This window comes from Musa acuminata, chromosome BXJ1-4 (assembly GCF_036884655.1).
Source record: "Musa acuminata AAA Group cultivar baxijiao chromosome BXJ1-4, Cavendish_Baxijiao_AAA, whole genome shotgun sequence".
NCBI classification, from domain to species: Eukaryota; Viridiplantae; Streptophyta; class Magnoliopsida; order Zingiberales; family Musaceae; genus Musa; species Musa acuminata.
In genome coordinates, this window is record NC_088330.1 from 9,312,510 (window position 1) to 9,560,886 (window position 248,377).

At 38.8% G+C, this 248,377-nt stretch overlaps 30 protein-coding genes, 1 long non-coding RNA gene and 1 other non-coding gene across 42 annotated transcripts; 18 read left to right on the forward strand and 14 right to left on the reverse strand.

Moving 5' to 3' along the window:
* The first annotated feature begins 10,141 nt into the window (after window positions 1-10,141).
* On the forward strand, window positions 10,142-13,732 carry LOC103981219 (uncharacterized). 4 transcript variants are annotated; one of them, XM_018824927.2, is made up of 4 exons: window positions 10,142-10,430; window positions 10,991-11,770; window positions 12,687-12,747; window positions 12,811-13,732. In XM_018824927.2, exons 1-4 carry the CDS (start codon window positions 10,251-10,253, stop codon window positions 13,044-13,046), a joined length of 1,257 nt encoding a protein of 418 aa, XP_018680472.1. In that variant the 5' UTR covers window positions 10,142-10,250; the 3' UTR covers window positions 13,047-13,732. The 4 variants fall into 4 exon arrangements, with proteins under 4 accessions (XP_018680472.1, XP_018680473.1, XP_018680474.1 ...); XM_018824928.2 differs by having other exon boundaries at window positions 10,143-10,430; window positions 12,816-13,000; XM_018824929.2 differs by having other exon boundaries at window positions 10,143-10,430; window positions 12,700-12,747; window positions 12,811-12,950.
* A 119-nt stretch (window positions 13,733-13,851) lies between these two features.
* On the reverse strand, window positions 13,852-17,269 carry LOC103981221 (uncharacterized). Its single transcript, XM_009397870.3, has 5 exons — window positions 16,897-17,269; window positions 16,267-16,456; window positions 15,887-16,093; window positions 14,327-14,521; window positions 13,852-14,233 (listed from the first exon to the last, which is right to left on the reverse strand). The coding sequence occupies exons 1-5, from the start codon at window positions 17,154-17,156 to the stop codon at window positions 14,099-14,101; spliced, it is 987 nt and encodes a 328-aa protein (XP_009396145.2). The 5' UTR covers window positions 17,157-17,269; the 3' UTR covers window positions 13,852-14,098.
* A 3,431-nt stretch (window positions 17,270-20,700) lies between these two features.
* Window positions 20,701-28,387, forward strand: LOC103981222 (uncharacterized). The gene is made up of 9 exons (XM_009397871.3): window positions 20,701-21,129; window positions 21,698-21,743; window positions 21,888-21,954; window positions 22,085-22,130; window positions 22,218-22,316; window positions 26,321-26,389; window positions 26,487-26,838; window positions 26,945-27,102; window positions 27,333-28,387. Exons 1-9 carry the CDS (start codon window positions 20,767-20,769, stop codon window positions 28,191-28,193), a joined length of 2,061 nt encoding a protein of 686 aa, XP_009396146.3. The 5' UTR covers window positions 20,701-20,766; the 3' UTR covers window positions 28,194-28,387.
* Window positions 28,388-29,155: 768 nt separating this feature from the next.
* On the forward strand, window positions 29,156-36,280 carry LOC103981673 (probable serine/threonine-protein kinase PIX13). Its single transcript, XM_009398414.3, has 6 exons — window positions 29,156-29,461; window positions 29,731-30,080; window positions 30,308-30,443; window positions 30,682-30,824; window positions 30,910-31,033; window positions 35,738-36,280. The coding sequence occupies exons 1-6, from the start codon at window positions 29,410-29,412 to the stop codon at window positions 36,121-36,123; spliced, it is 1,191 nt and encodes a 396-aa protein (XP_009396689.2). The 5' UTR covers window positions 29,156-29,409; the 3' UTR covers window positions 36,124-36,280.
* Window positions 36,281-37,954: 1,674 nt separating this feature from the next.
* LOC135646246 (protein indeterminate-domain 5, chloroplastic-like) lies at window positions 37,955-41,417 on the reverse strand. The gene is made up of 3 exons (XM_065165590.1): window positions 40,630-41,417; window positions 40,096-40,492; window positions 37,955-39,221 (listed from the first exon to the last, which is right to left on the reverse strand). The coding sequence occupies exons 1-3, from the start codon at window positions 40,778-40,780 to the stop codon at window positions 38,114-38,116; spliced, it is 1,656 nt and encodes a 551-aa protein (XP_065021662.1). The 5' UTR covers window positions 40,781-41,417; the 3' UTR covers window positions 37,955-38,113.
* A 7,708-nt stretch (window positions 41,418-49,125) lies between these two features.
* LOC135672407 (lignin-forming anionic peroxidase-like) lies at window positions 49,126-50,762 on the reverse strand. The gene is made up of 4 exons (XM_065180887.1): window positions 50,440-50,762; window positions 50,157-50,348; window positions 49,841-50,009; window positions 49,126-49,705 (listed from the first exon to the last, which is right to left on the reverse strand). The coding sequence occupies exons 1-4, from the start codon at window positions 50,653-50,655 to the stop codon at window positions 49,317-49,319; spliced, it is 966 nt and encodes a 321-aa protein (XP_065036959.1). The 5' UTR covers window positions 50,656-50,762; the 3' UTR covers window positions 49,126-49,316.
* A 2,057-nt stretch (window positions 50,763-52,819) lies between these two features.
* On the forward strand, window positions 52,820-54,374 carry LOC135672408 (lignin-forming anionic peroxidase-like). Its single transcript, XM_065180888.1, has 4 exons — window positions 52,820-53,121; window positions 53,213-53,404; window positions 53,552-53,720; window positions 53,808-54,374. Exons 1-4 carry the CDS (start codon window positions 52,906-52,908, stop codon window positions 54,194-54,196), a joined length of 966 nt encoding a protein of 321 aa, XP_065036960.1. The 5' UTR covers window positions 52,820-52,905; the 3' UTR covers window positions 54,197-54,374.
* Window positions 54,375-55,311: 937 nt separating this feature from the next.
* Window positions 55,312-58,268, forward strand: LOC135646253 (large ribosomal RNA subunit accumulation protein YCED homolog 1, chloroplastic-like). The gene is made up of 2 exons (XM_065165599.1): window positions 55,312-55,955; window positions 57,650-58,268. The coding sequence occupies exons 1-2, from the start codon at window positions 55,417-55,419 to the stop codon at window positions 58,062-58,064; spliced, it is 954 nt and encodes a 317-aa protein (XP_065021671.1). The 5' UTR covers window positions 55,312-55,416; the 3' UTR covers window positions 58,065-58,268.
* Window positions 58,269-58,600: 332 nt separating this feature from the next.
* Window positions 58,601-62,681, reverse strand: LOC103981225 (putative 4-hydroxy-4-methyl-2-oxoglutarate aldolase 2). The gene is made up of 2 exons (XM_009397875.3): window positions 62,553-62,681; window positions 58,601-59,380 (listed from the first exon to the last, which is right to left on the reverse strand). Exon 2 carries the CDS (start codon window positions 59,374-59,376, stop codon window positions 58,870-58,872), a length of 507 nt encoding a protein of 168 aa, XP_009396150.1. The 5' UTR covers window positions 59,377-59,380; window positions 62,553-62,681; the 3' UTR covers window positions 58,601-58,869.
* Window positions 62,682-63,586: 905 nt separating this feature from the next.
* On the reverse strand, window positions 63,587-67,027 carry LOC135646260 (uncharacterized). Of its 2 annotated transcripts, none has more exons than XM_065165617.1 (5): window positions 66,892-67,027; window positions 65,003-65,104; window positions 64,783-64,876; window positions 64,165-64,342; window positions 63,587-63,945 (listed from the first exon to the last, which is right to left on the reverse strand). In XM_065165617.1, the coding sequence occupies exons 2-5, from the start codon at window positions 65,087-65,089 to the stop codon at window positions 63,867-63,869; spliced, it is 438 nt and encodes a 145-aa protein (XP_065021689.1). In that variant the 5' UTR covers window positions 65,090-65,104; window positions 66,892-67,027; the 3' UTR covers window positions 63,587-63,866. The 2 variants fall into 2 exon arrangements, with proteins under 2 accessions (XP_065021689.1, XP_065021697.1); XM_065165625.1 differs by having other exon boundaries at window positions 63,715-63,945; window positions 64,165-64,339.
* Window positions 67,028-68,698: 1,671 nt separating this feature from the next.
* On the forward strand, window positions 68,699-71,783 carry LOC103981227 (protein BRICK 1). The gene is made up of 2 exons (XM_009397877.3): window positions 68,699-68,971; window positions 71,397-71,783. Exons 1-2 carry the CDS (start codon window positions 68,839-68,841, stop codon window positions 71,516-71,518), a joined length of 255 nt encoding a protein of 84 aa, XP_009396152.1. The 5' UTR covers window positions 68,699-68,838; the 3' UTR covers window positions 71,519-71,783.
* Window positions 71,784-77,477: 5,694 nt separating this feature from the next.
* LOC135646282 (vacuolar protein sorting-associated protein 41 homolog) lies at window positions 77,478-80,044 on the reverse strand. The gene is made up of 2 exons (XM_065165634.1): window positions 79,636-80,044; window positions 77,478-77,616 (listed from the first exon to the last, which is right to left on the reverse strand). The coding sequence occupies exons 1-2, from the start codon at window positions 79,858-79,860 to the stop codon at window positions 77,497-77,499; spliced, it is 345 nt and encodes a 114-aa protein (XP_065021706.1). The 5' UTR covers window positions 79,861-80,044; the 3' UTR covers window positions 77,478-77,496.
* An 8,368-nt stretch (window positions 80,045-88,412) lies between these two features.
* Window positions 88,413-99,398, reverse strand: LOC135583261 (ENHANCER OF AG-4 protein 2-like). Of its 2 annotated transcripts, none has more exons than XM_065165635.1 (12): window positions 98,917-99,398; window positions 98,364-98,440; window positions 94,518-96,614; window positions 93,911-94,424; window positions 93,725-93,833; window positions 93,075-93,187; window positions 92,818-93,005; window positions 89,800-90,379; window positions 89,196-89,724; window positions 88,981-89,076; window positions 88,792-88,891; window positions 88,413-88,671 (listed from the first exon to the last, which is right to left on the reverse strand). In XM_065165635.1, the coding sequence occupies exons 1-11, from the start codon at window positions 99,025-99,027 to the stop codon at window positions 88,821-88,823; spliced, it is 4,485 nt and encodes a 1,494-aa protein (XP_065021707.1). In that variant the 5' UTR covers window positions 99,028-99,398; the 3' UTR covers window positions 88,413-88,671; window positions 88,792-88,820. The 2 variants fall into 2 exon arrangements, with proteins under 2 accessions (XP_065021707.1, XP_065021708.1); XM_065165636.1 differs by having other exon boundaries at window positions 88,413-88,691.
* Window positions 99,399-100,357: 959 nt separating this feature from the next.
* LOC103981230 (pentatricopeptide repeat-containing protein At5g66520-like) lies at window positions 100,358-102,717 on the forward strand. The gene has a single exon (XM_009397883.3). The coding sequence runs from the start codon at window positions 100,481-100,483 to the stop codon at window positions 102,074-102,076; it is 1,596 nt and encodes a 531-aa protein (XP_009396158.2). The 5' UTR covers window positions 100,358-100,480; the 3' UTR covers window positions 102,077-102,717.
* Window positions 102,718-104,666: 1,949 nt separating this feature from the next.
* LOC135646324 (uncharacterized) lies at window positions 104,667-115,776 on the forward strand. The gene is made up of 15 exons (XM_065165637.1): window positions 104,667-104,909; window positions 105,357-106,019; window positions 106,106-106,418; window positions 108,251-108,397; window positions 108,487-108,575; window positions 108,657-108,749; window positions 110,295-110,421; window positions 111,170-111,234; window positions 111,307-111,478; window positions 111,785-111,982; window positions 112,096-112,143; window positions 112,225-112,371; window positions 113,177-113,259; window positions 115,280-115,395; window positions 115,479-115,776. The coding sequence occupies exons 2-15, from the start codon at window positions 105,418-105,420 to the stop codon at window positions 115,559-115,561; spliced, it is 2,283 nt and encodes a 760-aa protein (XP_065021709.1). The 5' UTR covers window positions 104,667-104,909; window positions 105,357-105,417; the 3' UTR covers window positions 115,562-115,776.
* On the reverse strand, window positions 115,603-116,587 carry LOC103981674 (agamous-like MADS-box protein AGL61). The gene has a single exon (XM_009398416.3). It carries the CDS (start codon window positions 116,585-116,587, stop codon window positions 116,129-116,131), a length of 459 nt encoding a protein of 152 aa, XP_009396691.2. The 3' UTR covers window positions 115,603-116,128.
* Window positions 116,588-126,973: 10,386 nt separating this feature from the next.
* LOC135646340 (uncharacterized) lies at window positions 126,974-135,058 on the forward strand. 2 transcript variants are annotated; one of them, XM_065165638.1, is made up of 12 exons: window positions 126,974-127,317; window positions 128,193-128,461; window positions 128,538-128,612; window positions 128,715-128,773; window positions 128,859-128,994; window positions 129,155-129,251; window positions 129,396-129,462; window positions 131,026-131,124; window positions 132,123-132,212; window positions 132,982-133,136; window positions 133,622-133,723; window positions 134,690-135,058. In XM_065165638.1, the coding sequence occupies exons 2-12, from the start codon at window positions 128,209-128,211 to the stop codon at window positions 134,781-134,783; spliced, it is 1,227 nt and encodes a 408-aa protein (XP_065021710.1). In that variant the 5' UTR covers window positions 126,974-127,317; window positions 128,193-128,208; the 3' UTR covers window positions 134,784-135,058. The 2 variants fall into 2 exon arrangements, with proteins under 2 accessions (XP_065021710.1, XP_065021711.1); XM_065165639.1 differs by lacking the exon at window positions 126,974-127,317 and adding an exon at window positions 127,521-127,851.
* Window positions 135,059-135,503: 445 nt separating this feature from the next.
* On the reverse strand, window positions 135,504-150,825 carry LOC135646366 (uncharacterized). The gene is made up of 7 exons (XM_065165641.1): window positions 150,750-150,825; window positions 150,492-150,664; window positions 142,874-143,026; window positions 136,295-136,427; window positions 136,104-136,218; window positions 135,954-136,016; window positions 135,504-135,759 (listed from the first exon to the last, which is right to left on the reverse strand). Exons 2-6 carry the CDS (start codon window positions 150,647-150,649, stop codon window positions 135,958-135,960), a joined length of 618 nt encoding a protein of 205 aa, XP_065021713.1. The 5' UTR covers window positions 150,650-150,664; window positions 150,750-150,825; the 3' UTR covers window positions 135,504-135,759; window positions 135,954-135,957.
* A 1,205-nt stretch (window positions 150,826-152,030) lies between these two features.
* LOC103981234 (uncharacterized) lies at window positions 152,031-164,701 on the reverse strand. The gene is made up of 14 exons (XM_009397887.3): window positions 164,471-164,701; window positions 164,331-164,369; window positions 164,151-164,258; window positions 163,278-163,361; window positions 163,048-163,166; window positions 162,539-162,640; window positions 161,308-161,427; window positions 161,148-161,213; window positions 157,526-157,592; window positions 155,957-156,010; window positions 153,591-153,680; window positions 152,859-152,894; window positions 152,547-152,760; window positions 152,031-152,467 (listed from the first exon to the last, which is right to left on the reverse strand). The coding sequence occupies exons 1-13, from the start codon at window positions 164,558-164,560 to the stop codon at window positions 152,668-152,670; spliced, it is 1,068 nt and encodes a 355-aa protein (XP_009396162.3). The 5' UTR covers window positions 164,561-164,701; the 3' UTR covers window positions 152,031-152,467; window positions 152,547-152,667.
* A 2,693-nt stretch (window positions 164,702-167,394) lies between these two features.
* Window positions 167,395-171,290, forward strand: LOC135646397 (luminal-binding protein 2-like). The gene is made up of 8 exons (XM_065165642.1): window positions 167,395-167,547; window positions 168,325-168,592; window positions 168,682-168,896; window positions 168,979-169,221; window positions 169,568-170,047; window positions 170,137-170,291; window positions 170,375-170,457; window positions 170,547-171,290. Exons 1-8 carry the CDS (start codon window positions 167,490-167,492, stop codon window positions 171,043-171,045), a joined length of 2,001 nt encoding a protein of 666 aa, XP_065021714.1. The 5' UTR covers window positions 167,395-167,489; the 3' UTR covers window positions 171,046-171,290.
* A 793-nt stretch (window positions 171,291-172,083) lies between these two features.
* TRNAP-UGG (transfer RNA proline (anticodon UGG)) lies at window positions 172,084-172,155 on the forward strand. Its single transcript has one exon. It is a non-coding gene; the product is annotated as a tRNA-Pro (tRNA).
* Window positions 172,156-176,102: 3,947 nt separating this feature from the next.
* On the reverse strand, window positions 176,103-177,943 carry LOC135672409 (WD repeat-containing protein RUP2-like). Its single transcript, XM_065180890.1, has one exon. The coding sequence runs from the start codon at window positions 177,560-177,562 to the stop codon at window positions 176,324-176,326; it is 1,239 nt and encodes a 412-aa protein (XP_065036962.1). The 5' UTR covers window positions 177,563-177,943; the 3' UTR covers window positions 176,103-176,323.
* A 6,441-nt stretch (window positions 177,944-184,384) lies between these two features.
* On the forward strand, window positions 184,385-186,115 carry LOC135672062 (transcription factor LAF1-like). Its single transcript, XM_065180515.1, has 3 exons — window positions 184,385-184,520; window positions 184,972-185,101; window positions 185,701-186,115. Exons 1-3 carry the CDS (start codon window positions 184,385-184,387, stop codon window positions 186,113-186,115), a joined length of 681 nt encoding a protein of 226 aa, XP_065036587.1.
* A 2,717-nt stretch (window positions 186,116-188,832) lies between these two features.
* Window positions 188,833-191,950, forward strand: LOC103981238 (uncharacterized). Its single transcript, XM_009397890.3, has 5 exons — window positions 188,833-189,134; window positions 190,180-190,772; window positions 190,867-191,059; window positions 191,174-191,449; window positions 191,523-191,950. The coding sequence occupies exons 1-5, from the start codon at window positions 188,949-188,951 to the stop codon at window positions 191,865-191,867; spliced, it is 1,593 nt and encodes a 530-aa protein (XP_009396165.2). The 5' UTR covers window positions 188,833-188,948; the 3' UTR covers window positions 191,868-191,950.
* Window positions 191,951-192,470: 520 nt separating this feature from the next.
* Window positions 192,471-194,242, forward strand: LOC135646444 (tubulin beta-1 chain). The gene is made up of 3 exons (XM_065165644.1): window positions 192,471-192,924; window positions 193,009-193,278; window positions 193,377-194,242. Exons 1-3 carry the CDS (start codon window positions 192,531-192,533, stop codon window positions 194,051-194,053), a joined length of 1,341 nt encoding a protein of 446 aa, XP_065021716.1. The 5' UTR covers window positions 192,471-192,530; the 3' UTR covers window positions 194,054-194,242.
* Window positions 194,243-195,064: 822 nt separating this feature from the next.
* LOC135646492 (uncharacterized) lies at window positions 195,065-198,129 on the reverse strand. The gene is made up of 3 exons (XM_065165646.1): window positions 197,999-198,129; window positions 197,803-197,864; window positions 195,065-195,437 (listed from the first exon to the last, which is right to left on the reverse strand). Exons 1-3 carry the CDS (start codon window positions 198,054-198,056, stop codon window positions 195,309-195,311), a joined length of 249 nt encoding a protein of 82 aa, XP_065021718.1. The 5' UTR covers window positions 198,057-198,129; the 3' UTR covers window positions 195,065-195,308.
* Window positions 198,130-200,764: 2,635 nt separating this feature from the next.
* LOC103981676 (uncharacterized) lies at window positions 200,765-202,871 on the reverse strand. The gene is made up of 3 exons (XM_009398418.3): window positions 202,349-202,871; window positions 201,841-202,255; window positions 200,765-201,640 (listed from the first exon to the last, which is right to left on the reverse strand). Exons 1-3 carry the CDS (start codon window positions 202,467-202,469, stop codon window positions 201,544-201,546), a joined length of 633 nt encoding a protein of 210 aa, XP_009396693.2. The 5' UTR covers window positions 202,470-202,871; the 3' UTR covers window positions 200,765-201,543.
* Window positions 202,872-207,352: 4,481 nt separating this feature from the next.
* On the forward strand, window positions 207,353-217,946 carry LOC135646428 (signal peptide peptidase-like 4). The gene is made up of 14 exons (XM_065165643.1): window positions 207,353-207,559; window positions 208,063-208,221; window positions 208,325-208,436; window positions 208,716-208,835; window positions 209,424-209,575; window positions 209,685-209,867; window positions 210,501-210,535; window positions 212,222-212,378; window positions 212,843-212,896; window positions 215,043-215,135; window positions 215,228-215,370; window positions 216,297-216,367; window positions 217,174-217,257; window positions 217,464-217,946. Exons 1-14 carry the CDS (start codon window positions 207,428-207,430, stop codon window positions 217,562-217,564), a joined length of 1,596 nt encoding a protein of 531 aa, XP_065021715.1. The 5' UTR covers window positions 207,353-207,427; the 3' UTR covers window positions 217,565-217,946.
* Window positions 217,947-218,528: 582 nt separating this feature from the next.
* On the reverse strand, window positions 218,529-219,871 carry LOC135646460 (probable xyloglucan endotransglucosylase/hydrolase protein 32). Its single transcript, XM_065165645.1, has 4 exons — window positions 219,670-219,871; window positions 219,494-219,594; window positions 219,202-219,419; window positions 218,529-219,127 (listed from the first exon to the last, which is right to left on the reverse strand). The coding sequence occupies exons 1-4, from the start codon at window positions 219,869-219,871 to the stop codon at window positions 218,764-218,766; spliced, it is 885 nt and encodes a 294-aa protein (XP_065021717.1). The 3' UTR covers window positions 218,529-218,763.
* On the forward strand, window positions 218,967-220,308 carry LOC135646508 (uncharacterized). The gene is made up of 2 exons (XR_010499260.1): window positions 218,967-219,107; window positions 219,225-220,308. It is a non-coding gene; the product is annotated as an uncharacterized LOC135646508 (long non-coding RNA).
* Window positions 220,309-221,756: 1,448 nt separating this feature from the next.
* Window positions 221,757-222,350, forward strand: LOC103981243 (polcalcin Phl p 7-like). Its single transcript, XM_009397897.3, has one exon. The coding sequence runs from the start codon at window positions 221,820-221,822 to the stop codon at window positions 222,159-222,161; it is 342 nt and encodes a 113-aa protein (XP_009396172.1). The 5' UTR covers window positions 221,757-221,819; the 3' UTR covers window positions 222,162-222,350.
* A 917-nt stretch (window positions 222,351-223,267) lies between these two features.
* On the forward strand, window positions 223,268-234,064 carry LOC103981244 (uncharacterized). 5 transcript variants are annotated; one of them, XM_065165649.1, is made up of 8 exons: window positions 223,268-223,946; window positions 224,410-227,244; window positions 229,979-230,032; window positions 230,361-230,697; window positions 230,794-230,889; window positions 232,822-233,059; window positions 233,156-233,368; window positions 233,450-234,064. In XM_065165649.1, exons 1-4 carry the CDS (start codon window positions 223,395-223,397, stop codon window positions 230,631-230,633), a joined length of 3,714 nt encoding a protein of 1,237 aa, XP_065021721.1. In that variant the 5' UTR covers window positions 223,268-223,394; the 3' UTR covers window positions 230,634-230,697; window positions 230,794-230,889; window positions 232,822-233,059; window positions 233,156-233,368; window positions 233,450-234,064. The 5 variants fall into 5 exon arrangements, with proteins under 5 accessions (XP_065021721.1, XP_065021720.1, XP_065021722.1 ...); XM_065165648.1 differs by having other exon boundaries at window positions 232,942-233,059; XM_065165650.1 differs by having other exon boundaries at window positions 232,963-233,059.
* The last annotated feature ends 14,313 nt before the right edge of the window (window positions 234,065-248,377 follow it).

Sequence of the window (248,377 nt, forward strand, 5' to 3'; positions counted from 1 at the left end):
TCCCTCTCATTAAGTTTGAATTAATAGATATCATGCCGACTCATAATAAATTATTAATATAATGACATATATAATTTAAGTTTAAAAATGGATGAAAGTCAATTTCAACCCCTATGGTTTTGGTCATAGATCACTTAAGTACTTATTGTTTACTCGTATCTAAAATAACCTATATATTTTAAAAAATATATCATATAAGCTCCTCTTGTCAAGTTTGAGTTAATAGATATTAGAGTATATTTAGGTGGTTTGTTACCTCATAATAAATCATTAATATAATAATATATATAATTTAAATTTAAAAAAGGGTTAATGTCCACCTTGTCGAGGAAGAAGAAGTGATAGAGACCATAACAATGGATGAAGGTGAAAAAGCAGAGGTATGAGAGGCCGGAGGTGAAGGTGAGGGAGAGCTAAACCACCACGTTATAGGCACAATGGGTGGGGTAGGAGTGCAAGAGAAGACAAAGTGAGAGGTGATGGAGACGAAGACGCCTAGGAGAAGGAAGAGAGACTAAGAGATCATTACGTATCTAGCGTTAGACTCGTTGACACATATTTAACCTAAAGTATGACTAGAAGCTCCCGAGTTTATCATCAGTATAGGAAAGACTGTATGCGTACGATGCCCTACTAAGCAATAACAACTAGTTGCTACTATTGGTGGTCACTGCCATAATGACGTCTCATTCTATCATTGATGGTGGTCTTAGTTTTTTTTTAAACTTAAATTATATTATCATTATATTAATAGTTTATTATAAGTCAATATACCACATAAACAAACTTTAACATCATTTAACTTATACTTGATGAGAGAGACTTATATATTATATTTTTTATAATATAGGGTTATTTTAGATATGAATAAATCATAAGGCTTAAGTGGTCTATGGCCAAAATTACAAGGGTCAAAATTGATATTAACCTTTTTTCTAAACTTAAATTATATGTATCATTATATTAATGCTTTATTATGAGTCAGCATGTTACGTAAATAAACTCTAATGATTATTAATTTAGATTTGATGAAAGTGACTTATATGTTATATTTTTAAAAATAAAAAAATTATTTTATGTACGAGTAAATCATAATGACTTAAGTAGTCTATAACCAAAACCATACGAGCTAAAATGGATAATTTTTTTTTTATCCTTAAAATTTTGATATAATATATATATCATGTTTTTTTCATATTATATTTTACAATATGAGTTGGGCAGTAATAAAAGGTTAAATGTCATCATTACAAGATTGGATGGGAGAGTCCAGCCAATTCATGAATGTAAATTCTGGTTGCTCGATTTGTTAGGGGTCAAGAACTGATGAAAGTTTAGCACCTAAGCTTATAACAAGCTTTGGTATCAATGATAATGTAATTTAATGAGATTTTCTATAAAACTTTATTGGAAAATAGATCGATAATGTACTAGCTCAATATTACAAAATTGTCAAATAATATTCTATCATAGAAAGGTCAACTAAATGTTAGGATCGTGTCGGCACTAAGAGGGGGGAGTGAATTATTGCAGCAGATAAAAGTGTCGGTTTAAAAATCTTTATACGTTAAAAAGAAAACCGATCTCGGAAGATAGTTTGAAAGCATATTTGTTCGTAAGGGTAGTGAAAGCTAAGTAAGGAGGAAGTGAAGCAATTTACAAAGTAAATAAATGATAATAATAGAAATGCAAACTAGAATTTATAGTGGTTCGATCGTTGTGACATACATCCACTTTCGATTCCTCCTCCGTCGAGGTCACTAGCGTCCACTAATGGTCTTCCTTCAATAGGCGAAGACCAACCACCTCTTTACAGTGCTTTCTCCTTTTCACGGGTTTAGGAGATAATCCTTACAAGCCTCACACCTCTCTTGAATGATCACAACACTAGAAAGAGAGGAGAAATCGAAAATTATACTTTTACAATACTTTTAACACCCTAAGATTTTAAGAAATTATTTAAACTTTCGTGCTCTTTCATACAAAAAAGGGTAGGATATTTATAGGCATCAATAGCTTCAGAATTGGAGCCAAAAAATATCACATCCTCGGATTTCGAGGTACTAGCGGTACCACCGCCATTATTGGGCAGTACCACCATCTGTAGACTGACACTAAGTGGTACGACCGCCTGACAGAGCTTAGAGACCGAACTCTGGTGGTACCACCACTTGACAAGGACGATACCACCACTTGGCAGTATTAACTATCAATGTTACCACCGCATGACAGTATTAACTGTCGACGGTACCACCGCCCAAACCACCTGGGAGACTGAGTCACCAAGTGGTGCCACCACCAACCGTGACTTCATGTACTGAATGAGCTGTTTAACTGGCCCAATTCAGCTCTGTTAAGGGCCCAGTTGGCCCCTAACTGAGTTAGTTAGATTACCTCACAATTCTAACTAAACTTAAGGTTTAACTATAATAATTAAGATATTTAAACAAGCAATCTCTATCTGGTATGTCAATTGTTCTTTCGACGATCTTCTAGTGAACTTCCAGCGAACTCCTGATGAACTCTCAGCGAACTCCCGACAAACTCTCGGCGAGCTCCTAACGAACTCTTGGCGAGCTTCCGGCAAACTTCAGGCACATCGTTCGATTCTTCGACGTATCATCTGATCTTTGACTTCGGCCCAACATCTGCTTTATGACTTACTGCTATCGTAGTTAATCATGCACACTTATCTCAACATATAGATTAGATCAAATAATTTACTAATTGATTTTATCATTAAAATTCAAGATTTAACAATCTTCCCCTTTTTGATGATGACGAAGTTAACCTTAACTCCCCTTATCTATATAATATACTTGAGAAAAGATATTCTTGAATTCAAGGCCTTTAAATTCAAGCATCAAATCGATAAGTTATATTCATTTAAACTTATCAACATGCACATCATGATACTTATCATGATTTACCAATTTAAAATACGGTACCACGTATTTATAAAAAAAAATGATATTATGACATCCATTTTCAAGTTTAATGATGATAGGCAATCATCATTTTCAAGTATGATATGAATTTCAAATATGAAATTTAGCAAGATAACAATTCTTGATAAAAAATAATAATTCATCATTCTGAGATATGATATCGATTGTAAATAGTAAGTTAAGCTCTTGATACCATATCATAATGATAGACAATTATTTCATGAAACATTTCAAGTATCTACAATGCATATGAAATACATTTTGATATGTTTCAAGTATTTGCGATGTGTTGTGACGTATTTGACGATTCCAATTATATTTCAAGCATTCGTAAAACATTCAAGCATTTACGATAAGATATATTTTATACATTTATCTCAAACATTTATAATGATAATTTGTCATCAATTTACCACATTTTTTCCCCTTTGTCATCAACAAAAAGGAGAACCATTCAACAATACAAATGTGATAAATAAAATTAAGTAAGTTTCACACCAATTTATCTAAGCCATAAAGGAAGATAAGCAAAAACTTTGCATGATAACCTTTTTGGATAAACTAATATTTTTACTCATGGGTTCTTTGGTTCTTCTTTAGATGTACAAGTTTCTTTCTTCCTTTGTCACAAAAATAAGAAGAAGAGGAAGAAAGGTAAGGAAAGAATCCATTAAGAACCAAATTTAGGAAATGATTTGAACCAAGTCAAATTCAAGACAATAAATGAGTTTCATTAAATCATTCTTCAATTTTAACAAAAAGAAGGGATTCATGAAAAGGATCAAGATATCTATGTAAAATTAAATCGTCATTCTTGCAAGTAATCATCACACACTAAAATTCATCTTTCAAAGATCAAGATATCTATGTGAATTCATAAAATTCATCTTTTATGAGAAGAGTAAGAAAGAATTCATGGGAATGGAGCATCATATAAAAAAGAAGTTTACGAATAAAACTTCATAAATCAAATCAAATTCTCATTAAAAATTCACAAGAGTGAAATCCGTGAGAGATGCATTTGTCAATGAATTCTATGAGTGAAGTGATTAAGTGTCTCAAAAATCATTAAGTGATGGAATAAGGGTATGAAATAAATTTGATACTAAGTAAATTGATATTTCGGATTTCATGAATGCTTTTTTTTTTTAAATCGAGAAAGTTCAAAAAAGATATACAACAAACTCATGCATTCAGACAATTTAACATCCCTAACTCTCTTCTAATAAAATTAAATTATTCTTCATTTAAAAAGAAAATCAAGAAATTTGAAGAATGTATCAAGGAATTTATGCATTCGAAGATTTATCAAGTCTAATTCTCAAAATGATTAAATCATCATCAAGAAGTGCATCATAATATTGAAAAGCACATGACGTCAAAGGTTACGTCATAGAATGTAAAAGTATAGTATATCAAGGAGTACAACTCATTATAGTACTTTTTAGTTCTCTACTCTCTTTTATCAGTAAAAGGAAATATATAATCTATTCAGGTGGTGGTAAATCAAAATGCTTAAACAAAGTATTCAGTTGCCGACGAATTTGCTACGTCTCAGTTAAGATTTGATCTTGATGTAGTTCAATTCAATCCAGCTGAGTCACTATTGGATTGGTAGATGAGGAGGGTGCTTGCTCTGTTGAAGGTGTTGCCTCAAGGGGACTGGTAGGAGGAGAATGACTTTTCCTATAAATAGGTGTTTCTGGTTCTGGTTCAAGTGGAAAAAATTTAGTTCTCATATGTAATCTAGTCTGAATTCCATTTCTTACTATACATCTTAATCTCCTTAATAGGTTTCCATTGATGACATTGAATCGATCTAGTTTTAAGGTTCATTCATCAGATGGAATAACCATGTTATGTGCACACATTAGTCTAGTGATTAAACTACCATAAAGAAGTATCATATCTTTTGTTGATAGTTCAATCCTGTTTTGTTTTATCATATATCCAAAACAGTTATTGTGTCCTCTCATAATCCAATATATTATTTCTAATTCTATTTGACTAATTTCATCGTGATGGTGTTGTTTTGGAAGTAGGATACTTATCACTATGTAATGTAGCACTTTTGTGCTAAAGGGTAGCAAATGTTCATAACTTTTTTGAACAATAGAAAGATTTGGGTTACAAAAGATAGTTCCTAATGCCTCAGAATACATAACCCTAACTGATTCTTCAACCCATAGCCCTCTAAAGTAACAACCTCTTCTTTTCTCAGGAATTCTTATAAGATTACAAATTATACTATCTGTGATAGGTATGTGATGCCCTAAGAGATAAGTGGACACCCTATCATTTTCATCTACTTATAAGTTGTTATAAAATAACCAAATAAGTCAAGGATAAATGAGTTCACTTATTTGGAGGATTGAAAAGACATCTAAATCGGTAAACCATTGAATTGATTCTAAATTATCTAATCCTTCTAAATCTACATATTTTCCCTTATAAACACTTCTATATTCAAAGGTTGAGAATTTAAGAGCATATTGGGGGGAATCAAAGAATGTGGAGTCATAGGTTTCATTTACTCTCCTCTTACCTTTGTCCCTTAAGGATCTTCCGAACTATACATATTATTAATGAGAAAATTGTAAGAAGCAAGATCTAAATATTGAGAGAAAGGTTTTTGAGGATTACCCTTGTAGTGATCTCTTGAAAGATTGAGATTGATCTTTACATTCGCAAGAGATGAGGGTTTTCTTGAGTTTCTAGAGGAAGAACAAGGAGAATGAGAGGTGGAGAAGGGTTTTGAGGTGTGGGAAGAGATCTAAGAAGGCTTGGGGGCGGTTCTACCATCGGCCCTAAAAGCCCTTTTATAGGGCAGAGCTACTGGTGGTGCCACCGCCTATAACCAGTGCTTACTTACGGTGCCACCGCTGGTGCACTATTTTTCACAATTTATTTGTTTTTCTTTGTCTAGCATCATTGCTTTTCTTTTGAGATATAATAGGTAAGAATTCTTGTCTTCTCTTTTAAGCAAGATCATAGTCATTTTGTAGTACGAGCGCTTATTCGCATAAATTTCGTATCAAGTCAAAATGAAGTTCGATTTTCGTAAATGGGAGGAAGACCTTTTATTAAAATTATCAATTCATAAAAGACCAAACATACTAATGTTCCAAGAATCAGATTTCCCTTTTTGCAATGAGAAGAAATAATAGTAGAAAAAGAAGACTCAATTTTTAAATGTCGAGAAATCCAAAAATTAGGAAAATGTAAGAAAGGAACTCATGGAAGAATTCACAAGTTTAAAATATTGAGAGATCAAGATCAAATGTTTATTAGGATTTCAAATAATTATTGCATCATTAAATCATCAAACATGATTAGAATATAAAATATCTTTCCTTTATTATTTTGGCTAGAGAGCTTTATGGAATATTTTGGATCTTGGTCATAAGCCTCAATCATCCATTATCAAGATATTATTTTTGCTCCTAACTTGTTATGGTAGACACTTCTACAAAAAAATGATGATTTTTAGGTACTCATTTGATCTTGGGTGCCTCAAAAATCGATCTACTCAACTTATCATATTGCATTGAGTCATTTGAGGTTCCTTTCAGAACCTAAATCAAATTGTGTGGACTATATCTCTTAAACAGATATTTATAAGTAATATATCCGAGTTTATAACAAAAGATATATTTGATGTGGGGTGATACAAGCAAATAGGGTATTTAACAAAGGTGGTTGGATTTTGGTGAGAACTACTCACAAATCCAATTTCGCCTCTTCTATGAACGTGACTCTTATTGGCAAGGATTATGTTCAAGGACTTGCAAAAAATTTTAAAAAATTTTAAATTTCTCTAAGGTTTCATGTAGTTGTAAATTTTCCTTTTTAAGCGTTTCTAATCATCATATTTTGTGCAAGGAGCTAAACTATCATCATGTTCAATTTTTAATCTATCAAAATCATGAACAAGAGAAGCATGCTCCTTTTTTTAATAGTTTATACTTTTTACTAACTAATTTACATTCATCAAATAATTCATGAAAAATATTTAAAAACTTATCGAAAGATAAATTTACATCTAATGAACTGCTTACCTCATCTCCGATAGCCATTGGTATATAGTGAGCAACTTGCTCTTTGTTGGTTGGCTCCTCTTCTTCGAATGCACTTGAGTTATTCTAAGTTTCTTTAAGCGCTTTCTTCTTCTTTGGTTGCTTCTTCTTTAGTTAAAGATATTCACTTTTGAAATGTCCCAACTTCTTGCATTCGTAGCATATAACTTGTTCTTTCTTGGGTTCGATTATATTTTTTATATCATTTTTAAATTTATTTTTTTTATGAATTTTTTGAATATTCTTGTCAAGAGTGTCAAATCATCATCATAGTCCTCATCACTTGAATTTTCTTTCAAATGATCTTCATGAGTTCTTAGTGTCATATCCTTTTGAAAGGTAGTTCTCAATCTCTTCATGAGCGTTGCAAGTCATCTCATAGGTCATTAGTGACTCAATAAGTTCTTCAAGAGGGAAGTTATTCAAATCTTTTGCTTCTTGAATAGCAGTTACTTTAGGATCCCAACTCTTTAGAAGAGTTCTTAGTATCTTGTTAACAAGTTCAACATTAGAAAAACTTTTACCAAAGGCTTTTAGACCATTGACGACATCCGTAAATCGGGTGTACATGTCTTCAATGGTCTCACTTGGTTTCATACAGAACAATTCATAACTATGAACCAAAAGATTAATTTTTGACTCCTTAACCCTATTTATACCTTCGTGTGTGATTTCAAGTGTATGTCAAATGTTATAAGTCATTTCGTAAATAGAAACTCGATTGACTTTGTTTTTATCCAAAGACAAAACAAAGCATTCATAGCTTTGGCGTTCAAAGAGAAAGTCTTCTTCTCCAAGTCATTCCATTCGCTCGTTGGAAGATAAGATATTTGAAATCCGTTTTCAATGATATTCCATAACTCGAAATCCATAGAAATTAAGAAGATCTTCATCCTAGTTTTCCAATACGTGTAATTCGTCCCATTGATCATGAGAAGACGAGTGATAGAATGCCCTCTTGATTGCCAACAAAAACCATCTCTCTTGGGTTTTAAACCAAATCAAGAGTAACCGAGCTTTGATACCAATTGTTAGGATCGAGTCGACACTAAGAGGTGAGGTGAATTAGTGTAGTGGATAAAAGTATCGATTTAAAAATCTTCGTACGTTAAAAAGAAAACTGATCTCGGAAGATAGCTTGAAAGTGTGTTTGTTCGTAAGGGTAGTGAAAGTCAAGTAAGGAGGAAGTGAAGCAATTTGCAAAGTAAGTAAATGACAATAATAGAAATGCAAATCAGAATTTATAGTGGTTCGATCGTTGTGACAAACATCCACTTTTGATTCCTCTTCAATCGAGGTCACCGACGTCCATTAATGGTCTTTCTTCAATACGCGAAGACCAACCACCTCTTTACAGCACTTTCTCCTTTTCATGGGTTTAGGAGATAACCCTTATAAGTCTCACATCTCTTTTGAATGATCATAATATTAAAAAGGGAGGAGGAGGACTTTTTACACTTTTACAACACTTTTAAAACCCTAAGATTTCAAGAAATTGTTCCTACTTTCGTGTCCTTTCATGCAGAAAATGATGGGATATTTATAGCTCGAATGGCTTCAAAATTGGAGCCAAAAAGTGTCACATCTTCGGATGTTGGGGTACTGGTTGTACCATCGCCTGCAAACTGACACTGAGTGGTACCACCGCTTGACAGAGCTCGGAGATCGAGCTTTGGCGGTACCACCGCCTGACAGAACTTGGAGACGGAGCTCTGGAGGTACCACTGCCTAGCAGCATTAACTTCCAGCGATACCATTGCCCAGACTACTTGGGAGATTGAGTCACCAAGCGATGCCACCGTCGACCGTGACTTCAGGTGCTGAATGAGTTGTTCAACAGGCCCAATTTAGCCATGTTAAGGGCCCAATTCGCCCTTAACTGAGTTAATGAGATTACCCCCAATCATAACTCAACTTAAGGTCTAACTATGATAATTAAGACATTTAAACATGTAATCTCTGTCCGACATGTCGATTGTTCTTTTGGCAATCTTCTTACGAACTTCTCGATGAACTTCCGACGAACTTTCAACGAACTCCCGACGAACTCTCAACGAACTCCCGATGAACTCTCAACGAGCTCCCAATGAACTCTCGGCGAGCTTCCGACAAACTTCTGGCACAACGTCTGATCTTTGACTCCGGTCCAACATATGCTTTATGTAATACCGCTATCGTAGTTAATCTTACACACTTGTCTCAATATATAGATTATATCAAATAATTTATCAATTATTTTCACCATAGATTCAACCCTAAATAGTTATTAATGTTGGGAGTCCCACTGACATGTTAGATTGATTGGATACATAATATTATAGTAATTATAAACGTGATGAGACATTAATGTGATGTTGGATCATCCTCATAACGTTATGCAGGAAAAGTTCATAAATCATGTGTTTATTGTATTAATTTCTTAAATATTATTTATCTGTATATATTTAAACACAGTAAAGTTATGTCTTTACCCACTAAATTTAACTTCTCTTAATGTATGCAATTAATGAGGTCGATCGGAATCCGTTACAACTACTTTTATAACAGATATCGTCTCAAACAATCTTAACCCTTCGCCTCGTTGCTTCCGTCATCATCCACCGTTCCTTTGAGATCAAGAAGAGAGAACGGACGGTGAGAAATCAATCTCATCTATTCTGCCGCCTTAAACCGCTCTCATCAACGGGCGAGCTCGGGGCGGCTCCTCATTTGAAATAAAAGAGCGACCGCTTCTTCTTCCTTGAGCTCCGTTTCTACCCGCCCACCTACCTTTCGTTTCTCGGAGAACGAGCGTGGGGCCCGGAAAAACGGTTTGTTGGCCCACCAACAGGTTTCGGTGAATGAAGGGGTAGACGGCTGTCGATGTGCATAATTTTTCTTTCGTGAAAGGAAGTAATGCTTCTTGCACTCTTGCTTTCATACCCATTGACGCACCTTAACTTTATATGGCTTGGAGATGGGCCTCTTGTGTTATTAACCAGAGACTTTTGGGATAGGCATGTGGGTAGGCGTCAATCTTATGTCTCTGTAACCTTTGTAAGGTGCACAATGAGAGCTAAAATTAAGGGTTACTTCCATTTCCCAGAGGTGCACTAAAAAAGAGCTGTCTTTCTCTCTCCATTTCATGTGGTGGTGATCCTTTCAATCAAAATAAAGTTCAGCAGAAGGTGGGAGAGGCAGGAAAGGGATCGAAACAGAGGGAGAGGGGCGGAAGAGAGGGTGAGGAATGTCGTGCTCGCCGTCTTCGGGGTCGGGGGAAGACGAGGGCGTCGACGCCTACCGGAAGGGCGGCTACCACGCGGTTAGGGTCGGTGACGCCTTCGCCGGTGGCCGCTACGTCGCCCAGCGGAAGCTCGGATGGGGTCACTTCTCTACCGTCTGGCTCGCCTACGACACCCTTTCTTCCGTATGTTCCGTGCTCCTCCTCTTCCTCCTCCTCCTCCTCCTCCTGTTCCGAAGAGAGAAATAACAAGAAACAGGAACGTATTTGGATTTTTTTTATTCTTATTTCAATCGCCACTGTTTTTGGTTGTGATTTGGCGGTCATTTCTCGGCTGGAATTCATTTGGTATTTCAAAATGATGCGTTTTCGGTTCCAAAAGTCCCTCCTTTGCATGTGCTTGTGAATCGATCGTTTTCTTTGGGAAATGATGACGACACAATGTCGTCTATTGTTGGATTGCGACTGCGCCATTGGATTCATCGATATCAAAGGAGGCCGTGCCTTTTGCCTTTTGACAATCATGTCAGCAGTTTTCATCATTGCTTCATCGTCTGTCACAATTAGCTTCTATGATCATATTCTCATATATTGATGATTGTTGTAGAGATATTTACTCAGTTTCTTCTGCTTGATTTTACTCTTCCTGACAATTTCTCCATCCCATTTCGATTGCTTTGAGGTAATCCATTTTCTGTTGACCCCTCGTGCAAACTTACTTCGGAATTTATGTTTTGTCTTGGTAGAAATTTGTTGCCCTCAAGATTCAAAAAAGCGCGAAAGAGTATACTCAAGCTGCGCTTCATGAGACGGAGCTTCTCTCAGCGATTGCAGACGGAGACCCTTCCAATTCCAAGTGTGTTGTGCGACTACTGGACCACTTTATGCATGCTGGCCCCAATGGGCAGCACTATTGTTTAGTGGTTGAATCCCTTGGAGATAGCTTGCTTCGGTTGATTCGTTACAACCGTAACAAAGGGATTGGTCTGAACAGAGTCAAGACTATATGTAGATCGATATTGGTGGGTCTCGATTACTTGCACAGGGAGCTTGGTATCATTCACACGGATTTGAAGCCAGAAAATGTGCTTCTTGTGTCCACAATCAATCCTGCTAAGGACCCTGTGAGGTCCAAGTTCACTCCAATTCTTGAGCGGCCTGAAGGGTGCCCAAATGGTGGATATCCATTCAGTATGAACCAGAAGAAGCTGAAGATTATGACAAGAAGGGCATTGGTGAAGATTTCTAAGAGAAGAATGTCAATGGGAGGCTATGTAGAGATGGAGAGAAGCTTGGATGGGATTGATCTGAGGTGCAAGGTGGTGGATTTTGGGAATGCTTGTTTGTTTGATAACCAAATTTCAGATGATATTCAGACAAGGCAGTACAGAGCTCCTGAGGTTATTATTGGGTTGGGATACTCCTTTTCGGTTGATATGTGGTCCTTTGCTTGTATAGCCTTTGAGCTTGCAACTGGTGACCTGCTCTTTGCTCCTAAGAATAGCCCAGAATTCACCGAAGATGAGGTACTTTTTCTCCCTCCCAACATCTCCTCATAAGATATCGGATATATTAATTTCTTGCAGGTTAAAGAAGCATTTCAATTATTGTTACTTGATAATCTGTGTTAAAATGCCAACTATCATGATCCATAAGCTGCTTTCTGGAGTATGAATTCTTATACATATTGTAGTTTTCAAATGGCTACAGCAGTACACAATTATTATCAGATTTTAAATCACAATATCATAGTTATGCATGAGAAACCTGTTAGGGGCATTTATTCATGGAGAAGAAACGAGGACAAGTTTTCTTGGACGAAGTTGCCATAAAATGGTTCAAATGGACGTAACCTTGGCTAAAGATGGATGATCATCATTATACTTGATAATCTGTCTTTTTTTTTTTCATTTTAGTTTAGATAAATTGTTTTGTGCCAAAACAATGTGCTGCTTTGAATTGCGAGTTCAGTAGCTTCACATGATAAGTTCTGCAGGCATATGGGTACATCCATGCCTATTCTAGTTCCATTTACTGTGCAAGGATTTTCAAAAAAGATAATGTCTTGATTCTTTTCTGAAGTTTGGTATCACATGTAAAGCTTAAATTTTCATGCTCATGTTTAAGCAACTTTGCTTGGATATGTACTTGTCCAGACGTCCATTTCCACAGCAAGTGGAAATAGAGAAGCATGTAGGGCAGGAAAATAAGGGAAATGTAGCTGTTAGAATATGGAATATTAAAGATATGTTCATTGAAGCATCAGAAACAAATCCGACATCTGATCCCATCATTACATGTAACATCTAAAATTTACTATCGAAATCCTGTTCCTGAGTGGCCAACTCACAACATATATTTAACATGTTACATGACATGCCTGAAAGAGTCCAGTTAGCATGGTATCTAAGGCAAATATCTGGACTGTGGAATGACTTCCAGTCCTTGATTTCAGGATCACTTGGCTCTGATGATGGAACTTCTTGGAAGGATGCCCCGACAGGTGACTCCATTTTGTTTGTTGACTTCCCTGTTTATATGACACTAATGTTTTTGCCTTTGTTAGTGAAGATTGCTACTGCAGGATCTCGATCAAAGGACCTCTTTGACAGATATGGAGACCTGAAGAGGATTCGTAGGTTGAAATTTTTGCGCCTGGATCGCCTTCTGGTTGACAAGTACAAGTTTTCAGAAACTGATGCCAACTCCTTCATGGAGTTCCTTTGCCCACTTCTCGATTTTGATCCAGAGAAGAGGCCTACAGCAGCTCAGTGCCTGCAACATCCATGGCTCAATGAATGAGGAGATTTATAAGAGCCTAAAGCTGCTCGAGTATGAAATAATTTGAAGAGGTGATAAATTTAACGCAACCACCACCAGCTAACAAGTGAAGTTTCAGCATTTTCACTGACCCGACTTAATTGTACCACATGAGGTCTGAAGGAAACTACTCAAACTCGGTCATCTGGTTGTATTCATGAATACCTTCGACTATATTATGACTTTTGGTAGAGGTTTTTTTCCCTAATGTTATCGTCTTCCAAAAGAGAAAACGTGAAGTAGCTTCTGATAATGCCCGAGTCATTTTTCGCCGTATATTTACATTGTGTCTCAAACTGTGTTAAGTCCCAAAGCATTCCTTTGTTTGATTAAAACAGAGCAGTTCTTGGCTAAGGGCACATTAACACTGAAGCAGGAAATGCTGGCCAAAAATCTAAACCAACATAAGCTATGAATCAATGTTTTAAGGTTACTTCTGCTCGAGTCAGCTGAATTGTTGCATGTGTGATGGACAAGGTATTAATAATGATGCCCATCGACCTAAATGGAATTCAAGGTGGAGTCAAGGTGGAGTCGAGTTCAAGAAAGGCGAAGACAGGTGAACGATATGATCATGCAGGCAGGCCGATCTGGAGAAAGCTCGTGCACATTTACACGATTAAATCATTACCACTAATTTGCTTCATTCTTCGTTCCCATCTGTGATCCCACATGAACTCAATGAACTCAATAGTTCCAACAATAAACAATAGAATTGAGGAAGTATTGTGAAGAACTTTTGACAATAAATTGTTGATTCAAAAGACACATCAAAATCATCCGCATCTAAAAGCTCTCTGAAGTTTGATTATTTATGCCATTCTATAATGTGCAAGACAAAAGTTCAGAGACAGACATAAGCTCTCTCCTCTGGAATCATGTTTGAGATGACTAGTTGTGTAACCCAGTAAACATTCACAAACTTCGCATCTGAGTGCTAAGAGGCTCTGTACCAGATTTAAGATGAGCATGTAAACTATTACAACTTCTGCTGTGTGTACACCAATTTAAGAGGACAGTTTTGCCTTCATCATCTACTGCATCTTTTCGATATTGTACGATACAGCATGATCCTTCCACACACCTTTCTCCAAGTACTTCTCATAGAATCTCACATTACCATCTGTTTTGACAGACAATGCAGTGGTGCTTCGCGTTCCAAATTGCCGCTGTTTAGCAATAAACAGATTTAGTTTCAAATGGTCGATTTTGAATAATCATAGACATGAAGGAAAACAAGAGTAGAACGATCAGGTACCCACCTGTTTTGTCTCGAACTGAACAAAGATGGAGCTCAACTTGAATTCATATTCGGTATCACAGCCAGTGTTTGGCAACCTATCTCTATCAGCCCTTGCATTGTCACTCATCAGTTTATCAACCATCTCCTTTTCAGGGATTTCTTCCTCATCATACTTGACAAGTAGATCTCTAAATCTCATGCCTAATCTTTGTGCCTGGAAGAGATTAAACAACGTGAGCAATAGTAAGGTCCTTGACGTAAAAAATCAATAAAGTAAGCATTGATACAATTTATCTATTTCAAAAAAAAGGGAAAAAAAAAATGAACTGAAGCAAAGATGCAATATCCATGCTATTGCAAGAATGAAGGATTTGCTTCTGATATTAGGGACTGCTCTCAGATGAAGAAACACTTGCATAAGAGATGGATGTCAGTAAAAGATACTGAAACAGCCTAATTCCCAGAATAGTGTTCTAGTGTTCTAGTGTTCTTCATCACCTTGTTTCGGTTGCCACCAAGGCAGTAACTTTGCTTGTTAGTTCACTACCACAATTGCTATTCTGGTTAGCTTTAAATAGATAAATTTATGTACCTTTTTGACATATGATCTACATCCTACATAGAAAAACTGCACATTCTTTTCAGAAACAGCACCATATATCTACTACCAGATTCTAATTGAAGTGTCTATACGGCACAATATCATACATTCTGTCCCAGTATTGCAATGGCACTCCCAAATACAAAAAGTTATACATAGAGGGAAATGATGAGCATGTTCCAAAAGAATATTACAAATAGTATTTTTGAAAGTTGGTTGGACAGATTACTGAAGTGGAAAAGGAAATGCTTGTTTTCCGCAGCCTTATTACATGAACCTCAAGGTTCCTTGATCAGTAAAGATCCTCACCTAATAATATCTAAAAGTTCGGGAAAAAAAAAACCACAATTAATTAGTGTAGCCTTATTTTAGGTAATCACTACAAGGTTTTGAGCAGGAATTGAAGTACTTGACTAGTAAGCTGTATATAACAAAAAAAGAAAAAACAAAAGCTGTACATATAATATGTTAAATTGTATTTGGTTCATTCCCATCACAGCAAATATTTCTTAATGGAAATAGGAATATTTGTATTTTTAATATTTAGTTGCAGTTAAAAAAAAGAAAACCTATTTGTTAATCAATCTTGATTTAACCCAGGAAGAACAAGAAAATAACATATTATAATCAAGTTGAGTCCACCACTTTAATTACAAGAATTACTCTAATTTTTCTGACATAGAATGAATAGCACAAAAAAGATGGAATTAGTGATCCTGTTTCACATTCAAGAAAAGCATACAAGAAGAAGAAGTTAATGAAAAGCATATCCACAGAGATGATGCAAAACTTGTAAGGAGAATTTATAACCATCAAGAGTTAGCATGGCTCATGTATTCAATTCTTCTTCTTTATAATTAACACAAACCAACACAAAAAATTCAATCAGAAAAAATTTTAATTTGCAGAAAGCAGATATAATGGCATTTTGTTGGGACAATCAGAAAAGAAGTCACCAAATTTAAATTGGTTTCTTACCTTATACCACGGAGTGTCTAATTTTGCATTAGAGAGCACATGAAGGCCTGGAGAAACCACTTGAATGGAAATAGGCTCTTCCTTAGGCCTATTTGAGATATACACCATGAGTTTGGATGGAATGTCAGCTAATATTAGATTAAACCCATTGTAGTCTCCTGCTTCCATGACAAGCTCCTCTGCAAATTCCAAGGGGCTTTTCCAGCTCTGTGATCGAAGATCAAATGCCAGAAGAATATTTCAGAGGTTGCATGAACAGAAGAAAATTACAAAAGGATAAAAAAGAAAGGAAGAAGAAGATGATCTGTACATGGCAAAAGTTCAGTAACAAGGATAGATTCCAAATGAAGACAGCCATGGCGTCAAGACAGAGGTATTACCTGCAAGAACCTGACAGGCAAGTCTCCCCTGGTCCTTGCACAAGGCAGGTGGTCAGGCTCCAAGACATTGGTTAAGAAGGCCAGCCTCCCATCCTTGGTGCACCCCAGCCATGTCCCCCCTGCAAGCACATCCCTCCCTCCCAGTATCTTCCGATGGCCCTCCCCCCACCATGCCACTGGCTTTGTAGGCCTGCCATCCATGTCAATCCAACAACAAAGCAACCTCTCAATCTTTGAATACCATGAACAACAACAAGAAAGCCGAACTAAAGTAGTTGTTTCTCATGAATCCAAAGCATTACTCTCTTGCTTATGTGCCCTTTCGCCATTATGAACTATGAAGAAACTGAAAAAGTCTCTTTCAGCATACACGCAGCAAAAGAACAAGGAAAACAAAATAAGAACAAAGACCTGGAGGTCTCAATTTGCGAAGCTTAAGAAGGCAGATTCACACTAAAGGACGCAAGATTCATGTTAGAATGTGAGGGAGAAGGGGGTCTATGAACCTTCCTATCTAACAACTCCAACACAAAGTTGGCATACTGATCTCCTAAGAATAACATCAAGTTATTCTGGACACAGAAGAAAAATCTGAGAGAAAAGAAGACCCAGAAAAGAATCATAACATACCTATCATGATACTCGTCTCTGTTGAGCAAAAGGACGAGCGGGTAGAGAGGGTGCGCCTGCCATATCCATGCAGCTATACACATACTGCTCGATTTCCTCACTTCTCTCTTCTCGAACTCCCGTCTGCCGTACTCCTTATTCCTCTCCTCTCTTCGGAACACTCTCCTCTTCGTTATATACTCCCCCCCCCCACCCCACCTCCTCACACGCCAAAGGCCAAACCAAAGCAAGCCCACAGCAACCACTCCGAATGAATTCATCCTCAGGTCTTTGGTCAACTCCAATAAGTATAGCAGAACCCGTGGGCAGCTTCCGCAGCTGCTGGGAAAATGTTTGGATCACAAGATAGGTAAGGGAAGGCGGCATCATCCGACATCATAGCTCAGAGGATTCCGAGGAAAACCGGCGACAGAGACGGCAGACGATCTATTTATGGAAGCGTTTCTATTGCACGGCAAGTTCTCGTGTGATGACTCAGCAGCAGCATCATCATCATCAGTTGAACATATCCTGAAGCCAAAACTATATAGAAGTCACAAATATAAATTATACAGATATTTAGAATAATAATATATGTGTTTAATTTTGGAGGTGCAAATATGATATTTTATTTTTTAAAAAGATAAATTATCAAAAATTTTATCAGATAAACTAATAATAAACACCTTTATATTTTAAAATTTTATTATTCTCTAAATAAAATATTTTAGAATAATCTCATAATTTTAATTGGGGTTTGAGAAAACTTGTATTCAACTTTAGATATGATAATGCATAATACATAATAAATAAAATATTTTAGAATAATTTCATAATACAGGTTTGAGAAGATTTGTATTCGATACCTTCGATTAGTAGCATCATTCACTGGATCTTTCGATCTGATAGTTGACTTTTTTTTCCATTTGATAAAGATTCCTTCGTTATAAAATTTAATTTTTTTTATACTTATTAAGCTTAAAGTGACATTGTAATGTAAATTATGGAATTTATCCTTTTTTATATTAAAAGGACTAAAATTCACGTTTAGGTATGTGTTGAAGTCAATATGTCCATGAATATCTATCTACAAGACTAGAAAAAAGGATGTCGACGGTTGACCAACTACTCTTTTAATGTTTTAAGTCAGAGTTATGATAGGTGCAGTAGTAAGGTGTTCACGAAGGTTCTCCCATTCACTCCCTCTTAGAAGTCATCTTAAGAGGGGTTTCCTTTTGACATGAGTGTTAGGCTAATATAGTTTGTCATCATCTTGGTGGCCATGAAGGTATGGGCTTAATGTTATCGTTATCCTATGACGTGCAAAGGAGCTATGGTGTTGGTTGAGGTAGTGATGTCACTCATTACGAGGGAGCTAAAGTTGGATCCATATTGGCATCTGACTATTGCTATATATTCTTTCCTATTTAACACTAGAGGAATGTTTATTCGATAATTGATTATACCTCTATATTTTTGTTCATTCTTAAAAGAGCACCAATTAGATATGTGTAATCAAGTAATTTGAACACTAATAGAGAATATTTTGATAATCAATCTTATTCTTTTGTTTAGTCGTCATACAAATGCTGATATGAAAAGACAAGGGTCCAATCATCTCTCGTATGTGTTGATACGGTCGATCGACCCCATGGACAAAGTCCACGACGGGTCATTTGGTCGACTTGGTCGAACCAATCTATGGGGGATCGATTCGGTCGACCCCCTTCTTAGTCAACCTCCACGGGCAAAATGCTAGAGAAAAGACATTACAATTATTATATGCCCGTCGCCTCTATTGACGAAATATTCGAGGGAGAATATTACGGTCGTTACAAGCCCGTCGCCCCCAACGATGAAATGTTTGAGGGAAGACATTATGATCACTACAAGCCTATTGTCCCTCGTTGATGGAGTGTTAGTGGGAAGACATTATGATCGTTACAAGTGGTCATTTTGATTGAATAGGTAAAAAAGTTGACCCTCGATACTAGTCTAGGGGATTGAATCTTTATGCAACTAATCCTCTCACATTATAAAACTATCCTAAAGCTAACTTGAGCGAGTTATGTCGGGAAACTCCCCCGACATCAACCTTTGTGTATGGACTCGTTGGCAGGCCAAAACCCACCTTGATCCACTCTTGGGCCCCCCTCAAATGCTTAGATTTCGTTCCATAAATCATCTCGGTGCCACCTCATTTGCTCCAAGGTTTGATCGATCGTCTTGGAAAACCATCCTATGGATTTTCAAACGTCCTGTGCCTTCAGATTTGGACCGAACCGAGCTGACTCACAATCGACGATAAGATTCTCTAAAAAACACGTTTGCGACCAACTTCTTCTTGACTAGCCAAGTCTCTCTTGGACTTGAAATAATAATAATAATAATAATAATAATAATAATAATTTATAAGATAACTCTTAAACTATAGAGAGTATAATATATAAGTGTTACGTAATAAAGATAGACCAGTCGATAAATATCTTCAAATTTATCCGAGTCACTTTAGTGCTAAAATAAAATTGAAATCAAATTCATATGAAAATTAATTCCGTATAAATATAAACCGTAAAATGAATAGCCATTCCCCAACGTCTATCACATAACAATCATAAAGGCATGGATGGCTTAGTTGCATCTGTTCAACGTATCAACTCAGCCAAAATGAGATGATTGATATTATTATGCCTTCTTAGCCGTCTCATATATCATATCGGCCGATAGATGCCGCAATGCATATCCTTTTCATTTCAACCATCCACACCTAAACATACTTTACTTTGTTCCTATGGCATTTGCATCCGACACTTGTTTGCAGAAGTCGTCAGCCTTCTTTTGACCTTAGAAAAAGAGATTTAGTTGATGATGAGCAAACGTATTTCCAAAAAAAAAAAAAAAACACAGATAAAGAATAGTTTAAACAATACAAAATGTAATTGACAACTTTATTACAGAAAACACATTGGGATACAAATTGTACAAATAATAATACTAAGAAATATTTTATTTATATTTCAAAAATAGTAGTTCGGAAGAATATTCTACCTATAATTTAAAATATTCTCTCGATTAACCCATTGTAAAAGATTATCTAAGCATAGTAATTAAGATAGGTTTAATCAAAATGATTGTACCAAAAAATCAAACCGATGCTAATCAAGCGAGCATTTGAGCTCTTTCTAACCGTACTAGAGTATGGTTGATCCAAGTATCATCCATGTGATCCACGTCACCAAGAAAAGATAAGAATAAATAAAAAGGTAAACTCGCGCCATATAAATTTTATTAAAAATAATTTAGAATGTATTATTATAATAAAAAGTTGTATAGGGATTTAACTCATGCCTACACTTAATCTTTTTAAGTGTACTATTATGTTATATTTTGAGTGAGTTTGTTCACCCTCAAATCACCATTGTAATTATATGACAGTAAGAAAGCTCATAATTTTGCAATGTTCTCACGTATCTAACATGAAATTTGACTCACTACTAATTTTTTATTTAACTTTTTTTTTAATATTTACTTGATTTAATATATGATTTAATTTTATAGTCGTTAATTAATATTTTTTTAATCATCTTTGAAGGGTAGTATCGGTTTTAGATGTAGGCCCAAGGCCCACAGGCCACGGCCCATATAGCCCAATATAAGCCCATTGATATCATAGCCATTACCCAACGCGCGCACACGTCACTCACGCAGCCGTCACGTCGCTGCAGTAAATATGGGCACCGCCCGTCACGTGCGGCGTACTTGGAAAAGAAACAGAAAAAAAGAAATTAAAAAAAAGGAAAAAAAAAGACACGCAAAGATAGAAGAGAGAGAAAAAAAAAGACGACGAGAGAGAGAGAGAGAAGGGGGCGGGCGGTGGGGGCGTGTGGTGAGATGGGCAACAGCAAGCCGCCGGTGGCGACGAAGGGGAGGAAGAAGAAGAAGGGGCGCCCCTCCCTGCTGGATCTCCAGCGCCGCAGCCTCCGCCTCCAGCGCCTCGAGCAGCAGGAAGAGGATCCGCAGCGCAACCCTAGCCCACCCGACGACGATCCCCGCCGGCAGGCCCGGCCGAAGTCGAACACGGCGGCCGAGGACGACGATGACGAGGACGATCGGTCCGGCAGCCGGAGGCGGGAGAAGAAGCTCCGCCTCGTTCTGCGTCTCCCCAACAACCCCTCCGCCGATTCAGCCCCCTCCGGCTCCGAATCCGATGGACGTAGGGCGGAAAAGGTCGGCTCCGTCGGAATCGACGCCCAGGTAATTTGGTCCCCTTCTGTTTCCCCTCTTCCCCGTCCCTTTCTTGCTCTTTCGCGAAGGCGTTGCTCAGATCTGCGGGGATTTAGTCGTTCTGGAATTTAGCGGATTCGGCAAGGTCTCTAAATTTGGTGGAAATCTAGTGCGGCTTTGGCTTTGCTTTGGCTTTGGCCACGGATCGGGAATCCGTCCGTGCTTCTCGGGTGGGACGGGATGTGGTTTTCTTTAAGGGCTCGTTGGACTTCGTTCTGTTCCTGGATTGGCTTTTCCGTTTATTCCTTTCGGTTTACTCTTCGTCGATTCCATTTCGAGGGTGCGAAAGTTTTGCGATTTGACTAGGTCAACCTTCCCCTCATCATGTGCTTCTGGAAACACGGAAAGCAAGTCGGAGCTTTGTTTGTCTGATTTCCTTTTAATTTCCTTTCCATTCCCAGCATTAATCCGTGGATCTTCTCTGACCTTTATTTCTTCGTCTACCAGTCGGTCTTTTGTGTTGTTACCAAGAAGATGATGTTGTTTCTTTTTCCTTCTTTTGACTGATATGGCGTAGTGTTTTTCCCCCTCGTTACAGACAGAAAGACAGAATCCTGCCTCGAAAGCGACGGATCTTCCACAAGGTTTGGTGCTCCACTCCTGCGTTTATTTCGAGAAAATAGTAAAAGATAAGAGGGGGATAAAAGAACAAGATTTTGTCTTTCGTTTATCTCGGTGAATCTTGGTGATGCTTGTTTATTTATGTGCTGCGCTGTTGCTGCCATCAGATTCCGGGCCCACTACACCATTGCCGGACAAAAAGTTGTTGGTTTTCATCCTCGATAGGCTGCAGAAGTGAGTGCTGTGCTTTCTTTATTTGAAACTCACCTGCGGCTGCCCTTTTCCCTGTTTTGGGTTTTGGCCAATGTGTACAGATTGCCATTTGTTGAGTCTCCTTTCATTAGTTTTATTGGTTTGCTATCAGGAAAGATACATATGGCGTCTTTGCCGAGCCGGTCGATCCTGAGGAGGTGCATTTCATTTCGAGTCCCATTATCTTCTTCCTTGGACACTGACGTTGCATGGAATCTTATGTTCTGCTGTGTTGATGTGTTTAGCTTCCAGACTACCATGATATTATTGAGCATCCAATGGATTTTGCAACCATCAGAAAGAAGCTTTCGAGTGGATCTTATGCGAATCTGGAACAGTTTGAGGTCAGTTAAGAATGTCAATGGCAAAACGGAGTCTTGTTTTTTTGGTGACCATGCTTAAATTTAACTGAAAAATGCTGAATCCTGTTTCTTTCTTTTGTACTATTCTCTAACCTTTTGTTCTAGTATGCATTTGATAGGAAGTCCATACTTCCACTTTCTTCTTGATTTTCTTGCTGATTTGGTGTAGTTTTTAAGCATAGCATTGTCACCACTTGTCCATGTTATCATTGTAGGTGATTCATTATTTGATTCACGTTGCAGAATTTAGTTTGCTCCTTTACTGTTGAGACATTGGCATTCATGCTCAATATGATGGATCTGGTGTTTCATTTGAATGACAAAAAGCATATGAAGCTTTTTTTTGTGCTTTAAATAGAGGTTAATTGCTAATGTTACCTCCGATGAAATAAGTTTCCCAGAAAACTAAAGTTTAACTATGGTGCTTCCTTTGCAAGTCATTTCTGTAATATCTGCTTTCATATAGCTTCAATTGGTGCAAGTCAAACATCATTCTCTACCTTTTGTAGCTGTTTATGTTTATTATTTTGATTTTTTTTTTGTATACCTACTCAATCCCTTTTTCCTTTTGCTTTCTCCTCTTACTTTGATAAACAAGTCAATCTATGAAAGAATGTTCTTTTTCATCTATGCTTCCATAAAATCTATGAGCAAATGGGCTGATTTTATGGCACTGTGCATCTATTGTATATATGATCTTGCTGGCTTACGTACATATTTCATTAGTAAGTTGATAAGAATATAAGTCCAATTTTAGTTTTGTCTTTGAAAATTTTTTTTTTCTATAATTTTCTTCTACTCTGCTTATTGGTTCATACGCAGAAAATTTAGTCTAATGCAAATTGGTTATCTAGTACCTACATTGAAGTCATTTGGAATTTCTATGTACTCGGGATCAAAAAGTTTGGCATAATTTTATAACTTTTATTTAGATAATAAGCTTCTGTAATATCATTCTCTCCTAGAGGAAACTTTATTCCCTCCATAAAAAAGTTGTTTGGTAGGAGCTTATTATCTAATTAATTTGCCACCAAAACTGATTGAAGATCTATATTGATTCTAGGATGTTCATTTGCTCCTCTACTGTCATGCAAGTTCAAGAAGACATACAAATACCCTCATGGATTTATTGGTGCTGCACCTTTTTTGTCTTTAGTTGATTCAAACCCAAGAGGGAAGCTAATTATGATGCCAGTATGTTCATCCGACCCACTGGAGGAATGCATGGCACAAACTACCTTTTGAATGTTGTTAAGGCTTTCTTATCCTCGATCTTTCTCCTATGTGGACAAAGGAAATATGAAGATCAATATTGACAGATGAGTTCAATTAGGGGGTCTTCTCTCACAATGTGACTGATCCTATTGGGTCTTATGTATTTTCTCAAGAGGCGGTGATGCTAGCCCTTCCTGTCCCCTAGAGGTCAAGTGTTCATCAGTTGCAAATAGTCTCAAATGCACATCACCAGTTTGATGCCGCCTCAACCATTACTTAAGACGACTAATAACAAGCCTTCTACCATTATATAAGACGATTAACAACAATCCAACCTATAGACCCTTCATCATAACCCTTATAGGCCCATGGGATGGTCAACCTGGTGGTACTTGAGAAGACATCCATCTTAACAATTTTCCACAGGATAAGCTCCCTTCAATTTGTATGTTGCAACTCTTAAACAACCCTTGTGGAGGTTGAGGTTAGGGACTGTTCTTTACTCAATTGAACAACAAGATGATAAACTATTCTACCAAATTGCGGCAAGAAATTTATAATGGATTTTATCATCAAATCATTGTTATTATCCTTGCAAGGCCACAATAGTTCAGATTCAACTTTAACGTTTCTAGAAATATCTTTACATGGCTTCAGAAGAATCCCCAATCATCGTTGAAAATTTCAGATCAACTAAAGATCAAGCTGAGCCATAACTCATCAAATTCTTTACTACTGATTATTGATTTCTCATCTAGGGGCAAAAGAGAGACTAGGAGGGGACAATTGTGGTGATGCGAATTTTTGGAAACCAAAAGGAAGGGGGAGTTTGATGCACTCATTCTCAGTTGTAGGATTGTCTTGCATGGCAAAAAGACCCTATATCAACAATTTTTGGGTTGGCCAAGGGGGAGCCATGGCTGACCAATCTAGGATCCCAACTGCCTCCATGCAGGGGCTTGACCAGCATTTGGGCTTGCCCATTGGAGTTGTGCTGCCAAGGGAGCCCTTGCAATGCTACATTAGGCTGTAGCAGATGCAGACTTTTGTGGACACATGTTCCAGCTTTACAAAAGTTTGATTGGTTTTCATGATCATCTGATGGAACATTTTGACCAACTCATAGATGGATTATAATTTAGGCTATAATACTTCAACTTGACATTATCTAGATGAATCACTCTTAAATTCATCCAAGAACTAGCTTGGAAGATCTCTTGATCAATCTGGAATAAAGACAAACATGCTAGGACTGGTTAAGATTTTGGCCCCCTTCTTGGAGTCTAAGAGGAGGAGACCAGCCTATGCCACCCCGAATGGGAAGTGTAGCAGCCCCACTGTGTGATATAAAACATATTCCATGTTTTCTTGGGGATGGGAGGCTAGTCCTTGGTGTATCCCCCCATATTTTGTGATGTCCGGCCATTCCCTTGGTGCTCAAGATGAAGGTCAGCCAATGGGGAGGATAGCAATGCAACCAAGTGATATTCAAGATATTCTATATTTTCTTGAGTCGTCGTTAGTTTAGAATGATCTTCAATTTTTAGTTGTTTATTTACATTACAACTGTAAACTCCCTTGAGGAGTGTCATAATGATAATTTAAAATGAATACCTTCTATAGTTTCTCTGTTTATTATTTAATATATAGAAATTAAAACCATATGAATTCCTTGAGCAGAGAATTTGCTCCTTTATTTTCATTATTTAATATAAAACTTTTATTCTAGCCTGGGGAGGATCAACATACACAATCTCATTCTAGTGACTCGAATCCTGATTGTCCAGATCTCACCACTGTATAAGTCTCACTCTTAGATTCACCCTTTTATATCAAACTAATTATTAAGACAACATATTTGATTCTGATGATTATAATCATTGAATACTGGTAAATACTGGTCTGTATCGACCTGTATCGACGAGCTTTGAGCCCTTGATGTTAATCAAACTATTGTATTTTTTTAGTCACCGGATTCTATTGGAATGCTATACATATCCCCATTGTCAAAGACTCAAAATTGTACTTGGTGTGTTCTCTTTTAATCAACCAGCTTCTGATTGTCTTTTATATACTTTTTTGTTATCGATTTACAGGGTTTATTCTATAGCACCAATTTATCAAGATTGACCTTTGTTTATTTCTTATCTATGGGCATATAGTAATTTGAATTTCTTGAATCTAGTATGTGACCAAACTTTACAAATAAAACTATTTATTTTTATGTTCATATATGGTTTGGTTCTACAGTGACTATTTATGGCCACAATTTTCATGACCTGCTGCGTTGCTGACTTCCATATGTGTTTAGGGCTAGTTAAATTTTCTGTATGTGCACGTTACATGGTTATTCACGTAAAGTTGTTTCTTATCTGATTTGTTTGGAGCATTTATGAGAATGAACAATGGATGGTAAATTGATGTTAAATCTTGCAATGGTGACCTGTTGCAGCTGGTCATTCGATCGAGGTTTATGCCAAATTGAGGCACAAGCTTAATAACAACCGAAATGCATTCTTGCAATTTTTTTTAAAGTTAGAATCCAAACAGGACAGTTTTTGCTGAGATAAAGGTTGCCATTTTGTATCTGCTTCAATGTTACCAGTTTGTATTTATCTTTGACTCTTGAGCTTCTTTTGCTTAGTGATATTGTTAATATGTGTAGTCTATGTTTCTCTCTTCTTGTGCTTTCTTCAGTACTACATGAGTTGAAATTTGTTTACCATTAAACTGAAGAAATTTCTAACTTAATGCTTATATGTAATTTGCAGAAAGATGTCTTCTTAATCAGTTCAAACGCAATGCAGTACAATGCACCAGATACAATCTACTACCGCCAGGTTTCTGCTTCAGCCCTATCATTGTATTCTACATTAAATTTCGGAGATGATAAGTCAGGTTTTAATGTCTGATGTTGATTGGTGTTTCTCTGTACAGGCACGATCCATACAAGAGCTTGCAAAAAAGAACTTCGAGAACTTAAGACAAGAAAGTGATGATAACGAACCAGAACCTAAGCCAGTAAGGAGAGGCAGGCCACCATATAAGAATGTTCTAAAGAAAGCTGGTAGGCCTCCTGCTGACCATGCTGGTTCCAATTTCCCTTCAAATGTGACACTTGCTAATGCTGGAGATAATAGCCATTGGAACTTCTCACATGATTTGCAACGAAAAGGATTAGATAAAGCCAGCTCGTCTGAGCTACCTACAAAACCTTATGGTCTTCACAGTATTGAAGCCAATAATTTGACTGGCGAGCACAAGTCTGAAAAAAATGAGGAAAATTCAGGTTTGGTTTACCAATTATATAATCAGGCACCTTCCAATGAACAAAAATATAAAATGATCGTTTTATTGGCAAAATTTAGAATTTTTTCTTTCTGGGTCTCATGCAGGTTCTGCAGTTAAGGGTGTCTTGATGAAAAATCCTAGGAAGTCTTTGATTATAAATGAAAATCGGCGCATCACATACAGCCATCCCCAGGTGTTCGGTTCCACAAGTGAGTCATCATTGTTAACAACATTTGATGGAGAGAGAAGGCAACTGGTTCCGGTAAGTATCAAGTTATGTACCTTTATGTAAGTCTTGTCTACATTTGTACCTTCCAGGGGTCCAATGATATTATCCCATTTGCATGTCTCGCCTTGTACCTTTTCATTGTCCATATTTTCCTTTACTTGTTTCAATGTTTTTCTAACTTATTTTAAGATAGTTAATGTTATTCAAGAGCCTGTCATTAAACGGAATTTCCAAACAGTTGTTGATGGTTCCAATGTAACCAGGTTGGCCTTTATGTGGAGCATGCTTATGCCAGGAGCTTGGCACGTTTTGCTGCAAAGCTTGGCCCCATCGGCTGGGAAATTGCTGCTAAACGAATTGAAGCTGTCCTTTCTCCTGGAACGAAATTTGGCCGTGGATGGGTTGGAGATAATGAAACACCACAACAGTCTCAGCCACCCCTACTAACTATATCTCCTTCCCATATTTCTCAACCAGAAAACATTTCAACCACTACAGCTGTATCAGCATCTGAACATCCCCCAAACAGCATGTTTGTTGAAGTTCGTGCCAACACAAATCCACCAGCTGCATCATCTGCTCTCCCAAGTAGATCAGTAGGTCTGGCAGAGGGCGCTGCAAGAAACCATGAAAGTGCGTTCAAGCCAGAGAATGCTGTTGGTGGCCATCTTAATTGGCAAAAGACTACATTCCAACTTGAACAAGCTGCAGCCACACAACCCACCATGAATGGTTTTAACACCCCATTGGGGTTAAATCGTCTCTCTCAAGTCGGCAAGGTTGTTGCAACATTTGCCTCAACAGAGAGCACAAGTTCAGAATCGGTGAGAACGCATTCTCGAGCACCGGACATGGTTCTAAGAAACAGTAGTCAAACAACCACGAGCCCTTTCAGGATGGACAAGCTGAATTCGAATGCTGATCCAAGTGCATCTTCAAGTTCAGGCAACCACTTGCCTGATTCTGGCCATGATCCGCACGGCACATGGAGGAGGGGATTGTCGCCGAATCCGAAGTTGGGTTCTGTACCTCCTGATCTAAATGTTGGTTTCCGGTCACCAGGGTCGCCTGTTTCTGGCGTTCTATTAGATTCACAGAATCCAAATCTATCATTGCAACTATGAGATTGTAACCCCCTTATCAATCTGGTAGAGTACACAAGCAGCGGCTACGCCTCTTGGTTTTAGAAGTAGCGCCCGAGTGATGCAGGTTCTCTTAAGAAATTACTGAAAGCAGCATTGTGTCGTTGTAAAAGTGAAAGGGCGGTTGTACAGATTAATTGTAATTGAAATTAATTCTCCACATGACGTTTAATCCTTGTTTGGTATCAGAGTGCTGATCCAAGGAGGTGTTCAGCTATAATTTACCTGCAAATACATATGCACTGCAAGAGATTTTACAGTGGATACTTTATGCCAAGGAATGCACAGGAGTTGCCGCTTATCTCAATGCGTGGGCATGGATGCCGAAGCGAAGCAAGCTTAATCCGATTCTTTCACCTTGTTTCTTGTTATTATTTCCTTGAGATATTAAGTTATATGCTATCATCATTCTTCTGGAATTTGTTTGTAGTATTTAGAAAAAGAAGAAGAGGAAAATTTACGTCTGCTGTTTGGTTAGCAAAGACGTTTTAAGTATATCTTGAGTTCATGGATTGTAGAGGAGAAGCTTCTTTGCAAGCAGATGGATGAATGAAGACTTCCCACTCCCTTCATACTAAGCTTCTTCAAGCTTAGACCGAGTGCGACGGAGTTGGGACGATGTCGTTTGAAGCTTAATCATGAAGCCACCGTATACCATATGTCATGTGGGCCCGTCGCTGATTAAAGACAGCGATGGTTTCGGATTCACAGAATCCACTTGCACCATGTGACGACGGCATGCGGATATGAACGCTGTTGCATGGAGTCGATCTGGTGAGCCAGGTTTCAGCAAGTCAACCTCTTCCCAAAGCACGTGCATGACTTGCGTACGCAAACCGCATGCCACGGAATCAGAGCTCGAGCTCCAATCCGAGTGTTACGTGAATGAACGATTGGAGATGCCCCATTTGTCATACCGCCAACCATATCAGGCGATTCCTCACCAAAATTACAATTTCGATGGATTATGGATGTTGAATTCCACAGCTTATATGGTGTTTAATTCCACAACCAGCGCAGGATTGACTTTATGAAGACCGGTGACTGCTGATGAGAGACAGAGAGTGTGTATGTGTGTGTGGAACAGGTCAAGATTCCCCTTTCTGCTTCTTGTCGACTTGCTGCCATTATCTTTGCCTTGTGTTCCGTTCATTCTCTCTTCGGAGGGAGAGCGGACAAGAGCAAGAAGGAATTGGATATGGGGAATTGCTCTACTTTCTGTGCGAATTCTCGGCAGCCATCCAATACAGGTATCATTCCATCAAGAAAGAGCGTTGGATTCATCTGTGTCTATAAAAAGGCAACAGTTGGATTCTTTATCTTATTCTGGTTGTGCTTCCCTCTCGATTCTACTTCTTGTTTGGTTTCTTACTATTTGACCTGGACATTAGCATGTTTCCCTCGACTCATCTCCGCTTCCGACTGTTCCTTCCGAGGTTTTCTGCTTTCCATTGGGTTCTGTCGGGATAAAGTTGAGCCCTTTTCTCCATTTCGTCCCCTTCCTCTCTTGGAATCACAGGGCACCAATCGACATTCAAGGCCAGCAGCAGTGACGCCACCACCGAGAAGCTCTCGACCCATAGTTGCAGCTTCGGTCGGTCCACCGTCAGCGGCGCAAGCGGCGACGAGGAGTTTCCGGAGGGCCGGATCTTGGAGGTGCCGAATCTTCGAACCTTCACGTTTGCGGAGATGAAGATTGCCACCAGAAACTTCAGGCCTGATACGATACTCGGGGAGGGTGGGTTTGGGAGAGTGTACAAGGGATGGGTGGAAGAGAAGACTCTGAATCCTGCAAAGACTGGACTGGGAATGATAGTCGCTGTGAAGAAACTGAGCCCTGAGAGCATGCAAGGGTTCGAACAATGGCAGGTAATTCCCCCAGTCATCTTTGAATCCAGACTTGTTATTCAGTACATATTTCCCGATCATCTCGAGATGTTTCTCGAGGAAATAAATGATCTAAGGAAGCAGCTGGCATAAGGATCGAAGGAAGTAGAAAATGCCCTGTTTACACTATTTATGTGTTGATTGTGTTTGTAGCACAAGAAAGGTAACTCTTCCCACTAAGATTACTGCTTTGTGGATTATGGTTGCAGTCTGAAGTAAAATTCCTTGGGAGGCTTTCACATCCCAACCTTGTCAAGCTCTTGGGCTATTGCTTGGAGGACAATGAGCTTCTCCTGGTGTATGAGTACATGGCAAAGGGAAGCTTGGAAAGCCACCTCTTCAGAAGTGAGTTTAAACCCAGATACTGATTTCAGTATCTTTGATGCAATTTATCTTTTCTGTTTTCTTCTGGAAAGACTTTATCCTGCAATTCTAGCTTTCTAGAATTTGGAGCTTAACATCACTGAAATTATATACCAGAGAGTGATTTCTTCTCTTGAGCTGCTCTTAGAATGATGTTAGTGATCCCATAAGTTCAGTGTGGATGCCGTCACAGAATTGAAATTTTTCTTTCCTGAGGCAGAAGGAGAATCTTATGAGCCACTGTCGTGGAATCTGAGGCTGAAAATAGCCATCGGTGCAGCCAGAGGACTCGCGTTCTTACATACATCAGAGAAGGAAGTCATCTACAGGGACTTCAAGGCTGCTAACATCCTCCTCGACTCCGTAAACTTCTCGCTTCCAGCACTCCATATGCTGGCTAAGATCGATCGATCGTTCTATTTATGCATCTCATCTCTTCTTTGTGTAGAACTACAATGCAAAACTCTCGGACTTTGGTCTGGCGAAGAATGGGCCAACTGATGGAGACACGCATGTAACGACACGAATCATGGGCACCATGGGATACGCAGCTCCAGAGTATATGGCTACCGGTATGTGTCGTTGATGTTTTGCATTTAATTAGAGTTGGGTTGGATTGTATTATCCTATTTAATTGGATATATATATATATATATATATATATATATATATATATATATATATATATATATATATATATATATATATATATATATATATATATATATATATATATATATATATATATATATATATAAAGTTATCGATCAATAAAAAATGAAGTTAAGTTATGATATAATTTTTTTTATTAGAGATGATATGGGAAGGACCCTGCTAATTACTAATCTTAGACCTTCTAAATTTACTATGACCTCCTAGGGACTATAAACAGAATAGAGATTATAGATCTATTCTAATATATCCTTAGTTCATATTGCATCATTTATAGTAGTCTTACCAAGGATAAGAAAATAGAAGATGAGTCTAGTATTTTTTACAAATTGTTTCCTTGGGATCGAACGACAATGCGTTTACAATAGAAGAAATGTATTCTGATTGATATTAAGAGGTATGCATTCTAAATTTAATCTATTATTATTTGATTTTAGATTTTGATATTAAAATTTTTTCGTATAACAACAGCATAATTATAGTTTTTATGCTTACAAATAGTATCAGAACCCGTTTTGAAATCAAATACCCTAGATCATAAAAGTATCATATATGTTTTGTATTATCGCCCTTCGTTTGCAAAGGGTGATATGATTTATTTTGTTTATCTCATAGTTGTCTGCTTGTGGGTGATGAAGGTTTCTCACCTATACGAGTGGAATCATGGACAAAAGGTTACTACGTGATCTTGGGTCGACGAGCTGCATTGGTAATTTGCTATCAACAATGGTGCTATGAAGGCTAATGGCCTACCTCGGTCATTGTTGCATGTCATGATTGTGCAAGCAATAGTGTTACGGTTGCATAAGCCATAACAACACTGCATGTGGTGCCATAGGAGGATGTCGATGTTGAGGGTTCCATGGTATGTGGTTGTTGATGAGAGATCACCTTTGTTGGTAGATATCTTGGTGTCCTTAACGGTTGAATATAGGGCGACAATATACTTTGTCGTCGACTCTACCGTGGGCAATGGAATACTATCGTAGTGTCATAGAGAGTCGCAACAATAGGACTCCGACTGCGGGCGTTGATGTGCATTAGTTCAGTAGTGTTCAAGTGTGATGGTAGCATTGTTGTAGGGAAATCTAAGGTGACATCACATGCGTAGCGAAAGAACAGAAAACAAAAATTCTTGATTTTCCAAAATGTGTTCGTCATCATGCGAAAATTGATATACAAAGCTTATAAAATCGAAAACTGCATATATAAAAGATTGTGTTACCTAAGGAGATCGTATATCCCTGAATTCTTACAGATTTGTGGGAGAGGATGAATGAGGTCAAGTGTTCTTCTTTCTAGCGGTGATTCACACGGTAGGGGTTATGAAGATGCTTCTCGAATCGCTGTACAAATCTTTGCACTTGCTATATGAGGAGGAGAAACAGAGAGGAGAATAGGAGGTAACAACTCAAAAACCTCTAGCCTACGGGCCATTGGTTCCCTCCTATTTATAAAGGTCATTTATCAACTTAACCCTAATGGATCTTCATCCAACTACCAAAGCCTCTTAGATTAGTGAGTCTTTACCCAATGATCTCTTTTCGGCTCTTATTGGATCTCATCCATATGATCCAATAATTATTAGCTAATTGGATATCCAATAAGATATGAGCTCCGATGGATATCTCATGTTCAAACCTCTACTCGTCGCAACACCTACCTTATGTGTGTGATCCTCTAGTCCCAATATCAAACTAGTCGTGAGTCATACCTGTCAGAACTTCTTCTAGCTCAATAAATTATTATCTTCATAATAATTCACTCGACTCATCGATTACGGATGTACTAGGCTACTACGCTGCAGTCCTCAAACGATACAGAAAAATTCAATCTATTAGACCTGTCTATCATCATTTACCATGTATCTATAGTCCTTCATCCATCTAATACCTCAAATATCATATACCGGGCATGGTGCTATCAGATCCATACGGTTTCTACTCGGGTCGCGTTCTAATTAGATTCTCCCGAAGAACTCTTTCTCTCTCAATTCGAATGATCTTGGTCAAATATTTATCTAAGCAAGAACACATATGATATTCTCTTATGGCATCGAGAGCGGATGATCCTTTATCAATACTCAATAGTCTCGTAAGGATAACTATCACTCTCGATGATCAGTTGTGCTAGATCTGGAACTTCCAGACCTATAAGTCCGGTATCAAAGAGTGGAGTACTCATATAGGACATCATTGATGTCTCAAGTCTAAGGACTAGATATACCACCAGGACAATAGAATTGTTATTTGACAATGGGGCATCATCAACCATCTAGCATTCTATGAGCGGATCAATTAGTGAACTTATTTTCTAATGAGCACCTATATTGTATCCCTAGTGTCCCCACATGGACAGCTATGTGACCAGATGCCTCCATTATATATACGAGTATATAGTATACTAGTCTGTTTGGTATCTCGATGTCCCTCTCGAGTAACCTATGACTAGGATTATTTAGGGTCTATATTTAAAGGTGAATCGGTCTTCTTATCGTGATTTAATCATGATCTGATTCTCATTACACAGATCCACGGACATCATAATGTATTTATGTATGCAACAAGTAATATAAAATAATAAAATATCAAATAATAATAAGTAAAAAGAATATATATTATGTCACGCGTGTCATCACTATGTGATGCACCTATGATTAACAATCATGACATTGGGTAATATAACGAGGAGTCTCCCGGTTGTCATAGGTCTCTATGGTAAAGTATGAATGGAGGCTTGGGTAACGACAGTGGTTCAACAGCCTTAATAGGGCGATAGTCATATAAGGTCGTGACATGATAGGAAGGATTGGCATTTGGTTTCGTCACAACTAATGGAATTTGGCAATGGAAGCATCGCCGGAGATTGCTAGATGTCACAATGAGATACGAGGCATCACGAGTGGATGGTGCATCGTGATAGTCATTAACACCAACTTGATGATAGTCGAAGACCACTTCGGGTGTCGCAGATGAGGTCCACAGTGAGATGGCTTCCTGTAAACATGTGCTTGTCTGTAGCAGAGTCATTAAAGGCCACAAAGCCCACAATGGTGGTCTGTGTGCTACTCGCAAATAGCAGCCTAGCATTTGGGTGATGAGGATGAGGGTCATGCAGTGGAGATGTCGCCGTGAGATGATTATGCGTAGGTTGCAAGTGGCATGGTGCCTCAAGTAGCATTGAAGGGTTTTTTGGGCAATGGTGATTTGGATACTACTCCTAGTGGCAATGTGAAGGGTGGTCATTGAAGCACTGTGATGCTATGCACAAGACAAATGACAACTCATGATTGATGGGTTTGCCACCAGGTTTCGTCACCACAATGGAATTTGGCGATCGAAGCATCATCGGATATTGTTGGATGTAGCGGTGAGATAGGAAAGTGTCGCCACGAATGACGTATCAGGATAACGATCATCAACACCAACTTGATGGCAACCGGAGACCAATATATAAATATATATATATATATATGTATATATATATACATACATATATATACACATACAAATAGATATGTATATATATATATTTATTTATGTATATATATGTATATATATGTATACATATATAACATATTCATATACATATATAAGATTTTTTATTATATTATAATTTTCTCATATGAAATATTGATATTTTTTATTTGCTTATGATAGTTAAATTTAAATTATTCCTTTTGGATATTTATGTAATTATTCACATATATTAAAATAATAAAAAATAATATTTATTTTTCGCATAAAAATATGATTATTATTTTATCATGATTATAGTCATCATATGCATTTTCTTTTATGCTGATTAATATTTAATATTTATTATGATTATTATTTTATTATTATTGAACTATTTTTACATGAATTATATTTAAAAAAGTTAGTGAATATTATTTATAATTTATATTTCTAAGTTTTATCTGACTTATAGTTGGTAAAGTGGCTTGAGATGATAAATTTATAGTGTCAATCATAAAAATATTTTATTATTTATATGACATTTAAGATGTATTTTATATTTTTGTATTAGTCTTATAGTTGTCAAAGTGGTTTAGACTAATAAATTTATAAAATCGTATTATAAAATTTATTTTAAATAATATTAAAAAAATAATATTTATAATGACACATATAATTAAGTGATTTAAATAATTTTGAAGGAATATTTTCTTCAAATAATTATGTATGGAGTAAAATAATATTATTTTTGATATTTTTGTAGTGTAGGATTGTATACCTTTTTTACTAATAATATCAATTCTTAATGACATCAATATTATTAAGAAAAAAAATCTTAATAATATCTATCAGTAGGAGGTATGCATCCTAAATTTAATCTATCATTATTTAATTTAATATTTTAATATTAAAAAATTTTCACATAATTTATAACTTATTTTATACTTACAAGAGAATCTTTCAAATATCAAATGAGTAAGTATGGGTCTATTACATGAAAACTGAAGTGTTCTAAAGTGTATTACCGCACAAACAAATATGATCTTTTCCGCTATCTGTTGTGAAGTGAATTATTCATGATATTATGAGACTGACTCAGTAAGCATTATATGAATGAATGAATGACATGCCACCTTGCTCATCCAGGTCATTTATATGTGAAGAGCGATGTGTATGGATTTGGGGTTGTATTACTGGAGATGCTCACTGGGCTGAGGGCGGTCGACACAAATCGTCCAGTCACGCAACGAAACTTGGTTACTTACGCTAGACCATCGTTATCCGACCGGAGAAAGCTGGCACGGCTTATGGACCGTCGACTCGAGGGACAGTATCCCCCGAAAGGGGCTCTTCAGGTTGCCCAGCTCACTCTGGAGTGTCTTGCCAGCGATCCCAAGAAACGTCCGAACATGAAGGAAGTTGTGCAAAGGCTGGAGCAGATTGAAGACCTGAAAGGCAGGCCGAGAGAAAAGGCTGTGGCTGGCAGCCGTGGCCCGAGTTCCTCTCACAACCACTCACCGCGAATCGCCTAGCAAAAGATTGATGAATCTTGTTCCTAAAAATATCGATCCTTATTGTTTATTTTGGTGATGAATTATTTGACAATAAGTGAGTATAATCCGATGTCAAATGATAGTTGTACTTAGGATAGCCATTTATGAGAAAAAGATTCATGATATTGCTAGCCAACTTGGAACCTCGATAGAATGGACTCCTCTCTTCTAATCCTATACATCAGAACGGACCCTTTGTTGGTTCTTCCAACTTTGGGTTGTTGACATGCCATGCCAAATCAGTGGTATTATTCGGGAATGCCAACTCTCTCTCTCTCTCTCTCTCTCTAAATGTGTTGGGTTTGGATTCGTTTGTGAGGGCGATGCATGTACTTGAGTTGGCATAATATGCCTTTGAAGGTAGCGTTTGCCAGGGAACGGAGCATCTCCTGCTTGGTGGCAGATGACATTCCAAGAACATGTAAACCAACAGCAATAAGACGACACTTAAGACAAAACCCCTGTCATCAGGTATGCACTCTTTTAATCTGGAATATATGTACTGCTCTTTGTGAGTAACCCATGATTAGGTATTCAGATGCTTAGGTTACATTCATGATTCAGATGCTATCGGAAAACTACGAAAGAATGTTAGGTGTATGGTGGTGACGGGAAGGTTAGGTATATGATGAGTAACCCATGCAAATACATTACATAAAGCATGCGCTGTTCTTCACGTGTCTTGCTGCTGCCTGCTCCAAACTATCTTCTTTGGCAAAGAAGACGAGTCTGTAGAGGATTGCTCACCCCACCCTTCCCTGATGCCATTGAGCAGTGATGGCGACGGGAGAGGAGGAGAAAAGGAATCCGAAATCCAAAACGACAGCGATATATCATGAGATATTTCTCTCTACCGTCGATCACCACTGCACATCCAGCAGTGGGGATGGGGGGGGCGGGGGGGTGGAGGGGACGACGACGTGACTCCTCACTCCGACCATGCTAATCTGTGTGTGTGTGAGTGAGTGAGAGAGAGAGAGAGAGAGAGGCACCATGTGGGACCAACCAATGCTAGCTAGCTGCATCCGTGAACCTATCGCTCGCCGTGTGGGCCTCCCGAACAGGATGTGCTGTCTTCGCCATTATCCCGAGAACCGATGGCGGTCGCCGCCTCACCGCCGGAGTTGACGATGATTACGACCGTAAGACGATTCCCAACAAATTTAAGGGATAAAAAAAGAAAGATAATAATGAAAAGATAACAAAAAAATGACGACGATGATGATGATGAAATTAGAAAAAAAACTAAATTTAGTGATTTATAATCATAAAATCTATGTGCTCAACTATAATAATAAAAAATAAAATTATAATTATATTAAATCAAATATATGATTTATTTTTTTTCCGCCAAAGAAGTTAATATAGTTTGATTTGAGGAATAATCTGGTGATATTGTAATATTCAATTTGTAACCTTTTTCTGCAATTATTTCCTTTCTCTCTTACGTCAGACGGCAAGCGTGCAGCTGGTGGGCCCATGATGACATCGTTGACGAAGTCAACTTTCGCGTGGCGTAAGCGAAGAAGCATGAAGTACTTCGGTGGTCGTAGTGATCACTGTGGATGAGAGACTGTGTCGGTAGAAATTTCAACACATTCTTTCAACCTGATATTTTATATTACTCTCTCTCTCTCTCTCTCTCTCTGTGCCCGCGGCATGCTCACGCATGACATGAATGGATGCAGAGCGAGAGAAGAGGAGGAGTAAGAAGATGTACGTATGCTGCATTATTCTAACCAGTTGTTACTCTCACATATGGGGTTCCATCCATGGTACCTTCCATTAACTTCAAGGAGGCAGGCGTCCGAGAACGAAAATTTTGCAGGTTAAGATTGCCTTGAGACCTTAAAGATAACGCTTGCTAATGCAAAGTCCAGTTATTGCGATCCTACTAAACTAGCTTTAACAGTGACAGTACAAACAGTAAGAACAATACCTGCTAAGTCTGCCTCGTCTTCAGTATCAATTACTGCAGACTGCCACCTACAAAAGATCGAGTCGAGGATCCAGACTTCAGTTCCGGATCGAGAGAGCTGATGTCGATGCCGAGATGTTGCTCTCTTTGCGTTATCCCCCCCCTCCTCATCATGCTTCCAACCCCAAGGAAATCTCTGGTTAAACTGTCAGAGGTTCCAAGGCCACTGGCGGATAGGTTACGCTGTAGCTTGCTCTCGTTCATGTTGCCGATGCCTGAGATGAAGCCGCTGAACCCAGTCTTTTGATGATTCCCACCATTAAATGTACCGGTGTTTCCGTTGGTGAGGGAGTTCATAAGGTCTTGGAAATGGCTCTCGTTCTCCACCTGGGTTGCTGATGCCTGAAAACCTGCATTCTTTGAATTGCTGGAATATAAGCTGCCGATTCCTCTAAGCAAGGAGCTCGCACTGCTACAACTGGATGTTGCACCCATCTGCGCGGCCTTCTGAAGAAGCGCAGTTGCTGACATGTGTGATGGCACCGATTCAGTGGTCACCGATTGGTCAAACATGTTTGCATCGATATGGTTGCTGATGAGATGATTTCCTGCGAAGAGTGTGTTTGGCTCATTGCTTCCACTAGCGTTGTTGAAATGATCAGAGATCAGCAGGTGAGCATTTTGGTTGATCCCAGAGTTGCTGCTGTTGGTGATGACGCTCCTGTTGTTACTGTTGGAGAAGATGCTAAGGTTGAAAAGATCGGTCGCAGCCGCGGCAGAGGAGGAGGACGAGGCATTGGTGTTGTGTTGGAGGTGATCCTGTAGTTGCATCAAGCCATGGAAAGGTTTACTTTGAAGCAACTGAGTGTCTTCATGGATGTCTTGGCTCGATCCGCTGCCGAGATAGAAGGGAGTGGCAGACTGAGGTGGTCGGAAGGACGGCAAGGTGACATGGTTGAACGGTGCTGCACTGTCATTTCCACAATGCGTCTGCTCCTGTAAGGATGAGAGTTGCGAATTCAACTGAGGAAGGCCCAAATGTATTCCGGTGTTGCCATAGAAGTGGCTGCCGCCAATGGTGTTGATGCCGGCTGGTATCCTCGCACTTTCTTGTGCTAATGCATCGCAGAAGGCTCTATGGGTAATGAAGCTATCACGCCTGCACCAAACACGATAAAAGATTAATGTATCAGTTGTTCTGAATTCACTGGCTTTTGTTATACTATCAGAGAAGGCTTTGAGAGGAAACTCCCTTGAAGCTGAAGACACACCCCCATTGAAGTCCTTCGGATCATGAAAACCACCGATGGATAATGGCACTTGTTAACTCAATGCACAGCTCCCTTACGCGAAGAAGCAACAGGAGGCTTCACATCCCAAGTGATGTCTCGCACCTCCGGACAAGAATAATTTGCTCACAGCCAAAGTCGATTCTCATGAAATGGTGGACCTCTGAATGCATTCAGTAGCCATGCCGTGTTGCCCACATATCTCCAACTCACAAGACAACAAAGTGGCCTGCTAAGCATTGCCTCCAGGTCACCACGTGAATAGGAGAGCGAGCGAGCGAGAGAGAGAGAGAGAGAGAGAGAGAGAGAGAGAAAGAGAGAGAGAGAGGAAAAGGAGCTTGGCGTTGGTTTCGAGGGAGAAAGATGAGCTCCTTTTGTTTGAAATCTCAATGTTCATAACAGTTGATTCAGTTCCATCGAGACAATTCACGTGGGTGCAGTTCGTCGCTGCATGCTCCGATCTTTTTCTCACTTTTGGCACCTGGGAATCCAGTCCTAACAACCCTAACCCTAACACAGCTGCGACTCCAGGAATCACAATCACTGAAACCGAGAAGACGATGTGCAAGACTTTTGTGTGTGAGTGAGTGAGTGAGTGAGTGCAGTACAGTGCAGTGGGCAGTACCATCATCATCATCATCATGACCAAAAGATCTAAGGGGACATGCATGAACGCTGATAGATGCTCCAATAATGGATTCTTCAGCATCAATAGATCAAGGATGCATGTAGTGGAAGTGGTACCTGGAGAACAGGGTTCCGCAGTCACAGCGGTACTCGCGAGTACCGCAGGTCTTGGAATGCGCCTTCCAATCCGACTGCACGGCATAACGCTTCGAGCACTTGTCGCACTTCCACTTCTTCTCGCCATGCTTGCGGCAGTAGTGCTTCTTGATGCCGGTGAGGTCGCCAAGGGCGCGTGAGGGCTCGTGGTGGACGCATGTCGGCTCCGGGCAGATGTACACGCGGCGACGGACCTCCTTGGGGTTCTTCTGCTTCAGCTTCCATGGTAGGTTGTGGCCGCGTCGGTGCAGCTGCAGGTTCTGCTCCCGCTGGAACCCCTTGTTGCACACCTCGCAGATGAACCTATTCGTCGCAAGAAGCGTCTTTGGTGACAGAGCGACCACCTCGGCGTCGGGATCTGTGGATTAAATCGAACTCCATGTAATCATAATTGATGAATTAACAGCAGAATTAAAGGAAAATTAGCAGCAGCAAAGATTAGGATCTGTGAATTAGGGTTTCTGCATGCGGGTGGTTGTAAGTTTGGATACTTGCTTGGATTTCCCGGGAGGTTCCTCTTTTTCTTGGGAGGAGCAGCTGCCGTCGGCGTCGACGATGATGATGGCTGTGGCCGCTGCTGCTGGGTGTTGAGCTTCTCCTCCTCTCTGATTCCAAAGAAAGGTACCGACGACGGAGCCGTTGCCATCTTCTTCTTGGATGTGTTCTTGGTCTCCCTACTCTCAGTAGAAGCTGCTTTCTGGTTTCTGTAAGGATCACTGATGAGTCCAAATCAAAGCCACAAAAGAGCCATCGCTACACAACATGCAACCACCGTCTCGCCTTTGTTCTATCCATCACTGTGTAGCTATCCCTTTTCTAGATCCAAGGGAAGGGGAGGAGGAGGGCAAGAACCCAAATCTTAGTACGCGAGTGTGGATCTACACACCAACAAGACAGACCCTAAACAAAAACCTCCAAATTCTACCACCTGGTGACTCTTGCTACCTCTACTAGAGAACAAAGGGAGCCGGCAATCCAAACAAACAGTTGCACTCGAAGCCAAATACAAGGAGAGAAAGAGTGAGAGAGGGATAGAAGAAAACAAAGGAGCACAAAACCAAACTAAAGAGAACCTCTTCCCTTCCCTTCTCTTTGTTCTTCTGCTACTTCTTGTTGGAGGGAGAGAACAAAGGGTTGCTCTGTGGTTTCTTTGGGTTCCTCGAAACCATCTCTTTCTCTCTTCTTCCCCTACGGATGATTCTTCTTCTTCTTCTCCACCTTTCCCCTTCGGACCTCTATCCTTCCTTACTCCTTCACACCACACATAAGCAATCCACCAAAATTTTCTGTATATAAATTCGCAGAGAGAGAGAGAGAGAGAGAGAGACAGAGACAGAGAAAGAAAGATGGTGTCACATAGGCAAGAGTGTGGCTGTGTGAGATGGGACCCACGAGACTGTAGACCTTACCCTCTCTCTACCCCACCTCGTTCGACCGTTTGGAGTCGACATGGGAGGGACATGAGGACAAAAGCCAGCCTCTCATTCCAACCCTCTCAAGCCAGACCAGTAGAAATGAACAGCAGTGATAGCACATTCTCCATCTTGCTGCAAGTCAAAATTAGATTTCAATTCTATGGACACTGGTGAAAACATGGATATATGGTTCTCTTCCTCAATATCAAATGCCTACATGTATGTACGTATACATCAATGCAGGAGAAAATTCTTTATGAATACAACTTGACATGTAAAACAAATGTGACAGAGAGGTTTGTCTTGATGGGGTTTACAAAGCAGTTTCTGCATGCTGTAGCAGTCACTGCATGTAAACAATTAAGACGAGTTTAGATTAGTAGTTGACAAATCTAGAGAATAAATGTGGCAGTTAAAGTATAGTATATATTCCAAAGAATTTTATTTTGGAAACCTAAAATAGTTAGGAGTGTGGTTAAATAAGTTTAGAATATGACTATTATACATATGGCTTACAATTGGTAATTTGTGTATATTATATCATAGATGAATCAGAAGGACAAAAGACGATGACCGATATGATTAGTAATTTTAACAAAGCAAATAATTCTCTATCGGATAGAGGCGAAATTTCATCTTCTTGGAGTAGATGATTTTATTTTCAAAGGAAGCATAAAAATATTTTTTTTATTTTTTGATACAAGAGAATTTATAAATCAAGATAAATGATCGGTGGATAAAAAATCTTGATGAAGATATTTAGATATTGAAATAAAAAGTACAATAACTGTAGATCAAGTCATGGACTCTGATGAATTATTTAGTAGTGACGTTGAAAATTTCAGCTTGCAGTTTTAATTAATTTATATTAGGAAAATTGATAAAAATAGTTTTCGATACATTAATTTATAGGGAGGATTTTTCGGATCGATGGCTATGGTGGATAACATGATGGTATAACTTTCCGAGCTTATGAAAAATGTTGCATGCGGTTACTATTGTATAATTACTTTTCTTAGTATTGTTTTTTTCACACAAAAAATAGCTTAGAATGTTGAAAGTTATATTAGAAATAATTTGCTAATAGAATTATGAGTTATATTAAATTTGTGATATTAAGAGAGAGATAGTAGGAAAAACAGAAGATTGAGATCAAACAAAATGTTGCTCTTGAACGCCTTTCTTCTACTCTTATATTGTTTATCATTTAGGAATTATTGAAGTCGGCCATCTTTCAAGTAATTTTCCAGCATAGTCGACATATAAAAATTTTGTTGCAGCCAATCAAAACCTTTTTGTTTGATTAAAAATACAAACAAAAACATTGTTGTCCACTCTTTGGTGTTTGGGAGTTTCACATAGCCATAATGGTAGGACCATTGAAGTTTAATGAATTCACTGCATTTATTCCCATGCAAACAAAGTTTAAGAAGGTTCAATTTAATGAAAGTACCAAATGTGTAGTACTGTCAGTCCAAGAAATGCAAGCCTAAAGTCTTTTTCCTAAAAGAAAACTGTTCATTGAGTGCTGAAAGTAAACGTATGATAGGAGGAAGAAAAAGAGATGAGGGATGAAACAATATAGTAAGAAGAGTGGGTCATTCATTTGGTTCTGACCCACTTAGCTAATATGTCAGCTTCAAAATTGTGTGTCATGGGAGTGTAACTCCACTGACTTACGTTAGTGAGAGAAACAAGAGAAAGACAGATTGTGATGGGTGCTGATGTTTCATGGAGCCTGTTCAAGGTTAACAGATAGTTGATGAGTTATTTGTGAAAATGATAGATAAAAATTAATTTTAAATAAATAAAATTTGAATAGATAATATCTTTTCAAGCGAAGAAACATGACTTTTTTAACCGAAAGAATATATTTTTTTATTCTTATGAGTCTCTTCAATGTAGACATCATCGTCATATTGACTTGATAGAAATGATATAATGCAAATAAAGTTTGTTATTATTGTAATAGACTAATTATGTATTATTTTATGTAATTAGTTAGTATTCCGATTTTTATACTTTAAAATGTTACATTGGTATTTCTATAGTTACAAAAGTAAAATATTTATATAGAGCGATTAAATGACTGTTCGATAACTACATCGATATCGATATAAATACAGAGTGATTCTCATCTCTTATCATCGCTCTACTCATCCACAATAGTCATTTGTGATCCCTAATGATTTTGTCGTCCATTGCCATCGATGTCATCCGTCATTACCAACTATAACATTAAAATTATATTTTTTTTATATTTTTATTATTAAAATTGATAACGTTAAAGTAAAATGGACCTAGATATTTTACTTTTGTAACTATAGTAATGCTAATATAATTTTTTAAAGTATAGGGACTGAAATACTAAAAGTAGTTAACTGCAGAGTAAATCTATAATTAGTTCTATTGTAATTTAGAGTGCTACTATTACAAGAAATAATTATTGTCTCTTGGGTGATGATTACTATTAAACTATAAGTATCAATACGGGATAAATAAATTCATCTTAGGGAGAAAGAGTCTAGCTCGACCAACTCATTTATGATCTAACCTAAGTTATCCTTTCATATTAACCCTTTTCTTTCAATAAAGTTATCTTGGATAAAACAAATATAACTTTCAACTAGCCCGACAAATAGGCAGCCTATAGCCAAGGCATACAAAATCGGAATTAGGAGTAAACGAGCCTTCAAGATGAGATCAAAATCTTGTAAATAGAATTCAAGATGTTAGGAACTATGAGATACAAAGTTATTCTCTTCACCAGAAGCCAATTCAAAGTTTGAATCTTGCATTGATGAGCTATTGGAATATTTATAGATTGCTAGACATCAAGAGAAGTCAAGGGTTGACAACATCATGATGCATTTATAGATACATGATTTGTGTTTCATTCACAGACCAGGTTGATGTTGGATTTACTTCAATTAAAAGGCTAAGTAATATTAGTCTAGGTTGGATTTAGCCTTTGATGCTTTCTACTACCTAATCTAAACTATTGGAAGGTTGATTTGGTTGACTTGGCACTCGACACGAGACAAGTCAATTCCATACCAATTTGATCGCTGTCTGACGCAACGATCGATGATGTGACTCGTTTTGTTGATGGCTACTTGTTGTACTGTCATGATCTCTCATTCAATCAGACAAAGATGCCCTTCTTCTCCTTTCATCTCTCTCTTCAACAATTACAAGCACAATTGTGGAGTGAGATTGTCTTGTGAAGATTTAGCAGAGTTCTAATTAAGGGCCAAAATTTCTAATTTTCCTTACCCTTTTAGAATCACAAATAATTAAAACTTTCATAAATGTCTCTCTACTTCTTCTTCGACCTTTAGTAGTAATTATATTTTCTTGTCTAATACGATCTTCATCTTTTTATATCATAACAAAATTATATTTGATTATTTATAAAAAATATTTTTTCTATGATTTACGTGATATATCTCGTTTCGTAAGAGTTGTTACGTTTGAGAATTAGATATTTGAAAATTGTCTATGTTCGCTTATATGTTCTTTGTAGATCTAACATCACCGATAAGACTGATGTTAAAGGCATACTCAATCTCAAGTAAACACAACACTCTAGTGAGAATCAAAAGAAAAAAATTGGATAAAATACCATAATTGAGAAGCTCATAGGAGAATGATGAAATATTCATCAAATCATAAAAACTTTTATAAATATCCTTTCATATTGATGTGATAGTAATGATTTATTTAAACTACACATCCACATGTTGAATCTTGATTGGTCAAAATATTGACTTTACACCTATCATAAAATATTATTGATTGTTTTTTTAGATGAAGTGATAAAAGTATTCATCAATGTTTCTCTTGCTTGTGTTTTGCTACATGACAAACAAGGTGTTGGCTGTACACCCAAGAATATGAAACACGGGGTCTGTGTCTCTGGTCTCTGGTCCCTCAACATTACATACATGATTGATAAGTATCACCCACCCAGTATCATAGAATAATACCAAGCAGACACATCTTCCCATAGGCCCTATCACCCATCCCACACCATATATATATATATATATATATATATATATATATATATATATATATATATATATATATACTACTCAGCACACAGTCCACAGGCCATGCCACTTTCCCTTGGGAATTGAAACCTGTAAATATGCACTGTGCTACCTGATGAAAGATGCCTTCAATTGTTCTTCTCATCAACTAGCAAAGTGTTGCAAAGATCTGAGACTCCACAGGAGTTGGGCGGTGAGCAAAAGGAGAAGACATGTCTGCAACGTTGCTGAGGTAGGAACAGCATGCAAGTTCCCATCACATCATTCCCCAGACTAAGAAAGTTAGGTGACCGACTGCATGTCATCAGCCTTTCGCCCAGGGAATATCCTTAGGTTTGAAGCTTTGGTATGGGTGATGACACGGCCATTTGTTTTGCGTGCCAAGGTAGGAGAGATGTGGACAGGTAGAGGAGTAGGCAGCTGGTAGCGGAGAGAGAGAGAGAGAGAGAGAGAGAGCTAAGTGTACTTGTTTATGGGTTTCGTAGGATATGATTAATGGATAATAATTGATGATCAAGTTGGAGTAAAGATGGAATTATTTGGTGCAGCTTTTAGGCTCACTCAAAGTGTTGCCATCTTTCCCGCTGCAAAAGGCAGATCGATCCATGTCCTACGATCAATCACAAAATGATTGTTGAAGGCATCCATGATGAGCTCCTGCTGGAGGTCTTGGGCGGAGGAGTAGGCTCTTCACGTCGTACAGCCTTACTATCTCGGGATAGCGACGCAACGATGGGGATTCGAGATAAAGTTTGTGAGGACAATGATGCCCTGCCACCTTGAATTCACATCTCAATCAGTGTCTCTTTGTACTGAGAGAGAGGGAGAGAGAGAGAGAGAGAGAGAGAGAGGTGGACTTTCATGGTGAACTACAACTCTCAAGTGAGTGCTGTATTCTGTGGGAAGTCCCCTATGCTTCTGCCTTCTTAAGCCTCGCGAGTGACTCTACATGTGATCAACATCTTCTGAAGATGAACGAGAGAGAGAGAGAGAGAGATGAAGCAGTACGTTTCGTCGCCCTAGACTGCTCATGTGGACCAGTGTGTTGTATAGGTAGGACAGCATTAGGGGCCGACATGTGTGAAATCTCGGTAAGCTCACTCGACAACCCTTACAGTGGTCAGCAATGAGAATTTGCCAGCTATTATTTCTGTCTCCATTTATTATTTTCATATTTCCAATATTGCGCTAATTGTTTTTCCTCAGAAATATATTGTTTTGGGTAATGATGCAATATTTGAAACGCTAAATCCATTATTTTTTTCTTATTTTTAGAAAAAAAATCATCATTTAAAATCTTCAATCCTTACTAAGTGGATTTAATGCATCATTATTAGATGAATATTATAGATATAACATTTACAACGAATGGGGCCCTCTTCGATTTTGACCTAAATAGCACTTTTACAGTTGACCCTGAGAAACTAGAGGATCTAATCAGAGTTGACTCTCACAGAGGAATTAAATTCTGATGCTGGGTGTGATGTCCCAACCACTTTCTCATCTCTCTCATTCTCTGCTCATAAGTTTCTTCTCCGTTTTGTCTAACTCAAGAACCAAAGAGTGGGAGGAGGAGGCCACTCTGATGCACATCATGTCACTCACCACAGAGTCAACGTTGACTTTCATACTTCCTTCTCTAAGTCAAATCATAGTCTTTCATACTACTTTCACAAGAAGCTAATCCAAAATACTCCATTAAATGTTAAAAAAAGAAGAAAAACCAAGTCACTAGCCCACCATTTCATTCTTTTTTGTACCTCTTAAAATTAGGAAATTGTGAGGGAGACAAAATGCTGGTCTGTACTCTCCCTCCTCCTCCCCACTGCTTCCCAACATAAGAGAACCCCTCTCTCTCTCTCTCTCTCTCTCTCTCTCTCTCTTAATCACTCATGCAGACACAATTTTCTTTTCTTCATTTTCTTCTGGTTAATTGTTATCCCCACTGCCCCCATCCATGTCTACCTTGTAAAGCACACTAGAGAGCCAGAGCTGAAGGGAAAAGCCAATCAATCACCAGAGAGAGAGAGAGCGAGAGAGAGAGAGAGAGAATGATTGAGAGAATAAGAGGAACATCAAATCATGCAACAAAAATTGCAGAGATTGGCAGCACACTGGGAGTAGTAGTCCGAATAAAGACAGGAATAAAGGAACCCAACCATAATCTCATCTCTTGTTTCCGTTGTGCAGATGATTGCAATCCTCGTGACCACGGAATCAATCAGCAGTCGTCGCCTCGTCCCCACACCCAAAAGCCAGCCCCGGTAAAAAGCCTGCGGTGGTTGGCTTCAAGCACCTCTACTCACCACCACCACCACCTTTCCACCTAAATGTGAGAGCACTGTCACCGGATCCCCATGCAGGTGGATGTTCCTACTGTTGTCCTCTTCGCCTTGGCCTCCTCTGCCTCGCTCATTCTCTTTATAAGCTTTCATTTCACCCACTCCATGCTCTGTAACAGGTTTCTCTGTAGTAGAACCACCAATCATTGCTGCCCTTTCTACTTCGGCTCATCATACACATCAAATAGCTGCAGCAACAGGCCACCTAAAATGCTACAAGAATGGACTTTGGTGGTCATTTATCGGTGGTGGTCCTGTGCAGAAACGAGAGCGGCAGACGGCGAAATAGCCACTCCCTCATCTTTTGTATATGCATGCATGTATACAAATACCATCATTTTGGAAGAAGAAGAAGAAGAAGAAGCAGGGAGACGAGAATTGGGGTGACACAGGCAAAGGAGACATGGCTTGTCTCGTAGCAGCTGGAATCATACGGTCCACATAGATTCTACGCTCCTTGCCTGAGGTGGCAGCGGCCCCACCGCCTCACGCTGAACGAAGTGGGCCCAACCCATGTGGGTTAGTCTGCTCGGGGGAACAGCGAGATGTGGGGCCCTCCTCGGCCGGCTGGTCGGCTCCAATCGACGAATTGGCTCCGTTCTGCTTTTGTGATCCGAACCCGAAACCCGATCCGGTTCGGGTCGACGAGTCCCCGCTTCCAAGTTATCGCAGGTTCATAAGGTGAATAAGGTTTACATACTCCGAATTATTAGATGTTTAAGAATATAAATGTGTAAATCTTGTCTCATCTTCATCTACAAACTTAAGATTGTGGATGAAGTAATAATGATGATAATTATTTACTATAAAACTATAACCATGCAATTCAATTTCATCATTTCTAATTTGATCACATAAGATGTCACTCCAAGCCACAATTTGGACCAACTCAATCAATTTTTGGGCTGATCTCACATGTAACATATTAGCCATGATGAGCCCACTAAAACCATAACGTAGGCCGAGAAACATAGAATTCATCAATGGTCTTTCTTTTCCAAATCCTTCAGAGTTTGGTGTTACTTCTATTAGTCATCATTTAACACCGTCAATCTCACATAATGAAACCCTAATATGTCGAAGATAAGATCCTTGATAGCATGGCCTCCACAGAGATTGAAGTTAGATGAGAACGAACTTAGGATCTGACACAATTCGTGGGTTGAACGACAGCATTGAAGAACCAGAAACGAATCATTTATAGCATCGTATTGACGTAAGAAAATGGCAATATAAGTTTGATTTCAGTTGGTCTGCTGTTTGATTACAGCTTATTCACAGCAACCAAGTCAAAAGAATCAATCAAACAACAACACGGCACAATTTGCTCCACACAAGAAGAAGAAGAAGACAATGATGTACAGTGGATATCAGTTGGTGGCGCTGCAGATCTTTCTGACCTCCCCAGCTGAGCCGATGAGAGGGCTGATATCCCCCATCTTCACCATGGCATCAGCGAAGTCCGACAAGAAAGCAGCCTGATCCTTACTGTAAAGCCTGACGATGTCGTCGGTCGGCCCACCGTTGAAGAGGACCTGGTCGGAGTGCAGCAGGCCCTTGTTGGTGAGGAGGTTCTTGTAGTAGTTGTTGTCGAAGGAGTTGGGTGTCACCAGGTCAAGAGGCGCCAAGGTGTTGTTGCCGACAGCCGTCGATGGACACCTACGGCTTCGCGTTTTGGCGAAGCCGGAGTCGATGTTTGTTTCGCCGTAGATCCTTCCTCGGAAAGTGACACAACGAGCCTGCCCAATGGTGTGTGCACCTGAAACGATACGTAGTGTTCAGCTTAATTACATTTCGATTATATATATATATATATATATATATATATATATATATATATATATATATATATATATATATATATATATGGTCACAGAATTAAGCTTCGATTTACCTGAGAGGGCAACCATATCTTTGACGCTGAGTCCTTGTCGATCGAATAGTGAAATGAGTTTGTCGAGGTCGTCGACGGTGGCTATCGGCAAGTTTTGCTCCGCCAGATCTTTGTTAGCGGCGGTTGAGTCCCTTCTTCCGAGCTTCACCGTCCATGTCGGGCCACCCACCTGTTATCAAGTTATATTAGATTGGAAGAGGAGCAGCAGCTCGGTGCACAGAGCATCCGTTGATAGGAAAACGTCCAATTGTAGAGTGTTAACCTCATTCAAAAACATTATATATATCTTATCGATTATTGAAAACACAGGACTTACATATACTGAGGAATCCCGAGCTGCGACTGCTAGAATATCAGCACAAGAAACTACTCCCGGACACACCTCCTCCACCGCGGCTTTGATGCTATCAATGACTTCATATCCTCTGGCTGATTGGAAGTTCTGTAGGGCCTTTTGCTCGCTTATAATGCCTTTGCCATCTTTCAGCAAGAGCGAAGCATCACATCCCTGATACATGCATCAGTATCAGCATCAGCATCAAACCCTTGTACTTGGTTTTAGCAAGTTCGCCGGGAAATGTATCCTACGCATTCTTTACCTGAACAAAGCAATCATGGAAATGGAGGCGGATGATGGATGCCGCCATGCGTCTCTCTCTTGCGATCGCAGACCTTACCGCGGTCCTAATGGTGGAGAGTGCTTGTGGGCAGGAATTGGCGTAATATTTGGGTGTCAGATGCGCTTCACAGGACACCATCGCCAGGAACAGCAGCATGGAAGCTAAGTTAAACCTGGAAACTGCAGAACGACTCATATTTGTTTGTGTAGTGGCTAGCGTGTGTCTATGGCTTTGCTGAAGGAATGATTGAGCACCTTCTGGGTGAAGGAAACAAGGAGGAAGAGATGGGTAAGAAGAATATTTTGTTACTTGGGATGACAGGGTAGGGGGGGCAATTTATAGCTCGCAAAGCTCGGAGCAAGAGGAAGTTCTCTGCACTCAACCACAGTTGGATCAGGCGATTTCGTCCCACGCGCTGTTGCCGCTTCAAAGTTTTCTGCAGCTTCTCTGCAATGAAATGGTCTTCCAAAACTCGGTCGAGAGCTTCTTCTCGACAGCTTCCGGTCCAGCGAGGTTGGTATTTGGTAAGAACATTAATAGCACATGGATGTAACAGAGCGGTCGTGGGTTCCCAGCGGCATGGAGTGAGCGATCACCGTTCATCGACATGGTGGGATAGTCCCAATTTGACATGGTCTTTTAGTGATGTGCTGACCTTTTGTTCGCAACTGTGGGAAAGATGAGCTGTGGAAAGCGCTGCTTGTCGTTGACAATTCGTTATTCACATGCCTGACATAGCGAATTTGACCCTCGTCGAAATTTCAGACGCCATTATATTCTTCTTGATTATTTAATTATAGCATGGTAATTCATATAATAATCAAGATTTCAATAGAAATATATTATTTTCTGGTAGGAAGTAATGAACAAGTGTTTTGCTCCTTTTTCATTTGTTTATGCCTCCAACTTAATCTTTTTTTTAGCTTTTAAACTGATTATTAGATTTATCAATGAATATATATAATAAATATTTTAATAATTAGCATTATATTTTGGTTAAATTCAACAAAAAAAATCTCAAATGTTTAACTTTTTTCATATAACATCTATTTTTATTTTATTCGGTCATCTTTTATTTTTTTAAACGATAATATTACCCCTGTATTTCATCATGATCACCTTACGTTATGGATTGTTATAGTCGTCTTTTCAAAATTATCCTTATAGTGATATTGTCTATCTCTCTCATCCCATTAACTCCCATATGATTGGGACAAATTAAAAAAAAGTAAGAAGAGCGAGATCTTGTAGGCTATGATTTCCATCCTAATAAGAATCGTTTATATGACAAATTAAGATATCGGTCAAAACAATGATAATATCATCATAGTGGTTATTCGTGAATGATAGTGAAAATAACTATGATGACCTCTAGTGTAGCTAGACAAACAGAGATAACTATGGAAAGACATAAGAGTAATATCATGTTTAAAAAAACAATAGATGCTTTGTAAGAATAAAAAAATCTTTTATGAAAAAAATATAAATTAAGGTTTTTTAATAACTTTATCCTTGTATATTCATATGATTTCTGTTTGTAATATAAATTGTATCATAATGATGTCATATTCTTATCATTTATCAAAATGGGTTGCTTCGGAGAAAAAAAATAAACAAAAGGAGGGCCCTTTTCATGGGAAAATCCCTTCTTAAGATACTTTATACACTCTTAATATGAAACCTTGTCTTCCTCGTTGCCTCGTACGTTATGTTGGATTCTTTCCTATTGAAGATTTGATTATTATTATATGGACTTATATGTTATAATTAAACAAGTAGAAGAATCCAGCGGAGTTAGAGAAATTTAAAAGGGTCAAATCGGCAATCTAAGAATATACAAGTTTGCTGCAATAAACTTAATTTGTGACCAATGTCAATGCCACGCAGCCGATTTCCAACTCATTTTGGTCACCTTTCCGGACAGAAAGTCAATTTGCTATTTGATTACGTCATTGGTAGACAATGTCAAATTGGGACTATCCCACTAAGCCACACCCACTAAAACGCATATTAACCGTCCATCATGTTGATGGACGGTGATCCCGCACCTCATGCAGAAGGGAACCGAGGGTCGCTTTGTTGTGTCCGTGTGCTATTAATGTTCTCACACAACAGCAACTCGCAGGACGGAAGATGGAAGAAGCTGTCGAGAAGAAGCTCTCGACCAAGTTTTGGAAGACCATTTCATTGCAGAGAAGCTGCAGAAAACTTTGAAGCGGCTACAGCGCGTGGGACGAAATCGCCAGATCCAACTGTGGTTGAGTGCAGAGAACTTCCTCTCGCTCCGAGCTTTGGGAGCTATAAATTGCCCCCCCTACCCTGTCGTCCCAAGTAACAAAACATTCTTCTTACCCATCTCTTCCTCCTTGTTTCCATCACCCAGAAGGTGGTCAATCATTCCTTCAGCAAAGCCAAAGACACACGCTAGCCACTACACAAACAAATATGAGTCGTTCTGCAGTTTCCAGGTTTAACTTAGCTTCCATGCTGCTGTTCCTGGCGATGGTGTCCTGTGAAGCGCATCTGACACCCAAATATTACGCCAATTCCTGCCCACAAGCACTCTCCACCATTAGGACCGCGGTAAGGTCTGCGATCGCAAGAGAGAGACGCATGGCGGCATCCATCATCCGCCTCCATTTCCATGATTGCTTTGTTCAGGTAAAGAATGCGTAGGATACATTTCCCGGCGAACTTGCTAAAACCAAGTACAAGGGTTTGATGCTGATGCTGATACTGATGCATGTATCAGGGATGTGATGCGTCGCTCTTGCTGAAAGATGGCAAAGGCATTATAAGCGAGCAAAAGGCCCTACAGAACTTCCAATCAGCCAGAGGATATGAAGTCATTGATAGCATCAAAGCCGCGGTGGAGGAGGTGTGTCCGGGAGTAGTTTCTTGTGCTGATATTCTAGCAGTCGCAGCTCGGGATTCCTCAGCATATGTAAGTCCTGTGTTTTCATTAATCGATAAGATATATATAATGTTTTTGAATGAGGTTAACACTGTACAATTGGACGTTTTCCTATCAACGGATGCTCTGTGCACCGAGCTGCTGCTCCTCTTTCAATCTAATATAACTTGATGACAGGTGGGTGGCCCGACATGGACGGTCAAGCTCGGAAGAAGGGACTCAACCGCCGCTAACAAAGATCTGGCGGAGCAAAACTTGCCGATAGCCACCGTCGACGACCTCGACAAACTCATTTCGCTATTCGATCGACAAGGACTCAGCGTCAAAGACATGGTTGCCCTCTCAGGTAAATCGAAGCTTAATTCTGTGACCATATATATATATATATATATAATCGAAATGTAATTAAGCTGAACACTGCGTATCGTTTCAGGTGCACACACCATTGGGCAGGCTCGTTGTGTCACTTTCCGAGGAAGGATCTACGGCGAAACAAACATCGACTCCGGCTTCGCCAAAACACGAAGCCGTAGGTGTCCATCGACGGCTGTCGGCAACAACACCTTGGCGCCCCTTGACCTGGTGACGCCCAACTCCTTCGACAACAACTACTACAAGAACCTCCTCACCAACAAGGGCCTGCTGCACTCCGACCAGGTCCTCTTCAACGGTGGGCCGACCGACGACATCGTCAGGCTTTACAGTAAGGATCAGGCTGCTTTCTTGTCGGACTTCGCGGATGCCATGGTGAAGATGGGGGATATCAGACCTCTCATCGGCTCAGCTGGGGAGGTCAGAAAGATCTGCAGCGCCACCAACTGATATCCACAGTGCATCATTTTCTTCTTCTTCTTCTTGTGTGGAGCAAATTGTGCCGTGTTGTTGTTTGATCGATTCTTTTGACTTTGTTGCTTTGAATAAGCTGTAAGCTGCAAGTAGCATGGAGCTAATGGCGGATGGAACAGAGACCTGTTGAATTCAAACATTTAATTGGGACTTACATTAATTAGATGCTATGTTACAATCTACTTTTGGTGATGCCACTTTAACCTACGTTACATCAATAATTTATGGAAGAAAGCATTCACCACCATAATATTATCCCAAAAATATGTAATTTTTGTCTATTTTATTTTAGTTCATAGAGCCTGTCAATTAAAAATATAAAATAATAAAATAATGGGTGTAATTACAGGGAATAAAAGGGATTTTATCACATAAAACCTCACAACTTGGGGTTTTTCCTATTAAATTATCCAAATATTTTTAGGACCATTTGATCTTTAAGATAAAAAAAATAATCTTGATGATTTTAAAGAAAAATACCCTCTATTTTAAATGCATTATTTTTATTTATCTTCTTATTTTTAAGTTCAAACTATATTAAATATATGAATATTTTTTATAAAATTTAGGAATTTTTAATTATGTCCTTATATCAGGAGAGTTAGTGAAACTCCAATTAATTTACAAGCATACTATTAGTAATCCTAAAAGAACAAAAATATAACTTTACTATTTGCAATCTATTTCAAATAGAAATTTTTAATTACAACCTTACGCTATCCAACATTATCTAACATTACTAGATGTCTTTTGACATTACTAGATGGATTATATTATCATTCAACATTATCTAATGCTACTTTTGATGTTGCTCGTTGCTACTCATTAAAAGATAAAAAGAAGAAAAAATAAAAAAATATTTATATTTATTTATAATGAGATATTTTTTAAATGCTAATTTTATTTAAAGCAAGTTTGTAAATAATAAAAGAGGATTACCAATAGAAATCCTCCTAATTTAAGTTTATAAATATTTAATAAAATAGAAATTGGTTGACCACCAAATTTATCGAAGAAAACAAAAAAGAATTATTGATAAATTCTTAAATAAAAATAACTCAATTTTAGCCGCTACCTTATCGACCTCATCCTCGCACTCCAAAACCCTCTCTCTCTCTCTCTCTCTCTCTCTCTCTCTCTCTCATGTCGAAACCTCTGAAAGGAGAGTGAGAAGAGAGCCGGAAAAGAAAACTAAAATGGCGCTTTCCTCCTCTCGCTCTTGCCTTCCAAATCCCGTCAGATTCTATCGCCCAATTCCCAATTCCTGCCTCTCTCTCTCCATCCCAATCCCAACACCATTCTTCCCCTCTCTGATCTCCAAGCCCGTCTCGATTCCCACCGGATTAGCCCTGGTCCATGTAAAGGCCTCGTCTTTCGCGGTCTCCGAGACCACCGACTTCGGCGCCACCATGGACGACATTGGCGGCGGCGAAGAGGATGAGGACCTTGTCGGATCGCCGTGGGAAGGGGCGGTGGTGTACCGGCGGGACCCATCGGTATCCCACGTGGAGTACTGCACCACCCTCGAGCGGCTGGGGCTCGGGAAGCTCTCCGGTGGAGTGTCCCGGTCCCGTGCCGCCGCTATGGGGATCCGGCTGCCGGTTAGGCGGGCAAAAGATTCAGCCTTTGGCGACGACGAGACGCCGGTGCTCATCTCGCTGGATATCACCAGGAGGAAGCGGAGGCTGAAGCTGGATGGGATCCTGCGGACTGTAATCACGCTCCGCTGCAACAGGTGCGAGTATCTTTCTTTTATCTTGGTAAAAGATGGTGCCTTTTCTTTTCACCTCTTATCCCCTTTCTGGACATAATTTTGCTTTTGTTGAATATTGATTGCTATGTGGTCATTTTTCAAAGCTAAAACAAACTGGAATGAATTGGTAGTTCAGCTTATACAGAATTTGGGGGGATTGAATTGTAGGCATGATTGTTTCTTTCTTGAAGAACTTGATGAGTGGTCATTTTTTGCTTATTGTGTTTCACTGGAAATTAATTCCTCTTGCGAGCATATTGCCATTGGCATTATGGTGATCCTTTTCACCAATTTTAGGCTCTTTATAGTCAGCATTACTTGTTATGGCTGTACTATCTCTTCTCTAGCAAATTGATGTGCAAGTGTCTTAAAATGTTAAATTTTCTCAGAATTATTCAGGTCAAAAGTCAATTATCAAAGGACTTTCTGATTCTTTGCTTATTAATATTTGAATTTTAATTTTCCATTTCATAGAAGTTGTCAGTTCTATTACTGGGAAATCGATAGGTATCAAGTTCCACTCAACAGTTTTCTTCTTCAATCAGCTATCCATCATTTTTGCAACTTAGGCAGAAAATAAATTTCTCAATTTTATGATAACTATTGCTTCGGTATAGTTCTTCGAAATATCTTTTTTTAGTGTTGTTGTCTTTCTCGCCATTCTCACAATGTGGAGGGTGCATCACTTGTCGGTACAACAACAACAAAACCATAAGTCCCAACCATCTGGGGTTGGATACATAAATTTTTACCATCATTGAGATATGTCAAAAATCATATTATTAGTTAAGTTAGGAATATTTAAATCTTTATTTATAATTTCTAATATGATTATAGCAAACAGCAGTGTTTAAATCTTTTTTTTAAAGCCATATGACAAGACAGTGGTCCTCCTAAATATATGATCTAGTATGGCTATAGCAAACAGCAGTAATATTAGTTTTGGAACACAAAAATGCCCATTTGGTTATATCGGTCTTCGAAAATTGAATAGAAGATACAAAAGGGGAAGTGAGAGAATTTATCAAGACATGTAGAACAGGTGAAGAGGATGGAGAAATAAGGTTTAGAATAAAAGATATGATCTATTAAATGAATACAAGCAAGAACTCTCCACACTGACCCTCTTTTGGCTTGGCATGGCTAGAGCCTCATGCACGGAGTGTCTATTTTTTCATTGGTTGAGAGTTTGTATGATAACCTCATGCATCACCATTGATGCAGTTTTGGGCTTGTTTCAGCTCATTCTCATTCCCGATTTTTCTGAGCTCTTTCACCCACCCTCAATGCTTTTCACGAGTACATACTTAATAAAACTGTCCATTTCCATTTTCAAGTTTTGGAGAGACTTCATTTTGATTCTCTCTCCTGTTTCTTTTGGTGTCAAATGTGTACAATTTCAACTCTGTGATCATCAACTTGTGTTGAGATAGCAAGAACTAGCTGAACATTTGTCTCATTCTTCTTTTCCCTATCTGTGAAGTTTCTAATTTATGTTGAGCACTTAATACAATCCGAGAATTAAATATTTCTAATTTATGTTAAGTATTTAATACAATCCTATAATTTAAAGTATCCTTGTTGTGTGTTTTTTTTGGCTCTTTTCCTGATATTCTATTTTCTGCTTTGTTTTTGATGGTTATGTAAGATAATTTCCATTTCAATTCTTTCCCCAGGTGCGCTGAACCGGCAGCTGAATGTGTATTCTCAAACTTTGGTCTTTTGCTTACCGAGGAACCTATTGAAGAATCTGATGAAATAAACATGGGAACTTTATTTGGACAAGATAGACACAGCAGCTCTTCTGGAAGTGATAATGAGATGGATGGCGAGGATGCCATCGACTTGGATGACCGACTCCACTTTCCAGCCGAAGAAAAGGAAATCGACATCTCCAAACACATACGAGACATCATCCACGTAGAGATCACAATAAATGCAGTCTGCGAAGCGAGTTGCAAAGGTCTGTGCCTGAGATGCGGCACAAATCTGAACAAGAGCAGTTGCAAATGCAGCAAAGATGCCGTGGAGGATAAGTTGAACGTGTACGGGCCACTCAAGGGTTTAAGGAAGCAAATGCAGAAAACATGATAGATTTTCTGATCCAACTTATTTAGATGGCACAGATTTAGTGTCTGGTGCAAAGCCTAGTAGTATTTGTATCTACATAAAGCAATTTGTTTACATCAGTTTCTCGTACAGTGAGTTTCAAGCTAAAGTTAATGTGATAGGAGAACAGGAAGACTTGATGTAACCTATAAACAAGCCAAGCACAAATGAAAGGATCTTCGTTTCTGTTTGCATTAAATGTTTAATATTATACAGAAAGACAAGAAATCACGCAACAAACTTAAATAATTTTAAATAGAATGTCTTAGGTGCATGAGATTCCCACTACTGTGAGATATGGAGAGGACCAATGTACATATGATTTTATTCATGATTTAAATCCTGAACTCTGGGATCATAAAAGAACAATCTTATTATTATACGAAAGATCATAAATTTGAATAGTTTTAATCACATAAGAGTCACTGTGAAACATTGTTGAAACTCAGTTCAGGCTGAGATAGAAGAGGAGAAAACCTAATATGGTCGACGAAAAGACAAAAACAAAAACAAGAACAAACTAATAAGATTTGACCGTCTCGATTGAAATAGTATAGTTATTTCTTCTACAGACACTAGAAACATAAACACCAGAAATGGCCCTTATTGTTCATCATGGCATTTCTCAGATGAGTTCCTACTCACCGTGGTACACATCAATCACCCGTAAACAAAAAGATGTAATCAATACAAGTGCACATAAATATTTGGAGAAGCCGTAGGTTGAGAACAATCAGTAGCAGGGAGTTGCTGGTGCCATGGCAGAGATCGACATTAAGCCAAGACTTCAAACTGTCAATTCTGTCCTTGAAACAAGGATACCATCAGTATCTGCATAAAGCCATTCGCCATCACAGATCCTTGTTCCTGCAACATTTATCGCAGCATGCTTCTCACCTATCCCCTTTTTGTTAGCCTTCATCGGATGAGAAGCCAAAGCTCGTACACCGATATCACAGCCATTGATCTCATCAACATCCCTGATGCAGCCATTGACAACTATACCAGCCCACCCGTTGTTCTGAGCTTGTTGAACTGGATTTCCACCTAGTATCGCACAGCGCATGCTTCCACCCCCATCGACAACCAAAACTCTGCCGTTACCCTTCTCCTCCAGGAATTCACGCACAAGAACATTGTCCTCGAAGACCTTGAGAGTCACAATTGGGCCAGAGAAAACCTGTCTGCGCCCGTATATTTGGAAGATTGGGTGTAGCGCACGAAGCTCACCACTGAGGATTAGGTGAGGGTTAGCATCGCAAACTTCAGCAGTTGCCAATTGCAAAGCAGCCATCGCCCTTCAGCAAACATAGATTTGGAAGAAAGTTCAAATATGATCAGCAAAGTAGATATGGTAGTTTTGATGAGCAATAGGAACCAATGAAAATGTGAAAAAAGAACAGTATAAAAGCATTCTGAGATTGGCATAAACAGAACCGGTGGAAAGAGTTACCATCCTCTGACAACAACTTACCTATTGATACAAATAAAAGGTATGGAATCAGCTGATTCATATAAGTTATTCTAAGAATAATATTGATATTACGAAATCTGTAACTACACCAAGGTTGAACTAAGCAAAGATGTATTAACAATATAGTTTTAGCATTCCGATTGCATGTTTTGCTACGTTCATTAGTATCTAAGGAGCTATTAGATCACGGTCGACAGTGCAACAGTCATTAGCTCAGTACATGAGGCTTCTCAATAGTAGCTTATAAGGTTTTTTCATTTAGAAGAAGGTTCTCAGTAAACTGGATGTTTATTTAAAAAAGACAAACTGAGTGCACGGGACTGTAGCCAATACGAGGTCTGGGCAGGATAAAAGCATGCAGCCTCACCTCCGTAAGTAATAGAGAGATTATAAGCATGATTATCCAGGACATACAGAACCAATCTCACCATCATACCAGAGTTTATCCTCACTGAATGCCTATTTAGAATACACCAACCAATGGCAATACCCTAGCTAAACTACAAGTTATCAAACAAATTTGTTATTTCACAATTTATTATGTTATATTATATTGCATTATATTCATATGTATCATATATTTGTATTTCACAACTTTTACCATATTCTAATATATTTATCATGTTTTAACATTTTTTTTATAATGCTATATCATGTATATTATTGTCAAAAGAATAAATTCTTTGATTATGTTTCACGCTAACTATAAATTTTGTTTCACAGTCTATCAGTTATGTTATTTATATTTTACGAATATTTAGTTTAATCCTATTATTTTAATTAGATGCTTACATTAATATATAAAAAATGCTTTATGTACACATTTCTTGCTTACTTGTCTCACCTGTCTATCATGTGAACGGACACCATGAGGAGCCTATGTAATGGGACCACTGCTGCTTTTCCATTTACAAGAAGGTAGTTGAGATAATTAATTCATAATCAGATAGCTAAAGCTGTTTTTAATATTTAATCACCCCAAGTTTTAGCATATCCTCTTGTGTACCTACTTTCTAAATGGAGGTAGTAATGGAGCACATCTTGGAGCCACATTCATAGGGCAATGTCAATTGAGTAAGCGTAAACAGAGAGGCTTCTTTCTAGTTACTCCTTTGTTTGGTTTAAGGGCTAACAAGAATGTTATGAGGAATCAGGAACTTTTGCAAGTTTGACCGTGGAGGGAGCTTAGAATCTTCCTAATGTTTTTTATATCTTATCTCCTCTCCTCTTTTGTTTTGTTTTTCTCTTTGTTCTTATTTTGCCTGACAAATAAGGTTTACAGGACAATGCTTGATGGAAAAGGATACAAGAGTTTATCTTGATATGGGGGAAGGCCTATCTCGATCAAAGTTTGCTGATCTTCAGAACCTTGCATCTGATACTAATTTGATGCAAGGTCCCTCCTCACATGAAGATAGGGATCCAATGCTCACAATGATGGCTTATCATGACAAAATCTTGCTCATTTTTATAAGATCTACGACACAAACAATGGGCGGCAATGTAATTAATCTTATAGGTGAGATAAGCCACAAAACATTTTCTTTTATTTACAAGAATCTTCTTTTCTAGATCCATCAAAATTAGTTGTCTTCCCACTTTAGAACCATGTAAGGAGGACATCTTGTTCACACCCACTGCCTCTAGGATTTGACAACTTTTATGATCATATCGACAAAACTGATTGACAAATGGGCACAAGTCAAATTGAGAGAAAATCCAGAGGGAGAGGGAAGTCAGAAGCAGGACAAAACACAAAAGTAATGGAGATACTCATGACCAATTAGCCAATCAAACACCAATTGCTCATAAAATAATCAACACACAATCACTCTTCTTTCATCTAGACCTCTCTAATAAAGAGGCCAAAATTGGCATCTTCAAATATTAGTCAGATATGTAACTTGTAAGAAAGAATTGACAAAAGCAAGGTTCTGAATATCGGAACAGAAGCACAATCACGATACAATACCTTATCAGATTGATACAATTTCATAATACATACCTCATTAACAGAATAAAAATAACTAAATTGCATTATATGTTGGTATGAATATGTAAAATAAGTACATTGATATTACTGGTATACAATCAGGTTGGTATGATATGGTCAGTATACCACAATATTTAAAACCCTGATGGTTCAGAAGATGTTCAACTAACACAACATGTGACATCTATAAAGTTTCGACAATGAAGGGAAAGTACAATATTCAATTAAAATTCGTTCATTGAAATTTTAGAAATGGAACACATTGTGAGCAAAGAAACACTTGCAGGTTTCCAATTCACATTTTGACAGCAAACCATTTAAAGTTGCACGCTGAGGTAACTTACAAAGGGCATCAAAAGCCGTCAACTTGTTCGAGCGTCATTACTTTAGAAAATTTCTGCAAATTAGGGTGTAATAACTTGAAATTCCAAACGTTGACACGCTAATTAAATTGGGATCCCCTTAAATATCCAGATGATAAGCAATATAGGGAAAATGTTTGTCTTTTAAGGAAAAGGACGGCTATGAACAAAGAAAACCCGAACCTTAACCTTCTTCACGAAATCTAAATCCACAAATTCATATTTTGAATCTGCGATCGAAGTTACTAAATCCATTATCCTCTAACTAATCGGAAGCGAATATAGCAATAACTCCAAGTTGCGATTTGTGATGCCACTGCATAATTTGGAATCTTGAAATGGAACCATCAACAGTAAGTATCAGATTCGAGGAGTCATGCAACTAATATGCATTTAAGGATACAATCATCGATACACAACTAAAACGGAATCCTCCATCAACAAAAAGAGAGAGCCCATATCCACAACAATCAGCTAAGAAACACACGAATCAACCGAAATCCAAATTAAGGAACCCTAACCACGAATCGCACGCGAACGACCATCAAGAAACGAGAAAGCATGAACTCAATCATTTGCATAAGAGCGTAAAAAGGAAACAAGAAAAAGAATGATGAAAAGAACAGGATCGAGATGCTTACCGCTCCAGTTCGTGTCCAATCTCAGGGAATCGAGATTTATCCGACGGATCGAGACGACGCTCCGGTTCGTGCGGCGACTCTGGGCTTCGAATCGAAGATGGCAGAAAGCGCAAGAAGGCTACATCACCTTCCCACGCATAAAGCATCAATGAGTACAAGCAACACTTTTCCCAACCCGTTTACTCGTTTGGTACCCACCCATATATTACCTGGCTTTCTATTGGTAAAAAGACTGTCTTACGAGCGGGTCCCAGGAGCCCTCCTCCAACAGTGTTGCTTCTGCAATACACACGAGCAACACTTTTCCTAATTGTTTACTCGTTTCGTCCTTCGCGAATTGTTACCTGACATTTCGTTGGTAGATGGACTGTCAAATGAGCGGGCCCCAGACGGCCTCCTCCTCCAATGGTTCTGCTTGTACACCAAATTGGAGCAATACTTTTCCTAACTGTTTACTGGTTTCGGCGTTCCCCACGGTGTTACCTGCCTTGCCGTTGGTAGCAGAACTATCCAAAGCGCGGGCCCCACGAGCCCTCCTCTACGTCCAATTTATTTCTTCTTTCAGAAAAGACGACAATTTTGCTTCTACAACAAAATCGCCCATTAATTAGGGTTAGGGATGACATTAGTGCCTAAAGCTAAGATTAGTTGGCTTACGAGCATAATTAACATTCCTATTATGTGACAAGTAAATGATATTGGTATTCAAAGCACATAATGTTTGCTCACAAGTAGCATATTTCATATTATATTTAGCTCTATATCATTTGTAATAAGATAATCTATTTATTAATCTAAACTGATAATAGCAGAGCTATGCCCATTGGAATCATAAGACTAATCACAGTTAAGCATCTGACATAAGAAATATTACTCAAGAATTGGCTCTACTATCACATCTTCACAGTAACATATTTAGCAGGATTAACTCATTTACTCACCACAGAAAGGATACAATTGAAATCTAACCAGATAGAACAAGACGACATTTTAGCATTCAATAGTGACAGCAAGCTCAGAGCAGCATTAGTTGGTGGTGGGTGCAATGAGAAGTAATTCAAGGCAGCTGACTGCTCCACAGTACCAATTTAAGCTTTTACAGTTAGAGTTTCACAGTTCACACCACTTATGTACTACATCAGAGCAATGGGTTACTTTCACTGTCATGCTTCTACCATCAGTGATCACTGCCAGTGGATATGTGAAAAAAGTGGGACAAAGGTTTATGAGCTCCTCAGTGGTAATTAATGGCTGCATGTGTTCCGTTGCCGACACCTTCACAAAGGTAACTGAGCTGTTCTTGCAGGTAAAAGTTCAGGACCAGAGGTAAGCTCCATTTTTTCGGTTAATAGCAAGCGTGAAGTATATGAGAATCATTGTCCCGATGCTGGACCTGCTCATTGTTCCAAGAAACATAACATCTGGTTAAGGATTTATGTGAGTGTGATCTAATTACATTCTTCTGAGTAAGTGGCACTTTCTGCAGTCCATTGTTCGAGATAATGATTGTTCATATGATGATAGTATGCTACTTTCTAGTTAAGATTTTATTGCACTGGTAATGTTCGAGATAATGATTGTTCATATGATGATAAGTTTCAATAGCACTCACATGGTCGCGAAGAAAAGAAGAATCTTTCGCGGATGGATGGTTAAGTGATTTGATCTTTTGCACCTTCCTTCTCCCATATCTTGGAAAACAGGGGGATTAGGCACAGATTGTACAGCCTGGAAACTCTTAAATGACACAAGAGGCTGCTTCAGCGGCTGGTCGGGCAGAGAAGGTACTACTACAGAAAACAATGTCAAAATGCCAATCATAGATAAGAAAATTAAGTTTTATGGGAAAAAAACATGGAAATATTGTTAACTGATTCATCTGAAAGTTCAAGTATGGCATTGGAAAAAATTGAGGTTTAAATGGTGAACAACCAAGGGGGTCGAGTTTCACTCTTAGCATGTTGCAAAAGATTACTGACATATTCGGAGCTTATTGAAATTCCCAAGAAGAAATGTTGAGAGTGCATGGTAATAAAATGAGCGCAATAAACTTGAGGTATATTGTCTACTGTTGGATTTTTAAGTAAATTAAATTTTATGGTTTTTATTAAGTTATTCCATGTGAACTATTATTTAAGACATCGAAGCAACACCTATTGTCATGCTTATTGCATTTGCCAGACATAATGTTTCTAGAGTAATATCTAATAGCAATATCAACATCTTGTACCTTTAATGACAAGCTTCTTTAATGCATCATCTGCTTTCTGCTCTTCCCCAGTATGTTTCTCCATGCGGATCGAACCCTTTCGTGAAAGCACTTTCTATGTGCCCAAAAAAGATTAAACTCAAATCTCTTTATATGACTAACAAATCAGAAGAAAATTTAAGATCTGTTTCTTGATTATTATGCAGATGTCATAAAAAAAAAAATCAAATACCCCACTTACAGTCATCTTCGGGCTTCCAGTGCAACATAATTCAGTTGGCTGTGTAAGACATTCGATATCCAAGATCACATTGCTGACTTTGTCCATGGCTATGATCTTATTCTGCAGAGAAGCGGAAGAAAAAATTATACAAGAATGCAACATCAAAGTAAAAACAATAAGAAAAAAATAAGATGGTGGAATCCGGTCAACTTTTAAGAGCTGCAGTAGTCAGACAGGCATTGCAATGTTAACAATCTCAAGGAAACCGACAATCTAGTAAATTATGTCTTCTAAGAGAAGAAAGAAAGAGCAAACAGCTCAAAAGACCAGAACTCCTTTCTCAAGCCAGCCTAACCAAAAGCCTTTGGGCTATTTGCTCAGACTCCATGAAAGATATCAGCTCAAGGACTTAGAACTGACTTCCTTGTTTGTCTATTCATTACTACAAAATTTAGGTTCCGGACTCTAGTAAAATCTTCCAGTTCTGTATAGTGTCCCCTAGGATTTTGCATTCTATTTTAGGACTGACCAATCTTAGCCATGGTCCAAGTTTGAGTTGCACAGGATAGAATCAACCATTCCTTTATTGCTCTCTCCCTAGTGAGGTTTCTCTTGTGCCTTTCCGGTGTATGTATCATCCAATTTCATACCCATTGGACTATAAACCATCCATTTCAATGTCAGATAAATTTGCATGCTACTATTTGGAGAACATCCAATGTCAGTAGCTATTCTTAGTAATAGTTGAAACATCAACTATCATGGAAGCCATCAATCTTAAAGAAGAATTCCTCACAAGAAACTCTTGTGTGAATGAATATAATCTTATCTGCATCAATCTAGTCCATTTCTAAGGAAAATTCTCTAAATAGTCGATTCAATCTGCTAACAAAAACACATCAATTGGCATCAAACAACTGCTCAATGAGAGAGTAAATTTCAGTCACTAAAGGGGTTTTAGTGACAGTTTTTTTATGCTTGAATACACCTTGGATTGCTCAACAACATGTGCAAAAACTGATGCCCTTTGCAGTAGCATCTGGAAAGCTTTTAGGACCCTTTATCCCCTTTTTTTTTTGGTATGATCAAATAAAAAGGGCCAAATAGGATGAAGAACAAACATACTTGCATCTGGGTCCACCTATATTTTCTTTTCATACTAGTCTTTCGAAATCATCGCCATCATCCTTATCTGCTATCATGAGTTCAATAAAGCTGCCATCTCAATTTTTTTTGTTTTTTCTTTCTTTTGGGGGATAAATATAGCATCATCATAGGACGACCTGAAAGTTGAGAGGCTTCAGATTTCATATTCAGTTCCTAAAATTTTCAGGTATTTTTGACAAAATTCGTAGGCTAAATACTATATACAGTACTTTTAAACTCCTTTCTTCCACAAATACTATCAAATTCTAGAAAAGTTGACCAGAATTCCTTCTCCATCCAACATATCAGTCCACCTCCACAGCTCGAGATGAACAAATCAGATTTATTTTACAGAATTTAGATCCAAATAAGATGCTATGTGTACAAGAACTAGAAAACAGATACAAAAGCTATGGAACCAGAGATCCTTTCGAAGAGATAAGGAGTGCATAAAAGAAAAAAAAATGTATTTTTTTTCGAGAGAAAAAAGCCTTATCTGATCAAAAGCAGACCAATTGATGCCACCGGCAATCGGGAGGCATCATCCACAGATATCAATTACTAAATACTTCCATCAAAAATGAAGGAAAAATGGCACCTTTTGAACAAAATCAAGATGGGAGAGGTTGTTCACAGAATGAGGATCATAAAGAGAGAGAAAGACATCAACCATTACCAAATCCAATCCAAGAAACCAACAGAGCTCAGAGGCTCACTGCATAAATCGCACATAAAAGGCGCAATGCCGACATAAATCGTACCTCTTCTCTTCAGATAGAGAGAAAGAAAGAGACCGGAGGCTGAAACCCCTCTTGCTCACTTCCAATGTCTCCTCGCGTCTGCCGAGCTCCAGCCGTCTCTGTGGCTCTTCTTCCGAGACCCAAAACAACGCAAGAGAGGGAGAGAGCATTGAGTTATAAGGAAGGAGGCCGCGTTACGGCTGCAGGCTGAACAACCAGAATTTGTTTTTGTGGGCATTAAAAACCTTCCCGTAACTTTCGATGTATGCCTGTGATGCTGCAATGTAAAAGAAAGGCCGCCGTGGAAGATGATTGGCTCCATGTCGATCCCCACCCCAAGCTTTTGGACCGTGCCATCTGCATCGATGATATCATCATCTAAATCTATGCATTACTGTGCATAGATTTGATTAAGATCTCGTGAAATCAGTAGAATATCTAGAATATTAATGATTATTATCAACAATAAAGACAACAGACATCTCTACAGTAATCAAAACTATTAATTACAAGTCAAACTGATTGATGTCTTCATCCAGAATTTATAATCGAATCATTTCATTAGTCGAAATGCCAATATTGAGTTGCATGCAAGAAATGAGTAAAATGATATTATTTATTTTATATTGGTCTAAAAACTGTTCAATTGAAAAAAAGTCAATAGAAAAATTAAACAATTATCATATTGAAAATAAGGTTTTTTTTCTGTGAGGAAAAATAAAATAGGAATTCTCCATGAAAAAAAAAATTCTACAGAATTTGTCCTAACTATATTATAAATAAAAAAAATATTTTTATTCACGAATAATTAAATATAATTTTATTAAAAAAAATAAAATGATGGAGAATTATTTAAAATGATATATATATGTATATTGAGAAAACAAATAAATGCCATAGGAAACAGCTGTAATAGCATCCAAACACGTATAGACACATGATTTGTCGTGGAGTTGTCCTAATCGGACATACATGTTGATCAATAAGACAAACATTTTTGTTTTGGTCCCTCGCAACGTTTTCTTAATTCATTCTTTTTTGAATGCTGTACCCAAAAAGTGCTTCTTGTTTGGCCAAAGCATTTCCTCCGACACTCAAAAGGCCAAACGAGGTAGTCGGAGGAGACCAACCGTCCACGCGGTCAAGCATCGACACCGACATAAGTTACGACCTTAGAATCGATTCTCTATTACCAATACATTAAAATAATGAGATTAAGATTTAAAGTTAAAAATCGATAATATTTGAAGGTGCTATATGATTTAATTGGTAAAAATTTATCGTATTACCATAAGGTTGATATTAGTTTCATTCATCACCATTTATCCTTTGCCTTAAAAAAGAACTCGGGCCCTTTTTTATATTAAATAATATATAAATAATTTAAAATAAAATTTTTATTTTTTAAAAGATGAGATTATTTTTGACCATCCTCATCGTCTTATCATTATCATATTCATTTGTCATGTAATTAATCACTCGTTCTTGTACTCATATATCGTAGTTGAGATGTCGCTAAGGTTCGATTATTTACTTATTAAAGTATTAATTACCTTAATTTTTATTTTTGATAAAATTTAATTTTAAGATATTTCTATCGCACTCCAAATCTTTAGTTATATATCTTGAAATTTAAACTCTCAAATTTTTACGAGTAAATTGAATTCTCATACGTAGATATAATATGCATTATTGGCTTAATCTTCATCCTAATTTGTCACGACGATAATTAACTTATTAGTTTCGTTAAACCTAAATCATTAGTCTAAAATATTTAAACATATATAAATCCCATCTTATCTTTTCCACGTCGAAATAAATCGAAATATTACGCTAACTTTTCACATCGTACATCAAATTTCGCAAAATAATAATAGAAAACATTTATCTTCCCCCACCGACTTTTACCCTTCGCTGCTGCTCTTTTACTGCTCTCATCCACCGTCTTCCCACCGATCGCGATTTGGGATGGCGAGGGCGGGAGGGATAACGAACGCGGTGAACGTGGGAATCGCCGTCCAGGCCGACTGGGAGAACCGCGAGTTCATCTCCAACATCTCCCTCAACGTCCGCCGCCTCTTCGACTTCCTCCTCCAATTCGGTACGTCTCTCGTTCTTTCTTCGTTGCCGACTAACTGCTGCTGCGGATCTGATCCCGTGATCTTTATCGCAATGGGTTGCTTTATCTTTGTGATGCGCCTCTTGAAGTCCCCTGATCGAGACATCCCAAGTAGGGTTTAACCTGTGTGTTGTATCAGTCGCAATCTTCAGATTCTTGAAGGACTTAGCTTTAATTGATACATGGCATCGCGGATCTTGGAGTTCTAAGATGCGGATGGGGAAAGATCCTATCAATTAATTAGGTTAGGGCTTGTATTCTTGTTGGATATGTCTCTGAAAGCTAGTATCTCCGCTACTGCAACATTTATGATCTTGGTTAAGCAATGCGGATCTCATTGCACTGGTTGTATATGTAACTCATTCACCTGTTTCGGTATCTGATCGGACCGCTACATACCGGATAGTACCGGTCTACCATGCGTCGGAGCATCGGGACGTACCGGTGTTTCAGAGAGGAAAGAAAATAAAGAGAAGAAGAGGAAGAGGAAGGAAGTAGAGGAGATGGTAGAGGAAGAGCAGTAAGAAGCAAGAGGAAGGAAGAGAAAGGAACATGAGAAGATACGCATAGCCAGTTGTGTATGGCGGAGGTGTGTAACGAGGTTGTGGTGGAGGTGTAGACAGTTGTGTGTGGCAGAGATGTTGTGTGGCGTGCACGAGAAGATGAGGGTTAATATGGACTGCACCTTCCTTTTTATATGGGCAGATTGGACCTGGGTAGATTGGGCCGGGATCGCATACCATTAATGCTCGGACTGGTATGGACCGCCTGTTTTGTACTGGTCCGGGCAAAACATCAATCTTTATATTTTTTGACACAGTATCAGGTGCATATATATATATATATATATATACATATATATATATATATATATATATATATATAGCATAAAAACATTAGAATGTTTCAAATTATTCCTAAAAATAAATTTATTTATATATCGAATAAAAAATCATGCTTTGTTTAGCACATAATTTAAAATATATTTGCATCTGGGTAAACTTTCCAAAAAGAAAATTTTGCTTGAAAGCAATTAGATCGTCACCGGTTGAGGGACACTTCCACCAAACATCTTGTAATAGAGATCTATATTTCATGAAGCTAAGGGGTAAACAGATGTGTGAATATCTTGATCTGTTCTTTTTTTTTTTTGCAGATTATATGCTTCAGTATTAAAGATCTTAGGGAGCCAAAAGTTAGATTCACATCCAATATGTGATCTGCTTCTCTTGTATAGCCATGCAAGATGTGATTGTTCTTTATTGGGGTGGCATTTTCTTACTATCCAAAAGGTTTGACAACAAAATAATTTTAACACACATTAGATTAGTGAAAGCCTAGTATCTTTTTGCATAAAAGCCTGTTTGAAGAATCATTATTACATCTTGATTTTTAGTCTAAAATTAAGGGGTACTGCATTCACACCCTTTAATGGAGTTCATTTCACTAAACTTGTGTATCTAACATAGGAATTAATGATATTTTTTTGCTTCATGTCATCTTCAAGTTCCCAAATGATTTCTCTCTCAATGCATTAAAAGAGTAAGACACATTTGCAACTGTTAAACCAGATTCTGATTGTTTGAGCCAACCGATGTCTTATTTCGCATTTGTCTCAGTTGATGTCGGGAAGTGTCAAATCAACCCGATTCGGGATGTGCCAAACTCTGCAAAAACTGCATTTGAGGCATACCCGACAAAAGCCCTCTGATGTTTAAGTTAGTTTTGGTTGTAAGGTGTCGGCTGAATGTCGAGAATTTGACATTGTGTCGACTATGTGTTGTGAGGTGTCGACCATGTGGTGCCAATATATCGGCCATGTGGAGTCGAGGTGTTGGCTACGAAGTGTCGAGGTGTCGGTCATGTGGAGCCGAGGTTTAGTCACATAACATCGAAGTGTCGGCAACATCATTATTCCTTAAGTTTTCTATAAACAATTGGAATTCTTTTTTAAAAAGGGAAGAATTCAACCACATTAAGTTTTCTATAAACAATTGGAATTCTTTAATGTAATTGCAAAAGTGAAGGAAGAGGAGTCCATGTTCTCGCATAAAGTTGATAACTCTTAACTTTTCTCTTTCTTTTTTCAGTACAAATATCGAGGTCATCAATATTACATACAGCCTAGAAAGTGCTTAAACTTGGTTTTGGTGGTGAATAACTAAAAACAGCAGGTTTACTTTGACTGCAATTCTTTGGTGCATAACAATTGTATACTTGATTTTGTTCCATGAGAAATATTTGTAGATAGAAGACTTTACAGCACATGTGACTTTGATGGATGTGTTAGGCATTGTTATAAGACTAGGCTTTTGAAACCTTTTGAGCATACTTGTTTTTGTCATTCAAACACCATATATGTGTGTTTCTAAACTCATGATTTCAGTTAAGTTTTGTGCTTCTCCAGAGGCTACAACAAAGAGCAAACTGGCTGCTTTGAATGAGAAGCTTGACATCTTAGAGCATAGGTTAGAGGTGCTTGAAGTCGAAGTTAGCAGTGCAACAACTAATCCTTCCGTTTTCACTTAAAATTTGTCCTTTTTGTTAGACCTCTGGAAAATAGAAGTGATCTCGTCAGCTGTACCTTTCATCTTTCAGTATAGCGTTGCAGATTATCAGGTGATCTCTACTTAGTGTTGATGATGAAATTTGTTGACTTGTATACTATTACATCTGAGAATCCACTAGAAAATTATTCTCAGCATGATTTTAGGCACATTTTGAGTTTTTGAATCCATCTGAAAGGACGATTTCATTTTGATTTTCAAGGATTGCGTTTGCATATGTTTCTATAGATTACTTTGTTGGATACAGGTTCAGGGATTGAAGGTCCTACAAGTAGTTGGAGTTATATAAATGCATGACTTAATTGATACTATGTTTTTCTATATACCATTTTCTTTTTGTCCAGGTTCATGATTTTGCATAGTGGTAGTGTACCAATGTTAGTATGGAACATATCGAGTATCGATATATCGATACCAATGTTAGGATGTTTTTTCTTTTCTTTGTAATCTGATGTCGGTGATCGTCGTCTTGGAATGGGTTGAGTAGCTCGGCTTTGTTCAGTCCTGGTTTGTCAGGTCTGGTGCCACACTGAAGTGGATCTGAGCTCGATATTGCTTTCATGCACAAAGATTGCGTATGGATCATTTTGATGTTTAAGTTAAACATCTTAAAATGGGTTTTTGTAGAGTGAGAGAGAACCTGATCCCAAGAATCTTACTCGCATTCACCTTTTATAATTGATCTTTCCTCGAAAATACTTAGAAAAACATTTCTTGTAAAAAAATTGTTCTTTGAATATTTTTTTTATTCGGATTCCACTGACGTGGTGTATCTATTTGTCATATTTTAGTAGCATAACTATCACGTGTCAAGCTTTGGGTTAGAGTAAATATTTCTTCTATTAAGCACATATTGAGTTTTAAAAAATGAATAAATAAAAAAATAAAATAACTACTTACTGTAGTTCTATGTTGAACGTTCCAAGCAATATATGCCCCATTTATATACCGCTCAAATTATCTGGATTTGCTCTCGATATGTTGTTGGATTGATAAATAGCATCCATATTTGCAAACCTTGCTTTCTACAAAAGATTTAATTTAATTTAAGATCCTTACAATTATCTAATAGTCTTAACCAGCTAGACTAAATAGACATCATCCTTACCAATAGTATTGCAAACTTGCTTTTTACATTTGGAAAGTATTGGGTACATGATTTCCAAAACCTTTCGATGTTTTTACAATCTTAATCAGCTACATTAAACCGCCATAGATGTGATTTCAGACTTCTAAAGTAAACCTATTGAGGATTATGAGTTAATTATAGATTACTCCAATAGTTAGTTATTGTTTATTTATCATAATATTATTAGTTTTACTGATAGAAACATGAAAATAAAGAGCAAAAAGATAATTTTAATATATTAGTCGGTGGTGATGGAAGATAGTGTCGTTGGAGGTCGCGAGTGATTGTTATGAATGAGAAGAGTAGCGACGAGAGGTGAGGGTTGTTTTATATTTATGTCGACATCGATGTAGTTGTCGAATGATGAAAGGGTCATTCGGTATCTGCATTAGTGTCGACACAATTGTTGAGCGATGAAATGGTCGCTAATATAGATGTCGAGCAACGTCGTTCTACATCTACGTCGGGGTCAACATAGTTGTCAAGCGATGTAAGTATGTGGAGCGATGAAAGGGTCGCTAATATAGATGTCGAGCAACATCACTTTACATCTACGTCGGGGTCAACATAGTTGTCAAGCGACGAAAGTATGTGGAGCGATGAAAGTATATCAACACAATGCTGCTCTACATCTGTGTCGGTGTCGATGCAGTTGCCAAGCAGCATCACTCAGCATCTGCATCGATGACCCTTTCTTCGCACAACTATGTCAATGCCAACGTAGATGTAGAGCGATTCTCTATCTCGCTGTTGCTTTTCTCATCCACAACAACCACCTACGATTATTAGCGGTGTCGTCACCCACCATCACTAACTGAAACATTAAAATTATATTTTTACCTTTTATTTATGTATTTTCGTCGGTAAAACCGACGACGTTAGGATAAATGAATCTAGATATTTTATTTTTGTAACTATAAGGATATCAATGTAATTTTTTAAAATATAAGGATCGGGATGCTAAAAGTAGCTAACTACAAGGGATAATATATAATCAGTTCATATTATGAGGTTAAATATTATGATAAATCTATTAAATCTCGGATTTTAATGATGAATCAATTGATGAGTTTATGAACTAATATGCTTTTGAGATAAGTGACAGGAAATATTTCGATCACGAACTCGAACCATCAAAGGACAAATTGTCGAAGTAGGAGAATTGAATGTTGTGCTAGAAAAGTATCGTGTCAAAAATTAGACGAAAGCTAGAGAATTGATCGATGTGCCGAAAATTGGATTTTGTGCTATAAGTTCAAGTATCGTGCTAGAAGGATCGGGCAGATCGGGCATTATGTCAAAAGATCGAATGTCGTGGGAAAATCGACATGCCGATAGATCAAGCGATATGCCAAAGGAAAGGATGATGCATTAGAGGTTTGGACAAAGTGTCGAAAGATCGAACGACATGATAGAATGACATACAACATGTTGAAAGCTTTGTAATTGTGCCGAATATGTGATTGAATTTTTAAAGTCTTAATCGAGGTCTTTTTGGGCCAAATTGTGGTGGTATTGGGTCAAAACTATGCCAACTTATTAAGAAAGCCAATGGGCTTAAACCTGAGCAGAATTGGGCTCGATAGAAGGCCAAAATAGTGGTCTTGAGTAAGCCTAGGCAGTGGTACCACTTGAGTAAACCAACAAACACAAACAGTGCTTATCAGCGCTATCGACAGTGGCACTGCCTGAAAGTCCAAAATTATAGTGTCAAAAGTTGGGACGGTAGTACCGCAAGGTGTCAATGGTAGTATTGCTCGTACCCTAAAATTTTCAAGGATTTAAAATTTGTCTCCATTTTAAAGTCGTTTAGGGCTTATAAATACACCATCGAGGCTTGGTTGATGGAGCATCAAATTTCGAGTCTGTGAAGGATTATAGCTCTCTCTTTGAGCATTGTTTGAGTATCTTCCTCCATCTTGGGTTTAAAGGTGATTCTAAGTTATCGGAGATAATAGATTTTATAAAAGAGTGAGTGTGGAGGTTATCTCCTATACATGTTCAAAGGAAAAGAGCTATAATAAGGGTAGTTGATATTCATCCGTTGGAAAAAAAATCGGTAGTGAAAGCCGATAGCCTCGAGGGAAAATGAATCAGGAGTGGACATAGGTCGGGGAGACTGAACCATTATAAATTGATTTGCATTTCTTCTCTTGCTTTTGATTTGTTGTTGTTTATTCATTTACTTTACTTACAACCCTTGTCATATTTTTGATTAATCGTATTTTCAATATGGATTTATCGATCGAACTTTAAAATCAGACAAAAAATTACTATAGCACTAATTCATCCCCCCTTCTTAACGCTATTACGTACCTAACAATTGGTATTATAGTCTGATTCTCTTACTTGGATTAACACACAAGAGAGATCTAATAACTTTTTAGGCAATCAAGAGGTCACTCCATCACTTGTTCTTCTACGTTCAATAAGACGGATTGTACCTATTAGAAAACTAGAATGATAATTTTTTTACTTCGTATGGATTTTAATTTATGAAATGTCATCAAGTTTGGTTTTAAAAAATCTTTTAAGCCGATGGATGAATAGAATAATTTTGAAAAGAGAATATTTTTTTAAATATTAAAACTATAAATATTTTATTTTGTGCTCGAATAAAAATAAGTTTAATCGAGTTTCTATGTGATACCGCACATGATATTTAGCACACACTCGAAGTTACTAATTCACAGTAACTGTATGAGCAGCATATTCTTTAACCTGTAAAGTCAAAAATGATCCTAGTTGGAACAACGTGTTATGTGGGATAAGACATCGCAGTGGTAGATATGCCACAAATTCACAAGAACCCATCCTAAAGGAGCTTCAATTTCTTGTAAACCAACCAACTATAAAAAAAATAACCACTCATATTGACTTTATATGCCTACTTCCAAAAGAGATGAGAAAATTATGATAAATACTTTAGTAAAAATCAATGCCGTAAACAACAAGATGACGACACTCTGTGCACCATGAATGTGATTTCAATTTTTATCCATGTGCACTTCAACCAGAAATAATTTCATAAACAATATTCTCTACAAAATTGTAGCGATGTTTGGAAACCATCCTAGCAAGTATTCTGTGATGCTACAGTAAAGACAGAAAAAAGATAAAAAGGAAAAACTAAGGAAAACTCAATTCACATAGTTTGATAAGAAATCTTTTGCTCTTACAAGCGACTTGATTAACATATACATGTTCAAATTAAGTTTAAGAAAAAGCCAAGCATTATGTCTAGGTCTTAGGTGAAAAAGGAAACAATTCAAGTTTTATCATGTTTGATTAAAAAGTACTTGTAAGAATTAGCAAGAGTGAACAGCTACAAATTATGGATGTGCCAAATTTATCGTCGCACCAGACTGGATGTGTGGGATACAACACATACAGTAATTGCACAAAGAATCCATTTATAGAAAAATATTAAAAAATCAGCTAATTATATGATACTTAAGGAAAATTTCTTGAAGGAACTTTGCTTTGCTTGAATATTACTTGTATATAATAGAGATGGACGAATGATTAGATAATATGCACATAACCATTAATGAATAATAAAATTATCCTACTCATAAATATTTAGTCAAGCTTGGTCATATAATCCATGACTTTTGGAATTTTATCTTATTAAGTTTGATGTATCTACATATTCAGAATATCATACCTAACCATATCCATATGTGGATAATGCAGGAGCAACAACATATGAAGCTTGTAAATTCTGAAGTACAAAAGCCCTACAATAGTTGTGTGTGAAACATTACTTACTATTTGAAAATATAGAGGTCTATTTTATTATTAATTAATCTGATAGTAACTTCTTGGTGGCATCAAACCACTACACTAAATAATATCACAAGTGGCAATACGTCAATACCTACTATCAAGAGATTGTATAGCACCTTGATTTCAGTTGCATATGGAGGCACAAGAGATTTTTTATAAAAAGCTAAGGATTATTAACAATATATTGGGACTCTTTTTTACATCCGAACTTTTTGTATGCATCGGTCTAGTCCAATATTATATTTTTCTTAAAAAAGTAAAAGAAAAAACATAATGTGAGGACTAAGATCCAAGGATTGAAATATCCTACCGTACCATAGTTTCGACATTCGTTTTGTACTGTCACGGACTTAGCTAGTTTTACCTAAGTCGTACGACACCCTTACGTGTCCGTCTGCAAAGGTCAGCCTCCCCGAAGCCTCCCATGGTCTCTTAAGACTCAAAAAAGAGAAAATGGGTTAGAGAAAACGCCTCACTCGGGATCCACAAGCAAACATTTCTGAAAACACTTCATAGACAATGCAAATTACAAACAGACTTTGAACAGTTACACAACAAAAGGTCAAAATGGTCCACTACAGACCGAAAATCTCTCACAAGTGTCCACATGACACAACTTTTATTTACAAGCTTAAAGTTGCCACCAAACCCAACTAAAATGGGACTATTAAGTCTTCGATCGTTCCTCTACATGCTGTGCAAAGCATGAACATACCAAAAGACACGGACATACATAAGCATTACATCAAACATCCTGTTTCGAAGTTTGTCCGTGACAGTACGGTACGATACTATATCGCTCGACATATATATATATATATATATATATATATATATATATATATATATATATATATATATATATATATATATATATATATATATATATATATATATATATATATATATATATATATATATCGTTCGGTACGAGCGGTATTATTTAAAATTGAAGACTTGCTATGATCTAATGTTGTAAATGATATATTTGGCAAGGTAACCTTCAAATAGCTTCCACCTTTCTACTGAGCTACCTTGCTCAACCACCTATGGCCACCTGGGCCCCTCTTGGACACACCCACAGGTGCTGATGCTTCAGGGCGATGAACCATGTATTGCAGAAAACACAGACCGACAAGGCCCTATGTTAAGACAAAATGGGGACAACTGTTGAAGTGCAGCCACCCAAAGCATTCTAGAGAATGCTGTTATGAATAGAATATTCAGAATTATACTAAAATCAACCTCAACAAATTACATACAGGTTAAGGAATAAAACCTGGAGCAGTGCAAAGGCTGATGCAAACATTCCAGATGGAACAATGTGTCCCAAATAGAAGAATCGTCAAGATAAATGATTGGTTCAGTTTTATAATCATCCCATAAAAGAAATGGTTCACATAATGAGATATTACCAAAGCTGCAATGAGAATGCTTACAGTCAAAGATTTATTAAAACTTAATGAAGTCTTCAGTAAGAACACTTAAATCACCATACAATCCTTGATGACTCGACTATAATAAAATATGCCACTTAATCAATAATTCTAAACAACTTCTAGACAATAGATTATTCTAAAGACTGAAACACTAAAATGAAGAGGATTCTAGCATCCATCTCTAAGTCAAGGTTCACAAGATTGGAATAATAATTTGTCCTAGGATCTAGGATAAAGATCAACCACTATCAAAATCAGCTGCAAATAAAAAGATCTAAAAATATTTTTTAGAGAAATCCAAAAATTATTAGGATTTGTCTACAAAATATAATGCTATTTAGAATAAAATATTGCATTTTAATTTTATACATAAAAATGTGATTCATAAGAGCTGTTGGATTTGGAGGCTATAATCCATACATTGATATTACTAGATATGTAACCCCCATGACCCAATCTTAAGTTCTGTTCCATGTCTAAAATAGGCAGTTGGAGCACGTAGATGATAGGTGGAACCCATATTAGTGAACTGCTGATATGCATGAGTTGGAGGATAGGAACTATAAATTAAATTGAACAAGATCTTCGCCTCATTTATAAGTACAACTAGTTTTTATATGATTTGTAACCTCCCACTTTCTCCTACTTTATGTCATGGTTCTCCTCCTCAGCACCTAACAGATCTGGCAGGTTTCCATATCTATCATAAACAGCCTTCTCCTTCCTCTTTGCTGCCTCCCTTTCTATTTTCAAGCTGCTATAGAATGACTCTGATTGTTTAATTTATCCTAGATCAGTTGATTTTAGCTGGTTCCGATCATCTCGACTAATTTCAAGTAAATCCACCCAAGAGATTCACCTGTCTTTTCAGGACTGGCTAATCAAAATAAGGATCAGCTTTAGAAATAAATGATAAATTGTTCTCCTCTTCGACCTCCTGTCTCTTTTTCATTTTGAATCTGCAAATAAGCAACAGTGATTGCTCATGTAATCCTAGATCAGCTAATTTTGGCTGGTCCCAATCAATTCAACTAACTTAATGTAAATCCATCCAAATATCTGGTAAGTGTATTTAGGACTGGCTGATCCAAATCAGGATCAGCCAAAGAAATCAACTATTGATCGTTCCCATAGGTCATGAAAAACGGCTTCGAATTTATGGGATGTGTGCTGATCATTGCTGGACTCGAGCATAAGATCATCCAGGAGTAGTCATCCTGCATGCGTCAATAAGAAAAAAACAGATGGCGATGTAGGTGCAATTATAGTCGTCCTTTGAACAAACAATGCAGAAGCATTGTAAGGACAAAGGTGCAGGGTACTGCCGCCTTAGTTGAGAGAATAGTGCAAGAGAACACAAGAAACCGGAGGTAGCAAAAAAAGTAAGCACCAAGAGGATCCTTGGACGTCTTACCATGCTTAGAACACGTACATAAGCAATGACAAACTCATTCTGATTCTCCTGCAAATTCCGCGGAGGAATCAGATTGAAATCTTGATGTAAATCGAAATAGGTAAGTCACTATCTCAAGAAACTCGATCATTAACACCAGCTACGCATGCTTCCTCGTTTAATAAATGATCAATACTTTTTCAAATTGAAATGATTCTGAAACACCAGCATCATACTCTCTAATTCGATGAGCTAAAGGATTGAAATCAAGCACCAAGCTAAAATATGTTAAACAGAACAGCCAAGAAGGGAATTCAGATGTATTCGACCTGATTGCCCTGGAAATCGAGGATATGGACGGTGCCGTCATGGGTGCCGAGAGCGATCATACGCTCGGCGACGGCGATGGAGGCCGTGGCGTCATTGGAGAGGAGGGAGGGCACGCTGCCTACCAGCCTCTGATACTTGAGCCTCGGCTCTTCCTCGGCGTCGTCGTCTTCCTTCCTCTCGTCGTCCCCGTCGATGCCGTTGTCCAAGGGGTCGTCCGACGCCATACCTCCACAGCGAAATCCGATCGCAATCCTCTCCTTTCTTCTCGTCTCTTCTCTTCGGATGATTCGTTGGTCGGTTCGAAGCGTCGAGCGATTCCTGTAGGCAAAGTTAACAAACGGAAATCTCTCCCTCTCTCTCTCTCTCTCTCTCTCTCTCTCTCGGTCCCTCCCTCCCTTGCCTTTTGAGACTAAAAATATATTTTTTTCTTTTTCTTTTTCTTTTCGGCCGACCATGGTGGCCCACTTATCCAGCACCCGATTGACAATGAGCTGCGGGACCCACTTAGCCCTAGGAGACTGGTCCACGTCCACTTATCTTAATTATTTTTAATTTTTAATTTCTCGATTCTTAAATTTTAAATATTGATGAATTTAAAAATCAACTTGCTCTGTATTTAAAATTCTTTTATTATAATTATTTTTATTTTGAGCTAATCATATATTATATTTATATTCTCGCAGCATCACAATTTCTCAACTTTAAATATTTATATTAAAGTGAAATAATTCATTTCAATATTTTACACGAGACGTTGCTTGTTAGATTGGGCAAACAAACGAGTAAAATGATAATTTCAACTTCTCCATTTTTACTCTTAGTGGGAGAGGTTGCAGTCACGTTACATGAGAAGGTGACGGCTCCATAGGAGATCTGCTCGTCGGCGTTGAGGACGTCGACGTCGACGGAGTGAGCAGGACGTTGCTGTCGTTGACGGAGGAAGGAGAAGATAGAAGCGAGGGTGAGCAGGGGAACGGGGGCGGGTCTGTCATCTGTTCAGCGATCTTCCCTTCTCTGTTCTTCCTCAACGGACCAGCAGTTCTCCGGCAAACAGCTCACCCATCATCACCCCTGCTTTTCCTCCTCCGCTGTCGGATTGAGGAAGTCGCAACCTTCCTCACGGTGGTTAAAGGATAATTAAATCGCAATACCCAAAAAAGATGTCTTACTTCCATAGTGGCAAACCATGAGGGGGTATCAATGAATTTTTCACCCTACTCAATCTCAAACCTCGACTAGAATATCTATTATTTTATCTATATCCATCTTTCACACAATTGGTGGATCCTCTGATCTAAGTTAGGTGGATTAAACATGCACGAGTACTATAATAATAAGGTCGATTTGTTGTCATTCCTATCCTAATAGAAAAATGTAGTGAAAAAACTTCAAATGGCAAGCTGTGATCAAATGAAGACATAGAAACTGCTAACCACAGATTATGGAGACCGTCAAAAGATACATCTTCCGCCTACAAAATGCAAAAGTTTCATCAGAATTTGTATACTCTTCGTTGCACTATACAGCTGCAGAAAAATCCTGCAATTTTTTTGCTAATAAGACTCTTAAGAAAATGAAATGAAAGATACTGCACAATCATATTTAGCTATTCCGTTGTTTCATGAACTACCCCATGGAGAGTTAAATCAGTAGCACATACAAAGTGCAAGACGTCATGTAGTTACTACCCCCATTGAGATACACTGAAGCACCAGCACCTGTACAGATTTCAAGATTGACAAACCACAAACTCTACAAGCAGTCACTATAAATAACATCTTTCAAGATTGTAATTTATTGTAATTTATCAGAATCTGTGTCCTTAAGACAGTCCACACAAATCAAGAGGATGAAGGAAAAATGGTAAGTATTCAAAAGAGAGAGAAACACATGAATTCCAAGTTGGGATTCCATAATTAACACTTGATAACACTTTATAAGTCATTGTACCCAAGGACGCTCACTCACTACATTGGGCATGCAGTGCATCAATGTCAAGTCATCAAACAAAAAACTATAAGAGCTACATGAAATGGATCAAAACAAGTTTGATAAACTATCACGTGGTTAAAAGCGATACGATGAGGAACGATGGAATATTTTTGTAGGCAAAAGATAAATTGGCCTAAGGAAGTGCAATAGAAACAAAATCTAAAGGAACAACCTTTTCTCCATGGTATCCATACGGAGAATGGTTAATTAAAATAAAAATATTAGTTCAAGCGAAAATGATAGCAAGATGTAATCAAAAACCAAAGTAGAAGGGACTTATTGCTTACATGTGTTTTATCAGTTAGAATGTTAGATGGTCCGGTTCTGGCATAGGAAATGACAACAAGATAGGAAAACCATAAACTAAAAATAGCAAAAATAGACTGAATTGAACAGCATGAACTGTCTTCAGTGAACTTCTGACACAATAACTGTAAAAGTATAGAAGGAAATAATAAGAAACTATGGTTTCAAGAAAGTGCTAATATATTCCAGGCATATTTCCTTTTCTTAGAAGTGTTATCTCTAATAAAAAACCCAAAGACAAAGCAAAGAAGACCTAGTTGATCAATAAGACAGGAAAATAAAGATATTCTTCCACTGTAGACCATACTCCAACTTATAGTGACTTCTATGGATAACTGTGCTGCCTAAACCTACATCTTTTTATCACTTCTAATGAACTTAAGATCACAACATTGCCAAACAAATATATTGTACATACAATTTACAGATCCTCAAGATAATCAGATAAATGACATAAAAATGCAACACTAACGTCTAAACTCACACTAGTTACTGCAGCAACAATCATAACAATATGTAGCACTTTATGTTAGATAAATTAAGAAAAATGAAGCCAGTAAAATCTAAATTCAGTTTTTATTAGTCTTATAACTAGTACAAATACCACATAATCTGATATGGTGTATCCCACCTGATACGCTAGATACGTATGGATGTGACCTAGACCTGCTTCGATAGACACTATATCTACCAAGGATCCAACCTAAATCCACACAATTCAGTTCTAAATCCACATAGATGTAGGATGGATCTATGGATCTGGTATAAAACGCATAGATTTACGCTAGATTTGCATGCGGCCAGTCCAGATCCACATATATCTAAGCTCATCTACATAGACCCATGATGTTGTATTTTGAATTTCAAATGTAAATTGTATAATCGTATACTTGAATCAGTTTGTTAATGTAAGATAATAGCACTGGACACTTAGATCATCATCATCATTGATAGTGCATCCACTGTGACAACGGTGACAGTGGTGGAGGAATACCCGAACTAATGAAGTGTTTAGCCAATGGAAATTCCATCTAAAGATGCAATAGAAACTCCAAAGAAAGGAGCTCGGTAGCCGACATTTAAGTAGTCCATCCATGAGAAGTGTGAAGGTTAGATGGACAATTTTTGGCTCAATACAAATGGATATATGTTTCTAAAATCCATTGCAAACCATATTAAATAGGATGAATGATGTTATAGTAAAAAAAATGTTTATGTTACTATTATGAAGAAAGAGTGAAATAACAATAGATAAAAGAGGCATACAGGAGTTACAAACAACTTATCACATAATGCAATTTAGCCAAAATAATAAAACAAAATGCCTAAACCAAATGCTACAGTCGATTGTCATGAGAAATGAGGTAATAAAGTCATCAGAACGAAGTTAATCATGATTACAAGCATGATTAAGCAAGAATTAGCTTTATCATTTTCTATAAGCAAATCAATAACTGTCAACTAATGATGGCAAAATGTAAACTTGCTAACTTAACAAAAGTTTGTCCAATTTCAGCCAACTATCTCACTTGGAGCAACATACTGTAATATAGGACTCAATTATTTTGACATGAGTACATGTTTTATCACAACAAATATGAGGATAAAGAACTTGCAGAATTAAGGCGCAGACCTGCAGCGTAGGGTTATGGTGCCAAAGGTGCCACTCCCACCATTTTCTATCCAGACCCAAAGTATTGTTCCACTTCTAATAGTCTGCAATTTGATTAGACCCTAGAGACCAATAAAAACCAGTTAAGATTTAGCAGAACCATAGCTAGTTCATGTTAACCTAGGGTTGTTTCCTCTTTGAAACAATTACATGAAATCAGGGTATTAAAAAAAAACGTGAAACTGCAACAAAAACATACAAAAAAATCCCAATAATTATCATTACAAATTTGTTACCATCAAGGAACACAATCTCTGGTACTGCACCCATACCAATCCAGGCCTGGACCTGTACGAGTCTAAGCCGCACCGCTGAGTTTTGGAAAAAGCCTGAAAGAAGACTGAAAAATTGGAATAAAATGTTACTGACTGGTACAAGCCCTGTACTGGGTGTACCATGTACGTTAACAAGGTCTGCACTCCATTGGACTGTTTGAGAGGTAAATACACTCGTTCCATACTGTACCAGAAAGTATTGCAAACCTTGGTTAGTATATCTTACAACTACGAGAAATGATATTTGATAAAAGCAAACAAACAAGGCTTAATTATAAGTCATGAACCCATAAGTTCATCTTCAAAGTCTCCCAAAACACACTAAACTTAGTCCCAAATCCAACATACAGCATGAGGCAACACCGATGAATCAAGATGGAATAAACAACTAGACAAGAATTAATTTTCATACTTTGAGCAACAACAAAAGCTTCAACTTTTCTTCCAATATTGATGACAAATTCTCTGGATTCACAAACAAAAAAGCAGCTCCACGCCTCACAATGCTCAATGTTCATTCATTTGAACTAAAAAGGTATGGGGATAAGTTCTCCAAATGCCATTTTCAGACAGTATTTGTGCTACAAAAGGCCCAGTAAGATATTTAAGTATACAAATTTCTCCATATACCAATTCATATACTCAGCATTTGAAATGGTTTTAGCTGACATGACCTCTGAAGGCTTCCCAATTATTTCCAACACCAATTTGAGATATAATTATATATATACACAAACCATCATATTTTGTAACATGTGAGCAACGATTAAATATCATATCTTATAAATGACTTACTATCATCAATATATTGTGGTGTCGCAACAGTAGATGATTCCAAATTTTCAACATGTCTCAATTGTAAATCAAGATTATATATGTGAAACTCATGCATAATATTGACAACTATTATACTCTGTGCTACTGATGAAACAAAACAGTAACAGTCATAAGCTCATTATCTTTGATTATCCATGTGATAGTAGGGTACTGGGGACAAATATGGCTATGTCATGTATGAATGCCCAGCCTATGGTGCAGTGAACATATGGCCATCATGCCTATACTGGTTCGGATGATAAGACACCCCAATCTGTAAGGAATTCAATTTCATATACCAGACCTGTATCAATCGAAGCCCGGACCTACATGGATCTGCTATGTGCCAACATACCGACACGACATGCTATGGTACAAGAAATGGTAAATAATTAGATCAAAAAAATAATAAAAACCTATTTAGGGCTCTTTCTCATCTTTTCTTGGTACATGAAATCAATATTGGCAACAATAAAGCAATTTCAATTTAGAAAACAATAAAGGCTAAATTGAAACATATATTAAGGATCATAGACAGTGTCTAAAGAATACATATACACAAAAAGGTGTTCTAACATATAACATATAATCATAATAAATTAAATGTAAAACCAAAACATATACCTACCGAACGCAAGTCCATGACAGAAGGATCAGGTTCCTTGAGATAATCAAAGTATAGATAGATATATTACATCTGATGGACCAATGCATAAAACTACTCCCACAACATCTGATACTGGTAAATAGTGTGTTGTTGATGCAAGAACATGGTAAGAATCATCATCTCATCATCATGAACCACCCATGTGGTAAGAAGCACCTATGGCAAGTAGGACCCCGGCAAGTACGACTCTACAGGATGCACTAAAGTTACAGCTTGCGTCTCATTGTACGACTCTTATGTATTGTAAGATGTATTCAACTTAGAAACAAATGATCAGCTTTCATTATGCATCTATTGGCCATTAGATTCACCAGAATATAAAGGTTGAATAAGATGTGCTTCTATCAATGTCAATATCGTATAGGTTCTATCTAATCTAGGCTGTTCTAGCCAAGATTAGCCTAGATCTGCACTAGATCTTCAAGGATCAAGCCTAGATGATCTTGATCATCATGGGTCTACTCAGAACTAAAAGAATCAAGGTTGGATCTTCATGGATCAAATCCTAAGCAAAACACAACAAAATAAGAAAAACTACAAGCATGTATGTAAATCATGACCCTTCTTGAAATGAATAACCACCTAAAAGGGCATACATTTGCCATGTTCCACATCATTTAAAAACTTCCATCATCACTAACCATTAGGTTTCTGTGATGCAAGAGGTCATATAAGATATATTTGTGAAAGAGACAAAGAATTCTGTTCTTGAAAAAAGGAAGATCAAAAGGTGATATCTTTCCATTGTTGAGAAGGGCAGAAGCAGAAGACTGTACGACTTTCACAAAATCATGCACTTTGCCCTGTCTTCTTTTCTTTTCTTCTCCGATACTTTCAATTTAATTACTAATTATTTTTTCTTCATCAGCATTGACTTATTATGCTTTTGCATTTAAACAGTATGCCCTACCATTTAAAACAATATGTTAATATTCTGACTATAGAAATATCAGTACCATTCGATAGTTGACTAATACATTTTTAATATTAATTTTCTAAATTAACATGTTATACCATATTTCAATCAAGGTCTATGAATCAGTAGAAGTGAAGCCCCGACCATGAGACCACTAGATCCAATTGCAAACGAAGTCCAACCAATTCCAAGAATATTCCTACTTTTCTCCAACTAGTCCAGCTAGTTACTACCAGCTACAGAGAGTCAAAATTAATGAAAGTAATTACTATAATCAATTTCAGATCATCCTGAAGATAATACCCACAAGGACCATGACCTGTGTCAACCAATCTTTTGTGAACCAGTCCGGTCATGATCCAAAGTCCTACAACCAGCCCCCATCCCAATTTAAATATCCTGTACCATAACATATTGCCACACCGTTTCACTTGGCCAGAAGAGACCTCTGTCTCTAAATGTACCTTGAACTTTAAAAATTTAAGAAAGCTTCTTGGACACTTTTAATACGAGGCAAAGCTATATCATATCAGAGGGTGAGCCTTGGTGCAACAGTAAAGCTGCTTCTTTCCTACCTAAGTGAAAGGGGTAGAGTCACGGAAACACCTTCTCTGCTTGATGAGGTAAGACCGCATTTGTTTATCTTTCTCGGTCACATTAGCAGGAGCCTTGCTCATTGGCCAACCTTTGAAGGTCAAGATTTACGAAATTGAATCATGCCTAGAAGGTAATGCACAAGCAAAAGTCTACATGTATAAACACAAAAAACATACTAAAAGAAATTTGAGGAGTAATAGGCACTAAAAGGAAGTATTAAACAGGTCACGTGGTAATCTATTAAGAACTTGGAAATATAGCAACCACATATCCAATGAATATAATATCAAATAAATATAACAAAACTAAAAATTAAAGTTGAGAACATTATAGAAGCTGCAAACTTAGACACTAACTAGTTCATTGCATTATTAAGTCCTGAGATCAAGTTGCAAAAATTCACAAAGGCAGCAATGATATAGTAGCAACATGGTGATAATTAAGTCTAATATTGTTGTGAAGCATGAAAATAAGAAAACTTCATCATGTGAAACACCATGATTATGCTGGAACTAAGAAATTAAAGTTTTGATTCCCTGCATGCCAATTGGCCATTAGAATGACACATCAGGTATTGTACACAATGCTTCATACCAAGCATGGCAAGGGTCCATGCCTGAACTTACATATTGGCATGGCCAATTGATTGCACTTTGCCACATTATTGCAAGGGCCATGAGCACTGGAGCTGACACCTCAATTAATGAAAATGATACAACATGTCAAATTGAAGATAAAAACAACAGCGCACAATCCACTATTGGTCCCTGCCCACTTGATTTCAGCAGACAACATTGATGGCACTAATGATCACCTTTAAAACTAAAATAGGATGGTGAAATCCTAAATTAAAATTTCATCTATAGAAGAAAGCAAAACAAGATTTAGATTTCCCCAGAACCTGATCTCTCACAAAAGTTGTTTCAAAATTTAAGCTCTAGGCTCTCATTAACCAAGTGACTCTTCTCCCAACCAGAGTGATGCAAGCATTTAAATGAGTAATCCTCAAGCTGGTTTTTCATTCATCAACATGAACATAAAGTAATGTCAAAAAGAAATAGAACTTGGTGTATTCATAAACAAGAGCTTCAACTGATTAAGGTGAATGCTGTTACGACCTTGCAGACTACTACAACTAGTGATGCCAGGTCTTCCTCATACGGAAGAGATTAGTTAGTTATTTGACTTTTGACTTCAACATTCCATATTCTCAGAACCAAGGTTTGCTGTATCGGACTGTACCGCCCGATACGGGCGGTACGTATCGGTCCGACAGACTAGCGGTACGCGGACCGCCCTGTACCGGTCCGCCCGTACCGAGCACTGTAGCAGTGCACTGTAGCACTGTAGCACTACTACAGTGCTCAGTACACCTGAGTGTACCGCTCGGTACACCTGGGTGTACCGAGCGGTATACCGTACCGTACCGATACCGAGCCCGGATCGAAACGCCGGTACAGTACGGTACGACGAACCTTGCTCAGAACCATAACAAATAAAAAGGAACTGGATTTCATCTCAACCATATGCATGAATTATGCAACTGAAACATTATATATATTTGTGAAAAGTACAAAAAGTCAAAACCACATGTTGCCGATCGCCTATACAAAATGGGCTTACATTTATATGTGTGGGTTGTTGTAGTTTCCAAGACAAATTAGAATGTACATAGTCCTTCAAAATAACTAAACAAGGTATCACCACCTCTGATTCTCAGATGGCATCTTTCTTTCTAAAATCAACTAGAAGAAGATCATTGCCACATTGACTGATGCTGCAAGTCTCCAACTCCTGGACACCATAGGATGAAACTGAGACAACATACAAGGAAATACAGAAGAAGATTCTATAATGAAGAAATTTCACTGTTGCTCTTGCAAAGCTAAGAACAAAGGGATTGTCAAAGGTTACCATATCTAGACATATACATAGAAATGACTTTAAGCTGGTCTCCAACAATTAAGACCAGGAATATCTGGCCTGCCTGATGGCACCTGGGAAAATGTATGGCCTGGAGTAATAAATGACACCAATCAATCAAATTGTGATTATTATCAAACTTGTAAATTTCAAACACCAATTCAAAGGAGGGAGGGCAACCTTGAACTGAGCCTCCAGATGGCATGGGATTATGCAAAGGAAGCTGAAATCCCATAGAATTGGATGGTGGTCTTTCCATGCCAGACCTCATAAATCCTGCCCAAAAATGTCAGAAATAAGTACCCTACCATCCTAGGTACAGTTTCTCTTACAGGATGCATAATACAGATGACCATGTTCACATGTCGACTTAGCAGCAATTTGTAACCACATACCATCCTGCACAATATGGGGCCCTGAGCATGATGGTGGTCTTGCTCCGGATACCCAAGTACTATGCTGACTATCCGGGCTAAAGTCAGTAGAATGCACTCTCCTTTGTTCATCAGAAACATATTGTCTCTGACTATTAGGAACAGATGGCAATGGATAAGGATTGAAAGTCTGCTGAACTGATTGTTGATCCACAGCAACATGAGAAAAATGGCCAGCAGGCATTTGTGTATTTGGAAGAGGGTAGTTGGAGGAAGTTTGTGCAGGGGTGACGGAATGGTAAGGTCTTTGGTGAAAGGATGTGTTACCTTGTTGAAACTGGTGAATTTGATGAGAGGTTTGAGGGGCTACATACAATTTGTTATGTCCATATTCAAATGTGCTAGAGGAAGAAAAGTTATTATGAGATTGTGTATTGCCCATTCCAGTAGCCATAAAGTTAGGATGCTGCTGCAGAACCACTTCACTACTTGAAGCAGTTTCCTGTCCCTGCATTGCAGCATTACCAGACATATGGACTAGTTGGTTGCCCTGCAGACAAATGCCAAAACATCAAATATCCAATACATATATGGCATAATACATCATTTTATAAAAAAGACTTACATTTGACATTCTGAATTCTTCTTGCTTACTGGGAAAAAATGAGGACGGTGAGGATGATGACGGTGCAGGTGGAAATGGGACTGGGGGCAAAGATGCTTGTCCAGTTGGTGGCAGAGGTGGTGGGAGTGGGGGTGCAGATGGTGATAATGGTGGGGGCGGAGGTGGTGGTGGTGGCGGTGAAGAAGGCAAGGGTGGGAGAGGAGGTGGTGGTGGTGGAGAATCCAAAAGAGGTGGAGGAGCAGTAGGTAGAGGGGGCAGCTCTGTTGGATTGGTCGACGTTGGTTCCATAGACGCACTAGAATTTTCATGCTGCAAGTCAATTTTATGGTTATAATCTCCCATCATGCCCTTCCTATCTTTGGACAAAGTAGTATCTTCCATTTCAAGTTCACCATCTACATCCTTCAGTATGTGATGATGTCTGTCACTTGGTGTGAATGCACAAGTATCAAATTCTTCTAAAGCATTACCAGCTCCATATGACAATTCGTCACCAGAATCTCTGTATACAGTGATAGGACCTTCCTCGTCTTCAAAAACATGAGATGATAACAATCCAGGCAACTGGAATGTTGCATTGCTGAAAGAAAATAGAAATGATGTGACACAATAAGATCAATTACATTGTATGTCATAAAAAAAGAAAATAAATATATCATAATTATAAAGAAATAAGCCTCAGGAAAGATAGGCAGACTAATAAAACAAGTTTTGTTTCAATTCCACTTCAGTTTCTAATTCATTGAATACAACACACATTCTTGATCAAGGACTCACCAAACACGAATGGAATATTTAACTCTACAACAAAGATCATTAAGTTGCATATACTCTTACTTTAGACTTCAAAGAAGAGAACTGGCAGTTTTTCCTAGGTGAAAGCACAAGATAAACTAAAGGCAAAAAAGAACATCTGAACCTAATTAATAAATCATTTATATGTATCAGAAAAGTATCTTAAAATGTAAAATAAAAAATGAATGAAACTATTTGGTCCAGTGTATTTTTCCATATATTTTGAATCAGTTTTGTTTTTATAATTAATAAACAAAATAAATTTGGTTCAGTTAAGATTTACCATAAATATGAAATGATTAAAACAAAAACCTCTAGCCATTTGATGCTCCTATTTTTAGCTCCTACTTTTCAACCTTAATGAGATCAAATGGTTTAGAACAAATGCTCCTAAATTCCTAATGTTAGTTCCTTCACTAGGCCCATATGTAGTAAGTCATTTATTTTATCTTCCTAACACTTCCTCGCGGTCTGTTTAAACAAAAACCCTTTCCCCTTTTTCTCTCAGCAAAGAAGCACATGTATTTTTCTACTACACCACCAAAACTCTTATCAGGTACCAGAATGCAGGGATGCAGGGAGGGTTGCAACGAAATGGAGTAAAGGTGGTAGAGAGTAATAGGTACGACACCACAGGTTGACCTTGAGAATTGATTGGTTCGTGGTAAAATCCTTTGATGCCGAATTACTCAACCACCATCACGGCAACTAGGATATCCAGATAGTTTAAGGTATTTTTTTAGTCTAATATGAACAAATTGTACATTTGTCCTAACTGAAACAAGAAAATTGTAACAGTTAACTTCCATCTTTCAGTATGGTTCAGTTACGGATTAACTAGGAAATGAAAATTTCAAATAGTTCGGTCCAAACATAAGGGAGTACCCAAGCCAAATCAAATGAACATACCTTTATCGTAAAGCTTGAAAAAACCTTTCAGACCAATCTAAGATCACTAAAATCTGCAATGTGTTACAAAAAAATTTTTCAAGGTAATAGAAATATGGTAGCGATCACAACTTCAGAAATCCTGCTGATACATATTTCATTTGTGAGATTTTAATAATTCAACTTGTTTGGTCTTCATATCAAAGCAGCAAACCAATATGAAGTGTTATACCAAAATAGTTTAGGGGAGTTCTATAAATTCCCTCTCTTTTCTTTTCATTACCAAAAAGCCCCTTCACCAAACACATTTGTAACCTGCCCCCTTACCTATTTAAAGTAGATTGTAACCACCTTAGAGCCAATGTCTGTGACCCTGGCAGAGTCTACAGTCGTGACCCTGGCAGAGTCTACAGTCAGTCAAACGGGAAAAAAAGGAAATGACGAGAGTGTCGGTGATTCTTCCAATGCATATTATATTTATCAAAGCATATCTTCAAGAACAACTGACTTTTGCTTGAGAACTTATCTTCAAATCTATGGATAAGCAAAAGGGAAGCAATCGGGAAACAGAATTTGGGAGAAAAAAAAGAAGTAATTATATAAGCAGAAGAGAAACAGAGAAAGGAAGTTGCTGCTGTTGTGCAAGATAAAGGCAGAACAAAGAATGCCGCCCTATCAGATGCTGCAGCGAAAAGTTCCATCAAAAGTGAGCAATCTTGAAAACCATCCAAGAGAAGGAATATACATCTAGTATACCACTCAGTTAAGGCTCAATGACTGACATTTGCTGACAGAGGGTTCACCAGCAAGTTTTTATATGTAATGGTGGAAGGGCGTATTACCTATAACACAAGGCTTTTTTAATATAAAATAACCAGGGAGAGAAATTTCTATCAAAAACCCAATAGTTTTTGTGGAATCCTAGAGTGGTCAATCAAGATAAATCAGTTTCATCGAACTATAGAAGAGAATCGAGATACACCAGACAAAGCGTACCTACAAAATGATAAGAAATTCAATTTGCAGAATACAGTTACACATCTGTTGTTGTTCACACGGAAATGAGGTATTCAAAATTAAATTCTACCAAATCACAGTTCAGATACTTTAAATTTGTAGATGTGTCATTATGATAAAAAGTCAATTTCTAAAAGCATGACATTATCTTTAATTATGAACCACTAGACCCAGATAATATTAAATCAAAAAATAATGCAGCTTTTGACAGAAAATAATGAATATTATGAAAGCACTAAAGATAACATGTTGCTCAGAAAGAAGACAAGCATCGCCATTGAACGGATATCAAATAACATAATTTGTGTCACACAATACCTTCCATACTCATCAACAAGCATGCCTTCAATTTCTCTGATTGGATCATCTATAGACCGCTCAGCTCGAGATGGACGCCTAAGAAATATTCCAGCATTCACATCATCATTGGGATCCTCAATGTCATCAATGTATCGACGAAGAAGATTTTCAGGCATAATTTTCCTCTCAAGCCATAACTTCAAAACCTGAGAAGATATTTTTACTTACCAACAGTGACATGATACTATCAAATTGAAAGTACGTAGCAAAATCACCTTGAGACACTGACGACGATTCTCACGTGTACCAGCCCCAGGTGGAGCAGCAGCATCCAACAGACGTGGTAATGCTGCCTGTACATTAGGAATATATGACGACCCAGCAATCCCTATAAGTTATCAAGATATAATGAATAAAGCAAAGTTCATGGATCAATGATTTAAATACCAGTCCAATACCGGTTTCAGCAACCTACCAGACAAGTATGGTACTGATATTCTGAATATTATACAGACCTGTACAGTCTGGTATCATTGAATAAATAATACAAAAATGAATGGCAGTATATGTCTATACAAATATCAAGCTATTTGTTACAATACAGGCACTTAATTAAACTGGTTAATATCAGCCCAAAATGACCAGTACAATCGGGATTTCAAATTTTGCTACAGAGAACACTAACAATAACACAAACCTAGAAAACAATAAAACAAAGTCTATATGACATTAGCAAAGGACTGCCATAAGATGAATCCATATTCTATTTTACTAGGTCTAAAATTTCAAACATGGGGGTCGTGGCACAGATTTTATTGTATGTCATATTGTTTAATTTTGATTCCAAAAATACAACAGCACAAAAAAAGGAGGAAAAAAATCATATCTCGAGGAAGAAAAAAAACGCTTCCAGATATGCACCTACCTTTCTGGGCATGCGAACATTGAGTAATAGAGTCAACAAGGAAAAAGAGATCAACTCTACGATGAAAGCTGGGTTCACCCTCCAACTTCTGAAGAAGAAGTTCCACGATCTACAGACGATCAGACCTGTAACCCATTATGATCTATATTGCACAAGCTAGAGACCGGTTTATGCAAGTAAGCTCACCTCACCAGCAATGCCATATTTGGCACACTCAATCGCCAGCCGAGTTGCACGTCCAATACTATCCTTTGTCCTTGAAAGTGTTTCTATCATACCCTCCAAAGCATCACGTGCAACAGCAGCTTCAGTACCACCACTTAGTGAACCACCCAGTGGCCTATATTCAGGACTATTCCTGTGCTCATATTCTTCAAGTTCCACTTTGTTTAGTGAAGAAAATTCCTGAGGAACTGCAGAAGGAGAACCAAGAGGCATGCAAGCATAAGTTCCTTTCATGTTCTTCTGAGAAGAATTTGCTGTTGAAAAGGGAATAGACGAAGGACTTGGGCTCCTTCCATGGATCACAGTTGGTGCGGATATTAAAGTGAAAATAGCATTTTCAGGGGGTAGGCTCTGTGATTGTGCTTGTCTCCTTTTTGCTTGAGCGGCTGCAATAAGGTGCTTCATTGACTTGGTGGAATCAACATATATAGATTCACTAAAACTTATCATTTTAGCTTCTACAGAAGCTTCTGATCTGTAAAATATTGGAAACAATTAGCAAATAGTCATCAAACTAGCATAACAACACAATTAACATAAAGCATCCATCTGAAGAATAAATTTATACCTTTGCCCTCCTGAAACATCCTTTTTAGAATTTTGCTCCACAGAAAATTTGCTCTCAAACCTGTTAGATTTTGAAGTTACCTTTATGTTAATTTCTTTATTTGATATCTTATTTTCTTCGAGCATAGCTTGAAAATGGGAAGAGTTCAAGCTCCCAGATGTGTGGTTGGACAGTTTGGAAGGGGCAATTTGGGATTTCTTTCCATTAGAGCCCACAATTTTCATATGGGGTTTTACAGATGTCTGATCTGTCAACTTCATTGTATCACCCAGGGCAGTAGTGGTCTCGGGTGAAACATTTGATGGTCGACAATCCCCAAATGATGATTCATCACACTCTGGTTCCATGGGACTTTGAGAATTCTGAGAACCTCCGCACTTTTTAACCCTCCTCTCCTTATCCTTTTCAGCCATGTTGCCAGGTAATGTCATACCATCTGAAGTCTTCTCATCCTTGGCCAAACCAGGCTTATCAGTCACAGCATTATTGGATAGAGAATCTCTGTTATGCTCCATCAAAGAGTGAGGTTTATCTTCAGAAACTGAAATTCCTGGATGTGCTCCAACCAAGTTGCTAGCATATTCTTTATGAATTGGGGTCCTCTGCTCTTCCTCGTCATCATCAATTTTGCATAATCTACGTCTACGAAAGACATGGGTACTTACGGGCACTTCATCTTTTAAAGAGTGAGAACTTGTTCGACTTGTACTTGCAGCAGTTTTAGTAGCACGATCTGCCACTGTATCCATGGACTTAGAATGTTTAGCCATGGCAAGGACAGCATCATTATGTTGCATAAGTGTTCTATCATGATGTGTTTCTGTCTCTGATGTCAAGTGAGCTTTCATGGAGATTCCAGATTTCTTTGTCTTGATAACTTTGTCACCTTTCCTTTTGGCATCAACTCCAGATAAATCACAGTGTCTTGAGCTCTTGCTCTTCTCACTACCCACCTCTATCAATTTTGACCTTTTAGCTGGCTGTGAATCTTTGCTACCATCCAGCTTATGTTTTTTATTTCTAATATGAAAATCCTTCACTGTTAATTCACCCGAAGAAATTGACCCTTCAGAGGCATATTCGTTGGAAGCATCAGCTACTTCCTTCCTTGGATCTCTATCCATTTTTTCTTTATCGAGAAAACGTTCTTTGGGCCTTTTCAGGCTCTTTGATCTTTTTGTATATTTTGAGTCAGCATCTATTCTCAAAACATTTTTAGATGGTTCTCTATTATGGTCACGGGAAGCATCCCCTTTATTTCCCTCCCCAAACATCTTGTTTCCCTTTCCAAAAGAACCCTTCAGCTGATTTTGTGGAGATGGGCTTTTTTTAACTTTCAAAGCATTTCTCACTTTTTGTTTTTGCTCAGCTACGAGCTTTGTTGTTTGATTCCCATTCCCTGAAACCTTCAGCACGTTAGCTGCATCTTTCTTCTGAGGTTCATTTTCATGTCGGGAATCACCACAATCCTGAAGTCCAACAGCAGCAGAGCCTTCTGGAAGCAGCTCTACAGTTTCCTTTTTAGGTAACATATCCAGATAATTTCCCTTACTTACGTCAGGATCAGGACTTGTTAATTTCTCCTCCTTATCAGAACAAGTATGAGAAACTGAACTAGAAACTACAAGTTTCGTATCTTTTGCAACCTGGGCACCATTGCTTGAAGGCTTTTCCCTTTTCAAGGGAGATCCAGCTCCAGCTAAAATATTTGGACTCAGATCAGAAGATACATTCGCTTCTTGGCTTCTTGAACCACATTCCATTCCATGCAACTTATCAGTCAAGCAGTAATTCACATCACTCATGCTATGCTCATGTTTTTTTCCCTGGTCTTCCAAATGAGATACTTCATCATTCTCCATTAGATGCTTGCTATCATAAAAATCACTAATTGAGGAAGATGTGTGTCCGGTGCTTGTCCTGTCAATATCGAGTCCTGATTCTGGGGAAAGCTTCTTATGTGATTCTTCAAAGGCTTCACATATCTCCTCCACAGCACGAGAAAAGTATTTGACTGTTTTACCCTGGCAGCGAGCTATCAACTTACTTTTTGACTCATTAGTGAACACCTGAATGTCAGCTGGTAAAACAAAGGCACTGCAAAAGGATAGCCAAAAAAATAATTATCCATAAAAAAAGGGCTTACATATCAAGTATTATATCCACAACTTTAAAGTTAAACATCAATCAATTTCATTTATCAAACTTGAGCAAGATATTAAAAAGCAAAATAAGGCACTTGTGTGAATAATTTTCATAACCAACAAATGCTTCATAAATTTTTCATGACCCACAAATGCTTCATATCAAGTGCAATAAGCACATGAGCAAGCACACTAATAATAGGCCAATAGAAAAGGGTTGGCTAGAGACCCAGTTTTCTAACCAGCCAGATCCCTTTCCAGTTCTATAAAGGTACATTATTTTTCATTTGTAGAAAAAGATCACAGGAAATCCACATGAATTTGACAAACAATATTCAAAATTTCACAATATTTAATTGATATAGTTTTCATTTTTATTGATACTTTAATCAATCTTGAACTTCCTTATATCATAGGCTTTTTATTAAAGCACATTTACCTTGTCTCAAACCAAGAACTAAGCTTCGAAATGTCAAAGGAAGCAGTAAATCTGTTTTCAAGAACAAAAAGCATGACATACTTCATCTTCAATGTTCAAACTCATAAATAAAGATCTTCAATAGTAATAGATAATAAATTCAATTACTACACATGATAGGATTTCCAAACATCAAACATTCTATGAGGATATGAGATTTGAATCCAAAGGCAACCCACTAAACCCTTATTTACATGATTCATGTTAATTCAGAAATTTATATTTCAAGGTAATTTCATCAAATATACATAAATAAAAGTACCCATATAGACCAAAGGTAATGATGCAAAGTTTTAGTTTCATAGTTCAAAACAATTTGCATGATGTTTTGCATAGATATCCTCCTCATCTATGGGGTAGTATCTCCTTTAGGAGTTCAGTGTATCTTTTCAGCATTAAGAATAAGAATAGAGTTAATCATTGCAGTGCACCACTCAAGATGATTGGCTGCACCGTGTCATGATCCAAACCATAAACCATCGATCCAAAAAGCTTAAGCTCGGATTACTCATATTGATAGTTCAACCATCGAACCCTTATAAGTTCATTCAAATCATTTCTCACTATCAATGCATAACTAAGTTGGGGTACCATGATCTCTGCCCACTCAAGGGCTTGGCATTCTCATTAAGGACCAACATAATCCGTAATCAAACTAGTATAGTACATGTAAGGCCCAACTCGGTGATGGCTCCACATAATAATGTCTCTAGTATCATCCACAAGTAATCCTTTCCTACTCAAGCCCTTGGCATGCTTAGTACCAGGTTGACTCTGATCCGTCGATCAATAGGAAGACGGAATCATTAACTTTGTCGAGCTTGAACCAATAATCCATAAAACTTAAACTCAGGTCAATAATAGTACACACATCAAACACTTATAAGTCCCTTCAAGTTATCTCCTACTTTTGATATGGATTAAACCTGGGCACTGCTTTTGATATGTATTAAACCTGGGCATTACACCCTCCACAGACTCCAACCTAATGTTTTCACTTACAATCATAACAAAGATAAATTTATGAACTTGAATTTTGTCAATAAAGAATTATTTTCCTTTTTTGTGTTCATAGTTAAACAATGGTCATAACAAATATTAAAATTGTGATCATCTTCATCTGACGTCACGAACAAACCAGATTATCAGGAAAAGATGTAGCAAAAGTAAAATAGAATTTCAAGGACAATAAACAATAAATGGAGAACAAATAATGAAACTTACATTTCAGAAGTCCCAAAGAACTGAACAAAATATTTCCTAGGATCTGGTGATCGATCGAAATCTTCTGGCCTGCTTATCTGAAGAGAAGGCAGCAGTTTTCTTAATGCAGAATAAACCACATTTGCAAAAGGTGCAACCGGAATCAGCACACACAAAAAAAAAAAGAGGAAAACAAAAGAAGAAATTGAAGCACTATATAATCTGGAAGAGACATACAAAGATTCTGAATGAATATTCAGATAACTACATGTTACAAACGGTAAAGCGAGGATGCTAAATTCTCCAGCACATGATTGAACACAAAGAAAAAGATAAATCAAATTAAACAGGAGATGGAAACAAGGTTAAGAACATACTTCCAATGAGAATAATAGCCCGGTATCAAAGAATAGCAACCGAGCAGAACCCTAGAAACCTTGTTCCATAGAATCTAACCAGAGCATAGCAAAATAGCTTATGCAACAGGGATATTGATCGACTCCAAATCACGAGAACACCATAATCCATCTTCCGGACATTATCAGGCCCAAGAACATCCAGAAATCGAGCTTACCTTCGCCGGCCAAGCGGGGTACCCCTTCACCTTGGCGAGAACGAAATCCCCCAGCTTGAGTTGCCCCATTGCCTTGACCCGATTCCCGCCTCGCCTCCGCCCGGGGGCCATAGCGGCGAACCCAGAAACCCTAACGCAATTCCGTCTTCCGCGAATACAACCCCCCACGGACAAAGGCGACCAAGGAAGCGCAAAATAATCCCTAGGACCTCCACATGCGGAGACGCTCCCCCTCTAATCGAGGGACAGCACCCCCGCCCCGTCCTACGGCCGCGACGAGGGGCGGCGGCGACGGCGTGCCACGGTTGCAGGATCGTACGGCGGCGGGGTACGGGCGGCGAAGTGGCGCGTCGGATTACGAGCACCGGAACGGGCGGAGTTCAGGGCAGAGAGAGGGAGCGCGTGGGAACGAAGAGGAGAGACGCGTAGGCGATCGGAATTTGGGTGAGAATAGACAAGTGGAGACGCCGAGTTACGATGAATGCAAATAAGAATGACGTTATAAAGCCTAAGGCTCGGGCCTCTCCCATTAATATCTTGTTCTCTGCGGACTAAACCGGATTCGATTTGGCCCATCTTAGAACCAATGCGAGCCCAAATTAAAGATCCATTCAACCCGTTAAATCCCGTACTCAAATCGGATTCGGATTGTAGTGGATAATGTGTTACCGGAAACCCAAATCTATCTACTCAAATCTCGTGGCTAATATAATAAATGAATACGTGTTCTCTTCGTCCCAAATCAGCATAGAGTTTATTTCTGATAATATTAGAGCGACATAAATATTAACCCCTTATTTTAGTCTTCCCAGCCGACATTGAAAGTGCATTTGTAGGTGTTCATATCCATTTGAAACCTTTCGATGGTAGCAAAAGTTTCCTTAAACTCGAATATTTTATATGATATAATCTTTGAATATTTTATTAATCATTTTTTGATATATGATTTTCACACTCTTTAATTTAAATGACATGATTTTATAGTAATAAAACCCTCCTCGATCGATCTTTTAGATACATAATTTTTCTCGCATACATCGTGTCTCATCGACTATAAATCTTCGTTGTCGAGCACAATGATATCTTACCCAGTCAACCGGTAAGTTGTTAGTTTTCAATCTCTTGATATGATCATCGTATATTTTTAATATTTCTTTATTTCTTAGTTGATTTAAATCGGTTATCGAATCAATAATTTTTTTTTTCTTTTTTATCTTTTAGCACTCTATATGAATGAATTAAGACTCTCATTCTAACGAACTCAAGTATTTTTAATTTTATTATTTTATTTATAAAAAATAGAGTTGATATATATGGTGTGTATATATTGATTATAGATTGCATGCATACACAGTAATCTTTTTGGTCTCCACTGTTTCATTTAATGATCTGAATCATCAACGTTGATCTATATACAATTAGATGCATGCAGAACTTTATTCTCTTTTCATTATTCCATGTTGTTGACCGATCCAAAATATTTTTTTTTATTCTGTTGAAAATGGATCAATTTTCGCCATCCTTTCTGCTGAATTCTTTGTGATGCACAATTGCACACAGAGGAATGGCCGCCGTCGGATCCTCGGCGAGAAAGCTAGAGCTCCTCCACTGTCCCGACCTCTCCCGCTGCCTCGCCGCCTTCTCCTCCGCCTCCGAGCTCAGGCGCGTCCACGCCCTCGTCGTCACCTCCGGCCTCTCCTCCGACCCCTTCACCGTCGCCCGGCTCCTCGCCGCCTGCGCCGTCCCCACCTCCGGCAACCTCCGCCACGCGCGCTCCCTCTTCGCCAGCCTCCACCGGCCCACCCCGTTCATGTACAACACCATGATCCGCGCCCTCTCCCGGAGCCCCCGCCCCGTCGAGCCCGTCCTCCTCTACCTCCGCATGCTTCGCTCCGGGTTGTCGCCCGACCGGCTCACCTTCCCTTTCCTTATCCGCTCGTGTTCCGTGCTCGGCTTCGCAGGCCTCGGCCGCGGAGTCCACTGCCACGCCGTGAAATTTGGGCTCGATTCCGACGTCTTCGTCGTGAACAATGCCATAACCATGTACTCGGATTGGGGCGAAATGAGCTCCGCCCAGCAGCTGTTCGACGAGCATGCCGACGTGGTTGATGTCATCTCGTGGACAGCATTGGTCACAGGATACTCGAATTACGGGCGGCTGGACTGCGCGCGGTGGTTCTTCGAGCGGATGCCAGAAAGAAATCCCATCTCCTGGAATGCGATGATTGCGGGGTACGCGAAGGATGGGAAGGTCAAAGCAGCATTGCATCTGTTCAACAAAATGCCCCACAGAAATGTGGCCTCCTGGAGCTCGATTATTTCCGGCTTCGCGCAATCGGGTCGTTGCGCGGAGGCGTTGGCCGTGTTCAGAGTAATGGTCAAAAGGGAAGTCACCCCGAACGAGTCGACTTTGGTGAGCGCGGCATCAGCTTGTGCGCAGCTGAGGGATTTGAATCAAGGGGAGTGGGTGCACAGGTACGTTACAGAGCATACAGTGGAGATGAGCGTCATCCTAGGAACGGTTCTCGTGGACATGTATGGCAAGTGTGGGAGCATCAGCAAGGCCCTCAAAGTGTTCAAGGATATGCCCGAGAAGAATGTGTATTCGTGTAACTCCATGATCACCGGGTTGGCCATGAATGGGTCGGAGAGGCAAGCTCTAACATTCTTCTGGAAGATGCAGCTGATGGGTTTGGAGCCAAATGCGATAACCTTCATCGGATTGTTGAGCGCCTGTAGCCACTCGGGGTTGATCAACGAAGGCCAGCAGTTCTTCGACATGATGACTCGGGTTTATGGGATTAGGCCTCTCGAGGAGCACTACGGTTGCATGGTTGACTTGCTTGGCAGGGCGGGACTGATCAAAGAAGCGGTTGATTTCGTGGAAAGAATGCCGGTGGAGCCTCATCCGGGACTATGGGGAGCTCTTGCCGGTGCATGTAGAATCCATGGCGATGTGGAGCTCGGCGAGAAAGTGGGGAAGCAGTTGATCGAGTTGGAACCGCATCATGGTGGGCGGTATGTGTTGTTGGCGAACATGTACGGAGCTGCAAGGAGATGGGACGACATGGCCATGGTAAGGAAACTGCTGAACCAGAGGAAAGCTGCAAAATTCCCTGGAAAGAGCTCAGTGGAGGCAGAAGCGGCAGCCTCTGTTTGATGCTTCTCGCGATCATATCTCAGCAACAAAGTTTTCATGGAGTAGCTGCTGCAGTGCTGCGAGACTCATCACGCTCAACATCATCAAGCAAAAAAATTTGCTGCAGAACCAGCAAGAAGGACAGCAATGTTTTCCTCGCATATTTGAATGCTCTTGATTTGAGTGGGGATATCGCCCAACGCCGAGCTCAATCGAGGAAAACGATTTATATTCGCCACACTGCAAATATTTGGGACATTTCAGCTTCTTGTGATCTGGAGCTCTTCGAGATCAAGATTCATGGTATTCTCATTAGCATATATATGCTTGGCTCATATGCCAGAGAAAGTGATTCTTTAGTAGATCATGGAATCTGCTCCTTTCGTCATGCTGCGTGGATTTCCATGATCAATCATTAGGAGTTTAAGATTGGATTTTTTGGTTATGCATGTTGAAGAGGAAACTGGGTGGTAATTCCACCCTCAAAATTGGATCATGATTTGGGTTCCCTTAGAAGTAAGATTAAGAGTCCTTTATAATTGTTCTTTTTTTTTTTCTTTCCAATTTTGACAACTACTTTTATCAGCTTATCTATTAAATTGTTTCTGTAGCCATGATCATGTAAATAAAGGACCAAAATCTACCCTACTGCACAGAGTGCTTCACAATATTACTTGCCATCCAAGGCCGTTGTGTTTTATTATTATTATGATTATTGTTATTATTATTTCAAACCCCCTCATATTACCATCACCTTCGACATGAAAGACTTCTCTCTCATGATCGTTGCCAAGCACCTCTTTACCATATTTGCCATAACCGTCATATGACACTTTTCAAAGGTGTCACCCTATAATAAAACAATAAATCGATAACGATAGCTACGTGAAAACAATGAGGAAAGAGTAATGCATGGGGAGGGCTCTTGTAAAAACTAAGGAACACAAAAAGCGAAAACTATGAACACCTTTTAGAAAAAGTGAAAAAAATATTTTTTTTTCAAAATATTTTTATCATCCTTGGAGGAACACAAAATATTTTTTTTTCAAAAAGTAAAAACTAAGGAATACAAGGAGGAGTTCTTCTCCTCCTTGTATCATCTCCCCTCACCCACCTCTACTTCATTCCTCATTTTGAGTAGGCAGGGGATAGAGAATCCATAGGTTTTTCATATTCTTCTAAATAATATATTTTATTTTAAAATTTAAAATCATTATCAAAATTAATTAACAATATTAATATTTAGAAATAATAATAGCAATATTTGTAAACATGTCACAACAATATTCAAATATAAATATATCCAAATATAATAACAATCAAATAAATAAAAATACATCAAAATAAAATTACAAATTAATATTTTCCATTAATCCTACTTTTCTAATTTCGTGTTCGAATCTTACATAAATAAGAAAACATATAAAGTATCAAGCAATAAAAAATAAATATAAATAATATTATTAAAACTAAATGATATATGAATTGCCTCAGAATCATCTTGATCCTCTTTAAAGGACGTGTAACGTTTCGATCATGCTATTAAATATTTATTAATTACATAAAAAAGAATAATAAAGAAATTAATATTGTTAAAAAATAACATTTAAAATATTTTCATTCAAATTAAAGTTCATACGAGAGGTTCCGTCCCATAACTAGTTTTGAACTTTTGATAGAATATGCTATCTATTTTTTACCATTTTTTATTTTATATTTAAAAAATATATATTAAAAAATAAAATAAAATTTTAATGGCTAACATTAAAGTATTGGAATTATAGTTTTGGATTCAATTTTTAAAGATATATTTTTTATTTATATTCTTAATCAAGGTATATAATGTCGTATCGTATTGATATTTCGAGATTGGCTCAGTACGATACGGTACCGGTGTACCGAGCGGCACATCCTGGTGTAATAAATTATTTTATAATTTTTTTCATATTATAGCATTGCTACAGTATAGCACTGTAACGGTATCAGACGGTCCGTGTACCGATATATCATCGGACCGATACGTACGACTCATATCGAACGATACCATTTGGTACCATGTACCTTGTTCTTAATAATAAATTATGTATAATATAATACTTACAAAAAGGTGAGGTGAAAAATAGTCTACCCATTCAGTCTCATAACAATTGACATCTCTGGATATAAATTTATAAGGTGCAGTTACATACTTCTCTGTCCGAACGCAGTGAACGTATCCCCAAAAATGACCTAAACTTATTTACTGTAGTAATTATGGGCAGGCAAATTTAAACCGATTCGATTCGATTCGCCATCGTTTGCGCGTCGGCTCGGTTGGGCTTGACCCAATGTGGACAAATTCGACATTTCGAGTCTCAACGTAATAACTTACGTCACGAACGATGATATGGCTGGCCGTGGCCACCGCACCCGTGACAACAACCGGGGTTTGAAACCTCGAACCCAAAATGGACCGGGTGAGCCGACCTGTAGCGCATCTGAACCGTTTAATTCACGACCGACGGTGTGATTGCATCGTGATATCGCCATCGGACGACTAGCAAACGATGGTCAAATCCGTCCGCTTCTATACTGTCTTGGTTCCCAAGCTTCACTCTGCCCTCTCGTCCTCCCCCTTTGTGTCACCATCTATATACCAACGTTTCGGTCCGTGCCTGCGTCGCATTTCTTGGTATCCTCTTGCTTCGCTCATTGAAACCCTAACCCCTCATCCCTTGGTTCCCGATTTGTGGATGGCTCGATTGAGAACATTCCAAGCTAGATTCTAATCGGTGTTTCTCCTTTTGGCGAATTCGATTTTTGATCGCGAAGACTCGTCGAAGCAGAGGCGGGTGTAGATTTCCGAGCTTTTCCGGTGATATTTTCGCTACCTTTTCTGCTTTCCTATTGGTTTTCCCCGTTTTGGATTCGTGGACCAAGAATTGATGCTCCAAAAAACCCTATAATCGAGCATATAAATAATCGCATTTCTATTTGTTGATGAGATTACGTGATCCCGGAAGGTTTTTGTTAAACTGATCCTGTTGCTTTGGTAGCTCTCCTTGCAAATGGTTGTGTAGCTTAAGATTTGATTGATTTTTCCCCCTCATATTTCTACAATTCGATATACATGGTTGGATGCATGTCCTTATGCCTCGATGTATCTCTCTTAGCTGCACGGAAGAAAGAGGTTCCATATAATCGTTTTATTGATATAACGGCAAGATATAGGATTAAGGATCTTGTCCCTTTAACGATCATGACATATTTAACGAGTTTTTGTTATAATAATAATTTATTTGAACATAAATGTTTGATTCAGGGGGTTCCCGGAAAGATATGATCAAAGCTTTTCACTTTGGAAGGAGAAAAGGATACCAATTATGGCGTCTCAGGCAATTGTCAAAGGAAGGAAGTACGTCCTGAAACACCTAAGCTTACCTGTGCGTTCTTGTTCCAGTTTCTCGAGTTTGGGGCGTGGAAGATATGCACCTGATACAGACACGAGGGTTCCAACTTGGATCTCTGAGCAGAGCTGCAGTGAAGTTGAGAGTAGTGGGCAGAAAAAGCATGTGGCGGTAACCACCAAAGAGGACTTAATCTTCTTCTGTGCTCAGGGTTCTTTTCGGCGTCCATCCAGTAGAATTTACAATTCAGGATTTGGATATGGAAGACAAGAGTTCGTTCTTCCATTTGCAGTCAGAGGTTTGGCACAGTCTGTTGCCACCGCGTCTACAGATACAGCTGGTCGACCTGAGAAGCATAATGAGGAAGAGCCTTGCAAAGATCAGGGCCAAAAAGAGTTTAAAGAGGCATCTCCTGAGGAATGCGATCAGGCTGTGGAAGGTTTAAGCACTGCAAAAGCAAAAGCAAAAGCCAAACAGATGCAAGATTCTCAAAAATCTGCTCAGTCATTCATACACAAGTTTTGGGCAAAGCTTCTGGGTATTGGTCCTGCTCTGAGAGCCGTGGCTTCAATGAGCAGGTATTATCTATTTTAAATTGTTGTATCCTTTCTTTGCAGTGACTATTGGTTGACTTTATTTTTCTGTTATCTCTTCTGCATGTAAGAGCGGATTGGGCTATTAAATTACGCCACTGGAAGGATGAATTTGTATCTACCATGCAGCATTATTGGTTAGGCTTGAAATTGTTATGGGCTGATATGAGGATCTCTTCAAGATTGTTGTTGAAGTTGGCTGCTGGAAAGAGTCTCACAAGAAGAGAAAGACAGCAGCTGACACGTACCACAGCCGATATTTTCAGGCTGGTTCCCTTTGCAGTTTTCATCATTGTTCCATTTATGGAGTTCTTGTTGCCAGTGTTCCTGAAGCTGTTTCCAAACATGTTGCCATCTACGTTCCAGGACAAGATGAAAGAACAGGTATGCTCACCATTGAGTCTGTATAATTATGTCAGTTACTTGATTCTTTCTTGTGCTAACAAGATTTTGATCATGAAATTGAGCTTTCTATAAAATGCATCCTGGCGTGTCATAATAACTTGATGTTTCATTTTAAGTTGAGTACATGCATATATTTTCTGTCATGCTACAAATTGAATATTGGTTTTCAGTTGAACCTTTAGGTGGGACTGCTGCAGACCAAATGAATTTTGCTAATTTGTAGAACACTGTCAGAAAAAGCAGTAGAGTCTTCGGAGGTAAACTGATCTGGTTCTGATGCTAAGGTGAATAAATTGTCATTCAGAAGAGAAAATCAGATATATAATCCAGTGATCAGAGTGTCTAATAAAAAATTGAAAACACTATTTACTAATTGAAATTTGATGCATGCCAAGAAGCATCTTTGACATGGGAAAAAAAAAAGGCTCTCCTGTAAGTGGAGACAAGATGAAAGAATTGTAATGCAGTGGATGAGATATGGGATAATCAGAGTTTCAAGCCAAGTTGAACCATCCATTTTTTTCCTCTTATAGTAATTTCATCCATTGCATACCTAGTAGATCTAGATTTTGTCCTTAAGATTTGCAACGACAATCCTCCATCTTTGCCTTTACATACGGTTGACCAGTTAATCTTTCTTTTCTTTCTATCACCAAGACATTCTTGCCATAAGAAAAATCTCCTTATATGTCAATCTTCTTGATTAAATCAGACTTAAAGGCTTTTGGTCTATGCAAAACATTTGGACTAGGATGAAAAGATGGGCTGATGAAGGTTCACTCTACCTAATATTTCTGTGAAAACTGATCCGTTATCCTGTTAAACTTATTGGTATTATAGCAGATCTGCATGAAAAAGGAAACTGAATCTACCGAATCTACCTGCACCATTTTACGAAAGGCTTTGATCTTATTAGGAAGCCTTCTACCTATTTGCAGAAAATCAAGTTAATTTTATGAGTTGTGGGGATGTTGCCGATGACACAACACCCCTTAACAAAAGCAGATGAGAACAATAAATCGAGTTGTTAAGGATAAGCTTCAACCTATTTGCTAAAATTTTGTTTATAATTTTGATTACTGCAGAGTTGATAATCAGCCTAGGGTCTTTAATCTAATCATTGCCTTTTTTTAGAATAACAGTAATTTAAGCATAATTTTGCCTGTCCAAGGTTAAATTCCACTTGCATGCCGTTTGTCACTTCTGCAAGTTAAGTTTCACTATATTCTTCTCCAGCACTTGGTGTAGAATCTGAATTTCAAAATCATCAAGTTCCAGGGCCTTATCCCCTTTTCAAACAAAGAATATCTTTTTAACTTCTTCTAGTTCTTCTTCTTGGCAAAACAATTAGAAGTTTGGTCACCATTCCAAGAAGCTAAACCAATTAAAGGTTTTCAGTTATGCTGAAGATGCTGATATTGGTTCTGGCTATCCTCTTCTCATCTCTTATCACATCCCAATCTTCTCCCACTATTTGCCATAGAGTGGAATTATATAGTTGTTTTATCATCTAATCCAAGAGCATTATATGATATTTGGTAGTAATACTGTTCCTTCAAACATAGACACTTGTCCAATTCAGTCTTGCAATATTCTGGTTCCTACAATTCCCCAGACAATGGAATATGGGTTCTAAATTTCTTATGTATTTCTCTTTTCTATTCTCAGTATCCTAGCTTTTTTGATTTGTGTAACTTTCTCTTTTTAGAACTCCTTGTCTTCCAGACATTTCTTAATGAAATATAAATTACTTTGGCCATTATTTTCTTTTCTAGGACTCTTACTTTGGATTTTCCTCTTCCGACTTGTAGGAGGCACTGAAAAGGAAACTCAAAGCAAGAATAGAGTATGCAAAGTTTCTGCAGGACACAGTTAAAGAGATGGCAAAAGAAGTCCAAACATCACATAGTGGAGAAATTAGACAGACTGCAGAGGACTTGGATGAATTTTTGAATAAGGTACATTGCCTTCTTCGATGAACATTGGAGAGTATATGTCTATTGCTTCTGCCTACAATTAGGTCCTGAGATGTTGGTTTTGCAATAAGGTCAGGACTGGTGCTCCTGTATCCAATGTTGAAATCTTGAGCTTTGCGAAATTGTTTAATGATGAGCTGACATTGGACAATATAAGCAGGTCAACATCATATAGTTAACTTGTGAATATTCAATCTTGTTGATAATTGATCGAATTTCTAATATTGTTTGCTTCCTGCAGACCGAGGCTGATCAATATGTGCAAGTATATGGGAATTCCACCATTTGGAACTGATAATTACTTGCGATTTATGCTTCGAAGGAAATTGCAGGAGTAAGTCTCATTCTGCTTTCAGAGTGATTTTCTCTCTGCTGTAGCCTTTTCAATATTACAGCTTTCTAACTTGTGTTATGTTGCTATAATATTGGTAGACTTAAGTTTAACCCTTAGTCAGTTTAGCCCCCCATCATTAGTGGGAGAGCACTTAAGTTGGGTTGAAAAGAGCTTGATGGGTATAGGGCGAGATATAAAATGGTATCAGAGCTGATGGAGTATTGGGCATGAGAAGTGGTTTAAGTAAGAAAGAACACCATGTGAATAAGGCTAGAGGATACGTCATAGTGTAAAGCCACTACTGGACTGAGTCTCACGTGCATCTAGGCATATTGATGACACTGTCAAACAAAGTGAGAGGAATTGTAACATCTCAATGGCAAGTGAAATGTGTTCTAAGCAAGGTATGCAATACCGTATCGTACCGGTATTTCGAGGTTGGCTTGGTACGGTACGGTACCGGCGTACCGAGCAGTACATCAGGGTATACCGAATAGTTTTATATATTTTCTTTTCCTACTGTAGCACTGCAGCACTGCTACAGTATAGTACTGTAGTACTGTAGCACGTTCCGTCCAGTACCAGGCGGTCTACGTACCGGTATGCCATCAGACTGGTATGTACCGCCCATACCGGGCGGTACCATTCGGTTTTGCATACCATGGTTCTAAGCTTGTAAATGATGCATGATGCTTCTAAGCTTCTATTTCTGCCTATTGAACACTGTTGTGAGAATGTAAAGAATGAATAATGATGCTTTTGAGCTCCAACTTCACGTCTTTAATACATCAGTTCTGTCGCTATAGTAAAAAATATTGGCAACAACAAGTGATGGGTTTGGTAAAATCTTATAAATGTTGTTCCATGGTGGCAGCTTCTGAGTGTTGCAGTTTTGATGGATAATGACAGTAAAACTTCAATATTTAATTTAAGAAGGCTTTGGATAGCACTCAAGAACAAAGCCAAATGCCAAATGATGAGTGTATGGTGAAGTGCTCACAAATGTTGCTATGTGGTGGTAGCTTCTAAATATAGTAGTTCGAAATTCGAATGATGGTTCTTTGAGACATCAGTATACTAATTAGGAGCTTCAATTTTATGTCATACTGCCTATATAGTATATAGTATATAGTATATACTACAGTGAGAAAGGGTTTAGTTTTCAATGATGAGTGCTATAATTTGTGATTTTTTTTCCTTTGTCTGTTGTTTCATCCAAGGTATACAATACCGTATCGTATTGGTGTTTTGAGGTTGGCTTGGTATGGTATGATACCAGCATACCGAGTGGTACATCAGGGTGTACCGAACGATACACCAAGGCTTACCGAGCGATTTCCTCTTACGGTAGTACTGTAGCACGGTCCATCCGGTAACGGACGATCCGCGTACCGGTATGCCGTCGGACCGGTACATATCGCCCGTACCGGGCGGTACCATTCGAAATTGCATACCATGGTTTCATCCTTACTATTGTGAATGGTACATGTAGATTTGTTGCTAGTTTTCTTGTGGGTTTTGATGATGTTGTCCTGTTTTTTAAAGGATTAAGGAAGATGACAAGCTGATCCAAGCAGAGGGTGTGGAATCTCTTTCAGAAGAGGAACTACGGCAAGCTTGTCGGGAACGGGGTCATCTTGGGTTGCTTTCGAAGGAGGAGATGCAACAACAGGTTTTATGACTTAAAGTTTCTTTTAGTTACTGTTACTCTCCATGCTTCCTGGCAATATAAACAGTTGAAAATTAAATGTAAGAAGATGTTTATTAGAACTTAAGCAGCAGCCCATGAGGCAATAGTAGTAGGTCTAGTAACTAGTTAGCATTTAATTTTGTTGTGTTGCCATACTTCTTCATCTTATTGTTTCTCCTCTTTAATGCTCTAACTCATTATATTATATTATGGATTATCTATCTTGTTAATGTTTTTATGTTTATCTGCATTGATTTTCATGGCTCTGTCTTTTTGAGGTAGAGTCTAAACTAATTTATGTTCATCAGTAACATTAACTATTTTCTATCTGCAATCTACAACCTCAATTTTGTTATAGATTAAGTTCTACCATAGGAGTACCTCATTGTGATAATCAACAATTCTTTCCCAGCTGAATCTTATTATAAAATTTAGCTAGAGAACTACACTATTATATCAAAATGTGTGCTACTTTTTTGTCAAAACCCATGATTACAACTATAGATTAATATAATATAAAAATAGCCATGGTTGTCTTGTTTTATGCTTGCTGGGATCTTATTTGTAGATCTTGGACTCTGAAAATCTTAGGAAGAGAACTGAGCTGTTCTTTTTCTATTAGAAATCTGATATTTTCTCTCCACTATTTTTTTAACCTTCCTAAGCTATATTGTTATTACCTGTAGTGAATTATGAAGTTATTGTTGTTTATAGTAATCTTTGTTTTCAGCTTCGTGACTGGCTGGATCTGTCCCTTAATCGTGCTGTTCCATCTTCATTGTTGATACTCTCGAGGTAATAAGTTTTATGTAGCTATATTTGTTGGATTATTTGTGCATCCTTCTCTAATTTGGTAATGTTTTTCAGAGCCTTCACTGTATCTGGAAAGGTGAAACCTGAAGAAGCTGTTGTAGCAACATTATCATCTCTACCAGATGAGGTGGTTGACACAGTTGGTACTGGTTTGCCATCTGAAGATTCTGTTTCTGAGAGAAGAAGAAAATTGGAGTTCCTCGAAATGCAGGAAGAACTTATCAAGGTACTAAGTATTCTACAACTTGGAAGTTGTTCTTTTGCTTTTTGTCTTCTGTGTAAAGAAATTTAACATTTTCAAATCCTGGTCTACTTTTTGTCCTTTTATTTCGGATGCTGCTGAGCCATCTGATGTCTTGAGATCAACTTAAGCTGATGTGCCTTTCAGATTTGCTTCTATTCCTGGGAATAACTTAATAAAACTATATATTATGTGCATTGATGAGTATGTTTTGACCATGACTTATAAACATTCTGAACTGATTTAATAGGGTTTTGACTGATACTGATTTTCTATGCTAAAAATCTGTAGGAGGAAGAGAAAAAGCTAGTGAAAGAGGAGAAAGCTAAGGTGAAGGAATCTGAGGTCATCGAGGAGGATCTAGCATTGAAGGAGATGACTGGTCCTACAGCCAGGGAAGCACAGGAGTTAGCAAGTGGAAAAACACTTGAAAAACAGGAGCAACTCTGTAAAATCAGTCGGGCGCTGGCTGTGCTAGCTTCAGCTTCTGTAAGCCTGTTGCTTTCAGTTCATTTTACTTTTTAGTATTTGGCTAATTAAATACATCAGTATTTCTGCCAATCGCTTCCTGAATTAATGATGAATGTTCATTTAACGTGCAGTCAGTGAGTAGGGAACGTCAAGAATTCCTGAGCCTTGTTAATAAAGAGGTAATGTCTTCACAAATGCTATTATTCTGGAATATTTGCGGCTTTGTATGTGACCTGAAATTGGCTATATGTTAACTGTAGATTGAACTTTATAATACCATGCTGGAGAAGGAAGGTACTGATGGTGAAGAAGAGGCAAAGAAAGCATATAGAGCCGCTAGGGAGAAGAGTGATCAAGCAGCTGAAGTAGCTGCTGCAGACAAGGTCTCATCAGCACTAGTAGATAGGGTAAGAAATAACTTTCTGCTTATAAGTTTAACTCATTTGACTGCTTTCTTTATCCTGAGATTCTGAATTCATCTGTGGTGTTAGGTATAGTTGCAAAATTGAAGTAAAAAGTATTTCAGCTTTTATATTATTTTGATTTTTGGAGACTTAGTTTAATTGTTTGTATAGCATTGTATTTAACATTTTATATTCCTTTTTATGTCTAAATATTGGTATCTAAATGTTTCCTCGAGCATTGTGGTGTTAGTTTATCTAACTGATCCTTTTAAGATTGGACCACTTTAACCTGTAATTGGCTTTACTGCTTAGTTAGAATTGGGTTATTTTGGTCTAGTGTAGCACTAAACTGGATTATATTTAAGTTTGGTATTTAGCTTTAGAACCATATCAAGATTTCCTATAGCTGATGTACTGTGAAATAAAGATGTGTTCATTATCACTGATGTCTTTGACAGACAGTTTCAATGGTTTCCATGATAGATACTTCATAAAAAAGAATCAGATCTTGCACTACTGTAATGGAGGAACAAGTTTGTGTTTACTGCTGAACTTGTATGAAAAGTTGTGCTGGACAAATAAGTGCACACATGATGCCTGTACCTTGACATTATTGTATTTGTTTAATATATTTTCAAATATGCTTTAAGTTGTATTCGATCTGTTCTAACAATGATATTTTGGCACTTCAGGTGTACTTTGTTTGTTTGCAATTCTTGGATAGCATACACTTGTACTTCTTGGATGGTCGTGTAGGCTGTATATTTATTGATATTTGTTAATGTTTATCCTTGTTTGTTCCGTTTAGGTTGATGCCATGTTACAAGAACTTGAAAAGGAGATCGATGATGTAGATGCTAAAATTGGTGATCGTTGGAAAATACTAGACAGGTGCTCTTTTTTCCTCATAATGTGCTCTGGATTTGATCTAAGACTTCTTGTCCCTCTTATTTTGAGTCTAAATCTCACCTTTTTTGGCCACTGTTTTCTGTTGGCATAGTTAGCTTTATCTATGCACTTATCCCATTCGTTAATTGGTATCCCTGTTTTTATATGTATTATCGTGAAACCTTCCTCTAAGATCTTTCACAATAAACTATATTGCGACAAATTGTGTAGTATCATGCAAGAAAGGTTCTGTTCAATAAATGTTGCATATTCATGCAGTAATTTTTTGTATGTTGCTATGAAAAGTTGAGGTTTAAACTAATTGTTTCATTAATAATCCGCTCATCTACAGTTAAGGTTACCATCCATATAAATCATATATTTAGAACTGATGTTCCTTAGCTGAAAAGACATTACTACATTTAATGCCTTCCATATTTCTTTATGTTATAACAGGGGGTTCTTTGTTTATTTCACCTGCTAATAGTCGCATTTATAATTGGGAAATTGCTAAATTGATTTGTTCCTTGTATTATAAATACTAAAGTTCTCTTGGTAAGAAGCATTGTTGCTTGGTTTGATGCCTTGCAGAATTTTAGCAATCTGTATATATTTTCCTTCTTTTGGTACAATTACTGATAAGACATGGCTTTGACCATGGGATATACTTATTACTTCGATTAGATCAATTGGTTTCACTTTTGCCCTTCCCTTATCTTTTTCAACAATTTTCTTCGGATTTTGGTCTAAAGTGGATTTTCATTTGTTCCTAGAGATGCAGATAGGTTCAGCGAGCCACCCATTGAAACCATCCAAATTAGAAGATAAGAGACAGAAGTAAACACACACGCACACAAGAAAAGAAAATATGATTGGCTGATCCTGTAGAGAGAATGGATCGGTTGGAACTGAATATGCATTTCGGTCCCCTAGATGCAGATAGACTTCAGCTTTGACCCACATTTAGAATCATCTAGCCTAATACACACAGTCTTATTATTGGCTGATGCTGCCGATTAAGTGCTGCTCTTTTATGTACATGATATATCAATCTGGCATGACATTTTTGGATTTCCACTTTGGCAAAGATAACAACTAAACAATTTTTGTTGATAATGTTATTTCACGGAAGATATCAGCATAGGAAATTAAAACACCTGTACATCAGTGCAATATCTGCATGAATAGTGTCTCATTACTCTCACGGAAGAGACTGTGATGTGGTGCATGTTTTAGTATATAGAAAGTAAGACCTTTGTTCGATATATGATTTCTGGGTTAAGATATGATGCATATGCCGGAAAGTATATGCTCAATGTGGGGTTTTAGTCAATTTAAACAAGTTAAAACCTATTTGGTTTTCACACAGTAGTCTTGCTGCTTAACTATGATTCTGGTGCAAGAAAGATTATAGAAATAGAATACAAAGAGGAAGATAGAGAGAGACCAGGAGGGTAAAGGGTGATATGCCAGTGGCCTAATAAATGCACAAATTCATGTAAATTATTATCATTCTCGTAAAATTTTCAAATGAATGCTTTTCTACAGGACATTGAATTTATCTTAAATTGGCACTCTAGGCATGTAAGAGTAGGGAAGAAATTACCTCCTGATAGCCTGTCCAGAACGGCCAGTTGTTTATTTGGTTTGGAGGATGTTTCTGGGTCAAATTATGATATTAAGGTTACTAGCTAACTAGATCTTGAGTGTTATTATAGGACATATATATTTTTTTCCAATTTTCTGTTGTTAATGCAAATTAAATTATGCTAAGTTTGGGTCATGCTCTTTCCTAGGCAATAAGAATCTTTCCTATGTTAAAATTGCTCCATAGTACATTGTATCTGGATGTTCTATGACACTAGTAAAGTAGGACGAAAATAACACTTAAATTAATTTAAAAAAAAGACTATCTCTCAATGTGGATATCTAAATTTAATTCGGATGCATTTGAAACTTAATCTAAGCTAGATGACACCTTGCATCCGTACTGAAATAATTATGAATTTCAATCTGTATGCAGAGACCATGATGGCAAAGTGACTCCAGAAGAGGTAGCAGCCGCTGCCATGTATCTGAAAGACACCATTGGAAAGGAGGGTGTCCAAGAACTCATCAGCAATCTCTCCAGGGATAAAGGTTCTATTTCTGTATTACTGCTTTTGCAGCTTATCGAGAAACCCATATTATTTGCTAACTTCCGCAATCTGCTTTTGCAACAGATGGGAAGATTCTTGTTCAGGACATTGTCAAGCTAGCATCCGAAACCGAAGATGCTGATGGTAGTGAAGCGGCACGCTTATAGTCAGAATGGCTGGTTGGTTACATGTTCTCAACTGTCCTCCATTCTTTTTTTTGGCATGATGTCATAAGATGTCTGGTAAATGCAACTTGCTGGTTATGCTGATCCTATTAGTGTTGCATGTCAAATGTGGATTATACGTTGCAGTGCATTGTCAGGCACAGCTTGTTAAACAATATATTCTTTGATGCTATAAAATTTTGAACGAACTATCTGTACATATGTAGCAATTTACCAGTTAAAAAGGGTAACTATTGTTTCTCCTCTATATATCGTCCAGCTAAAGAGTCTTTGGAAGAAATATTTTGATTGGTTCCAGTCCTAGTATGCTAGTATTGAACAACGCATGAAGTCAAACTTCATGTGTGAAATTTACAGATCTCTCTCTTCCAATAATTGAGAAAAAAAATAATTGAAGCATCCAAAGAAATAAAACCAAAGAATCAAGTGACAGGAGGGGTACCAAAACTGTGGCTTCCTGCATTGAAACCTGCAACCCCACTCCCAGCAAGAGTACCTTTCTCTGCCTTCACTCGAGCCCAAACGGGGATGTCGTCCACGGTACCAATGTCATCCAACCACGTCGGCCTTCGCCAGCACGAGCCTCCGCAGCTTCTCCAACTCCTCCACCCCGCGCTGCAGCTCCTCCAGCACCGCCCCGCGGTGGGGCTCCGCGGCGCGCTCATCGCCCTCCCCGAGCAGGAGCGCACGCATCTGCACCAACTCCTGCATCCCGCCCAGACCTGCACGGTCCCGGAACTGGCCGACGAGGAAGCGGCGAAGGACCTCGTCGACGGAGGGATAGGAGTAGGCGTAGGGTCGGCCGGAAGGGGAGAAGACGATGACGGCGGCGTGGGCGCCGGTGTGGGCGCAGAGCTCCGCGGCCATGACGAAGAGGCCCTTACGGCGCTTGCTGAAGGTCACGGCGCGATGCTCGGGGTTCTCGATCTTCTTAATGCGGATTTTTTGCCGGCCTCGACTCGTGCGCTTACTTTTCACCGGCGATGCTATTGCTAACGCAGGTTCCATGGGTCGACTCGTGCGCCTACTTTTCACCGCCGATGTTGCTAACGCAGGTTCGGGTAGGATCAAGAGAGACAAGAGAACAGATGGTTGTTCGTTGCTCTGTTAGATTACATAATCCTATTTAATTATGAAAGATATATTATAAATAGGATTGAATTCTGATTATGATTATAGTTATTGGTTAGGATTCCTTATAAAATAACTTTCATGGGTGCTCTCGCTTATAAGCTTATAAATAGATAGGATTTCTAAGGGCTAAAGGATAGCATCTCAATAATTATCTACTTGTAGATGTTTATTTTTTTGAATAATAAGAAAGGTACGTATCATAATATATTATTAGATCTAATTTTATTTGATTTCAATCTTGACATAAAATTTTTTCCGCATTACAGATAACATGATTATAGATTTTATGCTAACAGCTCCGGCATCATCGTTATAGTCGAGTACTCTCTGAATAGATAGATATTTGATTTCAATCCTGGCATAAATATTATTTTTGTATTTAATATAATATATTTTAAAATTTTATGTTTACAATTGGTATCAGAGCCTAGGTTCTTGAGATCAAATACATTAGAGTATGATTGATCCCTTTTTCTCCGTTAATCGACCTTGCTGTGAATCTGTTGATGGTAAAGTTGTGCTGGGCATCATGCATGTTGTAGCGAAGCGAGCAGTAGCCGTACGTAGGAATCACAGTGCTCATGCGACGGCTGGCCACACATGGCCAGAACCCGTCCATGCGACGATCGGCCGCACGCAGTCAGACAGCCCCGGCGGCGGCCGTGCAGAGGCGGCGATTGTGCGCTGGCAGCAGCCACGCGTTGGCAGAAACTGTCGCAGCGGCCGCGCGTGGGCAGAGGTAGCCCCACGACGGCAGCGGCTATGCGAGGGCAGGTACCGTCGCAACGACCGCGCGCTGGCAACAACCGTGTGCGCCGTCCGCAAGCAGGAAAGGTCGCAGCGGCCACGCGCAAGCAGTGGTAGCGCCGCATCAGCCGCGCGCAAGCAGCGACCTAGGCTGGAACCGTTGCAGCGGCCGCGCGCGAGCAGCGGTAGCGCCGCACGCGCAGGCGACAACGACAAGGCAGATTAGGGTTTTAGCATAATTATGGTTTTGACCTCGAGGCTAGTTTTGCAAAATTATAGTTTTGCCCTTGGCAAATTTCGTAATTCTAGTTTATGTTCTGTCAATATATTTACAGTTTTACCCTCGGGTCTAATTTCTATCAAATTATGTTCTACCCTTCATAAATCACATATTTTCGATTTATATCCTATTAAATATTTACAGTTTTATCATTATGAAATTGAGAAATTTGGTTTATATTCTCAATTGTAAAATTGATAAATCTGATTTATTATAATTATGATTAAATTTAATCATAATTATATTTTTTTTTATTTGATTGGATTTAATTTTGATTAAAAAATTATAAATTATGGTTTAATTTATAGTTATCTCATATGAATTATTGATTATACATGTGATAAATAAAATCCAATTATTATTCTTGGATATTCATATAGTTATTCAAATGTATATATTTGAAATTATGAAATAATATTTAACTTTCAAATGAAGGTATTATTTATATGTTATCATGATTATTATATGAGTTTTTTTACTAATTAATGTTCAATAATTATTATGGTTATTATTTTATTATTAAATTACTTAACATTAATGTTTAATAATTATTATGATTGTTATTTTATTATTGAACTATTTAGCATAAATTAAAGAAATTTGATGAATATTATTTGTAATGTATCTCCCTAAGTTTTATCTGATTTGTAGCTACCATGAGATGATAGACTTATGAGATGTAAATTATAATAAAGGTCTTATCATTTATAGTATATTTTAGATTATATTTTATATTTTTGTATTGGTCCTGCAGCCACCAAAGTGACCTAGACAAATAATTTATAAAATACATTTTGAAATTAGTCCTAAATGATATTAAATAAAATAAATATTCATAATGGCAACATGAATCAGGATAAAAAAATTTAGTGAATATTATTTGTAATTTATCTTCTTAAGTTTTATCCGATCGGTAGCTACCAAAATAGTATGAGATGATAGGCTTATGGGATATGAATTACAATAAAATTTTTATCATTCATGGGATATTTTAAACTGTATTTTATCTTTTTGTATTAGTCTTATAGCCACCAACCTGGACCAATAATCTATAAAATACATTATCGAATTGATCTGATATTAAATAAAATAATATTCACGATGACACATATAATTAGGAGATTTAATAATCTCAAAAGAGAATCTATTTTAAATAATTATGTGATGGGGTAGGATGATACTATTTTGGATATTCTTATAGTTTAGGGTTGTATATCCAAAGGTAACAATACTATTCCACAAAGATGATATCAGTTCTCCATAAGTGATCTTGAGTGAATACTAGATATGTCAATATTACACCCAAAGGTGAAATATAGATGATATTAATAGTTCATCATATTTTGAAAACTTAAAGCATTAATGTTATATTATTATAGTGGTACATCCTTCATTGTATTTTTGTAAATCTTCCTATACTTTTTGAAATACATAGTGTAAGTTGTATTGAGTGAGTGAGATCTTGATCATATTAATTGAACAGAATACAAACTTAATTACTGAAAGTTTTGTAAAATAAATAATTGAGGTGACTGATCAAGAAAGGTATGAAAGACTCAATTTTATGATACTTAGACTTCCGTATAGTTTACAACTAACGCATGAGAATATCTAAGGATCAATTTGAATTTTCTGATAAGTCATTAGTTGACACCTTACTATGATAATATTTGAGGAATTCAAGATTATATCCTCAAAATAAATGATAAAGCTGTAAGCTCAAGGCTCATAATATTTTGAGTACTACTCAAAGAGTAGATAACGCTAAAATAAGGATGAAGCATAAGTCACTTGAGTTTATAATTACTATATAAACTCATAAAAGAATATCCTCATAATAAAGTGTTACTTCTGTAACAAAGAAATGACTATAAGATTTGATTTGAAATGAAAAATGTATAAATATAACCTTTATATGGTTCAAATCAAATATTACAAATATTATTGATGGATTAATTTGATGCTTCAATATATGTTACTAATAATAGATATTTATTAAAAAAAATAAAGAGGGATAAAACCAAAAGAAAATGAGATATTTATCAATGTAGGGAATCATCTTAAAGTGAAAGCGATATTAGTTTGTATTTATCGTTTATGTCTAAAGATGATTCAATTTGATAAATCTTGAAAATCCATGCTGTGTACTTATAATTCTGGGAATTTGAGTTCTTTACCTAGAATTGTTAGAATATCATTTTCCTTTTGATGGTTGTAAACTTATTATGATTCAATAAAATTAATTTTTAAATTATGTATAATAGTCTATATAGAATTAATATGAATTATAAGTCTACAATGATCGTACAATTAAATATTGAAGTGAAATATAGTTTTATAAACTCCTAGAGGTTATGTTTATCACTCTATAGTTTTGTCTTATATATATCTAATTCATGTAAAGTCTATGACTGTTTACACTCTTGAAGTATATATAAATGAATTAGATAGAAAGTCAAGATCATTATATCTAACACGGGTGATAAATTTTATGGTATTTATGATGAACTCAATTATAATTCTAATTCTTTTACTAGATTCTTAGAAAAAAAAGGTATATGATTTACCAGATATGTTATAGCAGAATATGATTGTTGAAAGATATCATCGTACCTTATAGATATGATTAGGAGCATGATAGATTATTTTTTTTTACCCAAATCAATGTGAGAAGAAGCTCCAAGGACAACTATGTATATCTTGAATGATGTTCCTAGTAAGTAAATTACATGCTTTCTTTTAAGTTATGAAATGATAGAAAACCTAACTTAAGATATTTACATATTTGATATTGTTATTACTTAAATCATTAAATAATTTGATTGAACAATAAAATAACATTACTAAACTCTCACATTATATTGATATCATTATTAATGATCTTGTAGAATAACTATAATTGACAATTTTGATAATATCTCAAAGAGGAAGGAATCATATCATTAATGATTATTATGTTGCATATCTACAAGAATTATATTACGATATAGGAATCATAACGGATTCCTTATTTTTGTCATAGGTCATGAAAAGTAATGATTTTAAAAAGTAATATGATGCAATAAAAGAAGAGTTAAAATCAATAACCAGAATCGTGTCCGATAAATTTATCAAATTATCAAATAATTATAAAAGAGTCTATTATATAAATATGACTCAAAGGACAATATCGAATGATATAATGATCAGACTTTTGATTAAAAGTTTTACTCATAAAAAATATATCGACCATAACGAGATTTTTAATGAACTCGTTAAGAATCATCATGACACTAGTGATTCATTATAAGTTTGAGTTATATCATAATGATATGAAAATATTTTTTAAAAAAAGATCTAGCTTTATATGGGTTACTCTAAATGATTTACAAAAAAATGAAAGAAATATAAAATTTGGTATGCAAATTCAAAAATCAATTTATGACCTTAAATAAGCTTCAAGATAATGATATATAAAGGTTCTTGATATCATTATTTTTATATTTAAGGTAAATACTATTAATCAGTATTTATATCAGTGGTAGCAAGTTTATTATATTGATCTTATATATGGATAATATTTTGCCTTATCAATAGTAATCTTGGTTTATTATACTAAATCAAGAAATTTATCACTAAGAATTTTAAGATGGTTGATATGAATGAGACATCTTATATTATTAACATTAAGTAATTTAAATATAGACCTCAATGATTATGGAGATTGTCTTAGAAAGGATATATCAATCGAGTCTTGAAATGATTTTAATATATAGCTTTGTTTAGTCAATCATAAAAGCAAAGTTTTAGTCAATAGTAAATATTTTAAAATGACTTGAAAAGAATCAGATAAAGAAGATATTCTTTGTATATGAATAGTTGAAAGTCTATACTTTATCAGAACAAATATTAGTTTTATAATTAAAATGTTGGGTATATATTGGAGTTACCCAAAAGTAAAAAAACACTAAAGTACTATAGTGAAAGTAATAAGATATCCAGAATTGACAAAGGATTATATGCTCACATGTATAAAATTATATCAACTTGAAATAATGGTATTTTTCATATGCTGATTGTATAAATTACCTCGATAATAGGAAGTCCACCTTATGGTTAATATCTATATCAATTAGAGGGGTAATTTATTATTATTAATAATAGAAGTTGATTTTGTGGCATGCTTTGAGGCCACTAATCAAATTTTTTACTACAAAATTTTTATCTCGGGATTTAGTGTAGTCAGACTCAATTACTAGGTCGTTGAAAATATTTTATTATATTGCAGTAGTTTTCTTCTCTAAGAATGATAAGTACTATTGCATCTATATGCATTATGGTATAAATTACTTGATGGTTAGAGAAGATGAGTCCAGAAACATCCAATGTCAATTAATTACTTGAGTTCCACTATATTGATTGTTGATCCATTCACTTAGGACTTACAATCTAAAGTATTTTGAAAGAACATATTCTTATGATTGAGTTTGTAAGTAACCCATAAAGAATATGGTGATACATGTTTGAGTAGATACTATAATTAACATTCTTGCTTACGTACTTAAAGTTATTTGTTTCTGCTATCTTGTTCATAATTATATATATACACATTATGATTAAATGTGATGATAGGATTGTCTTGATAAGATAAATTACAGGGGTCATTTTGGACTACATTAGGAAAAACTAATAGTATTGTGGTACATAGAAGGAAGTGTGACACTGATGGCATACAACCGCTATGACTCATATTGTTAGTCAAACTTAATATAGTATTATTATAATTATTGAACTTATTGGCCTATTTTAAAATTCACGCGCGTGTATATAGTTTTTTTAAAATTCCATAATCTAATTGAGTCAAATTATTTTTAAATAAATTTTATTTATTTAATTTTGATTTTAAGTTTTTTTTGTATCTTACCAATTATTGGGCCAAGTGGGAGAATGTTAGATTATGTGGCCCTATTTAATTAGGTAAGATATATTATAGATATGATTGAATTCTGATTATGGTTTTTGGCCAATAGAAAAGAAGTTCAGTTAAAGTAGGATTCCTTAGGAGATAATCTTGATGGGAGGAACTCTCATAATAACTTAACCTTATGCTCTCGCCTTATAGATTAATATCTCAGATCCGACGATGGAGTGCTTGTAGATCAGACAAGGTTTATTTTTCTGAACAACAAGAAAGGTACGTATCATAATATATTGTTAGATCTAATTTTATTTGATTTCAATCTTGGCATAAAAGTTTTTCCGCATTACAGATAGCATGATTACATATTTTATGCTAACAGCTCTGGCATCATCGTTATAGTCGAGTATTGCAGGACTCCAACTCGGTTCGAGAAGTAGGGCCTACGATGCATAGGTTGAGGAGAGAGAGCGAGTAGGTTACTTTCTAAGACGAGTAGGGTCTACGATGCATAGCGAAGGAGAGGGAAAGAGTAGGTTTCCTTTTAAGACTAGACAGTGCCCAAACAAGTAAGGCAGATTCCGTATAATTTATAAAGTAGAAATATAGAAACAGATTCCATATAATACAAAGACTTTCGGATTCCAATGCAAACCAAATCTTACAAGGGTGATTCTTTAAGAATTGAATGGATATTTCACTTTAAAAAGTTGGGTGAATTCTAACAAAAAAAAATATAAGTTAAAAATAATTAAATAATATTTTTTTAAAAATAATTATTCTACCCTTATCGATCGTTTTTCGACTATCACTTTTGTTCTAGTAATCACACTTTCTTGGTCACTTACTGTTCGCTCTGTTGATCACCCCTCTCCCCTTTTTTGATTGCTTGCACTTTCGCACACAAATTGATCCTATCAGTTGACCACTCCCCTCCTTTGGTAACACCGTTTGGCTCCATCGATCGTTCTCTTCTACATGTATAAGCAAGCCTCGTTGGTCTCCTCCTCCTTTCTCTTAGTTTTATATATCTTTGAGTACAAGTTAACCTCACCAATCGTATTCCTTCCTTGATCTTCATAGATCGATTTACCAGGTGTCCTCCTCTATTTGAAAAATAAAGTTAAAATATTTTTGAGAAATTATCGGACTAAGTAGTTTTTTATTCAAAAATTCGCCTCAAAATATTCTATCATCCTCCATTGGTCGTTCCGACCATCACCGTCGCACCCAACCATCATCATCGCTGTCGTTGTCATATCTCGAATTTATAAAAATAATAATAAATCAAAAAATTCTAGTTGATTTTTACCTTGGGGCGCCTCAAAAATATCCTATCATCCTCCATTGGTCGTTCCGACGTTGTCATATCTCGAATTTATAAAAATAATAATAAATCAATATTTTATTATCCATAATTTATATAATAAACTCCATCATTTTCTTTTCATTCGTCTTTGAATTCAAATCCTTATCTTTACAGTAGTAAATATTCTATTAACAAAAAAAAATGATAATATCTTCTTAATAGGGTCTCTTCCACCCAAGCTTCAGATCTATTACATAATAGTAAATTACTCTAAAAATAAATATAAAATAAAAAAATATTAGCAATCACACATGCTAGTAGGAACCTCAGAAAAATCATAAAGTTAATCTTCAATATTCATGAAATATAAACAAATATCAATAATTAAATAAAAAAATATATCTATTCATCATAAAACTTATGCATCAGAAAAATGATGATAATTTCTTACATAATAAATAAAATCATACATCAGCTACATGTAACACATACATAATAACAAATGCATACATCGCCCGATGGTGCACTCTCCCAACAACGGATGGAGAGGCATATTCTATGGAATGGATTCCTCCCAACAGCGGACGAAGATAATCCATATCGCACTCCCAACAACGGATGGAGTGGAATCCCTCACCCTCCCAAGTGGGAACACGTTCCTCCCAACAACGGACGGAGGAACCATCTAACCATCATGTCTGATGGCCCGCAGGAAATTGCCATACCTGCCCTCGGCAGGGATACATAAACATCCATGATCATTCATTTACACTCATCCAATCACTCATGCATACATCAAGAAATCAATATTATTAAATATTATGAGAGACCATAATTGATGTAAATCTACTATACCATATTCATTGGTGGCTCTGCACTATGATGGGCTCGTAGCTCTTTTCACAGGTTGCACTCTCAATGTGAACTACTAGTCTAGTTACATCTACTACATGTTACTCATCATATCAATATCATAAACATAAGAAAATAGAAAATCAATAATTATTTTTAAATGACATATTCAGATAAAACCTTTAAATTCATCAAATCATTGAAGCATGAAATATCAACATCTCAATAGTCCTCAATCAACAAAACTCTAATTGAAATAGGTCAATTGACTTAAATCAAACTCAATTCGATTATGATCTAACAGAACCAATAATAAATCCTTGTAGAACCGGTCTGAAATCACCCTAGACCGGTCTAATTTAGATTTGATTAATCTTAATTAGGTCAAATAAGTTTGAACTAGTCAAGTTAGTGTGGAATCACCCTAAACCAGCTTTAACTAATCAAACTTATTTGATTAAGTCAATTAATGAGCTCGAACCAATAGAGAGGGAGGAAATTGGACTATGTCGTATAGTGCTAACCTAATTCGAACCAACCCACCTGAGTCTTGGACGAGTCACATACACTGCATATACATATTCCACATACACTGCATATACCTATTCCAAGTACTAAGTTGAGTTGAAGTACGACGGGTTATATAAAAGGAGTGACTATATGTCTAATGCCAATCCTGTAGCTAGGTAGGTTTAACTTCATGAACTAGGCTAAGCCTCACTTATAAGTTGGGTTGAGCCTTGACATTAAACTAGGCATTGCTTGACTCGCGAGTTGGTCATAGACACATGAGTTGGGGTCATATCTAACCACATGGATTGGGTCATACCTATCGCATGAGCTAGTTGATGCCTAACCACATGGTTGGGTCGTACCTTACCATATGAGTTGGGTCATATATGATCACATGGACTGGATCGTATTTAATCACATGAGCTGGTCTATGCCTAGCCACATGGTTGTGTCGTACCTTACCACATGGGTTGGTCATACATGACCACATGGATTATATCATACTTAGCCACATGGGTTGGGTCTTGCTTGACCACATGGGTTGGGTCGTACCTTGCTATATGGGCTGGCTTCTACCCGGCCACATAGGTTTGGTCATGCCAAGTCACATGGGCTAGGTTGTACTTGGTCACATGAGCTAAGTCATATATGACAACATGAGTTGAATCGATCGATCAACTTGACTCAAGTCAGACCCCAATGATCGTACATAACCATATCAAATTAGATTTTAATATTTAAAATTATTAAAAAAATCGACTCAAATTCATTAATTAAAACTTTAAATTCATGATCTTAAATTTAAAACTATTTACATTATAGAAATTCATACATAATTCTTGAAACATAGATATATCTAATTAAATAAATTAGAACTACTATGTTAATTCAAAATTAAGAAATTTAATATTAAATCAATATTAAAATTCACTTGAGCATCGAGATAAATCAAATAATCATTATAACATCTCAAATCAATTATCATTATTTACTAGTCATGAAATTTCAAAAGTAAAACATCATTATGCATCATAAAATAATAATAATCTTAATATTAAGATTTCAAAACATAAATCAAAATTAATTAAAAAAAAAGATTCTATCTCTCTTTAATTATCCCTTCCTCGATATCATCATCTCCTCAATCTTCTCATTCTTAAGCTTAGTGGAGAATGAGAGAGAAGTAGTCTTTTTATATATGAGAAAATAATATCTCCTCGAAAGGTAAGTAATAATTTAATTTTTAATTTTAATTTATTTTTTGTTTATTTTATATATAAAAAATAATATAATATTCATATCTTATTGTTCATACATAAAAATGGAACGTAAGCTATTTAAAATATCAAATCGTTTATTAGAAAATAAATCAATTAATAATTTAATTAATTAATAAAATTCTTAATTTATCAATAAAACTAAATTTAATTATTATTTTTAACTATAGTACATAGAAGTTAGTAATAAAAAAATAAATTATTTATAATAATTAATTTATATTAAGGGAGAAATTATCGGTGATTACAGTCGTTGCTCAGGTGGACGGGGATGGGAGGAAGGGAAGGAGGGCGACGACGGTGTTGGAGAGGGAGGGCGAAGGGATAGTTTCGTCAAATTGATAAAAATATATATATATATATATATATATATATACCGCCCAGGGTAAGCATAATTTAGATTAATGAGCATGATGAAGTAACATGATCCATCTCTCGTCTGAAGTGCAGCAGAGCGGGTCCAAGCGAAGGCTCTCGACATTCCTGTTCTCTTTTCCGCTCCACTCCGCCCTACTCCTGTCCTCTCCTCCCCTCTGCCGGCCGGATTGTCGCCGTATTCTAGGGCTTCTTTCCTCTCCGATAAACAAGGCCGGGAATCTACTTTTCTCGAGGGGAATTCTCTAATTCCCGTGAACCTAGGGTTTGCCCACCTGGTGGATCTGGAGGCGAACGTTTCTTCTTTCACAGTGGAGGAAGTGTGCGATGAGATCTGAATCCCGTGGCTGCCAGGTAACCTCTCTTCGTCCCACACTCTTTCTCGAATCGTCTCTCTCGCTGAAAGCTTAAGTTAGTGGCTTGCTGTCGATTCGTGCCAGCTCGAATTATTTCCAAGTTGCAAAATTTCCCAAGTTCAGCGGGAAATGCAATTCTACCGGCGATTTCTTTTAATTTACTCTTCACTCGCATGCTTGAATTGCTTGTTTGGAAATCCTTTACTCGACCTTCTCCCAAGAGTTTGATCTGCTTCGCTTTCAAGTTCGTTTCTGATTTCTTCAAGTGAAAGCTTTTTGGATGGGTGGAGTTAAAAGGAATCTCCTTTTCGGTTCTGCTTTTAGTGCCCCTTTTCTCTTCCCTTGTTTGTTTGTTTGGTGTCCTTCTGCCGTGCGAATCTGCAGCGCAGAGATCAAGAGACGTGTCAATTGAGCGTCTGGTTGGCCGAGAAAAAGTGACTAGAACAGTCGATTGATTGCGTTAGCGTTGATGGACTTGTGGAATTGGCCCGACTGCGAGTTTTCTGGACTATCCACTCCTTACGTAATCCCCGTGAGTCACCTATAACTTTGGTCGTTGGCGTTTATTTAATCCGTGCCGCGTTTGGTTGACCTCAAGATTGTTATGCCACGTTTCAGTTCTCCCTGGCGGATGCCTTTCGTCTGCAAGCATGGAAGTGTAGTCATCTCATGTGTTGTGTGGGAGATCTTTTAGCTTTATTTCACCATTTTGTCGCGTTATTGATGATTGAGGGGCGCACTTTCCTTCCTCCATTAGCTTCGTTGTTGTCTTATGAGTGATTGGTGTATTATTTCCTTGTTGCCTTATGAGGTTCGATTTATTGTTTGATGACTGTTGGGCACTCAGAGTTAGTCCATTTTGCATTCTGGCAGAAGTAAGTTCCGGAACATGGGATGCCTGTCTTCGAGACCAAAAGATGCAGCTGGAAACAGGAGAAGGCCAGGGCACGTTGGAGAGGTGGCAGTGTTTGTGCCAGGCCTGCGAGTCCCTAAGGATGTGGACTTCTTTCAGTCACTGGGTGACAGATTGCCGAGGAGTTTAGTCGAACGCCTCTCAGCCCTGAGAACCAGAATAGTAGTCATGGCTGCTCAAGAGGCACCAACTGTGACGAAGCCTAGGAGGAAAACAGCCACGCAACATGGTCAGCTTATTCAGATCTGATGGACCTTCGTCTGGTTTGGCTAATCTGACACCTAATATAGTTCTCTTTAATGCAGGAGGTTCGAGTTTGGCTGATCTGCTGCAGGCTCTGGAAGACTACTTACCTGTCCTTTTGGGATTGGTAAAAGATGGTAATCCGGTTCATTTGTTTTATGAAAATGATTTGTAGATTCAAGTTATATTTATTCAATGTGTTTTCAACTCTTGACAGTTGTATGAACTACAATTTACAGGAAGTCAACTAACAGATAAAGTGCAGTTTGTATGGGCTAACCAGGAGGATAATGAAGAGGTAGTGTAATGAGTTAGTTGCACTCCCTATCAAATACTCATCCTAGGGTGAGAAGAAGCAGACCTGATGGCTGATTCTGTTGCAGGAAACGAAAATGGCAAATGCTTGGTATGAGGTGCTTTCAGTTCTGCACTTGATGGCCATGCTGTGTCTCTCTGAGGCCAACTCATTGCTTCTTCCAAAAATTTTTAGTGATGGACGTCAGCTAAACGTATCGGAAGGTGGGTACTAATATGTAGATTTAAGGAAAAAATAAAGCACCATCACATTTTAATAATTTTACCTCACATAATTATTTCATGATGTGAAATTTTACTTCTTTATGGAAGATATATGAAACTATTTATAAAAACATACTTCAGTTTTGCATTTCTTTTACAGAGAGCAGGAGGAACTCTATTGATATATTATTGAAGGCAGCAGGTTATCTCGATTGTGCTATTCAGCATGTTTTTCCTAGACTTCCTCCTGATCTTAGGTTAACATCTCATGAGATTTTATCCATAAAGATTATTTTTGTTTATTTACTTGATATATCATGTTCTCTCTTGAAGATGCTTGATTGGTTTTCTTTTTTTTTGAGATTCACATGTCCTGAATTTTCTGCCATAACTATTTGTAGGAAAGATCTTCCTATTGACCTTGCTGAAGGAGTACTCCAATCTCTTCGCATGCAAGCAATGGGTCAGGTACTTATTCTCTTTTAGTTATAATGCATAAACTGATTCTGTGGGATAAAATAACTTTATTCTACTGTCAATGTTTCCTTTTCTGGTTGTACCTATTGCAGTGATTTAAAAAGCGCTAGGCGCTAAGGTCCAAAAACGCCCGAGGCGCTCGCCCGAGCGAAACAAGACGCTAAAATATAAAAATATATAATATAATTAATAAATATAATTATTTAAAATTTTAAATTAAAATATGCTCAAAATTAAGAAAATCTATTAACAATATTGAAAATTAATAATTTCAAATAAACCTAACAATATTAACAGTATACAGTATACTGTATACTGTTAACAGAAGGAGAAGAAGGAAGTGTAAGGGGGTGCTGAGCCTGTTGACTGAGAAAAGAGGAAGCGGCAACGACAACGGAGTGTAAGGAGGCAGCGGCGAGTGGCGGGAGCGAGAGCAGGAGCGGCGACAGCGGCAGCAGCAACAGTGCCGAGTAGCGACAGCAGGAGCGGCGAGCGGCGGGAGGCGCGAGCGGCGACAGCGGCAGCGTTTGCGAGCAGCGACAACGGCGAGTAGCGGGAGGCGACAGAGGCAGCGTTTGTGAGCAGCGGGAGCAGGAGCGGCGAGCAGCGGGAGGCGCGAGCGGCGACAGAGGCAGCGTTTGTGAGTAGCGACAGCGATGAGCAGCGGGAGCAGGAGCGAAGAGCAGCGGGAAGCGCGAGCAGCGACAGAGACAGCGTTTGCGAGCAACGAGATTGGGATCGGGATCGGGAGCGGCATCGGCGACAGAGGCAGCGTTTGCGATCAGCGACAGCGGCGAGGGTTAGGGTGAGTTCTCACTTATATCGATTTTAGTTGGTTCGATTGAACCAACTAACCATCAGAGACCGAACCAGGACCGAACCAAACCTAAAATCCTGGTTCGGTCGCCTTGGTTAACCCAGGCGCTCGCCCGAAGCGCCCAGCGCCTGGGCTCAGGCGAGCGCCCAGGCAGCGCCTGTTTGAAGTGCGCCGCCTGGGAGATTAGCGAGGCGCTCGGGCCTCACCTCGCCTCGCCCGAGCGCCTTTTTAAATCACTGACCTATTGTTTTAATTTTGAACAATCTGAGCTACATTTTTATTCTTGAGTAGAGATGATCTTTCCATACATGCTGTTTTAATAAGTTCTCAATGTTGAATTGAATAATTTGAATGTGATTTGGACACAAATTCTGATAGTAGTGCTGATAAAACATGTTTCATATCTTTTCTGTATTCACAATGACAATTTATCTATTTTTATCATATGTTGATGTTGGCTAGGAATCAATGATAAACATTATAAAATATGAACTCGTGTAAGACAGAAATTCCATGATCTATGTGATACTATGTTCTTCTAAAATCATAAGCATCTCTAGTTCTGATTCTGGCTCTCTTATAAAGTCATTATATATGCATACCAGTATCTGAATTGGTTGAATTTGCATTAGAATTAGTATGCACCTTGGAAGCACCTGTACTTATGTACATGAGCTAGTCTTTTACTTTGTCTTTGTCTAATTTGGTTTTCTTCTCCATTCTCGTGATTGGTATAGAGTATCGATCTTCAACTAAGGATGGCAATGGGGAGTCCCAGGGCTACACTTGCTGTAAAAAGGAGATTAGCATGTGAGATGGTCAAGTGCTGGCATGAGGTAGTGCAACATTTTAATCCTTCTATACGGATCAGGCATCTACAGCTTGTTCCTACTTGCTTTCCAAGTGGAATTTTTCTTTATATTGTCTGATTCCTTTTGCCTCTGAAAGATTTTTTCTGCTACCTCTTATTACAGGGAAATAGTGGTAACATATAAGTTTTATTTTTATTTTTGCTGATTAATAGGCTATTGTAGACCTCACTTATGTAATGTCATTTAATTTTCTCAATATCTTATGTTCCTTTATGTATGTTTATATGGTCTAGGTGTATTTTATTGTTTATATCCATCCCTTGTGCAGTATGTCAAGTTTTTTTTGTTTTTCCATACATGAAGGAGCTTCTGCAAATATGCATGGTGGCAAGTACTGCATTAAGTAGAAGAGAAACTGTTCTTAGAGTCTTTATCCAAAATCATGTCTATATGAAGATCATTGATGTTTTATCATTCCTCTAAGACAGTGTAGATCTTCAAGGAAAGATGGACAACTATATGAGTTGTCATTTTCAAACTGCCTACATTAAGCTTACTTTTCCAATAATCACCTATGGATTATATTGGGTACTAAATACCTGTATTTCAACAGTTCTGTGTTCTTATTTTTGTTGTCTCTTATCTTCAAAGTAGCTTTTCTTGAACCTCAGTATTTAGTGTTATGCATGTTGTGATGCTTCAGCAACTCATATACAATACTTATTACCAGCTTTCTCATTACCAGATTGATTTCCAGTTTATTCCTTGAGCTAGCAGACACAATATTTAAGTATTACATGCACATTAATTTCATGGTTCTATGAGTTTATAGAGTGGCATATGGTAGTAGAATTGAGCGATAGCATGAGCTGTGATTCTTGGATTTTTTGTGAATACATTTTCTTGGCTTTCTTACCACAAGGAGTATGTTGAACATTCGGTTTTACATGTCATATTTTAGAAGACTGTGTGATGCATGTGGACCTTTAATTCATTTGATGAAAACTATATTGGTGGTTCAGGCTGAGAATAACATTACACAGTATCCGTTAACTGAAGGTTGGGGAGGAAAGCATCAACTCTTTATTAAGTGGAAACATGTTGAAGCGAAGGTTAGTTGTTTACTTCCTGTAACTTTGAAAGTTCTTTTTAGTGAATAAACCGATGGTCCAAGAACATTGGCTGGTTTGCAAGTTTTGATATGTGGCTTTGTATATCTACAGCTTATGCTGATAAGAGCATGCGTTTTAGAGAAAACATGCTTAATTTACAACCATGTTGCACAAGTTGCTGATAGCAATAAGTGCTTAATAGACTTGCGGACAGAACAGTAAATTTTCTGTTGTTGACAATGAGAAGTACTTAATAGATTCACTTCCAATTAGTATTTGAAGTATATTCTAGTGCATTAGTCTGGAATCTGCTATTGAGTAGCTGTCTTGGTAAAATTCTCATCAACTTGTTTTGAGGTTAAAGTGTTGACAAGGCAGAACCTACACTATGATGCTTATTTATTCGATCTTGATGATTTGGAGACGAAGCAATAAGATTTTAGCATGGATTGCTGGTGGTGTAACCGTGTAGAAATAAGCATAAGATTCAGGAATTTGTTATCCGATCAGGTGCTCTGGTTCTTTGTTTCAACTATAATCTCATAATTCATACAGTTTCCGTTGATTTCACATTATGTAATAGCATCTGGTGGTAATTTTTCTTCACTCAAGTGCCTGTTTGAGATCCATATAACTAGAAATTCATAATTCATACAGTTAAGTTCCCTTTGATTTCAAGTTATGCAATAGCATCTGGTGGTAATCTTTCTTCACTCAAGTGCTTTAGTTTGAGATCCATATATCTAATTGTATTGTTCGACGTCAACAGGCTGCTGCTTATTATTTCCACGGGTTAATCCTTGACGAGGGAAACACAGAGAAATCCCATCGGATGGCTGTCAATGCTCTGCAAGTAGCAGAAGAGTTCCTGAAAGAAAGTAAGAGAGCGTCTGAGGCGTTCAATATGATGCCTCCTACTTCAAGGTGGTTCCCTTAACTTTTCTTGCCACCCATCTTTTACTACGATATAGAGGAATATCATAACGTTTTTTTTTCTTGACTCATAAATAATCATAACTTTTACATGCAAGAAATGTAAGTAGTTGTGTTAAGCAATTCTCATTTCTTTGTTATGAACTCTTGACATTGAAAATGTCAAAGATGAATTGGGTAAATTGCAGAGTTTCAAATGAAAAAGAAATGGACATCAAACTAGAATTTGTGTTTATTTTATGTTTGTGACTATTTGAAACAAGAACCTTGACCTAAGATGCAGAGTTTCTAGAGAAATATGGTTGTTTATCTATCAGTATGTAGAAACTTTGAAGCGTATATTAGAAAGAAACATATATTCTTATATTTTTTTTCAGAAAAATCATGGTTGATATTCATAATCTACTAGCTGTTATTTTCTTAAAACTGCACAAATCAAATTGTGTCAAATGTAGTATTTATTCTTTTAAGTACAGGAATCCTCCTCCCTCGGGTTCTATGAAGTATTTGCACGAAAAAATCTCCAAAGATGTGTCCAGCAAGGTTCGGATGAATCAAGATCTCTATAGCCAAGACAGGTACCAACATCTCATTCGACTTTTAGTAGCATTCCTTCATTTTTAACCGATAAAGATTCAATTTTAATCACGTACCAAGACAAAAATTTCCATTTCCATGCCTGGCACTGATGTCTGGTAACTCAATAAACATGACCACACTTTTTCCATGCTTCATTCAGTGTTGTGCAAACTGCAGCCTCATAGGCTTAGGACTAAACTTATTGAATTTATCACCTCATATAGCCCATTTATCTTAAAGGTTATCATCATGAAGTTGCAGTAAGCTAATTACATATTACTCCTTATACTTGGATCCTATTAACTTGCAGTTCTTGTACTTAAAAAAATCGCATTGGGTACCCCGATAATTCTGAAAACGAAACAAATAACCTCATTTGCCCTAACGTCGTTAGTTGCATTGACGAAAAACACAACACGTGACATCACGTGCTTACATCACGTGCTGGATCAATACAAAAGTGATAGACAATAAGATAGTTTTAACATTCCTTCCTTTTTAGCACGTGAGATGTTGAGATTATTTTTTTTTGTTGATAAAGTTGTTGGAAACGAAATAGATGTTGAAATTATTTTTTTGTCTATCACTTTCGCAAAATCAATCCAACATGTGGTGTCACGTGTTGTGTTTTTCATCAATACAACTAAAGACATTAGGACAAATGAGATTATTTATTTCATTTTCAAAACTATAAGGATCCTAATATAAATATTTTTAAGTATTGAGACCGTGATTTTAATAGGATCTTAGTAAAGAAAGTAACATGTAATTAACCCGGTTGCAACTATTACAATTCCTCTGGAATTAACATTGTTGACCTCTTTCCATCAAAATTATGCCCTACAGCAGATGCATTGCAAATGTTTAACCGTGATTTTGGACTATATATAGTTGTTTTCCAGTAACTTTTACTTGGTGTGATTAAACTTTTGTTGAAACTGTAATAATCTGAGGTCCATTTCCAGGATCCTTGAGAGGGCACCAACATTGCCAGATTTTGCAGTGGCTCTGAAACCAGATGACTATCATCTTACTGCATTGGATCCTTCGTGGAACTAATGGCATCGCGAGAAGGAATTATAATAATAATAATAATAGAAGATGTTAGCTCTGTAATGTATGTCTCAGCTTGAAAGAGGGAGGCCGACTCTCTCACCAAAAAGCTTGTGAGAAACCAACTCTCCTTCCATTATCTTCCTTGTTCTGCTTTCTTCTCACTTGCGTTCTCTCCTTGCACATCCTGTTTATCTAATAGATCTGTTGTGTACAAAGCGTCACACATTGCATTTAATGTGTAGAACTTTATGCAACTTGTATAAAACATCTTTATACAATTCCAAAGTGGCATCTACCTTTTTTTTTTTTCTTTTTGGAAAGAATAAATAATGAAGATGAATTTCAATTTCAATAATCTGATGAGATCTTTACTGATCAGGCTAATTATCACATTTCCTCTCATTGTTTGTATCAAATCCAGTAATAATGGAATGAGCAGATCCAACAATGTTTAGAGTCATTCATATGTAGATGCCATGCCATGCCATGCCATCCTGGATGTGTCTAAATTGGCCGAGACCGTTATGCCATCTGAGCGAGTCTCATTCTCCGTATTCGAAGATTCACACGCCCACACGAGCATCTTTGTATAGTGGTTCACCATGCTCCGGAGCTCGAATGGGTTCTCTAATACTACTCCCTGTCAATGTCATGTGCTTTCTCTAAATAGACGTTGCCAGGCATCTACAGCATTATTGTATCTACGAGCTTTGGCCACGACCATGACATTATCACGGTATGATATATGTGCAATCTTAAGATGAAATCACATATAGTTTCCCCACATGAGATATAAAAAAGGTTCAGAGTAGTTAGTTCTACTGGGTCATACCCTATCTCAGCACTCCAACAAGTTCTTGATCCATCATCTCTCTCCACCTGTAACCACAAGACCCTAAGAAATGATCTTTTGATGTTTATCGGTATGGGTAGATCAACGTGTGCAACCTTCTCGCTGAGAGAACTCACGCCCCGTGTCCTGAGGAAGTATATATGTTAATATGTATTCGAATTAATAACCTAAAGGACGCAAAATCAAAATTCACAAGTAATATTACGAATTACTCCTTTAAAATGTCCGCACTAAGGTCCTTTCCAGGTTCAAAGTTTCGGCCTACTGCAGTTCTAAATTCTAATATCACTGATTTGATCTACTGACATTACTAGAATTACCATATCAATCTTCCGCTACGCCATTCTCTACGTCCATTGCCTCTGTCTCCTTTTCTTGCTCTTCTGTACAAGAGTCAGATGACATTACATAACCATAAGCTCAGAGACACAAGTAAACAGTAATCCATCAGAGGATTATTTTGTACTTACGCATGAGCTTGTATAGTGCTTTTTGTGTTCGCCTTTCGAGCTTGTCAAGTTTCTTCTGCACATCCCTCCGCAGATCCCAATTAGGTTTCTTTGGGGCAATATTTAGAAAAGGGTCCTGAACACAAAAATTGAGTTGATACTCCAAGTACAAGAGAACCGTGCATCTGATAAAACTAGTCTGATTACAATACCTCAATTTTCTCCGGTGGAAGAGGTGCAGCGGCGACTGGATCTTCGAATTTTGGTAGGGATGCTGGAGCCACCTTGCCCTCCTGTAGTTGCTTGTCATGTGGAAGGTAGTTTCTGAACTTCATACTTGGCATCCTATGAAAGATTGAACACAAACAACCATGTTTGTACAAATTAGACAAGAAATTAATTGACAAAAGATAGTAGGTTCTTGCTAGAAAGTAACAGAAAACAAAATAAATCTTGTCAACTAAACAAAAGAAGGAATTTATTGTAGAATATAAACACAAAACTTCAACATATATCTTGGAGCATTGAGACAAATGTAGGAAAAAGGAGAAACACAATAATTTGTTCGGGCAACCGAAGTAAGGAATCCATATCAATGGAGAAACGGTGTTCAGTTTATCTAGCCAGATTTGATCATAAATTACCTTATGACAACTGTTCTCTTATTGCAATCAATGATTAAGAAAGAAGAGGAGTCATGCTTGTTGCACAAAGAAATCAGTATCTGAGGTCGGCATGATGAAAATTTATAGGCAAACATAAACCAAACTTTAATTAAAAGGTTCGTCTTTATGCTTTATCAGATCCAACTCATTCATTTTATGACCTGAGACAGGACAAAGTCAAAGAAGTAACAATGAGATGATCTACTGGCAAACATCAACTTGTCAGGAAATTGTTATTTAGGTGGTCTGAACTCTGAACCAGAACCACCACTGAGAGTTGTCAGGAGTGATGTGGTCACTCACAGGTATGATCCGGTGGGATCCTATGCATCGGCTCAACTCATCAGGAATGTGAGAGGTTACATCACCCCTGACAGATTTCAGTGGTCATTCAGTCCACCTAAATTGCAATTTGACAGTTATTTTGGATTCATGTGATGATGTAAGCACTCAAGGCATCAAAGAAAGTCTTGAAATCCATGCATATGCTCATGCTTCGTCATTTTGATATACTGTTTGACATTGAGACTGACGCTTCCGATACAAAAACTGCTGCTCTGTTTGACAATAAGATAATGTGGCCACAATTTCTATATCAATGAGTTGCTGGAAGCAGTTACCAAAATATCAAATACCAGTCAAGCCAGTACATACTGTTCTAACTGGTATGTACCAATCCAACCAAGGACCAATGTTGAAACCAGTGATTGCAAAAGGCGCTCGGGCGCTCGCCTAGGCGCTCGGGCGAGGCGAGGCCCGAGCGCCTCGCTAATGTCCCAGGCGGCGCGCTTCAAACAGGCGCCGCCTGGGCGCTCGCCCGAGCCCAGGCGCTGGGTGCTTCGGGCGAGCGCCTGGGTAAACCAAGGCGACCGAACCAGAATTTTAGGTCTGGTTCGGTCCTGGTTCGGTTGTTAGTTGGTTCAATCGAACCAACTAAACCGATAGAACCCCAACCCTAACCCTAACCCTAACCCAACACTAACCTGCTGCCGCTGCCGCTCTCGATCCCGATCCCGATCGCGATCTCGTCGCTCGTTGCCGCTGCTCCTGCTGCCGCTGCTCGCCGCTGTCGTTGCTCGCGCCTCCCGCGAGCCCTCTCGCTGCTCGCGTCTCCTGCGAGCCCTCCCGCGAGCCTTCCCGCTGCTCGCGCCTCCCTCGAGCCCTCCCGCTGCTCACGCTTCCCGCGAGCCCTCCCGCTGCTCGTGCCTCCCACGAGCCCTCTCGCCTCCTGAGAGCCCTCCCGCGAGCCCTCTCACCTCCTGCGAGCCCTCCCGCGAGCCTTCCCGTTGCTCGCGCCTCCCTCGTGGCCTCCCGCTGCTCGCGCATTCCGCTCCCTTTCCCTTTCCCGCTGTCGCCGCTCGCCGCTGCTACTGCTGCTGCCGCTGCCGCCGCTCGCCGCCGCTGCTTCCTCGTTTCTCCATCAGGCTCAGTATACTCTTAATATTAAGTTTATTTGAATTTTGAAATGATTAATTTTCTGTTAATAGATTAATAATATATTATTTTGATTTTAATGTTGTTAATTTTTATTTATTTGAAATTATTGTTAGGTTTCAACATAAATGACAAGTGTAGAGAGCAACTCAATAGAGTCTCCAATGGTATCAAAAAAAGATCCTGCATGGAAGTATAATTATTTGAAGGATCCGAAAGATCCTAATGCAGTGACTTGCATATTCTGCGATAAGACTACCAGAGGTGGTATTTTTCGTGCAAAACAACATCTAGTAGAAAATTTCAAGAATGCAGCAGCTTGCAAAAAATGTCCACCTGAGGTAAAAGAAGAGTTGCTGAATTATATGAATGAAAAGAAGACACAAAAGAATGAATCTTATGGGAATTTACCAGAAGACAATGTTGAACATCTCAGGGATGAAGAAGAAGATTATTCTGCGAGTATTAACCCAAGTGAAAAAAGAGTATACGACAAAAAGGGAAAAGAAGTTATGAGTACTAATAAAGGTAGAAAAGGACCGATGGATCTATATATGCTTCAAGGATCCCAGAAACAACAAGGGCAAGCAGGAGGCTCAAAATTGAGACAAACAAATATAAGTGATGCTTGTGATAAAGAAATAAGAGGAAGAACAATTCAGCACATTGCTCGCTTCTTCTATCAGGCTAGTCTTCCCCTTAGTACAACTCGTTTAGACAGTTTTAAGGATATGATTGAAGCTATTGGAAGATATGGTGCAGGATTAAAACCTCCAAGTTATTATGAGATGCGAGTTCCATTGCTGCAAAAAGAGTTGAATTATACAAATGACTTACTAAAGGGTCATAAAGAATCATGGGCAACACATGGTTGCTCTATTATGTCAGATGTTTGGACTGACAGGAGGCGCAGGAGTATAATTAATTTAATGATTAATTGTTCTTTAGGGACTATGTTTGTGAAGTCAATAGATGCTTCATCTTTTGTAAAATCTGGAGACAAGATATATGATTTACTTGACAACTTCGTGGAAGAAATTGGAGAACAAAATATCGTTCAAATCATAACCGACAATGGAAGCAACTATGTTTTAGCTGGTAATATTCATCTTTTGATTTTGTTAATTATTTTATCTTCAATTAAGTGTGTTAAACTCTTAAGTCTTATCATTTTTGTTATTATTTGTCTCAGGTAAATTGCTTGAATCAAAAAGACAACACTTGTATTGGACTCCATGTGCAGCACATTGTATTGATTTAATGTTGGACGATATTGGAAAGATCTTAGAAATCAAGAAAACCTTAGAAAGGGCAATTTTTGTTGTTGGATTTCTTTATAATCACATTGGGGCTTTGAATATGATGAGAGAATTTACAGGGAATAAAGAATTAGTGAGACATGGTGTTACCCGATTTGCTACTTCATTCTTGACATTACAGAGCGTGCATCGTCAAAAACATACTCTGAGAAATATGTTTACCTCTAAGAAATGGGTGACAAGCAAATGGGCAAAAGAAGCAAAAGGCAAGAGGGATGCTGATATCATCTTAATGTCATCCTTTTGGAATCATGTAGTTTATATATTAAAGGTAATGGGCCCTCTTGTTCGAGTCCTTCGATTGATGGATAATGAAAATAAACCTGCAATGTGATATATTATGAGGCTATGGATAGAGCAAAGGAGACGATTAAAAGATCTTTTAATGAAAATGAAGAAAAATATGAGAAAATTTTTACAATCATTGACGAAAGATGGAATTGTCAACTTCATCGTCCCTTACATGCAGCGGGATATTATTTGAACCCTGAATTCTTTTATAAGATTAAATCTGTTGGATTTGATGCATAAGTTTTGGGTGGGTTATATCAGTGTGTTGCAAGATTAGTTCCCAGCATTGAGGTTCAAGATAAGATTATTCATGAATTATCTTTATATAAAAATGCTGAAGGTCTTTTTGGAATTCCAATTGTAGTTCGATCCAGGACAACTACCTCTCCAGGTATTAATAATTTGATATAATTAATTTCATATATATTATGTTACTATGTTATTGCTAATAATAACATAAATTTTGCAGCTGAATGGTGGAGTCTATTTAGAAATTCCACCCCGAACTTACAGAAATTTGCTATCAAAGTACTTAGTTTGACATGTAGTGCTTCGGGTTATGAGCGAAACTGGAGTGTCTTTGAGCATGTAAGTATTACTAAATAATTTTATTTTAATTAATTTATTTATTTAGATATATGTATTAATATATTTTTAAATTATATGACATGACAGATTCACTCGAAGAGAAGAAATCGATTAGAACATCAAGCACGATCTTGTTACATAAAGTATAATCAAGCTTTGAAGACTCGTCATGATTTGAAAAATAGATTTAATTCAATCTCATTGCAAGATATTGATGATTCAAATGAGTGGTTAGTAGGAGAAATGGGTGCTAACTTGCAAGATGCTGAAGACGAGCTTGTATTTGAAGATGATAGATTGACGTGGCGAGATGTGGCAAGAGCTTCAGGTACTGGAGAATTACAAACATATACAAGACAGATGTCAAAGAGAAAAATGAGTGCAAAAGCATCAAGCTCGGCTCCTGCTATTGTTGAAGACATAGAGAATGAAACATATCTTGATGAAGAGGAAGGAATCGAAGAACAAGAGGAAGAAGACGAATTCAATGAAGATGATTTGTGTGAAAATGACGATGATATTGATTATGATGAATGACTTTGATGTAAAATTTTAATGTTTTGAATTTTGAAACTTTTTGTTAATGTGACATTGTGATTTTGTATCTTAGATTTTCTTAATTTAATAGCATATTTTTATTTAAAATTTTAAATAATTATATTTATTAATTATATTATATATTTTTATATTTTAGCGTCTCGCTTCGCTCGGGCGAGCGCCTAGCACCTCGGGCATTTTTGGACCTTGGCGCCTAGCGCTTTTTAAATCACTAGTTGAAACGAGTATCAAACCAAGATGATTTTAGACCTTGGTGGTGAAAATAATCTCAAGACAAAAAATGTACTTGCTCAGGGCGAAATTACACTAAAACAAATCATCTGCTCAAGTATATCCAGTTTTCTATAATTAAACTTTTGGGAGTAAATAGACACAGATTAAAGCTGATAGACCAATTAAAAATTGTCACAAAGTTAAAGAACTAGTGGTGGCAAAACTGGTCAAGAGTTACAACAGAAGGCTAATATACAACAAACTATTATTACAAAATTCTACATCAGCAGGTCCATAAAATTAGCCATCCAAGCAGTGTCCAAGAGACCTAAGAAGTGCCAAATGGCACAAACGCCAAGATATCAGTGCAGAACACAGATAACACAGCACTATGACCACAAACACAATGAGATGTAGTTAACAATTTGTTATTTGGTACTTGAAACGCCACAAGATAGGTAGTCCTTAGTCCATTTTGAGCTAAAGCAAGCATTCCACCGGACCCTCTTGTGTGTTGAAAAGATTTCTTTTAGGGAATATATTCACAAAGTCTTCCATGTGTCAAAGCTCAACCCATGGAGGAGCCTTAGGTAATGTCGATCCAAGGTCAGAATCAAAGTCAAGTTGATGGAAGATTATATTCTAAGGTTCTTGATCGTGGAGTGATGGCTCACAGGATGATGCTACAAGGAAGTTTCATGCAAAACTCTTTAATGCATTCCAAAGATATTACATTGGGACAAGGAGTGACTAATAAATGGGTTGCAATGCAGGGCTTCCAATCCCAACAGCCTTGTCCAAGAGAGACAAAACTTCAAAGCCCCACTCTGACAAGAAAATGGGAGTAAGATATTACAATTTCATGAAGCTATGCTATATAGCTACAACCGTTTGTGCAGAAAATTAAAATTCATTGCTCCCAACCAATATCACAAGGTCTTCTTGTGGCAAAAACTGTTTGTGCAGCCTAAAACCTGAGGAAAAAGGCCAACTGATAAACAACAAAATAGGGAGATAAGCTACTGTATTATGGGAAGAGTTGTGCTACAAAGCTAGTAGTTGATTTACATTAGGATTTAGCATTAGAAATCTATAAGTAAAGCCATGCAAGCCCCTTGGAGACACTTAGTGAAATATTAACCCTTATTCCAGCAACATGATGTTATTTTTCCTTCTGCTTGCACTTGAGTATTTCTCTTCCTCAGTTTATAAAAGCACTACTTATGAGGTGTAATCCCTAACAGCTCATGAAGTTGAGAATTGACATGTCTCACAAGCAACAATATAGAGATGAAGCTAGGTCTATTGCCTGGGGCTCCTATGAGATGGTAAATAGTAATTTACACCAACAAAGTTACAACTTAAATAGCTTTCTTAGAAGCACTTTAGTACACATTTTAAACACTATCCCAAAACATCTGAACCTGATACACCTAAGAAGTTCAGCACTGCAAAAGAAATAGAAAAGGCCACTTTGGAAGTCACATGTCATAACTGATCAAAATAAAATTGCTAAAAGATGCATCAATAACATTCAAGATTTACAAATTGACAATTTTTTTCGCATGTAATCTTAATGAAAAGCATTTGAATCCCATACCTCTAATACATTAAAAATTCAACTAGAATATGGTGATAACAACACTGTTTGTAATGCTATCCAACTTATCCTAATAGCAGAATAATACTTCAAAATAAAAACATGAATAAATGACTGGCTTACTCGTCCTCAGAGTCTTCTGTCTTACTATCATGTTTTGCTGCTTCTTCATCTGGCGTATCCAAAAGCTCTTTGGCCATCTTAAGAGCTTTTATCCTTTCACGCCGTGCAGAAGCAGCTTGTTCAATTGGATCTTCCTCTGCATCCATTTCTTTCCTGGAATGATACGATTAGAAAAAGAAAGTTCAATAAATAGCATCAAGATTTTGTGTTCTAAGAGAGAGCAGAATGCCAAGCTACTAACCAAGATGATAATACTAAACAAACGGAGAACAAGACACACTTGAAATACCCAGAGTGTGGATTTCAAATGCACGTACCGTTCAATAGACCAGTATTTACCGGTATGACCACCAACCGATATGTAGATTAAACTTGCCAGGTCTAGTTAGACATAAGACTTACTGCCGGTAAGCTCGACATCCCAGGCTTACCAGATGCTCAGCAGATCAGTATTGAGTTGTACTGGGTGGTATGTTTATTGTTCAGTATTGTTATCAGATCTCTTTTAGCGTTGACAACTGTCGGCTATCTTTCTTTTTTTTCCTTTTTGTTTTTCTATGCTTCTTTCTGTCAGGTTCTCACTCTTCCCTCCTCCATGTCAAAAGCTCCTCCCACCATGTTGCTCCCTCGACCTCCTTCCCACTACATAACAGCTTTCTCGTCCTCCTACCCACCGCATGATCAATGCCTCCTTATCTGCATTGGTGTCTTTTCCTTGTCCGTGTCGACACCTCATCTTCTTCCCACAAGTATGCTTGCTTCCTTCTCTTCCCCCTCTATTTCTCTGCGTCCTCTCCTCTCCTCTGCCCTCCTCCTCCTTGGCCTCCCCCATGCTCTTAATAGCATTTTGAATCATGCAACTGGTTTACTTGGCACACAATTTCATAGGAAAATTAAGTTGGATTGTATAGGATTCATATGTTATGATGTTAAGAAACCAGGGCCCCAACAGCTTGATGGTCCAAGCAGATCAGCCAGTCAACAAAGTTGGAATTTAGGTTCAGTCAAGCAGCAAGACCCCAATCTGAAAAAAAACAGGTGTTCCCAGATTCAGGCACACAGGATCACCATGTGTCCTTGTCAGCTTGCTACAAAGGTAAGCGACCACCATTTGGAGGGGAAAAAGAGGTTAGCTACCTCTACAAGCTGAAAATAAGCTATGAAGCCCAATATAGCCTACTCAGCAAAGCTGAACAGCATGATAAGCTCGACTGATTGTACCAAGTCGACTCATGAGTCAACCTGAGTCCATTTGAATTTAAGTTTCAGAGGCCGAGTTAACTCACTAGGCTTAATCTGAACCGTAAGATTGCACAATCCTATGGACCAGATCGCGAGTTTGATAGCCTTCCTGTAGAAACAAGAGTTATTGTTTCCCTGTAAGTCTATGGTTCCCTGTAGAAACATGAGTTATATTGGTGAACTTTTCCCAAAATTTCCTCATTTATCCTTTTATTTAGGTGTTAACTAATCATACCAAATCACTATCTCTAAAATCCAAGGTTGCAAAACTCACTTTTTTACCTAGGATTGTAAAGGGACTCACAAACTCAGATCATAAGATTGTAAGATCCTCAAAAAAGTAATTTTAAAATACATATATATACTTAAAGAAATTTATAAATATTTTTTTGATAACATTTAATAACATATGCATAACCTTGAGTTAACAATTGCATTCTTCTTAAAGTGAATGCATAATATCTTATTTGCAAAATTAATTAATTTTATTATTTTGCGTCTCATTTTTTAAGGGCTTTTTTTTTCATATAATGACATTTTTGCAAGAAGACGTGTTATAAGCTACACATCAAAGCCTAATTAATCACATGTGCTGGTATATGAACAAAATCAAAGAGAATGAGAACTTATGCATTTACATGACCTCACTTCTTTTACCAAGCAAGATAAGTCTAGCTTCTAATAGGATAACAACAGAAGATTTCTAAGTTTCTTAAATAAAATGCAATGCAACTGAATCAAGGTTGTATGGTACCTTGAGATTTGGACATTTGAATGCAAAGAATTGTCTAAGTTCATCATGAATAAATATATTTTTTTTCTCCACAAATGAATCTGGATATTAGAGAAATAAAATCAAGGAGAGGACAGAACAGGAAAGAAGAAGAGAGGAGATCACATGAGAAGGGAAGAGAAGAGTCGAGCGAAGGGAGGAGAAGAGATGAGAGAGGAAAGGAGAGGGAGAAGATGGAGAGGAGAGAAGGCAGGAGAAGAAGAGAGAGGAGGAGACAGGAGAGGGCGGGAGATAGGAGGAGAAGAGAGTGGAAGAGAAGATACGAGAGAGGGAAGGAGAGGGAGGAGATGGGAGAAGAAGAGACCGGAGAGAACAGTAACAACAATTGGTGGTGGCTTCATCTACGGGAGGTGGCACCTTGCTGTCACGGACTTAACTGGTTTTGCCTAAGTCGTGCGGCACCCTCACGCGTCCGTCCGCAAAGGTCAGCCTCCCCGAAGCCTCCCATTGTCCCTTAGGACCAACAAAAGAGAGAACGGGTTAAAGAGAACGCCTCAATCGGGATCCACAAGCAAATATGTCCGAAAAACACTTCATAGACAATGCAAATTACAAACAGACTTTACAAGCTCTGAATAGTTGCACAACAAAGGGTAAAATGGTCCATTACAGACCGAAGATCTCTCGCACGTGTCCACATGACACAACCTTTATTTACAAGCCTAAAGAGGCCACCAACCCAACTAAAATGGGACTATTATGCCTTCGGCCGCCCCTCTACATGTTGTACAAGGCATGAACATGTCAAAAGACACGGACATACATAAGCATTACATCAAACACCCTGTTTCGAAATTTGTCCGTGACATTCTCCCCCACTTATTCCTTCAACGTCCTCGTCGAAGCCTTTGTGAACACTGCAACTCTTCGCCTTTGCTGAGTCTTCAATCTTCTGCTCCAGCTGCAATGCGCCTCCTGGCTCCCAGCTGCACTCCGCTGCTGTTTTTGAGTAGTCGAACCTTTGATCCGTCATGCTGCTTCAACTCGCCAATGACTCTGACTCTGGTGTGGGGTTGGCTGAGTTGTGTTGATCCTCGTTGATTCCTGCGGATCCACCAAATGAAGGAAAAGGCCATCCTTACTGCGCCAGTCTCTCAAAATTTCCACATGCTGCTTGAACTGGGTGGATGCTTGTTGGAGCTTTAACGAGCATCGCCTCGCAAACTTCTGAAGTTTTGGGTCCTTCCTCCACAAAATCTGCTCATTGACTCTTCTTTCAGTTAGTTGTCACATCCAAGTAGGTTCGCATCACTTCCGCTTTCGATTGGCATTTCGTTGGGAAATGAGGCGGACAATCTACTCTCAGTAGCACTGATCACCGTTGGTGAGGATTTGACAGCTATTGTCTTTCATTATCTTCGAAGGGTCTTTGAACTTGTGCAGAGCTCCTCTGCTGGATAGATAAGAGAATTGGGGTACTCGGTTTCGCCCATTCTCTTAAGAGTTGAGAAGGCAAAGGTTACTTGACTTCGCCCGCCTCCTCGATGTTGTACTTCATGCATCGAGCTGGTTACTAGCCTTCGCCTGCTCTTTGCTCACACTTCTGAAGCACTTGAAGTGTTTGCACTCCTTGCGTTGAGTTAGCTACTGTGATTCACCTTCTCAATGCCATCGAACTTCTGGAATGCGAAAAGTTTTCACCCCAACTTGGAATAATTCTCTGATAGATGAGGTCGCCTCTGGGATTGTACCGTCTTCTCCATCAACCCTGCCGCCTACTCCACTGAGTAGCAAAGGTACAGCACCGCGTACTGCTTGCTTCGTTCCTTGGTCGTGCACTCTTGCATGACCCGAAGTCCTTCACTTACGACTATCTTGATGAGAAACTTGTTGACACCGGTCTTACGAAGTTTCTTGGCCTCTGCCCTTCAGCCTTGTCTCGGTACTTGGAGATTGCCTCTGCATGCTCCACCTCCTCGGCCCCTTTCACGACCAAGCGCTCTCCCTCCATGAGAGCAAGGGATCAATGACTTTCACGGAAGTCCCGCCTCTGCGATACCATGGCGCTGCCTTGCCCATGGCCCTACTATCCGTCGCCTCGCCTCTGCATCCCTTTTCTCCATGATCAGTAGATATGTCTCCGTGGCACTCCTCTGAGTCCACCTCCATTCTAACTGATGCTTGATTTTGGGTAGCTAAGTCCCTCTGGACTCGTCGTCGCTTCCTCGCCCCTTTCGACCCCCTGCTTCAACACCTCTGTGTTCTCCAAGCAGCTCCCTCTGGTCGATGGAAAGACATACTGCAACTCCCATGCATGGCCTCTGCCATCACATTATAAGGTTTGCACCGATTCTGCTCTCCCTAGCTTCCTTGGTAGCAACGTTCGCTTACTCGACCTTGTCCTCTGACTTGTCGAGCTCCCTTAAGCGAATATGAGCTCTGGAGCAGTCCAACTCTCCAGCTGCTTCGATCATACCTCTGCATGATCAAGTCCCTCCCATGGAACTCACTGGTACTTGCATTCGAACTTTTCCCTTAGTGGAACCCAGCTCCCATATGCTGATGACCAAGGTTTTCATCCGATGCAAAATTCGATGCACGCACGGAAGACCCGCCTCTGCGGTACCATGGCCTTCACTCCTTGAATCCATAGCCCTTCTTGCCGTCGTGTTGTTCACCGAAGTTGAGCTCCCAGTAGCTCCCGATCATACCTCCGTATGATATAGTCCCTCACGGGACCATGTCGTGTGTATCGCATTGCCACGAACTGTTCCACCACGATCCGCTGCACCATGTCGCCTCCTGGTGACATCTCTGTTGCATTCTGATCCTTGTGGGATGAACTCGAATTGTGAACCCTCCATGTGTGGCCTCTGCCAATACATCGCAGGGTCTCTTCCACCTTCGATTTTGTTTGCTCCTTTGGCAATCGACCTTCATCCACCCACTCTCGGGTCACACATAGATGAAGCACCGCTCTAGGACAGTCTGTCGCCTAGTAGCTCCCGAAGTCCACCGACTTCACTGTAATTTATGCACCATTGTCTGGATCCTGGGCCTCTGCCCCTACCAGCACAATCTCCGCTGCGCACCGCTTCCTTCATGGCAACTTGAATGGCAACACTGTGGCATATTCTTCAAGAGTACCCGCCTCTGCGTCCTCTTGCCCCGTGCTAAGGCCTTCTGAACCCAACTTCGCCTCCGCAAATTGAGTCGCCTTAGTTCCTCCATCAAATGCTCCTCCGAGATAAGGTGCATGTGCCCAGAAGCTCCCTTCGTCTTTGGCACCATGCAAGATGAGTCCGCTCCGTCAGAATGAAGGACCCATGGAACAACATGATCCTACTCTTGCCTCTGCAAGAGTTCATGTCTTTGACCTCTGTCTAAGGAAAGCACTGTGCTTCTGCTCCATGTTCCAACTTCTCTGCTGGCTCCCTTCATGCGGCTTGGGTACTTCGCCAAGTTACACCCAAGTTGCTCCGCTCCTCGTTTTCGCATTGAGTCGATGGTGGCCCTCGTGCCCACCATTCCACGGGTCAGCTCTCCCTTGAATCCGATCTCTACATCGACTCCAAGTGTGCCTTCATTTAAGTTGCTTTAGGTCGCTCCCCCACTTGATCTCGCAATGCATCCACCAATGCATTCTCTCGAGCGAGATCATGCGACAACTCCTCGTTGCTTGCTCGGTCCATTGAGCTTCGTGAAGTTGTTGTTTGTGAGGTACTCCTTAACATGTGAAGTTCGTCTCACATGATTCTCCCTCTGGAGAGCCGAGACTTATCCCTCCTGGATAACTGTCCCGTTGGAGCAACATCTCTCTTCGTTTCGGAGACCACCATCCCCTTGGACTACTCCGATCTGCTGAACAAACTGTGCATTGTTCTGCCTCTTGCAAACGCACTTGCTAGATTGCGCCTCCACGTCAATACAGCCACCGCTGCACCCCTCAAGGCCTAGCAACATGTTGAACTCGTTGCACACTTCAGCCTCCTCCGGACGTATCCTTCGCATGCCGAAGAGAAAGTTTCAATGCTCCATGGCGCCGAGTCACGACCGCCTTGGGATGGCCACGAACATTCCATCGTCCGCATAAAAGCCCATGCATGAGTACCGAATTCTTCGAGTTAGCAATTCCCCTCACCTCTGTGAGCTTTGCACAACTCTTTCGGTCGCTGAGCAACTCATTCCACTTTGCATGGTCTCGTCCTTTGCCAAGCGCCTCGCTTGCCTTGAGCACCATCAAGTAAAGTTATCAACGTTGAGCCGTAGGTCAAACTCTGCCATCCCAACCTTTGTGCGCTCCGCATTCTTCCAAGCTTGCCTGTTCTCGTGGTGCCTCTTGCGCGAAGGGTTGGTCATTCCTCTGAATGCCAATGTTAGATGCCCGCTCCTCTAAGCGACTCTTTTCCCTACATCTCCATGCCCGTTTTCCCTCAAACGGTCACGCGTTGCTGACTGCCCTCAACGCAGCCCCGCTAGATCCCCCACGTTTGCATGTCAAGTGTTTCTATGAGTGCTTGTCCCGCTCTGATACCATCTGTTACGGACTTAGCTGGTTTTGCCTAAGTCGTGCGGCACCCTCACGCGTCCGTCCGCAAAGGTCAGCCTCCCCGAAGCCTCCCATTGTCCCTTAGGACCAACAAAAGAGAGAACGGGTTAAAGAGAACGCCTCAATCGGGATCCACAAGCAAACATGTCCGAAAAACACTTCATAGACAATGCAAATTACAAACAGACTTTACAAGCTCTGAATAGTTGCACAACAAAGGGTAAAATGGTCCATTACAGACCGAAGATCTCTCGCACGTGTCCACATGACACAACCTTTATTTACAAGCCTAAAGAGGCCACCAACCCAACTAAAATGGGACTATTATGCCTTCGGCCGCCCCTCTACATGTTGTACAAGGCATGAACATGCCAAAAGACATGGACATACATAAGCATTACATCAAACACCCTGTTTCGAAGTTTGTCCGTGACATTGCGGTAGCAGCCAAGAGAGGTCGCTCGGCCGGTGATGTTGGCAGCAGCATCAGACAATAACCCAGGGCTCACTCATCATTTGTGCCCTGGCTTCCGACAACCCGATAAATTCAACCTATTGTACCGAGTCAACTCATAAGTCAACCCAAGTCTATTGGATTTACATTTCATAGGCCGATTCAACTTGATTTTATGATCCAAAGTTTGATAACTTATACATAACATTGAAAGCAGAATAAACAATGGCCATGAATTATAGCCATTTAATTACATGAGAAAAAAAACAGTAGGAAGAAATTAAGAATGTGAAGGAAAATATCGCCATCTAATAGCACTCCCAATTTGGCATGTTTGTATGACAAATATTAGTTGGGTATAGACATTGCACATCATATTCGATTAGATTTCTTATTAGCATAGTCAGATGTCATAAGCCAACAGAATTTTCAAGGAATACACATTGGTCACCAAAACATAATAACTTGTTCCAGAAATCGGTTGCGATACCGCATAGTCTTGAGCAAAACGTAATCGCTTGATCTTAACTATAGCAATTAAGGCATGAGTAAAGAACACCAGCACCAGGCAGTAATAATCGGGAAAATAGAATTGAAACCAAATGAGAACTGCTAAACACAAAAAAAGAAGAGGTCGTACACCACAACGTGATCATCTGCCGGGCCATCTGCTTTGGCTTCGTCCTCGGTCGCTGCATCGTCCGGCATGCTGTGGTACTCCTTAGCCGCGCGTAGAGCACTCAGCCTCTCGCGGCGGGTTTTGCTTGCTTGCACGATCGGGTCCTCTTCGGTGGTCATTGCCGCCTCTCTTCTCTACAATCCACACAAACAACGCAATACAGTATCACCGCAAAATTCAACCTCCACTCGATGTTACCCGAAGAACAATCGATCTTACCGATTTGCGAAGACTCCTCGACTGGAAGTTGCGATAGATTTCTAGGGTTTCGTAATGGCTGGCTCGGGCTCCAAAACAATTGAAATGAGGATGACGCCTGGGTTATTTAAACGAAACGGTTCGGTTGGACCAATTCGGTCCGCGTCAGGGTTAGACAAGAATTGGACCGGTCAATCAAATTTGTCGATGATCGTATCACACGAATCAAATCACAAAAACCATAGTGATAAGGTTATACTTCACGAGTTCACTAATGGATTATGATTGCGTATCAAGGTCTGGATTATGATCGTGTGTACCGAAGCGTACCACCTAGGCGGTACATATTGGTCCCACAGGTCATCGGTACGTGGATTGTCCGATATCGCTACAGTACTATACTGTAACACTACTATAGTGCTACAGAATGAAAAAATAAAAAAAAAAATTCGGTACACCAGGATGTACCGCTCGATATGCCCTGATGTACCGCCCGGTACACCAGTACCAAACCGTACCGAGTCCAGATCGAAACATTGATACGATACAATATAACAAACCTTAATGCGTATATGCCGAAGTCTTAGTATTGGTGATGTTTACATATTCATCCTTATCAAAATTGAAAATAAAAATATTACTCTTATAAATTCTAAGATCCACGTTAATATCCATGAAGAAAAGAGGATAATTTCTTATTCAACCATCAAGCAAATATCTATTAACTATTTTATAATTTTTTTTAATAAGTGACTAAGAAAAAATTTGAATAGAATCTTGCAGCCTCAAAATCTTTACTAACTAAACTTACCAACATCTTTTAAAATATATTGAATAAAATTTTGAATCTTCAATCTTTTTAAATATCTCTAATATATCACCATCAAACTAATTCTTAAGATGTAAAAAATATAAACACTAACAAATCAATACTTAAGGTAAACAACATACATGCATATTTTAAAAAGTAGAAAAAATTATAATGATAAGATCTTTTGAAGATATTGAGAGGCATGTAAATACTTTGGCCACAAATGACTAGTTTGACAGTGGTGAGCATGACCAACAGGTAGAGCTCAAACTGAAGGAGAAAAAATAGAACTTACTGATCTTCTTAAATTGCCACAAGCCATTCATTGATCTGTCACAAATGCTAGCCAAATATACAAACTATCTTATGGTCTCTTCACCAATGCAGCACTATACCAGTATACCTACATTTGCCAACAATATCTCACTCAAAACATAAACCCAGTTATAAAGCAGCTGCTTCTTTAGATGCAAAATGTAAAAGCCATGGTGTTAGCAGTGCAACTTGGCGGTTCAAACTACATATAATTCACCCAAATGCAGTGTTTTTTACAGAATAGTCATACAAATTGCAGCAACAGAGCCCGAGTTACAAAATTGCCACAACACTTGTAGTAAGCAGAAAGGGATTACATATGTATGAAAAATATACTTGAACATATGATTTAGGTAATTTCACAGTAGAGTGGGATATCATATTTTCTTTCACCTTCCCACATGGAAGTTAAAATCTCTGGTATACATCATCGGTGGTAATGATAAAACAACCAGAAAAGACCATCGCACTGAGAAGCAAAAACAATCAATAAAGAATTGTGGTATGTGTAGTTCTTGCTTTGCTAGGCATCAACGCCTCAAGTTGAGACTCAACAAGATCAGCCATTCAACTTCTATTGTGTAGTTTTAGCTCAGGAGCACATTTGGGAGATCTGCAGGTTGTGTAATGAACTTGCACATTATAACTAAGGTAGTGCAGAAACATAGTCAATAAAGTGTCATCATACTCACCTATAGAAACCACCAGTCATGCCACTGCTAGACAGACTGTTATGTCAATTCTTGCCATGTTTAAGATCTTGAACTGAGGTCATTATATTTTCTTATATCACCCTTTTTTTCTCATAAATACTTAAAAAGGATCCACCCATTCTCTATCCTCATTCACAGCCTTATTCCAGCGTGCCTTGAAAATTTTGAGCTCAGCTGTTGACTGCCTTCTGATCTGTTGAATGATAGAATAAAAAATAATAATAAGTTATTATTATTAATAACATCCATTTAAATCCATCTCATTATGACTATAATATAGAAAGTCCTTACATGGGTCCGTAAGTCCAAGGATCTATGATTTGATGCCTGCAGTAAGAGAGGAAAAAAATCAATTTCACAGTTGGCATATGGTGGGACATGAAAAGCAGATAACTCGACTTGGATACCATATCTCAGTGTTGTATATTTAATCATGATAAAATGACTGCAACACCAGGATTTTAACTTCATACTAGAATCCCCTCGTTTCTCGTTTATGCAGCAGTCACTACCGTATATATCCATGATTTCACCAAACAAGATATTATATTTACAGCTGAACCCAGTTGATTGTTTGGTATAATAAGTGACCTGCCTTATCCTCAACTAAGAAACAAAAACAAGAAAACATTTTCTTAATAAAAGCTACAACAGAACCATTATACCATCAATCATTAACATTTTAATGTCAACAATCATTATAGAAGTAAGAAGCTCAGTTGTATGACTTGGAAACACAGTTTTCTTAATCCATGCTACAATGGCCTGCTAACTATTATCCAGTTAATGTCAAACATCTTGCACAATCAAAATGAGGAAAACAAAAAGAAATTAACCATCTTTACAGACAGAACACTCCCATCAGAACTATTCTTTTTACACAAACATTACAACTATAGTTCTTAAACGCAAAAAAACAACACTTTTGATATGCACAAAATTCTCCTACAAGTAATAATTGGCATGTTGAAGCATATATGTACAGGTAAATGAAAAGGACTATCCATGGGGGAGGTTGAGCACCTTGTTAATAGAAGAGCCTCCTAAAGAGGGTATTCCCATGTGAACAATGAATTCAGTGTCAATCACCCCAACCTTCTCTGTCCGATCACCCTAATATTCCATAAAGTATATTAAATATGATTACAACAAAGTTCTGCTCATGTATCAGAATCCATGACAAACTATTGATGATCAACATTCTAAACAATATTTTAGGAGCATATATTCTGCCAATCATGTAGAGCCAATAAAAAAAATTAAATAAGCAGTTTAACCCTTGCAACATAGAAGCAGCAAATATGTGAGCATAACAAGTTAATGAGAAATTGGCAAAGCAAGCAAGAACTTCTGGGCCTCAAAGAGTCCTAGTAACAAATGCTACTAAAATTAAAAATAATGATGGTGATAATTAAAATCTATTACCAGTTCCTTGTTCTCTTTTCTTTTTTTTGGATTTCCCCTTTCTTTTGATTAGGTTGACACAGGGTTTTAACGTCATCCATCAATGATTATCTAAAAAAGAATGTCCGTTAATTTTGTACCAGAAAATCTCGATAGATTGGACATGGAATAGAAGTGTGAACAATTACAATACACACACACACACATGCACGCACAAGCATAATAGGAACACAGATTTTGACAATTGGCACTTTTTCTCTTGAAACAAGAATAGAAGCACCACTTAGTGTTTGATAATGCAATAATTCACAATATTGAATATCCAACAAACACCCAGCTGCTTTAAAAATGGAAGCTACTACAACAATAGTGCAATAAATATAATTAAACCACCAAAGTGCCCAAGTATTAAGAAGGATAAAATTGATGCAGCTGGACAACCTAATATATAATGACCCATTTAAGCGGTTGTTAAAATCGAGGATCACTACACCGATCAGCGTATGGCAATATAGATCAAGATGTATACTTCATGCTGATCCACACCAATGTGTCAATATAAGGATTACGCCAATGTTCTGCCTATGTCAGCTGAAATAGAATGGCACGAAATCTCACCAACCCAAAAAGTTATACCCCCATGCCGCAGTATGAAAATCCTTGTAATAACATAACCTTCTCGTTTTCTTTGCTAAGATAGTTAACCAATAACTTTAGTTGCCAAATATAAAGATTAAACTTTGTCGAGTTAATATAATTTACTCAGTAATATGAACCTTAAAAAGGATTGCCTCAGCTGTGGGCTCCATCTCTTCTTAGAAGCATTGGAGTCATTAAGTGAAGAAAAAAATCTTTTCCATCCAAGATTATATATAATATCATAATCCTAAGACAAATGTCAAATTTTTATGTGAACAGTTCCAATCAAAGCAGGAAGCAAGGTTAGCAATACCGCTTGGCACGGTTCAGTAGGGCTGGTATTCACCTGTCTAAAAGCCAACAGATACAGAGACATTGTTAAAATGGGTGGTATGCATGGTACAGAACCTATACCATCTGGCACAGGCATTTTTAACCCCTGACACAGGTATGGCTCGGGCCCATATATATATATATATATATATATATATATATATATATATATATATATATATATTGTGTATCGAGTGAACTGCACAAAAAGCCTTGTTTGCAGTGTCGGTTCAAGCCCGGCAGGTAAACACAGCCTGATATATAACGGTCCAAGAAAAATTAAATACATCGCTAATTCTTAAAGGCTCTGAAAATTATCTTTCAAATCATATAAAATTAAGTATTCAATTTGAAGTTAGCAACACGAAAAATCCATTTTGTGTCACTTGAGAATAAATATAATAAGTAGGGAGTACCCTGCAGAGAGAAAACTAGGGTCCTATGTATTTGTGCTACATGTTCTTAACTTACCTATCAATCTCTGATCTAAAGAGAAACAAGGATGGTAGCTAAATTTCCAGACGTTCTTCACTACCAATAGATGGATAAATTACCATACAATCATTACATTGCAACATAATACTCATAAAGCATAAAATAGTTTTGCACCTGTGAAATGTATTGATGCCTATGGGAGCAAAGCACTCAAATAACAAAAGAAGGTACAACTGTATATACTTTATTTATTCTAATTTTAGGAGGGTATTCCATCTGCTTATGGAATACGTGGAGAGGCTTAAGAGTGAAAATGCTAGGCTATATGCAGTGCAGAATTTATCAGCTTATCTTGCTCAAAAGCAATAGTAGATGAACCCACATGGCTCTGTCAAACTATATCTAGTTAATATATTCAAGCAAATAGAATAATTAATAAATAGAAAAAACTCATTGTCTCATTCACAAATTTAAAATAACTAATAGATCAAAAGAACTGTAGGAATATAAATATCATTATCTAATCTAGTTAATAAAAAAGCAACTATTAACATCGTCTTCACAATTTAGATAATTACCTGAGCACAATATCCAAGCTTCATATCCAAACCCCATCCATGAACCAAATCATTCTGCAATAATGAGTAATTGCTGAATAAATGGTACTGCAGCTTACCATGATCGCTTATCAACCATACTGTTGAAAGATTTTTAAAAAGAGTAAATTTGGACCACATTTTAGCCAAAATGAAAGCATTCAACTAGCCTCTCCAAAAGCCTTTTTACTCATCCAACTTGAAATTATGTTGTTCCATTTTAGTGACAAGAGGATCAGAATATTTTTCATGCCAAAGAAAGAAAATTGACATCAATTTTTCAAGAAAGGATCCAAGGATCTGAATGGTTTAAGCAGATAAGCTTGTGAAGGTACCAATAAAATATAAATTGACCATAACACTTCTAATCGAGAGAGGTCCCATGGGACAAGCCAGTAACTGTACATGTAAGACGGGGTTCTGAAAACTAGGTAACCCAGTTTACTGCATCTTTGCTTTTTCTTCTTTTTTTTCCAGAATCCACACATTGCCATTTAACAATGAACCTAAATTATAAGTGTGGTTAGAAATAAACAACTTCTGAAGGAAATCTGAAGCATGAACACAACAGACTGATGCCCAGGTGTGGTCATTAGCTAGATAAGACTAATACTGAGTGCTAATGAAATTAGTTTAGGATCTTAAAATAAGTAAAATAAAAGCAACAGTCTGACAACAATAACAGAAGATAGAAGCAAAGATTAATAGAGTTAACAATTCCAACTTAGATATTCACAAAATTGAGAAAATAAATGGATAGATGAAAATAAGTTCTGAAGGATTCTGCAGCACCAACAGTACAATAAGGCCCAACTGTGTTTACGAGCTAGTAATTGATATTGACTGTTAATAAAACATAGTTTCAAATATAAACTGTAATGCTAATAATAATAATGGAAAATGGAAGTAAAGTTTGAAAACTTAAAGGATCTAAAAGGTGAAAATAAAAAATATCAGAGAAAATAAAAAGGACAGTTGCAAAATATAATACGGAAGTGGGAATGGACAACGGTTGAACTGAAATAACACAAAGACGTAGACACAGAGGATGGGGATGGAGATGCTGAGACACAATGTTTAGCATCTCTTGACAACATTCATCCTATTGCACTGACAATTCATGAACAAACCTTTCAACCTTTTGGTATTGCAATCTGATGCTTATGATGTCTTACTATGCATTGCATTGTTATGCCTGCTTAATTATTTTGACTGTATCTCATAATCAGAAATTCAACTTCTCCAAAAATAGATAGAAACTAAAAAAGATTCTGGAACAATGGTCCATTAATATAAAAATAAAGCAAGTCCTTTGTGTGTCTGCTCAGGAATGATTGACATTTTGATATTGAATAGCAGCTCAAAATTTTTCATTTTCAGTAACTAACAAGGGCTTCCTTTTTTGTCTATCTCAAAGGTGCACCTCTGTATAATTTTGAAACAAAAAAAAAAGGTCTCTCAGGTGTACCGTAGGTCAAATGACGATAATATTTTTGGTCACAAATAATAAGGAAAAAAGATCATATATACGAATTTAGTTTAGAATTGCACCTGGATGAGATGCCACACACATTGCCAAGCAGCACGAGAAAAAACAGGAGCCATCCCTTCAACCCATCTGATATGAATAGAACAAACAAGAATAGTAGAAGCTCACTTTTAAGTGGCAATTAGGATGCAGGCAGAAGCCATTTATTGATTTACCTAGCCAAAATCAAATATTGGATGCAGCATGCTAAGTTCTACATATATAAACCAAAGGGATAAAGAAAAAGCAATTATAAAAGAAATCCAAGAGAACAGCACAAGTCCAGCAGTCCAAAAATGCATTTCACTAAAGTAGTTAAGAATGATGTTTGTATATGACAAGGTTTTAATTTAAGAGTATTTATTACATGTCAAACAAGAGATTATCTAAAGAAAGGGCCTAATAGACTTCCAGATATTGTGTTTGGTGCGAATAATTTCAGGATTGATAGTAATTCTCTCAGCTGGCAAGATGGATAGCTATTCAACTCATGAGTAATATCAGGAGTCTTTTCCTTATTGCCCTTTCTGCTGATTATACCATGTAATGCTATATTTAATATATTCATTATCACTGGATATTAGTAGTCATTCAAGACAATTCATTCCAGTATGTAGAATTGAGTATTCCTCGACAACATTTATGTAATACCATCAGATTACAGGTTATACCCCATTCATATCTTATATAAGTAGAGCAACATTTCAGCCAATTTAACCTGAGAATTAAACCACTTATATGGTGTTTCAGCAATTTGATAGTTGATAAGGCTCCTTGAGACAATATTTACCAAATCCAACAAATAACTGCAGCCATGTTTCAGAAAGCCAATTAACATTTAGCCTCAAAGTGTCTATTTCGAATGAAAATCTTGATGAAATACATTTTGCATAAATAATATTCTAAAATAGCATGGTTCTAAAGATCAAATCAAACAAGGTTTTAAATCATCCAGACACCCCAGAGGAAATTCATAATGAAAAATATGACATCAATTTTCTCTCTGAAATACTAAAAAAAAACTATTTTTATCACAATCAAAATCACAATAAGTCTTATAACTCATGCTGTATAAGAATAAACAAATGTTTGCATTGATAAAACAAAAGCTAATATCACCATCTTAGTTGCATTCAAAACACTAACTCCAATTTTTCAGCTTTAAATTTCTTTATTAACCAATTCAGGTCGTAATAGTTAAGAATTTGATTCAAGTTGACAAAAGAATGTATCATTAGCATAATTAAAATTGATTTCCTTTTGAGAGAGTTTAATTGTTGGGAAATCTTTGGGGGCGACATCACATGCACAGCGGAAGAATAGAAAAACAAAATCCTCAATTTCCCAAAAAGATGTTCGTCGTCGTGCGAAGATTTATACGCAAAAATCTGCGAAACTTAAAAACTGCGTATATAATAGATTGTGTTACCCGAGGAGATCGTATATCCCTAAATCCTTGCAGATCTCTAGGAGAGAGTGAAGGAGGTCAAGTGCCCTCCTCTCTCTCTCCTCTCTAACGGTGATCCATCCAGCAAGGCTGTAACGACGCTCCTCAAAACTCCAGACCTGCTCTGAGGTGGAGAGGGAGAGGAGAATAGGAGAGGCAAGCAAAGGCTTTAGCCAATGAACCACTGAATCCCTCCTATTTATAGAGGTCCCCTATTAACTTAACCCTAATGGATTCTCCCCTATTGGATATTAGATCTCCATCCAACTACCCAAGCCTCTTAGATTAGTGGATCTCTATCCAATAATCTCTCATTGGCTCTTATTGGATCTCATCCATAGAATCCAATAATTCAGGGGCTTATTGGATATCCAATAAGATAGGAGCTCCAGCGGATATCTTATATCTGAACCTCTACTCATTGCAACGCCTACCATATGTGTGTGACCCTCTAGGCCCAATATCGAGCTGGTCGTGAGTCATACCTATCAGAACTCCTTCTGGCTCGGTAAATTATTAACTTCATAATAATTCACTCGACTCATCGACTGCGGACTGTTAGAACCCTTGCAGATTCTAAACTTGGGGTTGATCTCTTTAGGGGATCGGCCTCCTTGGAACTCTTTAGGGGTTCCTCCCTCCAAGTTGCTGGTCAAAGGCTGCAGAAAAGATTCATCTATTGCTTATCAAAAGAGGAGGAAAACATGACTATTTGTAAGGCTTCTAAACCCTAACTCCTAATATGACTCCTACTCAAGACTTCAACTTCTAACCAACTCCTACTTGAACTCCTACTCAAGACTCATATTCCTTTACAACTCCTAATTCTTCTTTAAGAAATAATCTCCTAACCCTAGCCGACCTCTTCACCTCTTTAATAGGAGTCAACTTAGGTAGGTTTTACATGAATGCCCCTCTCTATTAGGACTCTCATAACTAGAGTCCTAACATGGACGTACTAGACCACTACGCCGTAATCTCCAGACGATACAGGTGAATCCAATCTATTGGACTTGTTTATCCTTAGTTACCATGTACCTAGAGTCCCTCATCCATCTAATATCCCAGAAACCGTATACCGGGCATGGTGCTCTCAGACCCATACGGTTTCTACTCGAGTCTTGCTCTAATTGGATTCTCTCGGAGAATTCTTTTCCTCTCAATCTGAATGACCCTGGCCAGGGATTTGTTTGAGCAAGAACACATGAGATATTCTTCTCATGACACCGAGAGTGGATGATCCTCTAGCGACACTCAATAGCCCTCGTAAGGTTGACTACCACTCCCGAAGACTAGTTGTGCTAGATCTGAGACATCCAAACCTATAAGTCTGGTATCAAAGAGTGGAGCACTTATACAGGACATCTTTGATGTCTCAAATTTAAGGACCAGATACACCACTAGGACTACAGAATCGTTGTATGACAATAAGGCATCATTCATCATACAGCATTCTGTAAGCGAATCAATCAGTGAACTCATTCCTCAATGAGTACATGTATTGTATCCCTAGTGTCCCCACACGAGCAACTATGAGACCAGCTACATCCATCATATGGACGGGTATACAACACACCAGTCTGTTTGGTTATCTTGATGTCCCTCTCGAGTAACCTACTACCGGGATTATTTAGGATCTGTGTTTAAAGGCAAATCGATCTCATTATCATGATCTCATCACGATCCAATTCTCATTACACAGATCCAAGGACATCACTATATATATATATATATATATATATATATATATATATATACAATAGTTAATATAAAGTGATAAAATGCCAAAATATAATAAGCAAAAACACTGCGTGTTAAGTCACACGTGTCATCACTCACATGATTAGCTTGTTGGGCACCTATGACTAGTATTAACTACTTACATACTAAGGCAATTTAAGAAGACTATGTTTATTACAAATGAAAGAAACTTGCAGCCACTTGGTTCATCTATATATAGTCCGACTTCTCAACAAAGATATGACAATTAATTAAAGAATTAAGAGGTATGGCAAGGACTATTTTTTTTAAATGGAGATCAAAAAATTATCATCGCCAGGATGATATATAAGAGAAATAGAAAATTGTGCAACCATAAAATATCTCAATACATGTGCATGCTAACTTTATATATTTGCGGTGTAATGAGAATTCTAATATACACTTAATTATTTTGTAAGAAATGTAGAAAGAATTACCCGGTGCATGGAGGTCCTTTGCTTTCATCAGAGCATTTAAGACTCCCACGATGATCATAGATTCGTCTATTAACAGAAGAAAATTGAATATAAAACTGCAGTAAGAACAATGAAAAAACTTGTGCTCCAATGGAGTGTTAGATAACTACTACTAAATTACCTGTGAACCTTAGTCATTCTATTTCGGACAGTAATCCGGTGGTGTATATCAGATGAGAGATCAGGATCCAAAGCAGGCTGTGATATTTCCAGACCTTCAGAAGACATTATGTGTAAGTACCTGAATGTGGAATCATTGTAAAATTTATAAGTGCATCCAAAATGTTTTCTACAGGAATATCTGTGATTTAGAATGAGAACCACTGAATGTATCATCTAAAAATTAAAATCACACAATGAAACAATACGTAATCTGCTATTCAGTGGAATGTAAATTAACCAAGATAACAATATTGGTTTACTACCATAAATGGTAGACCGTTGAGTTCATTGGAAAACTCATAAACATGAAGTTGGGATTCATATCCTGGAAGAATAAGAAAGCTATTACAGTAATGCAAAAGCAAACAAGAGAAAAACAGAAAAGCAATAAAAGTAATGCAACAACAAAACAAGCCAAGTGTAATGAAACAGAACTTGTGTTACACAAGCTCAACAAAACCTCAGCAGCAACAAAATGAAATTGCTGGAAGACTGGTAAAACCAATGAAATATAGTGTAGCATAATAAAAAAAATAACAAGAAAAGAAAAAAAGACATAAAAGAAAAAATTAAAAAAATTAAGATCAGTTTCCTGTCTTCTCACAAAAAGAAGTGCAATGATGATTGTCCATACATTAATTTATCCTATTCTTAGCAAATCAAATTCCCATTGGAATAAACAATAAAGCAATCCGCCTCATAACTACAAAGACAAATGAAATGATAAATAACATAAGGCATACAATTTATTGCTTTTCCAATTAAGTGCATTAAGGCACACTTTGTTGAAGCTGTTAAGCCTCAGTTGAGTCTAGGATCAAGATTTTTGGTGGGCTTTGTTCCTTAGTGTGACTTTAGCAAGAAAATGGTTGTAATTAGTATATGCAGTAGAATCAACTTAGAATATACAATCTCCTCATTCATTTCTTCAAAGCACCAACAACCGAAAACTGTTTGAAGTGGTATTACCAGTGGCAACTATGTTAATACAAGGAGGCAAGTATCGGCTACAGATGATAAATTAACTTGTAAGTTCAAGAACTTCAATAATTGCATTAGTCTATAAGAATGAGACCAGATGAAAAATTAACTTGTGAGTTCAAGAAATTCAACAGTTGAAGTAGTCTCACAAGAATGAGATATTGAGTCTTTCATATATAATCATTTAACAGTAATAGACTCAGATATACCTTCCAGGATGAAAATTCTCCACTCCTAGATCTTCATCCCATAAAAAAATATAGTCATAAACAGATACAACATCTGGATGTAAAAAGCGCTTCGCAAACCACCTGCAGGAATGAAACAAGATCATGAAAGTACCAAGAAATATACGCAGTTTAACTTGTAGCAACTGTGATGAAGAATCAACTATAAAGAAAAACTTAGAAACAAGTCCATGTGTTGATGCGTGAACATGCCAGAACAAGCAATAAATATAAATGGAAATACTGTGCATTATTAGGAAGTATCTACTTTCTCTATCTATCACAAGCATAACAAGAAGAATGAGGATGAACGTATAAAAGAAAAAAGAAGATCATACAGAAAGAGGAAACTCCATGGTATTCTTCTCAGAACTCGTCTTAAACAGAAATAAAAAGAAGAGGATTCCTAGGAGATCATGGAAGAAGCATCCAAGAGAAATCATGCACAATAAAGACAAGATTGTATCTTTAAAAAGAGCAAAGGTTTTTACCATTTTGTTTGGTTACGAGCGACTATGTGAACTGCCTTGTTGTTCCACTGAAGATCACGCCATCCATCCACATTCCCATCATAATGGAAGAGTATTATGGAGCAATTTTCTATTAAGAACTGAACCAAACAAGTAAAGCGTTTACCAGCTATGCATGAACTGAAAAGAGAGCGTGCTATTTACATCATTCCCTAGATTAAACAAAAAAACGTTCTATGCTGGATGCACACCTTACGAACCGTACAATCCACATTTTCTTTTTGCAAGATGCCGACAGCCATTGCCAAAAGGGCTGAGTAGTTTTCGCTAGTTTCCTGCAAAGGGATCAACAGCCTTGTAACAAGATGTGCATTTCACTTGCATATTGAATATTCAAAACATTGGACATAAATGGTAAAGTGATAGATCCTGTGAGTGAGAAGAAGAATGTAGCCCTCCTCATCTCTTACCATTCATGAGCTCAATGGCACAAAGGCAACTGATCTAAATGATAGGAGATATATGAAAAAACAATAAAGTTCTCAAGTTACATTTCATTCAAATATTCAAGTCCCAGGCATATATAAAAACAGTGATTTAGATTAGGAGTCTGGTAGTAATATTAACTGTAAGCAGAAAAATGAACTCAATATGAAAGGATATTTTATAGGAAACACATTTTAAATTGTCAATTAGCATCTTCGCAACAGTCAAGTAAACCAGTGATGGGTTTAAATCAGTGATGCCGTTTATAAGTTACTAAATTATTTGATCCAATAGTTCAAACATGCGGCGATGCTAACCGTACAGCAAAGATCAAAACACACAAGCAACATTCACAAATACTCACATGACAGATGATAATATTTGGATCAATTATAATGAAAAATTTCCAGATCGATCCACATTAAATAATTTCTCGACACGTGATTAGCATTAGGCAGAGATACTTATATGACCATTTGTCATTTTATACATCCTCTCCTCGATATATGACAAACTCAACAGCCTGCAACAGAAATATCATAACCACCTAATAGCGACAAGAAATGGATCAAAAAGAAAATATGCTATGCTTAAATAAAATGACAGGATTAGCTACAAGAGTCAGAAATTTAGTATACTGCTCTAGATTCGAAGGAGGTGCTCTTCCAGAGAGGCCTCAATTCCAAATCCGAGGTCGATTCGACGATGCCGCGGGGCAGCCCCTGGAGCGCGCTCCTCCACGGCCTCTGTAACCCGCATCCATATCATGAGATGATGCCTCGAAAAATAAAAGGAGGAGAAAGCATCACCACATATACCTCCGTAGACACGAAAGGTTCGTGCTGCCGCACATCCATCTGGGAAGGAACAGAGAGACGCCACCACCGACATCAGCATTGAAGGAAGGAGAAAAGCAAAGGAAAACAGTGATTGGAGGGTAGATCCGTGGCGGGAGTACCTTGAGGTGCTCGAACTGGAGATTCATGGTCAGGAGGAGAGTGACAGCTGTGAAGATGGCGACGAGGCCGAGGGATGTCCTCTTCTTCATGATGAACGACGACGACGATGATGAAGATTAAGCTGTTCTGTTCATTTTAGGGTTCCTTTTCACTTCTCGGTTACCTTCTTCTTCTTTTCTTCGTCATCCGCTCTAAACCTTTTTTTAGGTTGGGTAGGCCGTTTTCCTCTCGTGTCGCGCAGATCAATACGGTGGGAAGAGAGAGAGCGGGAGAGAGAGAAGCGGAGAGAAGGAACGTTGAGTCACGCCATGACTTAGGAAACGACAACGTCGCGCGTGTCTAGGTGGGTAATCAAACCGTTTTCCAAAGAGCGAAAGGAGTGGTGACGAACTTTGCCCAAGCTGCTGTGACACGTATCTGCCTTGTGATCGATTAAGCTCGAGGACCCACCGAACTTTGTCAGGTCACGCGGCAGGTAACTGCGCGGGTGCCGATCAAAGAAATAAAAGAAATATTTTGAGGAACTAATGAAAAGATCCGCTGCGGTCCGTGGTGCAGAGGGCAGCATGATAGTCCAGTAGCATACTGACATGCGGGAACGTGGGAAAGATGGCGAAACCAGACGACTGACGCAACGACTTAAGATCCGAAAAGTTTGGCGTGCGCATATTAGGGGAGGAGACAGCGGCGCTGCTTGTGGAAGTGCGCCTACTTTCTCGCTCGACTCTTCGCCTACCTGCTCTGTAAGAGTCGGAGGGCCTCACAGTGAGATCGCACTTGGGGCCCGCAGCATTCGAGCCAATGCCGGGAGACGGTGGCGTCTTTGGGTTGTGGCAACGGTGAGAAAATAAATTATCCTCTCGTCGAATGACAATTTATTGTTCGGCTATTCTTTTCAGGAAGGTGTCTTTTTCATTGTTTCTTTATTTTTTTATTTTTTTAAAGATAAATACAAATACAAAATTTGAATCCAGAATTCTGCATAATCTCAAGGTGATGATTTTTCATTGATATTTAGTTATGATGATATGGAATGATGTATAGGTTGATCAAAGATGTAGTGTTAGAGGGAAAGGAGAGAGGATGGGGGATGTGTTGTATGTCACGATACCAGCATAAGGTGCAATTACTTCTTTATGGTCGAATGCTTAGCATTGTAGTTGGGGAGTAGAACTACAATAACATGTTATTGACATGGAAAGTTCTCTTCTACAATTATCACATATCTGGTTTAGTTTTTGATTGATGTTATTCCGTCTTTATCTCTCTCATTCTCACTACCACATAAAATTTCAATTGAAGACGTTACGCTTACTAATTTAGAATTTGATTGTTCGAACTAAGACACTCGTTTAGAGCAAATTGAAATCTTTCTCGATCGAAATAGACTCTATTAATTCTAAAGATATATTAGGAGTGTTCGACGTAAACATGAAAAACTGCTATAGGGGCATTCTAAATAAATGCTCATCCAATATCAAAATTAGCTTAGGTTCAGTAGCCCTTTTATAGTATAACTTAAGGATCATTACTCCTGAAACTAACTATAGTTACGAAGAGCAATTATGTTTTGCTCTTAAGTATAATTACAATCATTTATTATGGCACGTCAAATCTAAAGTATTACAATAATTAATTTATCTTGATAATGTGATATTAAGATGTTGTATCATTCTAAATAGTGAAGTGCTAGTTAGATCATTGTTTGTCTATCAATGTTAATATGCCCATGTTAGTTTTTTAATAAATATTATTATATTATAAGCTTAAACTAGTATACAAGACACAAGTTAATTTATATTTAAATAGCACCAACCTAATTTGATAGATATCATAATTGTTATGAGTGATTTTTAAATATTATTAAAATTTTAAATATGTAAATTGTACTTTCATACTTTTAATTAAATAATAATAATTTTAAAAAAAATAAATCATAAATTATATTTTGATTGTAAAGAGAGTTTGAGTTCAACCAAAATCCACTTTCATACTAGATGTCAAAAAGATAAAATATTTGATAAATAACCTAATAAAATTATATCTAGTGCATGATCGATAAAATCTCATTTGAAGTGAAGAGGTGGATTCGAATAATTTAGAATAATAACAAAAATTAAGTTTTTTATAATATATCGATATGATTATTAAGCACATGATTTTATCATTTTCAGAAAACATGAGTTTCAAAAAGTACGTGAGGAAGATCTGACAGACTTATGAACCATTGATTCTCATACTTCTCAACCAATGTGAGATTAAATAATCTTATCAATATTAAAAAGATAAAAATGAGAGAAAAACGAAAAAAATAGAATTGAGCGAGTCACAACATTCCTTTGAAACATAGTCAATTTCCTGCAGATGGGGTTATTAGAAATCTAATCCGTGGTTATATTTTCGAATGCTTCCATATTATATTATATTAAGGTCATTGACAAAGAGTCCTTTGACCACTGGGATTATATCATTATTGTATGTTGTGAACTGCAAGTCATTCTTTTGATCATAAAGAATGCAATTTTGATTAAATCATTTTGTGATGAATAGCTCTCTTTATATAAATTTAAATTAGTTTTATGGTAGCAGAGATGATTGCAAGGTGGGTCCCATGGAAACCTGCAACCACAACGAAGGTAGGCAGGCAGGGTAGTTAAAATGTGGGTACCTTTAAAGTTCGCGTAGGGGTCCAGCTATCCCAGGCCGATTACCGAGGGAACGCGTGACGGCTTCACGGACGTGAGATTGGAAACGGACGGCTCTCGTCGGCCCAACAACATGGCTCTGGCTCATTGGTCATCGCTCTCACATATTGAATGCCTATTGGTCCACGTAAGTGGGATGACATGTTCGTTTCGCTCCCAGTGGTCGAAACGGATCTAGATTGTTCTAGCTCGCCGACTCCGAATCCACTATATATTACGGTCGAGGCACCGTCGAAAAGTGCTCTTGATCGAGAGAGAAGAGTGTTTTATTGGCGGTTTCAGCGGAGTGGAAGCTTCAAGGAGGGGAGCGACTATGGGTTCGTCGTCGCGGAATCGCGGTTCCATGATCTTGTTGGGCCTCTTGATCGCCGGTATGTTTTCCTGTTCTGATCTCGCGGCGTCTCGGTCTCCGCTTGTGTTTGATCTGGTTGCTTCGGTCTTGATCTCTAGGCCTTGGTGAATGGATGCGGGGAATCCGATCTGATTTCCCCTTTTTTCTGTTTCATTTTCTAGATCCAGATTGATAAGATCTACAGCGAGGGAAGCTTGCTATACTTGTGCAGATTAGATCACATAATGTTTTGGCTCTGTTGATTGTTGTTTGTTTCTGTTAGATTTTGTTATCGGATCTTGGATTAGAACGTGATTGAGAATTCTCCCCGAAAAGTAGCTTATATAATCTCCTCTTCTTTGATTTCTTAAAAGTTTTTTCGAGTTGTCTGCATAATGCTAGTAAAAAGAAAATCCTGGGTTTAAATGACTTTATGGAGGAGGGAAGGTAATTGACCCATGTTCCGTTGTCTCTCACGTGGGTAGCTTCTGCGGAATCGTAACCATTTCTATATCTAACCACAAGCAGAACACTACAACAATTTTCATGTGGCAATGATCATAATCAAATGGCAAGAACAACATGCGGACAACTAATTGGATCTATCGTGGCCGAAGCTTGCTGATTCTCTTGAACTTGAACATCGTTTTGAAAGTCTGTTGCCTTCTTAATCTCCGTGAATTCTCCTAAATCGAGCTGTCTGTAAGCTTAGTGTTCATTTTGAATCATAAGGATGTTCGATTCTGTTTCCTGAAAATGCCTCAATATCTAGCGGTGACAAAGCAGAGACTTATTGGTTTACCGTATGCGTTTGCAGGATCTTTGTTTGCTTTCTCGGTGGCTAAAGAAGAGGCAACCAAGTTGGGAACCGTTATTGGGATAGATCTTGGCACCACCTACTCTTGTGTTGGTGTCTACAAGAATGGCCATGTGGAAATCATAGCCAATGACCAAGGAAACCGCATTACCCCTTCGTGGGTGGCGTTCACTGATTCTGAGAGATTGATTGGTGAGGCTGCAAAGAATCTGGCAGCTGTGAATCCTGAAAGGACCATTTTTGATGTCAAAAGACTTATTGGAAGAAAGTGAGTTCCTTTTCTTCATAATTATCTGTTACTGGAGACCTTTCTGTGTTCTATATGTTATTAGATGCTCAAAACTTCTCAATCTGCAGATTTGAGGATAAGGAAGTACAGAGGGACATGAAACTTGTACCATACAAAATTGTTAACAAAGATGGTAAACCTTATATCCAAGTCAAGATCAAGGACGGGGAAGTTAAAGTGTTCAGTCCCGAGGAAATAAGTGCAATGGTTCTGACGAAGATGAAGGAGACAGCGGAGGCTTTCCTCGGAAAGAAAATTAAGGATGCCGTGGTTACTGTTCCAGGTATAAAGGTTTCCTTCATGTCTAATTCTATGATTTTTTTTCCCAGAAAGTAATCTCATCTGCGTCCTTATTTGTCCTCCAGCTTACTTCAATGATGCTCAAAGACAGGCGACCAAGGATGCCGGAATAATTGCTGGCTTGAATGTGGCTAGAATAATCAATGAACCCACTGCTGCTGCCATAGCATATGGTCTGGACAAGAAGGGTGGTGAGAAGAACATTCTTGTTTTCGACCTTGGTGGTGGTACATTCGATGTTAGCATCTTGACCATTGATAATGGAGTTTTCGAAGTACTGGCGACCAATGGCGACACTCATCTCGGAGGTAATATTGTTATCCCCGGAAAACTACTCTCTCTGCAAGCTTAGTCTTGATATCAGATTGAAGACAAGCACAAAAGATGATTGCAATTGAACTTCCGTCTCTCTTGGATTAATACTCAAAAAGACTACTGATATAGTGGCCTCTAGGATTACTGCAAATTCATTCGTAGGATGGAATATAGCAACGCTGGTCTCTGGATTAATGCGGTCTATTGTGTTGGGTATTCGATGAGATTTACTAGGAAAATGCGGTCTCTTGAGTTACTGGCTTGCTAATTAGGAGCCCATAGATAAGTTTGACATGCCATGCTTTTGTAGCTAATTCATCATTCCATTTCCTTCCGCAGGTGAAGACTTCGATCAGAGAATTATGGAATACTTTATTAAATTGATCAAGAAGAAGCATGGGAAGGACATCAGTAAGGATAACCGTGCGCTCGGGAAGTTGAGGAGGGAGTGCGAGCGTGCCAAGAGAGCTCTGAGTAACCAGCACCAAGTCCGCGTCGAGATCGAATCGCTCTACGAAGGCTTGGATTTCTCAGAGCCTCTGACTCGTGCCCGTTTTGAAGAGCTAAACAATGATCTATTCAGGAAGACCATGGGACCTGTCAAGAAAGCTATGGAAGACGCTGGGCTGGAGAAGCACCAGATCGATGAAATCGTGCTCGTTGGTGGGAGCACAAGGATTCCGAAGGTCCAACAGCTCTTAAAGGATTACTTCGATGGAAAGGAACCAAACAAGGGTGTTAACCCCGATGAGGCCGTGGCATATGGTGCAGCTGTGCAAGGAAGCATCTTGAGCGGAGAAGGTGGTGAAGAAACCAAAGGTAACGATCGTCCATCATCCGCACTGCCATTCTCTGAACATTTCATCTTTAATTGCTTGAATGCTTAATTCCGTCATCGTCCCACGCAGACATTCTTCTTTTGGATGTGGCACCTCTTACCCTCGGAATCGAGACTGTTGGTGGAGTAATGACGAAGTTAATTCCAAGAAACACAGTCATCCCAACCAAGAAATCACAGGTTTTCACGACTTACCAAGATCAGCAGACCATCGTCTCCATCCAGGTAACTGATCTTTCCCTCCTTCCAAGTTGCTAGGAACTCCGCACGAATCTTTTGCCCCCCCTAATATATATACTGCTGTATAGGTCTTCGAAGGCGAGAGGAGTCTCACCAAGGATTGCAGGCTGCTAGGCAAGTTTGATTTATCTGGAATTCCACCGGCACCTAGGTTTGTCTTCCTTGTGCTCTTCGGATTACATGTTCAAGATTCTTATTTCCTGTCACTAAAGTGAAGTCTTTTTTGTCGTGGCAAAACAGAGGCACACCTCAGATTGAGGTCACGTTCGAGGTTGATGCCAATGGCATTCTGAACGTCAAGGCAGAAGACAAGGGCACCGGCAAGTCCGAGAAGATCACCATCACCAACGAGAAGGGGCGTCTCAGCCAGGAAGAGATCGACCGCATGGTTCGCGAGGCGGAGGAGTTCGCCGAGGAGGACAGGAAAGTGAAGGAGAAGATCGACGCGCGCAACCAACTGGAGACCTACGTGTACAATATGAAAAACACCGTCAACGAGAAGGACAAGCTGGCTGACAAGATCGAGAACGAGGAGAAGGAGAAGATAGAAGCGGCCCTGAAGGACGCACTCGAGTGGCTCGACGACAACCAGAGCGCCGAGAAGGAGGACTACGAGGAGAAGCTCAAGGAGGTGGAAGCTGTTTGCAACCCCATCATTTCTGCAGTGTATCAGAGGTCCGGCGGCGCACCCGGTGGTTCCGATGGCGGTGACGAAGATGATTCACATGACGAGCTTTAAGCAAGCAGTAGTAGGTGGGCATATTCTACTCGTCCATTGGGACGTGGAGGGGGGGGATCTGAGATCAGAACTCCTCTCGTTTCTTGAAGAGGGTTGACTGACGGGGGCTGTTGAGTCCAGCAGATTTTTTTTTTCTCTTTTTAAATCAAATATTTTGTAGTTAATTTGGAATCCACGCTTTCGCTAGCCGTTAGAATATTACTGTAATGACTTTTCTTACAGGGATCAGTATTCGATTAGTATTAGTAGTGTTGTGGGGAACAACGTGAAGGTAGCCTCGTAGCCAACCCGATTGGATTCGGGATCGAATGACCGGAAATCTTGTTGAGTGATCCTCGGGACTGTTGAGGTGGTCGACTGCGGTCGTTCGATCGCGACGGGACGATCGTCTCCTTTGGAAGGGAACTCCTCGCTTGGGCATGGGGTGAGAGGTGCTCTATCTTCGTCCCTGTACACAGGTCGGGTCGGGAAGCTCAACTCGATCCCTCTGACGATCAAGTTAGTTGATAGTCATTGGGGGTTTTAGTCTTTGCTCATTTTCTTTCCTTCCCCTTGAGTCGAACACGGGTTTTTAAAGGGAAGCTTATTGTTTCCTTATGTTCCCGCTTGCAGGGGGTAGGTCCGTACTTTTGATAGCGTCCGACACCCATGTGGGCGTTACGTGAATAAACGGGCTTGCGCAGGATGTGGCATGCCCCGGTCGTTGTCTTGGTCTACCTCGGTCAGGCGCGTCAAGTCAAACCGATGTGTAGATCATTATCTTGGAGGAGCTAATGTCAACGCACGTCCCATCATTATTACCACTATCAATCACCGCTATCAAGTAGTGTCACACAGAGACTACTCTTCAACAAAGTATGCACAGCATCTTAATGAAAACTGCCATGGATTGCAACGGGCTCATCCCAAGTCGTCACAAAAGCCCATCAAAGTCACATTGATCAACGCCGTCAAGTGCCGTCATCATCGATTACGTTTTGATCACTGAATTAAAAAATTATAAACACTAATAGTAAAACTAAACACTAACGCATAACAGGGCGTTTGGTCTAGTGGTATGATTCTCGCTTTGGGTGCGAGAGGTCGCGAGTTCGATTCTCGCAACGCCCCTTTTTACTTTTTCATTTATTTATTTTTTTGACTGAGCTGATATCAATAATGTTGCTTTAAAAACACAGAAAATTTGGAATCCTCCGCTGATCTTTACTTGTTTGATCATTAAATAATACAAGAATTATTATCATTAAATCATAATTGATAATTGATGAGGATAGTAATTATGATAAGACTCGACTGACATCAGATGATGTCTCACGTCTCGATCGATGCGACAACACCTGGTCAATGCAGATCGAAACGTCGACCGAGGCACATTAACACCCTGCTAAGCTTAATTCTTCACGCCACGCCAACACAAGTGTCAGACGCTACCAGCCTGCCCCTTGCAAGCGGGCAGCTCAGGAAGCAGTAAGCTTTCCTATAAATACCCTCTCGTTCATCAGGAGAGGGAGGGGGGGGGGGAGGGAGACAGACACCAAAAATACTTCTTCATCTAAAATCCCCTTCACATCAACTGACTTGATCGTCGGAGGGGTCGGGTCGAGCTTCCCGACCCGACCTTTGTGCAGGTCCAAAGCCGAAGGTCCCCGCGGAACGCGCAAGCGAGGAGCCCTTGCCCGGAGGAAGCGGCCACCCCATCCCGATCGGACCACCTCAGCGCGACCACCTCGGCGGGCTCGAGGAACGCCCCAGGGAGATCCCCGTCATCCGGACTCGAACCGAGCCGCGTCGGCCTCGAGGCCACGATTCAAGGCTGTTTCCCACAACAGATTGGCGCTAGAAGGAGGGCTCGGAATGTCGGGTGATCACCCGAGTGGCTCAGATGAGCCCACGGCTGAGTGGTCACACTCGACTGAAGCCTCGGGGGAACATCCCCCGTACGGAGACCATCGTGACGAACACCCTACCACGACCTCAGAACGATATTGGCGAATATTCAATGACCCGGGCTTGTCGCCGACCGATGACGCCCGTGTCATCCGAGGCCTTTCAGGACCTCGCTCGTCAAGTCTGAGCTCTGATGGATATTGTGCAAACCATTATCCCGCTCGTTTCTCATCCGGCGCACCCTTCTGCAATCGAACCACTGCGACAACGCAAGGCACCCGTTCGGGCCCACATGACACTTCCCGAGCCCCCCACTTCGCCTCGGGACGAACCAGCCCCACTCGAGGATCTAGTGATGGCAAGCCTGAGCGGCCGCCCAGAATCCGAGGCACTCTCTTCGGACTCCCTACGGGCCCAGTATCGCTTCGTCAGCCAGCAACTTGATGAGGTGCAGAAAGAGGTTCGTAGGTCCAAGGGAGAGCTCGGGGAGGACGCACACCAAGGGTCTGCATTCACACCCGAGATACGGGATCAGACAATCCCCCCGGACTTCCAGCTCCCCTCTTTGGACGCTTACGAGGGCTCCACCGACCCAACGGACCATGTGACTACTTTTCGCGCCCAAATGGCGCTATACGGAACCGCTGATGCCTTGATATGCAGAGCGTTTCCTACCACTCTGAGAGGGTCGGCCCACGCATGGTACGGCGGCTTGAAGACCGGAACGATTGCGTCCTTCGACCAGCTCGTCAAGGACTTCGAGCTCCACATCGTGGCCTATACACGGCCGAAGCCTTCCACGGCACTGCTCCTCGGACTCTAACAAAGGGAGGATGAGCCCCTCTCACATTTTGCGGATCGCTTTGCCAAGTAAATCCAGGGTTTGTCGGACACTCACCCCTCTCTGTTAGTGCAGGCATTTATGATAGGCTTGCGACCTTCCAGATTCTTCTGGTCCCTCGCGGAGCGACCTCCGACCACGGTGCCAGAGATGCTCAAACGGGCTAACCGGTACATCGCAGCGGAGGCTTGGGCGACCGTGAGGAGAAGGGATGACTTCTGGCAGTGGGCTCCATAGAAGAGGTCAAGGACTCGCGGTGGCTACCCGATGTAGTCCTCATGAAAAGCAATCTAAGCCCTGCCTCAGTCTCTTTCGAGCGAAGGTTCAGTATCTGCCTGACCGTCTCTCGGCACGCGGTTAGCCCCGGCTTAAACCCTTCTGAATCTACACGCCTCGGCCGTAGAATACTCGAGTCTACCTCAGGACGGCCTCCCCGCCCGAGACGTGTCTCTCGGTCGTAGACTACCCGAGTCTACCTCAGCGCAGTCTGCCTGCCTGAGCCGTGTCCCTCGGCCCGAGCCGTGTCTCTCGGTCGAAGACTGCCAAGTTCACCTCAGTGTGGCCTACCCACCTGAGCCGTGTCCCTCGGCCATAGACTGCCGAGTCCACCTCAGCGCGGCCTGCCCACCTGAGCCGTGTCCCTCGGCTGAAGACTGCCGAGTCCACCTCAAGGCGGCCTCCCCGCCCGAGCCATGTCTCTTGGCAGAAGACTGTCGAGTTCACCTCAGCGCGGCCTGCCCGCCTGAGCTGTGTCCCTCGGCCCGAGTTGTATCCCTCGGCCGAAGACTACCATGTTCACCTCAGCGCGGCCTGCCCGCCTGAGCCGTGTCCCTCGGCCGTAGACTACCGAGCCCCCCTCAATGCGGCCTGCCCGCCTGAGCCGTGTCCCTCGGTCGTAGACTGCCGAGTTCACCTCAGCGCGGCCTGCCCGCCTGAGCCGTGTCCCTCGGCCGAAGATTGTCGAGTCCACCTCAGCGCGGCCTTCCCGCCCTGAGTCGTATCCCTCTGCCGAAGACTACCTAGTCAACCTCGGGGCAGCCTTCCCGCTTGAGCCGTATCCCTCGGCCATAGACTGCCCGAGCCCACCTCAGGGCGGCCTTCCCGCCTGAGCCCTATTCCTCGGCCGTAGACTGCCAAGTTCCCCTCAGGGCGGCCTTCCCGCCTGAGCCGTATCCCTCGGCCTGAGCCACGTCCCTCGACTACCCGAGTCCACCTCAGCGCGGCCTGCCCGCCTGAGCCACGTCCCTCGACCGTGTTGCCCGAGACCACACCTACGCGGCCTACCCGCCTGTGTTGTGCTCCTCGGCCACATGATGCCCGAGACCACACCTGCGCGGCATGCCCCCCTGCGTCGTGCTCCTCGGCCGCATGATGCCTGAGACCACACCTGTGCGGCCAGCCCGCCTGCATCGTGCTCCTCGACTCCATGCTCCCCAAGACACACTTGCGCGGCCAGCCCACCTGTGTCGTGCTCCTCGGCCCCATGCTCCCCGAGACACACCAGCGCGGCCAGCCCGCCTGCATCGTGCTCCTCGGCTCCATGCTTCCCGAGACCGCGCTTGCGCGTCCAGCCCGCCTGAAAGCTGAAGCCATGCCTCGGACTCCCGTTACAACGACCGACGCATAGCTTCTTTCCAGGGGGGAATATGATGAGGATAGTAATTATGATAAGACTCGGCTGACATCAGATGATGCCTCACGCCTCGATCGACGTGACAGCACCTGGTCAATGCAGACCGGAACGCCGACCGAGGCACATTAACACCCTCCTCGAGCTCAATTCTTCATGCCACGCCAACACAAGTGTCAGACGCTACCAGCCTGCCCCCTGCAAGCGAGCAGCTCAGGAAGCAGTAAGCTTTCCTATAAATACCCTCTCGTTCATCAAGAGAGGGAGGGGGGGAGGGAGACATATACCAAAAAGACTTCTTCATCTGAAATCCCCTTCACATCAACTGACTTGATTGTCGGAGGGGTCGGGTCAAGCTTCCCGACCCGACTTTTGTGTAGGTCCGAAGCTGAAGGTCCCCGCGGAACGCGCATGCAAGGAGCCCTTGCCCAGAGGAAGCGGCCACCCCGTCCCGATCGGACCACCTCGGCGGGCTCGAGAAATGCCCCAGGGAGATCCCAATCGTCCGGACCCGAACCGAGCCGCGTCGGCCCTGAGGCCACGACTCAGGGCTGTTTCCCACAACAATAATTAAGTTGGATCCTTCTCTATTAGTTTAGGTTGCCTCAAAATTATGGTGAACTACTCATTTTTACTACAAGTCTTGAGTTTTTTTGCTATTAATAAGCTATTTTTCTCGGCATAAAACTCTGTCAATCATAGTAACAAACATTGCATTTAGAGTTCATTATTTTCCTAAAAGAATTATTACAAATAGTTTTGCAAGAAATCCAACAAATTATTTCAACTCTGAAATCTTCTATTTGCTCCAATCTTATTCACAGTAACACTTCAGACTCGTCAGAGCGTGACGCTTTATGTCATACGTGAAGACAGAACTACGAACCATGCAGTGATAATGATGCATGCCGCGTTGCAATTCAGTCAGACTCCGTCTTCTTCCTGCCAACGAAGACCTGCAAGACCCCGTCCGATCCGCCGGCCACGAGCGCGCCCTCTCCAGGCCCCGACACAGCCTGCCTCCAACTCACCGCGCCGACGAACGCGCCCCCCTCCTCCCTCCTTGGACTGAATCCCCGCACCCATATCGGCTCCTTCCACCGGAGGTCGTAAACGAACACCTCGTTGCTCTCCGACCCGCTGCCGACGAGCCCCGCCCCTCGCCACACAGACATGCCGACGAAGCTGCGTGAGTTCACGTGGCCGCGGTACGCCCGGACCTCCCTCCCCTCCGCCCACTCCCACAGCCGGTGAGACCCGTCCGTCCCCGACGTCACCACACTCCGCCCGCTCTGCGCGAAGCGGACGTACGTCACCGCCCGCCCGTGCCCGCCGAGCGACGCCACTGGCCCCGCCGAGACCGCCCGCACGTCGAACACGTACGCGTGCCGGTCGGCGCTCCCCGCCCCCACCCACGGCCCCCCCTCGGGGTCGAACTCCACGCTGCAGACCGCCCCGCCGGCGCGCGCGGCCGCCACGCGCCCGCCGTTCGCGCACCTCGAGTCCCATAGCTGCACCGTGCCGTCGTCGGACCCCGACGCGCCGAGGTCCCCGCTGACGGAGTAGTCCACGCTCCAGACGCGGCGCCCGGCATGCTCGTCGCGCTCGAAGACGGCCACGTTGCGCTCCACGTCGTACTCCGTGACGACGCCGTCGTAGTCACCCGAGCCAACGGTGCGGCCACTAGAGTCAGGCCGCCACCGCAGGCTGCTGAGCTTGGCCGGCGTGCAAATACACAACAGACAAGCAGTCGAGTGATCGGAGAAGGTCAGGCTCGAGTCGCGGCTTTCCGGAAGCAAAGTGCCGAGGCTGTATATTCGTATCTTCCTGGCGATGCCGCCGGTGGCCAAGAGGCGGTCGGTGGGGTCGAACTCGATGGCGCCGATGGCGTCAGAAACCTCTCCGGCAGCCGTAGACAGGGAGACCACGGTTGAGAGCCGGAAGTCCCATTCACAGCGAGCCTTCTCTTCCTTCTCCTCTTCAAGTGCTGCCACAACGCTTCCTCCTCGTTGCTGCTGTGCTGGCTCATGATGGGGAGAAGTGCTCATTGCCCGTTCATAGAGGAACGGGGACTGTGGATGGTGCTTGAAAGATCGGTGCAACAGTCGAAGGGGTCGAGGGCCGATAAGACTATGATAATGGGAGATCTCAGGTCTCATTCGTCCGTTCTTGAGGATTGCTTGTGGAGAATGGGGTAGGACGATGCCGGTACATTTATACAGTGGATGCTCAAACCCTACGTATGCACATTGAGGTCTGCCTACAGCAGGATTCTGTGGTGTGCAGGTTCAAGTGATGGAGCTTTGACAGGCGCAGAAGAAGGCACGCGAACAAACATGTTGGTTGCAATAGCCACATCTTTGGCCTATGATACAGAGCTATCACTGCATCAGCTGCACATGAAGATGGGTGGACCTCAGAGGTGCTACTTGCCTTGAAGAGATCTCTCTCTCTCTCTCTCTCTCTCTCTCTCTCTCTCTCTGCACGCTCAGAACTCAAACAGGTAAGCGTTAGAGCAATTCATGACTTGCCCCCATGTAGTTAATGTCGTCATCTCTTTTTATAGCTAGCAGTCAAATGCTATGGTTTCCTTTGCCACGAGAGAGAGAGAGAGAGAGAGAGAGAGAGAGAGATTGTTGTGGTGAGTTAGCAGCAAGCGTGGATGAATGCAAGCCTCTTCACAGCTTCATGATCTCTCCCTCTTAACAGAGGCCATCTCAAGGTAAAACTTGTTGGGTAATTTACGGAAAAGTTATGTTTTTGTTTTTTGTTTTTGTTTTTGGCGAATAGATATTTATAATTGACCATCAAATTAAATGTGATTAACGCATCCTCCTCTCTCTCTCTCTCTCTTTCATAGGATGAATTTGATCTAATTCTTCGTCTACGAGATGAGTTACACTTTGTGAAACGATCCAATCTCCTATGTATAAGAAGATCAATCTTATGGATCATAATTTTTTGAATAGGATTACTCACCTCTACTAAAACATTGTTCAAATATATTGTTAGCCTATAACGGAGGCAAATTGACTTCAAATTTAATTGATTCCAACTCATATATAAAAATATAGTTTCAATTAAAGATTTAAGAACAAAAACAATCAAATAGAGAGGTTTTTGTAAGTCAATTAAACTAAATAATTGAACTAATTCATTTTATGAAATGATCCAATAAAAAGGATAAGAGAATATAATAACAATGATCGAAAAGAAAAGGAAAAAACAGAACACCTCTTTCAAAAAAATAATAATTTCCCATGAATTCCAACTTTCTATATGTGCCATTCATGGAAGTGTATACCATCAAAAAAAAAAATCAAGAAAGAAATATCTGATCCGATAATTCCACAAAAATAATAAAAAAAATTAAAATTAAAGCTTCTTCAACCCATTAATTTTCTTTGAATAAAGAAACAACCAATTCATAGAGACCAAATTAATTTTAGAATGCTCCTAAAATGGTCGAAAAGACTTCTTTTTATCCCTTTTTTTATGATTGAAGAAAAAGAAATGACAACATGTCGAGTTAAAATAACCATTTAACACGTTATATTTGTATCAAACAGGTTGGTGGGTTAGTGAGTCCAAATCAAAATCGACAACCACAAAAGAGAAATATGATGGTGAGCTTTCTGCTCCTCTTTAGGACAAGTGTTAGGTCCATGGCCTCGTAGAATCCCATACGTGTCCTCACTTCATTCCATCAGTTCGATCCTGTGTTAGATGTGATCGGATCCATGTGGCCAATTATGTGCCATTGAATCCTTTTTCATCACTCTACAAGCGGTAGATTGCAATGAACATTTAACGCGGTGAGGTTTTGAGAGGATTTAGATGGAGGATAATATGATTTGTTTCGAATCATAAGAATATGATTTCAATGAGATATAACTAATGATCTTCTACTAATGATATTAGTGAGAAATATCAATTCGATGAGAGTACGATATATATATATATATATATATATATATATATATATATATATATATATATATATATATATATATATATATATACTTTCGATTGTTAGAGAGTTATCCATCCTATTGAACCACCGATTGGTACATAATACGTTGACAAATGTTACATATTATTATTGTTATTATATTATTTTTTATTAATAAAATAATTTAATTTTAATAAATACTATTTATTTAGTACTACACTATTTGTTGCCTACTCAATAGTTGTTATTGAGTTATATTATTTTTAAATAAGTACTAATTATCATATATCAGAGTGAACTTTTTTTTATCATAGAAATATATATTAATGAGACAAAATTATATATATATATATATATATATATATATATATATATATATATATATTTCAAAGTCAATGATTTTCATATTAATGAGGCAAAATTTGTTTCTTCCCAAGTAATTTATTCTCAAATTTGTATAATCATCGATAATTTCTCCATTAACATAAATTAATTACTATAAATGATGTATTACTTTATTATTAACTTTTATATTTATGTATTATAGTTAAGAAAATAATTAAATTTAGTTTCCTTAATCATATGAATAAGTTAGAAATTCTACTAATTAATTAAATTATTAATTAATTTATTTCCTAATGAGTGATTTTATATTTAGGAAGTAAATAGTTTACATTCCATTTTGTGTGTAAATTATAAGAATGAATATTATATTACTTTCTTCATGTGTGAAAGTAAAAGAAAAATAAATTAAAAATAAAAATTAAATTATTATTTACCTTTCGGAGAGATATCATTTTCTCCTATATAAATGGGGCTACTCCTCCCTCCTAACAATAGGAGAATTGAGAAGAGGACTTTCCAAGAAGATGATATCGAGGATGAGATACTCAAAAGATGCATAATCTTATTTTTTTTTTAACTAGCTTTGATTTATATTTTGAAATCTTGATGTTCGAGATTGTTATAATTTTTTATGCATAATGATATTTTAATTTTGAAATTCGTGATTAGTAAGTAATGATAATTATTTTGTGATGATAGAATGATTATTTGATTTATATTGATCTCTTAAGCTTAAATGGATTTTAATATTAATTTAATTATTAAAAATTTTATTTTTGGATTAGCATAATAGTTCTAATTTATTTAATTAGATATATCTATATTTCAAGAATTATGTGTGAGTTTCTATAATTAGTTTTAGATTTAAGATCATCAATTTAAAGTTTTAATTAATGTGTTTGAATCATTCTTTAATAATTTTATATATTGAAATCTAATTTGATAAGATAGTGTAATTGGGGTCTGAGTCTAACTCGATCAATCAGATCGAATCGACTCAGCCCATGTGGTTACGTACAATCTAACTAATGTGACCAAGTACAACCTAGCCCATGTGACTCAGCATGACCTAACCTATGTAGCCGAGTAGGAGCCAACCCATATGGCAAGGTATGACCCAACCCATATGGTCAAGAATGACCCAACCCATGTGGCTAGGTACGATATAGTCCATGTGGCCATGTATGATTCAGCCCATGTGGTAAGGTACGACCCAACCATGTGGTTAGACATGAGTCAGCTCATATGCTTAGGTATGATCCAGTCCATGTAGCCATGTATGACCCAACTCATATGGTAAGGTACAACCCAACTATGTGGTCAGGCATGGGCTAGCTCATGCGACTAGATACAACCCAATCAATGTAGTCAGATACAACCCCAACTCATGTGTCTAGGACCAACTCGTGAGCCAAGCATGGCCTAATTCAATGGTAAGGCTTAGCCCAACTTATAAGTGAGGCTTAGCCTAGTCAATGTAGTTAAGCCTGCTCAGCTACGTGATTGATATTAGACATATCGTCGCTCCTTTTATATAGCCCGTCGTACCTCAAATCAACTTATTACTTGGAATATGTATATGTAGTGTATGTGACTCGTCCAAGACTAAAGTGGGTTGATTCAGTTTAAGTTAGCATTATACGACATAATCCAATTTTCTCCCTCTTTATTGGTTTGAGCTCATAGACCAAATCAAACAAGTTTGATCAATTAAAGTTGGTTTAGGGTGAATTGAGACTAACTTGACTAGTTCAAACATATTTGATCTAATCGAGATCAATCAAATCTAAATTAGACTAGTCTAGGGTGATTCTAGACCGGTTCTATAAGGATTTGAGATTAGTTCCGTTAGATCATAATCGAATTGAGTTTGATTCAAATCAATTTGAGCTATTCCAATTAGGGTTTTGGTTGATTGAGGACTATTGAGAGATTGATGTTTCATGCCTTTATGATTTAAAGAATTTAAAGGTTTTATCTGAAGATGACATTTGAAAATAATTAGATTTTCTATTTTTTTATATTTATGATATTGATATGATTAGTATCATGTAGTAGATGTAATTAGACTAGTAGTTCACATTGGGAGTACAACCTGTGAAAGGAGCTACGGGCCAATCATAGTGTGGAGCCACCAATGAATACAGTCTAGCATATTTACATCAAGTATGGTCTCTCAAAATATTTAATCATATTGATTTCTTGATGTATATGTGAGTGAATAGATGAGTGTAAAAGAATGATCATGGATGTTTATGTATCCCTACTAAGGGCAGGTATAGCGATTCCCTTCGAGGGTTAGCGGATCGTTAGACATGATGGTTAGACGGTTCCTCAATCCGCTATTGGGAGAAATGTGTCCCCACAGGGATACCACTCCATCCGTTGTTGGGAGTGCGATATGGATTATCTTCATTCGCTGTTGGGAGGAATCCATCATGTGGAATATACCTCTCCATCCGCTATTGGGAGAGTGCACCATCGGGTGACGTAAGTCTTTGTTATTATGTATGTATTGCTTGTGGCCGATGCATGATTTTGTTTATTATGTAAGAAATTATCATCGTTTTTTTGATGCTTAAGTTTTATGATGAATCGATATATTATCATTTCTTATTAAATTATTGATATTTATTTTTTTTTTTTTGAATATTAAAGATTATTTTAATGATTATTTTGAGGTTCCTATCAGGATATGTAGTTGCTGATATGTTTTTATCTTATATTTATTTTTAGAGTAATCTAGTACTTTGTAATAGATCTGAAGCTTGGGTGGAAGAGACTTGTGACCCTATCAAGAAGATGTGGTCCTTTTTCTAATTAATAAAATATTTACTATTGTAAAGATAAGGTTTTGAATAAAAAATGAATGAAAAAAAGAAAAAAAAAAGAGTTTATTATATAAATTATGAATAATAAATTATTAATTTATTATTTTTTATAAATCAAGGAGGTGACACTAAGACTTCATGAATTTTATTGACTTCTTCTTCTTAGACATTAAACTCATGCTCCCTATTTATACACGTTATAAGGAAAGATTTTTCTCAATAGAAGTATAATATTTATTTTGAAAAAATCTTAACTGTTATCAGAACTAAAAGACAGAAAAAATATTAAAATAACATGGGAATGAAATCACATGGTTTCATTCACTTGAAGACAAACATGCCCTTACCATAAAAAAAAAAAAAAAAGAACAAACAGTTCCTTTGATTGGGTTCTTTGAGAGCTACAATTCTTTTTTCCTTCAGAACCTCGTCTTGCTTTCATGTCCTAAACAAATGATGCAGACTAAGAAACTTCTTGGACCCAAATAATACAAAATTGAATACATTTGAGAGGTTTGGTTGATGATAGAGAGTTGCATCTTAAAAGCAGCAAAAAGAATTAGATTCTTGGAGGTCAATGAACAGAACAGAGATAAGTTGTTGATATTTGAAATTCTCAGTTGCATGCTTCACTGTTCTTATCATAATTATTTTGCTTTAGTTGATTTAAGTGATGACAGAAGGTTTAACTACTTTCTCCATACAACACATTAAACATCTTTTACCTCACTCATCAACATCAGTAATTAAATAAAGAAAAATGCCACTTTAGTGTACCATTCAACCATCAAATGGCAAGCAATCTTCACTTTTCTATGCAGAATCCTACTTAACCAGCTTCGATCATCAACTTAAAAGAAGGGCATTAAGTCATGCTGCAAGTTTAATCTTGTTTTCAAATCATTGTCACCTACCACAAGAACTATCGATCACATTTCCAGCATGCATAGTCTTTAAACTATGTGTCTTGATGGTACTGTGAGATTATTCTTGGTTTGCTCTAATGGCTTCTTGTGTTGACACTGACAGCCAGTTAAAACTTAGTCAACTATTGCCACTCTCAAACCAGGTTATGTGGAAGGTGGAATCTGCAAGAAGTGGCTAATTGACTTTACTTTGGTCATTCAAACATGATAAAGAAGAGAACAATTCAAGTATATAGAGCTGATTAAATGAAGATAAATACCTTTTCTTGGGAGTGATCGATAACAGTGAGTGTGAAGTCTCAGCTAGTAAGTTGTCCAAGGAAAATTTACAGTTATTATTGATCTCCTCAGATATCTAAATCAGTAATTCTATCCACAATGCTTGGTATTTTCTACAACCACAAGAACTCAGTTTTTTTGTCACCTCATATTAACATTAATCTTATTCACCTCCATGAAGAAACATCAGATAGAATTTGTGAAGCAGATCTCTTCTCATTCCAGATTTATATGTACAACAAGATTTTAATGTTTCAGCCTCAGTAAGATTTCTGCTAAGCTCAGCTGCCATAATATTGAATCTGAACATATAGAGAGCATTCAGATATCTTTGATGCCATTGACTAAGTTCTAGTGGAAATTTAATGAGGACCCTTGGATTCCTGTAAGAACAATTTCTGCAGTTGGTGGTAACAAATCATGACCAGTGACAGAAGAATGCCAGGCTTAGAACACCAATTTATCTTAATTTCTTTACTGCAAGTGGGCACTACACTATTTTTCTATGCATAAAATCAATGAAAAGTAGCTTCAGTCACCCCTTTAAATCCTAAACTTTCTTATCTGAGCACAGAGCAACAAGCAGAGTTCAGACTGAGATCTGGTTCTTCTCATCATCTATACCATTGAGGTAGCTGCCAAATGAGAATGGAGTACAAGAGCTGCAAGCAGCCAGAGGTGAATTATAGGAAGGGGTTATGGTCACCAGATGAGGATCAAAAGCTCAGAGATTACATTCTGATGCATGGACTCAGCTGTTGGAGTGCAGTTCCTGCCAAAGCTGGTGAGCTCTTCTTGCATTTGGCTCATGGTGGCCACCTATTTATGCTTCACTTGCTTGTACCATTTTTCCTGCAGAATTATTTGGCTTAATTTAAGTTACCTTTTGCAAACAATAGAAACATTTTGTTTCTTCTTTTGATGCCATTTCAGATTCATCCTTCAGTACACAAATGCTTACGGTATCCACTTATAGAGCTTGTCATTTTTCAGCTATTAGCTTTGTGCATCAGAATTAGTCCAGATGTAGAAGATTAATGTCTTCTAATCCTTATCTTTCTACCATAGAAACTTCCACATATGACTTCTTTCATGTTATGCAACACTACTCAGCAAATAAAAGAGTATCACTGCTGCAACTGCAAGACAGAGATCATATCCAAATTTTCATGCATAAGAAGTGTTCTTGTAACAGAATTCTTTTCTGCTTTTTGACATTTGTGTGGCTTTCATAGGCTTGCGACGAAACGGGAAGAGTTGCAGACTGAGGTGGATCAATTACCTCAGGCCAGGTTTGAAACGCGGAAAACTTTCTCGGCAGGAGGAGGAAACAATTCTGAAGCTTCAGTCCAAAATTGGGAACAAGTAAGCCACATTCTGATTCCAGATTGAATCTGAGCTTCTTGTTCTGAACACTTGGAGGTGTCCTAGTTTTTGATACCATCAAAACAAGTCTTTGTACTTGATTGAAACTATTACTATACATCAGGAAAATGATGTGTGTGGCTGTGATATAAATCTCATAGGGAAAAGAATGTAAGATATATAGGGAAACAATGAGTAGATGACATGCTTGATGTTGGCCATGTCAAAGTTCAGGTGATGTGAATTGAGGCAATAACATGCATTTCTCTTCTATCATTCACAAGATGGTTAATGTAAGCCTTCAAACTTTTATTCAGATACAGGCACATTTTTGTCCAGTTTTGGGTCATGGAAACCTCATTGACCAGTGCTTAAGAACAGCATCTGAAAGAAAGGGAAATATGGTGAAATCAAGCTTCTAACCAACATAAACTATATATTCATCAAACATGTCTGAGCAAATTAAAGTCTTTCATGAACATTTAGTTAGACATTCCTATTTATTTACTAGAGAAGGAGAGAGAAAGAGAGGAAAATGAGGTTGTACTTCCTTTTAATTAAGATAAATGTATGCATATAACTATGTTTCTTTTCTTCAGGTGGTCACTAATAGCACTGCATCTGCCTGGAAGAACTGATAATGAAGTGAAGAACTACTGGAACTCCTACCTGAAGCAGAAAACCTCAAAACCTCAAGAATCAGACACTCATAGCTTGAAGCACTCAGCTCTAAATCTGTCCATCCCAAGGCTTACCAAGCTTGAAGAACAAAATGACCATATTCTATCATGCCTGAAGGACTCTGAACAATCTGTGACTCCCAGCACTGGTGATGGCTCCCCAAAAGGGATGGCAACAGATCACCTTCCTAAGGTTTTATTTGCTGATTGGTTTTCCTTTGAACAGGACAACTGGGAAAGCTTGTTCAACCTGGATGATGTGAGATCTTCACAAGTTGATGATGCCATTGTTCTCAATGGATTCAAATTTAGCAACACTTACAACGACTTTTAGATGGTTAATATCACACAAAAAATGGGTTGAATGATCTTTCACCCTCGAAAATAGTTCATGAGAGTTCACAAAGTGTTGTCACAGAATTACAAGTTTGGCTGAAATGTGATCTTTATAATGACTACTATTAGTCCAACTTTTCCATGCAATAAAATCTATCTTAATAGGTAGTTTGTATTCCACATATCAAAATGATTCACTTTTCCTCTAATCTCTCATCTCTTCTTCTTCAATTATTTCTGTGATCTTCTGGTTTTTCTCAGTAAAAGGAAAAAAAAAATCAAAAATAAATATTTTCGACCCATATTCGTCTCCCTCTCTCACTCAGCTGCTTTGTGATCAGGCTAGCGTGCCCGCTGTGCCTCCAATTACAAGTCGGGTAGGAAAGCAGGTGGATTTCGATGGGTAGATGTCTAATTTTGCTCCGTACTCGATGCGGTTTTTATGTGGAGCCCACAGATGTTGATCAGTTATCATGCGGTATAACTTGGGTGTTAGTCTGACGCGTAGAAACACTTATTGCATGGGCGCTCAGTTTTTGTGGTGGGGCCGTTGAGATTTCCTCCAATCGCCATCCAGGTGAACAAAGGGGTGCAAAACACGCTTATTACTCGAGGTCTCTGACGTCACAAACCCAGCTCTGTAAAGACGTCTTGACCGTCCGATGAGGAACAACTGCGCACGAAGTTTTAAAACAGCTTTGATCGTCGAAGGAACGAAAACACGAATCTTGAAGTTAGCGACGGAGTGAGGCGGACGGCGATCCCTAGCTTGGCTTCGGATTAGTTATCGATCGACTGCGACTGCTTCCGCCATCGGCATCATCTCCCCTGGAATGTATTTAGAACAGAGCATCCCTGCTTCCTAATCCGGAGATCGCGAAGCCCCGGTTCTCCTCCTCTTCGATCGAGCATGAGAAGCTGGATCGCTGTGCCTCGGTACTTTGTTTGATCTCTGTTTTCTCTCGAGGATTACTCGTGTCCATTTCCTCTGGTTTGGTTTCCGACGAACTTTTGGAGGCATGTAATCGGAATCATCGTCTTGAGCGCTATGATTTGCGAATTTTATTCTTAGTTTCTTGAACACGGATGTGAATCCGGAAGAGTTTTCGCATATAACTAGTTTGCTTCCTTTCCGATCGCTTCTTTTCCCTCAAAAAGGATGGATTTTGAATCAATCACGAGGATTGTGATCGGAATCCATTTCAAGGCAATCACCTGTTCGTGACAACACAAATGAGGTGCTTCGTTTCGTGGTACGAAATTGAATTCCTAGTGTTTTCTTCTTTCTTTCCAATGTCCATTTTGATTGCTATACGCTCCTTTCCATCTAGATCGTCCACTTGCACGCCAAAATTGAATTCCAAGGCTATTGTTCCAATAGTTCGTGGTCGTCATCCATGTCCATGTCAAGACGACCTTGCCAAGTTTCTTTTGCTCATCCAATTACAAACCGCTTCGATCTTCCAACCTACTAAATTGATTATTGCTTCCTCCTTTGTAAGGTCATCTTTGGCTTATCTTTCCTTTTCGACGTTGACCGATTAAAGAACGCTTCCATCTTCTGCAACCATCTATGACTTCAGCTCCCACGAGCTTCTCATCTCGACTTGGGAATCCGATGGCGTTTACCGAAACCTTCGCATTAGTTTCTTACTTCCTTGCCTTTAGGTGTCTGAAACATAGAATTAGGGTTTCCATTTGTCCTAAAGGCGAGTCATGCCCGTATCTCTTTCCACGCAAACTTACCATTCTTCTTATCTCTCTGCCTTTTGTCAAACCTCTAATACACTACAGGCAAAATATGTATATCCTAACTATTAATTGATTTTTTATTTTACATTAAACTATAATATACTAAAAGCAAAATACTTACTTTCATGGTATAAAACATCACGAGTTTTTAAGGTTTTTTTTATTTTTTTATTCATTCCAACTTAAATTTATTAATGTAATATATATATTATTAATATTTTTATAATATTATTAAAACACTATAATGCAGCGTAAAAATAATATGTTTATAGTATTTTTATAAAATTTATAAAAAAAAAACTATATTATAGTATTTTGGTACTTTAATAAAACTATAATATAGTATAAAAATATTGCAATTGTATCGATTCACCAATGGAAAAGGATATTTCAAATATTAAGTGAAATAATAATCATAACTATGTTCTTGGCAAAAGCATGAAATAATTAATGACATAATAATCACACCTAAATCTAGCCTAAATCAAATATGATTAGTGGATCACAAGGTAATAATCTTCGTATCAATCATAAATGATTATGGCATGATCACACCTAAATCTTGCCTAAATCAAATATGATTAGTGGATCACAAGGTAATAATCTTCATATCAATCATAAATGAATATGGCATGATCACACCTAAATCTTTCTTAAATGTCTGCCTTGTCATGTGTTTTGTTGCTTACAAGAAATACTTACAAGTAAAAACAAATGACTCATTACCAATAATAGTTATTATATATATTTATTTATTACAGAAAAGTGAATTAACGGTAATTAATTGCACATCAACGACTAGTCAAATCACATCTTCTTCCTGTGTGCAATGGCTAGGACACGTGTCGCGTCCACCGCGATTGATCACCTTGATCAACTAACCTTCACGCCGAGGAGTTCACGTTTGACGTGACGCTCTGACGCAGAGTCAAAAGGCGAGAGATGGCACTGCGAAGCTGTTAACCTTTGCACCACAGCCTTCCAATCCAAACGCCTCTCTCTCTCTCTCTCTCTCTCTCTCTCTCTCTCTCTCTCTCTCTCTCTCTCTCCGATAGTTCGATGATGCTTCGCTAGATGGGATGCCAAGAGACGGCAACATGAGCAGATGGTGGTGGTGCGGAAAGGAAGCTGCATACGAGCCACTGGAGAGCAGGGCGAAGGGCGTCGTAGGTGCGGTGCAGTCGTCGACGAAGGCACTCGTCGTCTTCTTCCTTGTGCTTCTTGCTCTTGTTGCTTTCATCTCTTCAAGATGGTTCGATGGCACCGTAAGCTCCCTCCCTTCCCATGCTTCTCATCTTTCATCTCATGTCTTCTCCAAACAAAGAAAACAAGAAGACAACTGGTTCACAGAAATCTAGAAAGCAAATAAAGAAGAAAAATATTACGTATAACATCTGATTCCGATTCATTTATTATCCTATTTATTTTCGATCCCTAGAGACCGGTGTTCTTCTTCCTCCTGCAATCCACGCGGCCATGTCCTTAAAACATATCTGATGCTACAGAAACTAATGTTGCATCTCAAGAAATAAACATGCCTTTCGTTGTCATGCTTCATAAAATTCAACTGTGGTGATGCAAGGATGTAAGACTTCTCATAGTGCCACTACCATATCTTCATTCCTCAAAATCATAAAATACGTCCACATGTTTCTTCGTCATTCACATCCATATGATTCATAACGTGTTACATGAATAGTGGTCGTCACAAAGATTCTGTGTCAGGAAGCTTCCTCCTCATATCGTTATTGCCTTGATGGCACGGAAAATTTGATGATGACACCATGGAATTGGTATGAAGAATTTGCAATATAGTCATATATGTCACAATCATTCACTGCTAGCTAGGGATATGACCGGGCCGATTGAAACCCGCACTGACAAGTGGACATCCTGTGGAGTTCCATTTTGTAGAGCCAATCTATATGTTTTCTATGTTGTATTAAAATCTTCATTCATATGCCTTGGATCTGCCTATCGGTCAACTCCATGTCTACATAGCTAACTTCACAGATACGCAAACTTTGATGTCAAACTTTGACTCGAATTACGATGCAACATTATTCACACTTTATTATTCCCAATTAAGATAATCCAAAGTAATAATATGCTTTTAGAAAAATACCTACGTCAGACTTCATTATAAGGCGGTCAAATGATTCAATGGTTGACTTACCTTATGCTTGTAGAGGATTTCTTACAATCCTCCGACACAAGATTTGGTCAAGCTTTGAGTAAGAATCTAAAAGATATGAAGTTTTATTTCCTTTTGTGATGCAAGGTTGAAACTTAGGGCTTGTGTGTATGCAGACCTTCACCATGGTAACCTCGTGGGGACAGCAACCTTCCAGGTCTCATCGACGCCATTACAGATCACACTCCAGACCTGTGACCTTAACCTGTCCTAACCAAACAACTGCACAGACGCAGTACTGCAGAAGGTTTACTTATCCATCTCCATCTGTGTCGCTGTCCCCATCTCCTTCTCCTTCTCCCCTGCCGATCGCCAGCTCCGAGCCCCCTCCTCCTTCGTGCCCGGACTACTTCCGATGGATCCACGAGGACCTCCGGCCGTGGAGATCGACCGGGATCACGAGGGAGATGGTGGAGAGTGCTCAGAAGTTAGCCGCCTTCCGGCTGCTGGTGATCGACGGCCGAGTTTACGTGGAGCAGTACCACAGGGTGTTCCAGACGCGAGATCTCTTCACCCTGTGGGGCTTCGTGCAGCTCGCGAACCGGTACCCCGGCTACCTGCCCGACCTCGACCTCATGTTCAACTGCGAGGACGTGCCGACCGTGAAGGCCGCCGACTACAAGGCGTCGCCCCCGCCGCCGCTCTTCCGCTACTGTAAGGACGACACCACGGTGGACATCGTCTTCCCCGACTGGTCCTTCTGGGGTTGGTAATTCACTCGTGCTCTGGTCTCGCTTGTAAATGCCAGCATCCTCATGCTATACGCGTTGTCTGAGTGGGGTGCAATGGTTGGTTACGAGCAGGCCTGAGATCAACATAAAGCCATGGGAGCCACTAAGCGAGGAGATGAAAGAGGCGAATGAGAGGGTGAAGTGGAAGAAAAGGAAGCCGTATGCTTACTGGAAAGGCAATCCGGGGGTGTCCCGGCAACGGCAGGACCTTTTGAAGTGTAACCTCTCCACTGGCCATGACTGGAATGCTCGTGTTTTCGCGCAGGTATATATGGCTTTTATTTTCCCGCATTTGAAGTGGACAAACTGCATCAAATTAGTCCATCATCAGCACGCAGAGCAGAGTCGATGGCTCTAAATCTGATTGATGCTGTTGCAGAATTGGGAAAAAGAGACCCAGAACGGGTTCAAGGAGTCAAACCTGGCGGAGCAATGCATGTACAGGTACAAGATTTTTGTGGAGGGGAGGGCATGGTCGGTGAGCGAGAAGTACACTCTGGCCTGCGACTCGCCGGCGCTATTCGTGACGACTCACTTCTACGACTTCATGACGAGGGGTCTGATTCCCGGACGCCATTACTGGCCCATAAGAGAGACCGCCAAGTGCAGGTCGATCAAGTTCGCAGTCGACTGGGGCAACAAACACCAGAAGAAGGTAACACTCGTTTTGCACCTTCAAAGCAGAGACTCGAATCGATGGTTGCTGATGCTTGTACATGTGAGTGCAGGCGCAAGCCATGGGGAAGGAGGGCAGTAGATTCATTTTGGAGGAAGTGAAGATGGACTACGTGTACCAGTACATGTTGCACTTACTGACCGAGTACGCCAATCTCTTGCGGTACAAGCCAACGCTCCCAGAGAAAGCCACCGACCTGTGCCTGGAATCCGTGGCTTGCCGCGAGCAAGGGCGCGTGAAGGAGTTCTTGATGCAGTCGATGGTGAAGCGGACCAGTGATTCCGAGCCCTGCGACTTGCCTCCAGCTTACACGTCGAGGGAGCTGGAAGAGCTTCGATCGAGGAAGGCCAAGGCTGTAAAGCAAGTGGAGAAGTGGGAGCAAGAAGCCTGGCATTAAGGGGAGGGATTGAGCAGTCCTTTGTCCCCTTCGATCAGCTATAAATTTTATGAGCATTATCTAATAGAAATTAATTAATGTTATATATGGAAGCTCAATTCTTCTCGGGTAGGGGTAACCAACGAATCATGCGGTCGATTCGGGCCCATGAATCCAATCATTGCCATAATGATGGATTCCACTGCATCGTGAGCCAGGTGTGCAATCCGCAGTCGAGTGAAGGGGAAGGCACGCAACCATGCCTGCTTCATCATGGTTATTTACCATGATTCGATTCCATGGAGATCGCATGAAGCATAAATGCGTCTAAATAATAATAATTGTTCCCGTTATTTTCGGTGTCATTCCTCGAGCCGCACGTGACGGCCACTCGAAGCAACGGCTCCAAAAACATCAATGAGACCTCTTTATCTCTCTCTTAGGCGGTCGCTTTAAACCTTAACACCATTTCAAATTTCAAATTCCCCCTCAAATCCAACGCCCGTTACCCCTCCGCCGTCAAGAAACCAAAACCCGCCTCAAACGTCCGTCGCCTTCCGTCATCTCTCCCTCTACTTAACCCCGCCCCCTCCTTCCCCCCCTTTCCTCACTCTCATCTCCTCTCTCTCTCTCTCTCTCTCTCTCTCTCTCTCTCTCTCTCTCTGCCACTGTAGTCGCGTCAAGATGCGGGAGATCCTCCACATCCAGGGCGGGCAGTGCGGGAACCAGATCGGTGCCAAGTTCTGGGAGGTGGTCTGCGCGGAACACGGCATCGATGCCACCGGCCGATACGGCGGCGACAATGATCTCCAGCTTGAGCGGGTGAACGTCTACTACAACGAGGCCAGCTGCGGCCGGTTCGTCCCCCGCGCGGTGCTCATGGACCTCGAGCCCGGTACCATGGACAGCGTCCGATCGGGGCCGTACGGCCAGATCTTCCGGCCCGATAACTTCGTATTCGGCCAGTCCGGCGCCGGTAACAACTGGGCTAAGGGGCATTACACAGAGGGCGCGGAACTCATTGACGCGGTGCTCGATGTCGTCAGGAAGGAGGCGGAGAACTGCGATTGCTTGCAGGGTGTGATTTCCTTCCTTTTTCCCCCGTTTTGCTTTCTATTTTTGGTTCGGTTAATCATTCTGTTTCCTACTGTACGTACGATAGGATTCCAAGTTTGCCATTCGCTGGGAGGAGGAACTGGTTCCGGCATGGGGACGCTCCTGATATCTAAGATCAGGGAAGAGTACCCAGATCGCATGATGCTTACCTTCTCGGTCTTCCCATCGCCCAAGGTGTCCGACACCGTCGTCGAGCCCTATAACGCCACTCTCTCTGTTCACCAGCTGGTTGAGAACGCTGATGAGTGCATGGTGTTGGACAACGAAGCTCTCTACGACATCTGTTTCCGCACGCTCAAGCTCACAACCCCCAGCTGTAAGAGATCTCTGTTCCAGCATTTGCTATTATCCATTAGATCGCCTACGTGCAGTTTTGATTAAGATCTTCGATTGTATTCCGTTGTTGCGCATCAGTCGGCGACCTGAACCATCTTATTTCGGCCACCATGAGTGGGGTCACCTGCTGCCTCCGCTTCCCCGGGCAGCTCAACTCCGATCTCCGAAAGCTCGCCGTGAACCTCATTCCTTTCCCTCGTCTTCACTTCTTCATGGTGGGCTTCGCGCCCCTCACTTCCCGTGGGTCCCAGCAGTACCGAGCTCTCACGGTCCCCGAGCTCACACAACAGATGTGGGATGCCAAGAACATGATGTGCGCTGCCGATCCTCGTCATGGGCGTTACCTGACGGCGTCCGCGATGTTCCGCGGCAAAATGAGCACAAAGGAAGTCGACGAACAGATGCTCAATGTTCAGAACAAGAATTCCTCTTACTTCGTCGAGTGGATTCCCAACAACGTGAAATCCACGGTCTGTGACATCCCGCCCACCGGGTTGAAGATGGCATCGACGTTCATCGGAAACTCGACCTCGATCCAGGAGATGTTCCGGCGCGTCAGCGAGCAATTCACAGCCATGTTCCGAAGGAAGGCGTTCTTGCATTGGTACACCGGGGAAGGGATGGACGAGATGGAGTTCACCGAGGCGGAAAGCAACATGAATGATCTGGTTTCCGAGTACCAGCAGTATCAGGACGCCACGGCTGATGATGTTGAATATGAAGATGAGGAGGAAGGTGACTACGAAGAGGCTTGATTCGGTTGGTACCCTTTCGGATCTCTGTTTTCATCTAGTATCTCAATAGTTGGGCTTCGCTGTGTCACTACTCATTTAGGATCGGAATTGGTGCTTCTTGTTCTGCAATTCTCGGTTGCTTATGTTGTGTCGTTTGAAGTTGCTATTTGGGAACCAATTGCTATTCTGAATGGTATCGAATTTTGAGTCTGCCGATCTTCATATGATTGTTACTCCTGAAAAGAAAATTGAAGTTGCTTGCCATAGATTTCTTTGCAAAAATAGTCACTGCATTCCCTTGGAATTACAAAATTTATGTTATTGATCGGTAGGTTTTATATGATGAATCGAGATATGATTTTTGCAACTCAATGTTGCCGATTTCACTGCGTGTGTGATTGGCGCCCACCATAATATTGTTTGATGATTGGATGTATTCTTCATGTCCTTACGATGCGATAATCTCTCACATCAAATGCTCAATTTGTTGTAATAAATCATTATAAAACACCTTTGATATATCAGTTTTGACAATCTTTAAATCTCTATTAATGTTCTACTAATTTATTGAATTTGTTACTTAAATGCGACCCCAGCTTAGATTTACACAAGTATAAAATCGAATTCATCCACTTTCAAAACTGAGTCTGAGAATCGAACTCCTTGACATGTCGGACGAATTGTTATGTATGTCACTTCAACAACCTCTAATCTTCTCGAATGTTGTACTTTGATCTTTCAAACTCTCCAAACTTATTGAATTTGGTATCGAAGGAATTTTATCGAGATGCTGTGACCTACGGAAGAACAAGTGTCACATACAATATCACTGTGGCGGATTTTTTCACTATCTAGTAAGAAAAAAAAGGTGGGAGTGAGAATTGGTCACATCCAAAGCTGGGATAATGATAACGAATAATAATGCAACGAAATTCCATCACAATTCAAGATATGCAAAAACATAACTAAATGCGATACTGGGCAGCCTAATCATAGACGCATTAAAAAATGGATGTGGGAGGAGCAGCAACATGAAAAACTTATGAGGCTAAACATACAAATAGGAAGCCAATCAACCATTCAAATGCTACAGTTAACGAAAAGCAATCCACAACCAAGACATGGTATGCCAACTCAAATCCACTGCCGCAGATTGACAAGAAAATTAGCACCAGGGTGAGTCGCATCACATCATCTAAGGTTAAATGGCTTTGTGACAGCGCTATGACCGAAAACAAAAAACATGTTTCAAAAAGCTACCGATACCAGTGGCTGGCTACTTGTCAAGTTCCATTGCTTGAGCTGCTTTAGCCTTGGTCAATTTTGACAACTTGGTTTTCACCTTTTTCCTCCCGACATGGAATACACCTCGGGTTTTCTTATTTTTCATGTCACTACCATCCACCTGAAGTAAATAAACAAAAGAGAAATCAGAAAACACATCAGACATCACATTTCACCTGTACAAAAACAAAAGAAAACACATTTCTTAATAAAAACGAATAAATTAGTTACTGGCAAGTTGTTTAAAGATAATAATGGTCTTCCCAGCAAAAAGAAGAAAAAAGTTAGGTGACAAAACATGTGATGCAAAAAAACAAAAAAATCTTTCAAACGTTGAATAATGAAACTCAAGAACAACTAAACATGACAAAAATGACGATGCCTTTTCCTTGATGAATACGTAAAAAAAAAAAAAAGGATAGTAGGCAAAGTTGATGTGAACCTATGTCAAAGCAATAATGTGGAAGCAGCCTATAAGCTCATACCCAGAAAAGTAAAGTTGGTCCATGCTGCAAAATATCTAGACATATCCACCAGCTGGAATATCCACCAGCTGGAGCCAATTCTCTTGTTTGTTAATTGTTTGTACTGCATCTTTATGGGTGGAGCTCCCAACTTAACCTTCAAATGGTTGACACAATTGGGAAAATAGAGAATATTGCTATCAGTTGAGGCTACTTTTGGTGGACATATATGTTGCATTATAGCCACCTGCAGTCGGATCCAATAACAAATTTTCTATTACTTAACCTACCCCATATAGATTTTTATTACCTGTTGGCACAAATCCTGACTAGAGAAATTTCTAATCCTAATCTCCTATAGTACAGTTTGACGTACACAATACACAATATACACACACACATCTATATATGATAAAATAGAAATGGTTCAGACTTGAAAATAAAATCCAATTGTTTAGTCTAAAACTGGGACCAACGACCGATGACCCTTCTCACTTCTACAAAAAAAATTGCTTAACCACTCATCCTAGACATATCACACATTTTGTTTTTTGTTCCCAATCAGCTAGAAGCAATTCTTGGAACCCTTACATCCCTCTTTTAATCAAAAGCATCAATACTTGGTAATACAGAAGTACGTTTAATGATGATCCCTTATCAAGGATAAGTTAGACATTTCTGGTAATCACATCATTTGCAAGAGAACAAACATAGTCAAAGTTTAGTTTGAACAAAGGAATTTGTGGAACTGTAAACTAAAGTGAATATGATATGCTCATGGATGTGTAGATTGATCTAGTTCTTACGAATGCTTTCCTTAGTCATAGAGGTAACTTATCAAAAGCTCTGACCTGTTCGCACATCCAGGAACCCTCAAGTTCATATGCTTGAAGTACTTTGAAATATCCTCCTATTGGCTCTTTAAAATGTTGTTAGTTGAGATATATTTAACTAGCTTCATGTTATTACATCTTGTATAAACCCATGCACCTAACAATTATGTCTATCAATCACTCAACAAGATAAGGTTATCGGTCATGCTTCATCATTTGGCAACTGATCTTACAACAGTTTCATAATAACTAGCATTTTAGAATTGCATCTCTCTTCTTTATCCGGTCACTACTTCAACATTAAATAAGAATTGTCTAAAGCTACCTAAGAAAATCCTGAAACACAACAAACAAACTGAAATTGTATATGCAGTTATATGACGTTTTAATCAGAGCTGAGAGAACACAGTTTCATCCACATAAATAACAACAAGAACAAGCTACAGTTTCCCAACTATTTGGGGTCGACAACATGAACCTTCTCCCGCCATTAAGCTATATATATATAGAAAGTATTCAAATATATTATTATTGTTTCCAGTAAAATCTTCTTAAGGTTCCATCTATCTCTCCTCACACTACTAATCCTAGTCAAATTACATCTTCGGATCATAACATCTTTAGGGTTCCTTTGAACATGTTCAATGCCATGCTTAACAATTTTTTTCTTGCAACATCTAAATGTTGCCAAATGAAAATACATGTTATTAGATCTTTTTAGCTAATTCTTGTAAAGCTTCCCAGGAAAATCCTAACCATTTTAGCAATCCAACTTTTGTCTTACGAACGATGTCCTCATTTGGTTTTCTTCTTAGGTGAGAATAATCAGTTTTCTCGATAACACTTCTCGACCGGAAGTTGGCTTCATTATCATGTTTCTGTTGCACGAATATTTGTATCAATATCAACTCACAATTTTCTTAGCATGGAAGATCAAGAAAAAATAATCAAAAAAGAAAGAATTAAATGCCCAATAGCAACGTAAATAACTCGGATTTCTCACCAAGAAGAGATTTTTATGGCCTTTAGGTTATATTGATCCAAATAACCATGAATTCTCGTTCAAAATAGGCATGCCTCCACAACGAATTTCATTCAAAGCAAGGCAAGAAGACAGCCAATGAAAACCGGTATCGAACGAGGAAGAAGACCAGAAACCGCCTGCATAATATCAGATAGAGGTGCTCACCTTCATCTTGGACTTTTTGGCTTGCAGTTTCTTCGCCTTCTTCTCCTTCTCCTCCTTTTCTCCTGATTGCACCAACAAGTGGCAGACCACAGACGAATCAGTAGAAAACGAAGAGAGAATTAGACGAGAACCCGACTGAACGTAGAAAAAAAGAGATCGAGTGGTTCGAGATAGGAGCAAAGAGACTCAAACTCACGTTGAAGGTCGAATTCGTGTTGCTTTTTCCGCTTAGCCAAGTTGTTCTTCTTCGACATCGCGCTCGCTCGGTCGCCCGCCGCCTCACCGAGCCTTATAAACCCTAGCACGGAAGACACAAGAGGCGGCGACTGAGGCTTCAATAAGCTTATATATATATATATATATATATATATATATATATATATATATATATATATATATATATATATATATATATATATATATATATATATATATGTGTGTGTGTGTGTGTGTGGATGATATTCTTTTTTAAAATTCCTAATTCATCATCTCTTATTTTTAATGTTTCAAATATGCTTCTTAAAAAGGTATCATTTTTTTTTCTGTCCAAATCTAAAATTTTTTCCACCAATTATCTTTAATATTTTGTGTGTTGGTTCTTATCCACTAAAAATTTACTGTATAGTGTTTTTAAAATATTTATATAATATTTTTTAAATACTGTATAGTATTTTAAAAAACAGTGTACAGTATTTTTGATGTCATGATATTTTTGAAATAAAATTACTATATAGTTTTTTTAAATACTATATAGTATTTTTTAAAAAAATATTATATAGTATCTTACAGATAAAAAATGATAAATAAAATGATTGTAAATAGTTTGTTGAATCTCGGATTTTAATGATGAAATCAATTGATAATTATTTATGTTTTAATATAATTTTTGAGTAACGCATGATGCTTCGATCAGGATGTGGCAATTAAAGAATCATATTGTGCCGGGGGAAAACATGTTAGAAGATTGGACGTCGGGCCGGAGGAACGGTCGACGCATCGACAGAAAGCTTCGGGCTATGGATTCGGGTATCGGACCAAGAAAAGCAGATGTTGCACTAAGGATATCGGAGTTACGGAGTTAACTGGCCGATTGGGCAATAGGTCGCAAGAGAGGACGATGCGCCGAAGAATCAGACAAAGCGTCGAGAGACCGCTAACATGTCGAACAACATGATTAATGCTTAGTATTAATTGTCTAGATCGAAGTATGTTTTACATGTGCAAAATTAACTACGATAGCAAGGTATGGAGCAAAATGAAGTCCCGGAATCATGGACACGATTTCGTTGGAAGTTCGAGAGTTCGTCGGAAGTTCTATCGGAACCAACCGAGAAGTCTCGTGCTTACTAGAGAAGCTCATCGGAACTCGCCAAGAAGATCGTCGGAAGTTCGCCGGAATTTCGTAGTTAGCACGTAATTAGGTTTAGATTTTGGCCAACCCAATTACGGGTGCCCATGTAAGGACTGTGTTGAGCCCAATGAAAGGCCCAAACTATGCCCTGAGAAGTCTCATCGTCGTGGCATAGTCTTCGATACTATCTCATTCGATGGTACCGCTAGTTTGGGCGGTTGTACCGCCCCTGGCAGGGTGCCAGGCGGTGGTACCGCCTAGCACAGCACCCTAGGTGGTGGTATCGCCCAGCGTAGTGTCAGTGTCAAACTGACACTGGGCGGTGGTATCACCCGTGCCCAGGAAACCCGAGATGAGATATTTTTAGGCTCCAAGTTTGAATCAACTTGAAGCCTATAAATATCCCTCTCATCCCTGGTTAAAACATACAAGCACAGAGAGTCCAAAAGTAAAGAAACGCTGCTGAAAAGGAGAAGAGAGGTGTAAAAAAGAGGTTGATCTTAGCCTATTAATTTTTACCATTACATTAATTCATCCTCCCCCTCTTAGTGTCGACCATCACTCTCATTCCTAAAATAGTTGACGTATAAACTTTTTGGATTTAAGGGTACTTTTGAGATTTTTTAAATAGAAAGTAATGGTTTGAGAATTTTCAAAAGATGGTGTCATCCTAAAAAAAATCCTAAAAGAAAATATATTCTCAAATAATTATCTATTTTAGGTATTTCTTGGATGATATTTCTTTTCATAATTGCTAAATAATTACCTCTTATTTTAAAAACTTCAAAAATACCCCCCAAAAGCTATTATGTATTTTCTTACCCAATCCAAAACCTTATTTTCACCGACTATTTAAGGTATTTTATGGGTTAGTTTTTATATTAAAAATACTATATAATAATTTTATTTTAAAAGTGCTATATATTATTTTGTTTAAAAAATATTATGATATAAATATTTTGTTAAAAAATATAGTGTATAGTGTTTTAAAACAATATAGTGTTTTTAAACTAGTCTTTTAATGTTTTATGGTTAAAAATCAATCTATAAATATTGTAAATAGTTGACGAAAAAACTTCTTAGATTGGGCAAGAAAAAAATTATAACTTTTTGAAGGGATATTTTTGAAATATTAGAAATGATATAGAATATATTTACGGTTAATCATCGTCCGACACATAAACACCATGCGGAAACAGTTATAGGATATTCCCTCGAAGGCTATATAGAAAAGTTAATCCTCGACGTTATGTTAGAGAGTATTTTTTTCTGAAAAAAACTCACACACATTAAGAGATCTTAGTCATTAATTTAGGCATTGGAGGGATCTGAACAAATTTTTTTTTTCGACCATGATATTAGTGTAAGTAGCATCTCATAAGCTCGACACTTCAATTTTGGAATACCCTTGGAGCCATCTGAGTCATCACGTTGGATACTCATGTATTCTTTAGTTTAGATTACGTCTGATTAACTCATACGTCGACGATTATTTTTTATCTTATTTAGTTAGGACAGTAAGGGTTTAAACTGAGTCAGAGTCACTTTATCGTTGATTAGATTAGTATGAACAAATTGAATCACTCTCGATGGTCGGCTCTGACGCCATCATATCATCAACTTTTCTTTGATAAACTGATATAAACTAATTAAAGAAGAGAGTATTTCTATGACTCCAATCATGACTAGATTCTCTCGTGTCTGACTTGTTGTGCAGCGACCGTGCTTCCACCAGCAGCAAGCCATGGAATGACTTGGAGGATCATCCTGCATCAATCATGGTGGTCCCAAAAGGCTTCCCATCGATGAGACCGGCCACACTCAATTCAGCTGTGGGAGACAAAGGACCACCGCAGTAGGGTTCGGCCCAGCCTATGGATATATGACACCCTCCCCTACTTGTCCTACACTCAAAGACAAACCCCTCAACGAACTCATCATACCTTCACGGCCATCCATGGCCGTGTGAAGGATCGGGAAAAGGGTTTCGGCAAATTAAGATGCAGCGGAACGTAGCTCCTCTTCTGAATCTTCTTTGTATCTTGAACTGGAGTCTCAATGCTACCACACCATATGTTCAATGATAGTTTGAAGCCAGTTAAGGTCATTAAAGAAGTGGAGCTCTTAATAGAACAACACCTGCATGCAGACTGGTTCGACGAAGCTTCTGCTTCATTCTACAGATCGCTTCAGCTTTGCTTCTTCAGTGCCATTTTTGGCTGCTCATATAGAAATTGCCTAAAACAATCTTGAGTCCACTTTTGTTCATCATTAAATTCTCTACAGCAGAAGCTGATGGATACCAGATAAGAAGAAGAAGAAGAAGAAGAAGAAGTTGGTTAGTTTTCTCTGATCTTTCTTCCTCGAGTTACACGATTCGTTTTCACATGTCATTTAAATCGATCTGTCTCTTCGATAGGATCATGGACGTTTTCTTGCTTCGGGAAGAACTCAGTAAAGATCATGTCGAGGAATCGCCACTCGAGCCTGATAACAGTCATTCATTTCTATCAGAGCCAACTCAGGAACTTAATTCTTCGAGGGTTTGAGTGGAGGAGCAATAGAGCAATAGATCAGCAATACAAAGAAGGATGCTGATCGTGTGAAACTCTAAATCCCCACGAAAAGATCGAGATATCCGTGTGAGAAAATGCTTCTCGATCTACCATGAAAGAACAACAAAATACCTGGACGATGAGCTTTCCAAGCCGAGTAGAGAGGGAGGAACATTCAGCAACAGATGGGAAATTCCAGAGGAATCGCATGACCGCTCAAAACTGTTCAGCAGACAGAGATCAATGCGATCCCTTTGGAATTCTCCTTCTGCTGCCCACACACAACCAACCTCATTCCGAGCTGCTGTTTCCTCTTCCCCTGTCCCTCTGATCACTCTTATAATGGCAGCTGGGCGCAGTAAGATGCAGAAGGATGTCGGAAGTTTAATTGCAGCGTAAAGAAGGGAGGAGGAAAGAGGTAGGAAGGTGAATGAAGCAGTAGCATATTTTTCTCCACCTAAAATGACTCCAATATCCTTGCACTGATCTTGTCGTGTACGAATCCATTTCTGCACCACAAATTTCAGATTCCTCGATGCTTCTATAGCTGTAAAATGTGACATGAACAAACCATGAATACATACACGTTTGCTTCGAGTATGGATCATGCTTGATCAAGAGGTTTGTATGGTGGTGTTACCAAGGAGAAGCTGGGAAGCATAGATGGACGTCACTTTCTTCCATTCGAATGCTTTGGAGTTGCACTGCCTTATTAGAAAGCACGAAGGAGCTCTTAAAGCCTCCGGTGACAGCGCCCTCATGATCCTAAGATGCTGTTAAAGGTCCTGAGTGAGCTGCACCTGTGGTAGATGCAGGAATAGTAGGACTTGGATGATCTTGTTCTTCCTCTTGTTTCTTTTCTCTCCACTCTTCTGTGGAGCACGAGAAGAGATCGAATTGGCATTGTGTGAGGGAAGAAACAGGTGGGACATAGACAGGTGAATAATTTGCCGGGCAAAGAGACAGCTTTGAATCTGATAGCAGCAAAGGCCGGCAGGGGTTGCAATCAAGCAATGACTTTGATAGGAAGAATGCAAGCACTCCAGCCATCAAAGAAAATGACATCCCCACTATGTTCTTTCTTTTAATCTTCGTGTGCAGGACCAAAATAGTTAATTCCTGTTGACGACTTCAACAAAGATGCAAAGCTCAAAGGAGAGCTCCCAAAGCTTACTACCCATCAGTAGTGGAGCTGATGAAGACTGATTCAGCGAAGCTGAAGTCACAAGCATGTAGTTGACTAAACCCCTAACCCTAATCTTTTTGTAGCTTATGGTTGTTTTGCGCATGAGATATATAATATGTTACACCACTGGTTGTCAATGTTGTTGGAATCGGTAGGTATTTCTTGGATTTTTGAAGCCAATATTCTAGGAGTACGACGAATCGATAAGTATTTTTGGAATTCTGAAACCAGTGTCTTAAAAGGACGGCAAATTTTAATACGCGAAAAGTCGAGGGTTTGATATTTTTTATATATTTTATAAATATATTTATTTAGGTTTTATTAGTAGAAGAGTAAAATACAAAGAATACGATACTATCTAACGATTTTTAAAGAGCATGAGATAAAAAAATTAGTGAAAGAATATAGTAGAAAGCTTATGTTTTAACAGCGATAACTCATGAGTCTTATAATTGATCTCATATAGTAGAAAGCTTCATCTTATCGAATCACTACTAAAACAAGCAGAAAAGAATAAGGTTGAGCTGAAAGGCCTTTAGAATCCAAGTGCTCGGAAACACTATAACTACAGATAAAAGCAACCGAAAAAGAGATGTAATAAGGTTCACTGACACAGCTACAGCATCTGAAAGTAACACTTGGTTCTTTCTTTTCTTTCTGAAAGCAATGAAAGGAATGCTTGAAAGCAAGCATCGGAAGCCAAATAATGCGAGGAAAGGGGAAGGCAGTGGTCGCACTGCTTCGCCCATTACAAAGAAACATCGCACACGTCGCGCATTGCGTGCACGCAGAGCTCTCTTCCTCCTCCTTCAACGAGAGGCTGGGCGACATGGCCACGTGAAGTGCTCGGGCGAGAGGGCGCACCGAGCGAAGCCCACGACATCGCGCGGCGCACAAAGGCGGAGGTGGGGCCATGCCGGCCGACGTCGGAGCTACGTCACCTTGCAGCCTCGGCCCTGAGAACAATGGCGCCATTGATGGTGATGATGATGATTCGAGGGGAATCTCATCATGTTTACTGATGGAGTTGTGCGGTAGGGACGGCCGAACAACCTCTGCGACATTGGCATCGCAGAAGAATGATTGATGGACGAGTCAAAAAGGTTTAATAATTGAGATTGGAATGATTAAATTGATCTCTCAAAAGCTCTCTTTGGATGTGGGTAGTATGGATAAATCAATCTCAATTGTGACATGTCTTGCACATTATGAATCATTGTTTCAAGCAACTTCGCTTTAATGTGGAAGAATCATTATTAGATTCTTCCAAAAACAAAAAACAAAAACAAAAACAAAAACACAAAAGAGATTGAGTTCATAAACATATATTAAGACTTTTTTCTAATCACTTAAAACTTTTGAGATTTATGGTAATCCGATTAAAATATTTATCATCTATTATTATTATTATTATCATCATCATGTCAAGAGAGCCATTACTCCCATCACTATCCTGCAACCATAGATAGATGTGGCAGTAGCTTTGGAATGTCTCTCCTGTTGCTTAGAGCTACAGTAGGGGTTTTGGAGCTGCTGAAGCAGTGGTAATTGTCAAGCTCCAAGTTGATGAACACTCGATCACAGGCAGGTTGGCTGATGCTGCCCATCTTGTCCTCCCTTGTGGACCATATCAGTAGTACTGCTTCTCCCCCATCACTGTTCCTCGAGGCATGCAGACTGCATACACACATCAAGCTGCTGCTGCTGCTCTTCCAACCCAGAGTGATGATGATGAAGATGATGGATGCTTGGTGAGCCTCAGTGTGTTGAGCTGAGGTCATGCAGATTGTTGATGATGCAGTGGTGGCTGGAGCCTTCCACATCTATCCTATATGCTCACTATAGATTCCCTTCATGCTGATTTAGGCAGCTTATTGAATCCTGTGCTGGCAGAGATAAGAGTGAGACTGTGAGGAGGAGAAGATCCATCTGCCCTATTAGAGATGTAAAGAAGGGATAAATCAATGATATAGTCATACCATAAGATAAATCAAAGTAATTAGATAATGATATCCCATATCCCATTCAAGTATAGCAAGTACACGATTTCAACAATCACTTTCTAGACCAAAATGTAGCTTGTTGAAACCCTTTTTTATTTTTTGATAAATCACAATTTGTTTGGTGGAAACAACTTAGAAAAAAGTTCTCAGAGAATAATGAAAATAATAAGAGGTGCCAAACACAATGTGTGTACCTAACAATGACAGTCCATGTGTAGGATGGAGAGAGGTATGATAATAAATGGAAGGCAACAATGAAGACTCCTGTTGATAGTAACAAGTGAAGAATGATGTTAAAGGTGAACAAAGCTAATGATGGATGACACTGATGATGCTTGTCAAATTAATACTAGTAAATGGTGACATAAAAAATGTGGGAATTAAATTGACTTATGAAAACACAAAGACCATAATCTGAAATAAATAATAATAATAGAGTAAGAAGAATTTAGTCCATAATTATCAATTCTATCTCCACAATTATTGCTTCACCTCAAACAAGAAACTTCCCTAGTGTGCTCTTCATCTCCCATTTCATACCAAAACTTTCTCCTAAGTATTTATCTATTGAAGACAAAATCATTACTGAAGATCTAAGTAGTAATTGTTGATATTATTTCCAGATTAAATCAACTTTCCAATTATGTTTTGTCATGTTTCAGACTGATGTAATCTGGAAATGATAGACAATACATAAAACATAAAGAATTATGGAGTATAAGGAAGAGAAATAAAGATTAAAAAAAACAATCAAAAGGTAAAAGGAACTGAATATGAGAATTAGAATCTGCAGGGCTAAAAGAATTAAAATTTTTTTTCATGGTATATTTTGATCTAATTTAGAAAGCCTCTTTCTCATGCAGGCCAAAGCACACTGTTGAGATAAAACAAAGGAAACAGACTGAGCATAAGAACAGAGAGAAATGGAAAAGCTTAGAACACAGTGAGAAGAGATCCATGAAGTGAGACTGTACCCATTGTTGAACTGTGAAGTGAGACTTTTCATGTTCATGGTGTTGGATTATGCACTGTTCTTGCCACAACTATGGCAAATAAATGATAATTTTCAGCTTGAAAGATGAAGCACTAAATCCTTAACTCACTATGTTGTGAATTGCTTGCTTCTAATCTTTCTCAGGTTTATTACTGTAAAATAAATATTTTATTTATGTTCTAATTTTTCTATTATATATATATATATTTATTTAATTTACTTGTTCCATCCACCATTCAAGTATTACACAACATGATACCTTCTCAGAGACTGATACTAATTTTTCTTATCATGCCTCTATATAAATAATATATAAATGTAGATATAATAACATTAATATGTTAATTATTTATATTTAAAAGATACTAAAAATGAACTTATATGAACAATTATTGAGGTCTATGAAAACAAAATGAGATAAGCATAGTTATTAGAATCGGACCAAGCACTATGAACAACATGATTTAATTAAAAGATCGATCAGACTGCTTGATAAATTATAGGAACCAATTGAGTTGGCAAGAACTGATCTATATTTTGATATATACAAAAGATAATACTATTATTTTTCTAAATCTAGTTGAATCATAACAAGAAATATTTGAATAAATATCAACATCATAAATTGAAAACAAATCCTTGTAATACTATGCGGTGAAAAAAGATTGCATGGAGAAGAAGTGAAAAAGATGAAGAATATAGGAAGTTTGAGGAAAAGAAGAAGATGAAAAGAAGGAATAAAAGAAAAAGAAAATAGAAGAGATTGGAGAAAGGAACGACAGCAAAAAAATAAAATGAAAAAAGTAAAGAAAATATTGATAAATTTATTAAAAAAATTAAATTATTATCATATTAGTATTATTTTATAAAAAATATTAGTCTAATAATGATGAATTGAACTGATGTATATAAAAAGTTCGTGTAGCTAAGATGAAAATATTGAGATGGATATGTAGGGTTATTAAGAAAAATAAATATTTTTTTAATAAATAATTAGGTATTAATTGATAAAATAAGATAAAATCATTTAAAGATGATATGAATATTTACTTACGTGATATAATCATTAGAAGAGATGAACAGATTAATATTAATGGTACAAACAAAGATAAAAAAAGATTTTAACAAAAATTATAAATAAAAAAATAATTTTTTGTATATCTCAATCACAAACAATCAATATAGTTTTACAAACCATTTTATGGTTGAAATATTATTCAATAATTATTTAACATGTCAACTAATTTAATAAGTAAATCCTTTACAAATAAATAAATGGGCAAAAGCCCAAAAGCGAGGGGTAGTATCGGTAAATCGCTAAATAAAATAACGTCACTAAGCACTCTCTCGGTTGGATGTGAAAAGGGTGTCCGAAGGACGACGTCGTCTTCCAACAGAGAGCGGTGACCAGATCTCTCTCTCTCTCTCTCTCTTTCGCCCCCCGCCCCCCTCCCCCCTCCCCCCCCCCGCCCCGTTGTCCCTTCCCTCTTCGAATCTTCTTCGTGCTTCGTGTTGCTCGAGTTCTTCGGCCCTTCCATGGATTTGGGGAGGGTTATGTGGGCTTTGGTGCTGGTGCTGCTCACTCCTGGCTTTGTCCACGGAGGGGACATCGTGCACGAGGACGACGAGGCCCCGAAGCTGCCCGGATGCTCCAACAACTTCGTCCTGGTAACTTTTCTTCCTCGATCCTGCTCTTGGTTGGTGCGATTTCGTGAAACTCCTCGACTTGTGGTGGTTATTTGGGAAGATCGAAGCAGAATCCCTACCCCCTTTCGTTATACTGTTTAATCGTGCCCTCTAATGTTGTTCTGCCTTTGCCACATGCCTCCAGCTTTGCAATTGATTCGATCGCCACCTGCAGTCTTAGTCCTCAGTTCTGTTCTTTAATTTTAGTCGAGGGATCTTCCATAGTTTGCATGTTTTTACCATGGAGAAACCCTCGGTTGCAACCCTTCATGTTCAGAGTTGATCATTAGTCATCGTACACGCCTTGATGTCATTACTGGTTGCTGGTGCATGCAATATTTGTTTCTTCCTAATTATTACTGTCCAATTCCCGCTTTGAACATGTAAATAACTTGAAGCAATTTGTTCTTTCCGAAGCCTAATTTGGTTCTCTTATTTGTTTATTGGTTTGATAAGGCCTCATTTTGTGTCTTGCTTCATGCCAGGTGAAAGTGCAAACCTGGATCAACAACACAGAAGATAATGAGTTTGTTGGCGTTGGTGCTCGATTTGGCCCTACCATAGTGTCAAAAGAAAAACATGCCAACCGAACTCGGCTTACTCTTTCAGATCCTCCTGACTGCTGCACTGCACCTACGAAAAAGGTTTTTTCCCCGCTTTTTGTCGAGTCTAGTCCTCTTTTAGTCATCCATACAGTCTCGTAGTCCATTCATTCTGAGGCTATGATTTGGAATTTTATTTTGTAAGCTTGCTGGAGATGTCCTGTTAGTGCACCGGGGACACTGCAAATTTACAACAAAGGCAAGGGTTGCAGAAGCTGCTGGTGCATCTGCTATCTTAATTATTAATAATCGTAAAGGTATGTTTCCTTTTCTATTGCTTGTGAGACAATAACCTGATCTGAGATTCTATTCCTGTCGGATATAGGATCATCAAGTAACACTGGGTGATACTCGGGATATTTTAAATATAGTGTGCCAAGCTATTCTATTTGATGGTCCTAGTATTCTTTTCCCCAGCATGTTGAGGTGCATGTCTGGAAGCTCCATTGCTTTTAATTTACCAGAGGACATCAACCCACAAGTTTGTAGAATTTTCTCCCTTGTTTTGTTACAAGATGGTAATATTTACTCTGCAGAGCTGTACAAGATGGTCTGTGATCGAAATGAAACAGATTTAAATATAAAGATTCCTGCAGTTATGCTGCCACAAGATGCAGGGGCTAGCTTGGAAAGCAGTCTTAAACATGGTTTCTCAGGTAATTTTCCTCTTTAATATCAGCTATTCAAGGGGCACATATCTACTTATTTTTACGTAGATTAACTGAAGTTTTAATGATTGCCATATATTGTAGGGGTGGTTGTCTTGATTACTTTTCTGATCTCCCTGAATTTGGGCATCTTTATTTTGTGCATAATTTTAATAGCCTTTCTTTTGTAGCCTGTTTTACTATATATGATAAACTTTCTAGTATGGTTATTCTTCCAGTTCTTCTACGACCATATATATGAAGATGTAACTTAACATTATCATAATGATGAAAGTATAATAGTGGCTGATTATTCTAGTTCATAGATTGTGGCCTGCCCTATATCAAATAGAGTTGAACTCTTGGGATTGAGTTGTGGAACCACACTAAATTTGGGATTGGGATATGGAAGTTGGTATCATGTTGCATGCAAATTTCTTTCTATGGAACATGATTTTTTTGGTTTATACTTATTATTATTATTTTGTAAGCACATATATTTTTATATCATGTGACAGTTTTTATGGCATTTGATGATCGGATATTCTATTCGACACTCTACCAAACGGAGTTTCTAACTGTTTGAAATTTCTTCAGTATCTGTGCAACTGTACTCTCCAGATCGTCCTTTGGTTGATACAGCAGAAGTCTTTCTGTGGCTTATGGCAATTGGTACCATCTTGTGTGCATCATATTGGTCAGCATGGAGTGCTAGAGAAGCATTAATTGAACACGAAAAGTTATTGAAGGTCCTCATTTGTCTTTCATAGTTTGCCTAAGATTGTTTAATCATATTTTGCTTATTGTGAACCTGTCAAAACATTTCTTTTTAACTGATATATGGAATAATGATCATAGGATGCGCCAGACGAGTTACTAAACATGGAAAATACAGGATCCAGCGGTGTGGTGGACATCAACACAACATCAGCAATTTTGTTTGTTGTGATTGCTTCATGCTTCTTAATCTTACTTTACAAACTCATGTCATTCTGGTTTGTGGAGCTTTTGGTGGTTCTTTTTTGCATTGGTGGTGTAGAGGTGCAATTCATTACCTTTATCCTATATGTCCTTTTCTTTTTTATTAATAATTATTGCTTTTGATGCAAGACAATTTTTCTGAAGTTATTCTAAAACCTTTTCAGTTACTATTTGTTAACTATAAATTTAACCTAGCTGGTCTCTTGAATGTTCAAGTATATAGTTCTGAGACATATCCGTCAACTAGTGGCTAGAACTTGATGCAAGCCAAAATAAATGTTAGCAGCATGCATTCTGAGGCTGAAGATATTACATGACACCAGCATTCAATCTTAGAACTGGTCTTTACTTTTTTTCTTCTACATAGGTAGAATTTGCATATGATTCTGATTTTTGAAGCCCTTTGATCAGCTCTTTTATCGCTTGAGGTTTTTGGAGTTCAAGATAACATAAGATATTGTGTTCTGCACTGCTCAAGTTTTATTTAATTTTAATACAAGATAATCATGAAGCCATAATCTTGATCTAGGAATCTTTCTTTGTTTATTATTCAGAAAAGAGAATAAAGTTGTTGATTATTTGAATAAATCTAAAAGAGTTTGATGTTAATTTATTAGCTGTGTTGCAACTGTTTAAGTTAAATGTCTTACTTTTGCATAACAATATTAATTGGCTGATGTTGTTTTGCTTCAGGGTCTACAAACATGCTTGGTGGCTTTGTTATCACGGTATACTAGTGTCTTATAACTCCTTGGTATCATATCATTTGAAAGGCTGGAACAAATTTTCTGTTAAATTATTTTACAAATGAAACAATTATTTGCATTTGCATACATGGAGTATATTCTTTCATCATGCTCAGTTGGGGGCAATGACACTAAATCTTTTGATTTCTAAGTACTATTACATGTTTATTTATCTAATGTTTGGTTCTTGGAACTCAATGTTGAAAATTAGATTGTAATAGAAAATTAAGATTAATATTTTATTTTCATGAGGCATAATTCTATTCTGTTAGATTTGATTCTTCCTGTCCCATATCTACTGGTGCTATCAAGAAATATATCTTGATGCATTAATGATGTGTATGAGTTTCAATTTTATCCTTGAGACTAGTTCTGTGATTCATATAGTGAAGTTCATTAATATAGTGAGTGACTCCATGCATTATCTAAATTCATGTTAACTGAGGCCAAAGAACGCTAATATAAGATCCTTGCTTTTATGGTTATAGACAGTCTATCTTATGCATTTAGTTACTCCTATAGCTGGTTTAAGTAAAGAATGCTTGGATGTGGACATACTGCCAAACCACATAAGATGTCTGGTGTTCTATGTTCTTGATTCTTTACCATTTGCACTATTTGTCTGATTCTTCTCTACTTTTTACACGTATATCCTCACTTATGGTTTTTACCTTATTAATCTGAGTTTGCAACTTGAACACCAATTCATGAGGTTGATCGTATAATAAATCGGATTAAGAACAATGAATACTGGAGATAGTAGATCATATGAAAGGGATGTTGCACATGATTAGCATTCGTGGATTCCAAGAAGCATGTAGGCTAATAGTTTTTATATGATCACCAGGTCCTAGACCAGGCATCATGATAAACCATGATGGCAATGGGGAGCTCAATTAACCAATTCTGATGCAGGAACAACTGAAAAGAACCTGAAAGCAAGTCTAAGGCTCTAGAAAAATTAGATATTTGTTCTTCTTTTGTATTATAAACATGGTAGATTGTACTGGATGCAACTAAGCTGTAATATTATGTATCATCAATTAATTAAATAAAATAACAGCAACATACAAAGGTTAAAAAATAATAAGCATTCTGCAGCAGAGTTATAATATAAAATGTCAACAGATATAACAATGTTTGCCTCTATGGAGAAGGATAGAGAACAAAATGAGGTGAAGATAGAAAATGGAGTTACCTGCACTACTCAATTGTTTCTTTCATCAACCTATGTGGTCAGTTGTTTAAGAACCAAATTGGCTCAGAAATTTTCCTCTTGTGGATGCTCCACTGGATCCCTCTCCAGCTAAGTTACGACTACTATTGTCTGGAAATGAGATGCATCACAAAAGCATTACTATGCAAATGGTGATGTTAGTGTTACAATAAACAACAAAGTCCAACATAAGCAGATACTTCAGTACTTGATTCAATCTTGACGAAGGGACTTTTTTTGACCTCACTTGACAAATAACGAACTTGAAGTTGGAAATTACTAGAGTATGATTTCATTAATGACTTGATTGTCTTAGCTTAACTATATTACCAAACATCATGGATAGTTCTCTATGGTTTGTTGCCAGCATCAGTCCTAGTTGTTTCAGATTATTTGTGACTTGCATGTTTGCTGATATATAAATTTACCTAAACTATATATGAAATTTTCAGATGGTTCAAACGTGCTGGAGAGTCTTACATTAAAGTGCCCTTTTTTGGAGCTGTTTCCTACCTTACATTGGCTGTCTCTCCATTCTGCATTGTCTTTGCTGTTGTATGGGCTGTTTATCGTCGAGTATCCTTTGCTTGGATCGGCCAAGATATCCTGGTAAGAAACTGGTTTTGTTGTTTTTAACACATTATACATGGCTTCATAGATTTTTCCCTGCCATTAAGCTCTGTCTGGGGCAGTACCTTTAATCAAAATAAGAGTGGTCAAATATGTTGGTATTAATTCTAACTAAATTTTCTTAGTTCTCTCAAACTTAAAAACATAGATATCTATTTTCGCTTCTAAACATAGAAATTAGGTATTCTTGCTTCTGCAGAATTCAGTGAGGCTAAAAAAATTAATTCTGTGCAAGACACACTTGATAATTAATAGAGACTGGTTTAAATTGCTACTTTTGACTATATACATTTAAGTTCTATTTTTTATATTTCAATTTTCATAGACTGCAAATCGAAATTTTCAAGATGTACCGAGGAACATTTTACACTATTATGCTTTACCTGCATTGGTATTTTGTCATTTCCATTGATTTATTTCTGATTCTCTACCTTCTCTACTAGGGTATTGCACTGATTATTACAGTTCTCCAAATTGTCCGAGTACCTAATCTTAAGGTTAGTTTTTGTTTTTCTTTCAACTGGACACATTTTATAGATTGTTATTAATGGTTGCTTGACAGGTTATTGACATTTTAACTCTTTAAGTAAAGCATAATAGGTACAATTCTAAATTTTGCGATATTTTGTTGAGAGTTCTATAATATAGCTATAACACATATTAGGTCATTCTGCTTGTACATGGTTTTAAGTTTATAAGAACTTTAAATAGTATTATTTTGATGTTAAGCTTTCTAACATTTGAAAATTTTAGTTTGTCTGATGCACCCATCACATGGCCATTTGCTATGTATGTAGGTGACCTGCAATTATTGGCAGAAGCTTCTCTCTTTGTTTGTGGTCAACTGCTACGTTCCATTTTTATGTATGTCATGTTGATGTTGGCGGTTGCCCCTTTTAATAATTAATTGAAGGTGTCTGTTGTTTTGAATAATCAACACCTTATACCATGAATTTTAAGGTGCATTTGCAGGTTCAGAAAACAAAGATTGTGAAAACCTCTGATTTCTACATCAAGAAAATCAAAACAGAGTTACATAGTGTAGTCTGTAAAACCAAGGTTCTCTTTCTATATCATAGATTGGACTTCATCGAGGTTGAACTCTGTTGCCTACATCCTAGGTTTCAGGTCTCAGCACCACACTGTGTTTCAGGTGGCAGAAAATGTGAAGAACTTGCCTCTTCAGCATGAAACAGAAACTGATACTGGAGTTATTTTCTAGCCACCTCTCACCACATAGTATAAACTAAGCTAAATGGTGCATGTCAGCATAGTTCTTCTGATTGGCAATTTTATAGTCAGTTTTTCAACTGACTGAGACCTCTTACGTGGAACACATTATCGAAATGGAGAATTAGTTATAATTGTCAATATTTGTGGCATAATTTAAGATACAAGAATGACATAGCTTGTCCTGGTCAAGGCTTTTGGTTTGTGGGGTGGTAAAGAAGTCATAGACATTAGGTGCTTATGCAAGCGGTTATATATTGTCATGTTGCTAGAAGTTGCAGCACTTGAATTTTGAGCTTATAATATTAGAGCATTTGATAAGTTTGTTGCTCTTGTGATTTGTTATCATAGTTCCCCTTTCCTTAGTATTCCTAGTTTGGCGTGCAATTAATATCTTGTTAAGAAGTAAGATGTTATGTTGCTTTGTGCATGATTCTAAAGTCATCACTTCTTCATGAGGTTCTGTTCTTTGAGGATGACAAATGTCTGCTTTAACTTACCATGTTTGGGATTCAAAAGGTTTAGTATTCTGCTATTCTAGGTGGCACAAGTATAACAAATGAATGCTTTAACAAAAAGCATTCAGGATACAGAAATAGTTGCTGGTTTGATAATTGTTATTATTTTTTAGGTGTAACTACATATTCTTGCAGAAACTTGAAAGCATCTTTTATAGCTGTGATAATGACATCTTAGATGTTTCATCCTATTTTTTCAAGGTTTGACTTATTGGTATGCCCATATGGTATCAGCATTCATGCTTCATGGCTTCCATTTCTGATGCAGATGGATCTATTGTTTTTATACTCCAAGAGTTTGAGCTAATAACATGCCATTAAGCCAATTGACCATTGAAAACTAAAATTCAGCTTCAGTCTCTGGAGATCCTTGATCAACAAGTTTGTGTATCTGAAGCTTGATGTATTCCTGTGGCCTACATGGATTCTTTCCCTCCATTTACCTCCATTGTTTAAGTTCTTTTACTGCCTTCATATTACCTCTCACTGCTACCCAAGCATCTTCACTTATCTTCTTTCTGTATCTACTTTAGTAGACTTTGCTCCTTTGTAGTGGTACTCTATTATCTACATACTTGAACCACCTTGAATTTTTTCCTGTCATCTTACTCCAAATCAGTGCTACCTTTACATGGATGATTGCTTATTTTGTTTTGAGATTTTTCCTAGTTACATCATTCACTTTGAAATATGTCTATTCTACAATATAGTTGTCGTCCATCTTATTGGATTCTGTTTACATGCATATCCTGATGTGATATATGTGCAGTCCTTTGTGAACTTGAGAAAATTGTAATAGTAAAAGTTTTGTTGGTAGTTTTTCAGTAATGTTTCCTCTTTGTTGCTGATTTATTTGTGTATGCCATGAAATTTGCATTTGGACTTGGATATTCAGGTGGGCACCGTGCTTCTCAGTTGTGCCTTTTTGTACGACATCTTTTGGGTCTTCATCTCGAAGAGTTGGTTCCATGAAAGTGTAATGATTGTGGTATGTGTTGTTATACACAAATATTTAGTTAGGTGCAACGAACAGTTTGAAACATAATTTTAATAATAAAATTATTCATTATTTATTCACAGGTGGCACGAGGTGATAGGACTGCAGAGGATGGTGTACCTATGCTACTTAAGATACCACGTCTCTTTGATCCATGGGGTGGATATAGCATCATAGGCTTTGGTGATATCCTTCTACCTGGGCTGCTGATTGCATTTTCATTAAGGTAAATGGAAAAAAAAAAACTCTTGATATATTTTCTGAATATTTCTATTGGAATGGTTGTCCTTTCTTATGTAAGTGACAACCATAACATTAGCAAGTGAAACTCAAATAGACCTGGCATAAGAAATATACAGTATAATTAAAATTTTCCTGAATGCTCTTTCCATTTGTGTACTTTTCACATCCCTGGATGTAAATTTCCATACCTACAATTAAGTATTCCATCCATCCTTTAGATGCATGTGCCTGTTACCAACACCAACTTGTTGTACTGACCATTCTTACAGGCCTTATGTTTATTTTGTTACCTGCAATGATTAACCTATAATACTTGCAATACTGGGGGCTGGAGTTGTTCCATTGAACTTTGTGGTCAATAGGACAACAAATGTCAGAACTTGCCCCCTCAAGAGATGCCCGCTATGTGCTTGCTATATCTGTGCTTTATCTATGGGACATCCTGGTGCTTCTAAGTTGAGCATTACAGAATCATGTCAATAGTTGTCTAAAATATTATATTATGGGGGGTGTTTTTTGCAGAGGGTGCTAATTAAGTGCTCATTTAACTATCTTGTTCCAGGGATGGTTAAAATTTTGTCACACGATGAGTAATATTCTATCTATTTTGTGAAGATTTCAGTTATGTTTTTGCCTCTTGTAAACTACTTGGACATAATTCCAGGGGCTGATGCTTCTAGTAGATCTGTTTTCCACTGGGCATCAGATGTACGGTCCTATATGCTATTAGCTTTTATTTTATTTATTTATTTTATTTTTGTCATTTCTTAACATACTACTGATCATCTACTATAATGCTCTGATAACTTCTGTTTGAACGCAAATTATTCAAATAGCTTAGACAATATGCAGGTTTTTTTCAGCCAATTCTCCTTCACTAGTTAACTCTTTTTTACATGCAATAATCAGATATGATTGGGCTGCGAAGAAAAGCTTACGAGCTGGTTACTTCTTGTGGTCAATGGTGGCTTATGGCTCTGGTAAGATGACAATTCCTGGTATTGTATAGAGGAGCATGGTATGTCAGAAAAATTGGGATTATCACAAGAAGAATAAACAAGTTTGTGTTCATTAATAAACAAATAGGCAACAAGTTTTTCTTATGAAATTCATTAATAAACAAATAGGCAACAAGTTTTTCTTATGAAATTCATTAATAAACAAATAGGCAACAAGTTGTTTTGATCTGCATTTTGATGAAATTCATTGCTCTTACTTGTGACTTGCATCATTCTAAAAATCACTGGCCCTTTTGAAATCGTTATGCAACAGAGATGGTCTTGGATGATCTGCCACTCACTATCATGTCACTATCAGATTGTTTTTCATGTTAGCACAGAAGGATGATTGCTTGTGTTGTTCACATTGACAAAGCATAATGTAACCATGGAGCCTTAGTCCAACCATTTGTTGCAGGCCTCCTGATATCTCTGGTTAATCTATCTTTCTAACTAAAGGGCTGGCTTTGGTTTTTTATTTCCAAACTGAGCTCTTTAGTTTTGATTTACATTATCATACATGGTTCCCGTGATAGTGTTAACTCTCAACAATTCCTGGTTCATTCATCTTGAAAAGTTTAACTGGTGATATTACAACCTTTTCTTCATTGTCTCTTTTCTAGCTTTATTTAATGTTCCAGTTAAATACCTCCACTTTCTGGATATTGAACAACATATTTTGAAAATGGAGTGTATCGAGCGCAAATTACATGGAATTATAATCTGGATTCACTATGCTGCTGTTATTTCATATCAGTCACGAGATCTGGCTGTCCATGTTTCTGCAGGTCTTCTTATTACATATGTTGCCTTGAACTTAATGGACGGACACGGTCAACCGGCTCTACTTTACATTGTGCCCTTCACTTTGGGTAAGTGAAGATCTGATAAGCCTATAAAAGTTCAGAGAAATTCCTGTTAACTGGAAATTTTAGTTTAATTCTAAACATTATACATGTTCATTTGGTAAATTGAACATGCATGGATCAATGATATCTGGAGGATTGATTAACAGTAAGAAATACCTTTTGCTTCTACTGCAATTACTAACTTGTGAAATCCTCAAATTCTGCACCAGGCACCTTCTTGGCTCTTGGGCGGAAAAGAGGTGAACTTATAAACTTGTGGACACAAGGCGAGCCACCACGAGTCTGCCCACACGTTCAGCCTGCCAAATAGGAGTCTGCACTCGTGCTGTTGCACAAACTATAAGCTAACTGCAAAGTCTCAAAACTGTACTGTGATGTACACGATGTAATAGCTTGTAATTGCCAGGAGACTCAAAGATTAGATCTAACATAAAGCTTTGCCCAGCATGCGTGAGGAATGACATTGCTGCAGGCTAATTTCTATAAACCACCATGCTCTTTCCCACTTCAACTCCAAATCACGTCTTGTGCCGGATGGGCCAGAGAACTAACATCCTTGTTGTAACCCGTACTTGTTGAAGTGGGGTATTATGATGATCTCAAGTTAGGATGATAATAATTTATAATGTTGTTATCATTGTTGTTGTTATTATTGTGGAAACAGTCTGTATAAGTGCAACGTTAAAACTGCACATGCAGTGTGATCTGAGTTGCCATTTTCGAGTATTTATGTACAACTTTTGTGGTGTGCTTTAACCATCTTCTTCTATTGAAATCACAGTGCATAATCTCTGGCACAACTGAGCTGGCTGCTGCCCAAGAAAGGTGGTCTGAGGTGAAGTCACAAAGCGAAGACCACTCCGCCACCCAGTAAGTTTGCTTGGTAATCATCTGTTCCTTTTGGCCCTATGTGCATAATGTGTAGTCATATCCTTTTACACCGGTATGCTTGTCTTCCTTTTAGCAGGAAGTGATATGTACACATCGATGTGCCCTTTTAGCAGGCAGTAGTGATATGATTATGTACATTCCCGCAGCCTCGTTTACTCGTTTCCAAACTATCACTTACCAACTTCTGCATGTGGTGTACCTCAATCAGGCATTGATCAATTATTCAGATATAATTGTAGGTGATCTCATTCTTCTGTCTGCCCTACTAAATCCTCTAACTTGCAATTCAGTTACACATTACAAATTATTATTGCGTACTGAATTCCGTTTAGAGTTCTTGTGATTTATATAGATGTCGAGGTCGATCGAAGCCAAGCCATACGAGACAAAAGACAATGGAATAAAACAGAGAACAGTCACTGGGCAACGCGGCTTCGACGCGCTTACAGTACGACGCGTTGGAGAGGCTGTGAGTTATTCTTCTTCTATCCTCTCTACAGGCTTTCTTCATCATGCGACCAATAGCAACCACGAATTATTTCATGGCGGTATTTCCTCTCCCCCATCATTCCCCTAAAACCAACACTAAACACTCCCATGTGACTACTTGCAGCGGCGTCAAGCCCAGCACTCGGGAGTCAAGGAACGGTCCCTCCGGTCATCCCTGCAGTAGTCGTACACCATGTAGTTCCTCTGCGCCCAGGCCATGGCGGCGAGCTGCTGCTTGCTGAGCCCGAATCCGGACGGCGAGGACGGCACCGGGCGGCACCCCGGCGGCGCGTACGCGGAGCAGCCTCGCACGACGAACCTGGTGAACCTGGCGACGAACGGCTGGTGGCGGTAGTCCACCCTGTGCTTGCCGTTGTCGGTGGCCCAGGACGACGCGTCCCAGATCGTCCCGTACACCCACATCGGCCGCAGCGGGAACGTGTCGTCGCTCCTCCTCGGGTACCGCCGTATCGGTATGTCGTCGACGAAGAATCTGCATGCACGGAGAGTTGGAGAGAGACGTAGTTTCATGATTCAAGCTTGCAACCTCTCTGCACCAAGTCTTACATGATCTCATTTGGGTTCCACAGGATAGCGTAGTGGTGGAAGTCAGCAGCAGGGTCAAACCACAGGTGGAACTTCATCTCCCTCCCGATGACCCGGCCGTCGCCGCTCCCCTTGACGTACACATTCGTCTGCAACTTGTATGGCCTCCCCGGAGTAGTCCCCAGGAACTCGATATCCACCTCGTCATGGAACCCAGGATGCACTTGGTTGTTCGACAGCTGAAGCACAATGTCGAATGATGCACAAGCAAGCAAGCAAGACGGCAACGGGAGTTGGCCAAGAAAGAACTCACGTAGAAAGCTGTGATCACTCCTGCAGTGTCGCCAGGTTGGAGCTTGATCGATGCCGCAAAATAGCCGCTTCGAAATGGGCGATTCGACTTGAATCCGCTGCCTGTTATCGATGCAGCAGAGGCAGGGTTAACATGAGACTGAGATGAACCGTGAGGGAGGAGGAGGAGCAGCAGACCTGAGCTCCTGTCGAGCCAGATGGCCACCGAGGACTGGTCTGCTGAGACTGTTTGATGCCGGGCCCCCCACAGAGTGTTGTATCCATGGTAGAAGCCAGGCAAAGGCTTGAACCTGCTGCTTAGGTAGTAGCCAGGGGAGGGCTGAGCACTGCTGCATTGTAGTATGGAGAGCAGAATGGAGGAGAAGAGGAGGAGAGCCATGGAGGGAGCTCAACCAGCTGTGACACTACAGGGAAGAAAGGTGAGTATAAATAGGAAGATGGAACGGTTACCATCACAAGAAAACTTGAGCGGTGGATACCGATAGGCAAATTTAGATGAAGATAAGTCCCCCAAAAAAAGGATTAGGTAGAGATGATACAAAAAGAGTAATGAAATCTAACTCTATAGTATATCAATTTAGTCAGCTATGAATCCACTCAAATTTATTTCACTTTCAAGATGAGAACAAACTGAAACAGTGACACTATTCATTAATGTCTGACACTTAAGATAGTTGGTAGAATATCTCATTAATGTATCCTGTTCCTTTCTCACACTTTGTTTTTTCACCTTTTTTTTTTTTGCCATCTGTTTAATTTTTTGATATATTAGTAAAATAATAACAATGATAAAACATTCATGTCTGGTTTGCTTGACCTATCAGGTAGCCATCCAACCACATCTGTGCTCTTGCCCTCATCCATTGGGTGATGAGAAGGTAGATCCAGGCATCCAAGTCAATATACATACCTAAGCTGTAAGTGTTTTGCTAGCATCTGAAAGTAATCCACCGAAAGGTCCGTCCAAAATAATGGCATGGGGACTCAATTGCTGGATTTAGGGCAGCAATCTAACAGGCAACTCTGCAGCTGCTAGTTTCATTAATGTGATATGCAAGTGTGTGTGGAACAACATGCAAGAACACCCAATATCCATAAGAACTTTTTTGTGAAGTATAAAAATTGTGTGATTCTTTTAGGAGATAGAAGGGGGAAACAATCATCTAGTTCAAGTATGCACATAAGAAGTACAACACAAAACCCTACAAAATGAAATAGAGAGAGGTTAAAGCTAAAACAAGAAAGAAAGATGGCAAAAGCTAAACCAATTAGGTGATAATATTAGTATAAAATCTATAATCATGCTATTTGTAATATGAAAATTTTTTTATGCCAAGATTGAAATTAAATAAAATTAGATCTAACAATATATTACGATGCATACTTTTCATTGTTGTTCAGAAGAATAAACCTTATATGATATACAAACGTCTCTATCGTCGAATCTGAGATATCAATCTACAATGAAAACTAGATCCTTCTCCTCTCTTCCTATTATTTCATATGACTACCTAATCTAACAGATAAGACATAAATACTATTCATAACGTTTATTGTTGTTGTGATAAGAACATATCCCACAAAACAAACTAAACTAACGGAACAATAAATTTATATTCATAGGATTTGATAATAGTTTTTCAGTAATTATGTATATAATAACAAGGAAGAATGAAATACAATAAACACAGCATCATTCTCCACTTCCGAAAGGAAGGAGCACGACACAATGGCTGATGCTACGAACTCCATGAACATGCTGTAAAAATTAACAGGGACCCATCAAAATTGTCGGCTTAGTGTATCTATGAACTATCCGATCGATTAACGACACCGAGATCCCAACGTGACTACATGTCAAACATGACGTTGGAAGAGGGTCCCCTTGCAATGGCTTCTTTTGCCGACCATGTGCCCAACCCTAAACCCGTGAAGACAGTTAATCACCGAGTCTTGGGTGTGGGCCACTTTGGGTTCGTAATAAATCGGATCCAACACAACGTTCGATTCACATCCGTGCTTTGAGATTGGCGTAGGACTACTGTGTACTGTATCATGCCCTATCACGTGATTGGAACTCCTGATTCCAAATCATGTTTCATTATATGAGCTTTTAGATTGACAAACAGTGATCAATAATTTGATAGGATGGTGATGATGGAGTCAGTGACGTGTGTGGGGGTTTGACCGTAATTACATAGATTCGGGGGGCATGGCCGCTCGCTCGTCTGCATGCACAAGGACCCACGCGAACTCCACCACCACCACCACCCGATCTCCGCTTCGCGAGGGCGATCCACCAATTTCTCAGGCCACGCCCTCCATTTATGATCCCCCTGCTCGCTCCTCCCTTCACTCTCCTCCCGCCCCCTCAGCTCAAGCAACACGTCACGCAGCATCGATCGATCGCAGGACAGAAGATGGGCGAGGTTTCGCCGGAGATGGAGCAGGTCTTCAAGCGCTTCGACACCAACGGCGACGGCAAGATCTCGCTGGCGGAGCTCGCCGAGGTCCTCCGCACGCTGGGCTCTACCTCCGCCGACGACGTGAAGCGCACCATGGCCGAGATCGACACCGACGGCGACGGCAACATCGACTTCAAGGAGTTCGGCGCCTTCTGCCGCGCCAACCCTGGCCTCATGAAGGACGTGGCCAAGGTCTTCCTTTGAGTTTTTGCCTTCTCATTCTTTTTCTTCCTCCCTCCTCCTCTTCCTCCTCCTCGATCGTCGTCGTCGTTGTTGGATCCCTTCGAATCGTTGTGTGCCTGTGGAAATGTGTTATGGATCCTATCAGCTCGAAGTAATCGTCGTCACGAGTGTGAATCGATATATCTACTGCATGAAGACACCGATTTTGTTTGTGATGCAAGTCTGATTCAGACACTGAGCTTTCACATGATCTAATAATAAAGTTTTCCTCTCTCATTTCAACTCGGCACCATAAATCCTAAACTTATCATGTATATTTTCTCCTTCTCTCAAGAACAGACTCACAAAAAAGAAAGCATTCACTTGAAACTTATGATGTATGATCGAAAAATTGCATTCCCAACAACACAATAGTAAGAAGAAGCAATACCAAAATGGTAATCCAAAGCATTACCCACTCGGGAGGGATTCTTGGCAAGCTGATTGTCATAGAGTGAGTGGACTGCCTATAGCTGATTGGATCCCTGCCGTATGTGTTATCTTCTTCGCTTGCATTCTTCCGAGTACGATTCAATCTAAGGTGAACTATCAATTCAATGACAGTCACTGCTAAACTTTGATCCTTGCACTCTCCCGTCGAAGAGGAGGCTTTTGCCATTCTTGCATACCTCGATAGGGCCAAGCAAATGGGTGGTTCAATTGGACTCTCAAGAGCTAACGCCATACTTCGCCGCGTTGTTTCTCTCCAAAATAATTCTGATGCTGCTTCAATTTTAACCAAAATCAAATCGATCTAACGGTTCCACGGGCTCAAATAAAATCAGAATCGATGATGAGCGGTACGATTTCGATTTCTAATTTACTGACGATTCCGATTCCATATTAGTGGTTTCGATTTCAAACCGATTAAATATAATATAAATAAAATAATAATAATATTTTAATTTGATTAAAAAATTATAATTTATTTATAGAATTTTTATTATTATGCTTATTATAGTTATATACCTATTTTTAAAATTTAATTTTTTTATATATTTAGTTCTTTTTAAGTATATATATATATATATATATATATAATTATTTGTTATATAGGTATCATCTGACTCCGTCCCGAGCCCAAACGGACCCAACCATGTGAAGTCCGTGTACAGTGTAGCCCGAAAAAGAGAGAGAGAGAGAGAGAGAGAGAGAGATAAAGAGCCGGTCATCGCCGCCGCCCGTTGTACTATCCCACGCCCGCGCCGCCCGCAGATGGCGCACCCCAACTCCTCCTCCTCCCCCTCCATCCGCGTCCTCGTCCGTACCCCACCTCCAACTGCATCCTCCACCTCTCCTGCTTCCTCTTCCACCTCCGTTGGCCCCGTCCCCACCGCTGCCCCCGCCGCCGCCAGCATCTCCGTCAGCAACCCTTCTTCCTCTCCTCTTCCTCCTCCATCTCCTTCTCCTTCTAATCCCGAAGGCGTCGTGGTCGTAGGCTTCCTCAGCAGTAGGCCAAGCACCGACGCTACCCATCTGATCAACAGGATCCTCGACGCGAACGTCTTCGGCTGCGGCAACCTCGACAAGGATCTCTTCGCTTCTCGGTCCGAGTCAAGCGGGCAGGTGGAGGAGTGGTTCCGCCGCCGCAGGATCAGTTTTCACTTTGAGAAAGAGAAAGGGGTGGTCTTCCTCCAGTTCTCGTCGTCTTTGTCGCCGTTTTCGTTGCTGTGCTCCTCTAGAACAGATGACGAGGGGTATAGGTCGGTTTCGGCTTTGGAAACCTGTGATGCTGATGATCTCCGGGGGATGCTGTTCATGTTCTCCGTGAGTTTTTAGGTTCTCGTTTGGTTGTCACTTTTCCGTTTGATTGTTTAGGACATCTGCTATTTGATTGCCTTCTCCTATCAATCCAAACAGGTATCGGCAGCGGAAATATGGGTTGATCTGTTTACGGTTTGATTTATTTGTTGATTTGGTGGAGATTATATGGGACCAGGTTTACAGATTTGGCTTGTATTGGATTCTATGAAGTGAAATATAACTCCAACCACTAACAGAAAGTGCTACGAATTTATTGTTGTTTTTTGGATACAAGACTGAGTTTAGGTTTTCTTGGTTTCATGGAAGTCTAAGTTAGTGGAATTTGGATTAAAAACTTGTATATGTTGCATTTTTCTTTGCAATGCTTGTACAACTCATGATTACGAAAATGACGGGGTCTTTCAAGTTGTGATTTTGCTAACAGTTTTAACTGCAATTCTAATTTAATTCTCTTAATTCAAATCAGGTCTGTCATGTGATTATATTTCTTCAAGATGGTGCCCGATTTGATACCCAGATCTTAAAAAGGTTCCGGATGCTGCAAAATGCAAAGCATGCTTTAGCCCCTTTTGTAAGATCCAAAATTGCACCGACATTATCTAAAACCACTTCAGCCATCTTGCTTCCCAATGCAGCTAGAGTCACTTCCATATCTCCTCCCAGCCGACGTAGTGGAGCCTCAAATCGCCATGGTTCATCCATCTCTTTAATGTCGGGTTCAGGGAGTAATTCATCTGTGCTTCCAGGCCAGTGTACTCCTGTCATTCTCTTTGTTTTTGTTGATGACCTATTTGATGGGTCCAATCCTTCCCCCAGTGCTGAGGATTCTGGTGATGCAATGTCTCTTACTCAGCTTACAAGCGTAGGTGGACCGTCGAAGCCTGGTTTAAGCGTAAAAGGTTCTGGTCCTGTGGTAGTGCTAACACACCCGGCTAGTAAAAATGAAGGTAGTTTCAAGAAAAAGTTGCAATCATCACTGGAGTCACAAGTCAGATTTTTGATAAAGAAATGCCGAACATTGGTTGGCACAGAACACAGTAATCTTGGTCCAAGAGGTGCAGGTAGTTTGAGTAACCTGCCCTTGTTTTTGCTTGATGCATCAAGGATTGTTTCACTGGTAGATAGGTCTATGATCCAAAGAGGTGAATCACTTGATTTTATGACAGGGTTTATTGAGGATGCATTAAATTCAAAACGTGCAATTGATGTGTTCTCTCTTGAAAACCATTGCCAGAATTTGAATAATGAGGATATTCAGTCAATCAAGGATTTTCTGTACAGGCAGGTTGATGCTTTAAGAGGCAGAGGAGGGTTACCAGGTAGCGCGAGTAGTGGTTCAGTAGTTGGTGTGGGAATGGTAGCAGCAGCAGCAGCTGCTGCAGCAGCATCAGCTGCAGCTGGGAAGCCTGTTAGTGCTCCTGAACTTCCAAGTCTGGAACGCTGGTTGTCTCTTAGTAGTCTGATCCTTGATTCGTTGCTTTCTGTTGAAGACAGCTTTCTAGATGAAGATGGAAAAGTTAAGAGATCATTCCTTGAAAAACATGCCAATGAGATGCAGGATCAACAAATTTCTCTTGAAGATGCTAAATCTATTGAAGCAGCTATATCTTGTCTGGAAAGTAGCAAGGACCTGAACTTGAAGTTTTCTATTTCTTGGTGTCAAAGAGCTCTCCCAGCTGCTAAGAAAGTATACCTAAATGAGTTACCTCCTTTTTATCCAACTTCTTTGCATAAGGCCCATTTGGAGAGGGCTTTGCACTTTTTCAATTCCATGGTTAAAGGACCAGCCATGCAAAAATTTTCAAGGAAGCTGGAAGAGGAGTGCACGACAATATGGGAATCAGGAAGACAACTCTGTGATGCTGTTAGTCTTACAGGAAAGCCATGCATGCACCAGATACATGATGACAAAAAACAACACTCCAGCGGATATGTTTTTCTTCATGCCTGTGCTTGCGGCCGATCAAGAAAACTTCGTGATGATCCTTTTGATTTTGAGAGTGCAAACATAACTTTCAGTTGCTTTGCGAATTGTGAAGATCTCCTTCCAACTCTTATATTACCTAGAGGAAGTCATGTAAGACCTCTTTCTGAGAACTCATGGCGTTTGATGCGCATAGCTGGAGCAAGATATTATAAACCATCAAAGGGCTTGCTTCAAACTGGATTCTCCTCCACTGAAAAGTACTTGCTTAAGTGGACAATTTCTCTTGAGAAACAAAAGGGAGCAAATTGCTTGCTTTTTAATACAGTGGGCAAGTCTTCTTTTGCAAATTCAACTCCAGAATGTAAGCTTTCGCCTGTTTTAGATGATGACGTAAAGAAAACTGGTGCTGGTCAGTTGCAGAGGGAAACTAAGTCTGGAGCATCTGAAAATTTTAGAAAGAAATCGGAGGCGGTGCCCCTTGAGGACTCAAGTATTAGCTTTGGGAAGGGTCTTCCATCTTTTCCTATGAAGAAGCCTTTCTCTGAAGTTGTTGCTGGTAATAATAGTGTAGATCCATTTCCAAGTCTTCAGCAGAAAAAACTGCCAAAAGAAAACACAGAAAAAATTGTGAGAAAATTAGGTGTGCCCCATCAAAATGGGCATCGAGTTTCTGTAGCTGATAATCATGAAGGACCTCAAAAAGCTGAACATACGTTCTCACATGAAAGCATAACCAGATCAGGTACTAAAGGCCAAACTGAAGGCAACCCTGTTTTGCAGATAGGGAGCAACATAGTGCCAGTAAATATTGGTGGTGAAAAAATTCCAAAGGATAATCATTCAAAGCAAGTCATCGTGTATGTTGGATTTGAACATGAGTGCTCCTTCGGTCACCGGTTTCTGATATCCCCAGAGCACCTGAAAGAGCTTGAGTCTTCATATTCTTTGGCAGATAAATTGCATTCCTCTGCTGATGATTCTGGTCAAAATTCAGATACTAAGACTGGTTTGTATGAGAAAGTTCCAGAAAACTTATCTGGAACAACTACCACTGTAAATAACATGAAGAAAACTCAAAAGTCCATGGAAACATCAGCTAAATATAATGAACAGCAAGGTAGAATCACACTATTATCCAGATATGGCGCTGAATGGTTTGAGCCTGTTAATGGACTTCCATTACCTGCAGGCTATGAGCAAAAGCTTGACAGAAATATTTTACATGTTAGGCTTGATGATGGTGGATCTGCATTTTCTCTTTTGAACAGAAAGTTACCGCTACATATGAACTGCCCTTATTGTAGGAATTTAACAAGAAAGGATCAAAAGATTAAATTTGCAGGTACAACATCACAACTTCAGCGCATTTTTCTGGTAAGTATCCATTCTATCTTGATATCTTATTCATTCTGTTGAATGAATATTATTCTTTCAGTTGTTTCTTTTGGATTTTAAGGTGGTCAAATCTCAGTTGAATATGGTTGACTTACTAATTCACATGGCTTTGTAGCTACGATGTTTTGACGAACTTAGAACTAATTTAGGGCGTAAGTTCCATATACCCATGCAATAAATAAGGGAATTTCTTTTCTGCATATCATAAATTTGCTTGATATGAATGATAAGCTCTAGTTACCATCTAAAGTAGTGTAGTCAAAGGTGCTAGGTTGCCCTTACCATTGAAAGGATTGGATTTCCACCTGGGACCAAGGTTGACTACTGTGCCGCAAGGGCCTTATAGTCACTTATTTCTAAGGTAGCAGATATCTCTGAGGGAGCTGAATCTGCTGATGAGTTTGTCATGGATGATCTAGCAAAGAAGGGACGAGAGCCTTGTGTGGAACTAGCTTCAATGTCCGAACAGAACTAAGAAGGCCAATCTAATTAGATAGTTTGGTGAGGCATAACATAAGTGCGTAACATCTGGCTACAAATTGCTAAAAGGCACTGAGGTGTCAAAATGCACAAGGTGCTACATGCTCACCCGAGCATAGTGAGGCACTTGCAAATATTGAAATTATAAAAAATTTAAAGGAAAAATATGATCACTAAAAAATCATTTGCAAATGCTTAGTATTCCATATGATCACTAAAATATAATTAAGGACATATGTTCATGCTAGTGCTGTACAGCTATAGGCAAATGCTTGATTGTTGCATTTGCCTTTCTACACACTGGACTTTCTATTCCATCTATCATACAAAGTATCATTTGCAAAAACCTTAAAAGGACATAAAAGCATCATTACCAATCAGTTCAGTTCATTCATCATATATTTCATGTAACATTCTAGAGTCTTGCTATAGTAACCAAAAAAGATATTGGTGGTCAGGATTTTAGGAGAGAAATATAAATAAATTGTTGATTGGTAGGGGAGCTATCGGGGAGGAGGAGGTGATGGTGGTGGAGGAGGGAGGAGGGTTTGTCGGGGTCCGGGGAGGCTTGGCTGGGGTGATAGCGGAGGAGAAAGATAAAGAGGCGAGACCCGAGTGAAAGGGTGGGGACATCCTAAGGGGGGTTATCGGTTGTGACGAGCTTTCAGGGAGGGATGGAGGGGGAGGGGGTTTGTCGGGGAGGCTGGGCGACAACATAGGTGGAGAAAGACGGAGGGGATAGCGGGATGGAAGGAGAGGAGAAGAAGCACGGAGGAGGAAGGGTGAGGGGGGCTATAAGAGAGGCTCTGCGGAGGAGGGGGATGCGGAAGGGAGAGGGGGTCTGTTGGGGAGACTCAGCAATGGTCGATGGTGGAGAAAGAGGGAAAGTGACAGTGGGAGGGAAGGAGAGGGGGGAAGCATGGAGGAGGCGGGGGATGGGGCTGTCGAGGAGGCTCAGAAGGGAAGGCATTGCTTGAGGGCCACCTTGTGCACGAATGCCAATTTCCGGTCACCGACTGCCTTGTTCCAATGAGCAGTTAGCGGAGGAAGTAGGGGAGATCGTGGCCGCGGTGGAGGGCAGCAGAGATGATGAAGTTTTGGTCAGAATTAGAGTGAGGTTTTAGTTGGCTGAATTGGTTCGGCCAAGTCATTCTTGTTCGAACCCAAATCGAACCCATTTGTGGTTTAACTCAGGCACCGCAGCCAACTCAATCGCTCACTTGAACCAAACTGAAGGCACTTGGGCCTTGTGTCGCCTCGATCGGGCGCCTAGGTGAGCACCTCTTAATAACATTGATCTAAAGCGCTAGTAGGTTTCAAAAGGATGAAATCAGGTTTTCCATTGGTATTGAACTGTTGACCGGAATTTGACAATCTAGGTAGACTAGGATTGATCTGGTTTTGGTTAGAATTAGCCAAGATCCCAAGAATTGTTGTTCGGCTCTAAGATTAGTTGGCTAGGAATGATAGATATGGATATAGGACACTAATACAACATGATAGGATATATATCAATATATCATGTTGAAAAGAAAGGATCCCATAAGGCACAACAATAGAAATATTTGTTCTTTGTATGTGACTTCACTCTGCCCATAGGTTGCAGTGAACAACAATCTCTCATCAACTGGAATAAGTTAGTGGTTAATGAGATGAGAAATTTGTTTTTTTAATCTTACAATTGATGATGATAAGCCTCAACAGGTATCAGTACCTCTTTAGTTCATAGCATGGTTGATGCATACTAGGGATAACGTCAGAAGTTCAGTAAGTCATTCTATAAAATTTGTTACAGCTTGGTAAAGAAAGGCCAGGTGCATGACCATCTTAAACCTTATGCTAATCATAAATGATAAAACCACAAAAGGTGACAAAGTTAAACATATCTTAAGGTGATTATGATTTTTGATCTCATAGCATTAATGATATGTTAGATCTATGGCATATACTAGTAGATCTTACTGGAATCTGGTCATTGGAATTTTCTGCTTGCAGTGCTGATGCTTAACTGTTCCTGATTCGCTAGATTTCCTGATGACATGGAAATTAAGAATGGTGATATCAAATTATCAACTATGATTATACATTACTGGATAATTCCAAAACATGTTGTCAAATACGTAGACTTAGAAAGTTTTCCTACAAAGAATCTCTTATCTCTTATATATAGAGTATCTACTCATTGTATGAAATTATAAACCTGCCCCCTTTAACATTTTTTTTTGTTATGTAGGTGACACCGCCGCTCCCTACTGTTTTAGCAACATGCCCAGTAATACAATTCGAGGTAAGTAATGGTGCCTTCCTAGTTCCCAGTGTTAATTTTTAGGTCATAAGTACCCAATTCTTTTCCATTATGTGGACAATATTTGAAGTTTGATACTTTACCATAAGGGGTTTTTGACAAAAGTTTACAATTAACCAGTTTCTTACAAAGAAATGCATATGGATTCTTTAGGATGATCACTTGTGTACAGTTGAATGATTTTTTAGATGTTATAATTTTACTACAAGATTTTGAAGTCTTATTGCATGTTGTTGCCTGTTCAAGTTAAAAGATGCCCGTTATCTTTATTTTGTATACTGACAACTTGTTGAACATTAATGTACTATAGGACTCTTGTCTACCTCCATCTATTCAAAACCGTGAGCAGCAATCACAATTTAGCCTTGACTGTCAAGTCATTCTTCCACCAGAAAGCTTTCTTACATTTAAGCTCCCATTTGTCTATGGTGTCCAAATGGATGATGGAAGTCTGCATCCACTTAACCACCTTGAACATCAGCCAGAGCTCACAGCATGGCTTGTTGAAGGAACAGCTTTGCAGGTTGTCTCAACGGGACACGAATATTACGAAGAGGCTTCGATGGGAAAAAATCAAGGATGATAGGTTAGCACCTTTTGGTCTGAAAATCAGATAGAAAGTTTCTAAATATAGCTCCGTGGCGAAGGTCAGTTCTTGAACTTATCATTTTCTGTGCCTAGCTAATACTTTATATCAAGGGTTCTCTTTCAATCAAACTTATCTGGTAATTTTAATGTCTCAGGTTTTGCTATATGATTGGCTATTATGTAAATTCATCTGTAGTACAGTCAAGTGGGCTCGAGTTTCTTATATTTTCACCAAGCATTATGGACAAATGGTAACCTAAAAATTATTGTTGATGTTCTTTTTTAACTTTTCATGTTAAAACTTTCTTCTATGGTATCAATGTTGGTATGATATCTCACATAATTATGAGTACAGCATACAAGGCAGAAGATACCGGAACTTACAAAATTAGCAAGTGTCAAACAAGCCAAATCACACTTACTGAATTTTTCATAAGGATTATTCTGTTTAGTAGACAAATATTTCCTTTCATATTATGGTGCTTTTTCTAAGTTATCCAAGTGCTGGTTATTATGGCATTCTTGTGTTACCATGGAAGGCACAAATTTGGCATGGCAGTGATTGTGGTTTTTCATACCTGTGGTATAACAACTGGTTCCTGTTCCCATTTTGACCTGTATTTTGGATTATCCTTCCAGCAGTTTTGTCAATATTGGGAGTATTATTCATTATTTCAGGATTCCATTCCCACAAAAATGTTTTTAAGGAACAAAAGAAAGAAATTAGTAATATCCTTGAAGGGGAAAAAACATACTGAAAATTTTCACAGGCTATATTTTGAACATTATTCTGTAAAGTTTCAGTGTTCGACTTTTAGGCAGAATTTTAGATGTTGTATGTACCAAGGTTTAGAAAACCTGTTGTACCAGTTAATACAGGACTGTATCTACTGGTTTGACCTTGGACTGGTATGTGGTCCACCAGTTGTCACCTAGATTTGGTTCATATTGGACTTACCGACTGGTATGGTTATCTTATTAGGCATATCGCCTAGTTTTAATTATTAAAACTTGGGTACCGGATGGTATTTTTTTGATATGTTATTTAGTCACTATTCCCTCCTCTGCCTATTCCTCCTCTCCGCTGCCTTGCAATCGCCTCCTCCTTCACCTGGCCCATCACCGTCACCATCTCTTTCCTTGTAAAAGTCGCATCCTCTTCCTCTTCCACCTCTCATTGAAATGTCGATTTCTCTGCCATCACCTCCTCTTTTCTTCCTCTTCTGGGTTACCAATCTATACCGAGTATTGGTATGTCAGTTGTACCAATAGAGTACTGGTTCAGCTGTCGACTGATATCAGAACTAGACCCGGACCGATATCAACACTAGATCGAGATTTGGGTCCTTTTGTATGTACGACTTGTAATTATCTATTCAAAGGTATGCGGTAGCGTAACTAGCACTGGAAGTCTGGGTCCTGAAATCATTCAAGACCAAGTACCAAATGTGTGGCAAGTCTTTATGGTATCACATAATAATTTAATGTGCACTCACATGTTTCAAGTAATGAAAATACAACTTTAAACATTATACATATGCTTAAAACCTTCATATGACTTAATTGGTTCAAGTCAAGAAGTGTACTGATATAGTAATTACTTAATTGGTTCAAGTTGCAAAGTATACTGATGCATAGTTTTAGTTTCTGTCAAACTGCTCGAAGAGCTGAGTTGAGTGCTGGTTTGTCTAAGGTTAATTTACTTGAAATGGCTTTAAATAGGAAACAACAAAAAAGAAAAACATGTGAGTAGACCAATCTTCCAAATCAACTTAAAACTCTAATAGCTTGCTCAGATTATGTGAACTTGACATATTTTGAGTTACAAGTCAAGCTCCCTTTCAGATTGGACTTTACAGCTTGTACTCTCTTGTTTGTTTCTAAATTTCTTTTTAATCTATATGTTCTAGTGTTAACTGTATTCTTAATTGTCTGGAGATACTTGTTATTTTTCGCATAATTTGAAGCAAGTTGGAAAAATTAGGATGAACTCCTTTCTCTGTTTATATCATAATTTGTTAAATAGTATCAGCTGCCAAGTAAATGCTCTCAGAATTAATAGAATTACTTCTCCTTTGCCAGCTGACTTAAATATGTTTCCTTGTGAAAATGGTTTCAGTAGGATCATCCATTCCATTTTGTTGATGAATGTAATTGATGTCTAATTATGATTAACATCTTAGATGCAGGTAAAAATTTGGCCTTCTGTGTCATTTGCATTAAGCCCATATATGCTAGTTGCTTTCTTTATCTTGTTGTGGAGTAAATTCAAGCTACTTGGTAATCAATTTCAATAATTCCAGGAGCTCATAGTTTGTTTTCAGGAGGTTCTTCTCTTGACAAATAGTGACACATTAAACTCGGAGAATAATCAGACCACACTTTGTCTCCTGTATATGTAGTTGGACTCATCATAATTAGGTCATTTCACTTCATTATGGCTATACAATAACTGCAATGGTCAGAGTTGTTGAATTTGATCACCGAGGATCACTAATATAATTATTTCTCATCCAGATTCATGAAATGGATACCGGAACCATACACACAGCTTTGTGAATCTTAAACATGCCAGGGGTTGGACTGTTCTGTTTATTTTAGTTGAGTTCCAACAGATCTTTCTTGGATGGTGATGAGTCCATGTTAACCTGCCTTTGATGTTTGATTGCATAGAAGTGCTTGAACAGAAGGAAGAACAACGAAACTGGAATGATCTTTAGAGAGAATATGGTGAGTATACATGAAGTTTTGATATTGAAAGATTTCTGTTATTCACTTGGGACATTTTCATTTTCTGTATTAATTTTGCAGGACTCGGGTCTTCGTTGTACATGTGGCATCAGAGATTGAGGTGCTCTGTGGAGCTCTTGATGAGAAAAGGATTAATCTGTCTTGGAAGGAAGCTCATCTGATACAAAATTTTCTTGAGTTTCCAAGTTGACATCAATTCTTGGAGTACTTATGTTAAGATTCTACAGCTCGCTAGGATTCTCTCAAGAAAGAGTTGCCTGCGTGTTTTTCGATGACAACTGTTGTCACATTGCATCTTATCGAGTGTTCTTTAGGTCAAACTGGATCATAGTGAACAAAATCTGGTTGGCTCCAAAAGATGTTCAAACCCAAGTTCTGCAGTTGCATATTTGAAGCTACTATTGCTTTCTGAAAGTCATGTGAAATGTGACAAAATGGTCTTTGTGGGGAAGCTATAATTTTCGTAAGTTGCCACATTTGACAAAATGGCCACCTGCTTTGTATCTATCTGTATGTGATAGCTCATGCATAACTTGCATATTCCACATGGAGTTATTGGGCTTCCATGAGACTAGCATGTTTCATAAACCCTATCTTGTGAGATTGAAGGACAAACTTACAAAATTGTAACCTCACATATGAAGCTATTTATATCAGTGAAATTTAACATGATTATATAGTAAGTGTGTAGAGCAAATGTCACAGATAAAATTGTAAATAAAATGTCTGATGTAATGTTCGTGTATGTTTTTATTTTTTGATTTTTATTCATGTTTTGAGTAAGTTTGACAATCTCTTTTTGGTTGGCTTTTGTGGTCGTTATAGGCTTGTAAACACATACTATGTGTAGTCTTCATGCAGAGATAAAATTATCTAGAAATAGATTATATAATAGTTATTTTGAGAGTTTTCTAACTTCGTAGAGTAGTGCAAAGTATTAACTAGTACAACACCTAAAAGCTATCCAAGTGACTAATGGTTGGATGAGTTGTTGGGGTAGTGTTTAGAGTGGGTTCGTTGTCTTGTTTCGCAGCAGTGTCTTGTGTGGACTTTTGATCGTGGAGGATCATCTTGGGTCTTTTGTCACGCGATCGTTTAGAACTTGCGAAGTTCATGTTTGTAATTTGTATTGTTTATCAAGTGTTTGCTGAAATAGCATTAAGAGACCTAGCGGAGTGCATTGAGGGTAGTCAGTATGTCTGATCGTTTGAGGGAAATGAGCATTAAGATGTAGAGAAATGAGTAGTTTAAAGGAGCAGACTTTTCAGATTGATATTTAGAGGAATGACCAACCCTTTGTGCAAGAGACATTATGAGGACAAGCGAGTTAGGAAGAATGCATAGCATATAAAGGTTGAGATGGTTGAGTTCGAGTTACGGGTCGATATTGGCAACCAAACTTAATGATGTTTAAGGCCAACAAAGTGCTTGGTAGAGGATAAGATTGTGCAAAGTGGGATGGATTGTCTAATGACCAAAAGAGTTGTACAAAGCTCATAGAGATGAAGGGAATTGCTCACTCAAAAGAATTCAGTACTCATGCAAGAGTTTGTATGCGGATGATGGACTGTCCGTGGTCATCCCAAGGTGACCAAAACTCAACGTCATAGAGCATTGAAACTTTCTATTTGACATGAGAAAGATACGTCCACAAAAGGTTGAAGTGTGTAATAAGTTCAGCATGTTACTAAAAAGGGGCGCAACGAGAACTGTATTAGCCATGAGTCGCAATCTAGCAAGTGCGTTCGCGGGGGCGAAACAATGCATAGTTTGTTCATCAAGATAGAATAGTCCAAGGAGATGGTGGTCTCCGAAACTCTAAAGAAAAATATGCGAATAGGAAAGTTACTCCAACGGGATATATATCCAAGAGGGACAAGTCTCGATTCTTCAAAGGAAGAATCATGTGCAATAAATCGCATATATTAAGGAAGGGTACCTCAAGATAATAACTCCATAAAGCTCAATAGACCAAGCGAGCGATAAGGAGTCATTGCATAATCTCACATGAGGTAATGCATTGGTAGATGCATTGTGAGATCAAGTGGGGGAGCAACCTAAGACAATACCAAACAAAGGTATACTTAAAGTCGATGTGGAGATCGAACTCAATGGAGGATTGACCTATGGAATGATGGGCATGAGGGCCACCATCAACTCAATGCAAACCAAGGAGTGGAGTAACTTGGGTGAAACTTGGTGAAGTACCCAAGCCGTATGAAGGGAATCAATATAAAAAACGGAACATGGAGTAGACACACGAAGCTTTTATTGATAGAAGTTAAAGACATGAATTCTTATAGAGACAAGAGTGGGATCAAGTCATTTCATGGGTCCCTCATTTTGATAAAATAGACTCACCCTGCATAGTGCCAAAGACGAAAGTCGAGGCACATGCACCTTATCTCAATGAATCATTTGATAGAGGAACTAAGATAACTTAACTTACGGAGACAAAGTTGGGGTTAGAAGGCCTTAGCACAGGGCAAAAGGACGTAGAGGCGAGTACTCTTGAAGAATATGCCACAATGCTGCTATTTAAATTATCGTTAAGGAACAATGCATAAAGGAGATTATGTTGGGGAGCAAAGGCCTAGGATCCAAAGAATGATGCATAAATTTCAGCAAAGTTAGTGGACTTCGAGATCTGCCAAGTGACAAATTATCCTAGAGCTGTGCTTCATCTGGGTGTGACCCGAGAGTGGGTGGGCAAAGGTTTTTTTCCAAAAGAGTGAACATAATCCGATGTGGTAGAGGCCATGTGATGTGCTGGCAAAGGTCTCACATGGAGAGATCGCAATCCAAGTTCATTCCACAAAGATCAAAATGTAATAAAGATGTCACCAAGAGGCAACAAGGTGTAACATATCATCTTGGAATAGTTCAAGATAATGTAACAAACATGGGAGAAGTCTCGCAAATACTTGATCATATGATCGGGAGCTCCACTTTAGTAAACAATATGATGATAAAAAGGGTTATAGATTCAATAAATGAATGTTATGGTACCGCAGAGGTGAGTCTTCTGTACGTGCATCAAATTTTATATCGGATAAAATCCTTGGTCATCAATATATGGGGGCTATGTACTAGTCGTATGTGTCTTTTAAGTCAATCACATGAGTGATAACACATGTGATATGGTACATATTTTTTCACTTATTATATTATTTGATATTTTATCACTTTATCTTGCATGCTGCATATATTGTGATATTCATAGATCTATATAATGGGAATCAGGTCGTGATGAGATCGCGATAATGAGATCGATTCACCTTTAAACATAAACCCTAAATAATCCCGATCATAGGTCACTCGAGAGAGACATCGAGATGACCGGATAGACTAGTGTGTCATGCTAGTCATAGGTGCCATGCAAGTTAATAATGTGAGTGATAACACATGTAAAACATAGTCTTTTTGCTTATTATTATTATGATATTTTCTCATTTTATATTGCTTGATGTATAAATATAGATATGTGCAATGAGAATCGGATCGTGATAAGATCAATATATAGGTTACTCAAGAGGGACATCGAGATAACAAAACAGACTAATGTATTGTATATCCATCTATATGATGAAGGTTGTGGGTCTCATAGTTGCTCGTGTGGGGACACTAGGACTATAGTGCAGGTGCTCATTAAAGAATGAGTTCACTGATTAATATGCTCATGGAATATTGGTTGATTGATGATATCTCATTGTTAGATAGTTATTTCGTCGTCTTAGTGGTGTGTACCTGGTTTTTAGACTTGAGACACTAAGGATGTCATGTATGAGTACTTCATTTTTTGATACCGAACTCATATGTTTGAAAGTTCCAAATCTAGTACAGTCGGCCATTAGGAATGTTAGTCAACCTTACGAGGGCTATTGAGTGTTGATAGAGGATCATCCGCTCTCGGTATCATAAGAGGAATATCTCATGTATTCTTGCTTAGACAAATCCTTAGCTAAGGTCATTCAGATTGAGAGAGAAAGAGTTCTCCAAGAGAATATGATTAGAGCGAGACTCGAGGAGAAACCGTTTGAGCTTGATAACATCATGCTCGATATTCAGTCTATGAGATATTAGGTGGATAAGGGACTATATGTACATGGTAACTAAGGACAGATAGGTCCAAAAGATTAGATTCTCATGTATCATCTAGGGACTACAACGTAATAGCCTAGTACATCCGAAGTCGATCAGTCGAGTTAATTATTATGGAGATAATAATTTACTAAGCTAGAAGGAGTTCTAACAAGTATGACTAACAACCAGTTCGATATTAAGCCTAGAGGGTCACATACATAGTAAGAGTTACGACGAGTAAAGGTTCGAATATGAGAAATAAATTGGAGGTTCAGTTACGTTGGCATCGCAGCGCATCTGCATGCATCGCAATCGTCCGTCTCGACCTCGTAGGTCCCGCTATAACCTCCATGCTCCTGCTGTGCCTTATCATGTAATTACAACATAATTATAGACACGCAGCCTCAACAATAAATAAGAAATATATTGGAGGCTCGCAGGCCCCAATAATAATAATAATAATCACATCACACGATCCATGATCATCCGTCCACATCATACATCACATGTATATATCATTATATAAGACTATTAGATAAATAATAAGAGTTAATTAAACCTTTTAATTAACTATTTTTTTAAAAAAATTGAGACATGCAAGGAATTTTTTGAAGGGTATTTTGATAATTTGGACAAAAAGGACAAATCTTAAAATTTCTAAAATTCTAAGGGATAAAATGGTCTTTTACCCAAAAACCTAATTCCCTCCCCTTTGTTACGTTGCGGCCGCCACCACCCTGCCGATGACGACCAACGGGGGCGCCACCTTTGCCCACGGGCACGATCGCTCTCGTAGGCGTCGCTCGTGCGACTACTTGCTTGCTGCTCCAAAGCTGCATGCCATAGGTAGTCGATTGTTGGTCGTCGGCCACCTGCATGCAGGTGGCCAAGCTTAGAGCTCCCTTGGGAGCTCTCGGCCAAGGTTGTAAGTAACATTTGGCCAACCTATGTTGCTACCCTCTCTCACCTTTTTTTAAATAATTTTGACATCAAAAGTTTTTCTAAAATACAATACACGTAGTTCAAAATCAATCTTCAGCATAAATAACCTGACTCTGATACCATAGTAGGAAAATCTAGGGGCAATATCACATGTGCAGCGAAAGAATAGAAAACAAAAACCTTAAATTTTTCAAAACAAGATGTTTGTCATCATGCGAAGATTAGTACATAAAATTTACGAAATTAAAAACTACATATATGAAAGATTGTGTTACCTAGGGAGATCATATATCCTTGGAATTCTGCAGATCTGTAGGAGAGGATGAAGGAGGTCAAGTGTCCTCCTCTCTAGTAGTGATTCACAATGCAAGGGCTGGGAAGATGCTCCTCAATTCACTGCCCAATTCTCCACACCAGTTGTTTGAGTAGGAGAAGGAGAGAGGATAATAAGAAGTGACAACAAAAAAGCCTAGCCTATGGCCTTTTGGTTCTCTCGAGGCCCCCTGTCAACTTAACTCTAATGGATCTTACCCTATTAGGTATTAAATTTCCATACAACTACCCAAGCCTCTTAGATTAGTGAGTCTCTAACTAATAATCTCTTATTAGCTTTTATTGAATCTCATATATAGGATCCAATAATTCATGAGCTTATTGGATATCTAATAAAATAGCGGCTCTGACGAATATCTCATATCTGAACCTCTACTCGTCGTAACACCTATCATATGTGTGTGACCCTCTAGGCTCAATATTGAGTTGGCCGTGAGTCATACCTGTCATAACTTCTTATGGCTCAATAAATTATTATCCTCATAATAATTCACTCGACTTATTGACTACGGACGTACTAGGCTACTACGTTGTAGTCCCCAAATAATACAGGGAGATTCAATACTTTGGACTTATCTATCATCAATTATCGTGTACCTATAGTCTCTCATTCTCCTAATATCCTAGAGATCGAATACCGGGTATGGTGCTGTCAAGCCCATACAGTTTCTCCTTGAGTCGCACTCTAATCGGATTCTCCTAGAGAACTCTTTCTCTCTTATTCCGAATGACCTTGGTCAATGATTTTTCTAAGCAAGAATGTACACAATAATATTCCTCACATGATATCGAGAGCGGATGATCCTATATTGACACTCGATAGCTCTTGTATAGTTGGTTATCACTCCCAATGACTGGCTGTGCTAGATCTAGAATTTTCAAACCTATAAGTCTGGTATCAAGGAGTGGAGTACTCATATATGACATCCTTAGTATCTCAAGTCTAAGGACTAGGTACACCATTGGGACGACAAAATCGTTGTCTAATAATAAGGTATCATCAACTATCCAGCATTCTATGAGCGGATCAATAAGTGAACCCATTCTCCAATAAGCACCTACACTGTAGCCCTAGCATCCCCACATAAGCAACTATGAGACCAGCTACCTCTATTATATGGACGAGTATACAGTGCTAGTTATATGCGCCCTATAAGTCAATCACGTGAGTGATAGCACGTGTGACTTGACACACAATCTTTTTGCTTATTATATTTTGGTATTTTAGCACTTTATATTGCCTATTGCTTGAATATATTGTGATGTCCATGGATCTATAGATTGGGAATCAGATCGTGATTATATCACGATAATGAGATCAATTCGCCTAAATAATCTTGGTCATAGGTTACTCGAGAGGGACATCGAAATAACCGATCTGATTCTCATTGCATAGATTCAGGTTACTACTAGTTTCATTCCTTGGTCATGCACTCTTGCACGACTCGAAGTCCTTCACTTTTGGTTATTTTTATGAGAAGCTTATTGACATCGGTCTTACGAAGTTCCTTGGCCTCTGCGCTTCAGCTTTATCTTGGTACCTGGAGTTTGTCTCCACATACTCCATCTTCTCGGCCCCTTTTACGATCAAGCGCTCTCCCTCCATGAGAGCAAGGGATTGATGACTTCACGAAAGTCCCACCTCTACGGTACCATAGCGTTGTCATGCCCATGGCCCTACTATCAGTCACCTCACATCTGCATCCCTTTCTTCACGATCAGTAAATCTGCCTCTATGATACTATGACACTCCTCTGAGTCCACCTCCATTCTAATCGATGCTTGGTTTTTGGGTAGCTAGGTCTCTCTGGACTCGTCGTCGTTTCCTCGCCCCTTTCAACCCTATACTTCAACATCTCTGTGCTCTCCAAGCAATTCCCCTTGATCAATGGAAAGACAGACTGTAACTCCCATGCATGATCTCTACCATCATGTTGCAAGGTTCACACAGATTATGTTATCCTTAGCTTCCTTGGTAGCCATGTTCGCTTACTCGACCTTATCTTATGACTTGTTGGGCTCTCTTATGTGAATATGAGCTCTGGAGTAGTCCAACTCTCCAACTGCTTCGATCATACCTCTGCATGATCAAGTCCCTCCTATGGGACTCACTGGTACTTGCATTCGAACTTTTCCCTCTGTAGTACACAGCCCTCATATGCTGATGACCAAGGCTTTCATTCGATGTAAAATTCGATGCACGCATGGAAGACCCGCCTTTGCGGTACTATGACCTTCACTCCTTGAATCTATAGCCCTTCTTGCTATCATGTTATTCACCGAAGTGGAGCTGCCAGTAGCTCTCGATATAGTCCCTCACAGGATTAGATTCGTGTATATTGCATTGCCATGAACTATTCCACCACGATCCGCTGCACTATGTCGCCTCCTAGTGAAATCTCAATTGCATTCTGATCATTATTGGATGAACTCGGTTTGTGATCCCTCCATTTGTGGCCTCTGCCAACACATCATAAGGCATCTTTCACCGTTAATTGTGTTCGCTCCTTTCGCAATCGACCTTCGTCCACTCGCTCTCGGGTCACATTTGTACAAAGCACCGTTCTAAGACAGTCCTTCATCTAGTAGCTCCCGAAGTCCACCGACTTCGCTGAAATAAGTGCACCATTGTTTGGATCCTGGGCCTCTGCCCCTATGAGCATAATCTCCATTGTGCACCGCTTCCTTCATGGCAACTTGAATGGTAACACTATGGCATATTATTCAAGAGTACCCGCCTCCGTGTCCTCTTGTCCAGTGTCAAGGCATTCTGAACCCAACTTCACCTCTGTAAGTTGAGTCACCTTAATTCCTTCGTCAAATACTTCTCTGAGGTAAGGTGCATGTGTCTCGAAGCTCCCTTCATCTTTGGCACCAAGCAGGATGAGCCTGCTCCATCAGAATGAGGGACCCATAGAACAATATGATCCCGCTCTTGCCTTTGCAAGAGTTCATGTCCTTGACTTCTGTCCAAGGAAATCTCTATGCCTCTACTCCATATTCTATCTTCTATGTCGGCTCCCTTCATGTGTCTTGGGTACTTTGCCAAGTTACTCCCAAGTTGCTCCGCTCTTTGTTTTGCATTGAGTTGATGGTGGCCCTCACACCCACTATTCCATGGGTCAATCCTCTCTTGAGTCTGATCTCCATATCGACTCCAAGTATGCCAACTGGGTCGCTCCCCTACTTGATCTTGCAATGTATCTACCAATGCATTCTCTCAAGCGAGATCATGCGATGACTCCTCACTTCTTGCTCGGTCCATTGAGCTTCGTGGAGTTATTTTTTTGAGGTACTCCTCCTCATCATGTGTAGTCCGTTGCACATGATTCTCCCTCTAGAGAGTCAGGATTTATCCCTCCTAGATATTTGTCCCGTTGGAGCAAATTCTCTCTGCGCTTTTATCTCTATGAAAGTTTTGGAGATCACTATCCCCTTGGACTACTCTGCCTTGCTGAACAAACTATGCATTATTCTGCCTCTCGTAAACGCACTCGCTATATTATGACTTCACGTCAATACAGTCCCCCCTGCACCACTCAAGGCCTAGTAACATACTGAACGTATTGCACACTTCAGCCTCCTACAGACGTATCCTTCTCATGCTGAAGAGAAAGTTTCAATGCTACATGGCGCCGAGTTTTGGTTGCCTAGGGATGGCCACGAACACTCCATCGTTCGCATACAAGCCTTTGCATGAGTACCGAATTCTTTGAGTTAGCAATTCTCATCACCTCTGTGAGCTTTGCATAATTCTTTCAGTCATTGAACAACCCATTCTACCTTACATGGTCTCATCCTTTACCAAGTGTCTCGCTTGTCTTGAGCACCATCAAGTATGGTTGTCAACGTTGAGCCAGCTCAAACTCAGCTATCCCAACCTTTGCGCGCTACGCATTCTTACCAGCTTGCTTGTCCTTATGGTGCCTCTTGTACGAAGGGTTGGCCATTCCTCTGAATTCCAATCTTAGATGCCTGTTCCTATGAGCGACTCCTTTTCCCTATATCTCCATGCCCGCTTTCCCCCAAACGATCGCGCATGCTGGCTGTTCTCAATGTAGCCCCGCTAAGTCCCCCACGTTTGCATGCCAAGTGTTTCTATGAGTGCTTGTCCTACTCTGATACCATATGTCACGGACTTAGTTGGTTTTGCCTAAGTCGTGCAGCACCCTTGCATGTCCATCCATAAATGTTAGCCTCCTTGAAACCTTCCATGGTCCCTTAGGACCTACAAAAGATAAAATATGTTAGAGAAAGTACCTCACTCGGTATCCATAAGCAAACATTTCCGAAAATACTTTATAGCTAATACAAATTACAAATAGACTTTATAAGTTATGAACGGTTGCACAACAAATAGTCAAAATGGACCACTACAGACCGAATATCTCTCATAAGTGTCCATATGACACAACCTTCATTTACAAGCCTAAAAAGGCTACCAAACCCAACTAAAATGAGACTGTTAAGCCTTCGACCGTTCCTCTACATGCTGTGCAAATCATGAACAAACCAAAAAACACGAACATATATAAGCATTACATCAAACATCCTGTTTAGACTTTTGTCCATCATAGAACATTGCCACCAATGAAGTAAAGGAGAACAGAATCGACACGAGCCCTAGAACATGATGGCAGAGGCCATGTATGGGTGTTAGAGCTAGCCCCAGGATATTTACCAAAGGGTAATTTTGACAACACAACAAAGACAATAAAGCGGAAAGAATAAAGCGACAAGAACAAACAAAACACCAGAACACCAGATATACGTGGTTCGGTCAATTGACTTTGACCTACATCCACGGAAGAAAGAGGAGCAAACTACTATTATAAAAGAGGGACACTTACAAATGCCTTAGGAAATGTTCCTAGGCCATAAAACACCTTCAGCTTCCTAAACAAGAAGACTTCAAACCATAAGCAGGTTTTCTTGTGATGCCTGCTATACTTCTTGTGGTGTCTGTGGTACTTCTCGTGGTGTATCTAACATCAAAGCTCAGGCCCTTATTTATAGTTCCAAGACGAGACAACAAGTCTGATTTTTCCGATGTGGGACTATGGGACTTGCCAAACTAACAAATCTCCACCTTGGCATGTCCCAACAAAACTTGCTCCACCTTCTTCACAAAAGCCCCAACGGGCAATCACCAACAATGAATACCAACCAAGTCCAAGCACTGCTTGAACTTGTAAACCGGAAGAGGCTTCGTAAACATATCAGCTGGATTGTCCTTCGTATGAATTTTCTGAACAAGGACCTTTCCCTCAGCAATCAACCACTTAGCGGAATTATCACAAGAAACTGCATCTGAATAGGAAGTAGGCTCACCAACTTCACTTGTCTCTTCTGCAACAAACAAAGCATATGCAACCAAATTTGCATATCTTTGTGGTGGTCGAATATCTCTCCGTGGTCTATTCTTGGCTATGGAATATTGCTCTTCCTCTGGATCATCTGCGTCAGTAGACTCGGGACCACCTACTGGCATTCTTTGAGTAGAAGAGTTCGACTTAAAGGAATCTGAACTCCCAATCTCAAGCTCCACCTGCTTCTGCGCACTATCATTTGTACAACTAGTAGATTCCTCTTTAGAAGATAGCATAGATAATTCATCAAAAGTAACATCTCTACTGATTATAAATTTTGGGGATTTGGGATCGGGACACCATAATCTGTATCCTTTCACCCCAGAAGCATATACAGACTCTGCTTCAAGTAGAGACGATTCTCCACTGTCCTCTTCATGTACAAGGCTTTAAGTTTGTCCCACATGCTCTTAGCTGTAGTCTCCGTAGCTACCTCCCGTAAAACCTCGTCAGAGAGGTTTAGAATGATGCTGGATCGGGCCTTCTTATCCATACCCGCAAGATCTTCCTTTGACATACCATCTGGAATGTTCTCAGCACCCTGAAGTGCCAAATCAACTCCGTCTTGAACCAGAATGGCCTCCATCTTGAGTTGCCACATGCCGAAGTTGACATTTCTGTCGAATTTCTCGACAACGATCTTTGATATTGTCATTGTTGCCAAAAGATCCCAGAACCAGGCTCTGATACCAGTTTGTTAGAGCTAGCCCCAGGATATTTACCAAAGGGTAATTTTGACAACACAACAAAGACAATAAAGCGGAAAGAATAAAGCGACAAGAACAAACAAAACACCAGAACACCAGATATACGTGGTTCGGTCAATTGACTTTGACCTACATCCACGGAAGAAAGAGGAGCAAACTACTATTATAAAAGAGGGACACTTACAAATGCCTTAGGAAATGTTCCTAGGCCATAAAACACCTTCAGCTTCCTAAACAAGAAGACTTCAAACCATAAGCAGGTTTTCTTGTGATGCCTGCTATACTTCTTGTGGTGTCTGTGGTACTTCTCGTGGTGTATCTAACATCAAAGCTCATGCCCTTATTTATAGTTCCAAGACGAGACAACAAGTCTGATTTTTCCGATGTGGGACTATGGGACTTGCCAAACTAACAATGGGAGCTATAATTTATCTTTCCCTTGATTAAGGGGAACTGCTCGAAGAATATAGAGGTATTGAAGTAGGTGGTCGAAAGGGGCGAGAAAGCGATGACAAGTCCAGAGGGACTCAATTACTCAAAACTAAATATCGGTTAGAATAGAGGTAGACTTGGATGTGTATTATAGTGTTGTTGAAGTGGAATCACGAGGAAAGGGATGTTGATGTGAGAAGACGGAATAAGGCCATGGGCTTTGCAGTGCAATGATATCTTATAATCAAGACTTCCATGGAGTTATTGATCCCTTACTCTCGTAGAGGGAGAGCGCTTAGTTGTAAAAGGGGTTGAGAATATGGATGATACAAATACAAACTCTAAGTACTAAGGCAAGGCTGAAGGGCAAAGGCCAGTGAACTTAATAAGACCAGTGTCAATAGGTTTCTCATCAAAATAATTGAATCCTCACCAATGGTGATTGGTGCTACTAAGAGTAAATATTTTACTTTATTTTCTAACAAAATATCGATCAAAAGCAGAAGTGTTGTGTACATATTTGGAGGTGACAAGTAAATAAAAGAGGAATCAATGGGCAAATTTTATGAAGGAAATACCCTAAAAATTTTAAAGTCTGCAAGGCAATGCTCATTAAAACTTTAACAGGCATCCACTCAATTCAAGTGGCGTAAGATATTTGAGAGACTAGCACATAACAAGAAAGGTTTTTTCTTTCATTTGAAGGATCCATAATTACTAATAAGGATCAACACAACTTAGTCGACCCTACATCAGAGTCAGAATCATTGGTAAGTTGAAGCAGCATAACGAACCAAAGGTCGACTACTCAACAACAGCGGTGGAAAGTAGTTGGGAGCCAAAAGGTATATTACAATTAAAGCATAAGATTGAAAATTCAGTAAAGGCGAGGAGATGTAGCATCCCTAAAGGCTTCAACGAGGATGTCAAAGGAATAAGTGGGGGAAAATTTCATAGACAAAGTTGTAAATAAGGTATTTGATATAATACTCATGTATGTCTATGTCTTTTAGTTTTTATTCATACTTTATATAGCATATGGAGGGCTTGTAGTAGATTTGACAACCCCATTTTGTTTGACTTTTGTGATTGTTTCAGACTTGTAAATATATGCTTGTGCAGTCATCACGTAGAGGCAAAATTACCTAGAAATAAATAATCTAGGTAGCCATTTGGGAGATTTCCTAGCTTTGTATAGTGATGTATAGTCATTTTGGAAGTTTTTTAGCTTCGTAGAGTGGTATAGAGTATTAGCCAGTATAAAACCTAAAAACTACTCAGGTGGCACATGGCTAGATGGGTCTTTGAGGTAGTGTCTAGGGCTGGTTCGCTGCTCTGTTCTATAGTAGTGTCATATAGTCACTTCTTGAGACTTTTAGTTATGACAGACCATCTTAGACCCTTTGTCGTGTGATCATTCATAACTTGCGAAGTTATTTACATTATATATCAAATATTTATTGAAAGAGATTATAAGTTTTTTTAAATCGTCTTTTTTTTTTTAGATCAAATAAATATACTGGAGTACCTTACCATTTATAAGAGAGATGAACTCTTTGTGAATAAATATAATGGAGTACCTTACCATTTACACAAAATCAATTAAGCCCGTAATGTTTCTTCAGTTTTTATTGTAATTTTTTTTAAGCATGCAGGCTGCAATCATCTTTAGCTTGGTGTTGAATGTGAACAGAACAGCAGTTGTCTTGTGAAAGTAGCAAAAACTTTTTTCCGCATGGACACACTTGGAACAATTTGGTTGCACACGTAGATACAAGTCATTTATTTAGTGGAACAATAAGATAAGAATATGCTATTGATTGGACTTTAAATAATAGACATTTAGGGCTTCTATTTTTTTTTTGAAGGTATTGGCACAAAGACAGCAAGATTGCACGTGTCTTTTTATAACCTTGATAGAAAGAAATAGCATTTCTTGGATGAAAAATAGGGCTGAGGGACATCCATGGATATATATACTATAATTGAGTATGTTTGAAAGATCAACTTTGAGGGGTGAATATGTAACACTTTTGTTGCTTTGAGTAGTTAGCATAGTTTTGTATGAGTGGTTAGCGTCTCCCATAGTTTTTCTTTTTTTCGTTAGAAAGAAATAGTGTTGTTCATTTTTTATTTTCTAAAGATGATATTACTATTAGTTTTCGTTTTGTCTTTGGTCCCATCATTGTAACCCTCCACCGTGAGACCCTCATTATTTTCGCTTTTCACCTTCGAGTGGTTGCCACCTTTGTTCGTAAGGCTTCTTTGTCACGTCCAACAAAGTACTCACCTGGACGTAGGTGTACGAGCTGGCCATGAGCTTAGATGTGAGCCAACATCAATTCTTATAGGTGGCTAAACGCTTCCATGAGCATGACACTAGTGCAACATTCTTTAGCATCGATAGCGATACCAATGATCCTAACACTTATTTCTCAAGGGCTTCTTGGAGAAAACTAAAGCACTAGGTCTCGTGGTCCCTCATTAGGCCTTTTAGGTCACTATCCTTGTTATTAGAGGGCCTCGTGCATAGTGTGTCTTTGATCATGGTCGCCCTATGCCAAGTAGAAGATGAATAAGAAAGACATCAAGATAGAAGGAAAGAGAAGAAGAAAGACATCAAGATAGAAGGAAAGAGAAGAAGTTGCAGTGGAAGATATGGGAGTTGGTGGCATAGGAGGGGAGTAGGCGGCGCGGGGGGGGGGGGGGGGGGGGGTATCTGAAGGGAGCACGTGGGTGGAAGCAAGGGGGAAACCAAGGGTGAGTCTACGGACACCACAAACCATAGTGAGGAGATGGGTGACACATCTCATCTCCTCCCACGTTGCTAGTGACTACCCCATCCCCGATCCCCAAAGGAGGGGTGATGGTGGGGAGTAGTTGACATCAGGAACGAAAGCTTCATAGAAACAGGGTTAGGACCTATGTGAAGGAGCCTCGCGGAAGGAGGTGATGATCACGCAAAGATAATAAGGCCTCACAATGAAGTAAAGGTCATAAAAATGACAACAAAAGCCTCACGATGAGACCTCGTGGTGATGAAGGCAACCTGTAACATAGCACGTTGAGACGACCATGGTGAAACAAAGTCAATGAACGACGAGACGAAGACCAAGGGTAAT

Coding starts and splice junctions, on each gene's coding strand:
- LOC135646324 (XM_065165637.1), top strand. CDS start 105,418: ATGGCGTCTCAGGCAATTGTCAAAGGAAGGAAGTACGTCCTGAAACAC. Junction 108,398..108,486: donor TGGATGAATTTTTGAATAAG/GTACATTGCCTT, acceptor TTTTGCAATAAG/GTCAGGACTGGTGCTCCTGT. Junction 111,479..111,784: donor TGCAGGAAGAACTTATCAAG/GTACTAAGTATT, acceptor AAAAATCTGTAG/GAGGAAGAGAAAAAGCTAGT.
- LOC103981676 (XM_009398418.3), bottom strand. CDS start 202,469: ATGAGGGCGCTGTCACCGGAGGCTTTAAGAGCTCCTTCGTGCTTTCTA. Junction 202,256..202,348: donor TGCTTCCCAGCTTCTCCTTG/GTAACACCACCA, acceptor CACATTTTACAG/CTATAGAAGCATCGAGGAAT. Junction 201,641..201,840: donor TTGGAAAGCTCATCGTCCAG/GTATTTTGTTGT, acceptor GACTGTTATCAG/GCTCGAGTGGCGATTCCTCG.
- LOC135646260 (XM_065165617.1), bottom strand. CDS start 65,089: ATGGACAAAGTCAGCAATGTGATCTTGGATATCGAATGTCTTACACAG. Junction 64,877..65,002: donor CTGGAAGCCCGAAGATGACT/GTAAGTGGGGTA, acceptor TTGGGCACATAG/AAAGTGCTTTCACGAAAGGG. Junction 63,946..64,164: donor CTTCTTTTCTTCGCGACCAT/GTGAGTGCTATT, acceptor AACAATGAGCAG/GTCCAGCATCGGGACAATGA.
- LOC135672407 (XM_065180887.1), bottom strand. CDS start 50,655: ATGAGTCGTTCTGCAGTTTCCAGGTTTAACTTAGCTTCCATGCTGCTG. Junction 50,349..50,439: donor TCCATGATTGCTTTGTTCAG/GTAAAGAATGCG, acceptor TGCATGTATCAG/GGATGTGATGCTTCGCTCTT. Junction 50,010..50,156: donor CTCGGGATTCCTCAGTATAT/GTAAGTCCTGTG, acceptor ACTTGATAACAG/GTGGGTGGCCCGACATGGAC.
- LOC103981225 (XM_009397875.3), bottom strand. CDS start 59,376: ATGGCTGCTTTGCAATTGGCAACTGCTGAAGTTTGCGATGCTAACCCT.
- LOC103981238 (XM_009397890.3), top strand. CDS start 188,949: ATGCCAAGAGACGGCAACATGAGCAGATGGTGGTGGTGCGGAAAGGAA. Junction 189,135..190,179: donor CAAGATGGTTCGATGGCACC/GTAAGCTCCCTC, acceptor GTGTGTATGCAG/ACCTTCACCATGGTAACCTC. Junction 190,773..190,866: donor GACTGGTCCTTCTGGGGTTG/GTAATTCACTCG, acceptor GGTTACGAGCAG/GCCTGAGATCAACATAAAGC.
- LOC103981674 (XM_009398416.3), bottom strand. CDS start 116,587: ATGGAACCTGCGTTAGCAATAGCATCGCCGGTGAAAAGTAAGCGCACG.
- LOC103981221 (XM_009397870.3), bottom strand. CDS start 17,156: ATGAATTCATTCGGAGTGGTTGCTGTGGGCTTGCTTTGGTTTGGCCTT. Junction 16,457..16,896: donor AGAGACGAGTATCATGATAG/GTATGTTATGAT, acceptor CATGGATGGCAG/GCCTACAAAGCCAGTGGCAT. Junction 14,522..15,886: donor TAGACACTCCGTGGTATAAG/GTAAGAAACCAA, acceptor AATCTCTTCCAG/GCACAAAGATTAGGCATGAG.
- LOC135646460 (XM_065165645.1), bottom strand. CDS start 219,871: ATGGCTCTCCTCCTCTTCTCCTCCATTCTGCTCTCCATACTACAATGC. Junction 219,595..219,669: donor CTGGCTCGACAGGAGCTCAG/GTCTGCTGCTCC, acceptor CATCGATAACAG/GCAGCGGATTCAAGTCGAAT. Junction 219,420..219,493: donor GAGTGATCACAGCTTTCTAC/GTGAGTTCTTTC, acceptor ATTGTGCTTCAG/CTGTCGAACAACCAAGTGCA.
- LOC135672409 (XM_065180890.1), bottom strand. CDS start 177,562: ATGAGACCTGAGATCTCCCATTATCATAGTCTTATCGGCCCTCGACCC.
- LOC103981230 (XM_009397883.3), top strand. CDS start 100,481: ATGGCCGCCGTCGGATCCTCGGCGAGAAAGCTAGAGCTCCTCCACTGT.
- LOC103981243 (XM_009397897.3), top strand. CDS start 221,820: ATGATCCCCCTGCTCGCTCCTCCCTTCACTCTCCTCCCGCCCCCTCAG.
- LOC103981219 (XM_018824927.2), top strand. CDS start 10,251: ATGTCGTGCTCGCCGTCTTCGGGGTCGGGGGAAGACGAGGGCGTCGAC. Junction 10,431..10,990: donor CCTACGACACCCTTTCTTCC/GTATGTTCCGTG, acceptor TTGTCTTGGTAG/AAATTTGTTGCCCTCAAGAT. Junction 11,771..12,686: donor CAGAATTCACCGAAGATGAG/GTACTTTTTCTC, acceptor AATGACTTCCAG/TCCTTGATTTCAGGATCACT.
- LOC135583261 (XM_065165635.1), bottom strand. CDS start 99,027: ATGGCCCCCGGGCGGAGGCGAGGCGGGAATCGGGTCAAGGCAATGGGG. Junction 93,188..93,724: donor ATGTTCGCATGCCCAGAAAG/GTAGGTGCATAT, acceptor GATAACTTATAG/GGATTGCTGGGTCGTCATAT. Junction 89,077..89,195: donor GCCCCATATTGTGCAGGATG/GTATGTGGTTAC, acceptor ATTTTTGGGCAG/GATTTATGAGGTCTGGCATG.
- LOC135646282 (XM_065165634.1), bottom strand. CDS start 79,860: ATGGCGTCGGACGACCCCTTGGACAACGGCATCGACGGGGACGACGAG. Junction 77,617..79,635: donor TCGATTTCCAGGGCAATCAG/GTCGAATACATC, acceptor GTCTTAACATAG/GGCCTTGTCGGTCTGTGTTT.
- LOC103981222 (XM_009397871.3), top strand. CDS start 20,767: ATGGGCAACAGCAAGCCGCCGGTGGCGACGAAGGGGAGGAAGAAGAAG. Junction 22,131..22,217: donor AGCCGGTCGATCCTGAGGAG/GTGCATTTCATT, acceptor TGATGTGTTTAG/CTTCCAGACTACCATGATAT. Junction 22,317..26,320: donor CGAATCTGGAACAGTTTGAG/GTCAGTTAAGAA, acceptor TGTAATTTGCAG/AAAGATGTCTTCTTAATCAG.
- LOC135646428 (XM_065165643.1), top strand. CDS start 207,428: ATGGATTTGGGGAGGGTTATGTGGGCTTTGGTGCTGGTGCTGCTCACT. Junction 209,868..210,500: donor TTTGCATTGGTGGTGTAGAG/GTGCAATTCATT, acceptor GTTTTGCTTCAG/GGTCTACAAACATGCTTGGT. Junction 216,368..217,173: donor AATGGTGGCTTATGGCTCTG/GTAAGATGACAA, acceptor ATGTTTCTGCAG/GTCTTCTTATTACATATGTT.
- LOC135646397 (XM_065165642.1), top strand. CDS start 167,490: ATGGGTTCGTCGTCGCGGAATCGCGGTTCCATGATCTTGTTGGGCCTC. Junction 170,048..170,136: donor AGGTGGTGAAGAAACCAAAG/GTAACGATCGTC, acceptor CGTCCCACGCAG/ACATTCTTCTTTTGGATGTG. Junction 170,292..170,374: donor AGACCATCGTCTCCATCCAG/GTAACTGATCTT, acceptor ACTGCTGTATAG/GTCTTCGAAGGCGAGAGGAG.
- LOC135672062 (XM_065180515.1), top strand. CDS start 184,385: ATGGAGTACAAGAGCTGCAAGCAGCCAGAGGTGAATTATAGGAAGGGG. Junction 184,521..184,971: donor TGCAGTTCCTGCCAAAGCTG/GTGAGCTCTTCT, acceptor TGGCTTTCATAG/GCTTGCGACGAAACGGGAAG. Junction 185,102..185,700: donor CAGTCCAAAATTGGGAACAA/GTAAGCCACATT, acceptor TCTTTTCTTCAG/GTGGTCACTAATAGCACTGC.
- LOC135672408 (XM_065180888.1), top strand. CDS start 52,906: ATGAGTCGTTCTGCAGTTTCCAGGTTTAACTTAGCTTCCATGCTGCTG. Junction 53,405..53,551: donor CTCGGGATTCCTCAGCATAT/GTAAGTCCTGTG, acceptor ACTTGATGACAG/GTGGGTGGCCCGACATGGAC. Junction 53,721..53,807: donor AGACATGGTTGCCCTCTCAG/GTAAATCGAAGC, acceptor GTATCGTTTCAG/GTGCACACACCATTGGGCAG.
- LOC135646444 (XM_065165644.1), top strand. CDS start 192,531: ATGCGGGAGATCCTCCACATCCAGGGCGGGCAGTGCGGGAACCAGATC. Junction 192,925..193,008: donor GAACTGCGATTGCTTGCAGG/GTGTGATTTCCT, acceptor TACGTACGATAG/GATTCCAAGTTTGCCATTCG. Junction 193,279..193,376: donor CAAGCTCACAACCCCCAGCT/GTAAGAGATCTC, acceptor GTTGCGCATCAG/TCGGCGACCTGAACCATCTT.
- LOC135646340 (XM_065165638.1), top strand. CDS start 128,209: ATGGGATGCCTGTCTTCGAGACCAAAAGATGCAGCTGGAAACAGGAGA. Junction 128,462..128,537: donor GAAAACAGCCACGCAACATG/GTCAGCTTATTC, acceptor TCTTTAATGCAG/GAGGTTCGAGTTTGGCTGAT. Junction 131,125..132,122: donor TGGTCAAGTGCTGGCATGAG/GTAGTGCAACAT, acceptor TTGGTGGTTCAG/GCTGAGAATAACATTACACA.
- LOC103981227 (XM_009397877.3), top strand. CDS start 68,839: ATGGCGAGGGCGGGAGGGATAACGAACGCGGTGAACGTGGGAATCGCC. Junction 68,972..71,396: donor CGACTTCCTCCTCCAATTCG/GTACGTCTCTCG, acceptor GTGCTTCTCCAG/AGGCTACAACAAAGAGCAAA.
- LOC135646246 (XM_065165590.1), bottom strand. CDS start 40,780: ATGGCAACGGCTCCGTCGTCGGTACCTTTCTTTGGAATCAGAGAGGAG. Junction 40,493..40,629: donor GAACCTCCCGGGAAATCCAA/GCAAGTATCCAA, acceptor TTTAATCCACAG/ATCCCGACGCCGAGGTGGTC. Junction 39,222..40,095: donor TGCGGAACCCTGTTCTCCAG/GTACCACTTCCA, acceptor TGTTTGGTGCAG/GCGTGATAGCTTCATTACCC.
- LOC103981244 (XM_065165649.1), top strand. CDS start 223,395: ATGGCGCACCCCAACTCCTCCTCCTCCCCCTCCATCCGCGTCCTCGTC. Junction 227,245..229,978: donor AACTTCAGCGCATTTTTCTG/GTAAGTATCCAT, acceptor TTTGTTATGTAG/GTGACACCGCCGCTCCCTAC. Junction 230,033..230,360: donor GCCCAGTAATACAATTCGAG/GTAAGTAATGGT, acceptor AATGTACTATAG/GACTCTTGTCTACCTCCATC.
- LOC103981673 (XM_009398414.3), top strand. CDS start 29,410: ATGGGGAATTGCTCTACTTTCTGTGCGAATTCTCGGCAGCCATCCAAT. Junction 30,444..30,681: donor GGAAAGCCACCTCTTCAGAA/GTGAGTTTAAAC, acceptor TTCCTGAGGCAG/AAGGAGAATCTTATGAGCCA. Junction 30,825..30,909: donor CTAACATCCTCCTCGACTCC/GTAAACTTCTCG, acceptor TTCTTTGTGTAG/AACTACAATGCAAAACTCTC.
- LOC135646492 (XM_065165646.1), bottom strand. CDS start 198,056: ATGTCGAAGAAGAACAACTTGGCTAAGCGGAAAAAGCAACACGAATTC. Junction 197,865..197,998: donor ACACGAATTCGACCTTCAAC/GTGAGTTTGAGT, acceptor TGGTGCAATCAG/GAGAAAAGGAGGAGAAGGAG. Junction 195,438..197,802: donor CCAAAAAGTCCAAGATGAAG/GTGAGCACCTCT, acceptor TATTTACTTCAG/GTGGATGGTAGTGACATGAA.
- LOC135646253 (XM_065165599.1), top strand. CDS start 55,417: ATGGCGCTTTCCTCCTCTCGCTCTTGCCTTCCAAATCCCGTCAGATTC. Junction 55,956..57,649: donor ATCACGCTCCGCTGCAACAG/GTGCGAGTATCT, acceptor TTCTTTCCCCAG/GTGCGCTGAACCGGCAGCTG.
- LOC103981234 (XM_009397887.3), bottom strand. CDS start 164,560: ATGAAGAAGAGGACATCCCTCGGCCTCGTCGCCATCTTCACAGCTGTC. Junction 164,259..164,330: donor AACCTTTCGTGTCTACGGAG/GTATATGTGGTG, acceptor TGCGGGTTACAG/AGGCCGTGGAGGAGCGCGCT. Junction 163,362..164,150: donor CCTCCTTCGAATCTAGAGCA/GTATACTAAATT, acceptor ATCCCTTTGCAG/GAAACTAGCGAAAACTACTC.
- LOC135646366 (XM_065165641.1), bottom strand. CDS start 150,649: ATGACCACCGAAGAGGACCCGATCGTGCAAGCAAGCAAAACCCGCCGC. Junction 136,428..142,873: donor ACAGAAGACTCTGAGGACGA/GTAAGCCAGTCA, acceptor AATCTTTCATAG/GATGCCAAGTATGAAGTTCA. Junction 136,219..136,294: donor TTCCACCGGAGAAAATTGAG/GTATTGTAATCA, acceptor TTTTGTGTTCAG/GACCCTTTTCTAAATATTGC.